The 285427-nt window shown below is 49.4% G+C and overlaps 8 protein-coding genes across 14 annotated transcripts; 1 reads left to right on the top strand and 7 right to left on the bottom strand.

Moving 5' to 3' along the window:
- Positions 1-14428: 14428 nt before the first annotated feature.
- Positions 14429-23903, bottom strand: FGF8 (fibroblast growth factor 8). The gene is made up of 5 exons (XM_066554759.1): positions 23836-23903; positions 23715-23751; positions 21467-21647; positions 17166-17272; positions 14429-16223 (listed from the first exon to the last, which is right to left on the bottom strand). The coding sequence occupies exons 1-5, from the start codon at positions 23865-23867 to the stop codon at positions 15942-15944; spliced, it is 639 nt and encodes a 212-aa protein (XP_066410856.1). The 5' UTR covers positions 23868-23903; the 3' UTR covers positions 14429-15941.
- A 12464-nt stretch (positions 23904-36367) lies between these two features.
- NPM3 (nucleophosmin/nucleoplasmin 3) lies at positions 36368-40489 on the bottom strand. The gene is made up of 6 exons (XM_066554823.1): positions 40369-40489; positions 38754-38839; positions 37933-38052; positions 37599-37692; positions 37075-37198; positions 36368-36960 (listed from the first exon to the last, which is right to left on the bottom strand). The coding sequence occupies exons 1-5, from the start codon at positions 40409-40411 to the stop codon at positions 37107-37109; spliced, it is 435 nt and encodes a 144-aa protein (XP_066410920.1). The 5' UTR covers positions 40412-40489; the 3' UTR covers positions 36368-36960; positions 37075-37106.
- A 1411-nt stretch (positions 40490-41900) lies between these two features.
- OGA (O-GlcNAcase) lies at positions 41901-63735 on the bottom strand. Its single transcript, XM_066554347.1, has 16 exons — positions 63463-63735; positions 59862-59913; positions 59442-59539; positions 58069-58199; positions 57259-57430; positions 56299-56397; positions 55870-56154; positions 55174-55332; positions 53546-54156; positions 52979-53153; positions 49393-49478; positions 48431-48535; positions 46764-46849; positions 45825-46017; positions 44873-45032; positions 41901-44186 (listed from the first exon to the last, which is right to left on the bottom strand). The coding sequence occupies exons 1-16, from the start codon at positions 63647-63649 to the stop codon at positions 44050-44052; spliced, it is 2736 nt and encodes a 911-aa protein (XP_066410444.1). The 5' UTR covers positions 63650-63735; the 3' UTR covers positions 41901-44049.
- A 2895-nt stretch (positions 63736-66630) lies between these two features.
- KCNIP2 (potassium voltage-gated channel interacting protein 2) lies at positions 66631-109660 on the bottom strand. 5 transcript variants are annotated; one of them, XM_066554263.1, is made up of 9 exons: positions 109495-109660; positions 72337-72436; positions 71098-71218; positions 70647-70716; positions 70485-70555; positions 69867-69974; positions 69391-69495; positions 69074-69136; positions 66631-68753 (listed from the first exon to the last, which is right to left on the bottom strand). In XM_066554263.1, exons 1-9 carry the CDS (start codon positions 109565-109567, stop codon positions 68706-68708), a joined length of 759 nt encoding a protein of 252 aa, XP_066410360.1. In that variant the 5' UTR covers positions 109568-109660; the 3' UTR covers positions 66631-68705. The 5 variants fall into 5 exon arrangements, with proteins under 5 accessions (XP_066410360.1, XP_066410365.1, XP_066410363.1 ...); XM_066554268.1 differs by lacking the exon at positions 72337-72436 and having other exon boundaries at positions 71098-71222; XM_066554266.1 differs by lacking the exons at positions 72337-72436; positions 109495-109660 and adding an exon at positions 106740-106848 and having other exon boundaries at positions 71098-71222.
- A 7968-nt stretch (positions 109661-117628) lies between these two features.
- ARMH3 (armadillo like helical domain containing 3) lies at positions 117629-240928 on the bottom strand. The gene is made up of 26 exons (XM_066554915.1): positions 240891-240928; positions 233919-234030; positions 233396-233452; positions 233124-233270; positions 231227-231334; positions 230304-230396; positions 229353-229427; positions 228617-228703; positions 225320-225376; positions 224292-224335; positions 222706-222766; positions 221712-221758; positions 220974-221049; positions 218296-218389; positions 213393-213494; positions 208863-208921; positions 207505-207570; positions 206354-206423; positions 204825-204885; positions 202148-202236; positions 189377-189459; positions 188749-188875; positions 186033-186108; positions 151460-151538; positions 125822-125938; positions 117629-119984 (listed from the first exon to the last, which is right to left on the bottom strand). Exons 2-26 carry the CDS (start codon positions 234018-234020, stop codon positions 119892-119894), a joined length of 2070 nt encoding a protein of 689 aa, XP_066411012.1. The 5' UTR covers positions 234021-234030; positions 240891-240928; the 3' UTR covers positions 117629-119891.
- A 61-nt stretch (positions 240929-240989) lies between these two features.
- Positions 240990-247438, top strand: HPS6 (HPS6 biogenesis of lysosomal organelles complex 2 subunit 3). The gene is made up of 2 exons (XM_066554619.1): positions 240990-241273; positions 241559-247438. The coding sequence occupies exon 2, from the start codon at positions 241560-241562 to the stop codon at positions 244005-244007; it is 2448 nt and encodes an 815-aa protein (XP_066410716.1). The 5' UTR covers positions 240990-241273; position 241559; the 3' UTR covers positions 244008-247438.
- On the bottom strand, positions 247342-257433 carry LOC136559420 (prominin-1-A-like). Of its 2 annotated transcripts, none has more exons than XM_066554621.1 (25): positions 257406-257433; positions 256272-256478; positions 255168-255223; positions 254733-254938; positions 254211-254331; positions 254017-254080; positions 253514-253603; positions 253075-253265; positions 252921-252995; positions 252557-252620; positions 252174-252333; positions 251769-251921; positions 251176-251299; positions 250933-251024; positions 250625-250709; positions 250374-250517; positions 250059-250130; positions 249838-249927; positions 249670-249723; positions 249255-249335; positions 248881-248949; positions 248695-248784; positions 248317-248429; positions 247937-247954; positions 247342-247535 (listed from the first exon to the last, which is right to left on the bottom strand). In XM_066554621.1, the coding sequence occupies exons 2-25, from the start codon at positions 256399-256401 to the stop codon at positions 247484-247486; spliced, it is 2394 nt and encodes a 797-aa protein (XP_066410718.1). In that variant the 5' UTR covers positions 256402-256478; positions 257406-257433; the 3' UTR covers positions 247342-247483. The 2 variants fall into 2 exon arrangements, with proteins under 2 accessions (XP_066410718.1, XP_066410717.1); XM_066554620.1 differs by lacking the exon at positions 257406-257433 and adding an exon at positions 256683-256794 and having other exon boundaries at positions 256272-256482.
- A 3260-nt stretch (positions 257434-260693) lies between these two features.
- LDB1 (LIM domain binding 1) lies at positions 260694-285014 on the bottom strand. Of its 2 annotated transcripts, none has more exons than XM_066554856.1 (11): positions 284911-285014; positions 265457-265559; positions 264816-264860; positions 264518-264593; positions 264194-264296; positions 263830-264002; positions 263488-263610; positions 263226-263309; positions 262798-262921; positions 262232-262380; positions 260694-261867 (listed from the first exon to the last, which is right to left on the bottom strand). In XM_066554856.1, exons 1-11 carry the CDS (start codon positions 284933-284935, stop codon positions 261637-261639), a joined length of 1236 nt encoding a protein of 411 aa, XP_066410953.1. In that variant the 5' UTR covers positions 284936-285014; the 3' UTR covers positions 260694-261636. The 2 variants fall into 2 exon arrangements, with proteins under 2 accessions (XP_066410953.1, XP_066410954.1); XM_066554857.1 differs by having other exon boundaries at positions 262238-262380.
- Between the last annotated feature and the right edge of the window lie 413 nt (positions 285015-285427).

Raw genomic sequence — 285427 nt, 5'->3', positions numbered from 1 at the left:
TCCTTTCTGCAAGGTACCTCCCGGTTTGTGTGCTTAATCGTACAAACTTCTGGAAGCATTAGCAATGTTTTTTGGGTTTTGTTTTTCTTTAGAGAAAACACTGTGGTTAAAAAAAATAAATAAAGAGAACTTAAACATGGGGCAAAGCTTTGGTGTGTTGTTATTGTATGTGTATTTTCAGGAGCAGTTTCCCAACCAGTCTTTTACATGCTGTGATTTCTTCTGACTGTTCTGACTTCTTATTTTATATCATACCAGATTAAAATCTAAATACAATTTTTTCAAACACTTTTAGGTACTGAAATTGCCTGGCGGCTTTAGTTGCCTACTTCCAGGTCTGCTGAGCTTTTCTGGCTTGCAAATAATTGTAACGATTGTGTGTAAATGCCATCTCTTGGGACTCCTGTGACAGATACTGTAGGAATGCAGCTCCCTTGCAAGTAGCAGACAGGGATCCACTTCTCTACCCATCTTAAACATTCTTTGGGAGAAAACTTTTTCTCCATCCAGAATCTCAATTATGTCCCTGAAAATCCTGAGAAGAGGGTTGAAAACAGGGTACACACTTCAAGAAAAAAAAATACTAAAGTTAACAAGGTAGTAGGGGAGAATAAAGACATTTTCTAGCTCACATGAACAGATGGACAAGAATAGCCTTCTGAGCAATCTGAACTTTGTACAGGAGCATAAAGACAGCAGATGAACATTGTATTAAAAAGGCAGAGGAGTGAACTACAGTGAGAAAGGAGAGAGATGGTGTTGAGACATTTTCGGGGGGGCAGGGAGATGATTCGTTGGGCCAAGTGACCTTTTCCCATCCAGCAATTTCTTCTGTCCCAGTGCAGAATGACAATGGGAACCCAATGGCAGCGCAATCTGACATCCACGTCCATACTGAAAGAGATTCAACTCGACCGTGCTGCACTGCTGTGGCTATGGGATGCTGTGAAACAAGCCAGACCAAAGTTTCCAACTTGCCCTCTTTTCTGTTGTTGTTGTTATTGCTGTTTGTTTCCATTCACCCCCTTTTATTCTCCATTTTTTTCTGTCTTGACTCTGATGGGGGCTCTTTTTGTGCAAAACAAGCCCTTCTGATCTCTTTGAAAGGCCAGCTCTTGTCATTCTTCCAGATCATCATTGTATGACATGTTTTTATATCAGACTGACAAAGGAGCTATTTGATCAGGGGGTATGGTGTGTGATTGTAAGAAATTCAGCTAGCCGGTGGCAACCATTGTTCCCCAAAGCGGCTCCCTGACCCCATTCTATTCAAGGAAAAACTCCCTTGGAGTGGCCTCTATTCATTGAGTAACACCAGTCCGCAGTCTCACTCCAGGAGTATGCTCAATTCAGAGGTGTGTCACCGATATTGCCCATCAACCAGCCTTTAACTCTTTCATCAGCATTAGGTTTCCAACACAGCAGCTGTTATCATAGGATGAGGTGGGGAGGGGGGGTCGCGATGCATTCCAGCGAGCTGGAGCTCTCCTTATCTTGGAGAAATTTAACCTTCCTTTTAAAAGTTGCCTTGGAAAATATCTGCCTGCTGCTTTCTGTAAAGTGCAGCCTGAGTCATTTGCCTTCCCATCCCTGCGTCCTAAAATGTCACAGTTTGTTACTCAGCTTCTAAAACAGGAATCTCTGTGCTTGCTCAGGCTAATGAGGGGCTTTGCATTGATATTAATGGTTTTTGGATTTGGCCTAAAATTATCCGTGACCCTCCTGCACCCCAGTCTCACAACCTTTTCTCTCCCAGATAATCTTGTCCCCATGTGTGCATCCATGGTATCAGTGCAACTGCTGGCTGTAAAAAAGAACACAGAGCCAGGAATCTTCTGTCTCCCTGGAAACCATTTCATCTCACATTATTAGCAAAGAAAACTTAGGGCATCCTCATCAGCTCTGAGAAGGCACTTCACTAAAACTGCTCCTGCTTCCTTCAACTAAACTCTGTGCACTAACATAGAGCCTCCAAAACCAAGGGAAAGCAGTGCAAATTCTCATGCTAGGTGGCTCAGGGCCGCTGTCCTGAGCTTGGAAGGTTATACAGCATTACCATGCAGCCTGAATGGGATCAGACTCAGGCACAAGGTGCCGAACAGCTGTGGATTTGGCACCACAGTGACTGATGGCTTTGAAGACTGTTGGGAGAGCTGTCCAGATGACAGGATTAAAACTGGCCAGCCCAGTACAAGTGCAGGTACACAGGTTGCTGACTGCCTTGAAGTAGCCTCTGAAGTAAATTAAACTCAGTTCATCCATTGTAGTGTGGATCTGCTGCATCTGTTGATGGGAAATGCTCTCCCTGTGCAGTGAGCCTGTCTGCTGGCTGCTGCAGGCCTTCCATCTCTTGATGCCGTTGCAGTGTCCCAGGAGCAGAGCTCCTTGCAGGGCGTCTTGGCTCACCATTCCCTTGCTTCCCTGGTTGAAAACACAACCCTGCTTTCAACATCACTGCTAGACCCCTTACTCCTTCTGCTGCCTTCCTCCAGCAGCCAGAATCCTGCCCGGGGTTTGGTACCACCTTGATAGCAGCCATCTCCGGGATCGGGATTTGTTAATAAACTCGGGCTCCCTCTGCTGGGACAGAGCACAAAATACGGGAGGGGCTGGGGGGACGAGGAGGGGGCTGTCTGTCTGTCCTGCAGGACAGGGTGATTTCACTGCTGGGCAGTTGGCTTTTTTTCCCCATGACATTTCAGTGGATGTCACAAGGAACTCTGCATTTTTCTCCACGTGGTGATAACGGTGGAATAAACAGCAATGCTTTACACTGCAGCATCCTTCACTGCATGCTCCACAACCCCTGGGAAACTTGCATTAAACTCCCAGTGACCTGTGGAGTGATTTGGCACCAGCTCTGTTTCACACAGGGGCAGGAGGAGCTCGGTGGCCACTTGTTCCATGTCGTGAGCTGGAATGTGTGAGGCTCTCCACTGCCCATTGAGACACATGTACTCCCAGTGCACAGTGCTGAATTTTACACCTCTGGGAACAGTCCTTTAAAATGCTGCTGTCACAGACCTGCTGTCTTCCACCGAAGACTTCCCATCCCCTCAGATAACTGCAAAAGTTGCAGCAGACTGGAGAAACCTGCTCCTGCCCTCTCCCAAGAGCATGCTCTGCAGAGAGACCCATCTGTGTGCACAGGAAACTGCTTCTTGGAGGCTGTGTTTGCCACCTCTGCACCCCCATCAGCAGACACTTCCCTGCTCCACCTGCACCATGCTAAGGGCTCACCCCATGATTTAAAGCATGAGGGAAAGATTCAGGTGCAGCCTTACTAGCCAAGCTATTCCCAGTGTGCAACAGTGTCCAGGCAAGAGTGAAACCTGCTAGGAAGGACAAGCAAACCCAGTTATTGAGTAGAACAGATAAAGCTGCAGAGAAGACACTTCAGGGACACTTTCCCAGTGCGTCTTGGACTCTTCCCATCTGCCACCTGTGAATTCAGCATTCTACAGTATCTCTATGACCTTTAATCCACCCCTAGTTACTGTGCAGAATGTTACTGCATCAACATTTTTTTCCAACAAAAACTGCAGTGTAGATCAAACTAAATGCATTTCCTCAGCAAAGCTGCTGCCTTCATCGCTCACATCTGAGCTTCCTGCCCAGAGATCACTGCTGAGGGTAAGCAGGCTGCTCTGCATACTCTGGTTTCAAGGAAGGTCAGACATTTCCTAGCAGCTCAATACTGGGAAAGAACTCCAGAGACCTGTTGCCTTCCATGACAGCTCCCACCAGTAAATGGTGCACCCAGCTTGCAGCTAAGTCTGTATTATGGTCCTGCAGCATCCTGATGTTCACCTGCTGCCTCGGGTCTTACCTAGGGCTGAGCCTTCTCTGTGTAGGCTGTTGGCAGAGGTATGGATTCACTGCTTTGCTAGGGAAAGGTTTGCTTCCCCATAATGTATGTTCCTGAAATAACATACAAACTTCTTCAGAGTTCCTAACCCCATAGGTTCTCTGTAGGTTTCATGCAGAGCAAGAAGCAGCACAGTAATGTTTCTCGGGATGAGGATTCTGTGCTATGTTGATGACTCTCCTCCTCCCCATCCTGAGCTCTTCATGCCCCACTGGCACCCTCTCTACCTTTATCCTTATGACCTTGTATTATGACTGCTTCCCACATGGCCAGCTTCAAGTAACAGCTCCAAACCTGCTCCAGGCAACAGCAGTGGCAGCATTATCCATCCTATGCATAAAATCCTGCAAGTTGGCACACTCAGAGCTTTCCTGCACTGGCACCAAGGGGCAGGGCCAGATCCATAAGTACCCACCAGTGCACAGTGCCTGCAATGCTGCCCAGACCCAGAGCAGAGTCTGATCTCAGTGTCCAACATCTCCCCCAGGAAGTCAGTGCAACCCCTCTGGACCATTCATCTGGACAGGTCATGGCCAGGTCATCCCAGCTTGCCATGCCACAGGGTGAACCTGCCTCTGGGGTGGAGCAGGCAGCAGAGGAACAGTGAGCAGTGGGTGCTGCCTAGTAAAGTAGCCATGGAATAGCTGTCTGTGCCCCACTGCCACTTCTCTCAGAGACAGTCCCTTGAAGCAGCCCCTTAGGGGTTCACTTGGTCTCAACAGCAGAGACTCCACATTTGTCATCTCATGAGTGACAAGAGGACTAAAAGCCTATGTGCTTCACTAACCAGCTCCAGCTTCCTTCTCCTTCCAACATTGCCAGGAAACCTACTTTAGGGAGCAGAGGATGGGACCCAAAGCCTCTCCTCACCCTTCCACTGGCTGGTCTAGCTGCTTCTGCTTTTCCACGTAGGACTTGTCCACACTCCTGCCCTCTTTGTCCCCTTTGCTGTTTGTCCCTCTGCTCACAGCAGCAGTACAGCTTTCCACACCCAAGGTAGCAAATACACAAAAGATAATGCCCCATCCACATTACCTGTAATGTGATCCATGTCACAGCACTGAGGATTTGTCCGAAATCCCAGGCTCACAGAGTATCACCATCAGGACAAAAACCTCAGCTGTAATTTTCTCTTACCTGCAGGGAAGTTTCTCATCCTTTCTGAAGCTGAAGGCAAACTGGCTCTCCCAGGGAGCCCCAGACTTGGTTTGGGAAGCCCCAGCTGGTGACTGGAGTGTCTGGGACCATAGTGGCCTGGAGGCTATCACATTCACCAGCTGGCAAAATGGCCCCTGGAGGTGCCACCTCCACATCCCACCACACCACTCTGGAGTTTGGCCTCATCCTGGGAATGCCACCACTCTTGCAAGGAGGGTGGAGGGGAGCACTGGTGAAGGACAGGCAGATGCTGTGGTGGGAACAGTCATCAAGCACAAGTCATCCCCCTGCGCTGGTGTCAAGTGCGTGGCAAACCCACGGCTCTGCAGGGCGAGGTGGTGAAACTCTCAGCTCCTTGCAGTGATCTCTCTGAGAGGGAGTGAAGTGCAGACACCTTCAGGCTCCACAATGGAGGCTGCAAGGGCTCAGCACATGTCAGCAACTACTGCTCTCTACTCTCGATCCCACCAGTCCTGTAGGGGCTGGGGATGTCCCGGTACCAGCCAGCAGCAATTAGTAAGAAAGAGCTTTTCTTATCATTAACCAGCTTGTGGGAGTGGTGGGATTTGGGTCAGAGCAGCAGGTGCTGCACATACTGCCACAAGCCACAGCCACAGCCTTGGGAATTTGCCGTTTCCACAGCACTTCCTGCCCTATTGTGCCCCTCCACATCTCGGTCACTCCTCAAAAGTGCCGTGGGACAGCATCTGGGGTCAGAGACCAGCTCCAGAAACACAGATTCTTCCAAAACCCTGGGGTATATGAAAACTTGTGCTCTCACTGCTGTCGCTGTGCCAGCTTAGTGTGAGAGAATTGCAGACATGGGCATGGAGGATAATTAGGTCAAGCCACCTTCTGCCCATATGTGAACTTATCCACAGTGGTTCCAGTGAAATTGAAGGAAAGACTGTGGCTTTACCCATCACAACTGAGACCAAAAATAGATCAGATGTCAATATAAAGATGACAGGAGATGGAGTCCTCCTGGGAAGGCACAAGACCCAGCATTTCATATTTCATTATAAAATAAATGCTGCATTTGCCTTAGAGATGGGCTGTGGCCATTGCAGCTGGATGTAAAGTGTGAGGAGACTGTAACTGCCTTACCTGCACCTCCTGTGAGGACCACCCATGTCTCTCTCCTTCAAAACAGACTGGAGTTACAGTGGTCCCATCTGAATGAGGACTACAGCTCCATGGTTGGTTTTAATTGCTCTGCAAGTCCTGCAAGACCCTCTTGGAAAGCACCAGCTCTGAGCAGAGACATCACCCCAGTGGGTGGTCGATGCATCTTTTCTCCTCTCAAGGTCCTGGACACAACCAAGCCAACACCAGACTGTATTGCCAGATACCGAGGCCAAAACACTTGGCTGCACTTCACAGGAGATATTGACAGACGGGAATCAGCTTAAAAAATCCCTACGAGAGCTCAGAGGCACATCGAAAACCTGCTTGCTCTGCCTGGAGAAACTTGGTCAGGTGGGATGACACTGTAGGCTGGAAGAGGGCAAGATCAAGTGCTGTGAGTTGAAGTTAGGCATTTTAGGCCAAAAATGACAAAGAATATTGAAACGTGGGGTCCCTGCAGAATATCCTTTCTTCCTGTTCCTTAAATAAGAGCTGTGACTTTCACTCAGAAGGCACTGAGCAGGTTTCTCTCATCCAAGTATGGCAGAAGACTGGGATGAACATTCGGAATATCCCCACGACCTTGAAATCTGCTGATGTAACAAATCCAGTCAGCATTCAGGACAGAGTCCAATCTTCAGTCAAAGCTGAGGAATTGGACATGAGGTTTAGAAAAAAAATCAGGTTTGTGGTTTTATACCTCATTTATAACTCAGATTATTGCATATATGCATTGCTTCTCCCACTGGACCACTGCCATACCTTTTCTTGGCCTCTTACAGATTGATTCAGCTGATTTGCAGCTCGGCCAGAATTTCTATCAGATGTTAATCTTTCTGGTTACTGATTTTCCCCACACCTTCTCTAAAGAGGGGCTGTGCCACTTGCATTCAGCTCTGGCTGGGAGCTCCTCTGTGCTCACCCTGTGTCTGTGCAGAGCCCAGAACAGCATCAACTGATGTGGCACAAAGTATAAGGAGGAATGAGGATGTGATACTTTGGCAGAATAGCTCTGGAAAGTCTGTGCTCTTCTCTTGCTAAATTCTCTGCTGAGGGTTTGGCTCTGTTTGCACTGGCTGCTGAAAGCTAGGCCAGCCTGGTGATGATGGAGCATTTTTGATGTCTAAAAAGAGCCCCCAACAAAACCAATCGTTTCTGTTTATAGCTGACCTTCTCTGGTATACAAAAAGTCTGAGCAGGCAGAGCTCATCCAGCTGCAGCAGGCAAGAGGCACCCACCAGCACCCCCTGGAAGGATGTGTTCAGCAGCAGCTCAGGCAGAATGGGACACACAGAAGATGCACAGACTGGGACTGCTGTAACTCAGCCCACTCAAATGCATAACCTGCAAGTAAAACATTTGCTCACAGACACAATGAGTGAGAAAATTGGGTTGTCTGCTTGCCCCAAACTCCTCATTTTTGATTTTGTAAGAACCTGTTTCTTCTTGTACACGCTGGAGGGGAAACCCTGCCTGATCTCCTGGATGCAGAGGCTTGCTGAACATGCACTGCCTGGCATGGGGGGAGCTTCAGCTGCAACCCAGACCCCCAGTATGGGTGGCAAGGTAATCCAAATGTGGGAGAGAACACAGCTTCTTTTAGTAGGTATCTGATGAAATAAGCAACTTTGTCCTGTTTGCCCAAGGATCTAATACAGCTAATTACAGAAAAGGTGCACCATGCAGGGGTATGTGCTGGTGGGAGTCTGGGATGACCATACTTGCAGTGAAAGGACAGGAAAGCATGGCTCCAGGGAGAACCAGATCTGTACCTAGAGGAACCCTGCAGGAAGATCTTTGAAACATCTGCATGGGTGTCAGGAGCACATGTCCTGCTGAAAGGGACCAGGTCCCAGCTTCAGAAACAGCTCAGGCTTCAGAGCTGAGGCCCTGGCAGGAGCACAGGCCCCTGAGTACCCACAAAAGCACAACCACCATGGTGCTGCTCATCAGGGTGCTCACTCCTCACCCTCTGTGGAGCCTACATTTCACAAAGTCAACCTCTGCCGTGCATCCTCTGCATTTTCAAAGTCTTCCCTTAACAGGTGGCTGTCTTCCTCCTCCCCAAACATGCTACAGCTTGAATTAGACCCTTTGATCAGGGGGAAAATATCCCTGGGGGAAAAAGCTCTTGATGTAACACCAGCAATGTGTTTGAACCAGCCTGTCAGGGCACAGTGGAGAAGCAGGACCTGAAACTGTGGAGGGGAAAGGATGAAGACCTGACCAGCAGCCTTAAACAAACCCTGCCTGAACCCAAAGAGTAAAATACCCAAAGTGTAAAATACCAAAAGAGTATTTTATAGCTTTTATAGAGGTACTCACACCTGCAGAGGAGTCTCCATTGCCTTCCAGCCAGCACAGTGTCCCAGGCTTCTATGGAGACATCCCAAGCTTGCACATGCTGATAGGAGCTGCTGTCCCTGTGCAAGCTCCTGGCTGGTGGTACAGATGGAAATGGTGTTTGTGGAAACACCCGAACATCCAAACCAGATACATTAATCTGTGCAGGTTTGCTGGCTGGAACCGTAACTGTGGAAGAGAGCTGGACAATGAGCAGTTCCCATCCATGGGGGCCTAGAATGTTGTGATGCCCCCTGAGTATCAGTGGTTGCCCTACAGAGAGTGGTGCCTGCCTTCCTGGAGCACTGTGTGGTGGCAGCCCTGTTCTGGTGGCTGCCAGTTCACCCCAACACACACCAATGACCCCTACTTTAATCAAAATGGACAGAAGTTCTGGTCATCCCCTTGCCTGCTCTGCTGGTGTGGGACAACTCAAACGTTTGCCTGAGCCAGATGCATTCACAAAATTTTGATTTTAATGGCATTTTGTGCCACAGGTTGGCTCCTCCACTGCAGCCCCAACTGCTGAGAAATCAATCATTACCAGCAGTTAGCTGTTTGATGGTTAACAGCCTGAACCCAAGCCAAACTGGTTGTTAATTGGGCTAACAACTGATTTCAAGGGGTTGTTTTGCAGGGCCCAACACTCGCAGCAATTGACTTGGAGTTGTAACTAGCAGCCAGGCAGCAATTAACAGAGCCCGGGGAAATTCGCAGGCCATTACCAAAGGGCTGGCTCCCAGCTGGGCTTCTGCTTCTCATGGGGAGATAGGGAGCACAGCCACAGCCCGGGGCCTGAGCAGGCACAGCCAGCACTCAAGGTCCTATTTCATATCCTGGTAGTCAAAATGCTATGGATGTACAGCCTAGGTCTCATCCTGCACTTCAGGAGGCTCTTATGGGGTTTTTTTTAAATGTTGTTATTGGAGTTTTCCTAAAGTTTGCTATGAACTCCCACAGGGACACCTTCCAGCTCTTCTTCAAATCCGTTCTCAGAATCTCTTTTGCTGTGGTAGCAACTGTACCCATGCTTATGTTTATCTGGACAGCTTATGGCTCCTGCTACAGTGCACCATAGGAAACATAATGTCTTTGGGCAAGGGCTGCTCCTTACTCCGGGAGCAGCTCATTAAAGAGGAGATTCCAGCCACCAAGATGTACTACCACAGCAGAAAGAGTTTGCAAAACAATCACAGAAAGAGGCTGAGATTTTTTTCCTTCTCCTGCTATAAATCTTTGGGAAGAAAACAATTAGAAAGCTCTACTGGCCATACTGGCAAGAGAAGGCGGCCCAGGAAGCAAGGACCCTTCACAGTGGCATGGTCATGGTTAGAAGGGGTTACTCCATGGCTGAACAGAGGGCTTGGATGGGAGCAGTGGCACAGATCAGGCATTCACCCAACTGGGGAGGCTCTGACAGCCCCCAGCATCCCATTTCCAATCCACAACAACCAACAGCACAACCTTAGCAATAATACCTGATACGTGATACTACCTGGACATGGCTGGAGTGGTTCTTCCATCACAGCCAAGCCTACCCCAGCCTCTGATCTAGGAGTATGATTTTATCTTGGACACCACACAGCCTGGAAGGACATTCCAGTGTTACAGATACTATAAACACAGGAGAGATGCTGTAAGGCACATGAAGCCCAAGAATATCCCCTCTGCTCCCAGAACAGCAAATCTGAGGTGCATTTCCTTGCACAGTACCTGGCCTTAGGCAACCTGGAGTAACAGCCATAACCTTCAGGCAATCCACACACGAGCCCTCTCTTGTCTGCAGCTGATGTGGTGCAGGGCCAGTGGGTGCACAAGAGGTTCTGCTGGAGCCTGGCACCAATTTCATGCTGACTTTGACTCTGCAAAGGCTGCAGGTTCCCATTAGCTCAGTCCCAAACATCCCTCCCATCTCTCCAAGATGTGTACCAAGGCACAGGAGCCATGTCTCCCTAGGCCCATGGCTTGTCAACACCAGAGGCCACAGCACATCCTTGTCCAGGAGGAAGGCAAACAGCAAACTTAGCCATCAAAGGTCTTCTGCAGCAAAGCCACAGGAACTGGAGGGCTGCCCCATTTCTAAGGGAGAACTGATAGTGCTGTAGGTATGCCTGGGGAGGGGGCAGAAATGCTGCAAATGGGAAGCAGAGTGGTAATCAGGAGCATATGTGTAGGTGTTGGAGCATCCCAGGTGCTACAGAAGTGCTAAGTGTTATTACTGTGGCCAGGAAACTGGCTGTGAAAAACAACTGTACTCCACATCCCCCCTCTCTGCATCTTCTCCTGGGGCTGGACCTGAGACTCCCCATCAGACTCAGGAAAAGAGGAACCAGCCTGGAGGTGCCTTTGGCTGCACCCTGTGGTCAGGCAACCTGTGTGGGAAGGAGAGGAGAGGAGCAGAGAGGGACCAAGGCTCAAAAGGAGCATCAGGTCAGGTCCCCCTGTGGCCAAGGAGATTTTGTGCCCTGTCAGAGTATGGTGCTGTCCCTCAACACATGTTCAGTGCTGTAGCAGCACAGAGGGATGTTTCCACATGTGAGACTCATTTTGTGGCCACCCTGCCCAAAGTAATCTATCTCATGAGCTCCTGGCCCTGGAGGGCCATTCCCTTGTGACAGCACTGAGCTCATTTCTGCTCCACTTGAGTCTCCCTCCAGGATGCTCCACTTGGTTCCTCATCCAGGCCTTGCTGGTATGGAGCAGGGCACAGAGCAGTGCTGAGCCCTCCCTGCTGGCAGGATGCAGCCCACCAACAGCCAGTATGGTTTGGAGGGGCCAAAATATGAGATCCCCCCCGGAGTCCCTGAGCATCCCCATTTCTGGCTATAAATCCCTTCCAAGGAGGAGTCTTTAGAGAGGGGGGCTGAGATGATCCACAAGCTGCAGCCACCCCCCACCCCCTCCCCGAGAGGAATTGCTCTCACACAAATGAAATGTGTGTAATTAATGGGCAGGGGGCTGGACAGGTCTGAGATGAAAGCGTTTCCTGGACTTGTCCTTCATTTGCATGGTATCAGAAGCTGTTCAGAAGGTGTGACTTTTCCCACAGGGAGCCCTCAGTTCGGTGGCACAATAAAGCCAGAACTTCTTACCCAGAATTAATTAAAGGAGGGGGAGGGGAATGGCAGGGAAATGTTTGAAAGCTGAGCCTGATGCAATAAACAAACAGCCCAGTCGTCCTTCCCAAGCTAAAGCCTGCCTAAGGGAGCCTGGGCCAGCCCCAGCCCTGCCACAGCATCCTACAGCCCACCCTGCTCAGTGGGCACCCATATCCAAGCAGACCTCGTGGAAAAGTTGTAAACAGAGAAGGGGTGGGAGCAGAGACAGCTTGTGCCAAAAGGTTTGGATTTGGTTGAACAAGCAGGGGTGCAGCCCCTCCTCAGACAGCACATTCCCCTTTTCTTGCCACTTCAATTTATTGCTGCCAGCTACTTTATTTCTCTGCCATAGAATCACAGAATGGTTTTGATTGGAAGGGACTTTAAGGGTCTTCTAGTTCCAAGTGCCCTGCCATGGACAGGGACACCTTCCACTGGATCAGATTGCTCAAAGCCCCATCCAACCTGGCCTTGAACACTGCCAGGGATGGAGCACCCACAGCTTCTCTGGGCAACCACAGCAGCATTTAACCTGAAAACAGCTCTTTCTCCTGCCTGATGCTGCCCTGGTGTGCTCACCCCTCATTTACTTCTTACCCTGTGTTAGCTGGCTGGACCAGATGGGCTTCCCTGTGCTCTGGCAAGGTGGAGTCTCCCAAACCTTGCTCAGCTCCAGCCTTGTCACTGTGTCCTCATGGTGAAGCCCTGTCCAAGCAGGGACACCACTGCTTGGAGCTCAGGATGGGGCATCATCCCTGCTCCAACAGCAGCAAGGCTCCTCTCCTGCTTCATCTGCCACCTCCCTCCAGCCAGCTGGTGGCAGTGAGGGGGCTGCAGGGTGACACTGGGAATGGTGGCATTAGCAACACCACCACAAGGACTCTGCTAGCTCAAAGCAGGGGTTTCTGCCCAAAACACCCATCTAACAGCCTGAGTTAACAAAAGCAAACCCTCTCCTGCATCCAGCCTCATTCTCAGCACCCTGCAGTCCCCAGGGCCCTTGGAGGGCTGTGATTCTCCAGCTTGGTTCACACACCTGCTGATGAAGAAGGAAAAAGGAAAAGTCCCAGATTCCTGGGTTGATGATTGACTCTATGCATTCAAATAGCAGCCAGAGTCCCTGTAACTGTGGAGGGACAGCAGATATCACCGGGGACTGTCCCCACCTCCCTGCATGGGTGGTGGAAGCCACCAGCCCTGGGGACCCTGAGCACAGCACCCTGCAGGGCCAGGAAGAGCCTGAGCTCCTCCAGACTCACCAAGGATGAAGTGGTATCAGTGCAGAGACAGGATATGAGGAACCATTAATTAATTCACTTACTCATTAACTTACTAGAATTAGGGTCTTTAATCTTCCGAGCAATGGTGAAACAACCTTTGTTGACCAGGAGCTAAAGTCAGACAAATTCAAACAATAAACAAATCGAGCTGTAGTCCTCCATGGCCACCCAAAAGCCCTTCGATGAGAAGTGGCTGACTAACCATGGGCCAGGTGAGCTGGGGATCCCTTCCCAGAGGCCAGGCCTGGGTGCCTTCACTGTGGCAGAGCAGAGAGCAGGATTTGGGGGCTGGTGTGGTACAGAGCTGTGTGGGGACACAGGGGGGTCCACATCCTCCTCAAAGCCCAGGCTGCTGGCTGCATCCCAGGATGGCAGGGGTGGGGGAACAGCCTTACTGGAGGCTGAGCACCCACACCATGCCCTTCCCTACTATAGCCGGGGCATTTGTAACAAGACAGGAGACATGGGGCCAGTCCTGAGCCTCTGTTACCCGAACCTGCAGCAGGCACCTGGCACCAATTCACTCATGTTCACAAAGCCATTAGGAAAAGCAGTTAGACAAATTAAAGGAAGAAAAGCAACCATTAAGGACTATCAAACACCATCTCTGCCTGGGGAAAGACCAGGAGCAATTCACTTTTAATTCCTGCCGTCTGTAAACCACAACAAAGTCTGCCCCCACTGTCATCCTCAGGCTTCTGCAGCCCTTGGGTCCCTCCTGGAACAGTCAGACAAAAGCCATCCATGCTGTCCTGTGCCTCAAGCAACATCCCTGCTCTCCCTGATGCAGCAGCGATGCTCAGGTGCAGGGCAAGGCCAAGTGCTCGGCCCCTTCTTTTCCCTCCTTGAAATTATTGTCAAATACTGCCAGCTCAGCCCAGGCTGCTGTGTCAGCCAGGGCAAGGCTCAGCCTCACAGATCAGTCCCAGCCTGTCACAGGCACCCCATGAGCATTGCAACAAACCCAGGGCTGGCACCAGGGATGCTGAGATGCACCTTGCAGGGCTGCCATACTTGGGCAGTTTAACACATTCCACAGTGTTATTCTTGCATGCTTCCATACCTTAGAACCACTCCATATCTGAATCCCTGATCAGCTCCTGTAAGCAAGACCCAGCACTGCAGCAGAGTTGAATATTCTCTGAAGGAGGGAATGCAAAGCCCATTTTGCAAAGCCCCCAAGCTCTTCTGGGAAAGAGAGGAGCAAATAGCAGCTTTCTCTTGGAAAGTTTCATCCCATCCTTGAAGGCAGTGGTCGAGGCTCCATTACTCTGTCCCCATTCAACCTGCAGTGGGCCTTGCCCCCACACCTCAAGGAGGTGGCATCTGCACTTTAAATCCGGAATCTGCTGCAAGGAAAACCACGATTTCCACAAGACTCATCTGGGTCCAAAATCTTGGGGCAGTCTCCCATTTTCCAGTGCTGTTCCCTTGGGAAGGAAATTGCACCAACCAGCAGCCTCAGCCCCATCCTGCACCTCACTGCCATCCTCTGTCATCCCTCTCCAATGTCTGTCCAGCCCCAGCCCCTCCCTGGAAAGCACCAGGCTCAGTTAGACTAATACAAACTTTTAATGCACATATTAAATAAATATTTCAATCATTTCATATTCAATTTGTACACAGCTGAAACAAAACAAAAATCCTCAAGGAAACAGGAAAAACCTCAAACAATCAAAAAAGATTGGATGAAAAGTCACCCCTGGTTCTGGCTCCTATCCAGTGTCTTTGTTTGCCCTCCCCGTGAAGAATAATTGCTTTAACCCTTTGGAGAGAGTCACAGTCCCAGGGCAGCATGTGCAGAGCAGGGCTGGCTGAGGATGTTCACTCAGGAGATTAAATGTTTCCTTTGGTTTGGTTTTTTTTTCCTTCTAAATATAAAATTGGGCTTCTGTCAACACAGAAATTTTGAAAGAAACCCCCCTCCTTTCCTGGGGGGGGGCAAGGGTGGCAGTATTTCTGATCAGAAACCTGTAGGAGATGGTTGGCAATGGAAGCACCAACTATTATGACAAGATACTGAATATCACAACAAAACAGCCTGAAATGGCTCTGCAATAATTTGTAAACTTAGTTTAATTTTATGGATGAAAACTTGCATCTCATAAAAAAATATAGACAGAAAAAAAATATCAATTTTTGGTGAGAAGTTCACATTTTCCACATGGGGAAAAAAATAATACCAGTTATCAGCCCGCTCCATAGCAGCTGTACCTTAGTACTTTAAAACAAACCAAATGCCAAAGATGCTCCCGTGGGTAAGAGGTACCAAGTCAGTTCAGGACTTTCTCTGGGAAATCCATCACCCCTGTCCCCTCCTGAGAAAAAAAGTTGAGAGTTGTGAAGCCAGCAGCATTCTCAGAAAGATGCGACTTCCAGCAACCCCTTGCTCAGCCAGAGAAGTAGGCACGTCCAAGGAAAGAAAGCATCCAGTGGTCCTCAACCCCAGGTGTCACAGTCAGCCCCCACTGGCAGTGTCCCCACATCACCCAGGCTGCAAAAACCACCTAGGAGGCCTCCAACCACCTCCAAAATAAATCCCCTCCTCTCAGCCGTTTTCCAGCTTCTCCATCTTCTCCAGCAAGCATAGCATTAGTTCAGTTCATTTAAGTAGCACATCGCTTCCAGATTTGGATTTCTATGGTTTTTTGCTTGTTTGTTTTAAACATGATTTTTTAACTCCTTTCCCTCTAGAGCTACAAAAAAAAAAAATTACAAAATAAAGCGCAACCCCAAACAGACTAGAACATTTCTAAGTGAAGGGCTCTTCTCCCTTCACCAGTCTTTGAATGTTTCATTACTTTTAAAGCTGGAGTACAAAAATAGAGCCTCTCTCATTTTTTTCCTCTTTTTTTTCTTTTTTTTTTTTGTAAAAATCAAACACACCCCAAAAAAGTACCAACAACTAGAGCAGGTAATTTTTTTTTATCCTCCCCCCTCCCTTTCTTTTTTTTTTTTTTTGTGTTTTCTTTAATACCCATATGGGAAAGTCTCTACATATAGTCCACCAAGCTCAGAGGAGCATCCTCCAGGAGAGATGCAGGCAGAGGAGGCGGGGCAGGCACATCAAGGGCCTGCTCTGGAGTTTCTAGTCCTTTTACTTCTCCGGTTGAAGGGGTAGTTGAGGAACTCAAAGCGTCTGTGGGGCTCGGTGGTCTGGTGGCCCTTGGGAAGCCTCTTCATGAAATGCACCTCGCGCTGGTGCTGCCGGGTCTTGGAGCCCTTGCGGGGGCGGCCCTTGCGGGTGAAGGCCATGTACCAGCCCTCGTACTTGGCGTTCTGCAGCGCCGTGTAGTTGTTCTCCAGCACGATCTCCGTGAAGACACAGTCCTTGCCTTTGCCGTTGCTCTGACAAGGGGACAGGAGCAGAGATTTAAGCAACAGGCACTTTCTCAGAGGGCTGCTTCTCACTGCCCCACCCTGCGCTGGCTGCTGGTTGCAGAACCTGGGGGCAACCAAAGGCTCACTTCTCCCACAAGTCAGAATTGCCCAAAATGTGCTTTTCTCTAACAAGCTGCAGGGAGAAGGCTTGGTGACACAAACACTGCTCGCTGCTGCTTTTGTAGCAGTCCAGCTGGTCCCAGCCTTAACTTCCACCACATCCATGGAGGAACATCCCAGCCTTAACTTCCACCACATCCATAAGGGAACTTTAGCCTCCCTCTGTACCTGGATGTAACCGTAAGCAAACTCTCCATCCCAATTCACCCACCCATCCTGTCCTCCTGGGGTCTTTAATAGAAGAGGGACATCAAGGAGCATCGAGTGGCAAGAGGGGTGACATGAGGTCAATGGTGACAGTGCCCACAGATGGTGGGGGAGCAGGGGGTAGCCAGGAACTGAGCTCCCCCCCTGATGGGCAGTAGCAGGACTAGAGAGGGACCCACATGGGGCAGCTCCCAGGCAGCAGCTGCCGTGGAAAATCCTTGCACATAATCACTGGTCTGGAGGGATTTTGCATGTCCAGCCCCCCCACCACGGGAAGGGGCATCAAGGCACAGAAGCTGCATGACAAACCAGCACGTGGTGGGGTCTGGCCTTGGGGCCAGCCCCATGGAGCATCTTAACATTCCTGGCACTTGTACCATGTAATCGTGGAGAATAGAGCAGCAATCCGCCTATTTGTTCCGAGAGATAGAAGGAATGTGCCCCACACGGCACCCGCCCACCTCTCTGGCTCCCCCTCAGGCTGCAGGATGGCTTTTCCCCTGCCCCCAAAAGCAGAGCTCCTCTCCAGGCAGTCCCCACTCGTGCCCCCGGCAGTTCCCTGCCCTTACCCTTGCACCCTACCTTGCCAATCAGCTTCCCCTTCTTGTTCATGCAGATGTAGAAACCCGTGGCTGCCCCCTTGATACGCACGCGGCTCCCAAAGGTGTCTGTCTCCACGATGAGCTTGGCTGGGGAGAGAGGGAGGGAGGTCAGAGGGGCTGTGGGATAGGGCTGGCACAGGTAAGGAGGCCCCAGCAATGCAGCCAAATGCTGGGCACTGCAGGTATGTGATCTCTGGCAACTGGGCCAGAGAGCCCTAAAATCAGCACATGAGGTTAAGATACAGCCTGTCCCCCCATGCCCTTAACTTGCCCCTGTGTCCCTGCATGACCTTGGACGTGTCCCTCTGCCCCTTGAGCTGTGCTGGACAGGGAGTAGCTCTGTTTTACCCAGCTCCACAGGCCTCAGTGGTTCAGGTGTCACAGAGGTGTCCCAGATGGATGCAGGGCAGTGAGCAGGGCACACATTGGTTGGCAGAGAACAAGGCAGCTGCCTGCAAACTGAGGCAAGTCCAGGTGTGCCTATGGGCAAGAGTCAGACAGCACCTTCTGGAAGTGCACAGTGTGCTGCCAGCTGTCCCCAGCCCAGGGGACACCGCCCCGTGTCCCTCTGCCAGGCCAGGGCTGCAGGAGGAGCAGTGACTTTGCAGCTGGCAGGGGAGGCGTGAAGGGTACAGGCACCCTTTTAATGCCTTTCACCTTTGCACGAGTCGAGAGGGCGTATTGATTTGGTCTCAGTTTTTTAATGGAGGCATCGATCCACTTCCGAAGGAGCTATGCAAATTGCTGGGTCGATGGGCCGCCTATAAATAGACCTGTCACCTTCCCTCCCTGCCTTCACCCTGGGAACCCAAGCCCCAAAGCCCATCCATTCCCAGGGAAGGGGGAGGATGGGGACAGGACATCCTTCTTCCCGCTCCTGCAGCTGCTGTCCCCAGAGCAAGCCCCGCTGGGAATGGTGGCTACCTGTTTGCACCTCAAAAGGTCTGTGCTGTGCCAAGCACCAAAGAATCCCCCACGATGCTGAAAAGCCAGCTGTAACTGTCCCATCACCTCTTGTCCAGCATCAGCCCACAGTACTGTAAATGCTATCCAGCAAGGCAATTAGAGGACAGGCCACAAAGGTTCCAAGCCTACACTCTTATTATGGGTTTTAAGTCCGTTGATGCCTTATTTATCCTCTCTGATTCCTGCACAAGGGCTGCTCAGTTTCTCAGGACTGCAGCTCACTGCAGCTTGCACATCTCTACCCCAGGACGCTCAGCCTCCAGCGAGCCCCAGCGAGGGCAGTGATGTGGCTCTGGAATGGGAGGCTCTGCAGGAGGATGCTTTGAATGGCAGAAGGAGGCTGTAGGTGCACACACAAGTTAAACTGAGCCTAAATCACACCCTGGGCTAGGGGCAAATGCCTTTCTGTCTCTGCAGTGCCTCAACTCTGCATCTTATGACAGATGCTACTGAGGTCAATGGCACCAAGGGTGGGGACAGCAAGCAGGCAGTAGTGGCAGCTGCTGAGTTGACCAATGGAAAGGTCATCCCCAAATTTGCTGGGGCCAACTGATTTGGTGCTGTTAGACCAGCCAATCTTGATGGGCATGCAGGCACCCCCTCCCTGCACCCCCTCCTGTCAATATCACCCTGCAGCATCTCTTGTCCCTAGGCTACCATGCACTCACATCCCCCTACTCCTAGCAGGCACAGATTGAACTCAGAGACAAGAAATTTGGGAAGAGTGAACTCCAGGCTGTGCTGATCAATGCCCAGAGCCTGACAAGCACCTAGCATCCCCAAAACCACCCACGGGAGCGATGGCACTCTGCAAACAAAGCACTGAGACAGTGACCCCCTATTTATCTATATTGGGGAAAGGGGTGGAATTGATCTTGGAGGCAGTAAAAGGTTTGAGGAGAATTGATTTTTCTCTCTGAGAGATAGAGCTGGGAGGGAGGGAGGAAGGGAGGCATGAAGAGGGATAGAGGGAGGGAGTGGGGAGGCCTTGGCCCCAGTGAGCACAAAACCCTGCTTTAAAGATGCACATTGCTTCTCTTTTGGACTTTTCTCTTTTTTTTTTTTCCCCAAAGGGCAGCTGTGATTTACAGCCACCAGACGGGTTTGCTGGCCTGCACGAGCCCAGCCCATGTGTCACTCCAGACCCCTTATCCACAGAGGATGAAGACAACCTGGCCCCAGGGACTTGCACCCCTAGACCCTTGCAGGCAACCTGTGAACCCTGCAAACTCCAGCCCCAACCCACAGAAAACCCTGGGCACAGACAAAAAGCGGCGAGTGGGCAGAGAGCTGTGCTGGTGTCTCCAGCCACTCGTGTGGTTGAGTCCAAGCTGCAGCTGGCAGTGGTTTTCTTGGTGGCAAGCACAGCCTGGGAGGGACAAGCTGGGCTGCACCAGCCTCCTGCCTTCCCTTAGAATTAAAAAAAGTCAATCAAATATTGACAATTAAGACAAATAACTGAAAACACCGGACTCGATGTTAAGTCGGCTGTAAAAATGTCAGCGTGGGGAAAGGGGTCATCTGCAAAAATAAATCAACCCCTTATACACGCCCACCCCCAAAAATGAGACTAAAAAAAAAGAAAGAAAAAGCAGAAAGAAGGGCTTGGGGAGGAGGAATCTTTGCTACAAAAGTGGATTTCTAAATAACATTTGGGGGGATTCCTTTTTTTTTTCCCCTTCCTCTTTTGGGGAAGGGGGGAGGCTTAACGTTTTCAACTCTATTCTTTCATTTAAGTGACAGATTTATCCCAGTAAAATTATGTTTCATGCTCAAACTTTGAAGGGAAAGTGGCTACGTAAATGCTGAAAAAATGCAGCGAGACACACTTGATCCCCCAACTGGACTGCGAAGAGGAGAAAGTATTCAGGAAATGTTAAAAAAGGTGAAAGTAAGAAGCGTTTTAATAGTTCTTCCAGACATGGGGGCCTCCCTAGAGATTCATACAGAACAATCCTGAACCTCTATTTTAACATTTACAGACTTGCAACTCTTTTAAAACTTTACATCTGAAAAACTGCTTGTTCTCTTTCTGGTTTAGATCAGTCTTCATTTTCCTCCTTAGCTCTTCAAATGCTTAACCTTTTTTTATTACATTTTAATAGAGTTTTTCAAGCCACCACCAGTCCCCTCCTTCTGGCCGTATTTAAACCTGGTTGTTATTTAAATATGCACTAACTGTTTTTTAAAATCCAGGCGTTAGAGGTCTAAAACAAGATGGGATTTTCTTTTTTTTGGTTCGGAAATTAGCTACTGCCCTTTCAAGTTAGAGCTGCTGCAGGATGGGAATAATTCATTTGCAAGATTAATTCTGGATGTATGGAACATCACTGTGCTTGCACTGATAATGTCCAGCATGAAATTTTCAGCCAAAGCAAAATGAAGAAATAGCCCCCAAAAACCAGTAAGGCAAAGAAAAAAAAATTTCTACTAATCTAGCCAAGGAAGAAAGGGAAAATGCAGCTAATACCAAAGAGGATCAGCTGTGATACCTGTGTGCAGCACACAGGAACACAGGCACTTCCCTGCCCTGGGTGCAGGACCAGGCCTCCTGCAGCCGGCCCCCACTTATTGACCCTGGCACTGCATCCGACCATCCCAACACATCAGGAGCTCACACGATCAAAGTATCTGGGCTTTGAGAGTCCCCAGCAGAGGGACTGGTCCCCTTGCCCCAGAGAGGGTGGAGGTTTTGGGGAGGGAGTGCCAGGGTGATACAGAGGAGCCGTGGCAGAGCACAGGCTCTCAGGCTTGCAGAGTCCCTGCTTTGTCTCTGGAGACACCACAGCATCTTTGCCTGCAGCTGACTGCCTCGCTGACCCTTTCCCCATGATTTGTTTGGAGAAGGAAGGGATGGGACAGGAAAATGCCACTTTAGACAGTCCTAGATGAAGGAAGGCTTCCAAAGCAGTCATTCCCTTTCTCCACCCTGACTCTGCTTTTTCAAATTTACCTTACATTTCTGTTTCAAAAGAAAGTCCCAGGGAATCCCATCTCTGCAAAGAGCCGGGATAAAATGTCCTATGATGCTCCGGATGCTACAGCCCCAAGCCCTCTGAGTCAGGTGCAAACCAAGAATTAAAAGGAAAGAAGCAGAGCCTATCCTTCAAGAACTGGTCCCCTCCCTTGGCACAGGGAACCTGCCCTCACCTTGAATCACACAGCTGCTGATTACTGACCCCTATGTTCTCCTTTTACAAGCCCCCACAAGCTGAACGATTTTAACGATTTCTGGCTAACAAACAGGACGGAAATCATCAATCGCGACGCTGGGCTGAGAACACCTCCCCAGCTCCCCCCATCGCGTGTCCTTACCGTGCACATCCCCATCCTCTGCCATCGCATTGATTTTCTTGTTGTCCAAGATCTGCACATGTTTCCCGCTGGTCCGGCTGTACAGCTGGTAGGTACGGACAAGCCGCCGGCTGAGCTGATCTGTCACCAGGCTCTGCTCCCTCACATGCTGTGTAAAATTAGGTGGGGACTGAACAGTTACCTTTAGGAAATTAAAAAATATACAACACACCATTATAATCTCTACTCCTCAGCGGGGCAAGTGGGCTGAGCTGAGATCGCTGGCCTCCAGCTGGGCTTTACGGGAGGCCAGGAGCCAGGACCGCGGCGGTGCCTCTCTGTGCCATCAAAGTCTCTCCAGGGGAAGGAGCATTAAGCTCGGGGCCACAGTGACAAGAGCCCTCTCCAGACATGCCCTAAGCTGGTGCTGGTAGCTCGGGAGTAGAACAGGGCTTGGTGACCCCAGAGGCCCCTCCAGGACTCAGTGGGTCCTGACTGGGACTGGGGTACCTTGAGATGGGCATCAAGGCTGGGAGCTTGATGGGATCCAAGGAGGGGATCAAGGTGGGACATACAGGACAGTGCTATGTTGTCCTCTCAAAGAGCTGATGCTTTCATCCCACACCTCTCTCACCTCTGCAGGAGCACACTACTGCTCCAGCTGCCCTGGGCACACACCCCAACAGTTTCAACAGCTGCCTATCCTCTGGGTCTCAGGCTCTCTATTTGCTCCCAAGTACCCCACTTATTAAGCTCTTCAAACACAAAGTTCACAGAGATGGTGGAACTACGAGGCATAGGAATTACAAGAAAACCATACCCCAGCACAGGTATTTAGAGGTATAACAACCCAAGGATATCAACATGCTACCCGTGCAAACACAGCTCTCATCCCCTCTCAGCTGTTTGCTGCCAGCACGGGTCATCCCTAGCCCCAGCACACCAAGCCCTTTAGTCCCTGAGCTGCAGCTGAGCCCATCCTCTCCAGACCCGACACTGCTGCTCCTGGGCTTTAAACGATTTTCACGAGCGGCCAAACCTGCTCCCCCCTCAGCCCCGGCTCGCGAGCTGGCACAGAAGTCTTTTTCCCCCCTCGTCTCAAATCCCTCTTTTAAGTCTGGAAAGTTTCGCTGCTCCCTGACATTTATAAAGATGTATTCTGAGCAAATGTTAGGAGATCGCTCCTTTCAACATCAGAAGGCTGGGGCTACCCCCCACCACCCCCACGTCAAATGGGAAGATTTCCTCCTGTCTTAAACAACAACAGAAAACCACAATAAAAGCAAAAGCCGCTGCTCTCCCAAAGCCAGCTTTATAGAGATATCTCCCCTTGACAATGTCATCTCTCTCCCTCTGCTTCTGCCTGTGCATGTGTGTTTCCTATAGAAGGGTTTTGGATAATGCAGCAGGATTCTCTCCCCAGCTCTGATGAGGGTACCATGTGGAGGAGAGGTCATTAGCCATGCTGCTATTTGGTCTCCATTTCATACTCCAAAATATTACAGCTATGTTTTTATACAACTGCACAATCCCAGTGCTCTGCTCCCTTCACTTTTCAGCTGGAAACTCCATTTTTTCCCCCCCAAGCTTCCAGGAAAATAACAATAATTTTTAAAAGTAGCTTAAAGGGCATTTTAAACAAAGCTTCTACACCTGTAACCTCAGGGGGAAAGGGGGCTTCACCCGGGTTTGGAGGCGCACCGCTCCCAGCGACGCGTGCCTGCTGGTATGCGGGTGTTGCACAAGCTCTGCCCGGGACGTTTAATCTGTTCATGTCACTTCTGTCTCTGCCGATACAAACCAGCGATGCTAAAGTCTGACACTTTTAGGCTGAATCAAAAGCTGCGCTTTTTACTAAGGGCTTTTGCAGGGTTTTCTTTCCTTTTTTTAATACTGTGTTTTTTGGGTTTTTTTTCCTTTGGATGAAGCAATATGGGGGAAAAAAAAAACGGAGCAGAGGGACGGGGGTATCCGCAGTGTAATTAGAGGTCGCGGAGACAGGAATTAAAGCTGCTTTAAGATAACCCTGCGTATCTCCTTGAAATCTCGGTACTCTCTGCCTCGCAGCCGGAGTCCCCCGCACTTTATTTTGCGTCCCGGGAAAGGTGGGGTCTCCCTCGGCTCCGGCTTTTTACAACCAGGCAACTTTTGTCTCCTGGGTTTTAAAATGCTCCTCTTCCCTGTCTCCCTCCCTGCCCAGGCGCTCGGCGGCGGGGCACCCCCCATCCCCGCGGGGCGAACAAAGCCGGGCAGCCCAGCGGGCACTTACCTGGGCTTGCAGGCAGAGGACGAACAAGTGCATTAACCTGGGAGGGGGAAAAGCGGGAGAGAGGTGTGAGCCGGGGGGGCTGCGGGCGCGGGGCGGGAGGGCTGTGGCTGCCGCTACTCACACGTAGCTGAAGAGCGAAGAGCAGGGGTCCATCGCGGCGCCGGTGCGGGGCCGGGGGCCCGGCGGCGGCGGGAGCGCCCGGGGGGCGCGGCGCTGTCTCAGCTCCTCGGTTCCTCTCGCCCTGCCGGCACGTCCTCGCCCCAAAGAAAGGAGGGCACAAGCGGCTACAGAGGGGAAAGGCCCGGCGGCCCCTCCGCCCGGTCAGCCCCCGGGGCGCTCCCTGCCGCGGGGAGACCCCCGCCCCGCGGCCCCGCTGCCGCCGCGGGAGGCGAAGCCGACCCGCAGCCCCGACGGCGGGGGCGGGCGCGGCCGGGGGGCGGCAGCCGCCACGGGGGAAGCTCGGCCGGACCCCGGCTCCCCTCCCGGTTCCGGCGGTACCTGCCGAAGCGAAGCGAGCAGCGGGCCAGGTGTCGCCGGGGCTTGGGGCTGCCACTAAGGGCCGGGCTCCGCGGCCAGTGGTCGGCGGGACTCCCTCCCCAGCCCGTGCCTCAGTTTCCCCATCCGTAAAACGGGGTTTAAGGGCTCGGAGGGTGGGTCGGGGACGCGGTTCCCCCCGCTGGGGGTTCGCCGCTCCGCGGGCGCGTTGTGGATTGGGAGCGGGCGGGCGAGCCCTCCCGGGACGTGCCAGACATTAAAAGGATTACCGGAGGAGGGGGATGGAGGGGGCCGGAGTTTCGAGAAGGAGTGAGGCTGAGCAAATTCCGCAACCGGGCTGGGGAGCGGGACACCCCCGATTTCTCCGCGAGCATCCCCGCCGGGCGCTTACCTTGCAGAGCGGGCGGGCGCCCTCAGGGCCGGCGCTGCGGGGCCATGGGGCCGGGCGGCGGCGGCGGGACAGGGCTCAGCCCCGCAGCCCGGGCAGGGCCGCCGAGGGCTGCATTGTTCCGGCGAGCCCCGGCCCTCCCGGCCCCGCCACCTGTTGCGCACCGGGGCGGGGGCTGCGGCGGGGCTGCGGCGGGCGGCCCCCGGGGCCGGTACCTGGCCGGGGCCGGGGCCGGGGCCGGCGCCGCCTGCTCGGCGCTGAGTGACAGCTGCTAATTTGCCGGCCGTGCCCCGCTGCCGGTCCCCGCGCTCCCCGCGCCCTCCTTTATCTTATCAGAGCCCATAATTACAATTGCTATTTTGCTTCCTCGAATCAGCAATCAGCGCTATCTGCCGCCGCTGGAGAGGCAGCTCCTGTCAGCCGCCCCTGAGTGACAGCGCGGCGGCTGCCCCGCCGCACAAGCACAGCCACACTCACACACACGCGTGCACGGCCCGCCCGCACACACACACAGAGCCCCGCACACACGCACACAGAACCCCACACACATACACACAGCCCCACACACATACACACAGCCCCACACATGCACACACAGAGCCCCGCACACACACACACAGAGCCCCGCACACACGCAAACAGAACCCCACACACACACACAGAGCCCCGCACACATACACAGAGCCCCACACACATACACAGAGCCCCACACACATACACACAGCCCCACACACATACACAGAGCCCCACACACATACACAGAGCCCCACACACTCACACACACACACACAGCCCTGCACACACACAGCCCCACACATGCCTGTGCAGCCCTCCTGCACACGCACAGCCACGCAGGCACATGCACAGGCTGCACACAGTGCCTTTCACACACACAGCTGGCACATGTGTGCAGCCTTTCCCCTGAGGTGCCCTCCTTCTCACTCGCACCCCTCACACTCTGCACCCCCAGCACAGCTATCCACGCTTTGCTTTGCTTACCCCTACCGACAAAATACAACCCTCTGCTTCACACACAATCACACCAGCTGCTGCCACAGTTCTCTCTCACACATGCACACTGACACACAGCCTGTGCACTTTTCCCCTTGCTCAGGCGCCCAACAGCCCTAGATACAAGTGCACCAACATCTCTCCCCACCACACAGTGTGTCTCCCCAAAACTCTGCCTACTGTCACTTCTGGGGATGGATCCCCCAGGGTTCTCACCTGATCTTGCTCAGCATCCTCACTACTGAGGGGTGCTGCAGGCAGGCAGGGGAGCCTGGGCACTGCCCCATCACTGGGTTGACCCCACAGGGCCCAAGGAGAAAATAGTCCCTGCATCAGTATTAACAAACCCAGTACAGCACAGGATGAGCAACTGCCTTGTGCTGGCCAAAATTACCCCAAAATTCGGTTCATTGTTCATTTTCCTTCCCCTTTTTTTTGGTGCAAAAAGATGTTTCTAAGGGGGTTTCCTATGTGTAGGAAGAAGTCTTGGGCCAAACCTACATTTAACTGAAAGCATTTAGGAGCAGGCAGGACAGGCACTGAAGGTGCTCAGCAGAAGCAGGAGCTGGTTTCCAAGGGCACAACACATTCACACACTCAGCTCATCAGTACAGCACATGGTCAGGAGAAAAACCCTCCAGGCTGAGCTGTGTGAACAGCTGATGTACCACAGCACAGGTGAGGTGGTTCCTCCTATTCACCTCTCTGCACTGCCTAAGGAAAACCGGGCAAAACCAGAGCAGGAAACACCAGACACTCCTGATGCTCTAAATTCAGGCAATCTGTACTTTTTTATATATTAAAAAATCAAGGAATTCAGTCTATTTCCCAGATGCTGCTCTCCTTCAGCTGTGGCCACCTCTACTTTATCCCTGGTTGGCACGGGATCAGGCAGGCACATGTTACCCTGCACACCACAGTCTACTCAATAGCACCATTTCCAGAACAGCCCAGACTGCCTTAAATTGGGAGATTTATGGTGTCCTGTACAGGGTCAGAGGCAGCTGCAAGCTGACAGTCCCGTGTGCCCCCTGCCCTCAGCAAACAGGCTCAAGTGCCAGTCATGGCTGTAAAATCAAGCCAGTGTGGGATCACGCAGGGGTGGCCACACTTTGCCTGACAGGGGATGACAGACGATGCTCCTGTCAGCCATTCTCAGGCCTACAGCCAGAGCCTCCACAGCCCCCATCCCACCCCACCTTTGGGAAGGGAAAAGGAATGAGCAGGTCGGTGACAGCAGCCAGGCACAAGCAGCTGGGCTCACCCCACCTCTGCTGCTGCCTTGGATCATGGCCACAATCTGCTCCTTGCAGGGAAGATGTGGGCCTGCACAGAGGCATTTGCCTTCTTCCCTTGGTGCTTCCCAACCTGCACACACACAGAGCCCCGCACACACCTGTGTTTGCATCAAGAGTGACACCCCCACCCCCTTTTGTTTTTAAGTAAAAAAAACTTTTTGGATAGGCTCTCGCCCATGCCAGGCAGAACAAGGGAAATCTGCCTGCCTGTCAGCTCCTTCACAGGCCATCTGAGATAAGCCCCCTGGTCCACAGGGTGAGGGTCCCCTCCATCCCCTGGCACAAGGCTAAATGGCTTGTCTGGCTCTCCTGGGGAGAAGAGAAACTCCAGTCCTGTGCTCCTGAGACCAGCTGGGCCTCAGGCCAAACTGCTGTGGGGATGGTGGAGGAAAGCCCCTTGTGGCAGAAAGGCTTGGGGACCTGCTGTGCCCCCAGCACACCAAGCAGCCATTGGGCTGGGATCCCTGGAAGAGGCTTAGCAGCATGGTCCCATCAGATCTTGTCCTGCTGCCCCACTGCTCCATTGCCCTGGTCTGCAGAACTGGGACCATGCTTAGGCTGGTCAGATACAGAAGGGTTTTCCTTCAGAGAAGAGCTCATGTTCATGTTCATCAGGGATGTTAAATGCTGCAGATAAAGCATTAGCAGCAGAGATGTGACCTGCAGCCCTCCCATCCCCTTCCCCACAAAGCTGAGGGTACCAACGTGCAGCCACAGGGCTACAACACCAAGAAGCAGGAGCTGAGAGAGGAACCATGACACAGAGGCATCTGATTAGCCTGGCTGGGGTCCAGGCTTGGTCTCAAACTTTGTCCACCTCCTTCACCCCACACAGAACCTCCTGGCAGCTGGGGAGGGTGGAAGCAGCTCCTGGAGCAGCCTAGACTGAGATAAGACAGGAAGCAGATCAGGAGAGGATTTGAGATGGAAGGAGCAGCAGGTGAGGGACTGTGAGGCTCTGGGAGGGGTCTGTGCCTCTCTGTACAGCAGGGACCAGAGAGAGCACAGCAGGTTCTGAAGAAAGCTCTTCCCATTCCCCTTGTGATGCCCAACACGGCACCCCCACAGCCCAGGGCCACCCCAGCACCATCCCTTCTCTCTCACAGGATCTCCCTTAGCACATCTGCAGGACAGAGCCAGATTCCACCTCTAACTTCCTGCCTGCTTCTTTACCATCCCTGTCTAGCCCAGTTCTAGCCAGAAATGGCCCACATACACCCCTTTCCTTGTGCAGGATGACAGTGGTGTCAGCTCCTGCTCCCCACAAGAGATCAAAGCCAGCAAGGAGCATCAGCCTGAAACCTCTCCACTAGCACCCCTTCTTCCAGAAAGGCAGAGACAAGGAAAACAACACCAACTGCAGCTTTAGGGGCAAGCAGTCCAAACTGGGCTGCTGGCAAACTGGGAATTCACATCCTAAGAGGGGTCTGGGAGAATTTGGAGTGAGGGGATGCCAGCAAAACACCCACAGGAGTTTTGCCTTGAATACTTCTTCCAGGGGGAACTACCAGTGGATAGTTTCAGGGGAAGCTGTCAGGTGGAGAAGCAACCAGGACGTTGCTGTCCCTCACAGAGAGAGGCCCAGAGGCAGAGTTCCCTGCTCCTGGCAGGCAGGGACACAGACAGGAGCACAGCGCTAATCCTGACCAATGGAGGAGAGCAGTACCTGCAGCAGCACACAGCAGCGCTGAGCCGCCCAGAGGGCAAGGAGAGCTCCTCTCTGCAGGTGCAGAGCGCTCAGACAGGCTGCAGAGCGGTTGCCTGGGGGACTCTGAAAGGTGACAGACAGTGTAGGCAGCGGGCTTGAGGGTTAGCCAGAGGCTGGGGCTCACAAAGGTGGGGACACTGAAGTGCAGGAAGCACTGCCCAATACCTGAGCATCTCTCTCTGCTCCAACACCATATGAAGAAGAGCCAAAATGCACAGAACCCAGAATCTTGTAATGTTCTACAGCCATGCCTGGAGGATGCTTGGCCATAAACTAACTTTTCCACCCCAAAATAAAGACATGGAGGTTTCCTAGCAAAGCCAGAGGGATATTAGCCCACTCTACCCTCACCCTTCCCAGCCCCGTGGCCCAGTGCCCCCGGCCCTGCCTGCTGATCCTTCACTGTGGCTTTAATGGGCCGTTTCAGAGGCAACAGCAGCTCCTCCATGGCTGAGCAGCACGGAGCAGCCTGGGGCAATCCCACTGCTCACCATTAACCTGCCCCCACCCCCCAAAGGGAAGGAACTTGGCAAAACCCCATTGGGATGTGTTACATGGGAATGACCTTGTCTTCACTACCCACAGCACCAAGGCAGCCCCAGGGCAAACAAGGAACGGGAGGGGAGACACAGCCCACTCACAATTAATTCTTCTCTCTATTCAATTACTAGCAGCAAGACTGAGGCATGTTTTGTGGGCCAGGAGACTGTCCCTGTGTTCTGGTCACAGCCCCCTGGACCCCCTGTGCAGGACCAGGCTGGATGAGGTGGCCCTCTCTTGTCACTCTTCAGCAGCCTGCTCTCACAGCTTCCTTTCAGGGAATTGGGCTGACTCCTCTGCCCCTCACCACCTCCTGTCCCTCCTACCCAGCAGCTTTCTAGAAACACGACCTTTGCTTCCATAATTTCAGTCTGTGCTCCTGGAATTGCAGGTGTCAATATTGGCTTCACCATCCCCCAGTGGCCCCGTGCTGGCTCCCAGGCAGCGATGCTCCTGCAGATCAGAGAAGGCAAAGCTGGGCTCTGCTTTCCATCCAGGCTGGGCCATGTGGAGGAGAGCTCACCACTCACAACAGCAGGGCTGCCAGCACAGCAGGGGCAGCCTGGGTGGCTCAGCCTGTGGCAGCTTCACTCCTGGCTCCCAGGCAGAGCAGAGTATCCTCCTGTCATCCAGGACAGTCCATGGATTCCCACATGGATTTTCCAATGGTGTTAAGCATCCCCTGCATTTGGGTCTGTTGAGGCTGGTGCTGTTCTCATCTCTGGCATCCCCACCCAGCATGTGGGGTGAGCCAAGCACATGGGTAATGATCTGGCAGTTGAGCAAGACCAAGAGCCTTGTGGAGGGCACTGCAGGGGAGGCACATGCTCAGGTCCCATCCATTTGCAAGGAGAGGGAAACGGGATGGCTCTGCAACTACCCAGCTCAGGAAGGGGTCCACACAGAGTCCTTGAACTAAGCAAGCCAGAAACAAAGACCAAAGGGTCCCAGTGAGGGCAGTTCACATGGCATCAGCTCAGGGAGAAGGTGACATCTCCAACCCTGCAGGATTTAAACCCCAGGCTGAGTATTTTTGTGCAATTCTGCTCTGCATTGAACAGGGGTCAGCAAACAAGCAGCCTGACCAGGAATGGCCATGACACGTGCACGGGAAGGGGTCACACCCATGGACATGTGGATGAGGACGGGTGTGCTCATGGCCCTTGGGCAGCTGCACTCCCTTCCTGACCCCCTTGTACAGAGCAAACAGCACCTCCAAAACCTGCTCCCAAGGCATTCCTGGCTGGCAAAACTTCCCCAGCATCACAGCCCCAGCCCAAGCTGGGGTCTCCAGCCACACACCATCAGGCAGGGCTGGGAAAGGGGGGGGTCAAAGCCAGGCTGGGTAGGCAGGGGCTCCACTGGCCACCCAGGAAGGTGGGAGCCATCACTCAATGCCAGGTGTCACTGTCCTGTCTGTGGGATGGGGTCTGTGGCTCCTTCAGGATCAGGAGTAGCTGAAACAGAGATGCAAAATGCTGTTCCTTTCTTCCTCATTTCCCAGGCAGCCCCATCAGGCAATTTGGCTTGGTTTGGGTCCTCTTAGGAAGAGGACTTCTACACCCAGCCTGCAGTGGGGTTAAGCCTAAAACCAACAGCATGGCCCGGGGGGGCTCCACGTTGCTGTAACTCTACCTTCGTTTGTTTGCTTACAGCATCCACCCAAAATGCCCGTGTGTGTCTCTGGGCCTCTGTGTCAGTGGCAGCTGAACTGCTGACCCCAGGAGTTTGCAAAACATCAGGGTTATGGCCCCTTTGACATCCCAGCCCAGCAGAGCCTCAGCTCATCCTGACCCTGGCCCCGAGGAGCCAGGCCCCAGGGCACCCCACATGGCCATGGGGACACAGGGGGCCAGAGGGAGCGAACCCCAAAGGAGCGTTGAGGTGGGCACACATGGTACTTGCTGCTGTCCAGGCTTGGCTGCAGCCCCCCACATTTCTGGGGACCACCACAACACAGACCTGCTCCAAACCCCCTGCTAGTCCTTATCCATGCCCAGCCCTTCATCTTCTGTCAACTCCACAGCCCCCACTGGCACAGGAACTGTGCCCCTTGCCAGCTTCCATGCCCAGGTCATGCCTGGTCTCTGTGCTGCCCTGCAGCCCTCTGTGTTTTTTAGGAAGGTGGGGAACATATGGTCACAGGCAAAACAACAGCCAGAGCCTGGAGACAGCCTGTAATTGGTTTCTCCCCAGTTCCAGCTGTGGTAGGCACTTCATGCCACCCTGGACCGTGGCCATGGCATGCACAACCCAAACTGCCATCATGGTGCCAACACCATCTCCAGGATGTGCAGGGGTGGCTCAGGGCTGCAGGGAGTCAGCCTAGGCACAGGTGCAAATGCCCAGGGAGTTCAGATGGAGTTTGAGAGCTCTCCAAACATTCTACTTCCATTTTTTTCTCCAGGAGCCAAAATCCTACCTCCCAATGGCCAGGCCCCACTGCTAGACCATGCTGCCTTCCCTGTAAGCTGAGCATTAGGAGGTCTAGCAGGACAGATCTGCCACAGACAAGGTCCCTGTCCCCTCTGCTCTCCTCATCCTCTACTCTGCCCATCAGCAACAACCCTTCCTATCCAGCCCCAAAACCTCAGGGGAGCAGGGAATGGAGGTGTGGAGTGGTGTGAGGTGTCCCCCAGGCCCTCTGCAGAGACATCACCAGCAAGGATACCACAGAAGATAAATCCTGCCCATCCAGGCCAGGGCTCTGCCACTGACATCCCTGAGAGAAAAACTCTGAGAGATCCTAAATCCCCCTGGGACACAGCCCAAATGCTCCATGCAGGCCCCGTTCCCCTGGATGCCACCAGCCTGGCAGGGACATGTGGCCAGTAGTGGCAGTTGTGCCAGTGCCAGGGACAGCCCAGAGCAGAGTGGTCAGATTGCACCTCGAGGGCAGGAGACCTGCAGGTGCTGAGCACAGAGCTGCCAGCACTGCCCTGGTGTGAGGTGGCTGTGCAGGGGCTCGGGAGGGGACAGTGTGGGACAGCTCAGGGAGGCTCAACCCAGGCTGCCCTGCATGGAGCTCTCTGCCACGGCCCACACTCACTTTTAGCACCTGCTTTACGTGTCTGTGGGTGTCTGTGAATTTAAACTCACACAACCCCTGCTCCAACGTTGTCCCGTGCTTTTCTAGCTGTGCCCTTGGTGCACAACAAAAAGCCACAGCAGCACGTTCATGGAATCGGCCCCCTCCTGCATTCTGGGCAGCACTGTGGGGCTGGGGACATGAGTCCACATCACATTATCACAGCCTGCCACCACCCCGGGCATGAGCTAACCCCTGTGCCAGGGTGTGAATCCAGACATCTGCTGTGGAACTGGGAGCAGGAGGAACCTCTTCTCCTCCCACAGAACACTCAGTGGGTGAACAGCCACACATCCAAGCTCCCAGCAAACTTGAGGCAGCCTGGGGAGGACCCAGCACATATCTGAGCACCAGCATGCAGGAGATGACACCAGACCTGAACTTCAGTTTTTCCAGCAGAGAAGGCCATTCCCACACAGTGCACCAGCACCATTTTCCTTTGCAAGGTATATTGATGGGAAGAGAATGGGAATTACTGGCAGCCTGGCCCTTCCAGATCCTGCTGCTGCCTCCCTTGTTTGCAATCTGTCCTCAGCTCAGCTCCACCCAGGCCTGCCCTGGCTCCCCGAGGCAATAGCAGAGGTACCTGTGCCCACTGCTGCAGGATGGAGCAGGGATGGCACAGTCAGCTAACACTCTGGAGAACAGGACACTCATCACACCCACCATCAGGGCAGTCCCAGCTAAAGGTGGCTCCGCTGGCCCTTTTTCTGGCTCCTGCTGCCACCAGGGTGCCACATGGCTCTCTGTCCCTTTCACAGAGCTGCTGCACCCCAGGATAATGGGATGCTGCCTCTCCTGGGGTGTCCCCCTTGCTTCCTTCGAAGCCCAGGCAGCCAAGACTCAGAGAAAAAGAGCTTTACCCTGGATCAGCGTGGGAACCAGCAACAGGGAGCTCATGGAGCAGGAGACCAGCCCCACCTACAGCACAGTCACAGCTGTGCTGCTCAGCTGCCCTGGGACCGTGGTCTAAGCCACAAAGAGTTGAAACCCAGCCAGAACTCTGATAGGGCAGGACCCGCTGGGGCATCAAAAGGAAAACCACTTCCTGGCCACGCTCAGCAGAGCAGCTCCCCATCCTGCTCCTCCATCCCTGAAATAGCAACTCAGACCTGACCTCTGAAATCAGAGCATCCTCTGGGAGCTGCTGGCCTGGCCCAGCCACCCAGAGGGAGAAGGCAGCCAAGCCCCAGCCTAGCAAGGCTGCACCTGAGCCAGGCCCTGCAGCAAGCAGCCTGAGCCTCTCACCAGGAGCAGCAGGCTGGTTTGGGAGGGCTGTAGTGTGTGGCACCATGGGTGCACAGCCACTCTCATGCAAGATAAGCTCCACATTAAGCTCCATTTCTCTGCTGCGTGGCTCAGCCAGGGGCAGGGTTACCCACTGCTGCCAGAGCAGGGAGGGATCCATGGCCAGCTGTACCAGCATGCAGAGCCCTGAAGCAGCAGAGAGGAGGGATGCTCAGATCAAATCAACTCCCAGAGCAATCCTAGTCCCACCTGGACTGGGGCATCATTTGGCTCCCCAGGTACTGGCACCTCCACACCCTTAGGTGTGTCTCCAGCATGGGGAGCTCACATCTGTACATAGAAACACAACCAGTGGATTACCCCTTACCCTGTGGAAGACAAGGCAGCCCCACACCAGGAGCCCCAGCCTCACTCCCTGTGCACAGAAAGCCTCCTTCCCCCCACCAGCACTGAGTGCCCCCCAGCCCAGCCATGCCCGAGCCCACCTGCTCTTAGTTGGCCCTGTTTGTTTGCCCAAGGTATTTGCAGCCAGGGGCACCTGCTTTGATACCATCAGCTCCACCAAGGAAGCTGCTCACCTAGCGTGACCCCTGTAATCCCATCCTTCCCCATTAAGTGCTGTGTGAGCATCCCCCCTCCCAGCCTCCTGACATTTCAGCATTTATCTCCCTCTCCCCAAGCTGAGCACATCAAGGCTCTGACATTGCTGGGGAGCAGGAAGCAAACCTCCCAAAGTCATTTAGAAAGGGGCTTGGCAGTACCAACACGCCCCAGCCCCTCTATTGCTCCCTCTGGGTTGAGGGCACTCAATTCCCACAGCATTCCCTACAGCAGCACTGGGGACCAGCCAGCACTTGTGGAAAGGTCTTGAGCTGAGCTGGTCCTACAGTGGGGTGTACAAGCTTTGTCTCCTCAAGCCTCCTGCCACCACCCTCATGTCCCCCATGGTGCCACTTTTGCCACCTGCCAGGACAGTCCTGCCTGCCTCTGCTCCAGCTACCTAGACACCCTGAAGTACACACATCAGCAGCCTGAAATAAACTCCTTTTACTGATGAAGAATAATCTCCTTTCACTGTTGAAGAGGCCAAATGTTCCTTCTCGTTAGCCCACACAGCCTCTTCCACTCTGTGTGAAGCAACAGTATCACCCTTCCAGGATCGAGCAGTGCCCATTCCCTCCACTCATCGCTCCCCATCAGGCTGGGAAGCAGATGCCTCCCCCAACCCTCCCTTCCAAGAGTGCCTTGTTAAAAATGGTCTGCTGGTTCCCGTTCCCCTGGAGTCAGGCTGCATTTCCGCGGGGCACAAGCACAGTCAAGGTCTGGCAGACAGATTATCCCTGACCCCTTCCAGGTGCACATAGCCAGGCAAATCTGCAAGGTGATGGGGTGCCAGCCCTGGCAGGGGCTGGGCACTGTCCCAGCCACGGCTCCATCCAAAGCCCAGGACTCCTCTCCCGTGCAATCAGCACAGGGCACTGGTGCGTGTGCCCACCGACACCTCTCCAATATCCACTGCCCCACAGGGCGATGCTACTGCCTCCCCTCACCCACCTCGGCTGCAGGAATGTCCCGCTACTTAGGACATTCCCAGGGCAACGGGATTTGCCGAGAGATCCTGTGGCGCCTGTGGGCACGGGCACCGAGCGCCAGCCCCGGGCACACGGGATGGCGGGGGGGACAGGAGCGCTGCCAGCCACAGCCGGCCTCTCACGGGAGACGAGGAGCAGCAGGGCGGGATGCCCTGTGCACCCTGCCGGGGGAGAGCCCCCGCGGGCCGGGCAGTCGGAGCGGGAGCGGCGGTCGCGGTGCCCCGGAGCGGCCCGCAGAGCCCGCCTGCCCCCTGGCGGTGCCGCGCTGGCCCCGCCGCCGCTCCGGCCTCCGCATCCTCGCCCGCGCTGCTGCCGGGCTTCAGCTCCCCCGGGCCGGCTGGTGCCCCCCAGGCAGCCGAGATCGCCTTCCCCGGAGTTGGGATGCCAGCGGTCTTGGAGATATGGAATTTTTTGGCTTGGAAGGGACTTTTAAAGGCCATATATTCTAACCCCCCTGACATGGACAGGGACATCTTTAACTAGATCAGGTTGCTCAGAGCTCTGCTCAACCTGATCTTGAATGTTTTTGGGGATGAGGCATCTACCACTTCTCTGGGCAATCTGTGCCATTGTTTTACCTCCCTCAAGGGTGGTAAAAAGCCCTTCTTCCTTATATTTGATTTAAATAAACCCTTTTAGTTTAAAATTATTACCCCTTGTCCCACCTCAACAGGCCCTGCTAAAACATCTGTCCCCATATTTCTTACAAGCTCCCTTTGAGCACTGAAATGCCACAGGAAGATCTCCCCAGAGCCAGCTCTTCTTCAGTCCTTTTCCCTTTGCTGCTCGGGGCGTTGAAGCCTCATTCTGAGAGCTAAAGCAAGGTCTGTTTGGGGCCAGAAAGAAACAGTGAATAGGCACAAAGGAGCTGCACAGGTTCCAGAGGAGAGAAACATAATCTAGAAAACAGCCTGAGCTGAGGATCCACCCTGGATTTCCTACATGAGTCCAGGCTACTGAGAAATTCACTGTCCCAGGGCACTCACAGAGCCAGCATGACAGAACAGTCCATGGTGCTTCTCAGGGACAACAGCCAGTGTCTCAGGCAAGGAGGACAGGCATTGACACATGGGCCAAGAATGCAAGACTGATTGCAGACAAACTGCCAGAGAAACATTTAAGGGCAGAACCAGCCACCATGGGTGAGAAATGCCACCTGGCTGAAGTGCAGAAAGGATCAAACCCTCTCCAGGTACCCAGGCAGGGGGACACAACTCCTCAGCAAAGGGTACAGCTCAGACTTGCCCCACTGAAGCGTGCATGGGAAGAACCTGCAGCCAGCAGGGACCTTTCTTCAGACCTGATGCCTGAGAGATCTTTATTGAGTGTCAGAACAGTTCTTTACAATGCAGATTGACCCAGAACCTCCGCAAATCAGAGAGGCTGTGAGCTCCCACCCCACCATAACTGCAGCTGAGAACAGAGCATGGGCCCCATTTTACACTTCCAAGTATAAAAACCACCAAACTGTGAGTAAGCAAAAGCAAACACATTAGAATCAGTGAAAGTGACTGTCCCATACTGGCTTTACACCCATCTGCTGGACAAGGGGCCAGGACTGAGTGTTTCACAGCCAGGGAAAGGGGGTGCACAGAGCAGAGGTCCAGGACAGCAGAAAGGCACAGGGTAAGGATCACCTCCTCCATCCCCAGCTCCCAGAACAGGGATCAGGGAGAGGGGATATACCAGCAGCATCCATCCAGTTTTGGGATCACCCTCCCAGGGCTGTGTGAAAGGAGACACCTCAGTGCCAGGAGCAGCCTCTGCTCCCCAAATAGTTAAAACAGCATTAAAAAAAAACAAAACAGCAAACGTTGAAGCCGTGGCAACAGGTATCCAAGGTAAAAATCATCCAGGGAGAGAAGTCCCAGTGAGTACCTAGGGGAAGAACCAGGGTGAGATCAGCAGACTTGAGCAGCACATTCCACCCACACTTGCCACACCATATTACAGCCACCCAGATCCTTCCTCCAAGGCAGCCTGGCCCCTCACCTTGCCTGGAGACAAGTTACTCCTTCCTCCTCCTACTTTTTCGCTGGCATAATAGGAGGAAGGTCCTCCTCATCCTCCTCAGATAAGTCATCATCCTCCTCAAAGGAAACATCTTCCCTGTGCACTGGGACACACACAAGTAATTGTTACTCACCAATGCATGTCTGTGCAAATACAGCTGGCCCACAAGACACCCCAGGAGCAGAGCAGCCCAAGGAGCTCTGAAGCAGCTTTCACAGCAGCTAACAGTGGGAAATAAGCAGCATCCCAGCTGGAGGGAGGTCTCAGAGGGGAATGGTGACAGGCAGACATGAAAAAAGGGGACAGTTTGAGACATCCAGATCCCTTTTCCCATGCACGGCCTTATGGTAGGGAAGGAATCCCTGCACTGAGATGGCCCCTGGGGAACCAGCACAAAGGTAGCACCCAGTGCATCTCCCAGCAGCTCCCTGGATGTTGTTGAGACTGGAGCCCCTTTATCCCCCTCAGTCCTCCCAAGCTTCTCCCCATCCCTCAGTCCTTACTGATCCTGTGCCAGCCAGCCAGGTGCACTGGGCCAGAGCCTGCTGCCAGCCGAAAGGTCACTGGAGGCTGCAGCTTGAAGTTGTCCAGACTCAGCTGCAAAGAGCAGAGATGGAGCTGAGTTAGGGACAGAGGCAAAAAGCAGAATATCCTGTAGCTCCCAGTACAGCACCTGGCCCAGTTAAACATGTCCATCTGAGGGCACCTGCAGCCAGGCCAAGGGTACCCAGGGCATTTGCCTGTGAGCTGCAGATCCTAGATCAGGATCCACAAACTTCCAGAGCTGTCCTGTTCCCTGCAGCCATCCACCCCTGAGTCTTTAAATCAGCCTCTTACCAAGGGCTGGCATGACAACTTCAGGTTTGCCACAGGCACAGAGATCTCTTGGTTCTCATGGTTTCGCCCAACGACTTCCACCACGTTGCACTCGTCCTTGGCACCATCAGTGAGGCAGACCTGGGTGGGAGTGGAGACTGTGAACAAATGCTCTTCCAAGGGACACATCTGGGACAGCTGGAGCTCTCCACAGGACAAGGAACCCACAGCAATGCTATCAGCCCAGATGTCATGTAAGGTGTGGGGATGCTGCTCTACAAAACAGGGAGAGCACTGAACAACCCCACTGCAAATGTCCACTGACTGCCCCAGAGAGGGCTCTGTGCCTCTCCCAGCTGCAACAGCTGTTACTGCAGTCACCTACAGGGATGGCACCTAGGCTGCATTTTCTGCTGATCTGACCAAAGCTGACAGGCTCTGTGCTCCCAGGACAGAAAACATCCCCAGGAAGAGCCAGGAATGAAGCCTTGCACCTATCTGGGCTTGGGGAGCAACAAGCCAGAGACCCAGCTGGTGTGGATGTGGTGTGAAGCTCCAGCAAGGTCAGATACAAGGGAGAATTTTTTTTCTTCACCACCTGCCTGGAGCATTCCCCTACTCAGCAGTCTCCTGACATTAGAGGCTTTGCACAGGCACCTCTGTATGATGGATAATTGTGACCACTCTGTGTCGTGCCCTGAGAGCAGCCAGTCCTGGGACCTCAGCCAAGGGAGTCCCCCGATCCAGCCCAGCCAAGAAAGGAGGATGAGCCTGGAAAATGGGCATAAGGATATGGGCAACTACAGGAGAGAACAAGCACAGTTAATTAATATTTTTCTTACCACAGACAGTGCTAAAATGTGGTCAGAGTTGTCTTCTTCATCCACCTGAAATGTGTAGGATTTGGTACTGGCAGTCAGCTCACAGCCTAAAAGGAGATTAAAAAAGCACTAGCAAGTATTACAAAACAACAGTTTTACTACAGGTAAAGGGTCCTGAGGTGCAGCCCTGGCCAGGCATGCACATGGCACCCTAAAACTCTTTATTTTCTCATGTGAGGAACAGCATCAGACCAGGGCACCCTGGGCTCCAGGGTCTCAGAAAACCACACACCTGCCTCTGCCCCATGCAGGGACAAAACCTGGTGTCCCCAAAGCAGGCTGCCATGAAGCAATGCCCATGGGCACCCAAGGTTCCCAAGCACTGGCACAGCAAGGTTCTTCCCCTCCAGAGAGCAGAACAGTCAGGGCACACCACTGTGGGAAACAGGAGGGAGCAGACAAAACAGCGACTCTGCTCATGCCATCACCAGTACAACTTTTTCTTGAATGGGAGTCTGGAAGCAGAGACACCCACAGAGTGCCAGACCGGAATGATGAGGCACAACCCAAGGGGAGGATGGGTCCAAGTTGCAGGGAGCTGGAGTGCCTCAAGAGAAGTTTTGAGACATATTTTATTAAATACCTCAGACAATTACAAAAACAAGGGAGATACATAACTACGTCTTTAGCTCTTAGGATCAGGATTCAGCCGACTAAAGGGAGGGACTAAACTGCTCTGGGTAAGTTTACTTATTGCAGGATGATTCACTAACGTGAGGCTGACCGGAAAAACACAGAGCTGAGCACTGCATACCAGCGCCAGCACCTCAAGGGAGAGGAATCAGCCTTCACAAGCGCAGCCCGGGGCAGGACCGCTTTTTTCCCCCATGCTTATATATTGAACTTACCGAGGGGAGGGCCGAACCCAGGTGCCTGAGAGGCCTGGGGAGCAGTAACTGCGCTCCTCCCGCAGTGCGCGGAGCCGCGCGGCCCGGCCCGGGCTCACACGGGTGAGGGAGCAGCGCAGGGCCTCGCCTGGCCCGGCAAACCCCTCCCGGAGGAGGGGCCCGGCCCCACCGCCCTGCGACAGGCGACCACGACACGCTGACGGGGGAGCGCGGGGGGTGAACCGGAGGAGCGGGAGAGGCCGCGGGAGCCGGGGCTGCCAACCCGCCGCCCCATGAATCCCAGCCCTCTAAAGCCGCCAGAACACCAAAACCCCACGCGGCTCCCTCAACCCGCCCCGGGACCCCCAGCAGTGCCTGCTGCCTCCCAAGCGCGGCCAAACACGTGCGTCTCCACGCCGTCCTTCCCCCACGGCACGATAATGCCCTCCACGTGTGTCTCCATACCCACGTGTCTCTCCTGCCTCCTTCCTCCACAATGTCTCTGCTGCCCCAGGTCTCTCTCTGACACTGCCCCCCGGCTCCAGCTGCCCCCACACGTGTTCCCCCCCACCCACACGTGCCTTTCCAGCCTCCACGCCGTCCCCAATACTCACCAAAGTCTCCTTCTGCCCCGTCTCTCTCCTGCCCCCAGCTCTCTCTCGTCCCCACACCCCCGCCTCGTGTGTCACCTCCCCAATTCATCTGTGACCCCCCGTGTCTCTCCCTCGCCCTGGCCCGGGGCCGCTCACCGAAGAGGACGCTGCCGGGACAGGCGGGCCCATGCGGCTCCATGAGGCGGCGGCGCTGGGATCGCTCTGGCAGCGGGGCGGGCCGTGCAGCGCTGTGCCGAGCTGAGCCGAGCCGAGCCGCTCCGCCCCGTGCCCGCCCCCGGGGACCGAACCAAAGGGTCCTGCGGCAGCGCCCCGCCGGAAAGCTCAGTATCAGGGTATTTCCTGGCCACCATGGGCCTTCAGCATTTACTGACCCCACCGCCAGCTGTGGAAACGCCACACCGGAAAAATGGCCCTTGCTACCGGCTGCTCATCTATCGCCCTTCCGGGCCTTCTATCGCACCATCCCGGCCCACGGCAGCAGCCGCCCAGCACTGGGGAGGAGACACAGGGCACATGCAGAGCCCCCCAGGGGACTGAGGGTATGAAGAGGAGTATCGGGGGAACAGGAGGGTGACAAAGATGGAAGCAGGACGGCAGCGGGAGGGAGCTCTTCATCTCTATCCCTTTAAGCATGGGCAAGAGCAGCGTGACCTGACACGGGGGACTGCGGCACAGGAGCATTTGAGAACAGAAGGCAACATCCTATTTCAAAATCTACAGCAAGGAGGAGAGGGCTGGACTGGTCTTTCAAAGCAGAGAGAGAAGCAGTCTGCTTGGTGCTGCAGAGGAGCAACCAACTTAAAACAAACCCCACTAACAACGAGCTCACATTGCCTTCTGGGGACAAACCTGGCTCTGCTCCTACCGCAGAGACCTCTGCTAGCCAACCACTTGCTTTGCTCGAGCTGGAGTAGATTCAAGGAAAACCTGACTGAAGGTTTGAAAAGCTGAGCCAGGTCCCAGAAAGAAGCAAGTGCTCGTGCAGCAATGGTTACACAAGCACACCCATGTGCTTCTCAGCAGCTGCTCTGCGCAGCCACCTGACCCTACCTGACCCGTCTGAAGCCACCACCCCGGCGCGATGGAGGCAGGAGCTTCCATTCTGCATTATGCTCCCTTAAAGGAAAAGAGTCTGGGGCAACATCAGAGCCCAATCCCTTTTCCCAGGCCCACATGTGTTGTAGAGAGACAAGTCTGTCATAACCTCATGAAATAGGCTTTAAGAAAACATAGTCACCTATGTGCAACACATTACTTTAACAGAGAACATTTACTGGGCCAGGAGAAAAGTTTTCACCTTATAACTTCCCTGCTTGGTTTGTGTGCTATCCTGTTCACACTGCACAGCTTCTGAGCCACCACCAGTGAGTGCACCCGTGCAGCAGGTGGACAAACTCTTGTGAAATGGCCTTAGGAAAAAGCTGCTTTTCATACCCCTTTGATTATTAGCTGTTACTCTAAGCAGGAAGCTACTTGCTTTAGGCATCTCAGTATTTATCTTCCCAAGTTAAATTGTGTGGATGTGCAGCTGCCAACACCAAAACCAGACACAAGTCTCTGACAGCTGATCCCAAGGGCATCAAACACTTACAGTGTGATGTAATGTACATTGCTGAACCACTTCTGGTTCTGGACCAGCTCATACACAAAATACACATTTATTTACATTCACTTCTCAATTTTTATTCTATTTCTCGCATGGTCTTCAAATACAGTTTTACAGGTCTTTTTCTGCTACAGATACTGTTGATCTAAAACAGATTAATGAAAGTGGCATTCCAACCTTAATGAAAATTCATAACCATGAAAGATATGTCAACATATCACTTTACAATCCTAGAATGATGGTATTGGCCTGACATTCCATAGGCTTAGACAATTAACTTCTATAATAATAACAAATTCATAGGAAGAGAAAATGTGGCAACTCCTTAAAAGCCAAGAAATAAGGCCACAAGCATCCTATGCGGTAATGTTATGCATCCAGATGAAGTAAGTCGAGTCTGGTATCCATGAAGAAACAAAACTCTCCCACCTGGTAAATCAAGGTTATCAGCTACTCAACATGCACTCAAAGCTGTATAAAAACTAGTGGCATTCAGCTTGGACTTAATGAAATCCCACAGCACAACCCCATACCTCTCTCTAAAAATGAAATGAACTTGTTTCAACTTAAATACTTTGCTACCGCATTAAAAATCATTCACATTCTGCAGAAAAAAAAAAAAAAAAAAAAAAAAAAAAACCAAACATCTTGCACATGACTGCACCAGAAGGCCAAACACAGCATCTCCTTACAGGTTGCAGAGAGCGTTACTGCAATCTTAATGCCATTCATTACAGGTTGCAAATCAACTTCTATGCAGCTGGAGGCTTGTAAGAGCAACCAAGCTTCCTTTGTGCACCACTGAAAAAACCCCAGGAAAATTTAAACGTAAGATATAGACAGCTTATGGCAGCAGGTGGAAGAAACAAAGTACTGCAAAGTGCATACCATTGTCCAATCACCTGTCTGGGACACTGGGACTACTGCAAAGTACCATTTCCATTAAATGATCCAACTACCTGAATACCAGGTCCCATACGAAGCCAGTTCCATCCCATCACCAAGCATGTCCATCCTGGGTAAAAACATTAAACTCTTGGAACATTTAAAAGTAGATAACCATTTAAATAATGTGTAAAAATGTGCTTATTGTGGCATTTCTTATAGAAAAGTTATTTGATACAAATGTGCAGGACTTGAAGACCCTGATTTAATCAAACTAGTACGAACAGGCTTTGAAACATGGTGACTCTTCCAAGGACAAATCCCAGCTGTGGGCCAGCTCTCTCTCCCTCTCACCATCTTTCATCCATAATCCCATGTGAACATTACCAAAATTAACGGGTTCAGCAAAGCATCCTGTGAATTGCTGTTTCAGTCCCAGGAGAATGATACCCTCGAGCAGTGACAAACTGCTATCTGAAGGAAGGGTCAGTTGGGATCTGCTCCCCTTTCCCAAGATGGTCAGTACCTAGCCCTGGATATGAGGCACAGTAAGAAAGGTCAGTGCTGAGGACAGACTTGTTCTCGATTGTGGTTTTAGGTTTTTCAAAAGTGCCATCTTGGACCTATACCATTTCACTTTTCAAAAGAAAAAGTTACAAAAACCAGTAAACAAAAAGTTAGTCAGCATACATCTAGGTTTATATACACTGAGATTTACAAGTTTGTCATTGAGTGACTTCTGCCACAGACCACTGCACATTTGTCCCTAACAAAACAAAAAGCTTGAACCAATGGTCATTAGAAGTGACAACGGGTCATTGCTTTATCAACAAGCATAAAGGTAGTAAAAAATAGAACTGTAACTACTTATCTTTAAAAATGCTGATTGACACAAGCAACCCCTCCGATTTCTGCAACTTGCAATTGCACATCCTGCTCTATGACAGAGAACAAAACCTGCATCTTTATAGGCATTCTGCCAGAGACCAATTTTCTGTTGACACTTGAACGCAGAGAACTGTCATCAACCACAGCACCGACTGAGAGGGATTCCTCTGAGAAGCTATAGCCCATGCAAGATTCCTTGGCACTTCACACAGGACCAGGAGAGGACAGGGTTTCTCTTTGTTTAACAATGTTTTCAGCAGCATTATCCCCTTCCAACAAATGACAGTCTGAATGTGTGATGGGTGATTTTCGCATAGCCCCTTTTACCAAGCTGGCTTATTGCTGGCTTTGTGCAGTAAGACCATATGAAGATCCCCACCACTACCTGCCCAGCTGTTAAGGGTCTACAGTACTGGAACAGTTCACTGTCAAGCACTTCAAAGGCTTCTTCCAAGGATAACAACATCCTTTGGAAATCCTTCCATTTTAGCAATTTCAAAACAACCCAGCTTGCTGTAAAATTCCAAGATTCTTTTATCATCTGGTCTCACTTCACAAAAAGCCCCACGGGAGCCTGAAGAAGAAAGAAAAGAAACAAAATACTGTAGGAGAAGAGTTACCATACAAAGCACAGACATCAAATATTACTAGAGTTCCCACCAATTTTATGTGGTAAATTAGTGATCCAATCCCACACAGAGCATAGTGGCCAAGAGTCCAGATTTATGGCAGCACAGCTGACCATCCCTAACAACACTACACACTGCAGGCATCCATCAGTCTGAACAAACCCTCTGCACACCTTTCACTGCACACAAAAATACCTAATGTTGGTTCCAAAAACAGCATTGCAGGAGGGCACCAAGTGGCACAAAGAAAGTGTGAGTGTGAGGTGCACAGTCAGGGCAGGCAGCCAAGCACTTCCCATACTGAAGGTTTGGTAATTACCCACCAGTGCACACAGCCAAACTTTAAAAAAAGCATCATTGCCAATGCCAGCAGGAAAAATATAGACTTTTTGGCAGTGTTCAAGATGTAAAGATGTGTGCTCTCAGTGCCAAATTGCTCCCTCAGTTCTGCCTATCTTCTAATTTGCAGGATAATAGCTAAAATGAAAAGCTCCCCTTTTCAAGGCAGCAGCAGAAGTCAGCTGTTCAAAAGCTTTTGTAATTATTTACCCACATCTTCCCAAGTTTGCCTGGCACCCTAGAAATGACATGTAGTTAGGAAAAAAAGGATTTCTAAGTGCAAGAAACTTACCATTAGCCTTTAGAGAAGAGAGCAGGCAGGCCATCATACTTTTGGCCACACTTGGATCTGTCACTTTTTTGTGGATATCAATCTTTATCAAAGATGGGAAGTTAGCAAGGAACGATTCTGGCAATACTTCTTGTTCTTCATGGAAGCTTAGCATTATTTTCTGAAAAGAATATTAGAAACAGGTATTTAATAATTATCCAGCTTTTCATTTTCATTGATCTTTATCAGGGGAGACTGCTTTTCTCATGGAGTGTACCCCCAAACCAGCAGGCTTTTCAGCTACACCTCTTGATGGCTACTTGGTTCCTCATCTGTTGAACTGCTGTACTCTAGACAAAAAGACTGGCTAGAAAAGCTTCTCAGACCATCAAAGGAGGCATGCAAAGCTCCTTCTCAATGACCCATACTTCAAGTGAAAGAAAACATAAGCCAACACATAACCAGCAGTTTGCACACAGATACTCATCTTTGTTTCTTTGCCTTTTTAATGAGCAGTTTTAGGCTGCCTTGCACCATTTACAGCTGTCACACTCCACAAACAGCTCAGAGATTTTCACACCAAAACCAAGTGCTCTTGAATTTGTTTTCCCTACTTAAACTGGTAAGACTTTCAGTGCTCTACCTGCAGTATGGGGAAACTAATACTACATTTTGCAGTAGAACAGAGCAGGAGCAATAGTTTACTTTCAAATGTAATTTTCTCCAGATGAAGGTGCTTTATATTTACTGCATGGATTACTACTCAAGTACACCTCATGGGTGTATTAGAGCACATAGCTGTAGCTGACTGGCAATGAATAATTTTACTGTCTCCTTCTGATACATCAGATGCTTTAATACATGCTCAGTCTTCAGAAAGGTGAAAAAACTGAATTTCATGTGAGCTCAAAAAGCAAAGACCCACTTTGGAAAGACTTCAGCATACAGTTCTGACCTCACAGGTTATACCAACCTCTGCTTCAGACAGCTCCTTGTCACTATTTGGTTTAGTGTATTTTTCTTGCATGAAAGGGATCCAAGACATTTTGCATTTCTTAATGAAGGGAGTTACATCAACTGTTCCCAAAGCATAGCCACATATGCCATCCTCATCTTCTAAGACGAAGCAGTAATCCAGGCTGAGGGTGAGCAGACCTCCAACTAACCTGCAGGAAAAAAGTACAAATTCAGTCAAAAGAAGGTCTGTTTGACCAAGTATGCTCTTCAGGTTCCACAGAGGAGACTCCAGAGTCAACCAAAGAAGTGAGTCCTCCAGTATGGAATTAGTTCCAACAAAGCACTAACTGACTGATCAGCTGTCAAAACTCAGCTGTGAGCAACATCTGCACCTCAGGCTTCAAGTGTTTAATTCTATACACACTACTCTTCAGCTTTTGCTCTTAGTAGCTCATTTTACAGCTCATTTTTAATGCCCCATTTTTTTTAAACTTCATCTATCATTGCTTATCCTTTTAAAAAGTTTGTATATGTACTTAAAAAAAAAACTTGAGGCACTTGGCTGGGAGACAGCACCTCAAAAACTGTCAATTCTATTTTAAGAACTCTAGTAGGTCAGAAAAAATACCAGAAGATAACTACAGACTATGGACACTCTCATGATATACTTTCACAAAATCTGAAATAAGATACTGTGATGCACACCTTTCATAATATAGAGGTTTCAGCTAAATTTATTTTCTAATAGCTCACAACAGGCAACCAAGCACATGAGCTGAGACATAACTGTCAACAGTCTCTAAGAAATCAAAACCCCAATTTCCTGAGAGTAAATTATTTTATCTGCTTCAAATGTTCTTTGTATTCTTCCCACACACAATCCTAAAAATTCAAATTAAATACACTATCAGGACTTCATCCTTCAGAATGAAGGACACTTGTTGCTAATACATACTTGTCTCCAATTAAATCTGGTAAACTATGGAAGGGTTGATCAGCTCCATCAGCATACATTTCTCTGCAGATCTTATATACAGATGCCTAAGAGGAGAAAAGAGATTATTCAAACTGAGCAGTCACATTCAAAAGAGAGTGTGTCATTAGCAGCTGCACTGTAACCTAGCACTGACAGGCACCAGTCACCAGAGATCAAAAGTATCCATCTATGCAAAAGGATGGCATTCCCTCTACCTCTTCCCTGAAAGTAACTCAAAGTTGCCTTCAAAAACACGGCAGTTAAGTTGAATGGCTGGGAAGGAAAGGCTGGAGGGGAACCTCCTGCTCTTGTAACAAGATTAATTCTGAGGGGCAGATACCTAAACACTCAGTGCCACCATTGCTACAAAGTCCCTTCACAAAACCTCTGATGCTCCAGTATGGCAACTCAACCTCTGCAAAGGACAGATACATCCTGCATGTTAAAAGGGTTTCACCTGCATCTCTTTAAAAGAGCAAATTTGAATTACTCCCATCTTAAATAAGAAACTTCACTTTTTTAAAAAACAAAAATGCTCTGCATTTGACACTTTCTTCCTTTAGTTAAAGGGTAACTCCTCAGAAGAAATACAGTTTATGACTGCATGCTCAGCTGCACCTCTCATTGCTAAGGTGGTTTAGAAATATCAATTCCATTTTCTACCAAAGAACAAGTCAGCTTAGGGGGAGTCCTGCATGAAAGTTTGGAAAAGGCTGCTTTACTGCTCGTGTAACAGCACAGGATAGAGCTGGCCCAGAAATGACAGGAAAAGGAGTCTTCATGTGTCAGCCTAGTATGTCTGACTGGCTTCAAAGTTAAGACTTGTTTGAAATGCTACAAACTCAACCTAGAAACTCCTGTTTCATCTCAGTCTACCTACCAACACAAGATCTCAAGCTGCATTAACCCCGACATTGTTTAAACTGCATCCATAAAGAGTTAATTAACTATTGGCTGATACTTCACTTTCAAGTGTTCTCCATGCCAAGCTAATAGGAAAGAAACTATACTAGAGATCCATTCAGAAAACAGGAAAGGTAAAAAGCACTAATCAAAAATGACTAATGAAATTTTCCTGATTTTAAAGTATCAAACACTCCAAAGCAGATTTGACAACATTCTTTCAAAATCAGACCAAAAAGCTTCCAACTGTAACTAAAATGATAAGAATGGCTGAACCGTGATCCCATTTTTCAGCTCCATTTTGAGATGCAGTATCAATGTTCTGCCTATACAGCTCTGCAAATACCAGCAAGTACCACAATAACCATTGACTGAAACAGGCATACACACCCACCTTCTAAGGTGAATTCACTGGATGTTTCCCTGCGGCAAGAATTTTTCTACCAGCTGGACAAATTTAACTTGTCTTTCATAAATAAGGAAGGCACTCAGAGATTTAAAAGGATGAGGGGGTGGGAGGCTGGGAATCAAGCTGTGGGTGTACATGAAGTGTTGCACAGCATATTGCTGAACCAGAGGCATATCATTTAACCTCAGTTCTCCTGTGAGCTGGCATTTGTACTTTGTGCAAGACATCAGGACAACTGCTTCATTAGGGAAGATGGGACTCAGCAATAATCACTGTTGCCCTGAAAGAAAGTGCATCACTCACAGCAAAAGTGACAAGTGTCAAAAGCAGTTACCTCATCTTTAGGGAAGTAGGGTCGTATGGTGTACACTTTGGAAGTGGGTGTTAATGGAGGTGGTTGAAAAAAGAGGTCATTTGCCCCATCAATAGGCAGCAAACGCTGTGGAAACAAAATATTCAATATAACTGTATGAACAACAAAACCCATCACTCTTGGGTGTGCACTGCAGACTCCCAAAATAACATTTGCTACTTGCTACCCCAAAAGAAGCTGGGGTTGGTATGCTTTACAAATGCAAAGACCTTATTTGAATAGAAAATATCCAATTGGTGTTCTAAAATATGCAATTGAAACAGCACATTAAGAGTCTGTTAATCTTAACTGCTTTAAAAACTTTTTACCAATCACATCTACACTGTCTAAGAACACAGAATGTCAGGAGGAAAGGTTTGGTCTGAAGAGGGTTAACTGGCCAGAGGAGACGCTTTATCCCAAAAGCAATGCGCTGATTCAATTTGCTGCGCGCAGAGCACCTGTGAGGGGGGAAAAGTACAGCGCCTGAAAAATCCATGAACAAATCTGCACATGGTACAAACAGTGAGCTAGGAATACTGGCCAATTGAATTCCTTGCAGTAAAGCACATTACAGCATTATTTCCAGAGGAACCAAAATTTGGAGGACGATCCCTTTTGCTCATGGAATTCCCATTGGCAGACAAGCATGCGCGCATTGTGCAATTGCGGGCGCAGGTAAAAATGCTGTGCGACCTGCAAAGAAACAATGTGAAATGTACAACTAAAGCCGCTGCGCTTCGCATGCGCGTGGGACAGGCAGCATCTCCTTGAGAAATTACTGTAGAAAGGGGAGGAAAATTATTTTAAACCAAGCTGTAAGGCTAATGGGCTTTGGACCAGAAAGCCTTCGGCAGACCAATCCTTCCAGACCTCTGATGTGCAACAAAAGGTTTCTCATAAAACAAAGAAAATGTCATTCAGTTGTGAAGTCATATTGATACCTGGAACTCTCCTGCTAGACCACCTCTAAAGGCCCAGGGTTCTTGGTCTCCACTTAAGAACTGTGCTGAAGATTGACTACGACACCCTGTTGAGATCAGATCCAAGCGGAGAATGTTACGAGAAGGGGGATTTCCTGGGTGTCTTACATGTCCAAAAAGCTAACATACACTTGTGGAAAAAGCTCTCTAACTGAGCTAGAATCCAGGGCTTGGGGAAGGGGAGGGGCTGTAATAATGTATCATTTATAAAGCTTTTGTGCTTGTGCACTAACTGTGGTACTTAAAATTTTTTTCATTACCTGTAACAGACAGGTGAGACAATTCAGCTACACACTTCATTCTAGACCAGAAAGCACAAAAATGGTGCCATGCAGAACTACATACTCTTCCCACACATTTTGCACACTTTTTTTTTTGGGCATTTGTGTCAGAAACATTCATTAAATCTATGAAAATCTGACATCTTGGAAGCTATGTGGCTCAATAGATACTACCATAAATTTTAGATCAAACAAATGCCATTATCACAGCCCCTGAAAAAAAAATGGACCTTTCTGAAGTCACATTTTAGTACTGATTGTTTCTAATCTTGTCAGAAAACTAGGACTAGCAATATATGTAAATAGTCTGGAACAGATGAGGCAGCCAGGACAGCTGTATGAAACAGCATTCTTGCAAGAGACTACAGAGATTTACATAATCCAGGCAACACCTTCACAATACTGTTGGCACATTAAAAAGCTAAGTAGTGTTAACTGGAATTAACTCACAATTTAACTAATACACCTTGGTGGCCACTACTAGCTTTGCTTTTTGTATCTTGATTTTTATTTCCACAAGCATACTGGATGCACCAAGGACCCTGCTGCTCAACCAACAGCAGCAGCAGGCTCACTGCAGTGCTTAGCTTTAGCTTGCACTTGCTTTAGAAAAGAAACTTCCATTGGCTGTTTGATTTTTAACACCGTTCTGCCAGCAAGGCACTTCGGCCTTTGCCAAATAACATAAATGACAGCTCTGGAGAGACAAAAAAAGCCAAGTGGTATCTGAAGTGGAGATCTCAACTACCTGCCTAGTTTTCTGACAAGAGGAGCAGCGCAAATACTCTTTTCCTTTTGTGGACAGCAATCTACCTCCTGTTCAAGTAACAGTCTCAGATCAGTACAGACAAGTATGTTGTGCTAGTCAGAGAGTCCCAAAGTGTGCCAAGTTTGACATTTATGCGAGTTTAGGAAAATAGGTTCAATACAAACTATCCTTAGTATGGTAAATTTCAGAAACAATCCAAACACCAAAACTCAAATTTGGTTCACTCCCACATTTTAGAATTCTCACATAAGAAAAGATCCTTCCCAAAGAGATCTAGTCAAAAACTTGGAAGACAGTATCTGTCTGTCCTTTGAGACTACAACTTAACTAGCACTTCCAATAATTACAGTAAAGAGCTGTGTGAATGAAGAGCTGTATAAATGAAAATCATAGTTAATGCCTTAGTCGCTGCGCAAATGTGACTTCAGTTCATGCCTGCTGTACATCTAATCTATCTGAGCTGCCTCACAGACAAAACCTTTCCATTTTAATTAATTAATGACGACGCGCTGTGAACATCTGGCGCTGTCCATCCAATAGCAGTAGAAACTTGTGCTGAGGATTCTCCCATCTGTACACAATGGGGAAGAAGACAATAGAAGTCATTAGTAATCCATAGTACTGTACAGCCACACTAATTTAAGGGACTGAATGCTAGCTGGACTTGGGAGGAGAGGTGAAAAAAGTGAACATCCAGTGGACCATTGAGCACACCACTGTGAAAACTAACTTGTTTGGATTTGTAATGTACTTGACTTTATATAATGAGGTATTTTATCAAAGACCTTTACTCTGTATTTACACCAGTGATAAAACACAAGCTGAAGACAAAAATGGCCCCTCTCACAGAAGCACTGTTAGCGTAAGAGTATTAAACTGTACATGTGAAAAAATCTTAATTTTCCAACTATCTAATACCAGTGTGAGTACTGGAACAGAACAGTGCCAAAGTTAACAGAGTTGGTGTTTACTAAGTTGGCTTCTACTGTGAACCACTCCAAATATTTGATGCATTTAGAGACTTGAATCTAACTTTACAGGGACACTGAAAACAATTTCAGCTGAATTTAGTACATAGTCTGATAATTCTGAAATGCAGTCTGCATTGGGCCCTTGAAGCCTACAAGAACCACTGTTCCCTTTATAGAGCTTTGGCCTAGAGTTGTAAGCAGATTAAGTTATCAAGAAGAGAGCATTCTGTCTAGCTAAATGTCAACATACAGCAAGGATAGTAAAGTTGGAGGAGATGTGTTACACTTAAAAATGCACAAACTAAGGCTTTAAAAACAGCATGAAGTTGTTCAAGTAATGTTATCATACTACAATGCTGCTGAGTTTTCCTCCCCCACTATGTTTTCTTCTCTGTGCTTTGCAGTAGGCAGTCTTAAAAGCTCTCTTCTTTATCAACTATGAGTTTGGGGATCAGATATTTAATAAGCACAAAACTTAGGAATTTGTTGGGCATAGATGAAGTTGATCATTTAATAGGTCTTCTCTGTCCCTGTTTAAATCTGTCAGTATTTAAGAATATAATTTAAAGACAATCCAAACACTAGGATTAGACCAAGGTTGTGTAACGGTTAGCCACTGTGAGGTTTGTGACAGCTACAGAAAGTGTGACTTGAGACCATCAGCTTTGCTGTCTGCTGTGTATATCAAGCAACTCCACAGCATATTCCTTACAGTTGGATTGAAACCTGAAAGTGAAATGAGGTGACTAGAATTACCCAGGCCATGCTGGTGCTATATGCCAACTTAGGATCTCTCAAAAATATTTCAGGAAAAAAAGCAACAAAACAAAACAAAGTGCCACACATTAAAAAAAAAAAAAATACTGTTTCAAGATTATTTTAAGTCTCAGACTAAATCTGTCCAGAGAGCTCCACAATTTCCATCCATTACCAAAAACTAAAATATAGATTTAAAAAAAAATTAAAAAATCAGCAATTTGGAAAGTGTTTAAAGGAAATGATTTTGCACCAGAATAGCCTTATGCTAAAGCTCGCATGCGCACAGGGGCTGGGAGGATCACCTTCCTCATGGCCAGGCCCATTGAAAGGTCTGTTGAAGACAGCAATAATGTTATCAGACAGAGCAAACAGCAGATGGCTGAGGTGATCACATTTCGTAGTGTCATTTCCAATCAAACAGCGGGGCATCCAAGGAGTTACATGGCATAGTCCAGTGTGCATTCAGTCAAGAGTAAGTTAAAGTCAACACTTACGTGTCAGATGAGATTCAAGTTTCATTAGCCCAAGAAGAAAATCAAGGTCTCCAATCTTAAGCATCCAGCAGACTTCACTTTTAATAGCAAAGCAAACTCACTGCAAGCATTGCTTCAAATAGCAAGACAGGAAAACCTTTAAAACAGGGTCAAACTAGACCCCCTGTCCAAAAAAACACATTCACCTAATGCTTCAGTTTTCCCCGTGGGCTAATTAAAAACACACATAAAAAATAATCTATCTGGGATTATAATGGCTCCCAATGCACCTACCTAACCACTGCACAAAAGATTTCACCATTGACATAATACTCTTGATATCCCAGACGTAGGAGTACATGTCATAAAGGATTGTCCTGTTGGCACAATTGGAGAGGCGAGTGAACATGCCCATCACCAAGCTGCACATCTCTTCAAACTTGGCTGCTCGGTTACGCCATTCTTCTATCTATGAGAAAGATCCACAAGATCAAACACAGGCTCCTAGAGAGGAGTGGTACTCTAAATACGGAGAAAGACTACACAATTCACCACTTCTTTTTACCAGGAGGGACTATCACACCACACATGACTCACAGATAGTCTCTATGGCTGTTAGAAGTCAGGCCAGTACAGGGAACACTAGTCAAATGCAGATACTATGCTGCCTTCATAGCTGTGTGGCACTACAGGGCTTAAAACAGTAGATTCCACTGGAGGAATGAAAATTACTGTGACCCGTGGTTCATTATACACTACCCTTCAGGTCCTACTAAGTAGAACACCAGTCTCTGTTACAGACAACAGATAAAATTGCTTTATATTTTGACATAAAAGGAAAGAAACAAGATTTGCACTCACTTTTTCAGCATCCTTTCCTTTGCAATTTACGCTGACAACACTGCTATTTGCTCTAAGCCACTGGAATTCCCTCAGCATCTGTGCACCTTTGGGTCCATGCTCATAAGGAAGGTAAAACAAGTCAGCAAGAAGCTGTAAGTCCTCTAAAGTCACTGGTTCTACTGTGTAAAGAGGCTTTTCATTCGGCCCAGGCACAAAATGTTCTTTGTTAATTTGCTCATCAGTCTGCATAGGTGCAATGTCACTACCAGAGTCTTCCTGCATAGACATCTCTGGAGACTTTGACTCAACTATACTCTCCTTATCGGTATCCATTGGCTTCAGCTCCTCTGCCATCTTGGCTTCAGCAATATCTGTCAGTATCTGGTTTGCATTCTTGTCTGCATCGTCTTGTTTTTCCACCACCATGTCCATTGGTTCCTCATCAGATTGCTTCTTCTCCTCCTCCTTGGCCAAGGCCGGTGAGTCACTGCTCAGCGCTGCACCCTGGCTCATGATGGGCTCCTGGTACACCGTGGTAACCACTGTTGCTGCATTTAAAGAGGATGGTGCCACCAGCGGCCCTACATCCCCTACAGAGGTTTTAGCACCACTGTGGGCCACTTGCCTACCTGAGAATAAGAAGAAACAAATTTAGTTTTCAGTATCTGCCAACTAACATTCAAATCAGCAACTCCTGCAAATGGTGGATGATTTTGTTACCACAGCATCCCATCAGCACAGATTCCTTTTGGTACTTCGCCTGTTCACTTCTGTCAATGTAACTCTAACTACTGACTTTGAGTTTTGCAAGTTTCCTTTTCACATAACTGGTAAGCAAATATAGGATGAAGAAAAAGGTAGGAAAATGATTTAATATTTATTTTTAACTATGCCATCAGAATAAAAAGCTCTCCAAGTAACTATTTTCCCCTCCGCATCAAATGACTTGGTAAAGTTGTACTTGAATATAAAGGACAGTTCATAATAAAAGCTTAATATAATAAGCTGATGGTTAAATATTTCAAATTCAAAACTGTCTTTAACCTGGGGAAAATTGAGACATTCAAAACCTTACCAGATATAATCTTGGACAACATGCTCTAACTCACCCTCCCTGACCAAGGTCATTAGACTCAAGATATCCCAAGCTCCCACTGTACAAAAAAGGCGTACAGTGCCAGAAGGGACTCAGCTGATTTATGCAGACAAACTCAGGAAAGTAAAACTATCTTAAAACAACTGGAAGAACACAGAGTGTTCAGGACCAGAACTAGCTTTTAAAACAATCTAACATCAACTCAAAAAAGAATTCCCAACTGTACTTCCTATTCTCACAGGTTCCACTGAAGCCTAGTAAGAACTGGGACTAGCAAGATCTGGACCCTTTCCTGCCTTCTATCAGAAATGCCAAAAGATAATACATCAAGACTGCTTTTGTTGATCAGTCAGAGTATTACAAGCACACTGAAGAACATCAAGCATTCTTACTCTTTAATTAAGGTTCCCCAGTTACTAAGGCAGAAAATATTTCCAGCAGAAGTGTATGAATTGCCAGGATCTGTAAAATAGCTTTAATCAAAGCACAAATACTGAACATCTAACACCATTTTTCTACCAGTCCCAGAATGATACCAAATCATACTCACTGCTGTATTGCTGAGGTACTCCAAACTCCTGTAACCATTCCGTTAAGGCCAACTTCAGGGCCATTTGTGGGCTGTAGAGAACATCTGTTTCAATATCTTCATCACTCCCCTCATTTTCCAATTTAATCTGGATCGAAACCGTGCTGTCTTCAGTATCAGCTACGGAGACAAATTTTAAAAGTTATCACGTTAGTTTAATTTAATATAGCAAAAATAGATGTCAGACAAGGCATTCAGTAACTCAGGGGCTTACTTGACAGAAAGGACAAGTTACTAGATTTTAATTAGAAAAAAAATGAAAATTATGGTCACCACCAATGTCAACCCAGAACCCGACACCTTGGCATTCAGCGTGTCTTCTGATCTGAACTGCTTCTTCCAATGAAATCATATCCATGGACATATTTCAAACTTGGGCATTAAACTCGCTTTCCAAAAGCATGAATTACATAACCACAGAAACCTCTCCAGACTAAGAAATTCTTTGATACCATGTGCTACGGATATGCCCCAGGAAGTCAGTAAAGCAAGATCATTATCTTTCAGGCAACTGCCATTTACTTATGGAACAAAAAAGGCTAGGTGATCATAAGAAGAAAAAGTTGGTGAGGAAGAGAGAAAATCATTAAAAACACAGAGAATTGGTATGATTTATATGGTTAAGCATAGATCCAGCAAACAGTTACACATACTTACTCATCACCACATCTTTTCTCACTCCATTCATGTTAGACTTGTACCAGGTCGCAAGCGTGTGAATGGCAACATAATTGGCTTCAAATTCACAGTTTGGATTGGTCAGAACACCCTTGAGTCGAGGGATGAGTTCAGTTGACCGACCCTTGTAAGGCCCAAGAAAAAGCCTCTTCTGATCATAATCATTAGCATGAATGTTATCCCAGATAACTGGAGCTCTCCTGATGATCTTAGAAACTTCTTCAATGGATTCTACCGGAATGTCTTTGGATACAACTTTCGGACCTAAGCAGGAAAGAGGATGATCAGAGGGCTTTGCATATACTCGAAGATTCAACCCCCAAGTAGCTGGACAGTTTAGTTTACAAAATACGTATGAGAAAATACTTAACACCAACAAAATAAAAGAAATAAGCTATCAGTCTTTACCTGTCCATAACACTTCAATTCCAGGGAGCAGTTTTTCTCCTACAGTCCGTAAATACGGTGACTGAGCAACATTTGGATAACAGAAAGTTCCACAGTACTCTGAACAGGAAAAGAGAATGTCACTGTCAATAGAAGGATGCACATGTGTGACAACATACCCAACTGTCCCACAAACACATTGAGAGAATACCACCCTTGGAAATGAAAAACATTTATTTAATTTAATCAAGTAAGGCCAAAAGTCTAAAGTATAAATAAAAAGGACATTATGAATGACATTCAGCATAAATATCAGAAACAAATGGTAGAGAATTATTTTAAATTGCTCAAATGTCAAAATTAGGAAAAAATCAAGTCCTTAAGTACAAGGCCTGTTACAGCAGATAGTATCCAAGAGAATGAGAAAATCCCAACACTCATCACAAAGTGCAAATACCTAAAAACTGCAATACTGGAACATATATCTCTAAAGTTAAGGTCTGCAACAGAACCACAGTGTAAGAGGACAAACTAAAAATAATTTTTGATAAAAAAAGCAACTCAGTGACTAGTGAAGTGAGCAATCTTATTAAAAATAGGAACCAGTGACAGCCATAAGCACAGACTACCTCTACTTTAAAAAATTCTTAGAAACTAATAACCTGCTAATTCAAGAAGCAAACATTTCAGTTCAAGTTAGGAAAAAATAAATTTTCCATTAGCCTAATTCTCAGTTCAAACTTCTTGAACTGTTCTATCAAGCTGCCTTATTTCCTTGGCATTGAGCCTTTCAGAGATTTATAAATTTGAAAAAATCTTTGCATACATCTGAATAATCAAACTTTTCTTTGTAAAACAATTTCTCCAATCAACCCCAAAATACTCCTTAAGGCAGTTATTAAATGTTAAACCAGGTTTTCAAACAGTAAGATAACAGTCCCCCTCCTTTAAAGCTCAATGAAAATATTCTGCTTGTTTTACCTGTAGGACAGAAAAGGAATGTGTCTGGTTCTCCTAGATATTGATAAATTTCATTTGTGATTGAGACTTGAGCATGAGCAAAAGAACTGAAAACTTCTTTGTCTGCTGCACACATGTTGTGATCAATATCATCAAAGAGCAGTGCAAAAGATCTGCAGCCAAACTGAGAAACCTAATACAAGAGACAAGAGTAAAATGTTTAGTTTGTTAAATTATTGTTCCTTCTTCTAATCAGACTGTAGTACTTTTAGATCTAACCTAAGAGACAGCTACAGGAACAGAGATATCGTTCTATTCACAATGAATGTCTGTCTCTGACCCATAGCTCTGCTTCTCTCAAAGATTAGATCTTTAAAGACCTGCAATCTGTTCCAGTTTTAACCATCCAAAGCTGATCTCACAGGATGGACAGCTGGGGAAAAAGCTAATTCTGTAACAGCTCTTGGACAAAGGAGAGGAGTCAGGAGAACAAAGAAGATGTGGATGTCAGGTCTGCAAAGGCATTTATTGTGGGCTAGAGTTCTTGCTTTAGCAGTGCATCTTGGCTTCAAGATTCTGAAATACTCTGAAGACAAAAATAGCCTTCAGCACCCAATACGAGAATTTTTTTTTAAAATCAAGGTTATCACTGGCTACTTTTGCAATGCAACTTGAACACAACCATTGGAATCATTCAGAGACATCCAAACTAACACCTGAAAAGTGCTGAAAAGGTTCAAGAAGCTGGTGAAAAGCTGCAAGAGTGAGCAGGGTACTGGAGCTTCCAAATTAAGCAGCACTGGAACTGTGCTAAGTTTGTGTCATCCTTACCTGGTCCAGCTTACGTTTCAATGTGGATACCTCTTTAGGATTGGAGAAAGTGATGTCAAGTCCAGGTGAGATTGCATAGATGAATTCTATTTCATGTTCTCGTGCAGCTGATATTAGAGTCATTAGCTGCTCTGGAAATTAAATTAAAATATTTCAGAAGGACTCAAAAATTTCTCAGGCATCATCTTAAAGTGTATTATAAAGTGCAGATGCCTCTTCTGTCATAATTAGAAAAAAGAATTGCTGGGATTTCTTGAAACTAACACAGCAAAGAACCCCAAATTATTTGGAGAATTTTTCAGCAATCATGCCAAAAGGAGTACAACAACTGTCCTTGTATTCTCATTTTCCATATTAAATTTTTTATAAATATTTTAGAAGTTTTCTTTATCTCAACACTGTGCGACAAATATGGCTATAATCTGTTTCCACAGTACATACATCAACAGTTCTAGAATTATTACTCACTTTTCCCACACATACTAACAATTTATTGCAGTAATATCACCCCATGTGACAGAGGCTCACACACCACTCATATGACTGAAGCTTGGGCACATGAAAAAGTGGGGCATAACATCACCATGTTACTACTTCATGTGCAGTAGTTTCCTTAAGAAACAAACTTGCAATTGAATCTTTCACAGAATGAATAAATATTTTTTATAATATGAATACAATGAATAAATATTTTTAGAATATTTAACAATCTTTGCTGTTATTAGGTATTACCTTGCAGTATCTTTTATTTTTCTGCTTTGATACAAAGAGGCCTCCAAGAAGGATTATTTACTTTCAAGAGAGTCTAATTTTTCCCTCACCCAAGGAAAACTATAATCCCTTCAGTCTAATACAGCATCATAAATCCCATAAACACCAGAGGTGGATAAAACAACTCTCAGTAGTGTGAACAGATCTTTTATGTTCTGACTAATTGGTCAAGAGCTGTTTTTCTAACAGGTACTCTTTTCATTGAGACAAGGACTTAATGAATCACATAAAAGGACATGCTATGTGCTCATCAATCTTTTTTTCCTTTCCTAAAGCAAATAATTTCTACTTCAAAAAATGTTCAAAAGACATTCAAGAGCCAGAGGAATAAGTCTAAGCAACCTTTCCTGTGACAAAAAATAAATCCTGTAAGACAAAGCCTTAAAAGCAGTTTCAGAAATCATCTGCAGTTATAGTTAAAAGAAGTAAATCCATGCTTGTTCCAAAGCTCCCATAAACACACCTGCAAGGTATTAAAAGAGGCTTTCAGTCACCTTTGGGAATGGCTACTGTGATTAAACACACACAAGTATACATAGCAATAACCAATTCATTCAAAAATCTACTTCTAGAAAGCACAGAGGAGAAATAAAGGCAATTACCCGCTTCTTCCACAGAGTACATTTCTCGCCAAAACATCCTGTGCTTGTAGTCATCCTTTGGAGCATACAGGTATGTATTCAGTCCCCACTTCTGAAGCCTAAAACACAGGAAAAAAGCCTTCCAATAGCCCACAAATTCAGGAATTCTGTGTTTTACTTCATGTTATTTTTTTACTCGATCGGATTTTTTTTTCTTCACTGAACATTGTGTTATATTATTAAGTCACAATAACTTTAAGCACAAATTATATTGGACAAAATTGGTATATGCAAGATAAAAAGGTGAATACAAATCCCAAGAATACAGATGTTAGGCAGAAAGTTGCTCTAGGTTAGAACAATAATTCTTTCCAGACTTAAGTGGAAGTTTATGATTACATTCCGATGGAATGTGCTGCAGTAAGAGGAAACATGACTTGCCTTCTAAAAAGTTCTTTCCTCTGCTCCATCACCCAAGGTCTTCCATAAAATCCTATGGGCAACAAGATTAGAATTATCCAGTTAGATTATGCCTGCTTCATGAAACTTTGTATTACAACCCACCATTTTCTTCCTCTTTTGCTACATTTGTCAAAAAGCTTTCCAAAGCAGAAAGGAACAAAAATTAGTTAGCAGGAGGAAAGTGTTATAACCTAAAGTGATCTAAATTTAAAATGCAATTATAACTTCGTTTATTTCTTATGATCTAAGGTCTTATAATTTTGGCCACTGAAGCAATTAATTTTCAGAATGCAAACTGTGTTCCTGAGCATATGCCCTTGACAAGTCAAGTGAGCATTTTTACAGCAGCAGACTGAACAGTTGTATCTGAATTAAACTACCACACCAGACACCCACAAAATAGACTTGACTTTAAGGTGAACACTGAAAACAGTTGAAAATATTTACCAGCTCAAAAATGCTTAACTGGTGGTACAGACAAGGATTTATATAAGCAGAATATATAAATACATACTGCAAAAGATGATGTGTAATTAAAAAAAATGTGCAAGTGAGTCAACAAAATGCTTAGGATTTTATTTCTTTTCTGTTTAATAGGATCTTTGTCAAAATAAAGTTGCAAAGTGATATCCTACTTTACCATTTCCACATTTTACGAGCTAATACTATGTCTGTGAATAATCATATATAAAAGCATCTACCCAAGTGATTTTAGAGTGTATTCAAAGTCATACAATTCCATGGAAATTGCAGCTGCTTCTGGCTTTAAATCTCATCTTTCCATTCTAGAAACAATACTTTAAAAAAGCACTCTCAATGCCCTCTTAGTCAAGCCAACTCACTATGTGCAAACAGTTCAACCACAAGTGGGAACTTCAAAACAAAGCTTCAGCTTGCAGCCCATGCAAAGACCAGAGACTAAAATAACATGAAATTTAATAAGCTCTGCTTTTCAAACAGCATGGGCACTCAGTGATGAATGATACTACTAATACACAAAGCTCAGAAGTATCCGTAGAACACCTGTTCAAAAGGTAAACAGTATCTTCATTTCCAAAGCTATTCAGCCTTGTAAATCTGTAAATATTCAGTCTCATTGAGGACACAATCACCCTTCTACCTTCAAAAACTCCAAACTGGTGCAACTGAAGACATTTTCTATATATTATATTTCAGTTACATGCTAAGTGTACAATGCTCTTTTAAGAAGCTTAAAACAAGAGGCTCAAGTTTTAAGAATTATTCTCTCTAAGAGTGATCTGAAACTGCCTGGCACCACAACGTGGCAAAACTGAGCAACTACTCCTCATCACAACTGCCCAGTGCAACAAGGAGCAACAAGAGAGAGCTGGGAGGCCTGAAAACCTCCTAGTTTACTTCACCCAGAAGGAATTTCTTATTTTCACTATAGTTTCCAAACTCTGGCTGATGCTGCCCTGAGGAAGCTCAGGAACTCACAGAAGAAGTAAAATCCTGTGAAACCTAAAGAATTTCCCCTATGCCTCATAACTTGTTCATGACACTTTTGCTTTACTTTTAATACTACTGTTTCAGACCTACAAGCCTAAACAGAGCACAGCCTACTATTAAAAAAAGGAAAAAAGAAAACCAGTTATCAAAAACTTATTCAATAAGGCTGAACAGAACTGGCTAATCTGCAGCAATACTCTGTCACCACATTTCTTAGGTTACTACTGTTACCAGCCAAGTACAATTCTTGGATCTTTCTGTCTAACTAAAAAAAAATCGACCTAGTTTTGTATTACTCCCTCAGGACTGTGTGTCAGGTTAATACAAAGTCAACAGATTATGCCAAAATACCTCATCCTATTACCATGCTCTCCATCACTGAAAGTCAGGACATCCTAAAGGCAGTGCACCAAAGCTTTGCATTCAGCAATCTCTTAGACCTTATTACTGTGCAAAGAGTGAATTTGGTAAGTGGCATACACTCTTCACATTCTTAGAGTGCACACCCACTGTTTGGCCAGCTGCCCTCTGCCTTTTCTACCAAGATCCAAATTCTCCATCTCAGCACTCTAACCTCACCACACCTTAGTCTGTGCTAACCACTACTTTATATTTAAGTATTTATCTACACTTCTGAAGTTAATTCCTGTTTTTCCCTTAACTCTATAATTCCCTTGAGTCACTAATGAGACAGATGTTTTCACTCACTACCGTTTACCTCCTTCACCACAAGTTTGTTTTTCTGTTGGTGGTGGTTTTTTGTTTGCCTTTTTCCTCAACACTCCCCTATTCCTTTTTTCCCCATACACATATTATTGTCAGACTGGCAACTCCTAACCATTGTTTGACGGCTTCTTTGGGCAGAGGCCATTTTCTTGCTTTGTTTTGTGCACAGTACACTCAGGAACACCTGCAACAAAATATATGCTGAGGCAACCAACGATGTAACTAACATGACAAGAAAATTTATTATGGTATTCTCAGTGGTTCCAACAGAAACCTGGATGAACAAGAGATGTTCCAGGTGTATCAGCAGGAACATGAGAAAACATGTTGTTACAATCTGTGTTTTTCTTCACTGTTATGTGTCTCCAAAGCCCTCAATTTGGGATCTACCTTCACAGAATTAAGTCCATTAGCAGAAGAAAGGCATTTTTCTCTACACTGATTGTATTTTAGCCTTACCAATTCACCTCTCATGGTCATATTTACAGAACCCGAACGATTTTTTAAAAGATACAAACAGAAAACAGTCTGCAAAGCAATGCAGATACTGACTTTGATAAATGGCCTGTTTCCCTCTCCATTCCATCTGCTAATAATTTTTGTTTTCCTACTGGAAAATCATTATTGGTACAGAAATAATTTGAAATCATAGGAAATAAAACTATTTAAAACCAACTGTTACGCTGGGAATAAACCATTTTTCCTGCTGACTTTCAACTACCTACCTTAACTGACCTGTCAGAAATGCATTACTAAGAACTACAAAAAGTCCCTTTATTCTGCAGCTTCAAGAACAATTTAAACCTTTTAATGGTGCAACTATGCTAAAAGACAGAGGATTGTTCTACAACTAAAATGAGACGCCAAAACATTTTAGAGAACAAAGTGCATTTAATTTTTGAGCAGAAGTCCACGGAATCACCTATTTCCTACTCAGGACGGAATGTGAGCCTCTGGAGCGCAGGAAGAGCACGTACAGCCAAGATAATCGCGCGGTAGCTCTGCTCTCCCACTTCCCCCTTTAGACACGTACGAGCAAGCGAGCCCCAGCACCGCCTCAGCCGCTCGGAGGAATCATCGGCGCGCTGGGTGCCGGGCCTGCCCTCGCCCCGCCGCACAGCTGCCATCAAAGGGCGCTCCCCGCTCCGCCACAAGCCCCGGGGGCAGAAGCCCCGCCCGGGAGCCGCGGCTCCTCCCCACCCTGGCGGAGTCCCGGCCAAGAGCCGCACGCCACCTCCCCGCCGAGCGCGCTCCTCCGGGCGGGGGAGGAGACGGCAGAGCAAAGCCAGCTGGGACCAGCCCACCCCCCGTCTCCCGCGGATACCCAACCCCCCGTTCTCCCGCACCCCGTCTCCCAGGGGAGACCCCCTCTGAAAGCTCTCACCTTCGACGACTCCACAGAGGAAGCGGCGGGAGCCCAGCGCGGTCTCCGTCTCGGTGTCGGTCTCCTCGCCCCCTGGGACCGGCCCTGCCGCGGCGCCCGGCGGTTCTAAGGGGGCGCCGGGCACCCCGGCCGGGTTGGGACTGCCTTGGGGCTCCTCCAGCGCCGCCTGCCCCTCCTTCTGCACCATCCTGCCGCCCGCCGCCAGCGCCGCCGCTCGCTGGGCCGGGCCGAGCCGAGCCGGATCCCTGCCGTCCCCGCTCCGCAGCCCCTTTGTCTCCGCCGCTCCGGGGCCGCCGCCGCCGCTTCCTGTTTACGGAGCGCTGCGCCTGCGCGGGGAACCGGCCCCAACCGGTCCGCGCCGCTCCGCCCGCAGCCGCCCCGCTCCGCGGGACCGCCGCGGGGGCAGGGGAAGCGTCTGCCTCGGCGGGAAGGGAGCGAGGGACGCAGGCGGTCGGGACGGCGCCGGTGGAGCGGGAACAACGGGCTGGGGCGCGGGAGGCTCCTCGGGGAATGAGGCGGGCGGGCGGCGCGCGCGGTCTGCGCAGGCGCGGGGCGCGGGAGGGCGCGCACTGCGCGTGCTCGGCGGGGCCGGCAGCGGGAGGGGCGAGGCCGCGGCCGCCTCAGGGCGCTTGCGCGGGGAGGCAGCGCGCGCCCGCGGCGCACGCGCGAGGGGCCGCAGGGACTGAGGGGGAAGCGGCAGTGGGATAGCACGCATGCGCACTGGGGTTTGTGTAGGGAAGCGGCGCCGAGGGGGGAAGGAGGGTGGGGAGGGAAGTGTTTACCTCTGCTCTGCGCCTGCGCCTCGCGGCGTAGCGCCCCGGCGGGAGCGCGCCTGCGCGGGAGCGGAGGGCGTGCGGGCTCCCGTGAGACGTGCCCTACTTCTCGCGCTGCCGCGCAAGCGCAGCAGGGCCCGCCGGGGACAGCGAGCGGCTGGGGGCGGGGGACGGCTGTGACCCTCACGGCACGGGCGATGGCACGCCTGGAGGTGTGTCCGTGCCTGGAAGAGGCCACGAGAATGCTGAAGGTGGGATGGTATCAGTAGATCAGAGAAGGGCTGTGAGGTCACACAGCATCTCTCCTGCTGCAGCCGCAGGGGAGCACCCCAGGGCTGAGGTGACCTCTCTTGTGATTGTGGGGAAATTCCGGCAAGGCAATCCTGCCAGCCTTCCCAACACTGGGGAGGCTGCAGCAGGTGCCAGCCAACAAGGAACAAGTTAATAAAGAGCTGCCGCAAACCCCAGCTGGCGAGGAAGGGCTGGACAAGGCCTGCAGACATCAGGGCAGACACTCCACGTTTCAGCCACGTTTCCGCTCATTTCCACTGACAGCAGCTCGGGCATGACGAGAAACCGAAGGCGGCTGCGTTTCCGGCAGCGGCAATGAGCCTTGGCCAAGGGGCATCTCTAGTTACCACCATCAGCGGGCCAAAGCTTTCAAGGAGCAAAAATAGAAATTGTACAGATACCCTAAATAGGAGCCAGCTAAATTGTATTGACACACGAGCAGACTTTACAGAAGGGTTAGAGAGGAGAAATGCACAGAATCTGGGTGGAGAACACACAGGACTTTCACACACCTCCAGAGCTTGGTGATAACCACATGGTCACATAAGACCCTGAAGGGGTGCTCATATCTCTGATCATGGCAAAATAATCCTACAGTAATAGTTCTCCCAGTGTTGCAATCTCATCCTTTTACAAAATGCTTATGTTTCCAGGCAGTGTTCAGGATGCTGGAGTGAATCACTGCCCCAGGCTGCATCAGCTGCCTCATCCAGTTGCTCAGCTGTTTTACCACATAGCTACTATTATCTTTTCCTCTGAAAGCTGTGAAAAACTTGGCCTTTTCCAAGGATCCATCAACTCTTCTCTCTGTTCTCATTATAGACCAAATGACTTGGCTGTCCACCCTTAAATGCCACCTCCTACTAACAAGGGTCATCCAAGCCCTGGCTCACGCGGCAGCTTCTCATGGCAAGCTGAAGGCACACCTAAAGGATCCAGGCCTCCCTGCCCTCAGGCCCTTCCTGAGGGCCCCTTTTGGGTAGAGATAAACAGATTATTTTCGACTCCCAGCTCTCCCACCCCCCCTCCAAAAGCTACACTCCCCGCACAAACCTTTTCCCATTTGATGTGAAAAGTCTATGGCAGCATTCCAAGGCTGAGCCCCACAGCGCTGTTTTTCCGGTATCACCTCAGCCTCTTTCCTGCCTTTTCCCCTGGGGACAAGGACCCACGGGATCCCATCAGTGGCTCACAGCATCCCTGTGCCACAAGAGGGCACATCAAGCCCTTGGATGTCATTGCCCAAAATAGCAACCAGCCCTACAGAGCTCAGGGGATAGGATATACCGGGGAAAGTGGGTTAGAGGGGAAAATGTGCTCAGGCCCATTCATACTGCCATACACAGCCCTGGGTGATGGCCAGCAGCCCAAAAAGGTCCCTGGAGAGTCAGAGGCTTTGGAAAGATCAGACTTGCTGCTTACCCAGTCCCACAATGGTAATTCCCCCCACAGCCAGAGCCCATCCTTTTAAGGCTCTGTTTGGTCTCCAGGCAGCTCTTTGCATTGAGCTTTCAGTTCCTGGATCAGTCTGTAGAATGCTGGACCACTCTGCTGTCCCACATCAGGTCCACCGCTCTCTTGTTCTGCTACTTTCTTACTTACATGACTGTTTACTTGATTTTTCCCAGTTTTCAATGGTGGACTTTTCCAACAACCAGTAATTGCCATAAGAAAACCCCTTCCCAATCCATACCTAACTCCTCAAGGTGGCAGGCGACCATGTTCCTGTTAGCTCAGCCTAAAATGCCACATCCTAACAAGGGTCACCTGGTCCCAAGCTTAGGTTCACCCAGCAGCATCTGTGGCAAGCTGAAAGCACACCTGGCAGCCTGGCTCCTGAAATGCAACACACTTAATGCAAGAGCTTTTTAACCTTAACACCTCCAGCCTCTTAGCAGGAGAAAAATCTGTGTTTACAGGACCACCAACAACATGGCTAAGCTCAGTGTGCACCCTGTCCCCCATGCAACCTCCCAGAGCACCCATGCAGAGCACCCTGCAACCACAGCACCCCATAGAGGATACCAGCCCTCTGCAGAGACCCCTCATTTCTCCTGCGCTCCCATCCCAGGCAGCTGACAGATGCAAAGACAGAACAGTAGTGTGCATAGCGATTGTGGTTAGATTTTATTGGTTTTTTGTTGGTTTTTTCTTTTGTTTTTTTTTTAACTCATATAATTGTTATAATACAAAATATACAGACTGGAGATGCCAAGCGGGTTGTGGGTCACCATGCCCCGGGACAGGGGGTCACACCATGCGACCTACAGCGTGAGCGGGGAGGCGGCAGGTGCTCCACATGGCAGCGAACAATGGGTACCCCAGAGAGCTGGGAGGAGGGAGAACAGGGCCAAGAGATGGAGGGGTAAGGCCCTCCCACCCTTAGGAGAATGGAAGTGGGAGCTCAGCCCCACAGCAAACCTGGAAACAGGTCTGTGAGATGAACAATGTGTTGAATGAACCTAAAAAACACATCATGTCTGCAAGATAAATAACGTGTCAAATGAGCCTAAAAAACATGTGATATCTGCAAGGGCTGGGACAGGGATAGTCCCCCTGGGAAGGAGCCCCATAGCTTTGGCTCAGAGCCCCAGGGGTTAAATTCTAATGTCTCCAGCCCCAGGGCCTCAGCCCTGGTCTGGCCCAGCATGAGTGTTGATCCCAGACATCACAGCTCAGGCCAGCCCAAACCACCCCTGGCCAAGGATACAGAGAGCGGAGCCACAATTGGGTCTGCCAGGGCTGGGTATGTTCCCAGTGCCTGTGAGGGGCTTCTGGAGTTGGCATGGGATCATTAGCCCATGGGCATCACTCTCCAAGCTATGACTTGGAGTGGTATGTGGGCAGGACAGGCCTGTCTGCACACACCGATCTCCAAGGAGCTGGTGGTGACAAAAACACCCAGGGTCCCCATCCCCAAGGTCCCCAGGCAAGCTCTCACACAGAGCCATGCTGGAAAAAGGAGAAGAGTCCCCTGCCCCAAGGTGACCCTCCAGCCTGCCAGAAGCATGGCAGTAACTCCTGTCTAACCCCAGCCTCGACTTTCTCCTCCAGGAGCTGCCAGCTCAGCCATGTCACCAGCACAGGGCTATCCTGTGGGGACACCTCTCTGCCTCATCGCTCATTCCCCTGTTCCCAGGGCAGCAGGTGGGCTGGGAGGGGCCAGGGCACAGGAGCAGGGCAAGGTCAGTAGCAAGTGATGCCAGGAGCATGACTGTGAGCCCTATGGAGCCAGAATGGCCACCAGAGACCAGCCCATCTCCCTCTTCCACATGTCCCCATACCATGGCTGTCACATCCTCAGGAAGGGTTGGAAAGGGTGTCTCTCCACTGGAGCCTCAGAGTGGATCCCTGGGGGTCCCCCTGTGCCAGCACCCCAAACCTGAGGGTCAGGGGCTGAGGTTGCAGCTCTCCCAGCCTTACATCATCCGTCCTGGGGGACAAGTGCCACAAGTCACCTCGGAGTCCCTTTAGCCTCTGCCCCTGTCAGGAAGAGCCTTGTAGGTCTAAGCAGGATCCCTGGGATCAGGGGATGCTCCCCATGGCTCATGCAGCAATGAACCCCCAGGGCCTGTGTGGCTGCCTTCTCCAGGCACGGCCCCTCTGCCCACCCATTGGCTCAGGACAGGGAGGGTGCCCGGTGGCTCACAGTGGACACACTGGACATCTTCCCACAGCAGGGCACAGCCAGGGCAGGGGAGGAAGCTGAGGCACTGGCTGTGCCCATTGCAAGACTTTATTGGTGTCTAGACAGTGTTGCTGGAGGATTTGGGCTGGAGCTGGGACCGGGGGCTCCTGGGGCTGGGGAGGATCAGGGTAGGCGAGCTGTGGTTGCACAGGGTGGTGTGCATGGGGAAAACCTCTACTGCAGCCCAAGGATGCATCTTTTCCACCGGGATTGGGTGCAGGGAGGTCCATCCAGGTGAAATTCTCATCCTGTGCCAGCCATGCCCATGCTCCAACATCTGGGAGCACCTGCTTGGGATTCCCCGAGGAAAGCAGAGCTGGGCCAGGGGAAAGGGAAGATCTTGGCACCAACTGCATCTCAAGGAAGGAAGGCCCCTTTCCATGAAGGTGTCTGTGCAGCTGGAGGAGGGGAGTCTCAAAGGAAAAGTCAAGAGGGAGAAGAAGGTTCTGGGCCCAGTGTCAGGAGAGCTCATCTGGAGGCAGGTCCGGGAGCTAAATCACGCTGTCGAAGAGCTGCATGGATCGCATGATGTTCTCATCCTGTCAGGAGCAGGTGGGAAGCAGGCAAGTTGGACACAGAACAGCAATCTGGGCAGCTCCCCCAAACCTTGCTTCACCCTCATGGCAGCTCTGGCACATAGGACAAGAGCCCCAGGGATTACAGAGCCCTAGTGGGATCCATGGCTTTCCTCATCTGTACAAGGATACTGGCATGGGTACAGTTCCCAAAGCAGAGCCCCAGCCTTGCCCCTGGGAACCCTGGCTTCACTCCCTCTCTGCAGGAAGGAAGCAAGAGGGACAAAGGTCCCCAAGGAAGAGGGTGGTGACCTAGCTCAGAGAAGAGTTGCTGGTGACTTTACCTTCTGGCAGGACTCCAGGAACTCCTCGATTGTCACCACACCATCCTTATTCCGGTCCATTTTCTGCAGACAAGCACAGCATAGGGAGCATTGCAAGGACAGCCCCAGCCCTAGGGAGAACCTGGTACCCCCTGCCAAGGTCCCACAGGGGCTGGACACAGTGCACCCCTGGCCCCAAGCATGCCCAAGCACCAACAGGACCAGCACAGCCCTGCTTCATCCCCAGAGTGGGGTGTTTTCTACTGCACCCCCTGCAGCTCTGTGCTGGAGCTCTGCTTCCCCAGTGCTCATGCTTCCTGAGGATGTGCTCAGCTCACCTGGAAGAAGTTCTCCACGTGCTCCCGGGGTGCTTCCTCCCGCATGGCTGGGTAGGTGTATTTGCCCATCATGTCGTAGATGGACTTCATGATGTCCAGCATTTCCTGATGGGAAGGGGAGCAGGGTTGCAGTGTCAACATGGGGCTCTGCCTCCACCTGGTCCCCAACCCACACCTTTTTCTTGATGCTCCTGAGGGACCTGTGGGGTGCTCAAATGTGTTTCTGCTGGCTCTGTGCACAGTGTGGGGCCGTGTGTGCATGTGTGATGGAGCCCCAAAACTGCACACCACTCATCCACCTCCATCCCAGAGTCGCACCAGTGCCAGGGGGCCAGGAGGGACATTTGCAAAGCTGAGCTCAGTTAAATATTGATCCCCTAGGCCCTTCTCCAGAGCTCAGCTGAGTTCTGCCCTTGTCCCTGCCAGGTGCAGACTTGCACTGGCCCCGGGGACCAGTCTGGACCCCCCCATCCCACCTCTTTGGTGATGCAGCCATCTTTGTTCAGGTCATAGAGGTTGAAGGCCCAGTTCAGGCGATCATCAATGGTGCCCCGCAGGATGGTGGACAGCCCAGACACAAAGTCCTGCAAGGATGGACAAGGCAGGCAAATGGGAGTTACAGCCACAAAGGGCCTCAGAGACAGAGGGTACAGCCCTGCTTGATTTTCCAGCAGGGAGGAACTCAGCCCCAAAGCTGATATGCCCTGGGGCTGGGCTGACAAGGCATAATGTTGGGTATCAAAAAGAGTTGGGGGAGAAAAAATTGCTTAACACTGTACATTTTCCACACTACTCCCTTGGGTCACAGCAACCAAGAGGACAATGTGTTCAGTCTTGTGTGAACAAGACCCAGCCATGGCTGTGTCTGCCAGTCTGGGTCCCTACACAACCCTACCCAGAAATTACAGAAAGCCCCTTTTTTATGCTTTGCATTAGTTTCTGTTGCCTCTGGGAATTTAATAAACTCCACTAGGCCTGCCAACTCTTCATCCATCTGCAACAACAACACTGCTGATCCCAGTCCATGGTCCCTGGAGGGCTGTGCTCTCCTTGCCCTGCTGCACGCCATCACCCCCTCCCTGGCCACAGCTCACCTCAAAGCTGACGGAGCCATCGTGGTCGGTGTCAAAGGCGTTGAAGAGGAAGGTGGCATAGGTGCTGGAGTCTGCAGGGAGGCAGACAGCATGAGGGGGTGCTGGGTGACCCTCTGCCCTGCAGAGGCACCTATGTGTATAGGGACAGGGACAGGCACTCACCTCCTTGAGGGAAGAACTGTGAATAGATCTGCTTGAAGTTTTCTTCGTTGACAATGCCACTTGGGCACTCCTGCCAGGGCAAGGTCACAGTGTCACTTCCACATTGCAAAAAGGGCTGAACACCCCCTAAAAACCTGTGTCTGCCTTGCCTTGCCCTCCAGCCCTGTGCACCTGGTGGGGTGGCTAGAAAGGCTGCTTAGAGCATCTCCCTGATTTTTTGGGCTGCACCACATGCTGGAGGGGCTTTGAATCCTAGGCACCCAGGAAGGGGCTCTCTGTACCCAAGGAAACAGCACAGGATCAGGTCTCCCCACTGAGCTCCTTGGAGGTAAGATCAGGCTGTAGCCTTATATAAACTTCAACCCCAAAAACTTTCACACACAAAGCAGTACCCCGAGGTGGACATGGCAGCAGAGGTGGGGGCTATCAAAGCTGGTCAAGGAGTACTCACATTCTTGAAGCCTCGGTACAGGACCTGCAGCTCTTTGCGGGTGAACTTGGTCTGCTCCTGGAGCTGCTCCAGCCCCTCAGGGCGGTGGCAGACGGTGGAGAGCTCAAACTCATCCTCAACACTGTCTGCAAGGAACCCAGGGGAAGAGAGAGTGGCTGAGGCCAGCACTGTCCTGCCCTATCTTGTCATGCCAGGGGGCAGAGAGGCACCTTGCACAGCACACACTGTCCTCTCACACCTGCCCAGGTTGACGCATTTTTGGGGTGCTCTGCTCAGCCAGAGCTGGATCTATGCCAGAAGAGGACACTCAGAGACACCCTGGCTACAGACCAGGGACTGACACTGGCAACAACCCCCCTCCAGTAGAGCCCAGCTTGGGCACAAAAGAGGTGTGAAAATCCCCCAGTGCTGAAACCCTCCCTGCCTGCCCTTCTCCCACCAGCACAGGCATCTGCCCCGTGGAGTTCAGACCCTTGATGTCCTGCAGCACCAGGGCTCACATCCAGTAGGAGAGTTGCCCCTCAGAACCCCCAGCCCCAAATTCCACCCCCGCCCCAGCCTTTCCAGATTCTTTTCTACCCACTTTCCTCTCACCTTCCTTGACAGCTTCTCTCCACCACCTGCCAAGCTGCACAACCCCTGCCTGCAGCACCAGCACCCCTACATCCCACTCAGCCAAGAGGGGCACACAGCAGGTACTCCCTCTTCATGGGACAGCTCAGACCCTGCCCCTCCATACTCACCTTCTCCCAGGGGGGATTGGCTTGCACCGTGGAGCTGGGAGAGATCCTGACCAGGGGCTTGGACTCTCCAAGGAGCCAAGCACACCCAGTACAGGGGGTTAAGGGACTCTGCACTCACACCCTGCTCAGCCTCTCTCATTACTCCATCACACCTCCATCTCCAGACCAACCCTCAGCTTAGAGAAACAACTCCCCACCCCTCAGACCAGTGCCGGGAGGGCCCTGCTCCCTGAGCCAGCTCCCAAGCAGTTCTTGCCGCTGTGCATCCCGTGGGAGCTGCTCCAGGGAGATGAGCAGGGAGAAAACCAGCCTGTGAGCAGGTAATGACAGAAGTTGGTGCAGAGCCCATGGGATCGGACCCCTCCGGGGCAGGGCTGATCCTGACAGCCAGGGCAGGGGAGAGGTGGAGGCGTCCCCTTCCCGCAGGCAGGGCCAGGGCGGAGAGCAGGCAGCAGCACCGCCGGGGACACACACACACAAAGGCAAGAAGAAGCACTTGCTTTCACTGAGCGAGGGGATGGATTTGGGCCGGCAGCAGGGCAGCAGTTTGAGGAATCGCTGCTTCAGCGCTTTTTTAGTTTGGACTGGCGGGTTGCCTGGAAGAAAGAAGGAGTCACCAAGCAGAAGAATTAACACAGCATCAGCCCCCGGTCCCGACGGGCAGCAGGGTTGGGCACCCGGCGCGGGGTGATCTGAGCGGAGGCAGCACATGCAGCGTGAGGCAGGAGGAGCAGGAAGGCAAAACCCAGCTCAGGCTCTGGTCGACCTTCCTGCTCAATCCCAGGACAAACCCAGCACTGGAGTATCCATCCTTGGGAAGGATGAGAACAACCCTGCTAGGCTACACACACCCAGCACTTTGGTACACCCCCATATACCAGGGTGCCCTAGAGACTTCCAGTAGCCCAGAAAGTCAGGAAATGGCAGGGCCAGACTCTGTCCTTTAGCCTTGAGAACAATTACCTGCACCCTGGGGACCCTCTCGAGAGGCTCTGCAGGGAGGCAAGGTAGAATGAAGCTCAAGAAACAGCCTGTGGAGGAACCAGGGCATTGCATCCTCGCTAAGCTCAGGCTGGGTTTGATCCTGCTGGCACCCAAGGGCTGAAGGCAAAGCATGCACCAGACCCCCCCATGCAGCCCAGACTGCAGCATGCACCCCCACCCCAGTGCAACACTGGGATCTGAGCCCAGGGAGCTGCTTTGAGACAGCCAGAAGGGGAACGGGGCTTTGCCTTGGCCAGGCTACAGGGCTGGGTGAGGGACTCCCCACAACAGCCTGGCCATGGCCACTGCATCCAAGTCACCCTGCATTAACAGTAGGTCCCCTCACTGTGCTGACCCCACTGCCACCCCCTGCTCCCCCATTTGGACCCCAGTGGGTTCACTCAGCCCCATCTCTCCCAGCTGGTGTTGCCCCATGGCTGCAGACCCCCTCCCTCCCTTCCCACAGTGTCTCAAGCCAGCAAACTCAGCGCAGGACTAATGCTGCAGGTGGGGAAAGGAGGAGGAGGGGATGAAGGCCATGCTGGGCTCCAGCCTCTGAGGGAAGGCAGACACCAGCATGGGGACAAATGGGACAAAAGGTGCAACGTCCCTTTGGGGCTCTGGTTTGTCACTGTGTTTGCTCCAAGCATCCTGAACATCTGCAAGCAGCAGGTCACAATGCCTACACATCCTGAGCCCTGTTTTTTGGGGCTGTTTCTCTAGGGTCTAGCAAAAGCTGCCAGAGAAGCTCCTTCTCAGCCTTGTGGGACTAAGCTGAGCCCCAGATACCAGGAAAATGGTGTTGTATTGTACCCAGCTCCAAGACAGAGACATGGGTCTGCATCCAGCAGCCACTTCTAGGCAGGTTGGCCCCAAAGTGCTCGCAAGCAGAACCTGGCACCCTCTGAGCTCAGACCAAGGCAGCTCCACCATTCTAGGGGATAGAGAATAGCTCCAGGAGGTCATGGATCCAGCAGGACATCACAAAAAGCCACTCAAAGAGGGCAAATTCTCCCCAGGGATGTGGCATCCCCACTATAGGGATGAACCAACACATCCCCTGGCATTTGTCAGGGGGTGACAGGGTCAAGGGTGAGGACCAGGATCTTGGCACTGGCAGAACAGCACAACCTGGCTCCTGTCTGCTCCAGGGTTTGCAGGCAGGTGAGGAAAGAGGACTTTTCTTTCCTAGAAGTGGGCATCAGTTGTACATAAACCATGATTTTGTCCCAGCTACAAAAGGGCCTTAATTTGCAGAGGGAAAGGGAAATTGCACCTTTCAGCCTTTTAAGGATGCTCTGGGGCCAGGTCCCTCCAGCAGAGCTGAGCTGTGGGAACAGACCTGACAGGCAGAAGTATCCCCTTTGCTGAGAGGGAAGGGACAGGGTGGGCAGAGCAACACCCAATGCCAGGGTGATGCACCCAGGAGGGAGCAGGGCAGGAAGGAAACCACACAGCGAGAGAGATGCAACAGAGAGTAAACTGTGGTTGGACTCACAGGGGCAGCAGGTATAGGCACGTGCAGTAGGTCAGGTCGGGTGCAAGTTACACTTTAGTTTGTTATAAAGAAGGAAAAAGAAAAAAATAAAGAACATGGGCGTTTTCTCAAGGAGGAAACCAAAGGGGGCCCGATTCCAGGGTCCCTCAGGGCAGGGGGGGAGCACATTCAGCACATGCAGCTTAACAACAGGAGAGGGGTGACCAGGACTGGGGTTTTGCTGTCCTGGCTTTAGTGAACACAAGGGCTCTGCTGAGTAGGACACACCACCCTCTTTCTGTCCCCAGCATCCATACCACAAGCAAGTCTGGGAGCTGCTCCTTGCTGGGAAACAGCTCTGCCCAAAGACGAGGAGCAGAGCTCAACCATGTGCTGCCACTCTGGACACAAGGGACATTGCAGCACAAAGCCCTGTCCCTGCCAGCGACAGCTCCTTCTCCACCCTCCTGCAAGGGCCATCCAGCGGCCAGCACAGAGCAGAAAGGGCTGGCAGGGCTTTGTCTGCAGCGGGAGGGCTGCCGCGTTGAGTGGCTTGTCGCTTCCCATGCATCGCTCTGCAGCTCGGCGACTTCAAAACACACAAACACACACAAGCTGACACTCCATCCTTGAGTAGCACCAGAAGGGGAAGGGATTTCCCATCCCCATCTTCACACGCTGTTGAAATGAATCCCGAAGGCTGGCTCCAAAGGGACCCACAATGACTGCCATCAGGATGGCCACAGACCACTTTGTATGGAGCCACCAGCAGCTGATGTGTCCTTGGAGGCTGGATCCAGCCCATGCCACCATGCTGAGGGTTACCCAGTGCTGGGCTGACACCCCCTTCCCACAGAGGACCCAAGAGGAAAAGCAGGAGACAGAGTCAGTCAGGTGCATAACAATGTCCCTGCCCTCCCAGAGAGCCACAGCCACAGTGCCCTTCCAGTGACAGCTGGATGGGGAGACCAACCCACCCCTCCCATAGCACCCTCCTGCTAGAATACACCCTCAATAACAAACCAACAGGCAGTGCCAAAACTTCCCCATCACTCTCAGTAACCTGTCAATAAATGCATGATCATGATGGGTGGAAAATGTGCATCCCACAATAAGACCCCCCCAGGGTCTCCAGCCCCAGCACCATTCCAGGAGGGGAGCAGAGCACCAGCAGCCCACCAGTCATGCAGCATCACAGCCCCTGCTTGGCCCCGTGGGCACCACTGGAGGCAGGAGGAGCTGGTATCCCAGGCTGATCTGAACCCAGCTGCCCCTAAAACCTGTGGCTGACAATCACCCCTGTGCAGGGCTCAGCCACTCAGGGAAGTGCCCAGCCTCGGGCAGTGCCATCAGCCACTGCTCTCTGGGGTCTGCAATGAGCTCAGCCCAAGGAAGAGTGAGTCTCCCCTGGGGAGTCAGGATGTGTCCCACCAACAGCAGCTCTGCAAATGACCCTCATCAGTCAGCAATACAGAGCCAAGTGTAGCAAAGGTGCCAGACAGTCATCCATCAGAGGAATGAAATCACAGCTGGCATTTCCCAGGGCCAAAGAGTCCCTGTCCTGGGGGTGGGACAGAGATGGGAGCAGCAAAGCTGCCAAGCAAGCTGCAGTTTGTGGGACAGCAAAGGCTCAGGACCAGGATATTCCCTGGTGCCAGAGAGAGAATCAGCTGCACAACCCTTGTGCTGAGCAGAACGGGCCAGAACGGGGCACAGAGTCAAGTGGGGCTCGCAGCACTGCTGTCCCCATTGCCATCCCCAGCCTGTGAGAGTGCTCCCAGAGAGCCTGGCTGTGCCCAAAGGAGATGCTGCAGAATCATAATGTCTTCATACCACACCATGCACAAAATGTTGTGAGCAGGGAATGGGAAAGGATACACATCCCAAGAGACAGTGGAGCTCAGGGGCTCCCCAAATGGAGCAGATAAAGCTGCAGGACTGGGACAGCCATATGCATCACCCTGCTGCAAACCCACACACAGGGACACATCCTGCCCCCGTCAGCACCTCCTCTGGCAGCAGGAACCAGCACATCCAAGGTGCCAGAGGAGCTGCCCAAAACAATGCCTCAGTGGAGCAGCAGCTCCTCTTGGCTGCAAGCAGCGAGTTCCACAGGAGAGCTAGAGTTCTGCATAGTCCATTACCCAGATGTCATCCATACCCTCCACAGTAAGGCACAGGGACAAAAAGTGGATGTGCTTCAGCCACACCCCAGCCAGATCCCAGGCAGCTCAGGGACATTCTCCATCAGGAGGTTGAAAGCACCTCCTGAGCACAGCACCATCCTCTTCTCTCTCTCTGCTCTAATACTAGTTGCTCCTCTGATCACTCCTGACCACACACCTCCCATTCCGAAATCTGGCTACCCAAGGGGATGTGATCTGCAGTCCCTTCATTTCACAGCATCACCAGTGCCAGCAAGGATAAAGAGGGGATGGAGGCAAAAAAACACATTCATGCAAAGTCCACTGGCAGCCCTTGCTTGAGCTGGGACTGTCTGTGGCACCGTCGAGCCAGAGGAAACAAGGCATCAGCACCATGCAGCTCCCTGCACTCCCACCCTCACCAAGCGCAACCAACAGGTTGTGTATCCATTGCTCTGACATATTTTGGGTCCTCTTCTTTGGCCACATCCAGCCCTGTCCTCAGTACCCACTTGCCAATCCAGGAAGGCCAACACCCAGAGCATCCTCGTCCTTCCCCAGCCCTGGCACAGCCCCACAGGGAGGGCAAAGGGGCTCTCGGCTCTTTTCAAATGTTCTCCCCATAGCCACCAATTCCTGTAGCAGTGAGAAAGCTTTGCCCTGCATGGTGCTGCACCCCACATTCATGGCTCTTTTCTCCCAGTTCACAATTATCTCTTCAGCCTCAGTTACCTGCAGTGCTTTTCCCCATCATCTGACAAAGCCCAGTCCTCTGCATCCCATTGTCCTGAGACTCCAATAGCCCAGACAGTCTCCCTCCCCCAGCACCCCACAGGTCACTGCATCCCAGTGCCTCAACACACAGATATCCCCCACCCTAAAGCTCCCAGACACCTTAAATTTCTAGCATCCTGCACCCAACACCACACATTTCAATGTCCACAAATATTCCCACCCAATATCCTAACACTCTGAAACACCCCCAGACACCCTCACTTCCGCAGTTCCTTACACCCTAATGCTGCCAGACATTCCAATGCCCCCCTGCCCCCCCCAAAAAAAAGCCCTAAACCACACTAATCTTTCAGAAACTCCCCTAAGCACCCTGCAAGCCCTTGGGATAGGAGGAGCACCTCCACCACCACATTCTCATCTCCTTGCAACCCCATCCCCATCCCTGTCCCCATCCCACCTCCCCTGGTCAGGTCGATGATGCCCAGGGCATGGAGTATCTTGAGGCTGGAGCAGAGCAGCAGGATGATGCCCACGGTTTGCAGCCCCTGCAGGTCCCAGGGTGCCTCAGCAAGCGCCATCCCCAGACACACAGCCCCAGCCGGCAGCTGCTCTGGCAGACCCAGCAACGCAGGAGAGGGGAGGGCAGGGGAGGAGAGACCTGCCTTGGCCCTCCCTCTTCCTGCCCTGGCACCCTCTGGGGTCCCCCGGGGCACCCAGGCTGCAGGGAAGGAGAGCCCAAGGCAGCTCTCCTGCAGGGCACCCCTGCACTACACAGCCTGGCACAGGAACCTGCAAAGGGGTGCACAGTGGGCACCAGTGGGTGCATGGAGGTGGCGGAGGCTCAGCCACACTGACTTCCACCCCAACAACAGCTTGTGGTGGCACTGGAGCTGAGCAGTCTGCAGGAACCCTCGAGTTCATCACACGCTACTGGGATACTGCTGTCACCAGCCTGGGGGGCAGCTCTGCTTAGGAAATCCCCTCTGCCCCATCACAAACCACCAAACCTTCCCCCCAACAGTGTCCCTACCTTGCATGGCACAAGTTCCCTGCCTTGGAGCTCAGCCTTGTCCACTGATCACCTCCACAGACATCTGCAACCCTCATCTCCTCCCTCTTCTTCTGCATCTCTGCACCAGCAAGTCAGTCACAGCACAGCTGGGGCTGCCAGCCCTGGGTACGTTGCTTGCTGCTGGAGGGAAATGTGCTCCATAGGGTGAAAATGTGCCCTACAGGGTGCAAATGTGCCCCACAGTGCGCTGCCTGGAGGGAGGGCAGCACATCTGGGACAGCCAGGGTGGGTGCTCCCCACAGCCCACCCAGCATCCTGCTTTGAGGGCAGCAGGAGAGACTCCAGCCTGGCAGCAGTGGTTGTCAGAAAGTGGCTTTCAGCTGTCTATGCATCTCTCACCTAACAGCTGCTTCTGATGAGGCCACCTCCTGCCCCAGCAGTACAACAAGCCCCAGGTCAGGCACCCATGGGGGAATGAGACATTCTCCTCTATCCGTGGGAGGGGATGCTGTAGCCAAGTGTGGATGGCACGTCTGACATCCCGATAACAGCACTCCAGGGACTCCATACTCCTAGAGCCCAGTCCAGGGCACTTCTCTTCCCACCTGTGCCCAGTCCTGGGGTCTAATCCTGCCCTTCACAGGGGAGAGGTGAAGGACATCCCAATGAGCTCCCACAGCACCCTGGAGCCCAACACAACCTTGTGCTAGAGAGCTACAGCCTCTCCCACTGGACATGAAGGTTTCACCCTCCACCAACAGAGCAGGACTATAAAGAAGGGCAATCTATTCTAATAGGCTCCTTTGATCTCTACATTTCTTGCTTTTTCTCCAGCCTGTGGTTTTCTCACTTCCCTGTGGCCAAGTGATCTCTGGTCCATCTATCTGCTGGCTCAGAGCTCATCCTGGGAAAGAGTGGGGGCCCTTTCCCATGTACAGCTGGATCTCCTTGCTCCCCTCTCCAGGCACATCAGCAACAGTAGGAGCAAATCAGGCCAGAGGGAATTGGGAAGGAAGCAATGTGAAAAGTGATTAACACAAGGCCGGAGGGGGAAGAGATTCAACAAGCTAATTAGGTCTGGCTGGGCTGAGCAGGACATGTCACCACGCAGCAGCAGAGGCACAGGGAGCACTACAGGTACTGTGGACCTTGGGGAGCTCAGGGCTGCTGGGAGAGCCAACCTTGCCCAGCCCTAGAGCCAGCTGACAAACCTGCTAGCCCATGGAAGAGCAAGGGTTAAATCCAGTGCAGAAGGGGGAAGGAATGTCTGGTGCAGCCCAGCCCAGGGAACCCCAAACTTCAACCTGGAGTGTCTGCAGCTATCCTAGGCTAGACTTCTGATGCTCCAAGATCTATTGCCCTGCAGCAAGCTCACCTTGACCTCTGGGTCTGTCAGACCCACCAGGCTGGATGACACCCTGAGCCCAGGGACCAAAACATCACACCCCAAAGGGCCAGTCCCTCCTGCAGCCAAGACACAGCACTCCTTACAAAGAGGTTCCTGGAAAGCAGGAGGAACCAGGGCTTGGCACAGGACTTTGCTCTCACCGGCACCTTGGGGATGCTTCCTTTCTCCCTTCTCCAGAGGGACCCTCATCCTGAGCCAGCCGTAAGGAGGGTCCATTCTGCTCACTGCCACCACCCTCTGCCTGGCACCTTTCGGGGTGCTGGTGGCACCCAGGCATGCTGCTGCTCCCTCCTGTTTCTCCCACATTCTGGAAGGGCTTGGCACCCTCCCAGCCCTGCTTCTCTCTCCCTATCCTGAGCTCTACAGCAGCAGCAGCCCCCAGGGAAGGCAGAGGCCAGCACACCCTATGCTGGGGGCTCTCCAAGACACCCCCAGTCCTGCCTGTCCCCCAGCACGTACCCTGAACAGCCAAGGCAGGAACAGCCCTGGGCAGGCACCAATTATCCTGCCGACAGCAATCTGCCACTTCATTCAATATTAATCTGTGGCTGGGCTACGCGGGTGGCGCTCCCGCCTTCTCCCTCCCGCCACCCCTCCTCCCAGCCGGGACCGATTGCTCTGAGCTGAATTATTGATGCTGCACTTCAAGAGGCAAAATTGATAGCGTTTCTCTCCACCTGCCCCATCCTGAGCGCTTGGCCAAAGCGAGATCTCAGCAGAGGTCTGAGAGCCTCCTGCATGGGTCTGCCAGATCTTCAGGGCTGGGGACAGCCATGATGGCACAGGGCAGAGGTGGGATGACACAATCCATCATTGATTATCCAGCTGGTAAACAATGTCAGTTCCAGCATTGATCACCTTGAAGGTCCTGGAGCACAGAGCAATCATGGGGATGCTCCATTGGTGCTGCCAGACAGCGGCTGTGCCCGTGCCACCAAGGCTGTGGCAAGGTCCCCGGGGGTACAGCGCCAAGCAGACAGGACAAGGGGTTGCAGACAGTCAGCACTTCTGTCCAAGCCCTTTTTCAGGGAAGTGCCAGCTCCAAATGAAGGATGGGGTCCTTGGGGCCTCATCCAGCTGAGTTTGGGAACCCAGCAAGCCTGGAACTCCCCCAGAATCTCACTGCAAGATGCTCCCACTGAACCCTTCCCCCAGACTTAGAGAGGTTGGCTTGGTCCCCTCTGGAGCTGCTCCATTCCCAGCCCATCACTGTGGTGGCAAAGCACAACCTGGGCAGAGAAAGAGCTGCAGGCAGGAGAGCAGCACGGATGGGGCAGGGAGGGCCTGGGCCCCCAGCTGGAGCAGGGAAGCACCGCCGGCAGCATCGATGGCTTGGGAGCAGGGGGCAGAGCCCTGTGTCCATTAGCAGACCCAAGCCATTAGTGTTTGGTTTCAGGCTCTTTGCCATCTCTAGGCTGTCACTGTTGGCCCACCCATGGCTTGTAAACAACCCCCGGAGGGGACACAGTATTTACCAGCCCTAGACACTGCCTGGGACCTTCCCTGGAGAGCAAAATCCTAGCTGCTGCCTCTCAAGTCAGAAGGGGCAGCAACCTATGCAACAGCAGTTAAATAGTGATGAAAACTTCAGCCTTTTCTGGGTAATGAAAACCACCTTTCCTGTCCTGCGATCAGGTTCACAGGATCAGAGGGGGAGATCCCCCATCTGTCCCCTCTCTCCCTCCCTATCCCCAGGCACGGCCATCCTGTAGGTGCAGCCTTGGGTGCTGGCTGCTTCACTGCTTGTGGAGGTGAGCATTCACCACTACACCCAGCCCGTGTGGCACCCAGTTCTGGAGAAGCACAGCAGATATCTCAGGGCACCAGTGGACCAGGAAAACTGTGTCTCCTCCTCACCCTGTGCATGCCCCGATGCCAAGGGCCAGGCAGGCTGCAGCATCCTTCAGAGAGGTGTGTGCAGGCATGGGCAGGGGCTGGGGACCCCTCACACAACCATAACCCCGGGAGCCAGGGAGCACCCAGCCAAGCAAGTCTCAACCTCACTCCCACCATGAACAAAGCAGAGTCCCCGGGTGGATCCAGACTCTGCCAAGTGTGTCCCATGCACAGCACTCAGCACCTCACACAGCCCATCCACAGCTGCACAGCTCCCTCTGTGTCCCCCACCCTGCCCAAGGGCCACAGGGAGCCTTGGGAGAGCCAGGAGCACGGAGCCCAGCATGCACCCATCCTGCCTGAGCCTGGCTGCTGTGCAGACTGGTGCTCAGCCCAACACCTCACGTGCAGGGTGAGGTGACCATGGACTCTGGTAACACCTTGCTCCTCTGGAGGTGCTGGAAAACACCCTGGTGCCCACATACACTGTCACACACAGTCCCAGCCCCCAGCATCCCAGCACACATGAAAGTCACCACCATACAGCAGACACCTTGCCAGCCCGGTCCCCTCCCTACATCCCCAGCCATTGGGACAGGCAGATACTCTGCTCCTTCCATACTACGCCCCTATAAGCAGCCAGTGGACACCAGGACTCTCTGATGGATGCAGCAGCCTTGGAGCATCCTTGGGGGCAGCTCTGGACACCCACCACCTGCCCCTCATGTCCCCAGAGGTGACAGCACCACCCACACCCGTTACCTTCCACGGACACAGGCTCGAAGAGGCCAAATTGCTCCAGCACCTTGACGAAGAGGACCAAGACCACCAGCACTGCAATCATCTCAAGGCCTTCCAGGTTCATGGTGGGGGTGTCTCATGGCCCCTCACCCCTCCACCCCTCCCTGCCACAGTCCTGGAGCCCCCTCACCCCAGCACCTCGCATCCCCAGGGACCAGGGCCCGTGTCCCTGGTGGGGGTTTGGCCGTCACCCCCTACTCAGGGACAGCTGCCATCGGCCATGGGCAAGCGAGGGGTCAGCACAGGGCTGTGGCAGGAGGCTCTGGGAGCCACAGCTGAGAGCCCAGGCACAGCAGGGCCGTGCCTGTGAGTAAGAGTGGAGAGAGGCCAAGTGCAGGGAGGCGTGGGGGGTGGCGGGGATGGGGGGGGTCAGAGGGGGAAAGAAGGCATGCCCTCCCATTCCAATGACACCACCTCCATCGATTTGCTTAATGCAGTTGCTAAGGAAACGGGCCACAGATATTAAAAGGCACTCAGTTCCCAGGGGGGGACACGGGGAGGGGCAGGACGCTGGGCACTGGCAAAACATCCAGGATGGGCATGACTCAGATTTGTCCTCTGTGCCCCAGACATGTGTCTGCCCCACGGGGACCAGCTTGGCTAAACACCTCAACATCTCCCTCCTGGAGAGTGTCTGGGGCAACAATTCCATCTGCCCCATTTCTGAGCAGGCAGATGGGTCCACCTGTTTTGCTGGGAACACCAAGGGAAGATGGGGAGCAGGTCAGGGAGAACAGGCTGGGAGCAGAGTCTGTGATGTAGGACTCCCAAGACAATAGCAGGAGAGGAGGAGAAGCAGGGGCTAGGGACCCAGCCGAGGTCACGCAGAAGCTGGAAACAGAGGGTGAACCTGTGCATGTGTGCCTCGAGCACAAATCCACACACAGCCAATGGGGCTAAATTTAGCTCTTTTCTAACAGCATTCCAGCCCCTGCCTGGCTGTTTGATCACAAACACAGGGATCACTGGGGATCCAGGTACCTGTGGTCACTGCCTATCACCAGGGCTCAGCACCCCTTGAGATCTTCCCCATCGCTTCTCCCATGGATGCCACTGGCACTGCCCATCTCCAGGCAGACAATTCCCATATGGCCCATGATGCAAGACCAGTCCTAACTCCAGCACTGGTGTGGTAAGCAGGGAGCAGGGCTGCCCCCATGCCACTGCTGCCTCCCAGTTCACCCCAGGAGCAAGGCCAGCTGCCACAGGTGGGGTTGCCATATCTAGGATATGAAGCAGACCCCTGGCAAGAGCTCCCAGCAGGGCTGCCTCACACCAATCTCCCAGGAACCCCCATCTCCAGCCCAGCAGGCTGCAGGTTTGTCCCCTGGCAGGGGATGGGGAGGGCTGGTGTCTCAGTCCCGGGTCACAGCATAGCCTGGCTATCTAGTGGCTCCATGCCACAGGGCTTGGCATCGCCTGCCCACCTGGGGCACGCTCCCAAGGTTGATCTAACAGCAGCAGAAGATGCCAGAGATGCATCAGAGGTCTCTTGGTGAAAGAGCTGAAAGCCTTCCCTAGGGAAACATTCTCCAGGCTGGAAGTTTTCAGACCTCACATTTCCTTTTCTTGGAAAGAGCTGAGTTTCCAGGCACTGAGCCTGGATTTCATGTGTCTGCTTCCCAGTTTTGCCCTCGAGTCAATCCCTGAGGGCTGGGGTGGCACAGACCTGTTGCATGCCTGCAGGAAGTTTCCGTTTCCAACTGATGTCAAGTGTTTTTAAAGCCACTTTTCTTGCTGAGCCCCAGTTACAACCCATCCTCTCCTCAAGCCTCCAGCTGCTTCCAGCACTGATGCCTGTCCTGCAAGCCATGAGTCTATTTTTGCAATCTAGTTTTAGCCAGATGTAGAGGGAGAGGAGCCCTTCCAGCCTGATCCAGAGGATTCAGGGCAGTTTCTCTGCAAAGGGAACCTGCTCAACCCATGTGAACAGACTGTCATCAGCCCCTCATGCCTCTGGCAGCATCGTGGGATGCTGGGGCTGAAGCAGTGGCAGGTCAGTCACCAAGTGACAGCTTCCCCACCTGCCCTTGTGCCTCCCCCGTGTCAGCCATCTTCCCCAGCAGAGCAGTGCTGCAGGGCAGCAGGGCTAGGTGTGACAAAGGAGCACCCTTCACCTCATCAAGGTCCCCAGGGATGTTACTCCATCTGGAGCTGTCCCCAGGACGCAGGAGACACATGGGACCACATGTGGGAGGTCACCAATGGAGCCAGACCCACAGCTGCCTGCAAGGGATGCTCAAGAGCACGTGTACCCCACCAGAAGTGTGAGGCAGGGCTTTGCCCCCCATCCCACTGAGGGGCATCGCTCCCAGGGGTGCTCCCTGCCCCTGCAGCCAGTCAGCATTTGGCCATGCTGTGGGAAGCGCCCCAAGGCTCTGGCTGAGCTGTGCAGAGGGCTCACAGACAGAAGGAGCAATGCACACCCCGGGCAGGAGAGGCTCTGCACGTCCCCAGACACGTGATGCCAGTTTCACCCCTCCTGCCCTGCTCCTTGCCGTGGGGTCTCACCCTGCAAACCCCCAACACTCACATCCCACTGCACTGGGGCTTGGAGAGACCCTTCACTGGGGAAAGTGGGACCCCCACCATATCCCAGAGCTCCCCAACACACCAGCTGAGCACCAAAGATGTGGGTCACGCCCAAAGGGACCCAGAGCCCCAAAACGCAGATTGAGGCCCGAGCATGAGCTGTGGGCACCCTACAAGAGTGGGACGCTCCAGAGAGCCCATCTGCATCCCCATCTCACAGTGAGAGGCAGCAGCACACCAACACCAGCAGCATGGTGGACCCAGAGCAGCACTGGATACAGCCCTGAGCCACAGCTCAGCCCTGGGCTGCCACCGGCTGCTCTCACACACAGGAACAGGACCACGGCCAGGAGGAACTAATGGAGTCACTGAGGAGATGGAGCTCTCCCAGAGAGGGAGTCCCCAGTGCACCTCTCCCACACCAAGCATGTGGCCCGCCTCACCGCTTGGCCTGTGGAAGTGGCCGGGCCAGGCCACCCTGTCCCCCCATGTCCCCAGCCCCGTACCTTCAATGCCGCTGATGATTTTGAAGCAGCGGGTGGTGAACCAATAGGAGATGAGGAGGAGGATGGCAATCAGGGAGGCATAGAGCAGGCTGTCGTTGTGCAGGGATGTCCTCTCCATGGCTCCATGCCCCGTGCCCCGCTGTGCTATCTGGGGCAGCCCTGTCCCGGCAGTCCCCCGCCAGAGGAGCGGCCACCGCGGGCAGGGAGGCGGGGGGCCGCACGGGCAGGCAGGCAGGTAATTGGGAGCGTTGTGTGAGAGCCAGGCTCCCAAACCAATTACCTTAATTGTGCTCAGACAGCACATGGCAAACAGTTAAAAATAACCCTCCTGGCCCGGGGGGAGAGTGGCACCATCAGCCAGGAGAAGGAGGCAGGGGGCAGAGAACCGACGGGGCTCATTACACATGTGGCTGTGTCTCAGTGCCATGGGGCCAGCAAGGCATCACCACAGCCCAAGGGCTGCTCAGAGTTCCCCGATGATCTTGGGATCCTCAGGGCTCAGCTCCTTGCTGCCACACCACAGGTGAAGCTGAGAGTCCTGGAAAAGGGACTCCCTAGGGAATGATGCTGCCAGGATCTCTGCTGATGCCTGTGTCTGTCCTTGCTCCAGACACAAGGGCTTGAAGGAAGGTGTCTCTTCAGTTCTGCCATCCTGGAGAGCTGGGTCTGGCATCTTGTTCCCTGTGTCCCACAACAGCACCTCCCCAGAGATGTCTGCCATCAGCATCTGTTTCTCTCAGCCTAGAGTCAGAGCCAGCCAGCCTGGCTCCTGCTCCATGATGCCAGGTGCATTTAGTGCCACTGTGGGTTTGGGCACACTCACTCACAGATGCCAAACCACGCTGGATTAGCTGCACCCATGCCTGAGACACTTCTGGCCCCAGCACAGTGCTTGGCCCCATCTGCTGTCCCATGGAACATACGGGTGAGGAGGACACTCGACCCCAGTGTTTAATCCCAAAGCCTCTTTGCATACGAGATGTCACATCCCTACCCTGCACCCACAGCCAGGGGTTGTGGCCACCCCACTGTGTGAGGAGTTTGCCCCAGTTGTGCCCCTTTCAGGGAGCAGAATCCAAGCATGCAGATCCATCCCTCTCTCCCTTCCTTCCTCCCTCCCTTCTCTCTCCCCCAAGATCAATGGCTCTGAGGATCTACAGGTGACACAGGACAGGATGGCAAAGTGGCCCTGGCACATGCCCATGGCTCAGCACTGAGGAGAGCTGCAGGCTCTGTAACACAGCCCCAGGACCCGGCAGCCCAGGCTGGCACTGAGCCCATGCTGCCTGTCCCACTTTGGGCTGTGACACTGACAGCCACAAAGTGTCCCCTACCCAGCCACCCCTGCCCTGGCTCTCCAGTGCTGCCAGCAGCACAGCCCTGCCACACTGCTATATTTAAACACCCTGCCAGCCACCTGCTGGGTGGTGTATAAATAACTCCTGGAAGGGGGTTCTTGCCCAAAAAGCAGCTCCATGTCCACAGCATGCCACAAGCACACCGAGGTAGCCAGGTGGCTGGGCCTTGTCTCCATCCTCCTCCCAGCACTACCAGCAGCTGGGGATGGGGAACTGTCCCCCACTGCAGGATGGAGCAGATGGGGACAGAGCAGGGCAATCATCCATCGTCAAGGGATCTGTTTCTTCAGGAGGGGACCATGCACCTTGACTGTGGCCAGGATCTGCCCTCCTTGAGAGCCACCCCTGTGGCTGCCCCTAAAGTGTTCTTCACTCAATGCAGAAGGGTGTCAGGACACTACTTCCACAAAATGTGCCACGGGACCTGCTGGGTCACACTGAGGTGATGGTCCCTAGGCACAGCTGGACAGCTGCTGCCCAAGTCTCAGGTGCTCCTGACCTGCTGGGGGGCCAGCCTGATGGATAGGAATTTCTCCTTTTTTTTGGTTCTCGGGGCCATCATCCATTAGGGAGAGTTAAATTTAGGTTAAAGCTGATCCCTTATTACCTTGCTGCTAATCAGAGCGCGAGCAGATTATTAATAAGCACATTAAAATATTGGTGAAATGCTATTTTTGGGAGGTGAAGTCACAGTTTTAATCTGGTTAATTGATTGAGTCATTTCTCTTTGCCCTCTCTGGCAACCCGTCCTTGGCCAGCTCCCCAGAGCACCCAGCCAGGGGGCCCCTTGCCCCAGGCCCACCTGGTCAAGCATCCAGTGCCTTCTGCAGTGAGCTCCAGGAGACCTCCTTCACTATGAAGGAAGGACAGGGGGTCACTGCCTCCCAAAAGGGAATGATGTGGTAGGATAACAGCCAGAGAGGGGTCAGCATCTTGGTGACCCAAGGATCAGAGCAGCAGCTGGGGAGGAGGGGAGCTGCAGAGGGAAGAAGGCTGCGCAAGCCCCACATCCCATACCCAACTCAGAGCTGCCCAGCTTTGGGTTTCACCCCACTTTGGCTTGTCTCAGAGCTTGGGAGGACACCAAGAAGACGGTGAGGGTAGTCAGTGCCCCACGGCCAGCCATGCCCTCTGTGCCCATCCCAATCCCATGCACACCCAGCAGGGCTGTAGGGAAAGCCCTTGGTCCTGCACAGCACCACAAATGGTCACTCCAGAAACCCAGTCCCAGGGGACACCTGCTACAGTCCCAAGGCCATAGCACCCAGCTGTAAAGCCCAGGACAGTGGGAGAAGGACCTGCAGGATATCCTTGCAGGTGGTGGGGTTTGGGAGCATCCCGAGGTCCCATTCCCTCCTCGCTCCATCACCTGCAGCTCTGCCCCTCGTGCCCTGGGCTGCACTCAGCTGACTCATCCTCTGCCCCTCCACTCCAGGCAAGTTGGCTGGTGCCCAATGGAGCCAGCTAGCGGGGATGGAGCTGGCACTGCGTGTGGCACACCCAGCCTCCAGAGCCTGGCATGCTGCTGGGCCTGGGGACTGTCCTCTGCTTTGACCAGGAGCCTCCGCCCCAGGGCTTGGGTCCCTGTGGGCAGGAAGGCAGCATGCCAGCTGGAGACACAGGTCAAATATTGCTCCCACATCCCATCCTCCCGGGCTGTGCCAAGTGCTCCATGCTATTCCTGCCTTTCTCTGGCCCCAAGGACAGGCACAGGCTGTGCAGACCCAGAGGTTTCCCCAGGCAAGGAGGGCACAAAACCTGGGAGGGGCCTTCCAGGCAGGCTGAGTCCTGGCAGAAGCAGTGCAAGTCCCAGCCCTGCTCTGAGGCGTGACGCTGCCACATTGGCCTAACAAGGCTTTCCCTGCACTCACGGTATGGTGCATCCCTCCCCAGCACTGCTGGGGCCCAGAGGGGCAGCCCAGTGCTTCTCAGCAGGGCAAGTCCATGGGGATGCCACCATTGTCCCTGCACAGGGACGCAGGGACAGGGGTGGGAGTAGGGCACCCAGATTCCCAGCACACACAGGCCCGTGATGACCTCCCCAGGATATGCCCACTGGGTTCAGGAGGCAGTGCTGGGTTCACATCCAGAAGATGAGGTACTGGGCAGCTGGCAGGGCAGTGCAGGGGCTGGCACAGGGGTGAGGGTCCTGCCATGGCAGTGACATCAAACCAGGAGCACACAGCAGGCAGCTCCATCCCCAGGACCAAGCATCCCAGGACAAAAGCACCAGTAGATGCAGGCACCAGGGTGTGTCGCTGCCCTGGCTCATGGGGCACACCCAGGGCACATCCATCTTTGTCCAGCTAGATGGAGGTCATGGCTCCAGCCCCAGAGAAGTCAGATTCCTTGGCATGTCAGGCACCATCAGACCAGCTGCAATTTATTTGTACAGCAGCTCTTTCATGCTCCACTTTGTACCAGTCCCCTCCCCAGATAAAACATTCCCCTCACCCCAGGTCCACAAGGGGCCTTCAGGGGCTTTTGTTGCTTCCTGGAGCCATCTTCAGCTTTGCTCCACACGGAGCTCAGTGCAACCCCTCCACCAGCATTTTTAAGCAGCATTTGTCCCCTCCCCAAATAACCCCACAGAGCTCACCAGACAGACATCCCCTGTCACAGAACAGAGACCCCGTGTCCCCCAGGACGGTACTTACCTTGGGAGAGAGTGCCGGTGACAAACTGGTAGAAGAAGCGGATCACCCGGCCCAGCTGCCTCTTGCAGCGCTGCTGGCAGTGGCTCATGGCTCCAGCTCCCAGCGCTGGGGAGGGACCCAGCCGCCCCCCCTCCCGGCCGCCAAGCAGCCCCCCGGCTCCTGCGAGCAGCGGGCGATGCCCGGGGCAGCACCGAGCCGTTCTGCCCGGAGCGAGCCTGCGGGCATCGGCGTCGCTGCGGGCCGGCGGAGCGGGCAGCGGCAGCCCCGGCAGCGCGGCACCGCCAGCCCCGCTCCCGGCGGCGGGCAGCGGGAAGTTTTGCGCGGGGATGCTCCGGTGCAGGAGGGCAGCGGGACACGGAGTTGGGCCGCGGTGCCGCTCCCGGGGCTGGAGCTGGCGAAAGCCGGCCGGTGAGAGGGAGCGGGATGTCCCGGTTCGCCCCCCCCGGGCCGTGCCCTCCCGCCGGCCGCAAAGTTGCGGGGAGCGGCGGGGAGCAGCGTCGGGGCGATGCGGGGTGCCGGGGAGCCCGGCAGTGCCAGCCAGCCCTCCGGCAGAAGCGGATGGACGCCTCCCTGGCTGGCAGAGCCTCGGGTTGCCCCCGGCTCCTGATCCGCCCCTTGGCACCAGCTCGACCCGGCACTTCACGCCCCGGCTGGCCGGGAACCAGAGGCAGGTTGGTATGGCAACCCGCAGACTCCACAGGTCCCGCTGACCAATGAGGCACCGCTGCATCCCAGGGCCGCCTCTCTCCAAGAGCAGCGAGGATGCTCCTTCCGGAGGGAAGCCGGCGCCGAGAGCATCCTGCATCCTCGAGCAGGAGCCACCCACTCCCACAATCAAGTGTTGTGAGCATCCTGCATCCCTGGGCATTGGTCCTTCATTACTGCAAGTGTCCTGCAGTCCTGCATCTCCAAGCATCCACTTCTGCTGGCTCCACACAGGGGAGGAGACAAGGATGGATGCAAGGATAGGAGGAAGAGGAGTCAGACTCTGAGACCACCCAGGCTAAGAGCTGCTCACTCCAAAGCTCAGCCTGGCAGCAAGTTGCTGACTTGCACAGTATGTCAGAGCCAGAAGACAGACTGGAGTGTGGTGGCAGTGGGATTTCCCTGCTCCCAGAGCCAGTCTGAGACTGTCTGTGTAGACTCAAGACAACGTCCCTTCCCCTAGTACCATTTTCCCAGCTGTATTCCATCTCTACAGTGCATTCACACCCCACAGCAGCAGGATTCTATCAGTTCTGAATCCATTCCAGACTCTGTAATCTCATAAATTTCATCTCTTATTAATAGGGAAGGAAGTGAACAAAAAGGGACCTGATGGAAATTACAGCTTCTGTTCCCTCAGGGATGGAAAAGAGGGTGGAGCCATGATACAGCCAGGAACAGCCAGACTGTCCAGTCCCTACCAGTACCTCAAGAAGGAGTCCAGAGGGAAGGGGCAAGAGCACCACCACTTCCCCCCAACCCTGTACTCGGGCTGGCATAGGGGAGCCTCACCTCCTGCTCCCCAAAAAAAGGCCATTCCCTCCAAACCAAGCCCCCTCTGTCTGCCCCTCTCTCTTATACAGGCTGTGGCCCTGCCAAAGGGGCCAGCTGCCCAGCAGTGTCCCCACACCACAGCAGGACAGTGTCCCAGAGGGAGGGGACCTGCAGCAGGGGATGCTGCACTGGCCACTGCATAGCTGAGCCAGGTTTGGAGAGATCCTAAACAAGGCACAACACACAGCACAGCAGGGGCATGCAACCCTTTAATAATACATCCACAAAGCCCCAGGCCAGGGAAGGGCTGCAAGGGACATCAACCTCACAAGAGGAAGGGGCCAGGCCAGGCCAGCTGAGGCAGATTGGGCAGCTCAGCACACAGAGACACTGATGTAGAGACAATCTGTGAATGCAACACCTTGACTGAATCTACCCCTGTGAACCACGTGGCCCCAGCTGAAAGGTCAGAGACTGGGGAGCCAGCAGTGCCCAGTCCACTCCTGACACCTTCCAGGAACAGGTGTGGGTTTTAGGACCCTCATCCATGTCTACAGTACCCAGGAGCTCTGCTCCTGGCTCAACCCCACAACACAAACACATTGGGACAGTTTCTTGCAGCGATCAGGTCCCATGAGCTGTGTGATACAAGGCCAGATCCTGTAAACGCACGGTGTCCCCAAATCTACTGGGACCAGCCAGCACAAACACCAGACCAGGGCAGCTGCAGCATCCCAAAGGCCCGCGGGACACAGGACAGGCGACACAACAGCCACAGGAGGGTGCCAGAGCCCACAGTACGTGGCAGCACACAAAGTTTGCAGATCCATCCCAAGCCCTACCAGTTCCCATCTGCCAGGGAAAGCTGCTCCATCCCAGCATGTCCCGGGTGGGTGAGACAAGTGCCATCCTGTTCCCCCTGGTCATGCGGGACAGGGGACCTCCTGTCCCTTCCAGATCAGCAGATGTTGGCCACCCCGGTCACTGACCCTGCTCCTCCTTGGAAAGCCAAGTAGGAATTCAGCACAAATCAAAAGCAAGCCAGAAGGCAGGGCTGTTGAGCCCACTCCTACACAACTTTTCTCGCTAAAGACCCCACCTGGGTCACACCCACCCACGGGTGCCACTGCAGGGTGCATCCTGCCAGCCTCCTGCCCCACAGCACAGCCTGTGGTTCTCCCAGACCTGCTCCCTGCTTAAGAAGGCCAGTGGTTCCCCCACCCTGCCCCAGCTGCAGCCCCAGGTGAGCTCCATTCCCCGCAGTGCCTCACTGTGGGCAAAGGAAACTATCTCCCAAAAAGATCAAAAAGATCCTTAGAGTGAGCCTGTGTCCCCAGAGCACCTGCTGGGCCCCCAGAGGGGACATGCCACTGCTGGAGCTGCAGCAATGGAAAGGAGGAAGACTGTGACTCCAGGCTCTGCCTCCAGCTCCAGCACGTGGTCCCCCCATGTGCTTTGACCCTGGCAAAGAGAGATACTGCCCACCCCTCCTAATGCTGAGCCTGCACCGGGGACCAGCCTGGCTTAGGGGATAAAGAGCAAATTCAGAGAGACTGAAGAACAACACTGTCCCGCACTTCCCTGCCCCAGTCCCATGGCTGCCTGCTGGCTGTGCTGGGACACCTCCAGCTTGGAAGCACAGGAGCCAGGGCGGGCAGTACAGGCCATGAGACACTCCATGTCATGGGTGGGGACACGGACTGCCCACACTCCCTGCCCCTCACTCCGTGCCCCTCGCTCCGTGCCCCACACTCCGTGCCCCACACTCCCTGCCCCACGCTCCGTGCCCCACACTCCCTGCCCCTCACTCCGTGCCCCATACTCCGTGCCCCTCAGCTCCGTGCCCCTCACCTCCGTGCCCCACACTCCGTGCCCCTCAGCTCCGTGCCCCTCAGCTCCGTGCCCCTCAGCTCCGTGCCCCACACTCCGTGCCCCACGCTCCGTGCCCCACGCTCCGTGCCCTACACTCTCTATCCCTCGCTCCGTGCCCCTCGCTCCGTGCGGCCGCGGTGCCGCCGCCCGACGCTGAGAGGAGCCCCGGTACAGCGCAGCAGAGCGGCGGAGCGGCGGGAGGTGAGCCGGGGACACGGCTCGTTCAGACGGCTGTGGCAGCTGATGGCACACGGGGGACAGCAGGGGACACGTGTTGTTGTGTCGGAGCGTGGCCCTGCACGCGTGTGAGAGGATGCACGGGAACCGTAAAGGCCACGCGGCCACCACGGACGTGCGGCCACCGCGGTCCCCTGGCAGTCCCTCGGAGGCTGAAGAGACAGTGACAACACCGCCGAGGAGGGGGACACGACACACCTGCCCACACCAGAGACGCTGCTTGCTTTCCTACCCGGGCCCTCTCCTCCCGAGATGGCTTCCTGGCAGATGCATCCTTCCTCAAACACCGACTCTTGGGCTGTACCTGGCGAGGGAGCGCAGGGAGCTGCCGAGGGAATTCACGCTGGTTCCCGGACATGAAATATTCATTAGCACAGCCGCCAAGAGAAGGGAGGAAATAAAAGATAAACAGAAGGGGATGGGGGAGAAGACATAATGCTTGCAGGCAGCTCAGCATGGCACTGACAAGCCCATGGAGTGGCTGAATCAAGGTCTTTATACCAGTCATCACACCAGTATGTGGGTCCCCTGGTGTCCATGCAAAGCCTGATTCACTGTAATGGATGTCATGGGCACATAAACACCCTTAGAAAATGCAGCCAGGAAAGAGCAGAGCTTGCAGGCACACCCAGCATGGGCAGGGATGTGCCTGCCATCCAGCATGTCACAGGGATGCCCTGTGACAGGCACATCACCAAGGGGCACCATGCTGGGCTGGTGGTCAGAGACTGTGCCTGTGCCAGCCCTGGATGGTGCCTGGGCTTCAAAGTATTTCAATCTGGGCGACAGCCCTCAGGGACAACAGCAGAAAAGGGCCCCAGCCCAGGGCACCTTGGCCAGGGCATCTGTGAGCTCTCTGGGGTCATCCTGTGGCTGGCAGAAAGCAGATGCAAACATTTCTCTCAGAGAGGAAGGGCTGTCAGGATGGGAGGCACATTTCCAGTAATGAGGAAGGGCAATCAGGGCGGGAAGGAGGAAAATTTCCATTACCAAGGAAGGATAATCAGAGTGGGAAGGATGCAGGACATCCTGCGACCCTGTGCCAAGCCTCAGCCCACCACTCAGGCCCACAGCAGCTGAGCAAATGCTCTGTTCTCTCTCTAAATAATTCAAACTCACTTCTTTTTTTTTTTTTTTTCAGACAGAGGGCATACACATGCCAGCAATGCCAGACCCACAGTTGCTTGGCAGGGACAGAGCAGGTCCTGGCTGGAGGGAGAGCTCAGTAGGACTCACCCCAGAGCCAGGACACGATGAGGGAGAAGGAGGTGGGCATCCCAGCAGCAGGGATTACTTCAGGAGCCATGAGTTTCTGTTCCAGATACACCACATCGGGGTGGGTGGCTCCGTGGGATCCCGACACCCCTGCCACCAGCAGAGGAAGGCTCAGCCCAGCCAGCCCTGCGTGCTGCTGCTCTGCTCCTGCCTCCTCCCAGCCCGGGGAAACCGCAGCCTCCGGGTCTGGGGGAAGTGCTGAAAACGTGATGCCAGAGAAAATAAATAAAGCAGCTAATGAGGTAATTTGCATAGCTATTAGCAGTCAGGATTTGCAGCGGGTCTGACATGGGATGTGCTGTCACAGCGAAGCTCAGCCCGAGGGCTCTGCTGCGCTTGCAGAGGGAAACACTCAACACAGCCGTGCTGCACGGGCACAGCGCAGGCACCCGCCGCAGGCAGCCCACCCCACCACCGGGGAGGCCAGGGGGCAGCAGCAGATCCGGCGAGGAGGTGGAGGAAGGCTCGGAGCAGGGCACACGGCCTGGGAGGAGCTGCGTGCTCTAACCGTGAGCCCCTCCTGCCTTAGGCCACGCAGCCCGCGGCTTGGCCCCGGGATGCATAGATCGTGGGCCAGCACTCACCTCCTACCTTGCCAAGGCTCAGAGAGCCTCCATGAAAGGACGAGCTTGCAAAGGCCAAGGAAAAGCTGCCAGCAGCCCAGGCTTCCTCGCAGGGCAGCCCTACATTGTCACAGCCAGCTGGCTCCCTGTGCTTTTCCATCCAGAGCTGGCCACAGCTCCCTGCACCCCTTACATCTGCTTGCTCCCTTGTAAACCTGGCCTGAAACACATCCCCGGACAAGCACAAACCCTTTTCTACCTCAATCTTTGCTGCCAGCAAACCCACCTCATTCTGACTGCCAGCAAAAGGTGCAATTTTTGGGATGTAGGACAGTGCATGAAGCATAACTCCATCAACAGCTCTGCACCGTAACTGCACCCACCCTTAGCTGTTCAGGTCAGGAGTCATTGAACCACAGCAGGCAGGAGGGCACTGGCCATCCTGGCACATTCAGGGATGCAGGGGCACATACCTGCAACCTGTGACACGGCTGGATCCCCGACCTGCTGTGCCCAGTAAACTGTGACAGAGAGGAATGGCACGCAGGGCCACTCTCCCCAGGGCTGCCAGGGCACGTCTGGCTTTGATCACAAACGTGCAGTGACAGCTCAGCTCGTTCTCAGCTGGTGGATCTTGCTAAGAAATGCATGTGACGTGATCTGTCTGCTCGGGAAGGTGCTGCCAGGGAAAGAGCCCAGCCCAGTGCTGTGCTGGGTTGGTTTCTGGCCCTGCAGCACCCACCTGCCAGCAGCTGGCAGGCAGCAGGTGAGGGGCAGCAGCCTGGCTCTGTGGCACCTCGCTAGGGATGGCACATGCCAAAGCATCCCTGCAATGCAGGGAAGGGATGGGGCACCCCCACTCTCTGATGGCAGAGACAAAAAGAAAGACCCAACGGATGGGTGGTTGGACAGACAGACACAAACTCCACCACCAACTTGGGTGGTGTGTGTCAGGCCAAGATGAAAGTCAGAGCTCCACAGGGTTCACCCTGGCATGTCCATCACCCTCAGAACCCTCATGGTGGCCCTCAGACATCCAGATTACACTGAGACACTGAATGCTCCCAAGCCGAATCTTTTTTCGTCAGTTCTGCTAAATATTTTAGGTATTTACACAGAAAAGCTCTCTGTGCTCAGCAGCATGTCGGCCCCCTTGGCATCACACAGGCGGCCAGACACGCCCCCGCCTGCCAGGGTATGAATAATTCATTGACCCCACGAACAGGAGGGTGGTAGGAGAGGACAAAGTTGGGGGAACGGCTTCATCAACCCCCACCCCGGCTCCTGGGGTGCACCCCGAGCATCTCCATGTCCTGCAACAGGAGGGCAGAGAACTGGACCAAAGCTGCAGGGAAACAGAAGCACAGGGAAGGGAGAAGAGCCAGGAGCTTAACCCAGCCCTGGTTATAGGGCTGACCCACTGAGACAGCAGCTGTAAGCGAGTAGAACCATAACCTGCCTGGACCATCTGGGGGCATTTCAGAGCTTTTTGTGTCTGAAAAGCATAGCAGTGTTGGGGGCACCCAGGGTATATCAGGCAGGTCAGGCAGGGTATATCAGGCACCCAGGAGCTCCAAAGAGCGTGGCCCTCACAAGTGTGCACTTTGCTGTACAGGGGTGCACAGCTCACACTGGGGCACAGCACAGACACAGCATCTCCTTATCCCAAACCAGCATCTCTCTGCCCCTCAGATGCCCACCTTGCTCCAGGCGCATGGCACCCCATGAAAATCAGCAGGGATTTCTAGCTCCAGTCCTGTTCCAGCACCCATTCCAATCATCACCAGGGTCTCCTGAATTGAGAAGCTGAGAAAAATCTCAGCCTGGTCACAAGTGATGCCAGCCTTGCTCCCAAGCCTGCTCCAGAGAGGACATTGTCCTCAGTATCTCTCCAGCCTTGCCACCCTCACTGCCCCACACCAAGCCACAGTGATGGTGGCAAATTAATGAGCTCTGTGCAATCACACATAGGTTGGGCTCCAGTAAATTGGAGGTGGCACCAGGCTCATTTCCTCGCAATCAGCGCTCGCTTGGCCACCAACAGATCTGTCTCGGCAGGGTGACAGGAGGAAGCACAGTGGGAACAGGCTGGGACACGACCTCGGCTCCCACGTGTTCAGGCAGCTCAGGGCTGCCTTGGGCCGGGAGTGGGACCCCGTGTGTCACCCAGGCGGGCGCTGTCACACTGAGTGACACGGGCTGTTAGCGCCACCGCTTAGCCAGGGGCTCCGCACACACAGCCTGCACAGCTGGGAGAGGGAGATAAGACGCCCAGAGGGGAAAGATACTTCAAATGGCAGGAATCTCCCCCAGAATGGACTTGGCTTGAAGGCACCGGGAGTGTTTGCCGCTATTTATAACTGCAGAGCTGTAATGAGGAGCGTGCCCTCGGCTCAGGGAGACACAGCAACGAGGCAGGGTGTGAGAGCAATGTGGTGTGGATGTGGGGCTGAGGTCCTGACCCATGGCTCCTCACCAAGCCCATGGAGTCCCCACACCAACAACACCCCAGCACTGGCCTGAGGCCCCTGGATAGGTGGCTGAGTGGACCTGGGGGGCTCAGGGCAAGGCAGACACACAAAGTCAGTGCTGCCCTTCCAACAGCCCACAGCCCACCTGCGCCCTTCTGCAGCCTCAAGCCAAGGCACAGCGCATCCCCATGGCTGGGCCAATGGCCCCCCATGCCAGCATTGACCCTCTCCCCACTTGGGAGCCTTCCACCCTGCTGCTCTCTGCCCCACGGGGCAGCAGGGCCGCCCACTCAGCATCTCCAGGGCACCTGCCCAGGTGACTGCCAACCCAGGGGGGCCCTAAAGACTGCCTTTTAAAACTGACATTTTGGGGACAGGAAAGCTATTTTCAGTTGTTTCCATTGCAGTTTGTCTGCCTCCACTGGAGGGAAGGATGCTCTCCCTGGAGGTGCCATGGCCACAGCTTTGTGTTGGGCTGTGGTACCCAGCACCAGCTCTGCACCACTGGGCCATCCTCATCCCTCCTCTGACTGCCCAGTTCCTGGACCCACTGTGCTTGGGAGCACATGTGAAGATAACCCTGGGTTCCCAGGTGGGCAGGAGGGTCAGGAGCATCCCATCTGGGAGGCTTGGGGCAGAGCCCAGGGGCCTTGCTCCTCCCTAAGACCTTCTCAGCATCAGCAGCTTTTCTTCTACACACCTTAATGAGACAATCCCAAAAATTAGCACACAGACCTGAACAGCACCCCCCTCCCTGGAGCCCCCAGGCACTCTTGATAGGAATAAATGTGCCTGGCAATTATGGAGGGGGAGTACAAGCTTCCAGTGCAAGACCTGCTGAGAGATTCAGAAATAAATACGTTAATAATCAAATATCCATCCTGTGTCTGAGCTCACGGGAGGACTTTCAAGTCTAATTAGTGGAAGATTTGTACCATTGCTGCCAGGGCTCGAGGGACAATTTGCCGTGGTTCCCAGGAAGTGAGAGGTTCTCTATAATTAGCCAGTCTGCAAGGATTACCTCCAGCACTCCAGGCTGGGGGCAGGCGGGACCCAGGTAAGCCAAGATGAGAGATGGCCCCGGGCTTTGATCTGTGCAAATCGAGTCTGGAGCTGCAAATCCAGGGCAGGCAGGGGGACGGGCTGTGAGGATGGGCAGCACACCAGGAGGAGAGCTACCCTGAGCCTGCAGGTCATCCCATGCTTCCACATCTGCACACAACCCCTACATCACCACGGAACTCAGCTCCCCACACCATCCTGCCACAAAGACCAGGAGTGCCTCTAAACCTGCTCCATCTCCAGACTGATGGTTTCCCAGCCAGGACCCCAAGAGCCAGGGCTGTTCAAGTGGGGGCATTTCCCAGTCTACCCCAGTCAGACATGGTCTGCATCTGCTCCCTGATCTATCACAGCAGCACGAGCAGTGCCCAGGGGAATACTCCTACCACCCCAGCCCATGTGTTTGTAAACAGGGCCATATCCTGCTCCTGAGGATTTGACAACAGACTCCATTTCCACTGCTGCAACAGCTTGTGGGGTGGCTGTGAGGGGGAGAAAGATGCACCCAGAGCAGAAAGACACAGGGGCAGTACCTGGAGGTGCACCACTGACAGTGCCCAAACTGGGGCCAGCCTCAGGGCAAGGTGCAAAGGCAAAGAGCAGAGGGATGAGGAAGGGATGGAGACTGAGCAGAGGGAGCCATGTCTGCGTTGAGGACCAACAGCACAACCGAGGATGCTCTGCTGAGCAGGGAGTGGGACCCATGTGTCTCACGGGGGGACAGCCTGGCAGATACTCTGTCAGAGACCACTGCCCCGGCAGCAGCTGCCAGGGACACTCATTAGCACCATTAGCACCAACTAATTGCAGGCAGAGGTGGCTGGCCTGGCAGCAGGCACCCTGACCACACACTCTTCCCAGCCTGGTAGCTGGCAAGGCTCCAAACTGAGGGGAGAATTATAGATGGGGCGTCAGTGGTCACATCCAGGGCACTTCCTCAGGGCTGGCCTGGAAACATCTGTGCCAGAGATCCTGTGCCCATGAACAACAAAGCCAGCACCTCATCCCTCCCAAGGGCATGCAGGTATCCCATGTTCAGCCCTGTTGCCAGGGCACAGCCATCCCCACCCAGCTCCTCTGGCAGCCCCAGGGGACCTCCTCAGTGCCACTGGGTTGTTCATCCCAGCAAACAAGGGGTTACCAGCCCCTCACTTCCCCATTATTTAATTAAGCAATGATAAAAGAGAAGTTGTATTATCCAAAGAGTGACAGCAGGTTGCAATTACAGCAGGGCAGGCTGAGAAAACAAACAGTGCTGAGGGAGGCACAGGATGGTGCAGGGCTGGGGGACACCACAATCCCTTGGGACCCACGTCCCTGTCCTGGCACTGTGGTCCAGGGCAGAGGTGGGACTGGAGTCTGTGAGGGATGGAGGAGGAGAAAAGGCTCCTTTGCCTCCATGGGTGTGGTCCCAAAAGAGCCTCTCCCTCCAGCTTACTCTGCAGTGGGATGACCCTGATCCCAGCCCCTCCTGGGGGTTGCTGGGGGATGACCAGTCCCAAGGAACAGCAGGTTTTCAGTGAGTCACTTGGAAATATTAAACACCATCTCCTTCTTCCCCTTTCTGCTTCAGGGCAGCCCCCTGCACTGTGGGGCTGGCTGCCCAGCTGAGCCAAGGGCACTAAGTCCCAGCTGGGACAAGGCACCCAAAGGGGCTCTGCCTGCTCCTTCCCCCCAGTCCCCCCATCCAGGCATGATGCTCTCTTGCTGGGTTACTCCAGGCTGGGCTTTGAACCTGTGCCTGGCGTCTCACACAAAGCACAGATGGGTGGAACAAGAGGCACGGCCACACTGCAAACAAGCAGCTCACAGCCCTGTCCCCCCCAGCCACCAGCAGCTCTCCCTGAGGAGGGGAAAAGCTTCACTCCATGTTCCCTGTTGGAGGGTACCATGGGTGCCATCACAGTGGCAGCTGGGACACATCAGGGTGGCTCAGTCTTGAGGAGTGCATGGCATTCCCTGCCCATCCCAGTCTTGAGGAGTGCATGGCATTCCCTGCCCATCCTGCACCATCAGACCCTGTGCAGCCCCCAGCCCCAGCCACATCCCTTCCCTTTGTTAAATCCTCCTGCCCTCAGCCCAATCCTCTTAAGCTCTCCTCTCTCATTACAGCATCCTTAAATTAATGCCTGGCCAAGTGTGGAATAGAAGGAAATTAACCCTGGGGAGGAGGAGCAGTCTCTACAATGCCTCTTATCACCTAAAGCACTGTTCCCTCCCTTCTCCCACTCGATGTGCAGGGGGGACATAGGATCTACCACAATCACAGTGAGCATCCCTCGAGCACAGGCTCTCAGCCCCCACAGCCCTTGGCTTGTGGGGTGCCAAGAGTCCCCTCTGGACAGCCCTCTGCTTGGGAGGCTGCAAGGTCTGCCAGCTGTGCTTGGGTTTACACCAAAAACAGCCAGATGGGAACTCACTGGGAGCAGTTCCAGAGCTGCCTGCACCGTTGCTGGGACACTTTGGGGTCCCCAGTTCTGGAGCAAGAAGTCAGGACGGATTTGGATGCTGGTAGGAAGCTCTTGTGACACCCACAGCGTGGGGAGCTCAGAGGAGCTGCAGTGGGTAGGAGGCAGGGATGTGGCCAGAACAAAGAGTGCCACAATCCTCACCCTGATCAATGCAGGGGACACTTCTTGCCTCTGCCACTGTGGGGGAGCTGGAACATGTCCCCTTAGGAGGATCTGTGTGAGGCTGAGCAGACACCAAGGCCATGACAAACAGGTCCATGCCCCCGGCTGGGATTCGGGCAAGACTTGATGGCTTTTGGAAAAACGCCTCAGGCATCCGACCCCACTGCTGCCAGCATGGTGCAGCTGTGGGACCAGCAGGATCCCATCAAGCTGCCCTCTCCCAGGGCAGTGGTGGCCAGGGCCAGGAACTCCTTGCCAGAGCAGCGCTCCCGCTGATCCTCTCCGTTATGCAACAAATTATTCCACTCGCATTAATGACTTTGCGGCAAAGGGGGAAATGACATGAATGATTCCTGGTGCCGGGAGTGACTCACTTTGCACGATGGAGGGGAAGCAAGTGGGGAGGGCGGGCTCCAGGGGAAATTTGTTTGGGTCAGCATGATCAGCAGAGGGCTGGGGATGGGCTCAGAAGATCAACTGCTAGAAGCAGAGTGAAGGGGAAATAAAGAGGTACTTAGGGGCAGATCCCACCACTCAGGAGAGGGCTGAGATGTCTCCAAGAGATGCTGGGATCAGTCAAAACCACAGCATATTATAACATCTGTTACTGTGCTGCCCAAGCCTCTCACCCCTTTTCCACCTGTGCTGCGACCCCAGAACCTGGCACCAGCAGCTGTCCCTCCCTGCTCCAGGGTCAGATGAGACCTCAATCAAGGGCAACCAGGGCTGGGGGTGCTGTACCACATCACTGAACCACCCAAATCCAGCATGCCCCTGGATAGCCTAGCAGGATGGGCAGCTGCCTGCCACGACCCTTGAGGCAGCAGGGGCTGGAGGGGATAGCAAAAGGGACCTGCCACATGTGCTGCAATACAGAGCCTGGCATCTGAGCCAGTCCCTTCTCCCTCACCTCTGGAGACTTCACTAAATCACACCATTAAAAATTAATGCATATTCCCTCCTGGAATAAATCAGAAGCTGTCAAGGGCCAGTGCTGCCAGCTACCTCCTGGGGACACCAGAGACACGTGGAGACACTCTGGGGACTTCAACAACCCATTGCCCAGCAGCCCCAGGGGGGCCCTTGCAGTGGCAGAGGGCCAGGTGGATTATTGCCTTTAAACCATTCAGGGGCTTTCTGTAAGCAATGCAATTTTTAAAAATTCAATCTCGGAAGAAGCGATTAACCAAAGGGGCCAGGGCAATGGCTCGCCTGTCTAATCTCGTTAGCGAGCAGGCCAGTTCCCACTCACCCTGCCACTGCATGGGCTGCAGGAACTGGTGAAAGCACACGGATGGCTCTTCCCTGGCTCCTGACCAGGCTCCTGATGGGTGAGAGTTTCCTGGTGCCTCCCTGCATCCCACAGGGCTACACCTTCCCCATCTGGGTGAAGGAAAACCCTCTTCCCTGCAACTCTCATCCTGGCCAGACCATCCCCAATGATACTCCATCCCTAAAAAGCACTTTTTGTGTCCAGATGCGTGGTTGATAACAGGAAGAGGACAGGTAAGGGATTTGGTGCATCTCTGCTCTGCTGCTGGGGTGAGTGCCTGAAGCCAGGAGCAGGGTCCCACTTTCTGCCCCACAGGCTCAGTGACAGGCCATGCCAGTCTCTCATGGGAGCATCTTGCCAAGAAGCCTGCCTCTGCTTCAGACTGTAAAGCCCCTTCCCAGCAGGACTGTCACTGCCATGGGATATGTCTCACAGGGACAACAGGACAGACCAGGGTGTCCAGTCCCATCCAGTTCTCAAGTCTCTGCAGGGCAGAGCTAAGGCAGTAGATTTGTGCCACCACCCCACCTCTGAGTTAGTCACTCCATCATTGTCCCTGACCTGCTCCCTAGAGAGGGACCACAGGTGAAGCTGTCCATCTCCACTGGCAGCCCCTTGGGGCTCTGAGTGTTCCCTGCCTTCCTACAGGCACTGCTGCTGCTGCAGCATGGTCCCTGACAGACTCTCTGTGAGCAGCCAGACCCCACACCTCCCTCTGATCAGGACAAAGCCATCTGCCTGTTCTAGGTCCAGCCCAGGGCTCTTTAAGCAGAGCAGGTTTGCCTGCAGGCAGGGTGTGCAGTGTCCCTGCTGGCACAAGGCACAACCCCTAAAACACTCACTGTGGATGAAGCTGGAGCAGGAATCAGGTGATCACACACGCTCAGAGTGGAGCTCCTGCTTGTACATCCTGCAGACCTCTCAAGGCCCCCCATGTCCCCCGGTGGAGTGAGCAGGAGCAGCATGGATGGGACATTGACCTTCTTGCCCAGCATCGCCAGCAGCAATGACAACACCAGCCTGGGGTTGGGAGACGTGCCAGCTCCCTAAACAGAGGGGATCTCCAACCCAACAGGTTCAAAAGCAGAGTGCTTCCTGCCAAAATGGGGCTGGAGTCATCTGGAACCTGATGGAGCTGAGCCTTTGGGGCTGGAGAGGCACACAAGGCACAGACACAAGTGCACGTCAATGGCAGCGAGTGCCTTCCCTGCCCAGCAGTGTCCATAGGTGACTTGCCCTGTCTGGATCACAGAGGAAACATTCAAGGAAGCCCAGGTTCAGAGGCAGTGAAGGTGGCAGCTCTCCACATCTCCCATCTCTGCCAACTCCTGTTGAAGGCAGCAGTATCCTGCCCCCAGCTCCCTCCTGCAGGGCTGTGTCTCCAAACAAGGTAATTATTCTCACTGCTCCCCAGGAGCTGCACCACCCCTTCTCATTTGAAGACGAAGACAAGTTAACTTGAAAGCCAGAAGCAGCCAGAGCCACAGCAGCTCGGGGACAGGAGGACCCCAGTAAGAGCCTCCCACCCAGCAGAGCCCGGCTGCCACAGAACATCTGCAAAGCCCTCCAGGGGAATATCGCTGGGACCAGGGTCACTCGTCCCCTGTACCCTGCCACTCACCCCCATGGCATGGCATGCACCCAGCCCCAGCTGCCAGCAGAGCACTCTGGCATGGACAGGGGGTTGAACGTGACCCCTGCACCCATCCACAGACCCTGCCCCATGGAAAGGCGCTCCTCTGCCCCTTTGCTTCCACAGAAGCCGCTCGCAACAACCCCAGCAGCTCACTTGCTCAGCAATAACCATCCTCAGAGTTCTACAGTGCTAGTGAAGGGCTGTGGTTCCCCACCTCAAGGCAGAGCTCTCACCATGGCATCAGACCACCCAGCTCAGCCCCCCGGCGAGGCACGACAGGGAGATTGGTTTCACTGAGGGCTCATTTATCTGCGGCGTGATTAGAGAGCAGGGCTGGGATCCGGCGGCAGGAGAGCGATTTGCAGCAGATGGATTTATCGTCTCCCAGGCACAGCAATTTGGCTTAAACAAAACCAAACCACTTCTCCTAATGAAAACATCACTAATGAGAAGTGAGGCAGAGGCAGCTCCATGAATGGGGTCTCTCCTGTCCTTCAGGGCTGGGGCGACCCACCGACATCCAGGCTGTTAATGCATGAAGCTCAGGTTCAGCTGGGACATATGGACCCAGTACAGCCAGGAGAAACCAGGGTTTGCTCCAGGGACCAAACCTCCTCCCGTCCTGGCTCCCAAAGCTCTGAGGGCAACTGGTTTCAGCAAAACATACAGTATGAGAACAGCACCACTGAGTCGAGACACATTTTCCAGTTGTAACATGGTCAACAGTGAGGAAAAACTCTCTGCCCAGACACAGACCTGGTGAAAGAGGCTGTGCATGGTCAGCCCTGTGCAGCAGGAGCTGTATCCCTTGGCCAAAGTTGCAACAATTCATGAATTATGCATCAGCATCTGTAGAGATCAGCTGTTTAACCGGCCCAACCAAACCCAGGAACTTCCTGTCAATTAATCCTGGGCCACCAATTCCCCATGGACTCCAACCTGCCTTTGCTTGCAGGGATGCAGCAGCGGCTGCCAAAACCTCAGTTCCAGCCCTTCCACCTGCGAAATCCAACCTGCCCGTGAGCAGTGGCACCCAGCAGCATCACTCACATGCTCCTTGCCCTGTGTGTGGCTGGGAGCAGCATCCCTTCCACCAGGGACCCTCAGGATCTCAGCAACGCCACAACACCCCATGAGAGAGAAGTCATCAAAGTCAGCAGCATCAGAGGACTGCAGACAAGCCAGGACAGCAAAGAGGAATGAGGAAGAGGGTACAGGTGCCAGAAGGAGGGAGACAGCAGACAGAGATGAGGCAGAGTCAGGCAACAGTCCCATCACCCCGGGAAGGTGCAGCAGCCACCGAGGGCAGGCGCTTTAGCACAGAGATGACCCACGGGAGCCCCTAACCTGGCACATGAGGGGAGACCCTTCCCTACAGCACCCCACCCTGGCAGAGAACTTCCTGGGAGCTCAGGGACCTGCCTCGAGGGTCAGTGTGGCTTCCAGCCCAGCCTCACTGCCAGGCTGCAGGAGCAGAAGTGGCAAGCAGAGGGAGGTTGCATGGGGCAGCAGCAGGAGGGGAGGCAGGTTAGCAGGGCAGCAGGTGGATGGGCAACACAGTTCCCATGGGTCAGACACCCAGGGGAAGGACACTGGTGGCAGTCACCCCTCCTGGGGGCTGCTGTTAGGAGGAGGGGACAACCCATGCTTGACAGTGACCAGAGGGATGCAGGTAGCTGGGCCTGCCAGACCCATGAGGACAGGGCTGTACAGGGCTGTGCAGGGCTGTTCTCAAGAAAGCAACTGGGCAAGAGAAGGACCTTTATTCTGGATGTGGGTGAGCTGGTTTTGGGCACAGTTCCCACCCCAGTCCCCCTCCTTGGGATCCATCCAGCACACAGGCACAGCACACAACCTGCCATGCACACTTGCAGCTGAGCTCCTGGCCAGCCCCTGCCTGCTCATGCCCTTGCTCCCACCCAATGATCCTGTCACTCCATCTTCCAGCTGCAGATCCCAGTGCTTCCCCCTACACACACTATTATTTGGGACAGGCTACCACTGACACCTCCTCCACACTCTGGGAAATAAATTATCCCCCATGCAGATGGAAGTCCTACGCCATGGAAGGCTGGTGGACGTGTTCCCCCCAGCTGGCTGCTCAGGGGCTGTGAGCAGACATGATGAAGCTGCTGGGTTTGCCCGTGGCACAGCCCTAGCTCTGCCCATCACCTGGGGCCCTCCTGCAGCACTGCCAGGACACAGCTCCTGAGCTTTATCCCATGGCAGGGACTGGAACCCCGCTCCCACTGTCCTCCCACCGACCCAGCTGGCCTCTTCTCCCTCTGATGTGTCTCTGGGGGACAGCTTGGCCCCACCTCTCCTTTCTTACTGCCATGGGGAGAAATACCTCTGAAGCACCCTCCCTCGAGGTGGGGAGGAGAGCTCAGCCAGATGCTGTGTTGCTGCCACGCTGCTGCCTAAGGCTTCCATCTCACAGGGTGGGCTGCTAGAAGTGCTAGGAGTTGGGGAGTCCCCATCCATCAGCTGTGCCTCTGGAGACAGGAGGATCCCAAAGCTCTGCAGATGATCTCTATAGCAATTGCTCAACCCTGCAAACGCTGCAGCTGCTTTTGGGGTGGAGCAAAGCGGTTGCTCAAGTCCCCAGATCATGACAATTGGAGGAAAAAAGCAGGGGTGAAAAAGCAAGGGTGAAAAGTGAGCCTCCTAACCCTTTTTCGGGGACAGCCCTGGAGATAAATCCCTCATTTTCCCAAAAGGCAGGCAGGGGCTTCGCCCACCCCAGACAGCCTGGACATTGACCCTGTGCTGGCACATGCTGTCCTGCTCATGGGATACAGCATGGCTGGGAGAGGTTTGTCCAATAGGGTACGACAAGTTCCAGGCCACCCACCCTTGTTCCAGATCTGGAGCTAGGGCAGCTGTGATGCCCACACATCCCTGTGGAGAATCAGGCGGGAGGGAAACCCTTCTCCAAGCTCACTCACCTCTCACACTGCCGGCATTCAGGGTCAGGGATGTGGCACCTGCACTTCTCGGGACAAAGTGGCTCTGGATTCCCATTTCTTCTGCATGGAGAGCCATGGCCACAGCAGTCCTGAGACACTGGCTCTGGGCGCTGCTTGCACACTAATTGCTCATGCCATTAGAGGCATGAGGAATAATGTAATTTATGGATGGCTTTTATTTCTTGCTAGCGTCATCTAAATATCCCAGAAATGGACCAGTTTAATTTCCTGGTGGTGTAACCTAAACATTTCTCTCCTCAGCACCCAGGTGGGTGCCCAGCCTCAGGCTCAGCAGCCAGGCAGGCATGGCTGCTTCCTGCCCCGTGCCACCACACCAGGGTCAGCACAGGCAGGGTCCGTCCTGGCTCACCCAGCACAGCCTCTCTGTGTTTCCCCCGCACAGGGAGCGCTGCTGCTCTCCCCACTGCTCACACACAGGCAGTTCTCATTCACTCAGGCCTCTCACACACACATCCACGTGCCCACGTAGTCAGGGCAGCTGGGCATCTCTGGAGATGCTGCAGGGGGTGGGGACTGTCACTGCACCCTCATTTTCAACAGCTTTTTAAATTTAAAAATGAGTGGACATTGTGGAGTGTATCCACCCTGAGCATGGATAGGGGTCCTGCTTCCTGCTTAGCCCCTCTCCTTCTGTAAGTGGGTGTGCTAACCCTTCTGTGGGCATGCACAGGTGGGAATCACATTGCTGTCACCCGTGATTTTGGGCAGTGATGGGAGGCAGCCTCTGTCTGCTGTCCTGAACACACTGGAGCTGCTGTCCCTGAACACACTGGAGCTGCTGTGGGGCTGCCACTTCGCCTGGCACCAAATCATCTCTTGGTTAACAGCTCTTGCATGGCAGATTCCTCTAAACTCTGACACATCCTGGTGGATGGGGGTCTCCAAAGCTGCAGGAACACCCCAAACTGCTCATGCTTGACCCCAAGCAGAGCTGAGCTACCAAACAGCAGGTGCCAGCAGCAACCCTCCTGTCTGCAGATAGAGCCCACACAGGCACTGCCAGCTTCACCCCAGGGCGTTGCTACAGCCCTGTGGAGGTCCCGGCTCCTCAACACATCTCCAGGCTATCAGGAGAGCCAAGAGCAGGTCAGAAGGCATGGGGTCAAGCTAGAAACCTTCCCTAGAGTTAAGGTTGCATCCCATGCCTGCATCACTTCCACACTTTCTGGGAGAAAGACAGCTTTCCCTGCATAAGGGTGGTCAGCTTCAGTGCATTCAGCCAGCACAGGGGAAATCTGGGACCAGCTCCTTCTCCTCCATGGTGCTACTGCAGGCTCTGCCCTGGCAGGTCACTGACTTGACAGAGATGGGAAATGAGTGACATGCCCTACAGGGCCTGTTTCCCACTCTGGGAAATGGGGCAGATATTTCCACCCTTGTTCCCCAAAGCCCCATCCCTGTGGGCAGGGACTTGCATGGTGGTACAGCTCCACTCCATCCATGTTTGCTGCACAGCTGGCTCAGAGGTAAGCCCCGGCATAAAAGGTCTCAGTCTTGGAGAGACGAATTTATTTTTAACTTTGATTTGATTTAAATCCATATGGACATTTTAAAGTTACCGGAGAAACCAAAAGTTGTGTGTGGGTTCCAAGTTCCTACACAGCTCAAAAATATCTTCCCTGCAGCACGTTTGGGCAGACAGTAAGCAGCGTTTCTCATGTGTGGGGCTGTTCAGGAAAGCAGAGCAGAGGTCCTGCTCTGCTACCACCACCTATTTGAAATTCTAGAGCAAATCCTGAAATCCACCCCTTCCAGACTTCAGCAGGAAAAGCATCACTGGGACTCAGGGAAGCTGCCTGTGCCCACACAACAGTGCCTGCGGCACAAGGACACCGAACCCCACTGGCTAAGGAAAGGTTCGGCTCCATCGGGGTCCCAGAAGGCAGCTGGGAACTGCTGCCCCATTTCACAGCTGCAACAGAGGCCCTGAAAGAGGACAGGATTTGGCCTGATCTGCGGAGAGCACGTGGGGAAGGAGGGGTGTTGTGAGCTCCAGCCCAGCTGCTTCCCTGTCGGACAGTGGAAGATGAGGTGTGACAGACGGACAGATGTTGTGGGATGTGGGATGCTCGGCAATTCCCTCATTAGGCAGAGGATGAAGGGGAATACAATAGGGTCACAAATGGGTTGACTTAATCCTCTCTGTCCCACGGCTATCCCATCCAGGGGCAGGACATCTCAAGGGGTGCTCTAGGGGACACCGGGTGATGGGTGAAGGCACCGTGGTGCTGCTGGGGTTTTCTGAGAGGAGTGAGCATCTCTTCCCTGGGGAATCTGCTGCCGGGATGCGGCTGTGCCACCCCAGGGTGCGGCGGGGGCCCAAGGCACGGCAGAGAGAGCCCAGCGCCAGACCCTGGTGTCCCGAGGGGCTTGGGCGTAACAGTGCGGGAATGTGAACCTGGGGGCGGCCAAAAGCGATCCAAGCATTCCACCCCCCGCCCGGGGCCCTTTCCTTGCCTCGGGACAGCCCTTGCAGGCTGGGACCAGCCCTATCGCCCCGGAGCACCCTCCCCCCGGGGGTCGGGACTGTTCCCCTGCTCCAGCGCCGGGGTCGCGGCCGTTTCCCCTCTCCCCGAGCAAGGCGTGCGGCGAAGCGGAGCGGGCAGGGAGCGGGCTGGGAGCGGGGCTGGAAGCGGGGCTGGAAGCGGCTGCCCGGGACCGCCCCGCGCCGTGTCCGAGTGGCTGCTGCACCTTCCCCAGCGGCGGCACTCACCCGTCAGCTGGTCGTAGGAGCCGTCCAGGTCGCGGGAGTCGGACAGGCTCTCCTTCCTGCCCTTGCTCCGCATCTTCCCGCCCCGCCGAGCGGCGGGGGGAACGGCGACGGGGCGCACGGGCTGCGCCGGCGGGCAGGGGCTGCCCGCGGCCGCCGCCTCCCCCCGCCCCGCCGCTCAGCGCCGCTCAGCGCGGCAGCGCCAAGGGGCCGGCGGTGCCAGGAGCTCGGCACGGCTCGGCACGGCTCGGCACGGCACGGCACGGCACGGCACGGCACGGCACGGCACGGCAGCAGGAGCGCGCAGCCGCCCCGGTCCCCGCCGCCGCCGCCGCCGGGGCTGGGCACGGCCGCCCCCTCCCTCTCGTCCTTCCCCGCCTCTTCCCGGGAACCGCCAGCCCGGCCCCGCCGCCGCGGGGAAACTGAGGCACGGGCGGGGGGCGGAGAGCGGGGGCGCTCCCGGGAAGAGGCAGGCAGGGAGAGAGCGGCTCCGGACCGCAGCGAGGTGCGGGCTCAAGGGGCTCGGGAGAGCCCCGGGTATCAGGCACCGCGCAGGGACGGAGAAGCGGACAGAGATGGAGAAGGCGCGGGGCAGGAGGGGTGCAGACCCCCACAGCCCCTGCGGGCGAGCGATGGTGCCCCGAGCCCTGCGTGTCAGTGCCCATCCCGGGCTGCGACCCCCAGGAAGGGAAACCCCAGCCCTGCCCGCTCCCGCGGGGCTGTTGCACCTCCGCCCGGGGGGAGAGGCTGGATGAGAAACCGACCCGAGACAGAGGGGATGGGCTGGGGTCAGGAGATGCAGGAGAGGGGTGGGGAGGGCGGCCAGGTCCCTCTGCCTGCAGCCAAGCACAGAAGCGGATCCCACTGCCGTCCCCATCCCGAGCATGGCTTTCCATGCAGGGTTGGAGTCTTCAGCAGGATTTTACCCCCATCTCCTGCGGCCCCAGGGAAAGGATGAAGCAGCTGCAAACTTGGGGAGGCTTCCACAGGCACGGTGCTGCCAAGAGAGGAGCTCACAGCCCACCGGTACATCTGGCACTGGGAACTTGATGTCCCGCTGCTGCCCCTGGTTATTTGTTGCCATCTGTGCACGAAGCCATCCCCGGGGGATGCCGACTGTGCTGGAGAGTCCCCTCCATGGACAAAGCCAGGGGCTTTTGTCATGCCACTGCCTGAGTACTGACTGCCCGCACCATGACAGGGGTCCTGGGCACGTCTCAGGGGCCGTCCAGCTCCCATCGCTTCCCAGCGCTCCTCTCTTCATTCTCTCACCCATGCAGAGAGACAGAGGAGAGCAGGGGCTGCGGGAGGAGGCAAAGCATCCCTCCTGGTCCCTGTGCCAGCCCGCCACACGGGAGCCGCAGGGCAGAAGGGAATCCAGAGCAGAGGAGGGAGGGCCGTGCTCACGAGGCAGCATGTTGTCAGCGTGCTTTGGTGTCAAGCCATGAAAGAAGCCGCCTTAGCGAGGCAGTGATGCTTAGCAACTGCCTGGATCTAAAAATAAGAGCCATTTAGCAATGAAAACGCAGTGGAGAAATGCTCAGAGAACTAAACACATTCCCCCAGCCCTCCCTGTGGCCCGGCCAATGCACGGAGCCTGCCTGCACTGACTGCCTGGAGGGAAACTCCCGGGACAGCTCCGGCAGTGCCCCCTCTGCTTAGCCTGACAAGCAAAGCTGGAGCCTGGCCAGCCCACAGAGCCCCTGCACTCCTGGGCTTGTCCATCCTGCTGCTCCCTGGCCTCCTCAGCCTCCATCCTCCACCCTCTCCACCACGTGCTTGCCCACATTTCCTTGGCTGCCTTGGGCACCAGCAGTGTCCCAGGGAGGTGGGTTGGGAGCACTGTGTGATCCATGCCCAGGCTCACCCACCAACTGCACCTTCCTCGGGGTCCATCCTGCTATGCATGTGGCAAGCCCAGCAGAGCTGCACAGGGAAGTTTTCACCTTCTGCCATCCCTGGTCCACTGGGAGGCAAACATGGCTATTTTTATCCTAGCTAAGTGCTCCTGTTCTAGCAGGCAAGCAAGAGATGCTTTGCCAGGCTGGGGAGAGGGGGGAAGCTGGGAGGTTTGGTGGGTACCACATGGAAGGATGGGACAGGCCCAGGCCCAGGCTAACATATCCCACCCCCCCCCCCACAGTGTAGAAAAAGGGGGACACAACTCACTTGATCGCTGGTTACAGCTCCTTTTTGTAGCAGACATGAGGGCTGGGCATTCTGCCAGGACTCACAGCCTCTGAGCCTTTCTCTGCTTGGGAAAAATACAACATCCTCCCCTAAATGTTCCTCTGGGCACTGGCAGGTGGGGGTCTGCAGGCTGCCCGGGGAGGAGCAGCAGGAATGGCTCTGGTCTCTGCCCTCCTGTCCAGACCCAGATAGGTGCCCTGCTGTGGGTGCACTGGGCGCAGAGATGCCTCAGTGAGTGTGTCTGGACAGGGACAGGCACAGCAGCAAAGTCACCCCAGAATGCTGAGCATCCTTTGCAACATGTCTCAATCTCACCTGAACGTGCTGCAGATGCAAAAAGAACGGGGCAGGCTGAGGAAAATCACCTAAGCAGTGTCTGAGGCTTTAATCAAAGCATGCCTTGTGCAGCCTGGCTGCTGCTGGCCACATCCACCACAAAAGCAATCAGCAGGTTCAGGATGGGCAGGAGCCAGCTGCAGGCAGGGCTGGTGGTCTGCACTGCGGAGATGTCACTGGATTAACTATTTCCAGAGGATAGAAAGAGCTCTGTCAGCTCCTGAGAGCCCAGATCCCAGTTACACGGGGTAACTGGGAGGAAGGGCTATGCTCTAGATGGCCAACACATGGCACAGACACCACAGGCTCGGCTAACCATGAAACCCATGCTCCAAAGCCCAGGGCCAGGGAAGTGTGGAGGGCAGGTAGCAGGTAGATGGATTGAGCCTGCTGGGGCAGGCAGGGCTCTGGTGGATGCACCCAGGTCCACAAAACTCACCTCTGCAACAGCAGCAGAGAGCCATGAGGAAAACAGGGCCATGTAAACCAGACCCAGGGCTTGGCACTGCCAGCAGAGGGGTGGGATGAGTAGGAGACAGAGGGAGACAGGCTGGGGGTTCACATGGTGCTGCCCCATGAGTGTCCCCAGGCCGTGTGAGGCAAGGTGTCCCTGGCACCACTCAGACGCCTCATCATGATGGAAATCACCCAGGCATGGTCCCTGAGTGGCCTCTCTGTCACCCTGTCGAAGACAGCAGAGCTTTGATAAGGGACATCTGCACAGGATTCCTGCTGCTCCCAGGCAGTGAAGCTGCAGCCAGGAATGACTCTTAGGGTGAGAAGGGCTGGAAAGAACGAGCGGGGTCATGCTGTCCAGGAGCCTTGTTCATCCCCAGCTCATCACGGGGCCACTGCAGCCTTGTCATAACTGGGGAAGAGAAGAAGTTTGGAAATTCACCAGATTAGGAGTCTGGCTGGAGACAGAACTGTGCTAGGCTGCCACCAGCCTCATCCACACCCAGGCTGGACCAAGCTGAGCCCACTCACAACCATCCCTGCTCCTCCTCCAAGACATTTACCCTGCAATACTGGACTGATCCTTTGGCTCATCTATGCCTCCTACTCCCTGCTGGGACACCCCAGCTCTGGGGCCATAAGTCCCTACACTCCCCTGCTGAAAACCCTAGGCTCCACACAGAACCCAAGACAGTCCCAAACCACAGAAGACGACCCTGGAGAGGAGTCAGGAGTGCTTGGGTCTGCACATCAGGGGTAGAGGAATGCAGGGAGATCTCCCCAGGCCCTCTGCTCTCTGCAAGCAGCCTGGGGTGGGTGTGATTAGGGGACAGGGAGAGGGAAAGACATAATTTAACATTTCATTAGGTAACTACAAGGCATTGATCTGCCCTACCATCCTGCACGCTCTCTAATTGCAAATCTCCATTCTTATTAGTTCTATCGAAAAAGCAGAGAGCAGCACTCAGGAGTCTGATCCTATCTTTAGGAAATTTCAAACAGAGATGTAATTGTGGAGTGCTCGAAATCACGGTGCTTTATCCACTGTTAACAGTATTTTAAAGCCATGATCATCAATAGCAGTCCTCGGGATGAGCTCCCAGCAGATGCCATTAATCCTATTTTGGCTGTGGTCACCTGGTGTCTCTGGGCTCAGATTTACACTTGGTGACAAGGGACAGCTCTGCTTCCCCAGCAGAGAGGGCTCCCAGGCAGCTCCCGGGCGGGGACAAGGGATGCAGCCCCCAGGGACTGGCTCCAGAGGCAGAGGGCAAGCAAGAGGAGCTCCTTAAACCAGCTTCACCCCTTGTAAATGTGCCAGCAGATGGAGATGAGCAGCTCTGCACCAGGGGCTGGCTGTGCATGGCCATGCAGGTGTCTGGGAAGGGCTCCAGGCAGGGCAAATGGCCTCACTCAGGAATAAACCACAACATTTACTACATCTGCAGAGGAAATGGATCTGGGTGACACGAGACCAGGACGGGCCCCTCGGTCTCTGCAGAGATGGGAATCTTGGAACAGCTACAGCAGCAGACCAGCAGGTCCCTGGGAGGTGATGCCCCAGGGGGACATCAGCCAGGACACACACAGGGGAGGGCTGCTCCCATCTCCACTAACCCACCCTGCAGAGACACATGGGCAGGTGGGATCCACGGTGAGGTTCAGACCTGGGGGGAATTTCAGCTGCTGAAAAATCTTGCAAAGCTGGAGGAGGAACAGATGATCCTGCAAGCTGCTGGGAGAGCCTTGCAAGCAGGAATGCTGCAGAAGGAAGGGAAATTCCTCTGTCAAATGCAAACTAGCAGGTATGAGAAATCTGGGTGTGCAGGAGGGAGAAAGGACTTTGCATCACACTCTGTATCCTCGAAAGCCAGGCACCTGCCTCTGCTTATCCCTCCAGCAAGGAGGGATTCCCCAGCATGGCCCCACTGCTGGTGGGCTGCAGGGGGGCTCTGTGTCCACCCAGAATGTTTCTTTGCCACTTCTGCACAACAGATACAAAGTCTGTGTGAAGAAAATACTTATGTCTGGGAAGTGGAGACTGGAGCATTCCTGGGCTCAGGACAAAACCCTGTGTCCCAAAAGCCCTCCCAGCATTACAAAGTGTCTCATGTTTGTGTGCTCAGTGCCTGTGGGCTCAAGTTTTAATTAAAGAGGAACTAGATACTATTTCCAACCTTCATTTATGCCACGCTGGATGCCACACCAGGGACTCTTTCAGCAGCTCAGGTTTGCTAGGAGAACAGATGTGCATCTCTGTCACGAGTGAGTCCACACTGCAGACACGTGTCCTCCAGCTCTGCCAGGGGAGGGCAGGGATGTCTCCACTGTGACTCTGGTCTCAGCTGCCCATCCCAATCCATCCTATCCCATCCCACTGGCCTGCCACTGGTTGCAGCAAGGGGCTGAAAGCAGGGCATGGGGCTGGAGTGCTGCTGGAGCACCACTTGTAGGCTGGGGGAACAACAGGATTGGAACTCCTGAGCAGCCACAGGTCATTAGAGCATCCCAGCCCCTGAACACTGTTGGGAGCGCCCTGGCTGAACCCTGGAGCAGGGGAGCTCCAGCTAATTAGTCATTAATTGCTTCAGAAGGGAAAGGAGCCAAGCCAACCTCTGTGTGCCTGTAGCAGAGTGACCTGCGGGCCTGGGACACAGCCAGGCTGCACATCACTGAGAAATGGCCGAGGGTCCATCTGTCACAGCAGAGCTGGACAAGCAGCCCAGCACAGTGGGTGTCCATCCCTGCAGCCCCCCCAGCCCCTTCCTGCCCCCACAGGACTCCTGGGAGCTCCCAGCCTCTGGCAGCAGCTTGGCAAGGCTCTGAGCTTGCTGCAGTGAGAGGCAAGCCCGGCTCATTTAATCTATTCAATTGGATTCAATTTCCAGCCACATGATTCAATTAACCCTGGAGGGACAGCACAGAGAGCAGAAGCTGCAGAGCATGGTCCAGCCTGTGCTCTGCAGCTGCCAAGCTGGGAGAGGGCAGCACTGGACCCTGTGCTTGTTCTGGCCCTCTGGGATGAGCTGAGATGTCAGGAGCTCCCGGGGAGCCCCATTCTGTCCCAGAGAGCAGGAGCTCCTCTGGGCACAAGCTGCTGGTCCTGGGTGATGTGGGCAGCTGTAGGGCACAGCTGGGGAAGCCCCATCCTGAGCATCTCTCTTTGCAGCCAGTCACAACCCTGAGGGGTGGCAGCCACACTGGGTCAGATCTGAGGTCTGCAGCCCTGAGCACCTGCCAGGGTGGCCCAAAGAAGCTTTAGAAAGACAACAGCATTCAGCAATGCTCCCTCGAGGGTGCTGCCTATCAGATACATTTGGGATCACCCCTCTGCTTGATCAGTGTCCCCCTGGGCACAACCACTCTGTGCTGTAGGTGGGAGAACCAGGGCTCTGACCAGCACAAAGGACTCTCAGCAGCCCCAGGGGCCTCCAGGTCCCACCAGCCTTGCACCAGCCCTTCTCTAGACTGCTGGTCCAGACTTCCATTCATCACTAACCCTCCCCCTGAAAGCATCAGCAAAGGCATTAATAAGTTGCCACCATGGAAAAAGCTCGTCTTATACCGACCCCTTTGGATTTCTACTCTTTCCAAAGATGGGCTTTACCTCTTTCAGGTTACTGCAATGCCTCATCTGCCAAAGAAACCCATCAAACTTCTATCCAGCACAACCCTGCTCATACCAACAAGCACCAAACAGGAGAACAGAGCCCCACAAGAGATGAGAATAATGAGAAATACCCAAAAGTCCTCAGTGCTGACCAAGAGCTGCTTTTGAGTGCCAGCTGTAAATCTTACCATTGACAGCTGGCCACACACTGTCCCAACACACATAGTGCCAGCTGTGACCTGGCAGGGGGAACAGCCACTCCCTCTGCCTGCCCTGTACTGGAAGGGGCGCTAGGGGAGAGAGCAGCTCCATGCTGACAAGGACGTGTGGGGAAGCAGGTGGAGCGCGCTGGGGTTGGTCCCTTGTGCAAGTGCTGTCTAGGAGATGTCTCTTTCCAGGACTTCTGCTGATATCCACCATGGAACAGTGTGCAGGACCCCAGAGCAGGGAGTGTCCAATTCTTCAAGTGGGGTTGAGGAAAGCACCCCACAGCAGACACCAGGACACGCTCACATGGAAGGCAGCTCGATCCTGCCGAGGAATGGCCCCTGTGCCGTGGATACAGGACCAGAGCAGGCAATAGCCATCACCAGGAAGAGGACAAAGAGGTTTGCAAAGCAAACACAGCAGGTGGGCAAAGGTGCACCCTGCCCTCTGGCTGCAGCACACGATCAGGGGCTTGCTACTACCTGCTCCTGGCAGCTCCTAAGAACACACAAAACACCCTTTGGAGCTGCTGGCCCATGCAGGGAAGACTCAGCTCCTGAGGAGCTGCTCCCCTCTCAAGTCTGCATGAAAAGTGGGACCTGTAAGAGCTCAGGAAAAAGAGATCAGAAATCAGTGACACTTACAAAACAACTCTTAGTAACTCCCTCCAAAGTTTAGCTCAAATTCAATTCTCTTCCAGGTCATTATTTTGTAAAGTATTTGTCTCTCTGCAGCTGCTGCATAATTTAAAGGTAGCAATCTGACTTCTCCCCACACTCCCCCAGCCTCAGAAACAGCTCTTCCAATAACAGACAGAGTTATGAATTAGATATAACAAAATACACTCACCTGCTCAGATCAGATACAGGGAAGTTGGAAGCTGTCACACACATCCTGAAGCTGAACATTAAGATTTAAATGACTTTCTGCTCAGTTCAAGCTGGCCTCAAAACACAAATTGTAGTAGGGTGTTTAACAAAGCAGACAAATGTGCAGCAGAATCTGTGAGCAGGAGTTTGCTGACACCAGCAACAGAGAGCATCACACCATGCACAGGCAGGTCCCTGCATCCCTCGCTCATGGGCTCAGCCTTGCTCATGGTTTCCTTAGTGCCAGCCACAGGGACACATAGGAGGAAGAGGGATGCTGACTACAGGGTGGTACCTGCACACAAGGACAGAGCATCACTGTGCAGCACCACAGCCTCCCTCTGCACAGGCAGGAAGAGCCCAAGGACAGGTGACAGCCCTGCTGCAGCCAGTGTGCCACCAAATGGTGACAGGACCACTCCCCAACCACCCCACTCTCCCTCCAGTGAAGGACAAACACTGCACACTCTGGACAGATGGGGCTCTGCTATTTATTGAGTTCTAGGTTTGTATGTACATCCATTTACAGTGCTTGGTTCAGTGACAGTGTGACAAGAGGACATGTATCACAGTCTTCCCCAGCTCAGACTTGGATGAGGGCTGGGCTCAGGAACTGATCCTACACATGCCTGGGCTTCTATGATCATCCCAGCAAGGGAGCACCCTCAGGGAGACAGGATAGCTGAGCCCAGAGTGAGAAGCTGAAAATTCCAGAGGCTGCCAAGTCAGAAGCAGACTCATCCCAAACTCTCTTATGTATGTGTCTAGGCTCAGCCTAAATGGGTTCAGAGAACAGGAGGCATGAGGACAGCTGGATGACTCAATGCTCCACCAGTCACAATGCTGGGGCTGCACCTCAAGTCCCCTTGAGAAGGCGAGATCCCACCCCTCAGAGGGTGAGATCCCCCTCTATCCCCCCAGACAAGCACCACGTACTGCAAACATCTGTTCCTCATTTTCCACTGGAGAAGCTGCCTCCTCTACATGCCCTGGCCTGTTCTCAAGCAGTGATTTTATGGAGCCTGCTTGCTCTCCCCTAAGCACTGTCCCTCTGACACATACACATTCCCATACACTTGCATGGCAGAAAGCAAAAAAATGTCTGGCTTAGCTGTTAAAAGCCAGACAATTCCCTGCTGAGGAATAGTATCATCTGCTGAGAGAAGCCAGTGCTCCCAAGGAAAGCACAGGGATGTCATCGGTGTTGTGCCCAGTGGGTGGCCAAGGACACAGCTTTCAGTTTCCCATGCTCATAGCAGGTAAGATGAAACATTAACACAATTAACGCACATTAGCATGAAAAAAGCCTTGCCTAAAAATGGTAGTAAATGAGCATGACATCCACATTACTCACACTAACCTACAAGGCTAAGAGCAGGACTAGGCACTTTTTTTAAAAAAACATGTTTTCTAGGGGGAGGAAAAAAAACAGTGGATCTGGGATGTAAATAACTTCTCTACTTCAGTCCACCAAGTCAGGCCAGATCCTAATATCATAACATCACTGCTGGGAGCTGAAAATGCATGAGCAGGGAACAGGTGTGGAACAGGTGTTCATGCTGTGTATTCCTGAGCTGGGAGCCTGACACAGCACTCTAAACAGGCTCTGCCAGATGTGGGCACCTCTGCAGCACTGGCTCTGGGAGCAGAGTCTGCCTGTGCCCCAGAGCATCATCCCAGAGCTCCTCCTTGGGAAGCCCTCAGCAGACACGGCTGAACGTCGCTTGGTGAAGACAGGAGGGCGAGAATGTGAAGTCACTACTTCTCCAGATGCATTTTAACTGTGTGCTACACACAAAGGAAAAACTGGAGACTTCTTCATTTATGAAGGTCACCAGGCACCTGCAAACATGTGCAAGGCAGATGTTCCTGTGAGGAAGAGGAGGATTGTCGCAAAGCGGTCTCTGATGGGCAACAAGGTGAGTGGGGAGGAGTCAGCCTCTGCCCCATGAAAACCAAATATCTAAAAATGTCCCTCTACCTTAGAAACAGCAGATGAGCTGGGGCTACCAGAAGCAACAGTGACCCCAAGCAGAGCTGGTCTCCAGTGACAAAGTGCTCTGATGACCCATATTCTTGGATCCTGGCTCACACTGGACCCTGCAAGCCAACAGCCTTGGAAGCAAAATTTCCCCTTTTTCAATGGCTTGGTTGAAGTGACACCTTTTGACATCAGGAGACAGGAGTGAGCAAGGCCTGCTCCTTGGGGAAACTGTTTTATAATCCAAAGCCATTCCCAATGGGATGGCAATGGATTTGACTTACATGACAGGAGGACACATTGACCCAGGCTGATGGACAAGAACAGCCCTCACCTGGGACCAAAGAGCTTTCCCCATAGAGCAGGTGAGCAATCTCTACCCAGAACAGTTTCACACAGCTGGGCTGGTTTTATTATTTCAGTTGTGAGCTCTCCCCAGCTCTGCTACAAAGGTTTCCAGTGCATTTTCCCTGAGGCTGTGGAGGGAATCTCCCATTGCTATGTCACAGGAATGGCTGCCCACTCCCGTGGCACCATAAAAAGTTGCTTCCTCCTCAACATGCCAATCAGCTCTCCTCAGCCCAAGTTCTGTTTAAACACATTCCTTTGGGATCAAACACACAGCAGCAAGGCGTTCCCCTAAAAGAAACACAGTCCCTTCCGCAGGCAGGAGGCGACCGGCCGCAGAGCCGAGTGTCCCTGCCCACCGGGGCCGTCCCGGCTCCGCCCGCGCTGCCGCAGCGTCCCCGCTTCAGGAGATCGTCGAGAATTCCTTCAGCAGCAGCTCCTGGCTCAGCGTGTTGAAAGCAAGGTTCTTCCTCACGTTGATGCTGATGGAGCGAACCTGACAGAAACACAACGAGATGTTTTAGCCACGGGACTCGTCCTGGCTCCTCATGAGCCTGGTGGTTTTGACACTGCTGACCTCCATGCTCAGCATGAAGCTGTTCTGCGTTTCCAGCTGCACAGCAATTGCTGCAGCAAGCTCTCACTGAGACTCCAGCCTAGCAAGGAAACACTGAGGTTCAGGTGTTTCTTGGAAAAACAGCAATGTCTACAGTGACATCCCAGCAAGGAGAGTAAACTCCCAATGAGACAGGGATGGGAGAAGATGCTCTGTGTGGATGCATGAGCTATGATGTGGCTCCTGTTCTGGGGCAAAGAGATGGGGGAAGTGAGCACTCCCAGGCTGCAGCTTAAAGATCATATTTTATCAATGCCCACCAGAGCATTTCCAGTGAGCATTTCCCAGATTAATGCAGTGCCATGGCCTCTGTCCTGCTCCAGAACCCACAGAGCCAAAGATACAGACTGAAGGAGAGGACAGAGGCCATGCCACTGTGCTGTAAACACAAATTATCACCCAGGCTGGCAGAAACCCCTGGGTTCAGAGCCAGCTGTGTGTATTCTGAGCGCTGTACACATGCAGCTGGCTCACTGGCTGTCTCTGAAGAAGAGACACCTTTATCCCTCAATGACACCCAGACTTCTGGTCACCCACAGAGCACAAAGAAGAGCTGGGCAGCCCTGTTGACAGCAGCTTCCCTTCCCCCCTCGTGCCAGCAGACTCCTTGGCCAAATATGCAGGCCCCAGACTGGGCTCAGTCTCAGCTGCACTTGGCAACGAGAAAACAAAGTCAAACATCATCTGTGTCAGCGACTGTGCAGCAGTGACAGAAAGCAAAACTGACACAAGCTCATCCAAACAACAGGATTACAGTTCCCAGAGACTCGGAGCCTGTGATAATAAGGTTGTTGCTGACCTGGTTAGTGTTTTGTACTTTCTAAAAGCACTGGAGGAAGAATTATATAGATGCATAATGAGGAATCCAATACCAGGGGCTGGAAGAGCATATATATACACACTGCTGAGGGTCTCACTTGCTACCCTGGTGAGAAAAACACACTGAAAGGGCAGAAAGCTACCCAAAAGGTAGAATGTGTAAGAAAGGGAGGGAAAGCAAAACTTGGAAGGTTAACAGGGAAAGCTGTGAAACGAACCCCAGTGAGCCCCATTGCATAAACCCTGACAACCTGAGCACACCAGCAAAGATGTCTACCCTAAGAGACAAAGTACTTGAGTTTTATGTCATCTGCAGAAACCACAAACTCTCCTTCATCAGGATGCTTGGCAGAGACCCCAAGCATCTTTGTTCCCTTGGAGCACCCCTTCAGCTCTCTACTTTAGGTGTCTTTTTACTTACTCCATCCTCAAATAGTTTGGGACCACATCTTGCAAGATAAGCACGGTTGTACCCTGTGTTAAACACCTCTGCAAGTGGTCTCCAGAACACTGGCTGGCAAAGGTCTGTCCTGGTGCCAGGAGACAGGAGTCCCACTGACAGGATTTGGTTCCAGTCCTACCAAGTGCTCCAGTGCCAGTGATCCAGTCAGTTCTTACAAGAAGGAAAGAACACACGCAATGAGCTGTGGGGAGTTCTCTGCTCTGGGGAATATCAGTGCATGAAGAAAGGGGGCAGATGCTATAAGCAGTGTAAGCCAGTATCCTTATTCTGACTAAAAGCATTTCTGTGGGTCCCAGCAACACAAAGTACAAGCAGTAATGAGCTCCTGGCCTCAGGAACTGCTGCCAGGACTCGGGCACCAGCAGTAGAAGATTCCCAGCTTGTATACACATCAAGGTCTCCAAGAAGGAGTCTCTGCAAGCCCAGAAAGTTAGGCTGGAGTGGCACAATAAGAACACAGGGCTTAGCAGAAATTGTAGCTATGGGGTAGAGCACAAGAAATTAATTAGCCTGATTAGTTTGCAAAGAGAAGGAGGAATAGAGCAAACACACTCCATTATGTAAAATGAGGTCAGAAAGAGAACAGTGAGTAATATTTATCTGGCTCCCCAGGGATGGGGCAAGAAATACACAGCCTAATTTAGACAAAGAAGATTTACACAGGAAAAGAGGAAATACTTTTGAAACCTATGGGCTGTGAAGCGCTGGAGGAGCTCGCCTGAAGCTACTGTGGAGCCAGTTTCATTTAAAGAGAGCTTCAGGTTTCAAGAGAAGCTTTAGACACAAACTTTGGTCAACAGCAGTCTAGATGAACATAGATCTGCCTTAACACAAACTGGGGAGAAGAGTGGGCATGATAACACACAGGAGTGACGTTTACACAAATCTCTGCCCAGCATTTCTTCTGCTCTGAGAAATCAGGCAGCCCGAGCCAACCCGCCTAAAAGGTAAGAATAGCTCAAATTAAAGTTAAATCAAGTTATCTCCAGCACCAGGGCTCTGCACAGGGAGCCAGAACTCATCTCCCCTTTGGAGTTGGAAGACCAGACAGTTACACAGGGAGATGTCAGTCTGTAACAAGGATACATTTCAGAAGCTTCCTATAGTGTACCTAAGCTGCTCCATAAGGATACACCCCAAGACTCCTCCTAGCTCTTGGTGCAGTGGGCAGCCCAGGCCTGGCTGCCAGCCTGGAATTTACCAGATCCCTCCAGATTTACACAGAGGTCCCAAAACTGTAGAAATTAAGGTCAGAGCTTTAACATTAATTCTGCTAGGAAGTACAAGCAGAGCACGTGTCCTCTCTTGCTTCTGTACGGAGTATCCTGGAGAATTAGGGACAGAAGAGCTCTAAAATTGTTTTCTTACTATTAGTCCACAAATGTTGAAAAAATGGAAAATGCATGAAATACTGACATCACCTGTGGAAGAATGAGTTAATGAGAGAATGGATGAAACAAGGGCATTAACCATGGGGGGAAAACATGATTAAATTTTAGTTTTGTGTCATCAGAGCTGGAAGTGTGCAAGGTTTTACCGACACTCCTATTTCACAGCAAGTCTCATCAACTAAACCTATTCCTAATCAACAAGCAGCCCTTAAATTATTTGTACAATGGGAAGAACATTTACACTGACTACTACACTTAATTAAAAGTCAAATTAAGATAATTTCCCCAGTCGAAATCAATCCCTAATCAGACTATGTTGAGACTGATGAAACCTATCTAACTGCAAAGACAGTGTTTTGGAAAGATGCTGAAATCTCTTTCTACACATTCCTCCAGCTGCAATGTGAGGGTCCAAAAGCTCACATCCAAACCATTCATTCTATCAAAGCAGCACAGACCTCAAATGACATCCTTGAGGCTTCAAAGGAAAATAAATAAAAAGTGTAAGAAAACTTCTTAACTTCATTCCTTCAGCCCCTCAAAGGCAGCACAAAATGCCAAAAACCCCAGCTGATAAAACAATCTGCACATCATCTTCCACCACAATGTGGCTGCAGTATCGCAGCCTTTGAAAACCTCTTTGTAAAGGGAATGGGAGAAGAAAGCAGATTTTTCTTTGGGATTAGCAAGAAAGAGCAGCACTGAGGCAAAGCAAGAGAAGTGAAGCAGTGAATTAGCAAAGCAGGTCAAAGGAGTGAGAACAAGATTTCTAAGCATAAAGGAGCCACCAGAATGGCTTGGGGAAGCTTCTGCTCACCTACTTAATGGGAGCAAAGAGAGATAAAAAGGCAGCTGAAAAGGAAAATGTCTCCTCTGTGTCATTCCCCACCCAAGAAAGGTTTGCTTTGATGCAAACATTTGCAGACGGTGATAAGAAAACCTGTCAGAATCTGGAAAGAATTACTTGCAAACAGATCCTGTCCAGGAAGACCTGATGGGAACAATGTGAACTCAGAAACTTGTAGTTCACTACCAACCCTGATCCTTTGGTACAGCTCACAAAGAGATTTGCAGCAATTTCCCTCTGCCCCCTCCATGAAATCCTGCAAACCTCCAAGGTTAAACCCAAAGCACTGGGTAGGGGGGTATTATCCAGCATCAGACCAGCAACAGAAGCTGAAGTAAAATCTCAAAAGCTTCACAAAAAGAAAGCAAGTACCTGGTTTGAAGGGACTGTGGGAAGGACAGGGCAGATTAGGGCCTTTTTGATGAGTTATTTGAACAATTAATAAAGCCATCAGTTACTGTGCACCTAGAGAAAAGCAGAGCGAGGAGGCCGGGAGGCCAAGTGGATTTGCTGAAGACAAATCACAACGTATCAGGTTCATTTCCCGCTGTGCTGAGGCAATGGCTTAATGGAATGCAGGGGATTTTCTGTAGCTGTGAGTAAAGAACATTTAATAGGGTCCCAATTCTCAGGGCATCTAGAGATGTGGATTAAACTGATTCACAACTGGGTCAAATCAGCACATTTATACAGTAATTATTCAGGCTTTTATATGCTCTCGAGGAGAGGGTCCCAGGGGTACCTGGATGGGCAATTTTCACAAGGGAGTTGATGGGCTGGTTATAATAAACAGATTCTTAAATGATACAAAATTGGGATTTTGAAAAAAATAGGAAATTTGTCTAGGAAGAAAATAATTTTAGCTGAAGTGTTTTGTGGCTGTGATGATCATAGGACTGAGAATGTCATTTTAATCAACTGGCATGACTGGCCTGAGCTTCTTCCAGGCCAAGTGGAAAGTGGGACATGCAAGAAGCAGAGCAGTCATGTGGCCAAGGAGAAGGAGATGCTGGATGAGGGTGGGAGCCCTTGGGACAGAACAGATGACAACAGAAACAGGAATGTGTCTTATTTCTAGAGTACAGTAATAGAAAAAGCCTGTGTCACAGGAAGGCTATGGCCAAATTTCTTTGCTGTATTCCAGGAAAGCTGTGTCAAACAGCAGGCCAGAGAGACAAAAACAGGCACAAAAGAACACAGAAAAATAGCATAGAAGCAATTGCAAATGGTTTTGCCCATATACTACCCAATGTCAGGGCTGGAATGACCCCAAGAGAGTTAAAAGCATGCTGTAAAAGGAAACAAAACCATTTCAGGTGCCTGTTCTGGAGCAGAGCTGACAGAAGGATGCACAACAACATCCAAATGCATGGAGACTCGTGATAGAGTAGGCAGGCATCAATTACTCATCAATCAGCAGGGACAGAGCTGGGAGAAAGAATCGGTTCTCAGACTGGTGGAGAAGGTTGCCAAAGTTAGAGAGCCCTCCCTTTTGGTGAAGCTGTAATGATTCAAGAGTGAGGCTTCCCTCACACACCAGTCACTACAAAAACACTGCCTCCATGCTCATGTGGCTGTTGGACAAGAAAAGTTCCATCAGGGCTCTCTGGAGAAGGGTAAGCAAGCTGGCTTGCTGAAGAATTATAACTTCCAACCTGAATTATTTAGACTAACTTTTGTGGGTCTTCCTACCATCAGTCTTCTCTTCTTGCAGAGGGAGACATTTCTAGGGAATGCCTTCACTTTCTATGCCTGGAAACCCTTTTTTTGTGAATGATGGAGGAAAGCAATGAGCAGGAAGATGTTTCATCAGTCCCAAACTTCATGGTCCCCTTAACAACAGCAAAAAAGCCAAGTTGCTCTGCATGATTAACCCCAGGTGGGAGCAGAAGGCTCAGTCAGCTTCTCTCCATACAAATTTACCACTACAAAGCAGAGCAAATCCCCATGGCAAAAGGGACAGAGACCATCTGACCAGTGCTGGCCTAAGCAGCCTGGAGGCTCCTCTTCAGCCACACAGGGAGCTCCAGGAAGCTCTCAGACATGCAGTGTCTGCCCAGATCCTGCTCCTGCCATGTCTTTGGGGGCAGTCCAATGGAGTAACAGGACTGTTCAGCTACACCCCAAATACCACTGCCCAGGCCATAACAAGGGCTCTGAAGAGGGCTGTTGATTGCTCAGAGGCAAGGCAGCTCACCAGCTCTTTGAAGAAGGCAGCCTCCTTATGCTGCTCCGAGTAGCGCTCGTACTGGTCCAGCCCGTCCTGCAGCTTCAGCGTCAGTGTGTCGTAGTTGGACCTCACCACCTCCAAAACCTGCCAGGAACAGCCAAACACAGCACAGGAATCAGCATCCACACACTCCTCAGCACAGGAGGAGCAGGGCTGAGATAGATCACAGCTCTGGCACCTGTTTTCACAACAGAGATGGCTTTAACAGCTAATATTTGGCTCATGATTAACAACATGGAGCTGGGCACTAACGGCTTCCTAATGCCAAGGAACAGTCCCGAAATTTACAGAATTTCTCCATTCATGAGAATGCTAGATGAAACCTATATCCATGACAGCAGCAGCTTTCTGTCATCAGAATTAGATATATTAATAAACCAAGCAGCTAATTACCACATGTACACCCAGATGCAACACAGAAGCACAATACAAACACAGATTTGCCCAGTCCCACAGTCCTTCCAAGGTTAGTTTTGTGACCACACTTCCCTCCTGGCTCATGAATCACCAGTCACAGCCTGCTAAACCACCCGCATCTAGAGCTGCTCAGTCAGCTTCATACAGAGCACTGCATGTCTCTGCTGGTAGGAGCAAGCTTCTGACAAGCACTAAGAGAAGCCCAGCCTTGGTATGGACCCTGCTTTTAGAAAGACATGAAGACATGAATCCAGGTCTTTCTGCCCAGGAGACACTTTACTATCTTTGGGTTTTACAGTCAAAGCAGTTCCAGCTTTTATTACAGCCCTACTCTGCTCCCAGCATTGGGCTGTACTTGCAAACTCATAGTTACACATCTCTGTTCTATTGAACTATTCATTTTCCTAACTAGGGAACACCAAGAGGGACTCCCACAATGATTTTTAGCTTTAAAGCATTGCATGGACACATTCCTCAAAGCACTTATGAGATGGTTGGTGACAACAATCTTCCTACAAGGAACCATAGAGGTCAACACTCCTGGGCAAACATATGCCTGAAATGATTCTCCTAAACACAAGAACTTCATTCTTAGGCTGTTGCCATTTGCTCTGAGAGTTAAACAGAATATGAACATCTGAGGTTTGCACTACAGTAACCCAGCTCATGACAAGCTTCAGCCAGAAGACAAATGGTAAAAGGTGCAAAAGAAGAGGACCCAGCTCCAAGGCATCACAACTCAGAACAGATCCTAAGAAGAGCATTGCAGAGGATTGAAGACAACAATGACCAGAACAACAAGGAGCCCTTACACTCTCCTTTTGTACTCCCAACAGTGTAAGCACTACTGTCAACTGCTCCTTTAGGCAGCTGGCAGCTCCTGCCCTTTACAGGAATCTTGTCCTTATGTCTTTTATTCTAAGAAATCTGAAGTTGCTTAGGGTTCCTTCAAAAGCTTGTTTCCCCCAAACTCTGCATGTGGCAGTGGTGCACAGAGAGACTCATGCGAGGGGGGCCTGAGATGGCAGAAGCTACAGGGAATCATCCAGATGAGGACTGGGGGCGAAAAAGGGGTTCCAGAATGGTTCCCAGGTGAGATGGTCACACAGCAGTCTCTGCAGCTCAACTGTCCTCCAGCATTGCAGACAAGCTAGGGATAGGAATAAGGATTTGGACTTGAAGGTCTCAGAGCCCTTTTCCAACTGCACTGATTCTGATTCTGCAATGCTATTTAAGAACAGCTTGCCAGTGTTGCAAAGGCTCACAGCCTCCTCTCCAGCACTCATTTCCTAATGCTGTTTTGTTTGTCAGCTCCACTGGCAGAAAGAATTCCCTGCAATGACATCCATCTCCAAATTCAGCCTGCCCTTCTTGCTGCTCTGTGCAGAAGCTACAAGAAGTATTGCAGAGCCAAGAGCAATGATGAAAGAAAGCCACCTGGGCACAGGAATAACTATCCACTAGGGACATGGTGTAATAGCATAATGCACCTTCTTCTGAGCAATAAAGGATCTGGCAGCTTGCTCCTGTCAATCAGAGGAAGCCAAATTGATCAAGATTAATAAACTGCAGAGAAAAAACCTGGTTTGAAAGGTGAGAAGTTGAACAGGCTTCTCCACCAGTAATTCAAGAGCAAAGGCATTTCATTCAGGGCTACCTGACTCCCCAGGAACCTTCCCTTCAGTCTCCCTGTATTCCCACCCACACAGGTGTGCACAGTGCCACACAGTTGTGATTGCTCAATGCATGTGTTTCTTTAGGAATAATCAGGATTCCTCCTTGCTAGCTCTGAGTAGAGATCTCTTCAGATACTCAAGAGAGGCATCCTCAAACCATGGTGAAGAGAAGTAAACTCTGAGAGCAGTAGTGAGCTCTGTAACCAAAATCCTTTAAATCTGTCTGCTTGCATCACCTTTGAAAGGCAGCTAAGAACTCAGTTTGATGCTTCAGGATGAGGACAGGGAAGGAAAGAGGCTCCCAAAGTCTCTACTCTGTTATTTATTGTAATCTCTGCAGTGAGCTTGAGATCAGCTTATCCCTTCAGCTATGTATTTCATTGGCTTCCACTCCTTATCTCCTTTAATTATGAAATAGAACTTAAAAAGAAAGGGTAAGTTAAAAATAAACAGCTTCTCCCCACTGCCTGATAATTTCCCTTTCTTGCTGCTACTGAGAAAAAAATGCTACGTGGGATCTGAGATAAACCCACTCACAGATCATTTCAACCTCATACCTTGTAATGGATAGAAACTGTTACTGAGATTAGGACCTGCCATCCTTGAGATGATTTCATCTGCTCTTTAAGATGCAGCTGCTAGACAGAGGACAGGTCAAAGAGCAGCAGAAGGTATTAAGAATATCTAACAGGAAGGTTTAAAAGTCATCAACTTCCTACACAGATGACAAAAAACCTCACATCCTTTGTGTAATAGAAGACTGTATGTTAGCATCCTTTGCCCTTCTTACACATTGCTTTGACTTTTGCTCAGGAAAACTACTGCAGGAAGAACAGCCTTTTTCCTTAAACACACAAGATCTTTATCTGCACCTGTCAGATTCAAAGGAACTAGAGCAATTTAATTTTGAGATTAAAACATTTCTCCTTCAAAGTCTTGTTCAACCCATTCTTCTTGGAATTCTTGTGTCTAGAAAACATGAATTCCAAGATGGTCAAGTATGAGAAGGGAAAGGATTTTTAACTGCTCTTCCAAACAGATTTTAAATACTCATTCAGATTTTTACAATCTCATGAGAAGCTGGAAAAACACCAGTTTTAGTGTCAGGCAAGGACAGATGAAATCGGACTGTAGATGATCTTCAAGGAGTTTGATGTGACACCCCTAAGACTGCAAGGATAAACATGCAGGGGAAGCTTTTTTCTTTTTTTTTTAAAAATAGTTTACTGGATCTTTACAGTGGAAAAAAACAAAAACAAAAAAAACCCAACAAACAAACCCTAATGGAGTCACAATCTAAAAGTCTTTTTGTAGGTTACCTTAGGGGGATCAGAGTCTTTAAAAAGCATTATGATGGAAGCAAGCAACTCAGACAGGGTCAATACAAGAGGAGGGAAGGCTGCTGAATTCCCTTCCTGCAGTTACCTGTATCAGCCCCAGAGGCTACATTCGCTCATTTTTTCCACTGCAACAAACCAGAACACAGTGGACCTGCACCACTGTAATTTAAAGATAATTTGCCATCAAATTAACCCCCTATCACCACTCACTCTCTGACTGCTTTCCAGAAGTTCCAGAGAACAGCTGGAGATTCAGGTCCCTGCATGTGTGTCCCCATACCAACTTTTCAGGAGCTGCTCTGAACAGCAAGTGCTTTCTCTGGCATTCAGATTTCAGCTTCCTCCTGCAGCTACAGCTGCCCATGCCCCATAAAACTCTCCTTCCCCAGTCATACCAACAGCTTGTGAGTAGAGGCATCCCCTCAGGAACATGGCAGGAGGGCTGGCTTCCAAAGAGGGACTGATGTGGGGGCTCAGCTCTCTGCAGCAACCCACCCAGGCCACACCAGGTCACTGCACCCAGAGGAACAAGATTATTTCACAGTTTGTGGCTCCTTCTTTACTCCATCCACCAGCTCCTTCTACCACTGCCTTGCAAACTGGATGGACACTCTTGGTCAGTTGGGTCAGTGGCCTCCTCTCATGTGAGCTCTGAAACCATTTCCCCCAGAAGCAGTTGCCCCTGCCCTGAAATTTTCAGCATTCAAAACACACCATCATTTTGCTGTACTAGTCACTATACACTGACTTTTTCCTTGCTGCAGCAGAGCTGTTCCCTCTGACTGATCCTCAGCAAGAGCCAATATACTGCACTCTCCCAGGAGAGACCAGTCCTCCTGGAAGATCCTGTCCTGGAGAAACACAGGGATTACAGCAGTCTCCTATCCCCACTGTGCCCAGGAGAACACTGCTACTGTTAGCAGCAATGCCACAGAGGGAGCTGCACCAGCAGTAAAACCTAATGGGCAACATGCAGCTCTAGGGCCCATCTATCTAGCAGACATCATTTGCTTCATTGCTTAGTAACTTTTTAACCTGCAGAATCTTTCATCATCTGCATCTGCAGTCTCTGCCTTACTGGAACATAAAATTAGAGAGCACCAGCAATTCACAGCACCCAGCAAAGGACCTGGTGGTGGGTAGGTTCCAGGGAGCATGCACAGGTAATGACAAAAATAGAAGGAAAAACAGAAACAAGAACAAATCAAGGTCTCCACATTGTCTTTTTAATTAGCACAGGAAAAGCACAAGAATGCAATCAGTCAGCATCACCAGTACCTCACTAAAGCCTCTCCATGCCCCTAAGACAGTCATTAACTACCGCGACACAGATTGAATGATCTCACATCAGGCAAAAGGCAAAACACCCCCAACAATGGCCAGGTTAAAATGCCTTTGTCCCTTTACCAACTCCCAGCTGCTCAGGGATGGGGGAGGGTCTCCAGGTCAGGACTAGCAAGGCCCACAGGACAGAAAAGCCAGAGGCTCTGTCCCATCTGTTCCATGCCAGAGGATGGAGCAGCCAGGCTATGGGGCATGTAATGCCAACCTCTCATCAGCACTGCTGCACAACAGGGCAGGACTGAGGGCAGCCAAACATGCCCTCTGTGCACCCTGCAGACGTGGTGGAGTCACTGCCTGTGTACCACACCCAGAGGGAATTCTGGCAGTCCCACCTCCCAAACCCAGTCAAAGCACAAAGCACCACAAGCAAACTCAGCAGCCTGTCCCCTCAGCTCAGAGGGTGAAGGCTGTAGGAAGAGACTCCAGGGTTTTCCTATTCCAGTAGAAATGTGCATTTTACATTGCAGTCATCAAATGGGCTTGTTTATTCCAGGTTTAGTACAAATCTTCCCCTTTTTCTCCCTCCTTAATCTCTACAACAACTTAAAGTCCCTGAGTGTTTCTCTTCATGAATTCAACTGAATTGCAACATTTCTCATTGTAATGAAAAGGCTGCTGACACCTGGACTACAAAGAGGCTATTGCCTCTCCATAATAAAGTGCTGGATAATTGACATCAATTTTACAGTAGTAACTTCTAATTAATATAGAAAACAATTTTTTCCAAGTGCCATCACACTTCTCACAGAGCAACTTTAAAGTTGCTGATGCAGGCTGAAGTCTTTGTTGAAATTAATCCCCAGAAGCACCACAGAGAAAGAACATAACTAAATAATTAGAAGTTAAATAAAAACACACACACAGCTGCCACATTTCCCAACAGACTCTGCCCAAACCCCAGCTGCATTCATCTCCTTCTCCCTTTCCTCTTTCTCTGTCTGCAGGAGCCAAGTTCAGAGAGAGGCTCCACTAAGGCTGCCAATGCTACACACACATGCTGGAAGCAGCTGCCACTGCCACTGGCTTCCAGAAAAGCATTCCTCCAGGACTAGCAGCAGCTCAGAGCTTTTGTCTGACCCAACACTGCCTTACCTTTGCAGCTACCCTGGAGCTAAGTGCAGTGCTGATGCTTTAGCACCACTCCTCACCCCCACACTGATCAAGCCATGACTGTTATTTTCATGTTCATGAATGCTAAGAGGAAGGGGAGGAGGAGGATGTTGCTATGATAGCTTCACAACTCAGATTCCCAGGACATGCTGCATGTACAGCACATATCTGTGGATCCAGAGGATGTGGAGTGGGTCAGATGGGAAAGACGAAGATGTGGGCTGCAGATTCAAGGGTAACCATGCCACATATGTGTCAGACTGACAGCACAATGCCAGTCCTGCTCTGGTGTCCCAGATCTCCTGCATCCAGCAGCTGCAGCTTGTACTACCTGCAGTGAAGGACCCATGGCCCTCTCATGCTGGGGGCTGAGAGCATGAGCCTGCAAGTCAGCCCCCACCAGCTCACACATCTGTCATTCCCAGAGTAGAAGGCATCATCTTTTCTGCCCTGAGTACAGGAAAAATTGCTGGAGGAAGGACATTTTTCCAATAGTAAAAAGTTCAGCCTGACCAAAAGATTAAGTGAAAGCTAAAAAGGGCAAATTTCTCCTCTGAGATATGAAACAGGATGCCACTGAGGTGGGATGCACCAACACTGCTGGGCAGTAAGGCTGTAAGAGGTCACTGGGGAGAAGCACAGCCTGCAGAGGTGGGTGCAGCTCCCCATGAGCTCCAGGGTAACAAGAGACATGAGTACATGCTCCAGTCCTGCTGCGGAGAACCCAAAGCTGACAGAACTCATGAGAGTCCTGTTCAGTGTCTGAAGCTGGACACACGGACAAAGTTGAGCAGCTCATAGCAAAGATGAGTGAGCCAGGAAACAGGGAGAGAAGGAGCCTCACCCTGCTCTCCCCTGCTAGGGTTGGTGCAGGGACCCCTGCACACAGCTCCCACCAGGTTTACTCTGGCAAGCACAGACTAAAAAGTCCCCCTCTGCTCAGCTGACTGAGCATTAGCCAGGACACTGCCTCCTGGAGTTTGGAAGTGAACTGTCTCTGCCCACTAGCTGGTCCTGTGTCCCTGCCAGTCACTTCTCTCAGTTCTGCTGTTTTCAGTGAACTGCTCTGTGCCCAGCCAAATGTAAGTCTAACTTTCTGTGTCCCAAATCCTTCCTGAGGACTGCTTTTATACATCTGCACTTGGGTGGTAGCAAAATCCAGGCCTCATCACTTCCCTACACAAGGAAAAGGTTTTGATTGTACTTAAAAGATTATCATTATTATTATTTTAGTTAGCAGCATCAAGGAGGGACATTTCACACCCCCTTTTCTCACAGCATAGAGCCAGTCTGTCAGGCTCAGATGATATATAGTAGCTCAGATGTTTGTTCAATGATCTCACAGGGATCTGTGATCTTTAAAGGAACAAGCCCTCAAAGGCAACACTTTCTATCCATGGAGCGTGAGGGTTTGGTTACAGTCTTTTTCTTCTGCCCACAGGTGCCTCTTCTAAAGATAAATAATTTATAAGCTCACTCAGAAAATTACTGTTGTTCTCTGAACTCTGCTAGCAGAAATGGCATCCTATTTTAGGACAAGAGTTATCTGCCTCAGAAATGTTTTAAACCCACAATCCATTAGAAGCCTTAGGTGTTCAATTTTATTTAATGGTGGTAAAAAAACACACTGATACAACCAATCTGGAAATCACTCAGCTTTCAGAAACGTCTCAAAGCCAAAACTGTTACCCAGCTCCACCAAGAAGCAACTGTAAATAAAACAGTGCCCACTCCAAGCTCCCACAGGACAGGCATTGCCAACAACCAACAGGTACTTTAAGAAGCAGTAAGGCTGCAACCAAGGACAAAGGCAAGTAACAAGGAGACAGACATATGGTCTCTATGTGCACAGCTGGCAGGGTACTTCATTTGTAAGAGGTATAGACAGGCAGAACAGATTGATGTGGGGATAACCCTGGACATTCCTGCAGCCATCACTAGGACTAGGCAGTGCTGTGCTACAATAAATACCTTCTGAGCTCCAGCTGCCAGGTAGCTGAAAGCCTGCCCACCTTACCAGAAAACCCATGCTAGGAATGCTTCTACTGCAGAGGAATTTCAAGAAGTCAGTCATGTCTATATGTGTTAAATGCACTTTGCTCAACCCATTCAGGTTTGGAGCACGTGGAGCAAAATTGCATGTGAAAAAGCATCACTCTGCTTTTTCTCAAACCCAGTCCACCTTTTCCAGTTTCAAAGATGGTCAGTAGGTTTATAGTAATCTGCATATACCAGTTGGCACAAAGAACCTGGTATTCTTTGTGGGACACTGGGTGCTATTTCCCAGACTGTAGGGGCAGGCTCTCCAGGGAAAATAAAGGAGGCAACTCTGTGCCATTCAAGGAAGGAAAACAGGTTCACTGGGCTTCTGACAAGGGAACAAACCTCCATATACTGCGTAACGCTGGCACTTTCAAAACCTAGGCAGAGAAAAAGAAGTCAAAGATCCTGAAACAAATTATCTTAAAAATTATCAGTTAATAAAATAAGCAGTCTCCAGAGCAGACATTTAGATCTGGAAGGGGAGATACACCAGAAATTGAATGAGACCCGCTAAGCTTGCCTGTTTTTAGAAATTTTGTTGAGAAAGGCAGGCAGCATTAAGAAAGGCCAGGATGATGGCAGGAGCATAAAAACCTGAGATAGACAGATTTGCTATTTTGGAGTTACAGCCCATTTTGGAGTTGTGAACCCTTATCTCCAGCTGGTGGCATTTATGAAAACATTTCTCCCTGCTAGGTACGTAAGAGCACTTGCAATTCTGCCAAGGCTCGAAATGCACTGTGGATAGCAATGGACTGGACCGTTAATTTTTTTATTTCCCCTTTGTGCTTACAATTAACTTAAGTGCTGAAAAGTGATGGGCTATTCCAGGAGAAGCTTTTTATCTACCAGCTGCATTCTCACAGAGCAGTAAATCAACTGCTGTCACCAAACCATCACTCAAGAGGACAAGAGCATCCTTATGCTCACTGTTATCATTCATGTTACCCGTTCAGCCTAAGTGGCTAACCAGCATTCAGCAAATGAATGCTGTGATTTGTGTGCAACCTTTGGTGCAATTCTCTATTTACAGAAGACCTTGTCCTCCTGAACACTGAGGAAAAAATTAGTCAGCAGCAGCTCTTCAGCACCATTTAACTGACCAAAGCAAGACCAGTAACCCTGGTGCCCAAAACAAGATAAAACGAGTTTTAAGTTGGGAACTGCTGCTCCAGCTGAACTGAGAAGCCAAGATGTACAAAGTTATAACAGAAATCAAAGACAGATAGAAGAACCTTAAAAATGGTAGCTGAAGATTTTAAAAAAAAGTTTGAAATAAAATCCTTCTAGGACCAGTAGCCAGAAAGCATCCTGGCAAATGCTGGAACTCAAATACACAGCTTTCAGCTGAGATTGCCTTAGTGAAATGACAACAGGATACCTGATGTACACCAGAGGAGACTCATTTCCAGCAAAGAAATTCAAATTTGCCCAGACGACAGTTAGCTCAGGAATAAGGCTGTCTAGAGAATAGATTAAGGCAGGATATGCAACAAAGCCCTTTCTGTTCAATCAAACCCAGACAGAGTAAGTGCACTGCTCCAGCTCAAAGAAACCAAAACCTAATTGTGCCCAAGGAAAAAACAATGGGGAGCCTTATTCTGGTTATGGTCTAATCAAACACCTGCAGTCACATGAGGCTTCTGGAACAATGACACCTGGTCAGGTTCACAGAAATCAGCGGAGAATCCAAGAGACCTTGTGCCCCTCACACAGCCACCATGGACTTCTTTGGGATATAATGATTGCAGACTAACATAGAGATAAAACCAAATCAAAACTCACCAGGACTCTGACTTGAAGATCAAGACAAGTGAAAGGAGAACACAGACACTCCAAAAAGCTAGGGAGCTTGGCATGCATTTTGATTTTCTTTTTGATCTTTTACAGCAACTAGCAAGCCAATGGCCTTTATGAATGTACACTCCTAGGTCTGATGCTTGCTGAGAAAAAGTGGATGCTAGATTAGGCTTTTTTCTTTTTTTAATGATCAGAAATCTTTTTAAACTTGGTTTGCACAGCATGAATAAATTTAATTAAAGGAAGCAGCAAAACTAAACACCAACATGCCAAAAAACTGGCCACAAACCAAGTGAATGCTTGTATTTAAAGTAAGTCAAATCAATATAGGACATGCTAGAGAAAACCAGCTAGGACTGGAGAAGGAAGGTGTACATTTGCAGGGGCAGACATAAGGAAGATCAGTTCCCTAGCTCCTACTTACATTTCAGCAATTAGTGGAAGTGATAAAAAGCAGTCATTCAGTGGCCTGAGGAGATGCAATGAAGCCAAGAAAGAAGAAACACTAAGCTCACCTGCCTGACTACATGTGGAAAATGAACTGAAGTCTGTTCTCAGGGAAAATAAAAATTTTTGAATACAAGCAAGAACTCTGGATAGTTAAGAAACCCATTGAGCAAACAGCTGTTTGATTATTTACACTATTTTGCAGTTCTCTGGTATGTTTGATGAACTAAGGGCACTGGAATCAATACACAAGATTTAAAACATGGGTCTTCAAAGACTTACACAGTGAAAACAACAGTTTTTCTCTTTTATTTTTGTGCTATCTCTAATAATTTCTAATTCTCTATTTGTCTTTATGACTACTGTTGAGTCTTGAGCCAACATTCCCAGACTTATCACAATGACTCCAGGAGTCCTTTCCAGCATGACAATATCTAAAAGACTTAAAACTACAGTTTAATGATTCTGAGAGACTTACAAATTCAGTCTGCAAAAATGCCTTCTAAAGATAGAACCCAAAAGAAACAGAAGATCTGTACTCAACTGGTTAGCTACAAATAGCTAGAAAGACTGTAGTAGCAGTATGCGAAGGTAGCAAGCTAATAAGGAAAGGTGGGCAGTGCTTGGAAATTTGTGTGACTCAACCCACATAAAAGTTCTAGCTCTTAAGGCTTTTACAAATCTGGAGTTGGAACAGACAGCTATAAGCTGCTGGATGATCCTTATCCTACAGAAAATCCTGTAGTGAAAAGAAAACTTCAGTTGCAAAATGTCTGCTATAAGGCAGCAGTCCCAAAAGTGGTTTAAGCCAACCTAAGTGCAGCTCACCTAGCCTGCAACCCAGAGTCTGGAGTTCTTCCTTCAAGGGCATTCACTGCAGAAATAAGACATTCTTCTGTGCAAGTCAGAACTCTCTCTGCTCTAAACACAAGTACCAAGGATGCTGGGGACCAGGCAGTACTGACATCAGGAGGGACTGAGAAGGTAAAGGAGGAGTAGAAATTACTAAGAATGCAGCTGTGCAAGTCAGGTTTCTAAGAATTATGGAATTCCTACCAAGACAACAATATAAAATAAAATCTGTCCCAACTAAGTGACTCCTCAGAAACCCCAGCCACACTTTGGGATCTCAGACTAATCTGCACTGCACAGCAGAGGAAAAGGAGTGGACAAAGTCTGTGATGAGGGCAAAAATTAGGAAACCAAATAATTTCTGATATGCTGAAGGAGTGAAGCTTGTTAACATTTTAATTTGTTGAATTATTCCCTTTTGTGCTGTTGGAATGTGTCATTCTTCTGAAACTCCATCTGGGCAATGACCAGAACTGAAACAGAACGAGACCCTTAATGCTTGCATCCACAGCCAACACAGAAAACGCTTTCTGCCTGCAAAACCAGAACTGCTTCAACTTGACTGCTAAGTTAATTTAAAAGGAACATTTAAACAGCTATTGGAACAAATGGAAATGCAGGGGCTACTATCCAAGATAATCACTAGCAAGGGCAGGACTGATGAGATGATGAATGCCGTAGGCTGAGACAGTTTTTGACTGAAATGGATGTGCTGGAAAGCTGGCCAGCAGACAGCCAGCAAGGTGAAGCTGAGTGGGAGTAGAGCCTTGGGCATGGACCACACAGAAAACAGCTCAGATGTTTCTGAGAAATCAAACTGTCTGCTGCTTATTACTGTCCTTCTCAGAGAAAGACATCCATGTGCAATCTCTCGAATAAACACAGGGGCACCAAAGGTTGCTGACTCTCATTTGTTTCTAGTCCTTCATCCTCGTATTACCAGAGCCTAAGATAATAGCTATGCCTCTGAAGAAGGAGTCCTGGCATGGTTAAATGGCATCTTGCAATCAAAACATACTTGGAGAACAAAAAAGCCTTGTATGCCTTGGAACACAGTGTTTATCCCATAAACATTTCTTCCACTTACGTCCTTAAAATATCAGACCTACCACCCCTTCAGCACCAGCACTCTCACGATTCATATGCTCCCAGCAACAAGCCCAAACACTCCAGGAGACAAATCTCTTCAGAATGAGGAGCTGAGAAAGACTGAAAAGAGGCATCTTACCTCTATGACAGTGAGCTTTTATCTCCACAGACATTCAGATGCTGGATGGGCAGGAAGGACATGACACAAAGGTGAGGTTTATTGCTGACAGGCCAGAGAAGATTACAGTGTTGGCTGAACACCTACCACTGACAACCAAGGAAAAGGTGACTTGTGCTGGCATCTGATCTCTCCAAAGGATGAGGAGAACAAAAGAATACAACCTATGCTTCCTTTCCAAAGCACCTTTGGCTGTTGACTCCTCAAATTGAGCTGATCAGCAAGTTGAGCAGCAAGCTGGAGAACCACTTGTCCACAGTGCCTGCCCTCTGAATCAAGAGCATGCACCCTTTGCTGTCACAGCTCTAAACAGAACCTGCTGGCTACAGAGGTGAGATATGCTGAAGACTTAGGTAAAGACAATGCCACTGTCCTGGGGATATGAAGCTGATCACCAATGCTTCTGCTTTCTTGATATATTTCTCTTTTGCCATATTCCATGGATCAGTACCTGCAGGATCTGTGATGGAAATATCATCTCCACTGTAATTTTTGCAGTGCTTGGAGGACACCATTGTTCTACAGGCTAAAAATCCCTGTGTGAGGATTTAATGCTCCCAAGTGCCTCTTGGACATCAAACATTTTGAAAACTATTAGCTCTGATGGGTTTTTGAATAAGGATCAGGGAAGCCATTTCCTCAATATTTCTTATGAGAAAAAGGTAGCTCTGATCTGGTAGAATAAAAATCACTGAGAAGGAAGAAGAGGAAGTAGAAGGAGAAACAAAGTCCACACAGCCCATATCACCTGTAAGCAAGGAAATGAGATTTGATTCACTCTGTGATCCTGAGGTGTATTCAGTTTCAGCCTGAATTTCCACTGCATAAATTCAACTTGGCTGAGCAATGTCCCCATTAGAGACTGTCCAAAGCAACCTAAGATTACCCACAAATGATCTTTGAAGCTGAAGGTTCAAAGCCTTGGTGAGGTGGGGCTTTTTAGCATATTTTTGCATGAGCAACCCATAAACCCATGTCTTCCCAGAAGTTTGAAGAAGACAATATAAAGAAAGCAATTAGATACAGTGCATACACAACTCCTTACTGTTGCCAATTAATCAATTTATTTATTTAGTTCACTGGTTTAATTTCCTCTTCCTACACCACAGAGAACAACTCTGGGTCTGATTTCTGTGAGTCAAAGGGATTAGATGACAAGCTGAAGTCACTCACTAAAAGGACTTGAGGGCTTCAGTTCAGGGATTAATAACTCAGCAGCTTTTTCTCCAGATTTTAAAACCTTTAATTTATATTGCATCAGCTGGTAGTTTTATTTGCAAGACTATTTTTGTTTAAATGGGAATCAAACCCTGCTCTTCCCTTCAAAAATCTTCTCTTCAAAATGCTGCTGCATTGCCCTCTTGATATTATTCTCACATCCAAATTTTTGACTATACGTTAAGAGGATTTCATGCTTGCTCAGAGAATTTCTTAAGAAGAAACTACACCTTATACTAATGCACAGGTTCAAGTTCTACTTGGCTTTTCCTGAATAACCAGACACAACAGCTGAGCAGTCCCCTCAGGAATTCAGCACCACTAGAAGGCCTGGGTGGAAGCTTTGGACCAGGTCTCTCTGTGTCTTCAACTCAGTCTCACAATTCAAAGAAGCTCTACAAAATGTTTGCCTGCATTTGATCACATAGTAACACACCTTTAAGGACAAAGCAGAGGGATCCATTCTCACCCTCAGCTAACTCAGAATAATTTGGTACCATGCTTATCTTGCTAAGAAAGACAGTGGCAGAAGCTAAAGGGGGTCACATTTTTAATTACCCTGTAGAGACTCTGATCTTACAGTTCTAAGCATAATTTGCTAAAGGGAGTTTCAGTGAAATAGTGCTATAATTTAACACCAACACTTCTAAATCTTATACTTTATAAATAAAACACAGAAGCAAGTCTACAGGTTGAAAAATTCAGGTACTTTAAAGGTCTGGGGTTTCTTGGAACCTGAACTGGCCTGACTCAGCAAAGACTGAATTTCTTCCATATGCCTTTTTAAGGCCCAGCTTGTGACTGTGCCTAGAGCTTTTATTTGGTGTATTTTCACAAACTGCAATAAGTAGAGCTGTTCACTTTGTTTACTGCTTCTAGACAACAACTGCCATCTACAATCAACTCAGAGAGGACAGCAGGGCAGGGCTGGCAGGAGCCACAGGATGCAGCATAGCAGCAAGTGATGGCTGTGCATTAGGAAAGGTCCCATCATTTCTTCTTCTCTAAAATATGTGAAAGGCACTAATTAACAGGCTACCCAAGGCACACAAAGGCCCCAAAAATAATATCCCTAGTGTCCTGTTAAGGCCCAATCCTAAGATGACTACCAAGGCTTGAGGAACCAACTGAACTCTCCCAGTCACAAGTCTCCAAAACTGATACCAGAAAGAATTCCAACATCACAAGAACTGCAGAACCAAGAAAAGGAAAAATGAAATAAAGTGACCTACTTTATATTCTGTTATCACATGTTGAAAGAGACCGAATCATAAAATGCCAGAAAGGCACATGAAAAGGAATCCTCAAATTGCCTGCACTGTCAGCAGTGTGACAGCACTCAGCCTCCCACAGAAAAAACAAGGGAAAAAACTCCAGTCAAACACTGTGCCAGAACAACAGTTCAGTACCCAGAGAGAAGGGAACATACAGTAGGAGCTACAGAGAACACAAGAAGCCTGAGATCTGAAATGCCACTTGCTCTTATCCCAGCAGGCTCATCAGAGCCTCTGCCAGGGAGGGACACTGAGCATCAGAACGACCCCATCGCCCTTTCCAAGAAAAGGGACAGAGGCAGCTGTCTTAAACGTTTTGTGGCTATTCCTCCAGCATCTGTTCCTGACTCAGTCACAAGTGGCAGGGCAGAAGAATGTGCAGCAGTCTGTAAACACCCAGGTACAACTGTGTGAGGTGACTGCAGAGGGCTGACAGCCCAGAGTCTGGATTTACCTTTTCAATAACAATGCTGTTAAGAACTGGAAAGTAAGGGGCTTGGGGAGAGTGTAGGCAGGTGATTTTCACCCTCCATTCGCCCGGTTTCTACAGATTATTCCATAAAAATAAAAACCACTTATTCCCCAGATTTAACTTCACAGATTTTTGCATCATTCTTTCCTAAAATAAAGATCAGGGTCAAGCCAACTGGCCAATTTTCCTTCGAGCATCTTAACCTGACCTTTTCCAAACTCGTCACAGAAAAAGGTCTCCATGACATACCTAAGCTGAAGTCATGCTGAGTTGTGACCTCATGTATGAAAAACATGGCAGCTTCAATCCTCATCTCACAACAGAACAGAACAGTTACCTGCATCTTCAAATCATGTCTCGCTCAGCTGAAGGGTTTCTGGGTGACAATGAGGGACCAGGCTATGCCTAAAGCTAACAAGACCACATGTTAACAACCAACTTCCTGAGCAATTAGGACAGGAGTGTCAGTGACTAATTTCTCTATGCTAAAACATTTGGTATGACATGAACTGCCCAGCCCCAGTACCACTTATTCCTAGTTCTGATGCATCAACACACTAAATAGCAACAGAAGCACTTTAGGACTCAAGCAGTCCAGGAATATTATCCCTCTGGGCACTACTGAGGGTGGAAAGCTCAGCAAAATCTGCATGATGTGGAAATCTGTCACTAACCAGATAAATTAAGGTTTAGATCATGTTAATATTCTACCCTGCAAAAAGTGTGTCACGCTCAGGTATCTGCAAAGAGGCTGAGATGAAGTATTACAGCAGATTTCTTTTTATTCTTCTGAGAAGGGGAGTTTAGCCCAGCAACAGACCTAAGTTTTCTTTCTATGCCTATAAAGTGACTTGTAGGTGGTACTGTAATTAAATAGGTCCATCCCTTAAAATAGAAAAGCACATCTTTACAGCTGAGGTGAGAACTAATGCTCTGTAGTGAGATGCTTCCATCAAGTCACTAGTCACTAGTTTTCAGGAGCATAAATGACAGGGTAGAAAATTCCCAGCAAAGCAGCCTGGATGCAAAAAATATAAGCAGACAATCAAAGTCTGAGTTCCAGCATGCCTACCTCAGCTCCTCACAAATCCACATTTTTGTTTTCATCAGTGGAAAGATTATTCTTGTTCTATCGTTTCAAAATGTTCAACAAAAATAGCACTTACTGCAAACAAAACAGCCTTAAGGACTCTACACTGCAGTTCACAGCTACCTTTCTTAAGAAATGAAAGGGAGAAATGCACCTGCAGATACAGTCACATAAAGCTCCATCTAGAACCATGTTCTGTGCTGTAAGCTGTTTATAAAATGACAGATAAACTTTGTGGTGACAGAGGTAGCTAGTGTTTCCTCCAAGCTGGACAGATGCCTGACTCCAGCAAACCACCACCATAACAGAGCTGAGCAGAGGCTGGTACCTAGGTATGGGGAGGGGTATATGTATTTCTAGTGCAGAAGAGAAGTGGAAAAGGAGACTCAGTCATTAATCAGCCAGCTAAGCACACTCTCCCTTTAAACACTTGGAAAGAGAACTGCTGGCAGAATGAGAGCTATCTCAGGGTTCTGTGGGACTTTCAGATTCACATACGGATTGATTCATCCTGGGTTTGGAGCATTATTTGCCTCTGAACTAGGAGAATGCTGCAAAGTACAATGCACTACCTAAGGGAAAAGAGTGGTGCCTTACTCACAGGAAGAGCAGTAGTTTGTTTTACAATATGCTGAAGAAATAGAACCAGAGGGGAGTTGATAGCAGTGCTCAGATTCTCACAGTATTCCCACAATACTGTTACTTCCAGCTTTCCATTGTGTTAAACATGCTCATGGGGCTCCAGTGCAGCTCAGTCTAAAAAAGGCATTGCAGACCTTCCTAAAGCCAAAGCACCCCAAGAAGAGTTAGCCAGCCACCTCATGTCAGCTCCCTGACACTACATCTCATTGCTATAATGATGCTTTGTCTGTCCCTGCTAGCAGCTGCCACTGTCTCAGAGACAGAAGCTTGTTCATGCCATCACAAATAGCAGAAGCACTCATAAGAACTTCTACAGCTTTCACATAGGACCCAAACCCAGCATTTTCAGAGTAGTCAGGAAGCCACAGAGTATGATTTCAACAGCATTTTCTGTGTGTTTTTACATCCAACTCAAAAACAAATGCAGTCTGCCAAATTACAGCTGCCGAGGAAAATACACTTGGGAAACCTCGATAGGGTTTGTGCACAAATAAGCCTTCAGCAGGACAGTTCATTAGTGGGATTCTGCACACAGTGACACTTAGTGGCAAAGTTTCCAGCTATGAGACTAAGGCATATGGCAGGAGTCACTGGAAACAATGTTATTAGGTGACAGTCTGCACATTACCGCCCTCTCCAATTGTTGAGATTGTAACAGTAGATTTTCCATACTTATCCAACTTGCTGCCAGAGGTCATCCTAACTAAGACCCACTTTCATGGAAGAGAAAAGCTTGCTAGTTTAAACTAACTGTGACACACCTGTGACACACCAGTTAACACTGATACCAGTGATGCTTGCTGGGTCACATCAGCTTATTCTAAAACACTATGTACTGTCAGACAATGCTCCACAACAATTTACCAGTTTCTTGTCCGGGAGACCAGAATGCATTTTTCCTCTTAGAAATTCCTGCTGTGAAGCATTTATTGGTGGAGAACATAAATCTACAGATCAGAAAATGTGAAAGAGGAACCTCCTCCTGAGCAGGTGCTCAGGTGACAGCAAACACAGGGCTATGAATTTATCCTTCTGCAGGCCTACACCCCTGCCAGCTATGAGGCAGATGCTGCTGCTCAAACAGCATGTGCTGCCAGCAATGCTTAGCTCCCCAGGAGCTTATCTGTGCCTTAACTGAGCCATGGGGGAATCCTGGGGCCCTCTGACTAAGGCAGTGGAATTGATTTATAGCCTCTGGCACTTGGCTGATGAACCACCTTCCCCAGCTCCCATCTCTCCAGACATCCATTCTCCCAGCTTGCTGCCTTTTGAGTGGCACATCGTGGTTCCCTGAGCAATCCCAGTGCCTGTCCCAGATCTCCCATGAAGACAGAAGAGTGACACACATCAGGGGTGCCATCCTCTCCACTGTTAGAAGGTTTGTCTTTGAGGTCCCTACTGTGGACAATAAATTTCTCTGTACTGCCTTAACATCCAAATGTCAAGTGTCAGACAGCCAAAAAACCCCAATCTTACAGCTGAGTGGAGCTCTGTTCAGATGTGGCACCTTTTGGCTCAGCAGCATTTACTTTCCTGCTCTGGAAGGGTGGAGAACACAAAGCTCCATTTGCTTCCCACTCTGAAATCAGAGCCATGACCCAATTTGTCACTTTTGGGAAACAGCTGCAGCTCCAGCTAGAGAATCCAGAAAAGGAAGGCAGAAAAACATCATCTGTAACAGCAGGATCCTACCAGAGAGAAGGAAGAGCAGCAGTCTCTAAAGGCAGGAGTTTTACCCTAAAGAAGCTCCAGAATGAGCAGGACTGGCAGTCACTGCAGTCAGTCCCCTTTTGTGAGAGGAAAATGTGACTCCAGGCGTGGTGGCTCACAGCCACACTGCTGTCTGCAGCTGGCACAGCAGGCTGTGCTCTGTCTGCTTTCAGGACTCCCAAGCACAGGGACAACTGAGTGTAAGGAAGCTTAGGGTGGAGCTCAGGACTAGAGTAACAAGTCATAGTGCTATAAATCCAGCTTTACAGAGGACAGCCAAAGAAGTTTGCACAGTATCTATAGGCATTATGGCAAAAGCCAACACCGATTGTTGCTGTTTCACAAGGGATTAAAGAACCTTCTCAATCTGAAGTTTTACAAAATGCAAATTGAATTGTGCATTCACACAAGCCAGACGTTGACAGCTTCTGCTTTAATCACAGATGTGCAGAGTTGTAATTTAATCTTTATAAATGCAGTCTGTTTTGATCATTCTGTTGCAATCCTCTGTGGAGCTTTCCCTGCCCTATACAGGCACTTAACAGTGACAGGAATCTGTAAAACTGCTCTGCACTTCCTCAGCAGCCTTCCCTGGCAGATCCCACAGCACTTCAAATGCTGCCTGGCTCCCCAAGGGCTCCCTGCTGGCTTCCCTCACTCAGGAGGACACAGGGCTCAAGGTTTGCTCAAAGCAGCACAGTGACAGCAGGAAGTTCAGACCCTACCCTGCAGCCTCTTTCTCTAGCAACCCACAGCCCCTTTTCTAGGTTTAGAAGCAATAAAAAGCAGGTATGTGCAAAAGAAGCACATATAAAGCAAATCTGAGAAGTGTTTTGTGAAACAAACTCACTGGTAAAGAGAACAAGCACTGGGACTAGAGCAACATCAGCCTGTCTCCACAATGCAGACTGGGAGCTCATTACAAAGCTGAACCTATGGTTCATGCTCAGCACACTCCCAGCTGTGAATCAGGCTGGGCTCAGAACTCACACCACTGAGTGCAGCTTCTGCAGCCCCAGCACAGAAACCTATCCAGCTCCACCTGGATGACTTTAAATTGATGACACGGCATTCAGTGGCAGCCAGCAGAGAGGAGCACCTCCCCAAGGCAGCTCTTCCAAGCCAAGTCCCCAGCACTCAGTGGTCACCTGTACCACTGCAGTCTTGGGGCCCGTATCAGTCCCTGCTGTAGTGGCAAAGCCAGGCCAGGATGTGAAAACAGCCCTAAGAACTGAAGGCAAGCCTTGCTTTGAAGTTTAGTGGATTTATTTTGTTACTAGTTTGTATCTCAAGACAGAGCCTTATCTGCCCAAGAGGGCAGCTCACAAAAGTGGTGGAAGCATGCCTCAGCATCTGCAGTGCACAAAGGGTGGAAAGACTCCTCTGCTCCAAGAGCAGCCCAGGTTTTTTGGGGTCACGCTGCCTCTGAGGCCAGAGCAGCTAAAAGTCCCACCAATAGTAAGAGGCAGGATGCTGGGGCACCTGTGTGTTGAGCCTGAAGGAAGGGAATGGAAGGGTTTCTCTAATTTCTTACTGGAATAGGGTTGCATCTCTCCAGTAGCAGCTGTTTTTAAAAATCAAAGTCCTTCTTTTGTCTCTCTAATGGCCTAGCACACTTGTCCCCCCTCCTCCAGTGACGCACAGTTTACTGCATTCTGCATGTTAATAAAAGGCACTACACAGCCCAAAGTCACTGCTCCAAAGCTCACCTCCAGCTCCAAATCTCCTTGCTGCAAAGCTGATCAGACCTTGGAGCCTGTTCAGACCCATTCAGTCTGGCACATTGCATAAAGCAGTCTGAGGTGTTAGTAAATAGTAGGGACATTTCTCTGATAAAACAAAAAGAACAAAAGCAACAACAACTACAAAAAAAGAGGACAATAGCTAAACCAGAGAAAACACCCATCAGCTAAGCAAACCAGCAATTTGCCAATTCCAAAAGACTTTTTATATAGATTCTTTCCAATTTCACCTGGTGCAGCTCTGCTCTTTCTATTTAAACAATAAAATCTGTTTCAAACCATTAGTCATGAGTAGGTGTCTGTAATGAGACCATGAAAGCCAACATCCCTGCCTCATTTGCAAAGATATGATGACTTTAAATTAAGGTCTTGCCTTGGTGATCCCTCCTTAGCTGGAGTTTCACGTTCCCATTACTGTGTGCAACACAACACCAGCAGGCTTGAGATCTTCTGCCCCAAAGCTCAGTGCATTTCAGAAGTGAAGCACCATTATGCCAAGACCATTATAAAGTATTTCTCAAGCCCTCACAACACTTTATATTAATGTAAGAGATTAGGGGGATTTACTGTGGTAGCACCTAGCACTGACAGTACTCTGCATTTCAAAAATATCAAACACAGACATTGACAAGAGGCTTTTAACACCACTGCCAGCAGTGCTAAAAAAAGACAAAGCATTTGGTTTCTGCCAGTGGTTTTGGTACTAGTTACAGAAACCAGAACAAACTGAATAAATCCTGACATCAATGGCTCAGAATTAAAACACTTTAGGGCACCTAAAACCAACTACACCCTTTTGTGTCTTTCTGTGCAAGTTCCTTGTGGAACCTCCTTGAGCAGCACTGCAGGTTAGTTCCTCAGAACCTCACCAGGTAAGAGAGGCCATTTGGATTGGGGTGGCAAGAAGGAGCATTCAGTAATCGAGGTATGACCTCAGTGGTCTGAACAACTGGATTGCAGCTACTGGTAGTGCTGGGTTGGTGGTTGGACTACATGATCTTAAAGGTCTTTTCCAACCTGAAACAATTCTAAGAGTCTATCTGAGTTACAAAGGTACTACAGTGTGAAACAAGCCAAGTATTACACTCATTTGTCACAATTTCAAAAGTGATAGAGTTGTCCTGTTTTTCCATCACAATCTTTTCTGGCTCCCAGCATTTTCCATCTGCAATTACCAGACATAAAACAGGTGTTCACAGCAGTCTCTCACACTGAACTTTACCTCCATTTTGGAGATGACATAATGTCCCCACTGTGGCTGGGAAGAAAGAGGGGCTTCTACTAAAAAAAGCACAGAGATGTTCCTGACTAACAAGCTTTATCAGTCCTGTGTGTCTGACATCTCAATTTTAAGACCCTCAGAGAGGAAATCATGGGGAGAAAAAATGCCAAAGAGAAAACAAGACCTCAGTGAGCAATTTTGTAACTGGCACAAGACTTGATTGGCATGCAAGGCACCACAACCCATTCCTACTCAGAGAAGATTCAACCCAAACTAATGGGTTCCTCTCACTTCAGCCTTTCTGGAAAGCTGTGCTACATTGCTATCAGGCAGAGAGCTGCCTTCTTACAAACAGCTGCTCTTTCACATCCAGAAAAGTGCAGATGTGAGACCCCACCTAGACCATTCATGCTGTGTTTCCATCCTTGTCTGCATTTGCTCTTCTGGAGCAACTCTTGTGTTGCTGTTTCCTCACTGCCTTGACCCTGTTCTCTACAACTGCTTATGCTAGAAAATATTTTGGGAGCTTCTCAGATCAGATATGGCACTGAGAAAGTCTACTGCCTCCAACATATTAAGTACAAGGCAGTGCAATCATCTGGAAAGTACAGATAAGCCTATGAATTAATTTCATAAAAGGCTATTTTGCCCTTTGACTCAAAAATGTACCAAAACCTCTTTGAAGACATGGGAATAATCACTTGCATGGAAGAGCTAAAATTACATTGGCAGTTAATGGCCAACCCCATCTTTTTGACTGTGCAGCATATTTCAGCCCCTTAAAGGATGTTCAGGGAGGAACCAAATGTGTTGAGAGAGAGAATACCACAGAACAACAAATTAACATTGAAGTCAGGTTTAACAAATTAGCAAGTGAGGAAAGATGCCAATAACTAGCTAAGACATTCCCTGCTTCATGGTGAGGAACTACAGCAAGGTCAAAACAGCTAATGACTGGGAAGGATTCTGAGTTTGCCTTGGCAAGGAAATGCTTTGCAGAGGGCACTGAGGATCCCATAGTGTTTACAGACTGAAGTGGATCATTGTTTGTTTGTCCCTGGGAATCTCCACTCATTGCTGGAGAGAATATGGGATGGAAAAGGTCTTCTCCCAATATTTCTGATCAGAACATTTGATAAACCCCACAACAGTCAGCAAAGCAGTTCCATGAAGTCTTACAAATATACTTGCCTAGACCAGAAACCTGTATATTCACACTATGGCTCCTGGAAATCTCTAGGGCTGAGAACATACAGTGGCATTAACAGCCTACCCTTAAAACAATCCCACATCCATCATTTTCAAGGGCCTACAAATCCCCTCAGCATGTAATATTGTTAAAATTAATGCTTGTAAATAAAAAAGGAGAAAGCCCTGAAATGACAGACTTAGAATACTAATAAATGGACATTAGTAATTAACAAGGCAATAAAGGCTTCAATAGGATTAGGAAAAGAAGAAGATAGAGCAAAATCTCTTTCAGCTGATTACTTAGCTACATTTAAGGATATTAAAATATAAAAATAAATAAATAAATAATCTAACACATGAACAGGGTGTCAGACCTTAGCTTCAGGTGAATTTGAAACAAAGCAGAGCAGCTGGAAATTCCCCTTCAGACATACCTGCCTAATCAGCAGGAGATTACCACAGAGGAGTGTAAGCAGCCATACAAGAATCTAAAGAAAGACTGGTGTCTGAGAAGGAAATCTTAATTAAAAGTTTTACCCTTAAAATTCTAAAAACAAATGTTTCCAGTAAAGAAATATAAGTCTTCTGAAACTACTGGAATAACTCAAAGGAGAAAATGACCAGTCCCAAATGTAGCATCTGTGTGTGGACACAATCTAAATGTCAGCATTAAATATTTCAATGTGGTACACTTCAAAAGACAGGGCTATAAAGGATGGTGGATTCTGTGTAGAAAATATTTAAGGAGAACAGAGAAATGGGTAATTAAGTGAACACACAATTTAAAACAAAGGTACAGCTGGAAGGAAAAACAAAAAAGGAAAGAGACTGCAGCAGCCAGAAGGCAAGCTTGATCCCTCCCCTTCCCACACACATGCTGAACAGCTCACACAATGAAAACAGCAAATTCTGTTAGCCCACAAAAGCCAGAGCCTGGGCTTGATCTGGGCCAACTACCAGTATGGCTCACGTACTTACAGCTACAGAGGGGAAACCACAGCCCAAACACACAGACCTGAGCTCACTGGCACAGCTGCAAGTGGAGGCAAGAAGTCTCCATCCCTCTCCTCCTTGTGCAGTAAATTGCAGGTGAATAAGCACCCTGGGACCACACACTCCCTCACCACAGTGACATCTCCCTTATTTCTCTGCAGTTCATCTGGGGCTATTATTGCTTTATTTTGTTTTATATTCTCCCTATGTTGAGAGAAAGCATGAAGGGAGAAAAGAAAAAAGAGAAATCTGTCTGCCTTTCAACTTCCTAATCATCTTCCTCAAAATGCTTCATGCATCAGCACTGATTTCATTATCTGCCTGCTGCTAGGGATTTTATTTAAAGAATAACACACAAGGAAGAAAGGATTTAACCTGACCTCCCTGAACTGCTGGGGGATGAATACTACACAGAGCTGACAGTGAAAAGCTCATTTCCTTTCTCAGACTAACTCAAAGACTATGCAAAATTCCCCTCTATCCAAGCCTCCAGTTTTAAATTGGGCTATCAAAGGCTTTTCTTTTTTAGAGGCCTGGGTTGATGTAATCAGTGTATCATCAATGAATGAGGATTGATAACACAAACCATCACAAAGCATAGCTATGGATACAGTGACTCTCAAAGGCAGAACAGTAAGGAAAACTGAATTAAAACCAATGTTCTTCTATCCAACTATACCAAGAAGAGAATAGAAACCAGTAGGGGCCACCTTTTTTTCCCCCCACTACAGCATTCATCCTAAGTCTTTGGGGTGTTACATATTACAGATCAAGTAGGTTACTAAATGAAAAGGTTAGTGGGAAACATGGAAAGGTACAATAAAGAAATAGTAAAAATATCATGGACAGAAAGGAAAATGAATTGCAGAGCAGGATACAGTCAGGACCTTCTAGCATGCACAAGTATGGGATCCCATCCAGTGGAAGGGACAACCCAAGGTGACTTAAATGAAGTCTGTCCTGGACTGCATAAGCAATTTATTCTCCAGAAGGTCCAGAGTTGTTGATACAGCTGTATCTGGGATGATTCCCCAAGCTCTCATTGGCAGCTCTGCATTTTGTCCACCACATGCTCCTGCAGAGTCATTTATCTCTCTAAGAGTGATTAATGTATAATTCTGATATTTTATTTTGGGAAATAGGCCATCTCTTCCATTCCTGAGACCACTCACAGTAGCCTATTTTCAAAAAGCCACGTTTACAAATTTATGCAATACAAGCAGAACACGAAGATAGCAAACCAGGGCAAATTAAGGAAGGAAAACCTAACACAATCACCCTCTTTATTAGAAACCTCTGCTTTTTAAAATCTAACCCAACTGAATTCAATTATCCTAGAAAATTTTTACCAGTTGCTGTCAGAGCTCCAGGTCCCCAATATCACCAAAAGAAAACCATCAAACTATGCTCAACAGTTCTCTGATAACTAAGTTTGCTGCCAAAGACATCCTGTCCCATTCTAAATGCCAGCATCCTCACAGTGTCCAAATACACTTGCTGACAATGCTGAATATTTTTCTTGTTTGTACCCATCCTTCTACATCTGTGGGACCAAAATCTCTCTATGTGGTGGTAAAATTAGCTAAAGCAATTCTTGCTTTTCTTTCTCTCACCCTCATCTGAACAAGGAACATGAGACTCCCTCTTGCATCTCCTACTGCTGCCACATCATCAGTCCCAGGGAACACAAGGTACTCCTGAACACCCACATTCCAGAGGTCAACATGAGAAAAGGCCATGGCATGCCTGGCTTACCTGGTCCTCGGAGAGCTGTGATATGTGATTCACTGCAGCATAAGACTCTATCTTCGGGTTGAAGTGATTTATGATGGCTCTGAAACAAAGGAGGGAAATTTTCAGAGGTCTGAGGAACAGCTTAGAGATGCAGCAGAAATTCCCTGCCAGAGTAGGTGAACATGGAGTCAGTACTGCAAGAAACTCTTCCCTCACCACAAAGTAGTGTTTGCTGTGCTGATGGCATGCCCCTGCTGAGGCCAGTGCAGATCCTGACAAAAGCTCACTGGAAACTGCAAGCACAGGCACTGTCCTACACCTGGGTGCATTTGTTCCAGCAGATACTGGCCTGAGCTTGCTGCTCTGGCAGGGGGAATTGTTGGGAACAGGCTGCAAATTCTCTGTGTTCCAGCAGAGCCACAGCAAAGCTGGCCATCACTGCCCCATCCTGCTCAGGGAACTGCAGCCCCTCAGCGTGGCCTGACATTTTCTGAAACTTTGTTGCCTGATATGATGAAGCTGATAGTTTATTGCTTTGGATTTTCACTCCATTTAAAACGTTATAGCTGGCTGACTTGTAGTCATCCATCACTACAACCACTACATTTTGAATTCTTACCATAATGACTTCAGTCCTCACCCCAGTTTAGATCATTAGAGATAACTTATGTCAGTGTCCCAAACACAGCAGCAAATACTGGTCACTCCTGCTCTTCTGCCTCATTTCTCTCACTAGCTGCACCAATCTGCACCATTCCCTTTCCCTTCTAGGTGGATCTAGAAGCAGATGTGAGAAATCTGAAATTGAAAGTAAAATAACAATTGGGGAAAAAAAACTCCACCAAACTGCAGCTGGAGCATTTCCTTGGCCTTCCTTCTGCTTGTCAGGTGCTGCTGCAAAGATAAATGGCAGGACAGAAAAGACTCCCTGGAACAGAGTTTGCAACTGCTCCAGTTGGGATATTAGTCATGAGCTCCATTGCTGAGGTAAATATTCATCATGGGAATAGGCCATGTCAGTGCTCAGCACAGATGAGTTCTGACTGTGCCTGGAGAACACTTGCTCAGCCAGATTACACTGCAGCAGCAGGCAGGGCTTCCACTCTCATATTCATCAGCATGAAAATTCACTCCAGTCCTCTCTGTTGTACTTTAATGGGTTCCCTCCTCCTTATTCCTCCACCTGCAGAAGGACTTTCAGCTGCTTTCTCCAGACCTCATCACAGCCAAGAGCTTGTGCCCCAGTCTAGGAATACACGATATTCAGTGGTGCCAGTCAGAGCAGGTGGATAAAAACCTACCTAGAAGCATCCTTACTTCTTTAAATAAACAGATAAAGAGTGTGGAAGGTGTGGAGAGAGGGAGCAGGGGAAAAAAAAAACCAAACAAACAAACCCACAACCCAAAAATATCTCCAACCCAAACAGAATCTGCAATTCATAGACTCAAAGAATTGTTTCAGTTGCAGAGGGACCTGTAAAGCTCATCTAGCACAACTTCCCTGAAATGAGCAGACATATCTTCAACAAGATCAGGTTGCTCAGAGCTCCATCCAACCTGACCTTGAATGTCTCCAGGGATGGGTCATCCACCCAGTTCCAATGCCTCACCACCCTCATTGTTTAAAACTTATTTCTCATATATAATCTGCATCAACTCTCCTAGTTAAAACCATTATCCCTCATCCTGTTGCAATAAGCTCTGCTAGAAAGTTTTTCCTCAGCTTTCTTATAAGTCCCCTTTAAGTACTGAAAGGCTGCAATAGTCTACCCACAGCCTTCTCTTCTCCAGTCCTCTCAGCATGTTTTCCTGGGAGGGTTCATCCCTCTGAACTCTTTCATGGCAGATAGGATCCAGCCCTGCACTGGCTCCATCCAACATGTCCATGTCCTTCCTGTGCTGAGGAGACTAGAGTGGACACTGCACCCCAGGTGGGGTCTCGGAGAGCAGAGCAGCAGGACAGAATGATCTCACTCACCCTCCTGGCTGTGCTACCCTCACTGCAACACTCCCAGCCACACCTCATCACACACCAGGTGCCAGTCAGCACACAGGGCCAGTCACCCTTGCAGCTGCTCCTACAGCATCCATACACACCTGGCACTGGGGGACTTCTGTCTTCTCACCAACCCTGACACATCCAGAAAACAAATTCAGCAGTGCCTCTACCAGGCTTTCCATAACCCCTTCCCTCTGGAAAAGGCCAAACACACAAGTGGAGACAATGCTCAGACTCTCCCATTTCAGTGTGACCAGAGTCACAATCATACTGTCCATTATCCAGACTCTCCAGCACTCTGGCTTTCAACTGCAAGCTTCATGCCTGGCTGGAGTCATATTTATACCCCTACAGGACACATTGCAAGTTATTGAAAGAAAATGGAACACAGACTTACAACAACTTAACTTCTGGCTTGACAGAAGGTTTGGCAGCTCAGAGGGGTTCAGTGCACTCACATGGTTCCAACATTTACCAGGGAACAGATTTAGCACTCATTTGTACCCACTGCTGTGAAGCACTTCAACATGGGCTGCCTGCTCACAAGTCCCCCCTTGGATCTGAGCTAGTGGAGCAGCACCTGCAATCACAGCTGGGATTCACCAGTGAAAGCAAAACCAGCAACCAGCTGCCACTGCAGTGAGAATCAACAGACATCAAGGAAGGAAAAGAATTCAAATCTTCCTCATTTCCCAAAAGGTGAATGGACAACTCCTCAGCGATTAGATGAAGTTCAGCTGTTTAATTTGTTTTAACTATGCAGAATCCCTCCCCAGCCATCTGCAGAGATATCTTCCTGAACCCACAGGCAGCCTGGGGCAGAGAAGCATGAAGAGCTTGGATTCAATCCTGGCTCTGTGTAGCCAGGTTCTTACTGCCCAACACACCCACCAGGGCTAGGCTTTGCACATGGTGAAGCTCCTTCTCATCTGCTATGAGAAATTCCATTGCTATCCAGGCCAAAAAACACCTTTCTGCATCAGCTACTCTCATACACCTCTGCTATTCTTCCATCTCTCAAAATACGTCTTGTCCCTGCGGCATGTTTCTGGCAACTGGCCTCCTGGGATTTTCACTGATTAACAGCTGGAATTCACTTTGCAGAGATGCCTCTTCAATTTGATCCTGGAGAAAATGGAAGACCAGAACTTTGAAACACAGTGTTATTGAGAAAAGAACCAGTGATTCTGCCACTATTAGTTCCCACACCAGCACATAACAGCTGATCCTTGGCAATGATTTATTTTTACACTGTGATTGCCTCAATTACTGCCATACCAGCCAGTAGCTTTGAGGAGGGGGAAGGGAGCAGTTAAAGCACTTAGAAAAGATTTGTGATTATGTGTTCTACTGAGATCTTCATATTGATCATGGGGGAGGAAAAAAAGAAAACCCTTGTGTTTGGTATTCATGAAACGTGAACATCTTCAACACATTTGTAAAGCAAGGAAATGGTGAAATATCAACTGAAAGACAAAATGCTGCAGTTCCCACACAGCCTTCCACAGGATGTGCACTCACATGTTTGCACACTGCCAAGTGTCACACAAATTTCACAGCACCTGTGGGACACAATTCTCCAGGGACTGAGAGATGTCACTTCAGCCACGTTGCCTCCTCTGACAGATCCACAATTCAGCAGTGAACTGACAAGAGGAGACTGGACAAAGGAAAGATGCTGAATAAGCAGAAGGCTCAGGAATTAAAAAACTGGCTCTCAGTGTCTTGTCTTGAGATTAATGCTTAGTGCTCTAAGGGAGATCACAAGCCATCTCCACATTCTATATTCCTCAGTCTCCTGGGGAGAGATGTTATCTCCCAGTAAATACACAAGGCATACCAGTGGTCTCCAAAAAACACACATCTCACATCACTTCTTCATGCAGCTCTTCAAGCTACCTACACACCGTGATGCCAGAAACATGTAAAGACAAATATTGAATGAACCTGCATATTTCTCAGGATAAACAACCTAGGACACTTGAATTTATGTGTCTTTTCATTTATTGCATATTTATTGCATTCATTTAATTCTTCATCAAGAAGAGAATGATTGCAGGAAAAAATACCCTGATTTAGAAACCTCAAAGTGCAAATGAATCATTTATTTGTACTAGCTGTATTAATCATGTTATTAGACAGTAAAAGCAGGTCCCACTGTAACAGGTATTGTACCAATCCAGTGGTGGAAAGCCTCTGTCCCAGGGGCCAAGGATCTCAAATGCAAGAGAACAGGGTAAACACAGAAAGCTCATTGGCAACAGAATATGTAACAGTGCTGCTCCTGACTGAGCATCACAAAACAATTCAGTTTGAGATAAACCATGGACAGAAAAAACACAGAAAGAATACTGAAGGAATAATAGAGAGATAGGAAAAAGGAGGTAGAAGGGCAGATAGGATCAAGATACACAGAGGTGAAGAACTGCAGAACAAGGAGGATCAGAGAAATAGCAACTCATCCTAGGGCAGTCTGTCCTCTGCAAACTGGAAAGCTCCAACTGCTGGAAAGTTTCTACTTTGGCTATTCTTGAGGCTGCAGAAATTGGCCAGTCCTGAAGTGACTGTTATTTGCCCTTTCTCCCTCAAAACCACATATGCTGGAAGGTGAGAAGCAGGAGAATTTCCATGTGGGCCCTACTGATTTTTTGTTCCCCAAATAGGGACATGACACTGTGGCTCTCACATAGAGCTATGGTGAGAGAAGGAATCCCCCAGGTAAGCTGCATTCCCCTACCCTCACTGTGTTCACTGCAACAGGACTTGCTTCTGCAGTGGCTGTAGTAGCTCTACAGACAATAACACTTAAAAACTTAGCTTTATAGTCTTTAAAAACTGCCTAGTGTTACTCCTTGATATAGAGAAACAACCAGTGCTGCCCTGCAGAGAGGCCCAGACTAAAAGAACTTCTGAAGACACAAATTCTGCTGACTGGAAAGGGCTCCTATGAAAAGTAATATGGCATGCATGGAAAGAAAAGTTTTAATTAATTCCTGAGTTTAATTCACCACTAGTTGTGACATCAGGTGTGAGAACTGAAACACACCAGCAACACAAAGGCACTGGTCCCACAATTAACAGGATCTTCCAGCCCAGGTGACCCCCCATGGTAAGGAAGGCACCTCATCCTCCTTAACCTCCCAATGAGCTGGGCTGGGTCCAATGTGTAGGGAAAGCAGAATCATCACTATGCTCAGGCAGGCAGCATTTCTTCAGCACGTTTTCTCTGACCTCCAGACTCTCCCCATCAAGTTATTGCAGATGAGCTGTCTAATACCCACTCTTGCCTAACAGCAGCTACATTGCCAGTGTCCCATAAGACAACACTGTCCTCTTATCCTGAGCAACAAAGTAAAGCACTGTGGAGGAGCTGAAAGTAGGCTAAGGGAAGAACAGAAAGGCTGCAAAGCTTATTATAGAGATGGGAATGCTGAGCCATCATTTGCTGCATGAACCTGGCCTTTGCACCTACTTCACAGGTCCAGCATGCAGTGCCTGACAAAGTATCCTTATGGATTCCCAAACATTTCTTGCACAATAAAAGCAACACCACAAGTTCACTTCTTCCTACATTGTGCTAGAGTGGAACAGAAAAGCAGCAGCTCTTGGCTGGTATTTACCCCTTCCCAGGAAATCAAGGGTGACCTTATATTCACTGCAGACATTCATCTTCTCATCTGCTCATGCCAGCACAGCACACTGGGCAGCAGGGAATGCATCTCAGTCCTCACTGAGTAAAACTGAATGCACAGCAAAGGCAGCCAGTCCACTCACCCTCTGCAATGAAAACTGGCATGATCTGAGATGGACAAATACTCTAGCAGACTCTAAGCCTCGTCCATTATGAAGGCTAGGAATAGGCAAGCAGGAAAGGGCATAGTTGTCTTTCATCATACTCCACAAAGCTGCTTTACTGCAAAAAGGAGGCCTGAGATGAAGTAGTTGTTGCTCAAGAACAGGAATCAATAAGTAAACAGTTTCTCTGTGATTTGCCACAGCAGTTCCCTCTCCCTCTCATACATCTTAGTTTCTCCTTTATGAAATGGAAATAAGAGCAATCACTTCCACAAAGTGTTTTACCCAAGGTGGTAAGACTCAGTGTTCTACTATGTGGTATGTTGGAATCTGTTCAAGCACAAAGCAGCAAGTAAATTACACACAACACAGAGACCAAAGTGAACACAAACCCTCTCTCCTTTTCTCCCATACATGCCATCATAACCATGGTTGCTGGAGATTTATGTAAAGCTTCCAAGCCAATCTTCCTGCAGCAAGCTGTGTCTTCTTCCTGCAGCAAGTGATGTTTGGGGCAAGGATCTTGCTGACATTGCTCTCACAGGCACTCCCAGAACTCCAGACAATAAAACCCCATCTGTTCCATGCCTGCAACAATTAGATTGAGTTGCTCCATATGTACAACCCCACCTGGCAGGAGGTGAGAGGGTTTAGATTATTTTAACACACATCCATGAAGCATTGCTATGAAGTACACATACCTACCATACCTAAGCTGTCCGCAGCAATTAAAAGCAAGCAAACTCCCTGGAACTGTGCACCAAATTCTTCCTTCTACTGTGGTTTAACTCCAGTCTGTTAAATTTCTTTTGCTCCTACAATTTAATGAGTACTGACATTAAGCTGAAAGTCCACAACTCACAGTGGGAGGCACCTTCCAGACACAATAATAAACTGCAGGGAAGAATCCAAGACAAAAGGGTATTTTAGTCAAAAGCATTTGCTTTAGAGCACACTGAAAATATCCGAGTCAGCACTGCAGCATTTCAGAGGAGAAGCAACTGCTACACCTGTTCAATTCTGCCATCCTGAAAACTATTGATCCCAGTGACAGCTTCCATGGCAGAGGGAGATACATGCTCTATTTATGTAATAAGGAGGGGACAAAAGAGTGCACACACAGCAACTGAGCTTCTCACATTTCTCAGCATGGTTTCACCAAGCTCCCTTCTGCAGGGTCAAAAGCAGAAGATGGGCATTCTGAACCACCAGGCAGCTACACAGTGCATCTTGACACTTCAGGGTTTGCTGGATACTAACCCAGTATCACCACAGCTACAGGATATGCTGATTTTCTCTTTTTACAGTCCATGTCTATCAATTTAAATCAAGCAAATCAAATACCTCACTTAACTTCTATTTGTCTTCTTAACTAAGGAAATCCTCATGGGTGAGCAGCTAACTCATCTTTTGGAACAGCTGCACAACCTCACTTGAGACTCACTTGAGATAAATTTAGGGAATTTATCCACTCACCTATTTTCATGCAGCCAGTGCATCACTGGAAACTAATCTAAGAAACATTTCTGTTCCCTTTTCTCAATAAGTAAGCATCAGAATTCTTAGGTATATGTAACCAGTGGCACTGATATTTTAAGTAGTATGAATGACAAAATAAAAAATATTACCTAGGCACAGAGAGTGAAAATATCTATTGAAGCACAGGGCACCAGACTGATCTGTGTTCCTGCTCATCTCCCAATCTGTAATTGACTGCTCTACAACAAAGCTATCACTTGGTAACAAATACATTTCTCATCTCAAACATGTAATTTATGAGAGATCAAATGACATATTTTATAGCACATTTCACTGCTACAAAACAGCTGGCTAGCAGTGGTGAGAGTTTGGCAAGAGTTTACATTTACCAAAGTACAGACATTAAAAAGCCAACCCTTCATTACACCTCAATTCCAGAGAGCAGCAGGTAACTATACCTGCTCACCTCCGACTACAAACAGAGCTGGAGCTGTGTCAGGGAATAGAGAAACTCTGTGCTCAGGCCACCAGCACTAAAACCTGCAGCTCACTCTAGCATGTCCCAGGTCTGAGACCCAGCCATGATTTATGTCAGCATACTGGATTTTAGGCACAATGTGCTTCTTCCACATCCGTGTTACCAATTTTGAAGATTCAGCCAACTTTGAAAATGAGAAGTCCTTCTTTGAAACGTCCTTAATATATGGTTTTAAAAAGTACCTACTGCCCTAGGGCTGTGGTCCTGGCTTAATATCTGCACAGAGCCATAACAAGCAATATTAATGTGGAACTAAATTTTTCAGAGCCTTAACAACCTTTTCTGCAGCACCTATTTCCCAGTTCTTTTACCTCATGTACATTCCTTTGTTCTAAGTTCTTCAGCTGTACTAAACAAGTACAAAACAGAGGCCAAACAGCGTGTGGTTCTTTTAGCATCCAAGCATTCTGTGATGCAAACAGCATTATGGTCTCTTATAGCCAGTTGGTGTAGAGCACTGAAATGGGTTACAAAACACTGCTTTAACATCAAATACAGCCCTTCAGCCACACCAGCTTTTCATTCCCATGTACAAGGCAACCTGGTCTCTAAAACAAACAGCAAGGTATGAAGGAACAATTCATCCAGAAGGCAAGAAAAAAAGAAAAACTAAACAAGGAAAAAAAAGGGGAAAAAACCACATGTGACAGTAGTTCATACACGTTTGCATGGCCACCCTCTCTGGTTAGGACCTGAAGTAAAGCATTATGGCAAATATTTATTCTCTGCAAGTGCTATAAGTGGGTCAGCATCTACCCATTGCTTCATAATTCAGGTTACAGGATGCCATCCAAGCCTCCTGAGACACAAGACACATGGCAAAACCTCAAACTAATCTAAACCTGGAGTTTTTAAATTACGTTTAGTATCTTCCTCAGTATTTCATCACAGGATGTTTAACTTTGAGGAAAGACTGGATTACTGGATACTGCATCTAGCACAAAATACTGTACAGATGCACACACCAGGCTTCCAAACACATCCAAGCTAAGAGTGAGACTTAGAAAGTTTATAAGTCATCCCACTGGGACCTTTTAAAGCTCTCTGAAAAAGGCTCTGAGTGGGCTGCTAGTTTAATTAACTTAGTGAAACCTTGCCATCAACCCTGCATTATCTAGAATGCACTGAAAATGACTCTTATTACCTCATTTTGTCAGGTGTGAGCCAGCAGGTATTGCATGAGGTCCTGAACACCCTGTTTGCAGGCTGTGGCAGCAAGACAAACCTCTCTCTTTAGGTCATGGAGCACAACCTTATTTTACTGACTCAGAGTAAAACCTGTGCCTGCAACAGAAGTCCCAGAGGGAAAGGAAGGCCCTGAAGGATCAGCATTTGTCTGTATTGAGTGAGTGAAGGGTTAGAACAATGCAATTGAGTCGTGAAGTAGCTGGATATTAAATTACAGAGAGAGGAGGGGAAGGAACGTTGTCTAAGCAAGAATCAGCTACAGTCAAACCTACTTTGCAAAGGAAATTAAAATGAGTCCCGCAACGGTATTTAATTAACTTAATTACACCAAGTGTCAGCTATGGCTGTACCTGCACAGCCACGTAAATCACGGTTCACAATATCAGCCTTTGAGACACTACCAACTGCCATGCCAACCAAAACCCATTATTTACAGTCCAATCCTCTGAAAATACAAGATGTTGCAAACCTCCCAATGTTTTTCTTGTCAGACAGGTGCAAATGAGAATCACATTTGTTGAAAAATGCCTAGTGGAATTCAGATCCTTCCAAAATCCAGGACCAAGACTGAAGCATGGATTCTGTTGACACCCCCAGACACACCCCAAGTGAATACCACATCCTCAACAAAGATATCACCAACACATCACCTGGGACAAGGTGAAGTTGGTTTTCAATGGCAAGAAAAGCTAGAGTCCAACAGCATTACAGCTGAATGAATGGTATTCTTTTCAGGATATTTATTTCATGTCTGAAAGACTGGAGGACCTGTAGTTGATTAAGATTCTGTTTTCCTGAGACAGGCTACCTGGTTCATGGACCAGTGGAGAGCTCCATCTTATCTCCTTTGCTGTATTTCACGTATACCCTTCCCCATTTAATTGCCTTAACCTGACCCAGCCCCCTGAAAGTCTAGCTCCCTCCATCCCAATATTCACACATCTCACAAGTATTTACACTACTGAGATCTCTACTCTTACTAAGAGCTGATGATCAGAAGAAAGTGATTTATTGACATTGATCAAGTTACCAACTGAGTTACTGGCAACAAGCATGTTGTAAATCCATTGTTCCTGCAGAGTAAAACGCCACAGATAAATTCTCCTGTGCTCACACACTCCCAGTTCCAGACCACAGGAGGACTGGGATCAACTCATCACAGCCCAGAGGACAAGGGGGAACTTTTTTTCAATCATCTGCCTCACCAAGGGTTTCCAGAATCACTTGAACAGAGCTGGGGTTTTCTGGGTTTTGCTTTTACTTCACCCATCCTTATCCTGCAGTGGATTTCAGGCAGATGTTGACAAAGCCTGTTCAGCTGAATCGGCCATTGAAGTGCAAATCTTTGAGAACACTTTCCCATGTCACAGAAGCAGAAAAATTCAGTTTCTTTTCAAACCACCCACTATCATCCCTGACATGTCTATGCATGCTCACCTCTCCCTCAAAGCTTTGGGTTTGTAATTTAGACATAAGCTTTTTTTCTGCTCTGTTCTTTGTATGGGTGTTAGCAAAAGCAAAGCCAGTGAAGTGCATTTTCTATTTCAAAAGTGAAGTATGGTCCTCCAGTCTTAGAAACAGCAGCACACCAAACATTTCCAAGTTAACTACTGATGTTTTCCCATCCATCAAGTCAAACAAAAAGCCCAACTCCTACAGTGTTCTGCTACTGATATATTTCCCGCTTTAGAATTTAAGTGTTTTTCAAGGCTCTTTCAAAAACATAATGCAAAAAAAGGCCACATGATTTTTAACCAGTTACATGTGACATAATACAGGTGGTAGAGGATCTGAAAGATCTAAGGAAGGAGCCCTGGATTTTTCTCTATGGAAGGAGAGCTAAAGGTTTGCCTCTGCTTTTTCCTTATAATTGCTAATATACAACTACACACCAGGGAGGTACATTAGTTTTAACCAGGGCAGCTTTGGAGAGCTCAAGTCAGTTTCTTTTTGAAGCTTAAGCTGCACAATTCTTACACCAACAGTTCTAATTCAATATTCCAGGCTTTGAGTCAACCTCTGAGTTGTGCAGCACAGTCTGTGTTTTATCACCTCCTTTCTTTTTTATATTTGAAACACAAAGCATCCATGTATTCAGTTGGTGCTGAAAAGGTTTGTAGACACTCAGCATTTGGGGAAGAACACACAAATTCCCAATTCAGCAACCACACAAATACATGTTATCCATAATCAAATATGGGAAAAAAAACCCCAAACTTAATGAAAAAAGCCACACATGTTGCAGTTTTTTGAAAAATAATTAATACCAAAAAGGAAGTCACCACACTTAGTTGCATTCATTTCTCTGAGCTCTATTTGATTCAGAATTGCTCTAGTGAACAACAAAATCTAAGCATTAAAAGGCTGTTGAAATTTTGACTTGTCATTTCACATTGTCAAAAATGCAGTGTTAACTACTTATCAGCGATTTGATTTTCCTCAGTTCCTTTTAGCTCTTCCATTCAAAGACTGAAAGCAGCACTTCTCTGGTGGTCCAACCACTGCAGCAGGCTGATTCCTACTCCTGTCCCACCTAACCACTCTTCTGTCTGATGGCCAGGGGCCAGAATCTTTTCCCTGGTGTTGTGAACCAGTATTACCAAAATCAGCCCAGCACTAGAAAGGTTGGAGATAGGAGTGCTGTCATATGCCATGAAGGGAAAGCTGCCCAATTTAAGCATTTTAGAAAACATGGAGGAACAGGTATATATTTAAAAAAAGGCATTCAGCACATATACAGGTCACTATTACAAAGTTTTAAACTGTCAATGATTACTTCATGTTTTTGTGACACTGCAGATTCCACCACATTTAGAGAGAAAAAAAATTTGCACGCCTTCTTTCCCTTGGCTAGCATTCCTTCTGAGCATATGCATAATTACTTACTATTGATAGGCACACACTTAGAAATTTCTGACAACTTAACCCAGATCCAGCACTGCTCTAGCCTGACTGATACAGCATTTACTGCCAGGTAAAATCCTGTAAAAATCTTGCTCCAAAAACTCTAGTCCAATTTGCAGCAAAAAAATGTGTTAGAGCAACAGAAAGCAATCAGACTTGCTCACTGTTCACCTACCAAACCCTGTTTTCCCTTTACCCACACTGCTCTTGCTTAAGACATCTTTTTCCTGACTGTATTTAAAAAGCATTCTTTGCCAGCAGCTCTCCAGCTAATGTTAGTTAGCTTGCATGGCAAAATTTTCTCATCTGTTGCAAGACTCCTGAAGGAATTAAATCATGAGAGTCATTAGAGAACTTAGATTATTATTTTAAATAACAGGTGAGATGATTACAGAACTCATTCAGTATCAAAGCAATTAATTGCTGCTTTAACAGCCAGGGTGGGTTAGCCCTGGCTAGATGTCAGATGCCCACCAAAGACACTCTCTTTTCCCTTCTCAGCTGAAAGGTGAGAGAATATACAATGACAAGGTTATGGACTGATATAAGGACAGGGAGAGATTACTTACCAATTACCAACATTGGCAAAACAGACTCGGCTTGGGGAATTTAGTTTAATTCATTGCCAACAAAATTAGGGATGGGTAATGGGACTCCTCACACACTTCCCCTGCTCCAGTGTGGGTCTGTCCATCCAATAGGAGACAGTTTTCCAAGAATTTCTGCAATGTGAGTCATTCCCATAGGCTGCAGTTCTTCATGAACTGCACTAATGTGGGTTCCTTCACAGAGTGCAATCCTTCAGGAACAGGCAGCTCCAGCATGGGTCCCTTCAGCAGGATCCTGCCCACAAGCCTGCTCCAGTGTGGGCTCCTCTCTCCATGGCACCACAGGTCATTCCAGGAGTCTGCTCCAGAGAGGGCTTCCCATGGGGTCACTTTTGGCCTTCTTAATTAAATTATCTCAGAAGCACTACCAGCACCACTGATGGGCTCAGCCTTGGCCAGGAGTGGATCCACCCTGGAGCTGCCTGCCACTGGCTCCATGGGACACAGGGGAAGCTTCTGGCAGCTTCTCAGAGAAGCCACCTCTGTAGCCCCACCACCAAACCCTTGCCACACACACCCAATACAACAGCCAGCATGCACTCACTGAGCAATGGAGCAAAGTGATATGGGCTGTGGCATTTGATGCTAATGATCAACAGCACTTAGCAGTTTGCAAGAGCCAAGGCTTGGCAGCATGCTCATTATTCAAGAAAGCTAAAACCGTATAAACCTCTTCCTGGAAAAAAAATTAGATATGGAAAGCAAAAAAGGATATAAACCCAAACAAATAAAACAAAACCATGAATGCTATCTAAAGGGCAGAACTGCATTTGGATTCACAGACAAGCTGCATAATAACTAAATAAGAAAGGTGAACAAAATTTAAAAGGTTTTTTCTTTTCCTTCCATATTTGTCTGTAAATTGAGATGATTCAAAACTTTGGACAAAATTCAAGATTTCAGTTCAATTTTGAAACAAGGTTTGGGGTAAAAGTGACAAACCTGCATGTTGAAAGCATCCAGCTCTGTAAAAAAAGTGAGGTGATATTTCAAAATAAGAATTAGCAAATATTGAAAATTGGTTTTATTTCAGCTGTTCACCAGAAAATGGATACATCCAAGTTCTTTCCAAGCAATCTCTAAAATAAACCCATTGGCTCCAGCACAGAGTATTTCCTTGCACACTGCACATAGACACAAAACAGAACTACCAAGGACTAATGTTTTCCCTCCCTTTCTAGCAGGACTCCTCTTGCCAGAGAGCAGGACTCTGTGGATCTCTAAGCCTTCAGACACAACATCCCTGCACTCAGAGGAGATGTGCAACTGCTCTGTACAAGTTGCTGCCAGGCTCCTGGCAGGAGACCAGAGGTGCTGGTAGCAGGCCCAAGTTTGGGGTGTATTACAGGCTGGCAGGCCTGTTCCCTGCTCAGTGTGTTCATCATTCTGCCTTAATAGAAGCCAATATATTTCCCCTGACCTTTACTTTCCACAGTTCTCAGAAAGCCTGAAAAATTAATATTCAGGCAACTTCCAAGTTTCATTCTGCATAGTGATGAACACTTTCATTCTGCATAGTGATGATCAGGGAGTGCCAGCAGAGAAACAAAGAACCTCTTGCCTCAATGCCAGTGGCACAGGAGAGCAGGAGTAAACAGAGTGCTTAACCTCTTGAATAGCAATGGCAAACCTGAGAGCTTGATTTGATGCCCCAAAACACCTCTTGCCATTACACAGCAGACAGAATTAGGGGGTGGCATGAAAAGAGTGAAGACAGACCTGCAGCCCTTGCAGATTCTCTGCAGTTACATGCTGGGGCAGCTACAAAAAGCTCCAAAACAGATTGTCCTGGACTTTTTTACACCCTCCCTCAGAGCAGCTCTTCATGACCCAGCAATAGATCTGCACCAAGTATTGACTGTTTTTCCTGTTTCCTTTAATGGTTTTTAATATATCATCAATCACACCATCACTTTTAAGTATTTTTAACCATTCCAGGAAAACTGCAGTCAGACAGCTGCTGAAGGTCGAGCTTTCTTCCAGCTCTGGCAGGAGCTGGGAGTCACAATTCACTGTGGCACAGCTCAGCAGTTTCCTTTCTCCTGGTGGTGGGCATCATTAACATTCAGTTTCCACCCTACTTTTACACACAAAGAGTTGCTATGGGACTGCCAGTGGTGTTCCAATTGCAGAGTATCTGGATACCTGGATACAGGAGGCCTCTTCCAGGTGCCAGGCTTCACACCCTGAAGCTGGTAACAAGGTCCTCTTGTGCCAAAGGCTGTCTTGGCATCCTCAAGATCACAGTGCTCAAGAACACCAACACTTCCAGACAACACTTTTTTTAAAGTGCATACTCCAGAGCTTACTCTAGAGTATACACTTTAAAAAAAAGAGAGACTTTGCTGAAATAATCAGCATACTTAACCCTTGCTTGGGTTTGAGGACAATTCCTAGCATGATTTACTTCTCCTATCCATTAATTCCAAGACTTAACTTGGAAAACTGAGCAAAATTCATTCAGTAAAACCTTATTTTTTAAGGCCTCTCTGAAACACTCTAGCTTTCTTTTGCTATTACAACTGAATACAAAACTCTTCCCATTCTGAAACACAATGGGAAAAATCCCTTCTCCCCTACAAAACTGAAACATGTACTACTGAAAATTCAAATTACAGATGTAATAATTTCTCTTGGAGGTTAAGCTGGTGAACAATTTCTCCACACTTCCTTGCAGCACAAGTACTTTATCCTGGGCCCTACTCTCTCAGAACAGCCATCATGGTGACTGCAAACTGCAGAAAAATTAAAAGCTTGTGGTCTACTGACATCTCATTGACTCTTACCTCTGTCTTGTGGTCTCAAGAGAAAAAATGCCTCAAAATAATTCTCAGGGTTGCCCTTCTATTTAATTGCTGCATGGATAAATTTCAGTATGCCTATGACTGATGTACTGGAGGAGAAATCTCTCATTGCAAAGATAAAAGCCAAAAGCACAAGAATCCAGAGTGAATTTGTTAAGCTTTAAATGCAAAATGACACCTTTGATCCAATCTACCTGATTCATGCACTACAAGTCAGTAGATCAGTTTATCTGAACTTCTGTACACCACATTTTTCAACATTACCCTTACAGCATTACACTCATGTCAGAAGCTAGCTAGAGCACCTTTCACCAAGGTATTCTATTCAGATAGGAACAGGAGGAGAAAACCTTTCAGTCATTTACTACAGTGATTAATTACCTGTTAAGAAATGGTTATGTAATCTGCAGCTGCAATTTGGTTTCAGTGTCTAGCCTTACATTCCTTTTCTGTTTTGGTATTTTATCTTGTCAAAGACGCTCGAACACTTTAAAGAGCATACCACAGGTTTTGCTTTAAAGAGATTATGATACTGAAATCTTGAAAGCATTTTCACTAGTTTCTCATAACTGGGGCTTCTCTGTCCTTTCTCCAATTATTCAATATCCTTTTTTGAAACAGACACCAGAAAAAACTGCAAAATATATACAATCATAAAATCACTTTCTGTCTCCTGTTAATATTTCTAGGGTCAAATAAACCTCTTTAGCTGAATGTTTCATAAAAGACCTAGAGTAAAGCTGTCAGTCAATGCTTCTTGAAACACTTTTTCAAGATATAGTCCCTTTTTGCAAGCTGGCACTTATTTTTTCAAGAACTGCATTTCAAGAACTGCAGGTTAAAAAGCAATTCAGATCACACGCTTCATCTACTTCATGATTTAACCTTCTGTCAGTCTTCCAGTAACTTGCAACATTCATAAGAAATTCTTATATCCCTTCTGATCACTGAAAAATTTATATAGCACTCTTTTCATCCTTATCACCTAAGAAAGGCACCCTCCTTGTCTTCTAGAGACGCTCCACAAGTGCTTTGTCACATCATTCACTCTTGGCATCTCCAGCATTGTCACTGATGCCCACTACTAGCTCCAAAAGAAATACTATGAGTTCCACGTGTCCCTAGAACCTCAGGCATCCCTGCTATAAAACTGGCACAAAGGCCCTTAAATAATACTTCTCTCTGCTGTCATGAGCTTTCCAGTTGACCAGATGAGCTACAATTGTCAGCAAATAACACCTGGGGCACCAACATCAAGCCAAGTCACGCCAGCAACTATCTCAAGGAGTTTTTTAGTCTTGTCCTGCACTGACATTCAAGAGCTCTCCAAGTCCCTCTATGCACCTGGAGCACCTTCAGCAATGAATGCTGACATATGACTCCAATTCCTAAAAATTCTTTGCCAATGGACAATTGTTTGTATGGTTTGTCTGCTTTAGCCAAGACCAAGTGCTTGCTGATAAACAATCTGAGGCAGAATTAGTGAGTTCTGGACTTGTCCCATCACTGTTGTCTGCAATGTCCTATTTGATCACATCAGCAGTTTTGGGGCCATCAAGTGCAGAAAAGTGACAGGAAGACAAGTCTCAGCTCTGACAATGGGATGCATCCATGTTTCCTCTCAATTAACAATGCTAATAGCACCTAGACACATTCTTCATCTTGCAATTGTAGTAACTGCCAGGGAAACATTTATTAGAAGCAATTTATGAGCACACATTCTCTTTCCTCTACAGGAACCACTGCACATCAGCTGATCTCTCCAATGCAGAGAACTCAAGATGCCATGCCTACAGATCACTCTGAAGAAAAATCAGCCTTGATATGATGGATATTCCTAACTGAACAATCTAAGAAATACCACATCCCTTTACCTTTTTGCTTTCTTTACACATAATTGAATAGAAGAAAAATCCAATTAAATTTCTAAAAAGAGGTCACCTTTAAAACTCCCATATGCTTTTTACAAGACTGCCAAGGAGTTCTCATACACATCTGGACCTAGTCCAACCTGAGATATATTTTGGTGCCCTGAAGTCCATGGAATTTCAAAAGGACAAAATATTCATCAATGTCCCCTATGTACTAAAATGCATTCTGCAATGTTGCTGGCACAAAGTGGCTGTTTGCCATGAGTGGGCAAAATGATTTATTTAGTATATATACATATAGCCTCTGAAGCACTGCAGTCCTGGTGACAAAGAGGCATACAAATGTTAGGATTATGCAAATAAATCACAGGTGCAGGACTGGACTTGACTATACTCCCACTGTGTGTGTACATATATAAGCTACAAATAGTTTCAGCTGAAGTTTTGTAATATTTTAACATTAAAAACTCTTGTTTCCATTAAAGTTGATTACCACTTTCAAATACCTATCTTCCTGCCCCTGTGTATTGACTAATACATTAAACTAGAATAAGACAATACACTTCTTGCTTCACAGCTATTGAGAAACTCCTAACCATGATTAGATTAGCTCTATTCAACCCAGACCAAAATGATTTCTGGGATGTTCCCACAGCACATTTCATCTAGTACATCTGCATTATTTATGGCATTTACACAAGGTGAATTGAAGGCTTTTATAAAGTAAGACACAAATCAATACAAGCTCTTAGCAGATGGGGCCTTAGTAGGGTTCCACAGCAGCATTGTTCCACATCAAGCAAACTCTTTCAACTGAATAACCAGTACCACAGAAGGAAAGGTTTGTTTAGAAAGTCAGGAATTAGAGACACCCTCAGCACCCAGCCTTTCCAGGCGAACTGTACCTGCATCATTTAGAGCCTAAACAGTCAGGACTAGGTTTGCATGCAGTAGGCAACTTGAAGTGCTTCACAACATCAGTCCACAAGCGTCACAATAGCTCTGTTTCATTTGCTTCCCCAAGCAGAGATAAAAACGCTGTAACACAGATGGCTTTCCCTGTAAGAGGTACCATGGACTGGGGAGAAATGGATGGGAAGCAAATTCAGCCTGGCAGTCAGTCAGGTCAGCACTGTGCTCCAAAGGAGACCCTTCTCAGCCTCCTCTGTGCTGGTGCTGCTTGCAGGGAGCACAGGCAGGGATGGAGAACTGGCCTGTGAGACCAGCTCTGGGCAGGAGAACCAGCTGGAGCCACAAGGTCTCAGCTCCTCAGCAAGGGAAAAATCCTCCCCAGCTCTGTACACAGCTAGTCTGGGGACAACATGAGGATATGTGGCTTCACCTGCTTTCAGATAATGCTCCTTTAATTCACCTTGGCTGGTTTTCACAGATAAACGTTCATCACAAAGAACAGATCATTATTTGAGGCACTTACAGCAGAGATCAGATGACCCTCATCCCTTTTTTTCCTAACTCCTCTAACTTGTGCACTGAGAATTCACTCTAGGTTTTTTTTTTTCCTTTGGATTAAGTGAAATCGAAAGTTGTCTTCAGAGATGGCAGCAAAAGAACCTTTTATACATCTATTTATAGAGCAGTGCGTTGGGATCTACAGTAGCCAGAAGGAAAAAGGAATGAATGATAAATTATCCAACACAAACTTCCTTTAGAACAGTAACCTGCAACAGAAAAAAACCTGATTATATTCCTGCTCAACTCCTTGCTCTACAGATGCAGTAAAAGGATCTGTCCCCTTAAGCAAATTAAAGAAACACAAGGCCTTTAACTTTTAATTTTTTTAATCAAAGAAGTCTCAAAAGGCTCCATCAACTCAGCTTTTTTTTAGCTGACAAACAAGAGGCCACTGAAATTAAAAGACCTTTATATTTGGGTTGGGGCTAGCAAGGAAGAAAAAAAGACCAAAAAAATCCTGTTAGTCTTAATTAAAATCATGTCTTGCTCAGCTGGCACGGGTTTTACTTTCATGAGGTTTATAAGTACATGATCCTGACAGCTCTCCATGAGCTCTTTCTGGAGAAAAAAGGAACAGTGAGGATGACTGAAATCCTGAAGTAAAATCATGAGGGAAGAAAAATCTTCCATGGTTATTCATTCTACTCTTGTCTTCACCAGTGCTCCAGAAAATCATTCCCTTGTCTGCCACTCCCACAAAAGACCAAAAGGCTGCCAAACAGGAGATGAGCTCACGATCTTCCTTAGACATCCCTATTTTACATTACCAGAAACAGAATTTCCTGTGCACACACAAGTAAGAGCAGCAAGCCATAGAGAGTCTTGGAGGCCTCCCCTTCTGCACACAATGAGAGTGTGGGTCACAGTGCAGGTAGGAGACTCCTTCAGCAAACAATGAACCCTTACAGACCCCTACCATGGGAATTCTGCTCAACTTGCACCAGACTGACTGAGACAGACTGAACACACCATGTACATAACCAGATGTGTGACTGAAAGCAAACTGCAATGCCTCCACCCTGAGAGCAGTGAGAGGGAGATGCTGACATGTGGATTTACCCTTGGCTAAAGACTTAGAAGCAACTTATTCTTGGGAAAATGCTGACAGATAAAATTTATGTAAACATTTAAAATTGCTATACTGAGGTAGCAAAGACCTCTGTGTCCCTACTTCAAAACTGTCTACAATTTGGAGCTCAGATAACAGTATAAAAGCAGACAAACAAAATGATACTGCCCCAAAAAGAACCCTTACTTCCAGCCAAATACACTTCAAGAGAATATGTGAAGCAGAGGTGACATCTGTATGATCCAGCAACCCATTATTAAATTCTGTTCCACTAATTTGTATAATCATTGCTTTAAATTCCTATAACTTTTTAGACATTTCACAGTTTAACTAAGCATAGGATGAAGCAGTGTCTCTTTGGTTCAAGCTTATCTGATCTTCTGATTCACTCTCTTCTTACAACTCCCCTTCACCTTCTCTCTGACATTTGGTATTTTTTACTAACTCTTGTATATATTCTCTGCCATTTCTTCCAGTCTGAAGACTTGTCAGGTATATAAATGTTCTTCATAACACATCTGGTTCCACGCCTTCAGTCATTCTTGATGCCCCTTTCTAAAACCTTCCTAGTCCTCCTATAGCCTTTTGAATTTTCTAAGCTCTGTATAGATGGGAAATGAAGGACTAGGTTAATAAATACAAAAATTGGCCTTGCCTTTGGGAATCAATTCTAATAGAAGATAACACACTATTTTCTGAGGGAGAGGGGTTAAACTGAGAAGCAAATTTTTTTTAAAAAGTTATTACAGCTGGGTAAGAGAGAAGCTCCATTATAGACCAAGAGATCTGAATGATTTTGAACACCACAACAGTTTAATTGATGCATATCACACATTTTATCTAGAGTGGTATAGCAGAATAAACATTTTAAAATTCTGAAATAAAGAAAACTGACAATTTTCCAACTGAGCCTCTGTAATGCTACTGTGGGAACATTCAGTTATGTGCAAATCCCAGTCTTAGGACTGCAGAAGAATAGGGTGTTATTTTGTGTGTGCATATGGGGGGTAGCTGCCCATGTAGTCAGGTCCCTGACTAAGGAAGGGAGCATGAACTAATATTCTAAAGGCTGAGACAAGTCTGGTAATGAAAACTTAAATTCATTTTGTTAAAAAATTTTCCTTAAATTTTTTACTGCTGGCCTCCTTCAGTAACTGTAGGCTGTCACCACAATTCTAGTGCTGTTCAACTTCTTGTGTTTCTATTTTCCAGGTTTTCAGGAAAAAAGGTGTCTTGGTTATGGTCACTGAGTACAGAGAAGTCCTCCAAGAACAAGGAAAGCACATATGGTCCTTCCCTCCAAATTTGCTCTGAAACATCAATAGCACAGAATACTGAACTTATTGATTTCGCACCTAAGACAAAAAGCAAACATCCTGGCCACTCAGTGAGTTTTACACTTCTCAATAAAAGCAGAAAGCTTAGTTTATCTGGATAAATTCCTGTTTGTGCAGCAACCCCAGAAATTTGCCTCCACAGCTTCAGCTCAAACTTTCCTCATTCTTTGTCCTAGACTGTCACATAATGAATCTGTGCAACATTAGAACCATTTCTGTTTCAGCAGAACACCAAAGAAAACAGAAAAATCTCAGGATGTATCCTCTACAGAGTGTGATACTTCTGTAAAGGAACCCAGAATATTTCTGGAAAGAGGGCAGTGTGATTACAGAATGGTGGTCAAAAGAAAAATACAGACAACTTTCCTGAGGCTAGGAGAAAGCATGCTGTGCTAAACAATTTAATAATTAAATTGAAGAAGAAAATACCACTGTAATTAACATACAAAGAACCAGCATAGCCCAGCTAATCTCATCATGAAGAGATGGAATAAAGTAGCAAGCATTTTATGGAGCAATTTAATCTGGCAAGCAATTAATCGTAAGAGCACTAAGTCAAACGAACAGATTTCCCTTTAAGGAGATCACATTCATCATCTGTAATGTATTCTAAACTGCAATTTCTTAGCCAGCCCCTGAATTTTACTGAAGACATTTACTGTCTTCCTTCAGTGGGAAAGTGATCCCTGACTGACAGGAGGGAGTGGCACCAGACTTTTGGAAATGGCTCCCCTGTTAACAGGTACAGGTTCTCAATCACTGATGCAGGAAGCAAGTAACCTACATACAGTGTAAGAGCAGGTATGAGTTTTTAGCAGTCTTATACTGGAGAAAACCCTGCAATGGTATCCATCACACTGTATGAATCACATCTTAACCCATGGACCAACATGATCTGATCCATCTCCAACGCCCTGGGGCTGGTAACATTACTGATGGGGGAGGGGGAATTAAAAAATGAAGTCAAACCCACAAAAAAGCCCCCACCTCCCCTGCTCACTGAGAAGCTCTGCAGACATCTTGCACCTGGGTTACTCCTAGTACAAATATAGGGTTCTGGCTCTCCCCAGTCTCTCATATTCTCAGCTTCAAAATAATCCTTCCTTGTTTAGATTGCTTCATTCTAACTGATTACAGGAGTGCCCCAGCCTTTCAGTGCTTATAATTTCAGAAAACCTTTCATTTCCAACTTTTATTTATTCATGATACTCCCCCCCATCCATTTGTTCCCATTACAAACAACCCTTCAGCTTCAGAAGCTGTTCTACATCACTTTTGTTTTCCACTACATTAGCAGTATCCACTACCTTTCTCTTTGCTGGATTTGGGAAAGCATGAACCAAGAGTTCTTCAGAAAGAAATCATGATTCCTGTCCCCATACAAGTTTATCTTTCTATAAGATGAATTTGAAGGCCTCCTCTCTTCCTAGGAAAGGAAAATACTTAACAGAAAGTCTATCTTCCTGTGTAGATGGCATTATTTTCCTTCTGCATGAGTGATCATGAAGATTAGCAGGCTGAAAGCAATCAAAGCTCACATCCTCTAAGTGCCCTTGGCCCAAACTGATTCATCTCCAAACACAGCAAATACTTTAAAAATAAAGTATGAGCAGAGAAAAGGGCCCTAAGAACCCCTCAGTACAGTCAAGTCTTATCAGGGACCACTAAATTTTACTGAAACATATGTGATAACATTTCATCTAGAAAACACACAAAAAAATTCACTCAAATGAGGCTACTGGCCATGTGTGAACAAAAGTTTGCAAGAGACATACAACTTCTGCCAATGCCTTCCTGGCCCACTGTCACTCCAAATCAATTCAAAGGACAAATTTCTTCATAGTAATGACAGGATGAGACCTATGGTTGGCTGCTTTCAGTCCTCTTCCAGCTTAATTTCCCTTATGCTCCACTCAGACTGAAGGCATGAATATAAAGCAGCCCCATCACAAATCAAAGTTAACTATGTAGTCCTGGAGATAGAGTACAATTTAGAAAAATAAGAAAAAAGCCCTGAGCAATGCTCTAGACGAAGTTCAGTTAGTATCATCTCATTTCAGAAACAGTTAACACAAAGCTTATATTAAACTGATTATGAGAAAACACTACTTTACTCCACTGTCAAAAAAAGCACGGAGAAAAAAACTCCTTAAACCAAAATTAATCAAAACAAAGATTTTTGTACTCCCAGAGGGGAAGAAGAAAACTCCACACTGCAAAAAGATGTCTAAAGTAGAGGAAAAACTCCTGATGGCTAAGACTTTAAACTCCTCTGACCTGAACCCAAGTGCATGGAATTGCTCCCTGATGCCTTCCTGCTATATAACATCATACTCAGACCAACACCACATTAAAACGACAGCAAGGGCAGGCACAATTCATTTAACAATTAATCCACCCTAGCTATCATTTTCACTTGTCATTAGCTGCCTCTTAAATGCCCTTAATCCCATATAAGCACAGCCTCTTCCTTTAAAGGCACACACACAGGGGAATGTGCAATTATGGGCATTATTCAAAGCTCTGCTTTCCATGCCTGTCATCAAGCACAGCATTAATCACACTGAGAACAGTTTCTCCTCACAAATGACTGAGTTTTTAGTTGGATCTCATTGGCAGGATCCAATTTAATGGTAAGATCACAGACAGCAGGCAATACTGGGCATCTGCAACAACACATACAGCAAGTTCTCTAGTTTTTACCCTTTAAAGATCTTTCAGGGAAAGAAAATAGATGCCAAGCACCCACTGATTTAAGTGCCCTACTCTGCACATCTAGCAGACAGGTCCAGAGTTAACACACAGCACAACACATTCCATGAAAACAAGCTTTCTTGCTTCTTTTACCATTTGACCATGCAATGAAGAGACTACTTTCTAAAATCAAATGGTTAAAAAGGACCTTGGTTAGGTTAAGAGGTTAGGTTAAAAAGGACCTTGGCAGGTTCTATGGTCCAACTTTGTACCCAGCACTGGGCCAGTTCACTCACAGCTATGTTCAGGCAAGGTATGAACAAGTCCCAAGGATGGAGATTGCACTGAGCCATCTGGTCCAGTATGGGATCACTCATTCTGAGAAGAGCCTCCTTTATTGCAATCTGACTTTATTTCCCAGTCAAACCTCAGATCCTGGACACTCTTGTTTCAGGACTCTTCATTTCTGACATTAGCTCATGCTAAGAGTAATAGTCAACAAACAAGGAAGAAAAACAGGTGCTACCCAGCAAGAATTGCACAGTCTGCTCCCTCAGCAAGGCTCAACATATCACACGTGGGCTTAACCTCAAAGCAACCACAGCTTTCAAACCAAGAAATCAAGAACAACATATGGCAGATCTATTGCTTTCTAAGTTTACAAGGAAATGTCTGTCCCAGACAAGCTCATCTCAAATATCATTAAAAATTAATGTAAAGCTCAGATTTCAAAGCAAACAGTGTTGCAACATTACAAGAAGGACAATAAATAATTAGAAAAAATTGTAAGTAAAAGCAGTTGGCCTTCGTTCATGTACACTGCTTTGCTTAATGACCTCTCTGTAAACTCTTTACAGACACACCATGAAGGACATTATATGAAGTATATCATGCTCACACCCCTCTGTCAGCAGCAAGAGCTTTACATTAATTACTACAATACACAACTACACAATCTTCCAGAAGAAGGATCCAGTTTAAAATTCCTCATCCAAAGTGTCTACAATATCACATTTGTTTAGAATAAAAGGCATTTATCCTGCCCTCAAAGCACTTACCAGACACATTTTGTATAGCAGATTGCAGCACTTTTTTTACAGTACCCAAAGCCACCACTGAAATTCAATGTTCTAACGTTTGAAATCATCCTTCCCTTGGCCACAAAGGTTGCATTACTTCCCATCCCACACAGACTCAAAAACTTTCCATAATCCAACTAATGAGAAGAAAAATGCCACTGTAATTAACACACAAAGTGATGACCTAATTAATCACTAAAGCAGCAACATGAAAAAGCTTTAGGCTTTCAAAGTTTTCTAGCAAAGTCAGGCAAAAGGATTGCCAGGGAGCTTTTAAGGTCATTCCACTTCTGGTCACCCTGAAAATAAGATCCTTTGGAGACCATGCTTTCATATCCTATCCAACAGGACTCCACTGCAGTGAGATGCCTCCAATGAGTCAGTGATCTCCTACTTCAGACCCTGGACCCAGTAACACCCCAGTTCCCACTTTTTGGGCTCACAGTACTAATGTCTCAAGCCCAGTGCTTAAGGCAAAGCTTGATGATTATGTTGATATTAACAGCAAGAACAGTTTGGAAACCACCCTGCACTACACCAGCACAAACAAGAGAACATGTAAGTTTAGACCCTGGTCACATCTGTGACCACTGATGACTCTGGATATAACCATAAAGAACACTTGGTAACATTTCAGCTTAAAACTAGTTTAACAGGTCAATGTTGCTAAGAGAGACTGTCCTGCTGTCCCTAACACTGAGCAGTTTGTGCCTCCACCCTCTGCAGGCTAATACAACCAGTCACATGTGTGTATCCAATGAAGGCTTGAGAGCAGAGCCACATTTAAACACAATGTTTTGTCCTTTTTTGTCCCACCTACAGAGTCTTGAATCAGGTCTCCAGTCTCCTCTTCTACATGCAGGTGAATGATGCAGGCTGCTCCCACAGAAGAGAAGGTAGGAACTCTGTCAGTTTATACCTTCCCCAAGTGAACAGAGCACAGGCTGAGGAAGCACACTTGGGGCACTTTTGCTAAAGAAACATCCTTGAACTAAACCCTTACCAGGATGAGATATCAGAATCTGGTAGCCAACACAGATGAATTCTTCATGAGATCACTGTTACCTTAACCTGGTTGGCTTTGATTGCTGAGAAGCAGCCAAGCACATGGGCATTTCTGACTGCTGAACTTTCAGTCAGCATCCCTTGAAACAGGCAATAGAAGTCTGACCTCAGAGCTAAGGGAGAAATTGCTACTGCTCAAGCATTATGCCATCATTTCCTTGCAGCCAGAATTTTCTTCTAGCTGCAAGGGTTAGAAAAAAAAATTAAAGACTACATAGAGTAGGAATAAAAGGTTGCATTCTAGGATTCCCAAGCAGTCAATTTCATTCAGGCCACCAGAAACTCTGATGTATCTTAGAGTTTCTATGTGGACTCAGAGATATTAGAGCACATAGACTTCACATTTTGGAAGGTGAGGGGTGGGGGTGGTGTGTTGAAATCACACTCACTAAAGTTCTATTTTTTTCCTCTCCCCTCCAAGCAGCATCTTACTTTCCTGGGAGTTGCAAAGTCAGCCGCTTTGCAGTCTTGATTTATGTGAGTGATTGTGCACTGCCTCATCTGAAGAAGTGTGGCACCAGGCAAGAAATTGTTTTTTGTTTTGCTTGACAAATAGAGCAAGACAACCTATTGGTAGGGTAAGACAACCTTTTCTCCCTTCATGGCTGGAGCGCCTAAGAAAACCCCAACAATTTAAAAGCTGGAAGAAATAGTTATTTAAAAGAACAAAGTCTTAGAAACAAGATGTCTTCCTCTCACAGTCCCCTGGGAACTGAGCTCCAGATTCTGGTGCAATCTGGAGGGCACCAGGAAAAAAAAACAACAAAAACCACAGACTGAAGTTCTGCAGTCATGCTAACAATGTATTATCCTGGGTATCAGTTCAAGATAAGGTAGGTACTTCATTACCTTAATGAGCAGATGTACTTAATGAGTGGGTACTTTGTCAGTTTAGTACTAAAGGAAGATTAGGAGAACAGGGCATTTACATTCCTAGAGCAAATCCAAATTTGAGGCCCCCCACTAGTATAAGATAATAAGAAATACATGTTACTGGCCTTTGAAAAGCTTTTCTTTAAGTACACATCCCACAGCCCAGACTTTCAGAGGGAATAATAATTCTGGCTGCTGCTGTGAGCAACAGATTTCTTTTAAACAGAAAGAGCAAAACAGCATTTATACTACATCACTTTTCAAGGGAAAAAGGTGTTATTTAAGCTCACAATGATTTTTACATTGTTTGGGTTATGAAGAAAGTTGCTTAATGTTCTTTCTCCACTGAAGCAAATCTTGAAAGCCAGATTTGAGACCAGCAGAGATCAGAATCCCTTATATTTACCCAAAGAATAAAACCAGCATGGATGAAGTTCCGACAAGCTATAAACAGCTGTTTCAAACTGTGCTTCAATCATGTTCCAGTAGAGCCAGTTCTTGGGGCCAAAAGAATCTGGTTGCCTCCTGGCTGCAACAGAGCAACCAACAAAGACATTGACTGTAAGGTTGAAATCTATCAATTAGGAACTGAACTCATGCCAGCCACAGTACCAGAGAAATAATGAAGATTGTTCTCATAAGCAGGAGGAAACAATACAACAATTCAGAGAGAGAAACAGCAGGGCTCTCAGGATTTTGAGCTTCAACAAAAAACCCAAGATGTTTACAAGTCTGCATCCTAGGTTTGCATCACCTGCTTTAATGCATTACTGAGCTCAGACATAACTTGCCTGTAGTCCAGCACTGGGAGCAAGACCAAAATATCTGCAAATGACATAGAAAAATAACTTCTGACCAATAAATACTATATCCACTTCTGAAATAAACTGGAACTACTCCCCATGCTGACATATACTCTCCACTACTTCGATGTTTCTACAGAGAAAGGTATTTGGCAAACAAAACAAAAAACAATTTCTTGCCTGGTGCCACACTTCTTCAAACCAGGCTGTGCACAGTTACTCCCATAAATCAAACAAGAGACCTCAATTGCACTGAGAAGTCTCTGACTTCTCTACTGTTTTCCCAAAGCTTCACACCCCAAATTCATCAGCACAACAACTGAAACAATGTGCCAACATCACACTTCCAGGGCTGCATACACAGCTTTCAAAAAAAAAAAAATTGCTAGCAGCTTAACTAACTCCACCTTGTAAGCCTAAAATCTGCACCCATGAGTCCAGTAGAGATCTGCAGACAACAGTTCCCTATTCACAGAGCAGTTGCATTTGACAAAGAACAAATGAAATCTGGGTCCTAATACATTTGCAATGGAGGCAACACTTCTCACCAAACTGATAAGCAGCCTACACATCCTGCCTAACTTTGCAAATCTTTCACATTTCAAGGAAAAAATGTTTCCAATAAAATGTCCAGGAGGACAAAAGCTCACAAGTGGGCAAACTGCATTGAGATGTTCACCTTACAAGGATCACATGAACTAGGAGACCTGCTGAACTTCAGAAGAGCTGCCAAGCAGTGCCTGCTCTGCAGAGGAGTTTCCTCTCCACCCAGCAAACAATCTTCCCTTGTACACAGGGCCCACCTCCACAGCAAATCCTACAGAGCAGCTGAAGTACAGAAGTGGGATGTGCTCCCAGGCCCCTCCTGAAGGCCAGCCTGTCACCTTTGAGACATGAGGAAAGGAGATGAAAGCTGCTGATACAATTGCAGACCTTGGAGAAAAGCTACAAAAGCCAGTTAAGTGAGGCTACTGTCCTAGAAATAAATCACTTCAAGATTCCAACCACTCCAATCCAAAGAGCCTTGTTTACTTTGAGGATGAAATTTTAGTGATCTCTGCAGAATGGCATCCAAATGCACTGAAGAAAGCAAGCCATGGCTATAGTATCTCAGACAGAGGCATTCTTTGCCACACAAACATCTTTGCTTAAAATCAGCATCAGCTCCAGAAAGCGTAAGTCACCACAGAAAGAAGCAAGCAACAAAGAAATCAATCCTTTTGAAAACCTACTGAAAACAGAAGTTCATTAATGAGAAAACAGGCTGGACATTGTCAGAGTCCCTTCATGACTGAAATGGAAGTAACTGGCAGAAAGCAGGAAGGTGAGCTGGGATGTACCATGCTGCTGTGTTTGTGGAAATGGCCCATACAATGCCACTCAACCAACAGATTTGCTCTCTGGATTTGGGCCAGTGGCAGAGACAACATTTAATTAAGCCACTGCACAAATGAGAAAGAATGAAAGAAAATTATAGCAGAATGAAATTGGCTATGGCTCTATAAAAGAAACACACCAAGATGAATCAGTTAGTAAATAAAGAGCAACAACTGAAAACTAACACTTCTGTCTTGAGAAGAAATCGGATCATGTACAAGAAACGAAGCACTGAAGTTACACAACTAGATGAAAGCCCTAAATACTTACAAAAATAACTGAAACGTGTTAGACTGCTGTGAAAAGATGAAACATGGCAACCCAAGATAGGAATTTCCTTCTTTTTTGATTCTTCTGCTATTATGTTGTTGGTCATAAGGTCTTTCCCTTTCAATCTGCCTGCTTCCTCTGTTCAGGTGCCAGCTAATGCCAGAACCTGTTCACACCAAGATCTGCTGCTCCTAGCAAAGGAACTTTCCCTACCACAATACTGCAAGGTGGAGTAAAAAACAAGCAGTGATAGCAGGTGAATTCTGAGTAACCACTATAAATCTGTTATAACTACTGTGGCATTTCAGGAACTGTTCTGCTGTGCCAAAGTCCCTCTGCAGCCAGAAAAGCATGCAACAAGAAACACATGAAATGCCAAGAAGGGACTGCTACTTTTGCTACTTCTGTGAGGAGTGACCACAGATCACTAAAAAAGAACCAGAACAAAGCCAGAGTCCTCATCTAAAAATCTGCTTTCAGATTTTCAGCATCAGAATTTTTTCAGGCTACCACGCTACCACCTGAAAACTGCAATGAACTAATTCTTCAAATAGCTTGGATGCATACAGTTCAGAAGTTTTCTTACATCATTTTATTAAGAATTTGATCCATAATCTTGTCAAGCTTGTGTTGTGCTTTAAAGGTACTGATAAAATACATTGCTCAGTTTCTCTTTGGACCTTGTTGCTTTTTTCTTATTAAAAAAATAATTGTTGACTGCCTTGTACTATCCTGTGATCTGAGCTCAGGCTGATTAGCAGTGACAGCATGTCAGAGGTCATTACCATTAAACACACCTCAGTGAACAATTCAATGGAGTTGTTATTCCATCAGTGCAGTCCTCACAGGTGGTTTCAAGAATTGCAGGGAATAAACTCCAGATCACTGTGGGCTGTAACCTGCATGCCTGAGCAACCTCTGCTGCTCTGAGCAGCTCCACATGGTCCCACAGGCCCAGGGGACTCATCCAGTGCAACCATACTGCTGGAAGAAACAACACCTGAGCATCTATAGCCAACCCTTGTGGTTCATCTGGGAGAGGCTAGAAACAAGGTTCTAGCTTGATAGAACCCTGGTATTTTCAGCTGAGAGATTATGGCTTCAATAGACCCATTATCAAAGGAAACATGTCTGTGTGTACGTTGTAAATAAATATATACAGACATACATATATACACTTAAATTATATAAGTATTATATATGCATTATATATACACAGACATCCATATATGGATATTCACATTTATATAGGTGCATATACCTATAATGTTCATACAGATATCTGTATTTTAACATATATGCACATAGATTTTCTTGACCATTTCTTTTCATAAACAGGCTTTAAGTTTGTTCTCCCATTTTCACTCTGATTCATATTGGCAAGAAATGTGTTTGTATGTCTATTAGTCTGTACAGAGAGGCAAGGAAGAATGTGTGTGTGTGCAGATATAAACACATATTTTGCACACAGTCTCAGCTGACTGTAATCTGTAGGTCACCACCTACACCACAAATACAGATGCATTTCTCTATCACAGGTCCACTTTCACATATCCTGCATAAAAGCCATTGCAACATGACTAGGTCAGCAGCATTTGGGTCTTCTCTCTCCTTAAACAAATGCCAAATTCCTTGCAGTCTGGTGGAACAATCCTGAAGGTACTAGCTGGACTGCTTGCAGTCACCCACTTTCTAACAAATATCTGAATGGAGCCTTCTCCTCTGTCAAGATTTTCAATAAGTGCAGTTCTGTGAGTGCTGGTAATTTATCAGGAGCTATAGCTTCAGGGCCAGGATGACAAGTGCCCTGCAACAAACAAGCACAGTCCAATTTGGCCTAGCTAAAATTGCCAATGTTCCTTCAGAGTGCTCCTATGTAGACTGGCACCAAGCATAATCATTTTATACACATCCATGCAACACTCTGAGTGCTCCTCCCAAATCCCCAGTCTCTCCTTTACAACCCCAAAGGAGCCCTGGGAGAAGCAGCACCTTCCATTCAAGGAAAAAGCATCACACAGGGTGGCTCAAGTGGAACAAAAGTGGCTGCAAAATGGAAGAGTGAATGAAAGCACCCAAGCGAGGATTGCAGCCTATGCTACAACAGTACAGAAAACACCTTAAAAAAAAAAATCCTATCACCCAGTTCCATGCCACAAACTTACTCTCTGCTTATTAAAAGTGTTTGAGTGAGAAAAATAAAATTATGACAGGGCTGAATTTCAGACAAGGGAGAAATTCAGCCTATTAATCATTGAGTTAATCTATTTATTCACCTTGGAAAAATCCTGATCAGGAGAAAGTCTATTAAAAGAATACAGGGATTCAGCTGCCACCTTGCTCACTGAACAGTCTATCAGAAAATGCCCCTTTGAGCCCCGCATTAATAAAGTTCTCATTAAATGCAAATCTGCACAATGTTATCTTGAAGAGGCTCATTAGTTTAAAAAAAAAAAAAACTTGTCTCAAAATGTGTTTATTTCCTCATAGGTGAGAATGTGAGTTTTCAAACCACCAACTGCTGCACCTTCCTATTTCAACCTCATCAGTGCTGCAGCTATATCTTGCAGTCTATCATATCTCAATTATTTATGAAAGCCACAGAGACAAATCCACAGACAGAAATTATAATGACTATTATGAGATAGGACAGCAATCAGAATCACTCATTCCGGTTTGGTATGTAAGATTTTCAGACAGATAAGGATATTATTATTCTTTCTTCTTCAATTTTTCATTTTCTTTGGGTTGGACAGAAATTATAAATTATCTGTAGAAAGGAAAGAAGGTAGGAATAGTCTCCCTATCTCTTAATACTCAAAAAGAATATTCATGACTGCTTTTTTGACTGGAGTAAGGACAACAAAATTCAAAAAATCAGCAACAACAAAACTCAGACTCTACTGGAGAATTTCTAGTCCAACTAAAAGGTGCTGTTCATACCATAATAGGACACACAAAGCGGGATCTCTCTGTGGCTGAGTTTAAAGAAGAATGTGTCTAAGATTCTCTAGGCATTACTCATCCTGTCTATTTAAGCAATTAATCAGCAGAGCTCATCAGTCCAGCACTGTGGGGTACAAGCAGGACTGTTTCAGTGTCCCCTCAATAGTTACTCCTGTAACACAAATGCATTGCAGCCTTGAAACACTGTAAATAACTCACCACCCCTCTCCCAGCAGAAATGCACATAAAATTGTACACTAGGATTTAAGACACTTGTTAAAGCCCACTGTATGCATGCACAGGCAGATGCTTTTATATTTCTAAAACCCACTAAAAGCCCTAGGATAAGGAAATTGCAATGTTTATTTATTTTTAAATAGCTTGTGTAATGAGACCAAGATATAAACCAAAGCATGACTTCACACTTCACAGTTAGAGCAAAAAGCAGGTAATCACTGCTCATAAAAACTTTACAGATGAAGCAAGGGGAGGAAAAAATCCAGTGTGGATTTCTCTAAATTCATTTCCTTCATGGCAAAAGCACCCAAATAAGACACAGTACACTAAGACCACTCTAGTGGTTTCTAGTGGGAAAACCAAAGGGGCACAAACAAACAGGAAACCCAGATAATGGGGAGCTAAGCCAGGTTCTAGTCCCTGTCACCATCACACTGTCAAACACCTTCACAAAAGCACATAGCCTTTGGACTTCTCTGGCTGCTCTGAAATCTATTCAGCTAAATAATCCTTCAAACATAGTATTTTTACCACCAGAAGAAAACAAACCAGAAGACAAAACTCTCTTCCTTCTCTTTTTTGAGAGTGAGGCAATGGGATAAATCAGACTAACTTCTCAGAATTCTAATCCCTCTCAAGGCCTTGAATCATCTGTAATTTAGACCTTTACTGATTTCACTGAATGAAAAGCAGTCATTCATGAAATTTCAACATAGATGAGCGGTTGGGTGGAGCAGAGGAAAGCTACCATAAATCCAGAAGAGAAACAGACTAGAGGCTCCACTGATTGCAGACATGAACACGTCTGATACAGGTTGTCCTTGAAGATCTATCATGTTCATACCATAACAGGACACACAAAGTGAGGGTTTTGCTGTTTTTTTGGTTGCATCTTGTCTCAACCGCATGCTGATCTTCACAAAAATCAATTGCAAAGTCAACAGGAAATAAGCCCATGCAAAGCCTTGGTTCCACAAACCAGAGGTGAGCACAAACTCTCTGTGATCACTTGGTTTTTCTCCCTTCCAAGTGTGGATTTCTCTTGCTGGTTACACAGAGCATTCCCAGAGCAGGCACTTTGTCACATTAAGTGACATTAGTCAACAGCCACCTGTTCTGCTGCTTCACTCCAACTGCACTATCTACCCACACATATTCGCTTACATCTGTTTAAAAAAACTCAAAAATAAGGATAGCAGCAAAATAAGTCTAGAATCATATATGATGCTTACAGACTTTTTAAGGGAACCTTTAAGGTGGTTTACAGACATGTAGATGTATATTGACTTGGAAAATGCCCTCAGGGAGTTTGTCCTACACAATGTCTTTTGTAATGAGGAAAACAATGAGTACTAGCAAGGCAACATTACTGAGCTACCTGGTGTTGCACAGACACCAAGTGTCTGGAGTGACTAGGGAAGTGATGTACAGATTTTTTTTCAGTAGAAGTACTTTTATCTTACATGGTTTGTTTATAAGCCAGAGCTAAGAAGTAAATTTTCCTTCCCAACATTCCTCCATTTTCCAATCAATCATACCCATGATCTTCTTGCCCAGTACCCAGCTTGGCCACTAGTAGCTGCTTTAGGTGCCATAAAAATAAATTATTGCCATTGTGAAAGAATACATACCTAGATTTACACTCCTTAGCCTTACAAGTAAAGCATAATTTCTCCCCTTCTGCCCTTGAACAGGAAGTGGAGGTTTAAGAGAACATTGAAATGTCCTTAAATAATCAGTTTTAAACACACAAAAATCTTGCAATGTTAAGAGGCCTCAAATCTGCTTATTACAGCAGGCTTACAGTCCCCTTCATAGCTTTGTGGAATTGCTATAGAACCATGCAACAGAAATCCATTAGGTTCACAACTGCTCTGCCATCACAGCATTATTCTCCACTGTAGAACTTCTCCCAAGAATGATATGAGGATTCATTCATTATAGTTTGTGCTACACTTTGGAAGCACTCAGTCTATAGAAGAGCTGAGAGAATTATTAGGGGACAATCAAACCCTGGTGTTCATTCCTTTATGCCTGTGAGCCCTATTTGAGCAACAACTTAGCCCAACAAGCAGAACAAATTCAAAACAACATTCATTAAAACAAATGTGTAACTGTCATGATAAAAATGTAGTCACATAGGAAATGAGAAACTTTAAAAGAGCAATTAACTTCTACTCCTTACCTAATATTGACTAATGCATGGGTCACCTTGCTTGCAGGCTCTTTCCATTGACCAGCATTGGTAGACAGCCTTAGAACTGAAAGGAGAAGACAGTTAACAGTGCTGGCACAGAACTGGCAATTTCATAATTCAAAAAAGGAAAAAGAATCTGCTTTGGCAAGATGGCAGTCCAGGAACCACATCAAAACAAAGGTAATCTTTGAGAATCTGTGATCCAGGGTAGAAACTCCCTTCAAAGCCCATCTAAGGAACATGAGGAACATGGGAGGGGTGAGCAGAACAGATTAATGACTTAAGCCACAGGGGATGGGAGAACCTGGGTGCTCCAAACTGCTTTCACTATCACATACAGAGTTCATTTTCCTCAGAAAAAGAGCAGCATCCCAAGCCTAGAATAGCTCTCATTCCACACACAGTTGTTCTCCTCCTGCTCCTGCTAATGCAAGGTTCCATCTGAACTGGACTACATAGTGAAGTTAAGACCCTCTCCCCAGCAATGAAGAATTCCTCACATGCCCATTTATCTAGAGCTGCAGAGAGGAATTACACACCAGGGTAAAGAAAAAACACTGCCTGTAGGAAGAAGGGTGGTGTTCTCCTGCACAGATGGTCTCTGACAGACTTAAGAGCAGATCTAAAAACATTCTGCAACAGGAAGAACTTCTAGGGAATCCAATTCTTTTCTGCCAGAGTACCAAAAATACTTATTTAGGTCAAAATATGTAGTGTTTTTATGGTGGCAGTTACTTGCACAACTCTTGGTAAGCATCAAAACAATAACAGATCCTGCAGCAGATGTTTTGATTAAATTCCATCTTGCCTGAACAAAGGGAATTTTCTATGAATTTGTACATACAGGGGTTTCTGGAGGTTAGACTCCACAAGAAAGGTTCACCCTCAATTTAGAAGTGAAGGAATAGCTCATCATCCAAATTTAGGATCATCCAAACATGGATTCTACGAGTGAATGCTTAAACACAGTGGCTGCATACTTATGCTTATAATTGAAGGACAGAAGCTTTCAGTCCTGCAGATCTGGATAAAGCTTAGTTTCAGAACAAGAGAAAAAAATCAATTAGATTCCACCTCCACTCCCAACATGGAAAGTTTCAACCACATTAACAAAAAACTAAAGGACTGAGTAGCTTTCTCATCTGTGCTAATACCCCAAGGCTAGGGACAGAAGGGTCACTGTAGTCTCAGAGATGGGCTGACAAGCAAAGGGAAGATAACAGAACACCTGGTAGCTTTCATTAGCTTGAGACAGTGCTACCTTCTCACCTTCTATTCTACCATTACATGCCATCTGCAGGAAAAAGTTGTCATCTCTGAGTAACATTGTTTTGTCAAACAGTAGGTACTGTACTAGAATATCTGAAGTAATATATTCAATCCAGGCATCTGCAAGAGTAATTCAACAGGGTTTACTCTACATAGGAGGATGGCAAACATTCACGTGATGAATTGTTTTAACAGCTCAGTGCTGCCTTTTGCAACTCAACTGAGGAAGTATTTGAGTGCATTATTCTTCTATTCCACTTACCTTCAGCTTCTACAGGGGATGGGTTTGAAAAAAACATTACTTAGTAAAAGCACCTCATCTTACTAGCTGCAACTCTACTCAGGCAGTAGAAAATGGGTAAGCAAAAAATCTTATGCACTCAGAGGGCACAAAAATGGCCAAGCAATCCCTTATGTAACAGTTGAAAACTGTGGGAAATTTATACAAAAGGGCAGTTTGTTTCTGCTTGCAGTTACAGGGGTAGTCAGCAACTTTCATTTAGGTGAGGATGTCCCTCTTCCATGTCAGAAGAGGGCTGTGGCCCAACTGTCTGCCCTTCAGCTCTCCTTACACACTTATATCAATTCCTGTTGTTCCTTAGGTGATCATGCTGAGAAAGGAGCAGAGGGTGAAGGAATGAAAGGTCCTTTTGGAACGAAGCAAACAAAGAACACAGCTATGTTCTTTTTTTCACAGCTTCAAGTATGCAGCGCACCAGTGCTGCTGCAGCTACCCCGGGCTGCAGGTGCCAGTGTCTAACAATGACCGATTATGCCTCCATGCATTCCTTGCTTTTCTTTGTTCCTCTTCCCTGCTGGGTGACACTTGGTTCCCTTCCCTCTATCTTGAAGGTTGGCAGCTTCTCCCTGTTTTGCCAGGGGGCACATTCTTCAGTCCAGCAATTCACTTGTCACTGCAAGCAGGTTTGTCAGGGTTGTTTTCTTGGTTGCTTTGGCAATGTGTGAAGTAGATGTGATTTGTCTAGCACAGCAAGCTTCTTGCTGTAAGTTTCTCAAATTCTTTTCCAAATTCATACTTGCATTCAGTGTTTCTCTATGCTGGGTGGTTCTGCAGCATATACCTGCTTTTTGCCTTGAAATTATCAAATGTAATAGAGGACAACTACACAAAATGCATTAAATACCACATACTCCATTGTGACAATAAATTTATATTTCCAACATTAAGTGACAGAGGGAGGGGCAAGGAGCCTGTTTGTATTTTTTTTGTGACATTAAAAAAAACTTATCCTTTTACTAAGTTTATCCCTCTCTCAATTCCTAATTTACCAACATGCCCTAGTACACAAAACATGTTCACCCAGCACAGCAGACATCAGTAGCAGGTAGACAGCAAACACTTGACAAAAACGTCCCTCTCCCACCACCCTCACTTCCAGGCAGCAGCAGTCCTGACGAGTCAGGAGGTACTCACCCATAGAATAAAGGTTGTCAAAATTCTGGTGCATGCGAATGATTTCATAATAGAGCTCATCATAGCTGCTGGGAGTGGGCAGAAATGTGTCCCCGTAAGTGATGAACATGTTGAACAGGTTCACAACCTATACAAGTGAAAAGAAGTTGCAACAGGAATATTTATCCCAAATCTATTCTGCAACAGAAACAATACGCATTATGTCCAAAACCTTCAAAGGAATAGCTTGCAGTAGCAGCAGATTTTCCTTATAGTACCTGAGAGACAGACAAGAAGCTTAAGTACTCTTTTATCTAGGGCCAGAAACACATGTTTCTATTTTGAATACAAAGGAGCAGAGAACAAAAAAAAATGAATTAACAAATCTGGAAAATTAAACTAGGCCTTTCCTCACACAGAGTTCTTTATTTCAATGAGCCAACCCTATAGTGAGTCCAAGCACTGCCCTTTCCAAACACCTAGTGAAACCAACCACGATATTCCCCTGCTTCATGGCCTCGTTCTCATATCTCCTTAGCAGGCCAGAAATCCTTTCTGGAATCCTTTCAGCATTAAAATTCCTTCCTAATTTAGCTCACAATCAAGTTGTTAAAATTAAGAGGATTTGCGCAAGGCTAAAGATGCTCACCATAAGAGCAAGGGTGAAGATGTTGTGCTTGGCCAGCAACACAGTCTCATTAGACATGAGGAACTTCAACAAGTTGATCAAAGCTAGGAGAAAATAATAAGTATTATTAAAATACTATAAAAAGCAATGCCATTCTCAACAAGTCACTTATATACAGATGCATTTACATTATCCAGTGTAAATTAAACTAAATGCCAGCTATCCACCTCAGAAATATATCAATTTATATGTAGGGTTTGGCGGCGCCTTTTGTTGCTAAAATACCCTGCCAAACAGGTAAGTGACAGTGATTTTACCTTCCCACATTTATTCTCCTTCACTGGCTTCCCAATCACATCTACTCAGGCTCAAGGTACATCCCTTGTTAACTCAGTCAGTTCAAGATTTTTCTATCAGCTAGATCCTGGAGCAAGCTTTGGGGTTGGAAAACCCAACTGTCTCATTTCTGCTTCATATATCACCAACATGATGTATGCACAGGCAGCCCCAAACTGTCACTCTTGTTGATACCCGCAGTTATAAAAAATAAAAAAGGTAAGAAAACCCCCACAGCACAGCTTTTCTGTAGCTCTGTGTCAATGCTGCTGCACTGGTAAAAAGAAGGATGTAGTACTTTATTGTGTCAGTTATCTGGGGCTGTGCCGTAAAGATTACAGATCTGGTTCACACTTGTCTTAAATAATAAAACAACAAAAGCTCCTGCTGTAACCATCCAGTATCAGTTAGTAACAGTGGCAATTAACAAAAAGGTTGGCTAAAAATGCCTTAATCAAACAGACTTTACAATAAACAACTGCATTCTATGCACTTGAATAAAATGTAAAGTTTCTTATCTTTTTTTTTTTCCTAGTTGTTGAAATTTTCAGAAAACTAGTTTCTTCTGTATTATAGATGTTCAGGAGTGAAAGCTGATGCCTGACTAGAAGAGATTGTTAATGTACTCTATTTTCTAAAGTCAACACATTTCAAGACTTAAAACATCTGAATTAAGATGTCCTAAAAAGTCAATGCTGGAACACATCTTTTAAAAATGGTTCTTAATTATCTACTAATTAGTAACTTCATCCAACAGAACAATACCAGGCATTACTCCTATTTCTTACAGGCACAAGTAGAACCTGTTAATCCATTTTCCCCCCCACCATTACACAGGTGTCACACACCATCCAGTAACTGGTGAGAAAATAAACTGTGGTTTAGGGAGAACTCCACAGTGAATGCAGAAAAGACCATTCAGCCCAAAGTACAGACTATGAAAGAGGAAGAGATAGAGCACAGGGAACAGGAATGAGATATGGGCAAAATTTAGATACTCATCCCCATTAAGATTGCAAAGTATTCATAAAAGGTAAAATCAAAATACCTACAGCAAAACCATGCAAACACACCAGTCTAATCTTGAATTAAACAAAACTGTCAAATTCTGAATGCAGTCCTGCAACCTCTACTTTACAGTACTACAAGTTTATACATGCACACACAAAGGGAAGCCTGCAGCCCAAGGTGGGTATTTACCCATCACAGGCAGAAGCTACTTCTGTCTAATCTTCCAGCAGGTGCCTCATGCTGAACTGAAAACCAGGAATGAACAAAATTCTCTGCAAACTCCAGACATGAAAGTGATGCATCTTTCAGAGCTATTCCAGAATTAACCATCAGCAATAGCATTTCTCCCTTCCATGTCAGCAGCTCACCTCATGAAGCAAATACATTAACACCTTTTCAATCCAGCCACATAACTCTCCATACCATCATCACCCCATCATCACACAAACTCCTGGGACCAAAAGCAGAGCCTGGATGCCACAGTAACACAGCTCTGAAAATACCCCTGTCAGGTTTTTTCCTGCAAAACAAACGTTTCAAAACAAAGTAGCAGGTACAGATGGGCTCTCCACCGGAGCACAGATCCAGCTAAAAACAGGTTGCCAAGGTAACCAAACCTCCACAGCAAAAAAGTCTCCTGCAGTCAGTGCCTTGGACTGCAGACAGCTGCCCTGCATCTCTGTCACAGCAGCTCATTGGCCATTTCTCCATCTCATGGTTACAAGCTTGGTTTTACCTGCTTCCCAGCCACAAAGTCCACAGGGCCACAGCTCGTGACCAGGTGCTGCTGCTCTATTACCAGCACCTTGGCTTTGTGGAAGCAAAGTAGCAGAGCTCTGGATTTCCTATGACAAGTTGTGCAGAAGCCCCATGTTCATTTCTTTGCCTCTTACTCTCCCACAAGAGCCCTGCTGAATGGCGTTTGTCAGCAGGTCATGGCACAGTGTGACAAGGAGCCACCACCAACCATCCAAAAACTGTGAACATGAAAGCTGTCCATGATAAGGAGAAACTATTTTTAAAAGAACAAGTGTATTAGTCCAGAGCACAAGCACCCACCAAATGACAAGGACAAGCACACTACAACTGCCCACTGCAGTACTTCTCATAAACCACTCTGAAGCACTTGTACTGCTCTATATCGGTGACAACACTTGAAGGAGAACTTTCTCTGTTCTATCCCTACATTTGTTTCAGCCATTGTGATGAATCTATGTTTAATTTTCCTGTTTCAGTTACAAAGAAGACAAGAGATTAGCTCTGCTTGAAATCAGTATTTATACCTGAATTGCACTGAATCATAGCCCACTCAAAACTTTCTGTGCTGTTCCCTCCCTAAGAACTAGGGAGGAGAGGGACATGCTTCACATGAAGAAGAAACTGAGTGTGGGCTTAGAGGCTGGTCAGAAGAACTACCTCATCAGAGGTTTACAGCCACTGTGTGCTCTGCACTGAAAAATTTAATCAACTGCTAGGAAACCACACAGTCCTAAAAAAGTTGCAGTGTTCCTAACTGGGATATACACTACACCAATGCTAAAAGAGCAACCAATCTTTTTCCATACCAGCACATTCTGCAGCAGCCTCTACTCAAGTGTCTCTAAGGACCACAAACACTGTGGAACCTTTAAATCCCTTTGCCATGTCTCTGTAGTTTGTTTGTAAGGCAGACCCTGTACTGAAAATTAGGACAGCTATGCCCTGAAGTTTTCAGAGCTAGCAACTTTTAGATCTGGCTTCACATGCCTAGTGCCCTTCAGCAACAATTACACACACAAAATAAACCTTTAGAGGAAAGTCCAACTGACTGAACACCCCTCTGCCCTTGAGCTCCAACAGAGCACTGATGCTACTATTCCTAAACAATCTGAAGCCAAACCAGATGTGTCACATTTTCCCTGCTGCAATCAACTGCTTGCCTCTCACACCCCACCTGCAGACTGCCCTTTCTAGCCAGGAAATTATCATCTTTCTTTTTTTTTTTTTCCCCCAGCAGAGGAGCAATTCAGTCTCCCAGCTGCACAGGCAGACACAAATGTGTTCCTTGCTTGGGCTCAGCCACCTTATCCCAAATTATGCTCCAGGGTTTAATAGCAATGGATGGTTTGGGTATGAGACCTATTTCAACATTAACTGGAAAACAATTTTTGCAGTACCCTCTAGAGCCCTTTTTTCCTCCCTAAAGATATCTGTTCTTGGCATTCATTAGCAGGACCTGAAACACCCACTGTGGTGAGTCTCAGAACATCCATAATTTCACAATACAACAGTGTGACTTCTTTAGCAATAAAGGGAGAAGGCTGTAACTAAACAAGCAGCCACCAGCATGTTCATGTAAGTGACCTGAGCTGAGTACACTGGCTATGCTTCTTAAATCAACAAGAAGAGAACACAGCTTTGGACACCTATGTTTAGAGCCTCAAACCCAAGTAGACAAGCATGCTGAGTGGACACAGAGCCATGTGACAGGCTGTATGTGAAAACTGGTATATAGCAGGTTGGCTCTTGGACAATTTTCTCTCCAAAGGATGAAAGGTGACATCACAGATATCCTTCCTACTTTTTAAACTGAAATGACTGCAGTGAAAGAACCTCTTAGCTCTTTTGCTGCACAGCTGCTTTTAAAGACGCTTTCCCTTATCAGCTTCTGTAGCCACTCTGTCTGCTAAGGAGCAGCAGTACACGCCTGCTCAGTTATTTGCTGCCCTCCCTCAAGCCAGTCCTCTGTGAGAAGACTGTGGGCTGCCACCATCTCCCATTTTCTTCTACCAGGAAGGAGGTAATTCCTGTTACAGTTGCCCTTCACTCCCTCCTTCCCCTATTCCTATTCACATAGCAGACTTAGCTTCTCTCCCTCTAAGCCTTGTTTCAAACAGAAGTATATTCAGCCCCAGGTGAATTTGGATTCACACAAAGTTGGGTTTTTTTTTATTTAGGGTCTCAGTGTTCTCTATTTGGATCATGTGTAATGCAACAGGACCATGGAGGTAGGCCAAGAGAAAAGGGGGAAAAAAAGTAGTAGTATTATCCCCTGGGCAAGTCAGAATGTAGCACAGACTCTGCCAGGAGCATCAGAAGGCTCTGATGTGTTATTGCACAACGGAGCAGAAGAGAAAAGCCCTGAAACACTCATCAATGAGAGATGGATGGGTTGAGCACAGTACAGAGGCCTCTGTCACTTTATCTGCTGTGCTTACAGGTCAAGAATCTTCTAATAGTGCATATAATGGCCCTCAAGAAAGGAGCAAGGCAGAGAGAGATGTGAGGGCTCCTCAGCTGCAGTATAACATCCATTAACAGGATCCATTGCTCTACTAAAATTCTCCCATTTTCTACCCCTCAACTTTCAGGGCACACAAGGAAGAACAGTGACTTTCCCATTCCCTCTAGAAGCTACCATTGAACCAACAGTGTATTCAGTGTCCTCCTTCCAGTGTCTCAAACCACAACCCCCTTAGAAGGATCCTCACCTATCTACCACTAGAAGGCAGCTGATCCTGACATCTGGGCAACACTTCCATGCTGCAGAGAAGTCATCTGCCTACAAGTGCTTCAGCAGCACAGTAACCACCCTGCACCTCTTACAGCCACCCTGTTCACATGTAGATACTGCCAAGGCAAGGTGCACACTACTCACTGTAGCCAGATCCAGTTAAGGCCGAGTGCAACTAAGAATAGAGTAGATTAGATTCTCCATGAAGCAGCACTGGTCTTTCTGTGCTTCAGTTCTTCCAATATACAAGAGAAAACAGGAGCATTCTGCCTGCAACAGCACTGGAAGTATAAATAGAGCAACACCACGAGCCCTGGCTGTACCTGGCCAGATCAAAGGTCCACCTAAGCTTAGTGTTCTGTCTCTAAATGGTCAACATCAAACACTTGTTGAAAAACAATAGGCCAAACAATGCTTTCTAATATGTTCTTTCAGATTCCAAAACTCAGCATGATTCCCTTACATGAGGGAAATTACAGCACAGAATGTGAAAAAAGCAGATTCTCATAACCACTGACCAGTCCACTCTTTTGTTCCAGACTGGAAGTCACAAGGGCTAAGCTGCTCACTGGGCAACTATGAGGAGAAGACACCCCAGAACAGAGTAATCACCTCTAGAAAATGCTATACCTGAAAAGCAATTCGAATTTAGGGAAGCAAAAGGCTTAAATACGACATTCTGAGATGACCTAAGTGTTAAGAGGGTGCAGATCTGGCCACATTCAGCTTTGGCAGGCACTCAGAAGAACAGTAATCAAAACAAACTCAGCAGGAGATGAGAATCTACAGATTGGGTTTGACAGGAAAGAACCTACAGAGGCATTTTCCAGATAGAGTTGTAGGAATAGGAATCCTGTCAGAGAAATAGTTATATTGCTATTACAAACTAACACACCAGAACTCCCTGAGGCACAAACTACCCCAGCACCCTTGGACAAGTGAAGCAATTACTCAGGGACAGCACTCGCAGCTTCCTGTCAATCACCCACAGCATTAGAACACAAGACTCTTGCACCAACGCTGCAGTCCCCTCTCGGGAGCAGGGGAAGCAATAGAAGCTCTGTCAACATCACCAATCAACATGCTCCAGCTCCTTCCCTCTGCTCTGATCAGGAGGGAGCATTCTGCTCCCTGCTGTAACCATCACCTGCCTGAACACTCCTCTACCCTCCCTCTTGCTGCCATAGGCACTGCAGAGTTCCTCCTCCCAGCCACCACAGCTCTGTGGCAAAAAGCAGCTGGCAACTGGCAGGCTCCCCATCACCAGCACTCTACAGCTGCCCTCTCTTTTCCCCATGACTGGCTCTCAAGGGCCCCTCCATGAAAGCAGGCTGTTTTCTTAATGAGAATCAACAGCTTGCCAGAGGGCTGGAGCACACGCTGGCACGAGCCATCGCTCCCAGGATTAGTCAAGCAGGCTCCTTCACTTCCAAGCCTTTACTCTCTTTATATAGCCCCCATCCCTGGTACTCACTGTTCCCACCTAAATGGAGCCAACAGTGTGAAATTGCAAGCTTAATGGAAATGCTGATTACTGATGCCAGAGCAATGCTGCTAGATGGCAATCCAGCAAGCAATAAGAAATAACACAAATTTTCCAACTTCATCTAAAGCTCAGATGAACAATATGCTTTTTTTTTACAAATAAATAAATAATTAAAAAAAAAAAAGCACACACCCACAAGCATCATCCCTCTTTAGAGGAAAGGGTAGTATTGAGCTAAATTCTGTTTTGTCTGACAGTGTAGGTTCACACTGTTAAACAATAGTCTTGGGAGTTAACGTTGCACATTTTTGCCTCGGGTTTTAAAACAGAAAAGGTGGAGAATCTGGAGAAAGAGAAGAAATATTGTGTGAGAACATGGAAAGACTGCTAGGTAAGGAACCCAAGAGTGATGCTGCTTGAACACAAAAAGGGACATGGGATAAATTCTGAGTGCTGCATTCTGAGTGCTGCAATCCCTCCCTGCAGATAAAGAAACAGCTTTGAGCAGCTGACTGTAACACTTCTATCATCAATGGGACCATTTCCCAGGAGAAATTATCACACTTTCTCCACTAGGTCACTATGATCTGCAAACTGTTAATGATCCACAACCAAGATCTCCAGCATTTGTTAGCTTTATTTAAAACACGGCAGAGCAACATATGTGGATGAGATCTGCCAGGCTGAAGCACGATGACCAAAATGTTGCCAGACTTTTACCCATGCAAATTACTAAATTCCATTTGTGCTTATCTAAACAAGGCTATGTTGAGAAATTCTCACCCTCATCTCACCAGGTGATCAAGAACAGCCCCAAATCTTATATTATACTTTTTCTGTTCACTAGCTATCAGGGTCAAACTCTTTACCATCAGTATTAAAATACATTAGCATAAAGTAAAACTAAACTAGAATTAGGTAAAAGCAGATGCTTCCTTAAAATGACCCATGCAGGGAATTTAGAACCTCCTCCTTTACAAGAAAGCCACTGAGTTTCTGCATTTCTTACACTATCTTCTTTAAGAGTTTAATACCAGGGCACTTCACTAAATGGTTGGAGCGTTCCCATGAAAATATTCTAGCGTTGGTTGAGGAGGTAATGTGGAAAGGTCAGCAGGACACTGTCCCACCAGCTGAGAATGAAAGCAGAATACTACAAGCAGACATTTGCAGTCTTTCTTTTGACCTTCCCATCTTGCTGCCTGTAAGTGAATTGTGTAAGATGGGCCTGGGGTTTTCTTTGGGGTAACATGAAGTTCTGCCAGGAGTACAAATTAAATAAATCAATAACTATGAACCCACAACACAGACCACTACTATAAACAAAAATTATTTTATAAAACCATCTTTCAATTTCAATCCTTTCCTGAATTCCTTCAGTATGATAGATATATCACACTGTGAAATAGATAACAGGATTAACAATTGCATTCCTGAACCCAGCTTGGGCTGACACAGTACCACATTATCCCAAGCACCAACACTCCTATAATAAGGAAAATAGGACCCCCTAAGAGCTGCAAACTCCCAGTATGTATTCCATGGCACACAAGACAGTTACAACTTTTAGTTTGTGTGAGAAACCAAGCCATTTGCTAACTGGCCAGGCAGCTCTATGCTCTTCCAAACTCTCATGGCATCCAGTGACCAGGAACTTTGCCAGTGAACTCGACCATGTGGTACACTAGTGTGTGAATCCTGCCTCCACAAAGCTGCAAGCTGATAAGCTTCCCTTGCCAGATAAGTGCTGCAGAAAGTGACAGTGACAGCTGGATTAGAGATGAAGGGAAGACACAACATCACCTGACTTCCAGTCTGTTCAGCAACATAAATCAGAGGGTTGAAGCAGACCTGATCCACAGTTGTAGAACCAGAAATTACATAGCTAACACACTCTCAGTAATGAACATTTCAGTCACAAAAATAATAAAGCAAATTGATTAAACAATACCATCTTAAATATGCACTGCATAAGGGCAGTATTATATATATTGAAATTCGGGGGGGGGGGGGAACATTCTCCTCCACAAAAAATTGTTTCTTTATTTTAGAATCTTGCACACAGGAACCTTTCATGTTTTTATTATGCACCCAAATTTTTTTGAATGCAGTACTATTCTTGTTATAAATACAGAACCTGACAAAAAGATCTGAGGAGTGTACAAAAAGGGGGAAAAAAGTGTATTTTGTCTAGTAGCATTGTAGAAGTCTGCTTTGATAACCCTAAAATGAAAAGGTGAAAAATTAACTTCTTAATGGTGCTACATATTTGAAGTACCCTTATTTTAACAGTGCATTCTGCATCTACCAAATTAACTAAGCTAAAGATAAGGAACTACAGCCTTATGTTAAAACAATTTGAAAACTGATCTTCAACTGATCTTACTAATGGTAATACCCACTGTTAATCCTACTTTGCATTCAACTACCCCAGTAAATAGCTATTTCACCATTATTATAATTCAGATTTTTTAGGCTCTATTCTTGCTATTAGAAGTCTTTATTAGTACTGCTTTTCTGTTTCTTTAAACATAGCTTTTGCTTAAAGCAAACCATAGCAACTGCAAAGAAGTTACCTGCACCCCCTAAGCTCAGCGTGAATTGCTCAAGCATTGCTAATTTTGAAGTGGGAGGAGTTGAAGAAATGAGGTCTTTTTATATAAAAAGCTTAAATGACTCATGAAAACTCTTCTGGCATAGCTCATACATGCTTGACAACAACAACAACACATATAGCACGGTCCATCACTCAAGTGCTGTACAAACCAGCCCAAGAACATTGGGCATAACAGGCTGTTTCTGAGACCAGTGAACTGGCTGTTCCCAAGTTTCCTAATTGGCTCTAGGAAGCACCTTACACTCGACATTCAATTAATCAGCGTTTAAAAAGAATAAGGTACCTGGCATAGCAGTCCAGGAGACTTCCAGGTGGCTGAAATGTCTGCAAGCAAACAGGTCAACAGAGTAATATCCACTTAGAGGTTCTGACCTTGGCCAAATTTCCAGGCTGGTACCAGCAATGGTATCTGGTCAGTGGCGAAAAACCTGAAGATTTTCTTTAGCACTCAAAGGGAAGAGCTGCACACTAATCAGTGGTGGAACAGAAGTGAACAGACTGCTGAAGAGGGCTACTAAAAAAGAACCAAGATCAACAGACATTTCTCTATCTGAATGTCTGGTCTAGTAACGGCCTTTGCCAATCACTTTCATAGGTTAATCAGATTACAGCTTTTCACTCTCCAGCCCTCCTTTTAAGATGTTCCAGAATTTAGCTCCACTAGTAATCTGATATGGATTTTCACACTGCTTTTAGCTAGAACCTGCTTCCACACACTACTGTTGCCACCCACAGATTTTTCTTTCTGTCAATCCTGTTTCCAGCTCTCAAATCCCTGCATCTTTCTCTGTCACCTAAACATTCTTGGTCATCTGGTCAGCACAGCCAGAGATTTATACTGCTTTGAGTGCCATTGCCCTGGTCCCTTAACTTAATGTGAAAAAATTATTCTAATAGAGAAGCTCAGGCTGGATCACATCCAAAGACTGTAACAATATTGTTCTTCTTTAAGCTCAGATGTTGCAGAATAAAGTTCAACAGAAATAAGATCATATGGAAACAATGCCAAATAATGGCATATCCAAAAAAGCATAAAGTATTACAGACTGCATAAACAGCATGATACGTGTCCTGAGAGATGCCAAAGCACCTGGCTCCACTGCTTTTCCCTGCCATCACTGCAAATTAAAATCAAACAGTAAATGCAGCAACTCTCAAAGTGCTGCTGGCCTTCCATACTGAAGACAAAGCATCCACAAAGGAAGAGCATCAATCCATCAGATGACACTCAAGTGGCTTTCCTTAATTAGAGATTAGCTAACATTAGATTTGGCAAGTGAACAGAAGGCTCCATACACTGCTACTGCTTCCACCTCCAGCCTTTATCTCAGTTCCTCCACACCCAATACTGACTCCCTGCCCCCAGTATTCTCTCTTTGTCTTCTTCTCCCACTCAATTTTCTGCTTGAAAAAACTCTCCTCCTTTTATGTGCCAGGTATAACTCTCTCCCTTTCTTCCAATACTTCCTTACACAAATTCTCTCCAGCTTCTTTGTTCCACTCAGCTCTGCTGGGGGGCCTCCACTGCTATTATCCACACTACACCACAGGGGCATTGCTTAAGTCATCACAGACTTTGTCATTCTAGAAGACAAGTGTGGGCTTGAAGACCTTCTGTGAAGCACACCTGATGGGGCAACCAGGTATCTCAGACCTCACAGTGAATAGCTGCTCTCTTTTGGCTGTTCATCCAGCAGTGATAACTAACTCTTCGATCCAAAACAAAAGCCTGATGGTCATATGAAGGGCAGAAATTCTTTCAGAAGTCTTGTGCTCTCGTTTGGAATTGTCTGTCACATAGATCAAGACCACAGAAAGAGACATTCTTTCACATCAAAGACGGCAGCATTCTGAGTAATCAAAGAGCAACCTTGACAGGGTCAGAGTTAAGTATGAAACAGATCTCAAGACAGGGCTGGCAATTAGCATTTATTCTGCAACTTATATAGCATTCTAGAAGCACACCTGGAGCAGCCAGGACCTGCCCTTTTACAGGTGTATGCACCATTTCACCCACGGTCTTCTAGCCTGTATAAACCACTTATGCAGCTACAGAAGAATCTCTCTCTGTTCACCTCAACATCCTATTAAAAAAATTATTTTGAAACATTCTACAGTAGTTTACTCTCAGAAGAGGATCACCTAAAATACACAAAAATCTATCGTAAGCATGGAGCTCTTCAGCTACATCGGGTGAGCCAATGTTTCAGTTCCTTCACAGAAACCTGACCAACCCAAGTGTTTTTATATTACTGCTTTGCTTTCAAAGCATGTGCAGTACCTAATACTTCTGAGGCACTTTATGCTTCCAAAGGTCTATATAAACACCAGCTAATTAGAGACAGCTAACAAGAATATCCCAAGATGCTGAATCTCAGTGTGTAGTGAGTATGTTAATTTTTTCTCCTTCTCTAAAACAGGGAAAGTTAGAGATTTAAAGATGCCAATGAGTGTGCTCCCTGAACTGTGGAAGAATACTTTCAAGCAAAAGGTGCTATATTTCAAACTTCCATTCTGCCAGTGCATAGAAAAGCAGAAAATTCCAGCCTGGCCAAATAGAAATGGCTCTGGTTCACTGTAACTGCTGAGAAGATATCACACACATTGCCAGATGCAATTTTCATTCACAACAGACATCCACATTCTACACACTCATCTCCTGAACTGGCACTACACTACATCCATGCCTCTAGGGGCTCTGTTCTGAGGAAAACAACTGAAAAGGAACTGCTAATCCCTTAATTAGTGGCACCCACTTCACCTTCTGCAGGAATAATTTAGAAAGTCTGAATGGGCCACATGTCACACAAGGTGAAAATTCAGTAACTGAAAATGACTCAGGTTGTTGGTTCACTTCTCAGTACCTACATCTCAGCTGGGCAAGGCTACTGAAGGGAAGTACTCAGTGTCAATTGAGAAGAGCTTCACAAACCACTGATCACTGCCTCTTTCAAAAGCCATCCTCTCAAATTTCTGATGAGAGTTGCATTACACCAGGCAAGTCGCTGATCCTAGGTCTCAAGCACAGCTCCAGGAATACACAATTAGGGCCATGTTCCCTTGAATTTTCATAAAGCTCTTGTTTAAGCCACAACAGCAAGCGGATTAACAGTACTTTCCTGGCTGAGCTACTTCACTGGCTAGATAACAACTGAAGCACAAACCATATCCACCAAAGATGCCTGTTAGGTCTCATCATCCATTCTGCTACTCCCCTCCCCAGACCTCCCACACAATGACTGCTTCACATAAGAGTCCTACAAAGCTGTCCACTAGATTATGTCAGACTCCACAATACTTATTTATCCATCTTGGGATGCAAGCAGCATGAACCAGACTATCTACCATCAACTCAAAGGTCAGAGTTAAAAGCCTCTCTTGCCTCACACTGACATTTCAAGGCTGCTCTCTTTAGGAGCTGCATACGCTATTCAATGCATGAGCATCTCTTGCAGTAAAAGGAAAAGCAAGGTCCATCTCCCTTTACCCAAGAGCCTACCTCCTTTCTACTCACAAATACCTGAGAGAGAGATACTACTCCATAAAACATTACTCCATTTTCTCCAATCAGGTAGAGAGAGATTCAAGTAATGGAACAGAAAAACAAAGACATTTGGATACCATAGTGAGCATGGAAGACAAGGAAGTAAATTAGCTACCATTATGATAATGAACTGGCTTTCCAAAGGAGGTAATTTGCATGCAGCAAATAAGAAGCATCATAAAGATGCTTTAACAGAACTGCTGCTTGCTTTTCAACCCAGCAGCAATGGAACAAGCAGTCACGGCCACAAAACAACCATCACTGTGCGTTTTTCCTGTTTGACTGTCTCTGCAGAGGCCAAGTACCTGACCAGAGCTCCCTCCAAGTGTAATGAAGCCTCACTCTGCATTTCTTCTGGTAGCACAGCAGCTTGTGCACAATCTGAATGCACCGTCTGGAAAAGAGAGGGCAAAGGATTAATGACATTGTATCTTCCCACAATTCCACAGCAAGCCTGGAAATATCACTGAAATCAGCAGCAGAGAAATAGACAAATTCAAAGACTATCAGAGGATGATGGGAGTTGTGACTTTTGCCTCCTAAGGGGAATCAACACTCACAAAAGAAAGAATCTGACCAAATGAAAAAAGGGGCTTGTATGCCAGTTTACACACAATAGGATAGGACTGACCACAAATGCATGTTTGCTGTTTAATAAATACTTTTCACCTTGTGCTACCCTAACCTAAGGGCCTCAAACTCTACAGAACAAGTTACTTAACTTGCAGTGAGATACTGAAGCTACTGTAAAATTTGGACACAATGAAGCTTCTCTGTTTCTCTGGCCCCAGTGATGAGGCTAAGGGAAATGAGGGTGTCAGAAAAACTACAGGATTTTTAGTTTGACTGAGGTGTATGGTTTAATTACATTAAAAAATAAAAGAAATATATTTCTATCAAATTTTCCAGTCTCTGTAATTTAAGTATGAGCTGTGGAATGTTCATGCAATACACATGCAAGCTTTGGAATCCCCCAACATACAAGAAGTGCACTTCTCAAGTCTCCAAATCCTGTAGGTCTCTAAAGCATCTAATGTTCATCCAGACTCTTCGGTGCACAAACATTCTTCACAAATAAAGTCCAAACCAAAAATACAGTACAACGAGTAAATTCTCTAACACTATCATTATGGACAAGACAAAAAATATATACAAATTTGAACTTGTTAGGCCAAGCTATTTTTAGCTATCAACATGGAGAAAAAATAGAAGGAAGACTACAAAACAGAAACACCTCTTTCCCCCCAAATCCCTATTTCTCAAAAAAACATTATCTCATTAAAACCCACATCTTTCTGAAAAGACACTGATGAAAGACACTGCACATCAGATAAACATGGAGAAATTAAATTCTAAAAATTTGCATGGAATTTATTCAAAATGAGGTGAAAAGTTCAAGACAAGACTTTAAAACAAGGTTGTAGCAAAAAAATATGCAGAAGGTATGCATTATTCTTTTCAGACCCATAGATAATCCCAAAAATACAATAAGGCAAGAACTGAAACTAACTTGGAAGAAAGGTAACACTATTTATAATCACTGAGCATGACATTAAGTGCTGCATTTCAAATTGGATTCTCATAAATTCAACCAAGAAAAGGAAGCAAACCAGCTAGGATAGACAGCTGTCTTCAGATCAGGAACACAAACCCCTATGGGGAGAAATCTCCTGTTTCTGATGTTACTGGTACTGGACAATGCCCAGCACCTTCTCACCTCCGTATCTGCTTGGCTGTAAGTCAAGTTATGAAGTTATCTGTCCTGGTGGGGTGTCTCTGGTTTTTAAAAGTTTTGTGCTGAGGATTCATAATACAAATAATGGACAAAAAGTACTCTTAGTCTACGGAACCTGGAATTCTCTTTTAAATATTAATATGCCCAGCCTTGTGCAGCTTCATATTGTCACCTCTTAAATGTACTGCAGAGAAGTATGACACTACTTGTGCATTCAGAACACCTGCTTTGTCTGCAATAACTGTGTCTGCTATGGGATGGTTTCAGACAGGAGCAGAGTGAAAGGACTGCACAAACATGCCAAAATAAATGGATACAAATGTCCACTGATGGTTGCTACTGCTCATTATTTCTAATGTTATGGGGTTTCTAGATGTGATGCTACTGTTGAGTCCAAGCATCTCACACCTTTCTTGTGAAACTCCAGAGCATTACACCCATCTACAATTAGCTCTGCAATTGTCATTAAAAAAAAGAAATTCTCACAATCTCAGTTGAACTGCACAACCCTTGAAAAGGTGCTGTAATTGCAAGGTTATTTGGGCAAAACCAGAATATGCTGAAAAGTTACCTTAAGGGAAAACATCCTACGTGTCTTTATCTTTGCTCCAGAATATAGTGCTGTTCACATCCTGGGGAAATTCAGCACTGTACAAACAGTCAGAGCCAAGCCAACAAACTGTCTAAATCCTACTTCTGCCCTCCAGGCTAAAGCAGTACAAAGCATTGGAGAGGCTCCTGTGGGACACAGGGAGTGCTCATGAGCAGCTCTGTCCTCTGGTCCCCTTTTGCCCATTGCTGAGTTTTAGCCCTTGCTGCCTAGCAGCCATCTCAGGCTTAAACCTCCCTCCCTCCCTCCCTTCCTCTCCACACTGCCTTCCAGGCCTCGTGCCAGTCATCCCTGCTTTTTCAAAACTGTCTTTTCTGTTTCTAGACCAAGATTCATCTTCTGGGAAGTGGGGATTGCTGCAATGACTCTGTGTTATGAAACTTCTTTTAGACTGAAAAGCTCTTTGTGTTAGATCAAGTAGATTAGGGAAACAGTCTGAAATTGAATTGCTTTCAATTTTCTGGAACACAGAGGATTTTTGAAGAAGAAAAAGTTACTGGAAGAGTTCATGAAAAGCCATCCCACTCCCCACCAGCCACAAAGTGTTATTTCAGCCAGAAGATTGCTCTACGGGCAGGATTCTACCTAAATTCAAACTTCAAATGAAATCACAGTGAGTTACCCCACAGACACTTACACATAGAGATCCATAGGAAATTCTTTCATCATGTGTGTTACAATGAATTCCACCATCAAATCTGACAGAAAAGAAAATTATAAAGTAAGTATTGAGCTGGCTACTGTTAGCTTTTAGTAGACTACAAGGAAGTCAAACTGCCCCACCTACCTATCTCTACCAGACAATAGTCCTGCTTAGATGAAAGGGATTTCACTTTTTTGTTTGTTTGTTCTAAAGAACAGTAGACATTTGCCAGAACTAGAAAAGAACCTACTGGAAACTGAGGGTACATACTGTAATTTGCTTTGAGGCACTGCTTCCCCATATGGTTTCCCCCACTATTAGTCTAAATAAAGACTATATCATGACTTCTGATGTTTAGAATTGCTGTCATATTTCAAGCCCTGTCACTAATGACAAATTCCATTAAGAAGCACATTTTAGAAATTTATTCAGAAACAATGCACAACCTAGATGCTACTTAAAGAGACATTGTAAATAACACCTATTTTTCCTAAAACAAATTCTGAAGCAAGTAAAGCTAGTTTGATCTCAACACAGGCTAAGCTTGTGCTTAAGACTAATTCAGGGAAAAAAGAAAAAAGTAGAATGTATCTAATATTTAAGGGCTTCCAGTATGAAGATAAGAGGCAAAGAGTATAGAAATACAATTGAGAGAAGCTAACCAATGACAACTGAATATGTGTGGGGGTATGTTCAACCCAACTTCAGCACAAAATATTTATACCAAGCCACAATCATGAGCTGTAACCTCCTAGGGCAGTAAGAGCCCAGCAGTGTGACTCAACAGTAACTAGAAACAGTGCAGGTGAGGAGTGTATGGAATCTGAGAGCTCTAGAAAGATTATTCATGCAGCTGTTGTGTCTTAGCTTCAACAACCACATTTGAAAATGCTGAAGTCTAAGACTGCTCCTGTACCATCAGGCTCAGCAGCCATTCAGGGATCCAGGCTCCATCCATTTCTGAACTCACATGTGCTTTTGGCCTCCACAGTAACAAGAGTCACAACTTAATCATGTGCTGCATGAAAAGCTTTCAACTACGCCTCCATATCCAAAGGCAAAACCAATCCTAGCTACTAACATTCCTGTTGCTTTTTGGCTCAGAAAAGGCTCAATGCCCAGCAAACGCATTCACAATTATGATTTTGTGAACCATAGGTCTGCCATCACCATATCATCTATAAAGTACTTGTCGCTGCTGCCACACTCACCTAAACACTGAATTTATTAATCAACTGCCCTCCCTCTTACTAAAAACTCAGCTCAAATGGACCAAGCAGTGTCTGTAAAACTTTCTGTAAATGTATGTAGGATTTATTGCTACAAAGCTGCAATCTTGGATTTGTCTGCAAGGTAGCTATGTACAAAGATGGGCATGGATTGCTGAAAACATCTTTAGTATGTAACTGTCCTTCTTCTAAGTCCATCCACTGCTCCATTTAATCCTCAAATCTCATATTTCTATTGCCCAACAAGAGATGCTTCAGGAGCCACAAGCACCCAGGTGCTCTGACAACACTCACCGAGCACTGCACACACCAGCGGGCGGCAGGGCAGGTTCTTGTCTGCTGCTTTCTTCCGATGCCTCATTGGCTGCAAACACACAAAGATGAAAAGAAGTCAGCAGAAGCCTCAAGTGACAGTCTGTATTACTGTATTTTTCAAGCAAATAGTACAATCAGCACAGGCTTCCTTTTGTCTTTTTCTCCAAATGCCATCTTATACATACTAATCCTAAAGACCATGGCTGGAGCAAAATTGTGTCTGTTTTCCAGCATGCTGATACTGGGGATTTGTTTCTCTAGCTGTGTACCTGGAAGGCACTGTTCTACTGAGGGGAGGGACCCCGAGACAAAAAACAAATCACACAGAAATTCCTCCCCCTTGGTTAACATATTGATTTGTTTCTGACCCAGAAGTCTGATTGGCATTCTTAACAGTGTGTACAGTAGTCGGTGGCTTTGGTGTTCATTGAAACAGACCAGAAAGGCAAACTGGAGAGCAAATCTGTTGTTAAGGGCTAATGACTAGCATCCTTGCAGTGTGGTCTCCATAAAGTAAGATGTTTGTTTCTTTCTTGAACAGTGAGTGACTTTCAATTGCTGCTTCACTGTCAGATGAGGTGGAACTTTGTGCCAGTACCACAAAGACAGAATGCATCAAGTTAGGATAACTATTCAAGTTACTTGTAAGTGCAGAGCTTCATGAGCCAGGTAAGGACACTTCCATCACAGGAAAAAGCTCTGGAAAAAACACTTTCCTCCCTGAAGGTGAATTACTCCACCCAGAATAAGCCAAATAAGAGCACTCAGTGTAACTCCAGCTGGCTATTATGTATCACATGAGGGCTAATGATTGCTGGAGATTACGGCAGAACATTCTCTCTAGCACTGATTTCCTCAGAGACCTCCTAATACACAGCTCCTCACCAGCTAGACAGGCCTCTGAATTCATTGACAGGGCAAAGAGCTCTTTGTTCTTTGAAGAATGGAGACATTCTGAAAGCAACTTCAAAATCATTCTGCAGCTACTGCATTTCTGTCAGTATTTCCACATGCCTTAGCAGTGTAGGTTAGATGTCTGTGACACAATTTTCAACATATACTTTTCATACATACTCAAATCCTCTGTGTTTGCATTCTAAAGAGAAAACAATCTGGAGGAAAAGACTCACCATTCTGTGTAGGTTTACACGAAAATTCATGTTGTCATCATGAAGAAAAGCATTAGCATATTGATCCTATTGAAAAGGGGAAGAAAAGGGAGGAGATATGAAAAGCCCAACATCCTACATCTGCCTTTCAAATCACATGTGTTTCAGTGTCAAACTCCCAAGATACAACCACCAAGCATTTCTTCTTGTCCCACCCGTGTTTTCAGTCACACAAAAGTGAACCCCTCCTGATCCCAATTCCACTTTAGAAAAATAAATTGCTAACAAAACAAGCAGTAGTTCAGTCTTACTTTCTCCCCCTTTGCTCATTTAAACTCTGGACTGTACACACCATAATGTCACAAGTTTAACAAGTGCTCCAGGTATATAATATAAGAGGTGCGTCTCTAGCACCAGTTCTGTGACTGTGTGGATAAAGGTTTCTTCAGGTATTTTGATTCCAGAAGCTACTACAGTACTAGCAGATAGGTTTATGAGCTGGTCTACCCCTCAAGCAAATCTCATTCCAGCACCACCTCTAAATTAAAGAGACTTCTCCAGATAATGCACAGCCAGAAGAGCTAATAAATATACCCTCTCTTTAATATCAGAACCAAAGAATGTCCTTGTTATGCAGGAACAGAATTTCTTATCTTCTATTATCTATGCAGCCACCTGAAGAACAAGTGCCAAAACCATTAAATGTAGATGATTCGTTTTCAGGCTGCACCCTGAAGAAACATTATTACAGAATCCTTACAAGGGCTATCAACCTCACTGCTTTTTATTTTTTAAGGATGAAAGGTCTTTATTTGCAAGTAAGCAAAATGTAAATGCCACACAAACACAACCACCATTCAGGACATCAGTCAGCCATTAGAACATAGTCCCCATGTGACAGGGCCACATTCAGCCAGGACTGCTGACAGAACTCTGTGATGTTGCTTTCTCACCTTACTACCACATTTGCTACTTGTCTTGCTTGTAGGGACCTACAAACATGTGACTTACTTTCAGACTTGTATCCTTCTTTGGCAGAAGGGATATGGCACAGCCCGTGTTTGCCATGAACAGCTCAGAGCTGAAAGCCATTAGCACATTACTCATCTAAAAGCCACACCACAAGGTCACTCAAAAGCTTAGAGAGAAAAGGCTTAGGTTCACTCTTTTTTCTCCTCATCCCCAGAAGTTGGCTAACTCAAATAAGATGATCCAATTTTCAAGTTTCAAGTCAACTTTAACAGTACTGCACCAAGTAAGTGTCTGAGGACCTCACCACTCAGTACTACTGTGGATATTCAGCTCCTGGCCCACAGGAGGCAGGGGCATAGAGCCCTGTAACACACCATCAGCTGAGCAGCTTCACAGGAGAAACCTACCTCTGCTATGCATGTCAGGATGATGAGGCACAGCTTGCCACTGTGCAGCCGGTGCTCATCTGCAAAGGAGAGAAAACACATTCTCCATGAGTCACACAAGCCTAGCAAGGCTGAAGAGCAAGACAGCTGTTGCAGCAAAAGAAAAGCCCAGCTTGGAGATTCTTCACAGTCCTACTTCCTCCATGATAGCTAATAGTATTAAGCACTCACCCTCCAGCCTGGCCACTAAATCCCACCCACTTGTCACCAGTCTGCTCCAACAGCAAAGGTTCAGATTTGAACTTCCAACAGCATTGTAACAATCCATGGGCTTCTGTCACATTCAGTTTTACTTGCACAGATATTCTAAATACTGTCCTTCTGTCACAGCAGAGACACAGTGTTCCCTCTCTTAGACAAGGTGGAAAGCAAAACATCACCTTTGCTGTAGGTTATGAAACAAGCAGCAAAGCTTTCACAGAGGCACAGCACTGTGTAGCAAAACAACTGCTGACATTATGCTCTAAGTTCCAAGCTTTAACCCCAAAATTGAGAGACATGACCTACTTTGCTCTTTGCAAAACCATGAAAGAAGGGACTCTGCAAAGACTTAGCATTTTAAGCCAAGAGTTTCACCCTGATCATGTTCCACAACTTGTTATTCATCTCACAACTTCAAACAGCTTTTGCCTTGAATGACAGCTAGAGCAAAACAGAGGGGCTAAGGCAAAAGAATGCAATTTTTATTTGGATTATTTAAAACTCCTCTCAATTTTAACCTTGAATATAAAAAAAACCCAAGATACATATAGTCATGGAGTAACACGGGATAGAAGAAACCTCTGGTTCAATCCTTGCTCAAAGCAGGATCAGGTAAGATCATGTTGTAGAAGGTACTGTCAAATTAAGCACATTTAAAAACCTTCATTCTAAAAAATAACATGCCTGGACCACACACCCCCAAAACCCACAAAAATAAACCAACAAAAACCAACACACTCATAACTAAGTTCTGAGAAGGCTCCACATTGCACATTCCCAAGATTTCCAAAAGCTGCTCTAAAGCACAGGAGTACTAAACGTGCCATCGTAGACTTCTGCCTTAGACTCAAACTCCAAGGAGAGGAATATCTGAAACAGTCAGACACATTTTCATATAAAGCAGAAGACAGCACCAGCCAAATTCCTTCTTAGCAGGTGACTTTGACAAACACTTTGCTAGCTGGTGTGTATATGGTAATTATAAAAGCAGATAGAATGGGCTTAGCTAGCTGTTCTGTTTAGTTTGACACCTGTTTTGTTTGCTTTTCTATGCTGCTCAGGGACAGATATTTACTAACAAGATGTGCCCTGAAGTGTGCTGATTTCATCTTGCAGCACTAAGTAAGATGAAGAGGAATTTTGGAATGGAAGAGTTAAAAGCCTCTCCCATCTCCTTACCTCAGCTAAAACGTTTAAGTGTGAAGTTTTGTACTTCAGCAAGAAGGAGAAATGACCTAGAATAAAACTGATACACAGGAGCCTTGTTATTTTTATATTGTAAGGCCTCCCTGTATATTTCTGTAGGTGTTGCTACCACTTCTCTCTCTGGGGATCATGCTTTAAAGGCTCCTGTGCCACACCATGGACTCTGCCCTCTGCCAGTGTATTGTGAACATCAGACCATTTTCAGGAGCTGTGGGACAGCTATGCAAGCAGTTACTTGCACACACACTTCACACTTTCACAGAAACCTTCATTAAAGCAACAAAGCAGACCAATTTCTACAGGGAGGAATAGCACCACAAAACCTGTTTTGCAGATGGGAGAAAATGGCACAGAGGTTTTGTTTCTCCCAAGGCAGCTGCCTCTAGCTGACACAAGGGAGGATAACAAGAGAAGGATCTAGCAAACACAACCAATTAAATTGTGCTCTCTGGGATAGGACCAAAACAACTGTCTAGTCCTGGATGTGGAAGAAACCAGTTTCCCCTCCAAGTGTTCCCACCAGTCTCAAGACACAAGGAGCAAATGAGAATTATTCATTCTTCTTGCTATATTGGTGTCACATAGAAGCACAGAATCATTTAGGTTAGAACAGACCTTTAAGATCACGGAGTCCAAATGTTAATCCAGCACTGCAAACCTCCCAGTAAACCATGTCCCTAACTGCCACATCTACATGTCTTTTAAATATCTTCAGGGATTGTAACTCGAGTACTTCCCTGGGCAGTCTGTTCCATGATTGATCTTATACAAGAAAAAAAATAAGGCAGTGCTGCATCTATAATCAAAAGAGAAGGACAGGAACATACCCACTAGAATTAATAAGTATTAGTTTGGAAGGCACACTTTTTAAATGATCAATCAGTGGAGCTCACTGCCATGAACTACTGTAGTGGGAAGGAGGTCTATCAGCTACACAAATTTCAGACCTTATACAAGCTAGAACCAAAGTAAAGAAAGAAAGAAACATCAACTTTTGTCTCATAACACAATAAAATCGTCTCTCGCTGGCTTGTTTAGTAAGGAATCCCTTCTATCAGATTTCATTCTATCTGAAACTAATCCTGTGTGGCAGCTTCCAAGGCCCTGTGCAGACTTTCCATATTACAGTGGCTAATAAGGGCAGAAGTTAAATTGAAAAATATAAAATTGTTCCACAAGAGTCTTGGATCAGCAAGACAGACCCTGAGAAAAGCAAATGAGAATGAGCAAATTAGAGAGCTGGTAAGTCCTCCTCACATGTGTAATCTATTAAAATGACTGAGCCAAGACTGATGTGGTTTAGTTCAAAAGACGAAAGTAAGAGGAAACATGAAAGCAGTCTTCAAATATGTAAGGGATGACATATAGAAAAAAGAAATAATCCATTCTCAATATCTATTTTGGAGAAGATAACTAGTAATTAATTTAAATCACAGCAAAGAATTTAGGAAGCACACAAGGCTTTCTCACAGTAAGGACAGTTAAACACTGGAATGGATAGTCTGAAAATGGTGCTTCATTATCACAGTATCTTCATCCAACCTGTCAGCAAAACCTGAGAAAAGATACAGGTACACCTGCCTGGGTTCCAAGGAGTTATGGTTTAACCTCAGACAGCAACTAAGTACCAGGCTGCTGCTCAATCACTCACAATGCTTCTCCTCTCCCCACAGAGGGGAGAAGAATTGGAAATAAAAGGTAAATCATGTGGGTTGAGATAAGAACAATTTAATAACTGAAACCTCATCATCATAATCCTGATCATCATAATAATCATCAGCAGAGTGAGAGAGGGTAACACAACCAAAGAGAAACAAGTGATGCACAATACAGTTCATGATACAATTTCTCACTGCCTGCTGCCCATCCCATCTCCAAACAACAATCATCCCCTTCTGGGTAATTCTTGCCGTTTATATACGGGGCATGACATTCTGTGGTGTGGAATATCCCTCTGGCCAGTTCAGGTCACCTATCCTGGCCCTGCTTCCTCCCTGCTTTTTGTGCACCTCCCCACTGACAAAGCACTGAAAAGTCCTTGACACAGGATTAGCACTACTTAGCCAGAGCCAAAATATCAGTGTGTTATCAATATCATTCTCATCCTGAATCCACAACCACAACACTGTACCAGATACTAAGAAGAAAATTAACTCTGTCCCAGCCAAAACCAGATAGGGGTGCATGAAGTTCCTTTCAGTCCTAATTTCAATTATTACTTTTTCTTCAACTAGCTTACTTACTGAACAAGTGCCAGATAGCCAAACACAATTTCACTGCAAGCTAGATAAAAAGAAACTGCCTGCTCTCTTATTCAATGCTAAGCATTCATGAAATTCAGTAATTGATGTATCATAGCTCTGCAGATATCTTCATATTTCTATTGTTATATCTAACTTAACAACAAAAGTCAGTAACAGCCTGAAATACGGCACAAAGATCACTTGTTATGTTCACACTGTGGTCCTGCCCTTATAACCACTGGGCAAAACAGCACCCTTGGGTACCCTGAGCAGGAGATTAAGCAATACTTCAGCTCCAGCAAGCTGAAATTAACCCCCACAGAACTACAGGAGCAACAAAAAGCACAACACAGACAGATACTTTCTCAAGCAAATTACTGCCAGTGCAGTCTAAGTTGCTGCTGCCCTATTTATAATAACAGAACAACCTGTTTAACCAAAGGACAAAGGCAATATTTCCTTCTAATGCTGAGCTTTGCCCTCTGTGTCAGTTTCTAAGTGTTCTTAGAAATACAGCTCTGGTGTCAGACTTGCCCTCTCTGACAGATAGTTGTGAATCAGATATACTCACACCTTTGGCACATAGACAGGCTTGGTTATTAGGTATTATCTTTTATTATTACATTCGTTCCATACCTGACATCTCTCCTGCCAGTATTAGGTCTCTCCTACTTTCATAAGTCTTATCTCACAATAAGAAATCACTTAATTTTTTTCAAAAGGTGAAATCTTCAATCTTTTTATAAAGAGACTCCACTTCTATTTCTGGAGTCACTAGGCATGTTCTTGTGCCCTCCTGACTTCAGAAGCACTGTTGGCTGCATCCACAGACTTCACTTACCTTTTGTGTCCTGCATCACAATTGAGCTGTACTTCAAGAAGGTTATCAGCAGGTTGCTCGTTTGCACATCAGCATCCAAAGGCAGCTCTGCAGAGCTTATAACTGGAACAAAGCAGATAAGACACATTTATCCTATACAAATACAAGAAATAACTATACAGAGAACTAAGACACAGACTCACAGGTCTGGGGTAGGATCAGCCTACCTGCAGGGCCACCTGACCTCCTCCTCCATGACCACCCAGGAAAGATTTTGTTATGAAGACTGGTACCACTGCCTCAGAGACCATTTCTCCTGCTCTAAGCACAGACTGTGGTACCCTGCAAAGTGATATCCTTCTCTGTGCTGCCCCTGCTCCTCCTCCCAGGGAGATGAGCCCACGGTTTTAGCACTCATCAACATCCCCAGCCGAGGGAAATCAGGATATTTGCACTGATATCCAATTAATTCTTACAGGCAACACAGATAACAGTCACACAATTCCCATTTTGTAAAAAGACGTGCCCAGGAAAGGCCCTTCCCTGTTTCAGCAATTTTGAAATGTTAGTTCCAAAGGTCTATGTCAATTCCCTTCTTCCCTCTCAATAACAGTTTATCTTGCAGGAGCAACACACAAGACATAATGTAACAATTATTGCAGTACCAAAGAGATAGAAAAAGAAGGCAGAAACAGAAGATCTATAAAAACCAAGAAGCAAAAGCAGTCACAGCTTGTGCTAGGTACATCCCAACCCAGCAGGAAGCAGAACTGTACCTTCCATACCCTCAGCAGTTCACTGGCATTTCTCTAGCACACCAGCTGTACTTTTGACACCCTAACCGTGGACATCATCAGCCTTAGACTCTACAAGAAGCTGTTTCATCTCCTCAGCTAATTGCACAATGTGCCTCCTCACTCATTCCCCCATTCCCCAGGCAGGATCTGAAGCACTGAGTTTATGAGCTGTCAAGCCTCTATCATGTGACTGAGCCACATTTTTACTGATGACTGAGCCTGAGCTGTCCTAAAGGGCCATTCTCTGCCTTTCCAATTGGAAAGCTTTACAAGAAATATTGAAAGGGAGGAGAAAGATCAGTGGGAAACATGCATCATGCATTTACCTCCAGATCCTGTCAGATAAGTCTGATACCATTTAAGATACAGTAGCTCAGACAAAAAAAATCCCCAAGCTGATGGAGCTAGCTTAGGAACATTTCAGTAGAGTACTTAATACAGCTTTGCATTAAAAAAAATAAAAGTGAAGGAAATAGGTGGGAACCCGTAAAGAAATTGAATTTAAATTAAATTTCTTTTCTATTTCACATCAAAGATCTGGCAAACAAGATACAATTGGAGAAAGTACTGGTCTGAGAAAAAATTACTGCTTGAATTCTGTAGACATCAGTTTAGAGAATAATTCTTTGTTTTTCTGTGTGACCTGGACATAAGAAACAAACCTGGACATAATTGCTTGATAATGAAACTGCTAATGGCAGAAAGTTGGGATGTGTAAATACAGAGGAGTATCAGACTGCACACAAAGAATGGGATAAAAACAAGAACAGATAATAAACACAAGATGAAATTAAACAATGCAAGCCATAGGGTCAGGAATTTGGGGATTTATTTCCATGGCAAGCTGAGAGCTCATCAGCTGCAAACAAAATATCATGATCAGATGACAAGGTGACAAGCTACCAACATGAAGGGCTGAGGAGTGCAGTTCTACTCCTACACATATCCAGAAATGCACTTCCAGCAGAGACAAACACTGTAATGCCCTGCACTAGGTGCTGGTGAGGCCTTGTCTCAACCACTCTGCATAATTATGCACAAGACGGGTTCAAAGAGGACAAACTTAAACTTGAACAAATTTAAAGACAGGCTAGTGTGTTGACCAGAAGAAGAGAGTACCTTTCTTGGGAGACAGCAAAACACACACATGTGAAGAAGAGCAACCTTTGTTTCAAGGGAGGCTTAACACCATGACAAATGGGTATGAATTGACAAGAAATCCAGGTTGCAAAGTTGAATATATCTTACCAAGGAACAAGATGCTGAAACTGCTCCCCAACAGAAATTACTGGGAAACAAATTTAACAGATTCAGTCAGAGCCTGATAAATTCAAGGGATTGTATGCCTGCAAGCACAGGGCACTGGGCTCAAGAGCTAAGGAGACCTTTTCCAGCTCTATGCAGCTGTCCTGACCTGGCAGTAACAGGACTGTTCTGGCTGCCTAGGGGGTGAAACACAGATTCTCACATTTAGGAGGTCATAGATGGCTTGAATTACGATTGACCAAAGTCTCTCTCTTCCCATGCTATAAAAACAGCCTAAGACAGGGCACCTTTTGCACTGGAAACAGACTGGCAGACCACTAGTACACACATTTTAAGTATTTTATCATGTCTTTTCTGCCCATCCTCAGGAATGCTCAAGGCTTTTCTGAACTTATAGGAAAGAAAAGGGCATTTATCATGAGATTGGACTTTTTAAGAAGTGAGGAATTACATCTGATTGTTGGATGACTAGGTTGGGGGCTCTGAGGGGAATTTCATCCTGTACACAACTGTATTTTGGTTCAGAGAAAAGTCTGCTTTAATATAAAATACCTCTCAAAATTCAAGGCTTGTATCTCATCACCCTGTAATGAAGCAAGTCAGGCTTCAACTGGGGCAAGAGCAGGCACAGAAGGATGAAGGAGACAAGCCAAGAGTAAAATGCAGGATTCTTTAAACTGTGCAGCGAGAGGCCCAGAGTACAGCAGAGGTTCTCATGGAATTCAGGATTACACAATCACCTTCAATACAAAACTGTAGCCCTTGGAAACGAGAGGTCAAATAGATCAGTGTAACTTCACTGTTTGAATCACATAAAAAAACATAATGGGGATTTTAGGTTATAAAGGTTGCACATTCCCAGGCATGAACTGTTTCGTTTAGTCCACTCAGTCTTGAAGACCTGGGGCTCCTGACACATTACTCATGTGCCACGTCTGTTGGCAAAGTCTGTTCAATGAGACTGGAAGCTTTCTCACTCCCAATATTATGAATAGCTCAAAGATTCAGCTAAAAGTCTGAAAAATGTATTTATATCCCCAGTGGATCCTTCTTGAGCTGTTACAATGAACGTAGTGAATGAATATTTAACAACAGTAAGCAAACTGACATTTAGATAACTATGGTGACAGGCACACTTGATTTACATATTATGGATAAACAGTTTCTAGCAAAAGCCTCATTTCTCAAAAAAAAAAAGGAAGAAACCACTCTGAAGCATACATCTCTGCTTATCCTGGTTCATGATACAGACCTTTTTTAACACACATTTTGAAACTTTACAAGGTTTTAATTTAGACTATAGGTTAACAGCCAGAGAAATTTCAAACTAGAATATGAACCCCTTTTTTATCCCAGACAGCATAAAAGAAAAGCACCTGAAATTCACAGATGGATTTCTACATGTTAATGTAACTTGCAAACAGTTCAACTACACATTATTTTAGTGCGGTAAAGAGAAAGCAATCTTATCATTCCAAAGCCAAAAAGCCTCTTGCTAACTGGCAGCCATAGGCAAATTTTACAGCTGAGTTGCAAGACCTTATTAAATGAGGAAAATTCTGCATTCTCTTTAAAACAACAGTACTCAAGCACCACCAAACTAAACCAAGCCAAGGGCCACAAAAAAAAAAAATCACATTGTAGGGATCAACAAGGTGACAGCAGATAAAAATAAAGCAAGCTTCCCAATGCAATTGCTGCACATAGAGATCAGATCCTTTTCTTAAATTTAGTAACCATACAAGCCACAAGAAGCCTCAAACTTCTCAAGATCACTGCCTCTGCTGAAAGCAGGATGGAGGTTTTGTTTTGATTTTGGTTTGTCTTGTGGTAAATGAAAAAATAAAGAAAAAAAAGTGCAAGCAAGCTGTAGATGTAGGTAAGCACAAATTCTGTCAGTTGTGTAATATGGTGTGGGGGTGGATACATTTGCAATGAACACGTTGAACAGAAGCCCACAAAATGCCCATCCCTCCACATTTTATGTTATATGCACACAGGGGGACTCTTTATCTGAAGCTTTTGTTATCCATGGCAACCAGATAGAATTCATCCATGAGGAGGATCATCCTTAACTAGGGTATCAAATGACCTGAATAGCTGATATAACTGAGTAACCCAGGCTGCTTTTCCCCAGAAATATTTCCAAACTGTGCTCTATTCAAATTGACTCTGTTCCTTCATTAAACTCTCTTCAGCCCAGACACCATTAAAGTACACGAAAACAGCCATTTCATTTCTTCTCTTCAACTAGGCTATATCCATCCATACCTTAAAATGAAAGGGTTTCATTTTAGATGATTTCAAAGCATATTTATGTGGACACATAACATCTCATTTAGAAGAGAGATCTCAGGTTAAGCAGTCCTTTACAAAGCCTATCAAAGAAAAGGCAATAAGAGGGAGGAATACTTCCACACCCAGACTGAATTCAAATCCCAATTAATTCAAAGCTGAAGACAAGTGCATTAAGGACAAGCAGGAATCCACAGCAATTCTCTGTAAATCTGTTCCAATGAGAAATAATCCCAGGCAAAGGACCTGACACTAGAAATATTCGTAAGTAAAAGCCTACACAGAATAACTAATGGGCTGGGTGTACTTTCACGCAAATATTGGGGCAGTACTATTTCCAGAAGGAATATCAGCATAATTGCATTGAGCAATACACAAGGCAAAATAAAAATAAATTTGAGTCAAAGAATCTTGCTCATTTTTAGCAAGGCATATTGCTCCAAGAAGAGACCACCAGGTTACATCTGCTCCAGACAGACCTCATTAGCTGTAGTCTCCAGAAAATAGTTTGCTAGTTATTTAACAGTTTTAAATTCTTTTTCCTCAGGATATCATTGCATTTTTACCATCTGAAGAAGGTGGGGTGGTTCCAAGTGGAGTGACAGGTGTGGTTGGAACTGGGCTCGTTGGTGATGTCATCAGGCCCATTTCAGGATGGCTCTAAGAGAAAACACAAATGCACAGGTCAACTGCTTCCCCAGGCACTAGAAACACTGACCACTACTTGTACTGTTCCATGCTCTTGCACAATAGACATGACTGAAGAAGTCTCAAGAAACTTCAACCTCTTCTCCAAAGAGCCAGGCCATGGTTCCTGACCTTGGATGTCTAACAATTAAACTGTACATCAATTTCTCTACTCCACAAAACAAAAATACATCAGAAAGTGGTGGGTCTCTCCAGCAGACAGAAAAAATCCCCTTCCCTAATGTAGAATGGGAGAAGATTTGCAAAAGCCTACAATGTTAATAGCTTCTAATTCCCCCTAAAACAACCCAAGGATGTGCATTTGAAATCTTCCTCCACGATCCTTCTACTTCTAATTCTAAGAGCAAATTCTCCTTGCTCCTGCCCCCCACCTGTTCATATTCAAAGATAATAGCAATTTATTACATTCCTGTCTCACTGTAAAGCCCTGCAGGAAAGACACTGCAGGAAAACAGTGCATAACATAAATAATACTATCATTATTGATCCTCTCAGCTTCCATCAGCCAGTCACTCTCCCTATTTCATCTTTGCTAATAGTTGCCTGCCTAATTACTGCTTTGACTTCACTCTTTGCAGGCTTCCGGACCCATCCACACTGGTGGGAGTGCAGGCAATCTGCCATGCTATTTTTGAGCCTGGCTGCCAAGCAAAGGGTCCATTTCATAGGGCAAGTTTTACATAAATGTATCATCTGCCTTAATATATCATCACAATTTCAAAATAAAAGGAAGATACAGAACTGCTGATTTGATGTTAGTTCCATAGGATTTTTCACAAGTGGATATCCTCCACACTGCCTTCAAATATCTCATTTTATGAGCAACTATAAATGCATATATTTTATAGGAAGCACAGACACACATACTAGAACTCAAAAACAATTGACATCCCTACAGCTACCAAGTTGCATTTAAAATACAATTTTTCACTGAAAGTCTTCCATAAGCCAGATTTCCTTAGACAGGTTTTGGGGGCTTACCTTCTTTCTCCAGAACAATGACTGGCAGTTGAGAGACAAGAGTGCCACCCAGCAGCAAACCCAAGTACCCACAGCTGGTGAGCACACACTCAACGCTCCAGATACCCACACAACTGAGTCCCTGCTCTTCCCATGTGCCACACAGCAGCAGGAAGCCATTCATGCAGCCCCAAGCAATGGACACCAGCTTAGGCAAGAGCATTCATCACCTTTTATGAGGTTTTTTCAACATGACATGACCTACCCTGCCCTCTCTAAAATGAAGGATTACAGACAATCCACCCAAGAGTATCAGTTCTCCAACTCAACCCACTGATCAGTGGCTGCTTCAACTTCTTTCACAAGTAACTAGTCTATCCTTTTATTTTTAAGAGCTGATCTCTAGCTGATCTTTTTCTGCTCTGCTCTTTTCCCTGCCAAATGCCTCTCTTCCCTCAGGAGTATCTTGCCCACAGAAAGGCCTGAGTTGGTATTACACAGAAATGAAAGAGAAGAAATCTCTGAGAAGTGGTAGGAATGAATAACCCGGGAAAAGACAAGCAGGGAACTTCAGCAAATTAACCACCCATGAAACAGAAGCTTTCTTCGGAGGCTGTAGATCTGCTTATCAGACCTCTTCCATCACCACTACTGTCAGGAGTCCCCAAAGGTCTCCTCTATCATGCCAAGTGTTGAGCCTGAGATCTATGGCTGCACTCTGAGGACCTGAACAAACTGGGAAAGGTGTTCACTGTTTTGTTGTTGTTGTTGTTCCTCTCACAGATTACAAGCAGTACCTACAAACCAAAATTAAAAGCCTGAACCTGAAGGTCCATCAGGCTACCCTCTCAGCACAATCACTGCATCAGACAGGCTCATTATCTGCCTCCCAGCAGCAACCACCTCCCCAAACTCACACAGTGTTTAGAAAAGCATCCAGAGACTTGTGATCAGAGCAGCCTCTCAGAAGGCTGCTTCTCCACCATAAAAAGCCCAAGGACAAACGCTATGCTCCAACAACTGGTTCCCAGGCCAAAGGGGCTGGGCTCTTCAAGGAAGTCTGAGGACAAAATAGTATTTGAAACAACTGTCACATGCCAATTGGTCCCTAAGTGAAGAACACCCAATACACAGTCCATGCACACACATACAGGACAATCCATCCAATTTGGGAGCTGAATCAGCCTCTTTCTCTCAACCCTAACTTAACAAAACTGTGATTTGTTCTGAGAGCTACAGCAACTGCTTTGCTCACTCCATCCTGCCCCTAAGTGGACTATCAATAGGGCACAGAAGGCACTCCTTGCAGCCCTTCCCATTTGGGAAGGGCAAAAATTAATCATTCCAACATGAACTGTGACCTCACAACTCTTCTCATTTACTGTCAAGGTGGGAAGTATATCATAAAAATTCTTCCCCTAGTCCTGGCCTGCTTCTGCTCTTTCATGCTGATCCTATGACAAGTACATAAGGGGGAAAAAAAAGGAAACTATCTTTTCACCATTTGCATTTCTGGCTCTCTGATTTCAAAGACATCCACTACAAAGAAATGGGGAAACATTTCACTGAAACTCACTTGTGCCAGAACTGTGATGAAATTCCTGTTTAAGTGAACAGCTTCATAGAGGGCCAGAAGGATTGCTTCATTTGTTCTGTGGGAAGGATACAGACAAAGGCACAGTCAGTGATCAGAATAAAAGGAGCCAAGTTTTTCAGAAGCATGGCCTATCTAAAAAATAAGAATTTTTTTTCAACTACGGAAAACTCTACCTTTGCAATCCAGTTGCTCTTCCAAATATTAGTAGCACTAATAATAGTACTAGTAGTAGCAACCCACAAAAATAGCTATTTTTAGAGCACAATTACAATCTTTGTTGCCTTCCCACTGAAGATGTCCCTAGTTGCTCAGTGTTTTCCATTTGAAATCCTCTTCTTTAAATGCATAGGGTCCTAAAGACACTAAAATCCCTCGTATTTATCACTTGCCCCCTTAATTTAGAAAATACTTTGGTGAGGGCCAGAGTGCACAAACTTTTGCTTTCATGTGCCACCTCTGAGTCACCTATTATATGTCATAAATACCTCATAAAAACCACTGGATTTTTTTTATAGACTTCATTACAAGCAATTCAGCCGTGTCTCCTGCTGTACCCTTCCACAGGAGGGCAAATCCACAGTTTGCAGGGTGTGGTACCATTTTAGTGACAGGAGAGTCTGCTCCTCTAGTGTGCTTTGTGACATTAAACAGCTCCGTGAGGGAACGGAGGGCACCAACCACTCCACTGTGTAAATAAAATAACATCTGTGCACTTACTGGACAGAGATCTTCTCATCAGCATCTGCTATGAACATGCTGCCCACCTATGGAAAGAGAGAGCATTGCACAGCAGGAATTTGGGAAAGCTATTAAACAGCAAGAGACAACATATGGACTAAAACACATTTTATTTTGCTGTACTGTCACTGATCAATGTGTCAAATCACAAAAAAGAACAACAAAAAAAAGAAAATACTGGATCTTGAATCCCAGCCTGGATTAGTTTGCCATTTTTTAAGAGGACAACAGAGATTATTTCCTACCTGCTTGCCCCAGGGTGGGTGCAGTTTTACCAAAGTCACTCCTGACAGAGAGCTGTCTACACTGAACTACCCTCACCTACAGGAAATTTTTCTGTCAGTCAGATCTCAGAATACTATGAAATCTCTGACTAAAGCAAAGCTAAACTGAACAAGGGGAACAGTGGATATTCTTTACAAGGAAGAAATTCAGAACTGTTTTTGAAGGGTACCCCTTCAAAAATGCAGACAGTGCCCACTGCAGAATCCAAGCGTTACTCCATAGCTAAAGTGCATCCATGCTAGAGAAACAAAACAGTAAAGAAACAGAACCTCAAAGACTAGTGACATTCCAGACTATGTGCCACTATGTTTTAGGCCACATCACCAGAGCAGCAAGTAGTTTTTAAAAATGCATAGCTGTTTAAAAGTATTAAGAAGTTTAAAAAATGATTAAAAGTTTAAAATAAGGTGATTTTTAAAATAAAGTCACCTAGAGTAAAGAAGATGCAGGAAAAGAATTTCAGCTATCAACACAAGAGTAGAGGTCTCATCCTTTGAAAGAGCTTTTTCAGCCAGACAACACACTCCTCAGAATACATCCACTTCAGTTGTATTTAGTTTTGATTTGTTCAATCCATCTCTACCTCCAGAACTCACATTCCAAACTCACACTTTTTAGAAACACTCTCCTGCTGAACTTGCATGAATGCACCTTTTTAAGACTGGAAAAACACCGTTTCCTTGCTTACCATGTTAGTGAGGGCTGAGAAGAAACCAGTCTGATGCTCCTCTTCTTTATCTTTGTATTGCCTGAACAAAAAGGAATAAGGATGAAGTTTCAGGGTTAGAAATGGAGCAAGGGTTACTTCCCCCGAAATCTCTATGTGTTAGTCTTATTTGACAAGACTATAGGATGGAGGAAAGTTCAACATTCAACAGCCTTCTTCAAGAACTCACAAAATAAGAGACAAAGGGTATTAAAATATTTGTAAATTGGGTAGAGTTGGAGTGAGGCTACTGAAAGATGTGAAACTTGAACAATGCTTGTGCTGTTACAGAGGACACAAGCAGTTTGGGCTAACTCTGAAGGAAAGGGATCAAATGACTTCAGAAATTTTGTCCTGCACTGGACAAACAGTAATAAGCCATACGAGCACACAGGGTCAGTAACCACTGAACAGTTTCATTTCATCCACTACAGAAAAAATCAGAGTTGATCACCCTACTGGGTGCAGAAAGAAACCAGTAGAAATGGCCAGCAGAAACCACATGGACCTTTATGGTTCATGGCCTGATCCCACTTTCCGAGAGCAAGTGAATTCAACAAACAGGTTGGGTACCTCAAATTTAAGCTACACTGCTTCATCTGGCACTCAAAGGGAGCAAAAGCTCACACGGCCATTTATTTTGTCTGTCACACAGGAATCTGATCACACACATGTAACATGCCAAGAAACCAACTCTAAATTCTTGGGAAAGGGGGAAGGAATGAGCTAAGCAAAACAGGCCATGATCTGAGACAGTTGTTGTCAGAATGAAGGAAATTGGGTGGGTGAAGTTTTTTTCTGCTTTATTCTAATCATTTACTCTGTTAAATACATCGACATGATTTGCTGATTTTGCAAGTCAGCTGCATAACTATCACAGCAGGCTTTCAAAGGAATTAAAACATTTTTCTGGCTATTTTGAGAATCCCATTGCACAAAAAAAAAAAAATCTTGAGTTTCCTAGGTGAAATTGCTGTAAGTTTCCAAATTTTTCTGAAACACTTTCCTCTTAGAAAAGCTTGGATGTTTTATGCTTCTACTTATGAAGTAGAGGCTAAGAATATGCTACCCTTTTTGATGAATTTCTGGCTCTCTCTTCAGCAGGAGTTACTGCTTTCCACCATTTGGAAGATAATCTCTGATCTGGCATGTGGACAGCCCTGGATACATTTGTTTGTTTGTTTGTTGCAGATAGTGTTTCAGCTAAATCAATTTTTCAACAGAGAAGTTGTCAGGAAATTATTATCTTTTCACTTCTGACGAAGATTTTACACAGAGTTCATACAGAGGTAAAACCCATGACAGTAAAAACAGACAATGGATATCTTCCCCTACAGTAAGATCTCTCCTGAAGCACATTAGCCCAGCTGGTACAGATGCACTGAGACTTGCAATGACTGCATCAACTGAAGCAAAGTACCTCAAAAAATAAGATTATTCCCTGCCTCTCCAGGTGCATCAAGGCTGTCAGGTGATAAACAAGTGCTTGAACACAAACAGAAAATAAAGTTTGTGAAAATGTACAGTAACTATCATGTATTGAAGAACAAGACACAATTTGGTTTTACCTGTTATATTCCGATAAAGCCTGGGCAATTACAAGTCCCATTCCCTGAAAAAAAAGCATTTAAAAAAAACTTCACATTAAAATCTCAAGGGAGAAAATCACACACTGAATACACATTGCAGTGCTGCCCCCCCCCACACTAGATAACCTAGCAGGCTACGCAGAATTTCCCTTGAAGGTGTTTGAACTATTAAGATGTGCTATGATACAACATTATAACAAAAACCCAGACAACAAAATTGAAACTTAATTACTAAGTTAAACAGAAAGCATTTACTCTTCTTGGACCTCCAGATAGAGCTCTCACTCAAGAAGTCTCAGTAAAGCATCAAGAAATTTAGAAAGAAGTTGATGTCAGAAGAAGAACATCCAAAAAGTCAAAACAAAGAGTCATAGACACGAATAACCTCTGACTTCTTGCAAACAGCCTCCACCATTACAGAACTACTAACAGTTCTCACCCCTTATTTAGCATGGAGCTTGCTTTCTACTTCATGCCTAAAGAGCAGCTTCCAAGTCCAGAACTCACATAACTCAGTCTGCTGTCAATTTTGATCCAGGCCTGGATATAAAACTCAGACTGTAGCTACAACCCAAAATATGCTACAGGACTTTTCACTCAGTTACGAGCTTCTACTGAGTTACAAGAATTGACTTGTGGACTGGTAAAATCAAGTGACACAGCACCTGAAATGAGATTCCCTTTGGCATAAATCATCCTGTGCCTCTTTGGCACATGACAGCAAACAGTGTACAGATAGTTCATGACTGCATAATAGATCAACTTTAGCATGTTCCTTGCTACCTAGCTTTTAATCACCATTTAACTGGTGATCAAACTGTCCAAATCATGAGCTGCCTAACCTATTGCAAGAACACAGGGCTGAACAAACCACTGCACTGCTGCTCCTTAGAGCAGCACTGTTCTGAGACCTGATTTCCACCATACACCATGCTGGCATCCATTAGCCTACACCTCATGTGAAAGAGCATCTCCAGCAGCACAGAGGAATCAAGCTAAGTACTCACATTGAGTGTGGCCTCATCATCCACAATGGACAGCTTCACAATGTAGGGATTCACTGACTGCTCAAGGTGGGGCAAAAAAGAAGAAAGAAAAATGGTTTTAAATTCAGCCTTCAGGGGAAGAAAAACACTATTATGTTTCCAAGTTTACACAATCACCTGGGAAGAATCTCTGTCCTGTCCCATAAAACAGAATACACATAAATAAGCAGAGTCACAGCACATGCTAAGACCACTAGGCCAGGGACATGTTCCCCTTACTGGCTCAGCCAGGCAGACTCCTGATTTTATTGAGGAGGGAGTTTCTGTCCCTCCACCAGCTCATCTGTCAGTCTGGAAAGTGGAGCAGCCATCCTGCAAGCCTGTTATCTGTGACACACACACAGTTTTGCAGCAGGAACAGGCAGTGAGACTGGATGCAGCATTAGTGCTCTGCTATCCCCCTTCTGCAGCACCCTGCACAGATTCCTTAAAGTAGCCCCCAGGAAGGCAGGACAACATTCTGGACTCATCTGCTGCTGGGTTAGAGAGCAACACTTTGTTTGCACCACTAAGAGCTGGAAGTCTCTAGAGAATATAAATGCCTTGAATTTAGCTGAAGAAAGCACACAGGCTTCATCTATAAAGACAAATGCTAATAATTTCCAAAGCATTTCAGATTAGCAATGCACATTTTTCCTGGTTTTTGGGTGTCAGTGCAAAACTAAAAAAGTTGATTTTGAATCAAGACACAGAAGAAAAGTCTCATCTGCAGGCAGGTCATTTTGCAGGGAATTGGAGCTTGAATAATTACTTTTTTGTTAAAGAATTAAAAAAAAAAAAAAACCAAACAAACAAAAAAAAAAGAGTTATGCAAGATCTTTGGGGAAAAAAAAAAAACACATGAACTTTCTGATTCTCCAAAGCCGTGACTTTCAGCACCTGTAGTTGTCTATACCAAGGAGAGGCAAGTGCACAAAACTGGACATGAAGGGCTGTTGGATACACTATATGCTGTCAGACAAGCACACAAAGGGAAACCCTCACATTTTAACTAATTTCTTTCAGCTCTAACAAAAGACAAGGTAATTCTAGCAAGTTGAACATGAAGCAAACAAACTTCTGCCTAGATGTTATCAATGAGCATGTATTCAAAAGTCACTACTTGATTTTATGTTTTAACTTGCTATCCTATGAGCCATCCCTTAAAACACTAGGAAAGTGATCAAATAAATACTTTTTCTCACAGCATTTTCTTTCTCACAGTATGAATGCAGAAGCATTTTCTCTAAAATAAGGACTAGTATTTTAAAAAAAAAAAGAAAATATAGCTGAAGGCTTGGATAAGTATATAGTTGGAACAACTTCTAAAAACTATTAGGATCTCAATCAGGGGCATCCCTTTGAAGTTCCAAGTAAAGAGATGGAAATCCCTAGAACAGAAGTCAATAAGCAAGCCAAGATCTCATCAACATGGATAGTGACAACATGGAGAGATACTCTCCAAGGAATTCGAGAGATTACAAAATTCACATCCCAAAAACACAAAAGAACATCCTAATGTAAGACACACTGGTATTTATGCTAAAAACAGACACAAAATCAGAGTCAGCTAATGAATTTTGAGCCTTATTAGATTTTCTTAAACAGCTGGGAACACAACCTAACCAATGGAGTTCAGACCAAAAGAGAACCTTTCAGCTGCACCACAGTTAACTAAAAAGAGAACTCCAAAGCACCCGAGGCATGAAAGTGTGCTACAACTGACTGACAACCACCATACTGACCCTAAGGGCCAAAGAACAGCAAATGAAAGCAGCTACTCAAGGACAAAGCTTATGGCTGCATTACTGGAGGCTTGGCTTGTAGCACTGCTACCAAGGGCAGTGTTGGGCAGCTGTCACATAAAACCCTCCTGGGAGTGACTTTCAGCCTTGCCAGAGGAGCTGCTTGAGCTGAAGTTCCCCTTGCTACACGTCTGCTTCAGTTGGATTGTATGGATTGCACTTTTCAAACATCAGCACAACTTCCTTCAGAGTGCCCAGTTTCAAGATGTCTCAGAGTGTTCTCCAAAGCACTTGACCCCAGCTCAATACTCCCCAGAAAGCCAAGGACAAGCCTCCTGCACTCACAGCACTCTACCTGACTAAGGACATAAACTGCAGTCCCAGGGATCCCTGCCTCAGGGATGGCATTGCACAGCTCTCCACCATTTGTCTGAATGTTGCAGTGACACCTCTGGTCTTCCCATTCCACCCTCATAAGTAACCCAACTTACAGATAATTCCCAACAGTTTTCCCTCACAGCCATATCCTGAAATCAGGCTCCATGCTGCTGTTCCATGCTACCACAGCACAGAATGCTGAAGAGAATCTGCAATTCATGATTCTGACATCATTGAGAGGAATGAGAAATTGACAGGCATTACTTTGACAGCAAGTGTAGTTCCTGTCCTTGCATATTCTCTAGGTCTATTCATAATTCAGAACAAGATCTATTATAAAACCAGGTAGGTTTTGAAGCCTGCTCCCTCCTAGTAATTCTGTTGAAGGGCAGGTTATTCCAGAACTTTCCTATTTGCTGCCTAATGAAGTATATTAGATTTTCCTATTTGTAAAAAAAAAAAACCCAGATCATTAAAGCATCATGCCTCATACAAAGAAAAGCCAACATTAGGTGTTGTTCTGAAATGTTTTTTTTCAAGCTGATGAATAACAGAAAAAAATGGGAATATACCATAAACATAAAAAGGATGATGAATAAAGTTCCTCAAAGAGGAATCCATCAAAGAGAGAGAGACTTCTCTTGGAACTACTACCTGTGATGTTTCAGTTCATTCCTTGGTCACAGCTTCACCATCTCTTCTGGGGATCTGTGCTCTTTCAGTCAGCTAGTCAGGTCCTGAATCACAAATTCAGTCTGAAGCCCAGGATGACTGACAGCTCATTTTACTTTGGAGATTATGTATAACCACAGACTCACACACACACAGAGGCAGACATGTGATTTGGCACAACAGCAACTCTTCCAAAGGACCTTCCTCAGACTATCTCCACAAAGGAAATGCAAATTCCCTGGGTAGTTTCTTTCATGCTGGCACAGAAGGAGCTGTAGGAGTACCATACACATTTGATTGTACACATACATCAGAGACAGACAGAGGGAGCATAACAGGGCTGCCTTGCAAAGCTTCTCCTGCTCCATGCTGATGCCCTGATGCTACAGTGTGCACTGCTAAAAACTGCACTGTGTGCTGCCTTCATAATCCAGAGGCCACTCTAAATGAATAAAGTAGAGAGAAGTGATGTTTCTACACCTACCTCATACTTTCTGTAGTTGACCAGCAAGGCCAGAAGGACAACAGCATCATACCCGTGTTCCCTGCGACTAAGAGGGCTGGACAGGATCTGGAATAAACAACCACACTGCTCTGTCAGGCCTCCTGCAGGAAGCTTGAAATGACTCAGAGCACAGCCATGAAATGTATGTGTAAGAGCAAATTTTGTCCTATCTGAAAGATGGTATTTGGGTGAAGGGAGCGTCAGTGCCTCAAGGAAGTTCTGCACACAGAGAAGCTCATTTATCACAGACAGGATGCACATAGGCTTTGAGGGCATAAAGGGCAAATATATTTCACAACAGCATTGTATAGTATCTCATCATGAACTGTGCAAGTGTTCTGGGTTTCTCCAAGGCTCAGTTTCACTGAAAAAAATATAATTTATCCAAGAGCAGATAAAATATATCCACACTACCTTTTGAAAAACAGTTTCTGCAGTAAAGAAATTCTGTGTGAAATTAGCCCTGAAATCTGTTCAGATTCTAACTGTGCAGAAATGTCTCAAGTGAAAATACTTTAAATAGTCAGTAGTGACTAAAAACAGCAGACTAGAGTAAAGGGGAGAGAACATTACAAAATATATGTATGACTGAGCTGTGAATGGATGCAACAACAGTACCAGTGAACTACATTGCATTGAAAAAGCTGAAAAGCAAACACATTACTGAAAGTTCTCACTATGGAAGAGTCCCCACAGTAGAAGGAAGAACCCTTACCTGTAAAATAGCTTCAAATATGCTGTTAATCATCACATACTCCAGGATGGTGTTCTGGCTAATGTTATCTGTCACCTGAGTACAAACACAAGTTTTAAAAGCTCATCCAAAACTTCCCCCAGTGCTGTAGCTGCCTCTGGCACACATTGGGAACAGGAGAGTTCTGCTTCCAGATGGACACATTTATCCAGAATCTCACACTTCACAAGTCAAGGTGTGACTAGCAATAGAGCTAGACATGAAGTAAAAGAAATCTGTCCTGCCTGCCAGCCCTCTCTCTGCCAAGAAGCACCACCCACGGACCAAGAGCTCCCCCACTCCTCCACACGTTGGTATTTTACACAGCTGCATGAATGACAACAGCCATCAGCTGTTGCAGGCTCCACGCAGGAGGCAGAGAATGAAAAACAGGGCACATATGATTCACTGAGAACCTTCCCATCATGAAGAGGGCAATGAAGAGCTCCACCACTCTCAGTTATCTCTTATCACAGTCAAAATAATTCACAGTTGACCATCTCCAAAAGCTGATGAGTGGCAATTTATTACAATTTCCTCATTCTTCACATCCTCACCACTCTGGTCTATTCCACACCTTCTGTCTTGCCTCCACCCTTCTCCCTTCCTTTCCATTTATCTGAGACTTCTTAAGTACCTTTTTCCTTTAAAAAAACCCACACCTGTGAATCCAACTGATACTTCCTCCTGCCTCTCCCCCTTCAGCCCCAGTTGGCACCTATCTAACAGGATGAAAAGTGTCTGCTAGTCTGCACTGGCATCGTGGTTGGAGCCATCATGCATATTCTGGACTGACACTGGCTCTCATTCACCATTTCTTTCTCCTTCTTAAGCTTCACACTGCAGCATTCTGCTCAAGTTTTGAAACAGCTCCATCCCTCAGATGTGGCTCATATAAGCCCTTAAGTTATTATACAGCTGTTAATTACTTACTGTCACCAAGCAGAGAAGTAGCTTCAGACACAAGCTTTTGAGGCTTTCAGAACCTTCTGCACAGAGGAGGGAATCCAAGCTCTCCATCAGATTCTAAAGAACAACAGTCACATTATTTAAAAGTAGTACTTTAAATTACTTGAAATGTTTTTTATATAAAGCCTTCTGGAAGATTCAAGTAGCAGAGCACCAATATAAATCCATGTTATTCCAGAATCAGTAACTGAGCCATTACTACTGCTACCCAGGCCATATTCATACTACTGCTTCTCAACACTATTTGTGTTAACTACAGCTTAATGACTCCTGGTAGAACATCATTATCATTTTCCATGAGTTTCCTCCAGATGCAGCAGCACAGCTCCAATTAACAATACATACATAGCTTATGGTTAAAAATCTGATAGGCAAACTACTACTTAATGTTTTCCCCAAATATACTACAGGTTGTATAGAGAAGAAAAATTGCTACTCTTGTAGAGAGATGAAAGATGCAACAAGAATTCAGCTTTATCACTGGTTACTTTGTCATTTCCCAAACTTAAAATCTTTACAGTGAAGAGCATCAAGTAGGTTTAAAACAGTACATGTGCTGATGGAGTGATGAGAACACAGGGTATGACACTCAGATAAAGAAAAAGATGTGAGGTTCAATATTAGGTGGTGATCACCTGTGACAGCCTTTTCTGGCTTTAACAGTGACTACGCAGTGTGGAACTAAAGAAAAAGAACGTGCTTTATTATATTACTAACCAACCCAGGGACCCCAAATGTCTGTACTACTGGCAGGTACAACTATTTTTAGTAAGTGGCTCAAATATTTCCCCCAAAAGCTGCTGCCTGGTAGACACACCCATGTACACTCACTGCCCTTGCAACATAGCTGCTGTGCAAACTGCTTCTCTGCATTGCCAGGGCCTCACCTTCATACACAGCTCTGCCTTGTCAAAACCCACAAGCATGTTGATGATGTCAAACCCAGAAGTGGATTTGTTCTTCTGATGGACACCCCGGATCAATGCACACAAAGTCTGCAAAGGGAAAAAACAGAAGGTGAGATGTAAGGCAACACCTCCAACTCAACAGCAAAACCCACTGCATGATCCTCTCCTAGCACTGGCAGATACTGAAATTCATACCACCAGCCTGGAGGCCATACATTTTGTCTGACCTCTCCTCCAGCTATGGCATTTCTAAAAGGGATCTTGGATGCTGAAAATTTGTAAAAATTGGAGAAGAATATATTTGTCCATATTTTTCTTGTTTGAGCACAAATTTCTGTTTGGTTACCACATTGCTACACCAACTTGGACTAATAAACTGTGTCTTTGTCAACAAGAAGAACCAATCTTCCCACCAAAAAGAAAAAGGCTCCAAGTCTATCAGGCAGCTTAATTACTGTTTCATTCCAAGTTCTTGAAGATACACAGGTATCAGCACACTATCAGCAGACTCTCTGGAAAATTTATAGGCAGCAAATTACTTATTTGTCCTAAGAGACAAAAATGCCTGGGGTGACTTTTGTCATCAGGCACCTCTCAGGCCTGTGAAGAGGGGAATGAGCAGGAATACAACCACTGCAGTTTTAGATTCCAGCTTAAATTCACCAGTGAGAGGTAATTAGTTTCAAATGTAAAGCTGGAGACAAAACAGACCTGATGGAATTAGCAGATCTCTAGAACCACACAAAAGCTAGAAGGTAAGGTAGACATTCTTTTTTTGGTTACTGTCAGAAACAGATCCTGGGCTAAACAAGTCTTTGGTCACCATGCTGATTCTCAAAAAAAAAAGGATTGCTTAAGTAAGTTTTGGCGTCAGGATCACTTTCCACATTAACATAGTCTGACTAAGGGAACGCTCTCCCAGTTTGAGCTCAGGATGTGTTACCTGGTTCCTATTTACATGCATACAGCAGGATTCTTGTGACCTGCCCTAAGTTCTTCCAAGAGTATGGATAGAAGTTTAAGAATTTGAGGTTGGTCTAAGCTGTCTATGTAGCTATAACTGCAATCTTAGTAGCACCCTTTCAAACTAATTCTAAAAATAACAATAAAACAATGCAAGATTGTACAGAGATGTAATACTCTGTTTTAAATCAACTTTTCCCAGCTCACTGCTGGTCCAAAGTCCCCTACAGATGACTTCAAACCTGAATTTCATATCCTGTACTCCTAAAGCTGAAATGCATTCTGCATGCTCCTAAAACAAATGCATTCACCAAACTGTGAGAATCAGCTTGTGAACTAGTAACATCAAATATCAAAACTGACAAGGGGAGTCTCCCACACAAGATATGGAGCAGCAGAGCTTTGGTAAGGAACAATCTGCACAAAAATGGCTATGAATTCTGAGTGATAATTCTTCACAGCTTCCAATTAGGAAGTGTCCAGCTGAGGCAATTTCCTGCGTAAATTTCACACTTAACTTCTCCATAGCTTTATTTCTTTTTTGACCCAAATGGAAATTGAAAAAGGCAGCTGAAATAAGGGAGAAGAGGTGAAAGTAAAACACAACTACACAGCCTAAGTACTTTTGAGACCCCAAACCAACAGCCTGCAATGTGAACAAGCTCCTTTGATTCTTCACTGCCATCCACTTCATCCTCCATCACCAGATCCTCATGAATTCTGAAACCATCTATTGCTGTGCCAAGAGTGGACACTATGAATGTTTGGAACCTCCACAGACAACAATTAGCAACTACCCTGTAGACATCACTTCTCAGTAACAAAGAAACAAGCACAAGGTGTTTGATACCAGCAACAAACACATGGCCTCATCAGAAGCAGAAAGAGCATTCCCTGTCCCCCAGCGTGGTACCTGTAATGCATTCACCACTCTGATTGGATGCTCCTCACCCAGGGCCTGGATGCAGTGCTGAAACAAGCAGTTGATGTTGTCTTTTATCTTCATTAATTCTTCCCCATCCAGAGCCTCCAGCTTGCCTTCTAGATACTCCAGGTTGACCTGTCATGTTAAGAAGCAGTTCAGGCACATTATACCATCACCAACACCTTAGAAATAGAAGTCCTTACACTGTCTGTCTGCCACTTTGTAGGCAGAACAGCAACAGGATGTTCACAGTCTGTTACCTTCATGAGAAATAGCTCCTCCCAAAACCTAGGGTTGCATGTACTGGGGTCCTCTGTCTGTAAGGAAAACAAACAGGCATGAGGGCAAAGAAATCATTCAGGCAGAATTTAAAGAAAGTCTTTATCATATGTAGCTCAGAGTCAGCATCACCTGCCAGATGACCAAGAGGTCTCAAAGTGCAGAATTCTGGCTACAGAGATTACCAGAAGAAAGAAGGACCAAGAGAAGCAGCTCTCAATTGGGATGCCTCTGTTTATTTTCTGAATTGTTATTTGAGAAACACTGGGAAAGCCACGACTTTCCATAGATGGTAGGTTCTGGTAAGCAACAGGACACAGAGACATTTTGGAAAAGAGCAGAATACAGAGTTCTGCAGGACAACAGGAGAGCCTGGAGCACGTGCCTACACTGTGCAGGCCTTACCTTGAGGAAAGAAATCCACTGGAAAAAAACCCTCAGCATAAACTAAACCAAGAAAATTTAACACAACCCTTTAGAAAAAAGTGAGGCTCAACTGCTTACCGTGAAAATTTCATCATACATCAACACCACTTTCTCTTTCAAAGGCTTCTTGGAGGCTGAAGATTTCCGGAGCAGCCCACCTTTCTTCTCTGTTTGGGCCATGCTGTATACCCTGAAGGGAAGAACAGACAAAAAAGCTTAGAAAACTTGAACTTTTCTTCAAGGCATATCTGGCCTGCCTCAACCATCAAAGATTTTTTTCACTGCACGGAAATACTAACAGTGTCTCACAAGCTCTAAGTAGGGGCATTTATAACTATACCAGATAAGAAATCAGATCAAAGAACCCATCTAGCTCTACATCCCATTTCAAAGACATGCAGAATTCCACACACAGGCAGAAACAGAATAAGCTCCTTCTGGATAAATTTTAATTCTTCTCTATTAGAAACTGATTCATTATCCAGACCAACACAGTTTATATTTAGAAGAGTATGTATTTTTTAATCTCACTGGAGGAATTGTGATACTTGATAACAAATAGGTACCCAGTCTTTTTTGATGCTGGTCAAGCCTCAAAAGCATCTGGTGACATGAAGCTCCTGAAACTATTAGAAAGTCTTCTCTTTTCTGTTTAATTTGCTGCCTAACAAAGCACTTCAAATTCTGCTTTTTGTACTCTGAAATGGCATCCAACACAAGGAAAGCCTCCATAAAGCACTCCTGCCACCCTTGTTCACATCTCCCCCTGCACCTTAGCATCCTTATCTGGGCCAGCTCCTCTGCAAGTTAAGCCAGAGAGGAAGCCCAACCCCAAAAGCATTCTATGCGGTTCAGTTTTGGGAGGAGGATGCAAGAGAGAGGACAAGCTTTACAGGGATTTTTTTTTAATCAAATTAATTTAATTATCCATTTGACAGCAAAGGGTTTTCTAAAACCACAGAGTTTTACTATCATTAATTGGTGTTTTACTGATTATACTATTAAAAAAAAGGAGTATCCTTATTACAAAATGAGCCATTACACAAAGTAATGTGGTCCTGAGCCTGCTGTGAGAGACAACCCACTCCAGGGGCTGAGTCAGAACACACAACTTGCCACATATTCTCAACCTCATGTGTGATGCTACCAAGTGCAGCACTACTCTGACCTCGCAAATACACATTTATCTGCAGTCACAGATTTTCCTGGCAAGCATCACAGCTTTAGCACTGTTCTAACCTCCTCCATCACTGCAGAATGTCACAAGTACTCAGCAGAAAGGGAATGCCATCCCTTCTCATGTCCCTGAGCTCCCAGACTTTCTCCCATACACCCAAAGGTAATTACACATATGGCAACAGCATCCCACACACAGAGGCTTGACTTAAGTCACTCCAGGAAAGCATAGGCAGGCTCCTGTGGTAGTTGCACCCAGCCATGATAAATCATGGACACAGAGGGAAGTTCACTGTTCCAATCAGGACCCCAGAGCTTTCTGAGCTGGCAGTCATGGAGGGAGCTTTGGATGTAGCCTCAATCCCAGACTGCCTGAACCCCCTGCCACAGGCTTAGATCTGCCTTTCCCTCAAAGACCAAATTCTACCAACTACTGAATTCCTGTTCCAAATGTCCCCTACATTCTTTCCACTGCAGGCAATTTTTAGCTGACTTACAACTCTGTTCTCAACTAGGACTCTCAGGCTTCCAGAGACAGTTATTCAAACATCCATCCCTTTAGCCATAAATATTGGTTCTAAGGGGCAGAAAAACATTTTCAGGCCTGGAAAAACAATTCTGCTGCAAAAGACCCTGCCCCAGGTGCAAAGGGAAGGAGCTTTGCCAGGATGGGAAAGGACAGAGAGCAGCAGATCTCACACCTGAAAAGCTAACATTTACATAAGGAGAGAGGTGTTGTCTTCCCACTAGGAAGGGAACCAGCTGGCTGGTTATGGGCTGGGGTGAGATGGAAAGAGCCCTAAGACACCCTGAAGAAAGCTTAGCAACAATTGCACCATAACCTTCTGTCAAAACCAAAATTATTCCCGTAGCCTAGTAGGTCCATGTATCAAACTAAGATGGAAGAAGCTTCCAACTAACAAACAAAAAAGAAAACATTATTCAATCATCTTGATAGGTTCACTTTTAAAGACTTTGCATTATTTTTAAACTGTCGAGGGAAATAAGACATTATTCTAATTAGAAACACAACTGGAAACACTGAGAAATCTATTAAAAACCAAATCAAGAGTGATGTCACTTTTAGCCTAGGAATACAAATCTTGGGTAAGACTGCACAAAACAATTTTCCTACTAGAACTGTAAGTTTCTGAACCTGAAACAGCTGCCAGCCCCAGCATACAAACACATCCATCAGTGTGCTTCTAATTGAATTACAGCTAACGAATCCCAATGTCAAAACTAATAAACTAACTCTCAGTGCTTCTAGGTCAGCATTCTCACATCAAATGTGTACGTGAATGGGAGGGGATCAATAAGCTCTGCTTAGTCCCTGGATTTCCAGAGCTGTATTTTAACCCTTCTCCTCCATTTCCAGAAAGACAGAAAAATTGAAATACATCAAGATACAAAGGGTGAGGACCAGAAGGATCACATGATCATGTGAAAATTCTAGTCTCTGTCAAAATGGGTCTTAGGATTCACATTCTCTCAAACAAAGCTGCAGAGAGCACATACAAAGACAACTGCCAGAGGCAAGGATTAAATAATGTTCTTGTTTATAATTTGCTATTCTACAAATGAGCATATGGAGGAGCAAGGAGAGAAACGTAAACCATGCTTCTCATGCCAATGCTTTATTAGGTTGTGTTTGTTTTGTGACCTATGATGATCAGGTCATACAAATGGTTTTTTCTTTTCACTTTATGCAATTACATTTTCTAGATGTCATAAAGACAAACAGAAAACTGCATTTTGCTAATGGAGACCTTCTACTCAGCTGCAGAAAACAACAGTTAAATGCACAAAACATTTATAAATAAGTTGCAGAGGTGTCAAATTATCGTGATGCCCTGACAGCTTATGAAAACAACAACCCTGATGATAATTAACAATTTTCCTTTAAACACCACATTTAAAAGACATCAGCGCATTTTCCACATTTTAGGTTCAAATGGATAATTTATTCTGTCAATAGGTCATTCCCATTAACACATGCTGCTAAGTGAATCCTGCTGTATTCACTGACTGCACAGGAGAACTGCCCCTCAGGGCCACGAGAAGCACGCGCATGGGGGTTTTTAGAACAACAAACACTTTGCTGCACAGCAGAAGATCCAAGATGCTTCGTCGGGAACTAAAAGACAACTTGACAGAGCACGAGTCTTGGCAGCTCAAAGGCAGGAAGATAAAAGACACAAGTCCAGGCAGACTCTTGCTTTATCTCTCATCAACCCCAGGATCAGCTGATCCAGTCAGGAAGAGATGAGCACATCCAACCATCCACCTCCTTTCTGTTTCACTCCAGGACTCGTAACAGAGATTCCAACCAAACATACGACATTCCGATGAACACAGCTCTGTTAGCTTTTTGTTAGAGTAGCCACAGGGAAAATGAACCTGGTATTTTGAGTCTGAGATTTACTCAGACTTGTGCACACTGAGAACTGCTACACAATGCTTCACACTGTCACTCAGCTCCTGTACAGACTTATTAGTATTCCACAGACTGTCTTTTAACAGCAAAAATACTGTCAAGAGGATAACACTAATGCACATCTACACCATAATGACAGCAGGATCCAAAACTTGTAACTTGTGTAATCTTGCATGCAGCCCATCAAGCACAGCATTTTGTATTCAATTGCCTTGGCTAACAAACCTGAAAGTTTTCATGATTATAAAAGCACATACACAACCCCCACATACAACCAAACATGAATAAGTGTATTTTTCCAGTGTGGACCCCTCACAAAATATACTGCAACACTTCTTGGCTAGACAAAAAGAATACAGATGATGCAAAATTGTATTTTCACATAAGACTTACTTGGCAAACCATTTATTCACTACCCGGAAAAGGCTGTGCAAATGATGTGATTAGTTTGTTAATGTCAAAGCCCTGAACCTCAATCAATTTTATAAAGACTCTGAATAAGAACTAAGATACTTCTGCTTTTCAAATCCAGGGTCCCTTGACTTGCCAGAGCTACTGAGATTGGACTCACCTGTTCAAACATTTCAAAGGCAGCAATTGCCTCCTCCCTCCCTGAGTGTATGCACACCTGGGACTCAGTGTGCATACTTTGCCTTTCAAGGTGTTCTGCAGGTACATCACTCAGGATTAAAGGAAAGCTGCTCAAAAACTGCCTCCATCATGCAAGAGGAGGGGATAAACCGCTGTGTAAAAGTTAACTCACAGCTTCTAAAGCAATGTGCTACAAGCTAAGCACTCATACTTCAGTGAAGTACCAGGAAAAACTTGCACTTCATCCATGTGATGAATGTGCAGAGTGAATACTGGACCTGAACAACAGGCAGTTACAACACAGGTCCCAGAGCCCATCCATCGCTGGAAGCAACACACAACCTGTACCCAGCACAAGAATTTGTGAATCCCAGTGCACAGGGAGTGCCTGGACCCAGCTCCTCTGTTAAAAACCTCAGGACCTCCCCATCAGCAGCCCAGCAGACCACTATTGAAAACAAACAGGTCAAGAACACATAGGGCTTTTTTCAATGCTTTAGAAACCACCATGGCCAAATTTCTGCCATAAGTCCTTTTGCAGCTTATTCTCCACAAACTCTTGCATTGGCAGTTACAGATTGTGCAAGTACATCCACACTGCTTTTATATTTGATCCATTGTTTATAATTTCATTTGTATATTGGCCATTGGAATAAAAACTGCTCAAACTGTGCTTTCCTCTACAACTGTAAGGTGCTCAACCCACCAACAAGGGAAACAGTAACACAGCATACCAGCTTTGGAGCCATGCTGCAGAATTTCCAGGTGCCTTCAGGCAGTACACAATGAGAAACATATTCTGAAGGTGTGCTGATGACAAAAAACCCATAGAGATCCTATTTTTTCTGCAGTACAAAGCAACAACCCCCAGCACAGCTACAGTATATATATATATATAGTACTAGAAATTCCTTCCATCCCACTCAGAGCAGTCTATGTGCTTCTACATAGTACAATCTAGTTACACCATTTCTGACCTATTTTCTACCTCTCAAAAAATTAGAAAATTAGCTTCCCAATGCTAATACAACCACATGCTACCTCTCCCATTGCACCTCTTTAGCAATGATATAAAAGAGTAACATTTGAGCTACAATTAACACTTCGTGCATAACTGCATTAATTTCTATATGTCCAGTTAAAATAACACCCAATGCATCAACTTCACACCACCAACTAGCTACACTTCTTCCTGTCAAGTCCATCCAGACAAGTGCTGCATGCTTCCACCAGCATCTGTTCACACCATTTTCATACAAGGTAATTTTTTTCATTTCACCACACTTTCTCTCTGTGTTCCTGGCTACCATGACCAGCTCTCTCATGTCAGAAAATGACTTTGGGTTTTCACTTTTCAAGCTCTTTAGAATCCATCCCACATAGTTTATCATGAAATATTCTGCACTGCCTTTACACTCCCACCTAAAAGCTCATGTCACCTGCAGATTTTTTCAAATGCCTTCCTTCTGAAGAAAAACACTCTCCCTGTAACCTTCCCCTGCCCTTTTCCCATGGCTTCAGCTGGTGGTGTGGATCCAAGGCCCATGCTGAATACAGTGCAGCTGCATGACCTCGGCTCTGACTTCTGAGGTAGCTGCTATGTTCTAAGAAGCTGCACAGTACAGTCATGCCAAGATAAGAAAGGTAGAGCTGCAGAGTGCGTAGCATTTTTGAGATACAGACCATCAGCAGCACAAGTACTCAAGTACTCAGGAGTTAAAATGCAAACATGAAAAGGTGTAAGTTCAAAAAAAAAAAAAAAAAAAAGGGAGCCAGAACACAGCAACTCAGCAACTCTGAGCAGCAGAGGCTGACCCTTCCCCTCCTAAGGGATGTCTGCATGGCTGCCTGGTGTGTTAGCTGGGGGAGGGAGCAGATGAATGCTTAGCCCAGCAGCCCATTAAAGCCTCACTGTTCCTTTTGTGCATGCTAGTTAATAACTGTTTAACTTTTTTACACTGTATGTACCCTGCCCACAGTATCTCTTTGCACACAGCAAAAGTGCCATAAATGACACAGTGGATCAGCCTATTATCACTGGAAAGCCAAACTGTTGTCCTTTCCTCCCCTTGAAATTCCTCTTCTACATTTTTGTCACATTTCCTACTAGAGCTCAAACAGCTGGTGAACTACAGCCACCACGTAACGCAATGACTCAAATTATCTCATTGCTTTGCATATTCCACCCACCCGCTCCCCCTAATTGGCTCTCACCATACATTCGGATTACAGTCTCTGCTGATGAACAAACTTTGCTACAGTGACATACGCAACAGGGTTTGACCCAGGCCGCAGCTTGCTCGTGCAGCAAGTGCTTCTGCCTTCAGCACAATAAACACTGCAAGCTCCCACTGCTTTGCCCCTATTGCTATTCCCCTTTGCTTTGCCCGCACAAGTGTTCGGAGAAGGGTAAGGTAAACCACACAACCGGAATGATCAGCGAATGCTCGTTCTTTCCCTAGGAGTTATCTCGAGCCCCAACCACCGGCAGGCAGCCGGGGACGGTGCGGCCCACGAACGCCGAAGGGCTGGACTGCGGCAGGCCCCAAGGCCTCCTCGGGGCCGGCACCCGGGGCACGCACCGGGGCACCGCGCCGTTACCGGCGGGCCATGAGAAGCGCCTCCCGCTGCACGGGCTGCGTGCGGCCGCTCCCGCAGCTAACCGGGGTGGGCAGGGAGCGGCCCTGGAATGAGGTGCCGGTACCCGGCGAGGCCCCTCGCGGCGGGGAGCGCACCCGCCCCGCGGAGCCCCCAGTGCGGCGGAGCCCCCGGTGCCGGAGGGGCAGCGGGGGGCGCCCGGCCCCGCGGGCGGGGTCCCGTGTCCCCCCCGCCGCTCCCGCACTCACCTGCGGGCAGCCGCTCCCCGCACACCGCGCAGGCGCCGCGCGTGCGCCCGCCGGTTCCCCGCGCGGCCGCGGCTCCCGCAGGCGGGGCGGGCGGGGGAGGCTCCTCCCCGGGCCGGCTGGAGCTCGGCTCGCCCCGCGGGCACCGACTCACGCACGTACACACGCACGCCGGTAACAAATGGCCCCGCTGTCCGCGGGGACCCGCGGGTCGCCCTCGGTACGCGGCCCCGCAGCCCGCTCCGCACCGGCGGCGGAAGTAGGAGCGGGCCGGCCCGTGGCGGCGCGGAGCGGCTCCGCCCGGAAACCCGCGGCCCCGTGACTGCGCAGCGCCGAGCGGAGCTGCCACTGGCCCGGGCCCGGCCCGTCAGTTACCGCCGCGGCAGGTGGGTCCCGGCGGGAGGGGGACCCGGCGTGTGCCCGGGGCAGCGCGGAGTTCTCCCGGGCGGCGCTGGGTGTGCGGAGAGCTCCGGGCGCGGCCGGTCCCTGGCAGTCGCTGCCGCGGAACCGGCTCGCCGCGGGGGAAGGTGCCCGAGGTGTCCGTGGGGGCCTCCTAGAGAGCCGAGGGAGCAGGGTGCCGGGAGCAGGGTGTGGCGGGGCTCCGGGAGGGAACTGAGTGCTGGCTGTGGCTCCGGGCCCCAGCTCGCCCTGCTGCACGCTGTCGCTGACAGGATGAAGCTGCGGCAGGTCTCCGACTTGAGTGACTTCAGCCGAGGCCACTGGCTGCGGGAGTTGCTGTGCCGCGGAGAAGAGCCCAGCCACGTCCAGTCCAGCCCCGACGGGCAGCATGTCCTGCTCCTGCAGAAGAGCCGGGCGCCCGCCCTGCCGCGGGTGGTGGCCTTCCAGCGCCACAGCATCGCTGGAGCCGACCTGGAGAGGAGCTGGCAGCCGCCCCAGCCAGCCCCTGTGGGACTGCTCTTCCTGCAGAGTCCTGTGGTACCGGACTCGTGGGTGCTGGCCGTGGTGTGGGAACACGGCCGGACCGAGGTGTGGCACTTTGTGGTGGCCGTGGGCTGGCAGCTGCTGCAGACGCTGGAGCTGTGCCAGGGTGCCCGGGCACGAGTGGTGTCCGTGTGCAGCCAGGGAGCCAGCCTGGTGTGGTGTGAGGAGAGGCCGCCGCTGGGCGCTCACTCGGACGTGAGCAAGTGCGCCTTCAGGTTCTGTGTCTGTGCCCGTGCTCTGGAACTGGGGGAGCAAGGCGTGCGGCTGGGCACTGCGAGGATAGTCCTGCACAACAGCCCCGAGTACCAGGTCCTGGCCTCTCCCCAGCATGTCTTCCTAGTGCCTGCTGCTGCCGGCTTTGCCACCACTTCCAAATTCCTCCTCATCTGGCATCCAGAGAAGGCAGAGTTCACCATCACAGCCCCCTCTGCAGGCTTCATCCACAGCAAGGTGCTGCGCTCCAGCAGTGAGTCAGACTTCAAGAAGCTCCTACTGGGTTCTGTGGGTCTTCTCTCAGGTTTTGCCCCTCTGGACATTCACACCTCCACTGTGTCCAACAGTGGGGGTCTGCTGCTGGTGAGCACAAAGGGTTCTGTGAGTATCGTGGAGCCAGATGGGACACAGAGGCATATCTTTGACCTGGAGGGTGGCCCTCTGGCCCAAGGGAGTCCTGTCCAGCTGAAGACTTTTGGCAGCATCTTGGCCTGTGTGCTGGCTGGAGTACTGTACCTTGTCGACCAGAACAGTGGGAGGCTTGTAGAAAAGGAAGTCCTGAGCATGAAAGAAGTGCATTTCCTGGAGTCCCAGGGAGAGGAGGACAGTATCCAGCTCCTCAGTCAGAGTGGCATCTACAGCTTTAGCTTTTCCAAACCTGAGGACAACAGCAGGCCTGAGCCATGCCTGGTGGAGATGGTGTTTGAGGAGGCCTGCAGATATTATCAGAGGAGGAGCCTCAGCAGCTCCAAGCTGACGGTGGAGAAGTTGAAGAAAGGTGGTACGTTCCAGGCTCCTGTGGTCCTCGCTGCCATCCTGCAGCACAGCCTCCACCAGAAGCAGAAGCCAGCCCGAAGCCTACAAGACTCTTACGCCAAGCTGTTGAGCACAGTGAGCCTGGAGCTGCAGAGCTACATGAGCCTGGAGCTCCTCAAGACTTGTGTGGTGTGTGCCCCAGAGAGTGAGGTGGAAAGCTACTGCAAGGAGCTGGTGGAGCAGGAGGTCAGCCGCATTCTGCAGTCTGACATGGACAAAGACAACTTGGCCTACCTGAACTCTGTTTTTGCCTCCTTCCCCAAGGCTGCCTGGAAGGCCACAAGGAGCTGCCTGCAGCTGCAGCAGAATGGGGATGGCCTCTTGGTAGCCAGGGCCACCCCAGAAGTATGGAAGAAGGTCCTGTGTCAGCCGCAGCTGGAGGAGGTGGGTCAGAATGGGATGGTCCCACTCTTTGAGCTTATTTGTGCCTCCTTCCTGAGGTTCAAACCCCAGTGGCTGCCCAGCTTTGTGGAGCTGACCCAGCAGTACGTTAGCAGCTCTTGGTCATACGGCAGCAAGGAGGGCCCAGAGGGCCGGGTGCCGCTGTACAAGAGAGCACTGGGAGTGCTGGCCCGAAAGAACAAACACGGCGAGGCAGATGAGGAGATGGAGCTGGAACTGCTGCTCTGCAGCAAGAGACCTAAGGCTGTTCTGCAAGCTCTGCACCTTCTCATCCATCTGAAGCAGTGGCAGCGGGTGGTGGAGGTGGCAGAGAAGTTCTCCAAACTCAGCCCCTTGCTTAACAAGGAGATATTCATCACACTGCTGGCTGAGTTTGCCCAGCACCGGGAGCTGGACCCTTACCTGGACAGGCTGTGGCCGCTGTGCCCTGCTGAGCTCACCACCTCAGACATCCTCACCACGGTCCTGCAGCACCTCCCTCATTCCCAGGAGGACCCAGTGCCCTTCTCCACCGAGGGGAACCAGCTGACTGTGGGCTTGCTTAAGCCACTGCTGCAAAGGGTTGTGCAGCGTCCCAGTGTCCAGGACGAGATGTACTCAGATGCCCTGCAGAGCAGCACCTTCCCCCCTCCCACCCCACCCCGAGAGCACAAAATCCCCTCAAAAGCAGCGGCTGATGATATTCTTCAGCCATCTGTGGCAAGGACTTCCTCACCCTCAGCACTGCTACAGGATGACACTGTGTGAAGGGGGGACGGACAATGTCATCCTCATCCCAAGCCCTGGGTGCACAAGGAAGGGAAATCCTACCTGTGTTGGCAGTACAGAAGCCTGTTCCTTTTTGAAGCATCCCTGCAGCATCTCGAAGAGCCTGTTGGGTGGCTGAGATTGGGGGATCTCTGAGGAAGGGCAGACTTTCTGGTTATTCCTAGCAAGTGCAATTGTGTATGTGCCAGTGGAGGAGCAAATGCCAGGTGCATTGGCAGATGAAAACACTGGCTGCACTACAAAACTACAGAACTGCTCCCTGCCCAAAGCACTTTGTTTTCGGTTTGTTTGGCTCCTTTCTAGCTCCACTTCTACTTCCCTGATCCTCTGGTACTGGTGTTGGAGTGGTAGGCAGTACACAGTCTTTCCTCCCCATTCTCTGCTCAGTGAGCTGGGTGGTACCTCCAAGCTCTGCCTGTGAGAAACGGCATGTTTCCTGCAGCTGGGTCACTGAGTGCTGCTGCTTTGGGCTCAGTCAGATGCTAAAGGCCAGTGTGGCACAGCTCCATGGCACTGGGGATCCCAGCACACACACTGCCAGTTGCAGCACTCCACACGTTGTCTCGCCACAGCTCCTCTGGGATCAGTCCTGTAGCTGTGACTGATTGCAGCTACTTAGCTGAAAAGAGCAGCCTAATTCCCTTATCTCTCTGTCCCAGACAGTACCCAAACTCTCTGCTGAGCTGAGAAGCTTGCAGCAGGCTATGAGAGCTTGGGGCTGGCCCTGCCTTTCCCTTTCCTTTGTGGAAGCTAAGATTATGCTGCAGGACACCCGAGCTCTCTGTTCCCATCTCCTCTACCTTTGCCCTTTGCATACAAAGGGGCTTTGTCAGGGTTGTCTGGCTCATATTGTGCCTCTGTTTGCAAAATCGATGTAACTTGAGAGCAGTTTGTGCAGGAAGATCCAGGTTCCAGCCTCTCTCAGGTGCCCCGTGCCTGGTCCCCTCCGCCAGGAGGGAGACCCTCGCTGTGGCTTTGCCCCTGCATTCTGGGCTCTGGTGTAAAGGAGCTGTCTGGTGCCTTGTTGGGCTGTGGAGATTGACCTGCATTAATCCTCTTGAGAGTGGTCTTAAGTGTGGAAGACAGACTCCTTTTAAACATAAAGGTTCCTAAAGCACTGCTGAGGTGGTGGTGGATGTTATGAGGGTACACACCCTTAGGAGGAGGGCAGTCTTGTTTTGCCTTTGGCGAAAAGTGGCCAGGCTCATCTCTCTGGTGCTGCCCAGCATGGCTCACAACTGGTAGAGCTGGGCTCAGAGAGCATGCCCAGGCAGCTCATTCCCTCTGTGGTACTTAGCTGCTTACCACTATGAAGCCACGGAGGCAGAGTCAGTGCAGGCAGGCTGCAGCTGTGTGCCACAGGGAAGAGCCATCCAGGCCATACACAGCTGTGGCTGGGCCCAACAGAGTTGAGGAAGGGAGGATTTTTTTTCTCAAGAGCTGCAAATTCTCTATTTTTTAGGAAAACTAGCAACAGAGAGCACCTGGCTGGCCCAGCAAAATCCTGCTGCCAGGCACAGTGTCAGAGCTGCCGTTGGAGAGATTATTGTTTGTGAAACCGCTGTAAAGATGTGGCAGGGTCTCCCCCAGAGAAAGGCTTGGCTGTGGAAAGTCCCTGTGGTGGAAAAAGGCCTGACTAAGAGGAAGTGCTGCAATGGTTCCCTAGAGACTGGGTGGTATTTGATGAGACCTTCCTTGGGGGGTCCTTGTGCTGTGGCCATGGGGCGCTGTGAGATTCCCTCTCACTCTGGCAGCTGCCACACATGTGCAGAGGGAGTGGGGCCTGAAAGGAGAGCTGGTGGCATCCACTGTGGGCATTCTGTATAGAACTGTCCTTGCCTCCTCTCTAGGCAGCTGGTGGCCTTGCCTGACTCTGGTCTCACCCCCCTCCCAGGGCTGTTTGGGAGGAGGTCATGGATGGAGCCCAGCACCTCTTAGAGCCCTGGCTCCAGAGATTGGAACACTGCCCTGGAGCTGCACTGAATGGGGAGCTGCTGAGAGCAAGCCCCACACCTTGGCAAAGGCTGTGCAGTCATTTGGGGGGGATATCTTCATTGCCGGGGCTGGGTTTGGATGCAGGTAGCCACAGTGACACAGTGAATGAGGGTGAAGCTCCCTGCCTTCCAGCACTGGCTCTGCAGAAAACAGAGCAGGGAAGAAGCAAAGCCCACAAAGCCAGCAAGCAGAAAGTGAAGCCAGCAGCAGTGCTGTGTAAGACACAGCATCCCCGAGGCACAGCAAGGGAAGAGGAAGTGGGAACATGACACAGTAGGGACAGCCTGAGGCCTGGGGGCAGAAGCCTCCATGTATGGGCCCCACACAAACAGGAAATAGAATTCTGGAGGCTGAGAGTCCAGGGCAGAAAACAGAGCTGAGTGCTTTCCAAGGGGTTGCTGGATATCTCACACCAAGAGCCAGGAAGGGTGAGCATCCTTGGGGGAAGCAGGGGCCAAAGCAATCTGAAGGACACATTGAGCTGACTTACAGGCAAGCACAGGGCTCTCTCTTGCAGTCAGATTCTGCTGGGGGGGGACAGGAGGTAAGGCCGGTGCAGCCTCAGATAAAGCCCAAAGGAAAAACTAGCAATTAGATCCTAAGGCAAGTGGAAAAAACAGTAAGAGATGCACATAGTGGAGAGGGAGCTGGCCTGGCCCTCTCACTCTGCTCCAGAGAAACTTGGACTTTGCAACAAAGGAAATGAGTCAAGCTGCTCACGTATATCCCCTGTGCCTGACACAGCTTTCGGGATGGGCCCTGCGCTTGCTCCAAAGGGCAGCACAAAGCAGTACCTGAACTCAGCCCAAGGCTCCAGACCACGTCACCCTTGATTTATCTGTGCAGAGCACGGTGTGTGCAGGGGTGAGCATAGAAAGTACCCATGGCACCAGTGCAGAGAGAAGGAGGTGTGGGCTGCAGGCACCCCTGGAATTCACCCCAAATTCACTGGAAATCCATAGATGATACATGCTAGGGTTGCCAGAGGGAAGGGCTTATGTGCTGAGGACAGCTTGGGGTGGCACTTCATAGGCAGGAGGCTCTTTGTGTGGCTTGTCCCAGGGAGGGACCTGGCACCCAGTCAGAGGTGCAAAGGGCTGCCCAGTGAGGGGACATCACCCAGTCTTGGTGACACTGAGCAGTGATCCTGTATCCACCCATAGGCTGGCTGTGGGCAGAGCACACTTGGGAACACCAGAAAGAGCCCTGTGGTCCCAGGCACAGCCTCAGCTTGTGCCAGCAGTGGGGAACCCTCCAGCCCCTAACCCTGCTTACTTCCATCACTGCTAGACCTGAGGAGCAGAGTCACATCCCACAGTGCACACAAACACACCATTTATTGTTTGACACCAAAAATTACAGCCTTGGAAAGAGGCAGGTTCCCTGCAAAAATAAATAGTCACATTTTTCAAGTGGGGGGGAGTCTGTCCATTTCCTCCTCCATCTGTGGGTGATGGGAACTAATGCCTTGTGGAAGGCCTGGGGATTTTGTAGGAGTTGAAAGTTGGTGGCCTGCAAAACCAAGGTCCAATATGTCACTCCTAACCACAGAGGGGGGTAAGGGATAGCTGAGGATGCACTGGGATGGTCAAATATCATCCCACTCCCATCACCTAGCCCCATAGGAAATAGGGTATGGAGACAGCTTCTCCAAACCCACCAGCTTGGGAGAGTGGGACCAGCAGCACCTCCAGTCTTGGGAGTGTGGGAAGATGATAGGGGACACCACAACTGCATGCACTACAAAAGTCCCACCTTCACAGCCATCCCCTGGTACCAGCACACTCCTTGGTCTGCACTCACCCTGGTCCCCACCCCCTCCCTCTGTACCTACACCCCTGACCCTAACCCCCCTGTACCTACAGGGGCTGCCCCCCACCCCACAAAGGGACCTGGCAGTGTAAGTTGCTTACATCTCAAAGTCTTCATTCCTAGAGGGGAGGAAAAAAGAGGGGACAGTGTTAGTGGGGCAAGAAGATGCCTTGTGGGACAGGACAACATCTCACAGTAGGACAGGGTGTCCCATGGGTCACAAAAGGAGAGCAAATGGGCTTCAGGGTGCTGTGGTCCCTCCATCCTGGCTGTCTGATCTGATCAGAGAGCACTGGCTCTTAGAGGCTCCTTCCAGAACATCCCCATCCTCAGAGGCTGAGGACCCCAAGTCACCTCTCAGATTCTCCCCAGCCCACATTGCTTTAGCATGAGCCCCACAGGCTACCACAGGACATGAAGGAGCAGGTGGCAGGGGGACCCCAGACCCAGTGTGGTGCCAGGGGGTGGGGCTGCTCCTCACCTGTACACATCAGCAGTATCCATGCGGCGGTAAAACTTGGCAAGTCTGACAGACAGGATGATGCTGGGCAGCAGGAACAAGGTGCACCAGCCCAGGCTGAACCAGAAGGCATTCTGCATAGGGTGCAGGAAGAGCTATTAGGTCCAGAGAGTGACTAGGAGCATCTCTTCTGCTCCCAGTGCTCCCCAATGACCACCCACACCTCAGAGCCTGGCCTTTCCTCTTAGCCACAGCACTTTGCTGGGCAGAAGCTGAGCACTGCTTCCTGTGCATCCCTGATCCTTCCCTGCATCCCTTATCCTGTGCATGAGGAGGACAAGAGCACCTCACTGCCACCCCACATGTGTGTGTCACTCTACACACCACTGCCCCACTCACCACAGAGTCCATGATATAGTCACAGCCAATGACCTCCACATTATCCAAGGACTGAGCTATGGGCTTGCAACGTGCCACATCTTCTGTCACCTGGGGACACGGTGGGGACGGCATATGTCAGCATCCACCAAGCCTTGCAGCTCATTCTCCCCTTCTCTGCACCTCACTGAGGAAGGCTCAGCTTACCCTGCTCTTGGCCCATGAAATGTAGGTCTCAAAGAAATCCAACAGCTGCTCCAGGAAGGCCAATGTCTCCTGGAGGGGCAAGAACAGAGTGGAGATGTTGCACCACCAGCCCCCTCCATGCCCCATGTCCCTTCCATGTCAGGATCAGGACTCTCAGACCACCTCAGCCCAGCAGCAACAGGGCTGAATGCTTCACCCCACCCCAGTCCCTTGCCAGGGATGCCATAAGGGAAGGGGGCACCCAGAGGTGCAAGAGACACTCAGGGAAGGCAAGCAGGATGAGCAGCCAGACAAGGTTTGGCTTGCTTGTATAGAGGGAGGTCTTGGTGAGGGGGTCTGGTGTGTGACCTGACAGCAGGGCAAGGCAAGCTCACGTTCTTGATGATGTTTGGCATCTCCCTCTCCAGGAACTCCTGGGTTTTGTTGGCTTTGTCCAGCGCAGCTGTTGTCTGTCCCTGAGGTGAAAGCTGCTCTCAGCACTGTGATCTAAGCGGGGCCTCTGCACTTCACCAGCCCTGCTAGCAGCACTCCCTGGGGCAGATCCTCTCAGAGCTGTGGTGTTCCCAGCAGTGACACGCTGGTAGTGCCAGGTACCTCAGGTGGAGGGAGTCTGTGCCTGGCAGGGTCCATGGCCTCCCTCCCTCTACCCCATGAACAGCCCCTGCAGCACATGAAGAGTGCCACAGCAGCCCCCAGACTGCAGGTTAGCCCCACCACCTCCACTGCAGGACCTCGAGGGTGCTTTGCAGGGTGCCCGGGACTGGCATGCACTTCCCCTGTGCAGCTTACCTCCAGCTGGGCAGCCCCACTCTGCACTGAGTGGATGTTCTCCTTCAGACTTTGCTGGGGACAGAGAGAAGGGGGATCAGAGGTGCGGACCCCAGACCGTGCCAGCAGGCTCTGAGCTCTAGGGAAGCCCAGCCCAGCCTCCCCAGGACGTGCCCCAGCGTCGCTCACCAGTGGCCCAGAGAAGCTCGCCTGCATCTCCTTTTCCAGCTCCCTCAGTTCACCAGCATTATTTTCCAGGTCCTTCTTCACGTCTGTGCCCTGGAAGTGCTGCAGTCAGCAGTGCCCAGCTCTGTGCCTCCCCTCAGCACCCAGGCAGGCACAGAGGAGCCCAGTAACCAGTGGCTTTGGGGACAGGGTGGCTATGGCCCTGGGGTCTCATGGTCTCTCACCACTTTTTTTACCAGCTGCTCCAACTCTGCAGCCAGATCCAGGAGGCTTCCTTGGGTCATATTCTGATCCAGCTGGAAAAGGCAGAGACAGAGCCATGAGAATGAGGAATGGGGTTCACAAGGGGAGCTATACCCCTTCTTTTTGGGACAGAGTGGAGCCAGGGCCTTCTAGGCAGAGGATGTGCCTTGTTACCCTAACAGGTTGCACAGATGGCAGAGGACTCTCACAGCAGCAAAAAGGAGAGTGCAATAGACCTCCTCAACCCACATCCAAACCCCCACCCTGGTCCCAAGACCAGGCTACACCCAGCACACCTGCTCCAGGGTGAGGGTGAAGTTGGGAGGCTGTGCAGCCCGACTGGCCCTCAGCAGCAGGTCTGTCTGGCTCTGGTTGAGCAGGGAGATGGGGCTTAAGGTGATGTCCATCTTCTCAAAAGCTGTGGAGATGTCTCCTGCATACTGCCAGAGCAAAGGGGGCCATGATGGGACATGTGCTTGCCCCTCACTGTCCCCTCAGCCCTTGGTCTGGATTCCTGCCCTCCAGACCCTGGCACCCCCACACTCACCTGGCTGATATTCAGGAGCTCATCCAGGGACACGCTCTGGTCCAAGTGCAGAGTTTGCCACAGGGAAGCATCTTGCTGGCACTGCCTGCAGGATGGGGGCATGGGGTGTAAAACAGGGCAGGTGAGGGCCACCTTCTCTCAAGACATGTCCTCACCTGTGCAGGTAGGTTGCACCTTGCTCCTTCCCTGTGATCAGTGCCTACCCACAGCCTGGGAAGGTAGGGCAAGCTGCCCTGCTCCTGGAGATTATTGAGGGCATTGAGCAGCTCTACCTCCACCAAGGACACAATGTCAGGGCTCGGACCCACCTGTATATCTCTGAGAAATTTGTCATGTCACCCTTCAGGCCCAGCAGCTCTGAGAGATTGAAGTTAGGGATCTTGCCAGGGGTGTCCAGGAGCTAAGAGCAAGGAAAGAGATGGAGAAACTAGACATAGAGCAGGACAGGACACGTTGGAAGAGCATCTTAAATGGCTAGTGCTGCCTCTGCTCTACCAGCAGCCCTCATTAGGAAGCAGTATCTCCAGGCAGTTTCCCCACAACAAGCTTACCTGGAAGAGCTCCTGGTTGCGCCAGGACTCACAGAAGAGCATGTAAATGTTCCCCCCCAGCACGAAGATGATCATCACCAGCAGCATGAGCAGCCAGTAGAAGATGAAACTGAAGCCAACCCCTCTGCCGGGACAGAAATGCCATCACCACCAGCAGCCCAGCACTGATGCTGGCATTGCCCCCAGCTCACAGAGCCCAGGGGCTGCACACCCCACAGTTGTGGGAACACCACCCTTCCCACAAGCTTGTGTTTGTTCTGCCTTCAGACCTCAGAGCATGACCAGGCTCTGCCCTGGAGCTTGGACTCCAGAATGGCTTCCCACAGCTTTGCAAGCCAGCGCTCCCCCGCAGAGCTGCAGGACCCACGCTCACACTGCCAGCCCTCGCTGCCATTACAGGGCAAACAGGCTCCCCTCAAATGCCTCACCAGCACCACGATTGACCAATTTACCACCTGCACGGGGAGTCACCCCGGGGCAGGCCATTAAGCTGCAGTAAAGTGATGATTTAGGAGCTCGAGTGTTCTCAGGGCACCCCTGCCCACCCATCCCACCGCTCCCACACGTGTCCTTGGCAGCCAGCTGAGCCTCACGCCATGAAGAAGTTCCCGCCAGCATTGGAGAGGCTGCTGCGCTGTGTGGGCAGCACACCTTCCTTCAGCCCCAGGGGCCCCAGCAGCAGCCCAAAAACGTTGCAGAGGACCACCAGCAGCACCGTACAGCACAGGAGGGCACACACGATCAACCTGGGGCAAGACAAAGGGCAGGAGTCAGGCAGCAGAACCTTGGACCCTGAGCAGCACCCTGCAGCCCACTGGCTGCCTTCGTGGGGAGGAAAAAGGGTCCCAGACACCACAGTAGGGAAGGGGCATGTGTGTCTGCAAGGCACAGCTCTGAGTACCCTGCACCCCCAACCCCACCACCCAGCAAGGCCCCACCTCCAGCAATGGGAAGAGCCTTAAAACCCCCCAGACAATGGAGTCCAGCCCCTCGCCCACCTGAGCCCGTCCCAGGCCACAATCGGCTCCCTGTACTTCTCCAGCATGGATGTGGCATTGTTCACAAAGGCCCCAACTTTCTGCTCCACATCCCAGAGTGGCAACCTTCCCTGCAAGTTCCTGATCTCCTGCCTGATGAGGAGCAGCTGGTTCTGGCTCTCTGCAAGGCATGGGGACACACTGACATTCTGAGCTGCTGCCCAGGTCCTGCAGGGCAGAGGGGACTCAGGAAGGATAGGAAAGGGGCAGTCATGGCCAAGGATGACATTGGCATGATGGCCCCTGGGGACAGCCAGGGCTGCAGGCCTCCAGGAAAGAATGGCTTGAGAAGGGAGGAGGGAATCCTCGAAGAGGGAGAAGCCAGCACACAAAGCCCTGCTTACTTGCCACCACTTCTTGGGACTGCTCTTGCACCTTGTCAGGGGTCATGCCCAGTGTTTTGTTAACCTGCATCCAGGGAAGCACAGCATGAAACTCACATCCCTGCCTGCAATCCAGGGCTGAGCAACACATCCCCTTGAACCCAGATACTAGTAGCACACAACAGCCAGGCTCCCCACAGCACCAGTCCACCCTACCAGTGTGCAGGGATGGTTGGGACAGCGAGCAGACCTCTGGCCAGCCCTTCCCTCCGTGTGACACACTGAACTCCTGACAGAGCTCTTCCCAACCCACAGCCTGTCAGCACAGCCTCAGCAGCTGCAGGAGCACCCAGCTTTGTGCCTGGGCAAAGGAGACACCCCGTACCTCCTCTAAATCAGACTTTATGTTTGACTCGGAGACCTCACACAGTGCTTCCAGCTGCTGCTCCACACCTGGGATCTGTGGGCAAGAGCCTGGAGTGAGGAAGCTGTGGGGGCTGGGGCAGGGGGCCCCTCATCCACACCCTGCCCCTCCTCACCGTGCTGAAGTTGGCAGTGAAGGTGAGCCCCTCCAGGGACACTTGGCTGCAGGGGAGGCCACATTTCTGCAGGGTGCCATTGATCCTTTCCCTCAGGCTGACCAGCCCCTGGCTGTAGTTGCTCTGCAGCTCCTCGAGGTCTGAGCGGCTGATGGCAATGTTGGCAAAGGTGCCGTTCAGTGTCTCCATCCCTGGGGAGAGAGGAGGGAGCTCAGGGCCTCATCCTGCCACTGTGGCAGGGACTCCTTCTCATCCAGCTGAACCTTGGGAACCCATGAAAAAATGCAACATAGGGGCACCTCCAAAGTCATGGCACTTGTCCCAGGGTGTAGCTGGGAGGCCAAAGGGATCCACCTCCATGGGATTCTTACCCAAACATGCACCCACCCTATCTCTTAATCCCCCTGAGTTGCCAGTCTCCCAGGGATAGGGCCAGTACCTTGCAAGAGGCTCTGGAGAGATCCCAGAGCCCCATCCGTGCTGCTCCTGATGTGGGAGGTGATCATATTGCCCAGTTTGGGCCCAATGTCTGCAGAGATGGGAGAGGTGGTGTCAAAAACAGGATCCCTGCAAGGTCCTGGGGCTTGCAGGAAAGCTGGTGAAAACACTGACACCATCAGCAGCCCTCCCTCACCCACCCCCAAGGTGGGGGGCAATGGGAATATCCTCACTCTCCCACCACCCACATCACCCTTCCCAGAGAGGAGCCTGAATAGGGGAAAGCAGAAACTGGAGCAGAGTTGGAGCTTGGGAGAGCCTCCAGACCCAGACCCTTTAGACATCCCCATAAGAACAAGCCCAGAGGCCTGCAGGGTCAGCAACCACCCACAGGGCAGAAAGGTAAACCCACACAACACTCGCACTGCCCAAGAACCCCCAGCCCTGGGGCAGCTCCCACAGGGCCCTGGGGATGCTCCAGCCCCTCCCGTCGCACACCCTCACCCTGCAGGCTGTGGTTGGCATAGTTCAGTGGGACATCGCTCTTGTCGATGACAAAATCAACTTGCTGTAGGGACAGAGGTGTGGTGTCAGTGAGGGTGGGGAGTTTTCTCTGCTGCCCTTCCCCAGGGGGCTATTTGGGCTGCTCCTCCCGCCCGGCCCCTCGCCCCCAAGACATGGCAGGGGGCCATGCGTGCCTGGGGGATGGAGGCCAGGTAGGTGTGGATGTTGTCCAGAGTGTTGTTCACATTGGGGAAGGTGCTCTTCACAGCCTGGGAGAAGCGGGTGTTGCTGATGAGGGCACAGACACCACCAGCCCTGCAAGGGACGGGTGGCAAGGTCAGTCCCAATGCTCCCCCCAGCACCCTCCAAATCCACCCAAACAAACCCCAGCCTGCAGGGTCTGGAGCACACCAGTGACTCCTGCTTCCAGTGCATCCCAGCCCGTGCCCTGCCCCGAGGGACCAGAGAGGAGGGACGCAGGGAACTGAGGCACGGCAGAGCCCGGTAGCCGTGGGGAAGCTGTCGGGAAAGGGCTGCACGGTCTGCAGTGCGCAGCCCCCCGGGGCCAGCTCCCCACCGCCGCTGCTTCCTCTCCTTTGTCCCGCCGTGCCGCGATCTACTCGTGAACAATGGCAGTTTCCTGGCACGGCCGCCAAGCGCCGGCATTTCCAGCCACCCCTGGGTTCCATCCGGAGCCTCCCGGCCCGCGCACTCACAGGAGGAAAGCGGAGAGCAGCAGGACGGAGGCCCAGAGCGCCCGGCGCCGGCAGCGCATCCGCCGGCGCTGCTTCTGGTACATGCGGCCCCCGCAGTTCCCGCAGCAGCGGCAGCAGCAGAAGCAGCATCCCACCAGCGGCACCAGGATGATGAGGAGGACTCCAATGGCCACGCAGACCAGGAAACCCAGTTCATAGAGCAGCAGCTGGGATAGGAAGAATGAGAAGCAGCGTAACATTGGTGTCCCCAAAGGTCCCTCAGCTCTGCACACCCTGTCCAGACCCAAACAGACAAAATGGGTCCCCCAGGGAGCAGAACATGTCCCCTTGCTGCCACCCAGCATCCAGGGCTCAGCCTCAGAGCAGCACCCACCAGCATCCCCCAGTCCACGATGCTCTGGGGCTGCCAGCTCCCCACCCCACCTGCCTGCTCACCTTATTGATGTTATCTTGGCTGAACCCACTCTGGGACTGCTCAAAATTAATCAGCTCTGGGAGACAAGAAGCACAGAGGGCTGTGAATAGGTGCTGGGCCCTATGGAACTCTCCGAGAGGGCCCCAGACCCTGCTCAACCCTCCCAGCCCAAGGCATCACCTGCAGCTCAGACCAGCTCTGAGTATGGCATTTTTCTCCCTTGCAGCTCCCCTCCCCAGCCATCACATCATGCAGCATTTTTGCACCCAGGAAAAGTTCTGCCAGCTCCCAGGCTCTCAGGGATTCCCAGAACAAGGGAGCTCCTCACCACTGTGGGCATAAGGGACATTGCCCTGGGGCTGCCCTCCTGCAGAGAAACCCAAGGGCACTGCCAGTGAGGAGTGAGTACTGGGGGCAAAGGCCAACTGCCACACTGCCTCTTTCATTCCCAGGGCTCTCTCTCCCTGTGCCACATGCCCTCATTACAAGCCTTGATAGCACATGGGGAAATTGATTGTACCCTGGTGTCTGTGTGACACAGGTCCACAAAGCAGGACCTGTGCTGCCAGCCACACCTTTGCCAGCACGTTCACTGTGAGCAGGGGTCGAAGCCAGTGAAGGATGCACAATGGCAGTACCCAGAGTGGCATTTCCCTCCAGGTGGGCAGCACTTCCTCCATGAATATGGAGCAGCTGCAGGGTCCTGGTATCACCTGTGCAAACCTGCAGCTGCATCGGGACAGAGCTGTGACAGCGACAGGAGAACAGCAAGTGCTGGTAAGCAGGGCAGTGCACAGGGAGAGCACACGGTGCTGCCCCTGGCACCAGGATACTCTGCTCTTGGTGGCCAGCAAACACAGAGGGCTGCAAGACAGGCAAACAGCCTGCAAGCAGAGTGGGGTTTGCTCTGCACATTTTTGGGAGCCTATGATTAAGTTACCTGGAGGGAGGATGGGGCAGGACTCTGCAAGGTGGCACTACCTCTAACACCTGTCCTGGGGCCCAGCTAATGGCCCCACAGTTGTTATGGGACATCAGCAGGACACAGCTGGCAATCCTTGGGATCCCATTCCTGATGACCCCAGCCATTGCACCCCTGCCAGCCCCCTCTGCCATGCACCCACCTGTGGGCAAGGCGTTGGGCTGCACCAGCCGCAAGAAGCCGTGTGCCATCGCCACCAGCCCCGGCGTGCTGCTCCCCGGCGCCTCGGGGCCAGGGCCGTACGTGGGCTTCCAGATGTTCCCCAGCTCCATCGCAGCAGCTCCTGTGGACACCTGGGCACCGAGAGGAGCTGTCGGTGTCGTCGGAGCTCGGGACCACCCAGCCTGCCCTGCCTCCGACCAGGAAATGCAGAGAGAAAAAATATCAGGCACCTGCCCGCTCCTGCCCGGAAGCACAGAGCTGCGGGAGAGCACCGAGGAAGGATGGGTGCACCCATCCCCACCCCTGTCAGCAGTGGGGTGGGAAGCCAAGCAGGAGGTGCCCACGAGGGACCGGGGGGCTGTGGGGGGTGGAGCGGACTCAGAGCACTCACCCAGTCCTCTGACACCGCTCTGCACCCACCGCTGCGGCAGGGTCCGGCCGCAGCGTGCCAGCGCCCAGGTCTGCGGTTTAAGTTTCAGCGGTGATTGCTGACAAGCTGTTTGCCGGGGGAGGCGGCGATGCCGGGATCGCCCCACCCTGCCCCTTACGGCTCTTGGCACTCGGCCGCTTCGGGCCGCCTCCCTATACCGGGGTCAGGGTCACCACCGACCTGTCCTGACGCAGGCATGGGGAAGAGTCCCTCTCCTCCCTCTCCGCTAAGCTCCCCTGCCCGTGCTGGTTTCCTCCTGCCCCAGCCCAGGAGCTGGGTGGCCCGGGGTGATCCCGAGGGCAGCCGTCCCGCCCGCTCCGCCCCACACCATCTGCATCCTTTCGGGATGGGATGCGTGGAGCCGTTCAGAGTTTCAACACAAACCAGCTGTAGCCACAGAAGCAGGTTTTGCATCTAAAAACCTTGCGAAATGGGGCACTGCGGCAAACCCGGCATTTTTCAGACGCGTCCCGGTCCCCCCAAGCGGGGAACAGCCTCAGGGGTCCCCAGACAGCATTTTTCCCCAAAGGCTGGGCGCCCGCTGGGCTCCATCCCCGCTCCCCGCGGAGCTTTCCCACGCCGCGTGGCTCCATCCCCCGCCCCGCCGCCGGAGCTCCGGGAACCGCAGCCGGAGGCAGGGGCGGGAGGGGCCGGAGGTCGCTCCCGGTTGTGCCGCGGACGCACCCGGTGGACGCGGGGCAGGTGGCCCGAGGGTCCCGTCCCGGCAGGCGGAGCTCCCCAGCGGGGCACGGCTCCGCACCGAGCCCGCGGCGCGGGTGGCTCCGGGAGGTGCGGGAGGGCCGGACAGAGCCGCCCCTTCCGCCCCGGCCCGCCAGGGTCTGTCCGGCCACGCCGGGCCCCTCTTCTGCCCAGGGGGAGCCCTCTGCCCACCCCTCCCCGCTGCACCTTGGCAGCCCTCCTCCACCCGAGGGGCAGCCCCGCTCCTGGCCCCAGCCCATCCTGACACCCTGCATCTCCCCCAGAGACCCCGGCCCCTGCCCTGTCCCGCATGGGAGAGCCGGCCGCCCACCAGCCCTCTGCCTGGGGATGCTCCCTCCTTGTCTAAGAGAAGCAGCACTCACCCCACACTGCCAGAGCCACTGCTGGCCCCTCCGGCGGCGCCCCCGCCACAGCACCCTTGCCGAGAGCCTGCTCTGCTGCCCACCTTGCCCCTGTGGCAGCCCTCTGCTGTGACCCCCACCTCCTGCCCCGAAGTAGCTGGAGCCCCCAGCACGGTCCTTGGCCCCTGCCCTGTGTCCTTGCATGTGTCCCCAGGCTTTTGGACGGGACCAGCAGGGACTCTGGGTGAGCTGTACCTGCATGACCTTTGCATGGGGGCCTCCCTGCCTCCCCAGCACTCATGGCTTGCCCGTGGCCACCTCCCGGTAACTGCTTAACTTTCCTTGGCACAGGCAGGCATCACTGCACTCATCACTGCAGGCATCACCGTGACCTTAGGTGAAGGTGGCCCAGGGAGGAGGGCAGCCCTGCTTCAGGTTTTCTTCCTGGTCTGGCCCATGCTGGGTGCTAGTGTCATGTGGGACCCTCTGGCACAGCACTGGCACTGGGCAGAGCAGCAGCGGGCACAGATTCATCCCAACAAAAAAAGAGAGGAAAAAAAAGCACTGGAGCTGATGTGGGGGAAGGAGGTTTGGGAGCTTCACAGGTACCCTTGGGCTTTCCAGCTCGGACCTCAAGCCTGAAGTGTTGCCTTGGGGCCCTCCAGCAGCTCTCGGGTGCACGTGCAGGATCCAGCCAGGCATATGGAGGATCCATCACAGATGGCAGGATCTGCTCCTGCAGGGCATTGCTCCCTTCCCATCCAGGGCATCCCACTGAGCCTGCCAGAGCTCGGGCATGTCAGAAACGAGGGTATTTACTGATGCCTCAGCTCTGGGTGCCACACCATGGACTCATCAGGGCCACCCTCCCCTCACCTGCCCATCCATGAGCTCCTACCACAGCACCTGGGTCCTGCAGCCCCCCAACCTCAGCCCTGTCACAGCCTGGTGATGTCCCTCATTGCAGATTTCGACCCAACCCCTGCTCCAACTTGGAAGATACAGGCCCATCCTGCTCTCACCCTCTGCTGCATCAGCCCTGTTTTACAAGCATGGTTTCCCCCACATCCCTATAAAGCTGGCACAGGGCACCCCAGCTTCTTGAAGGAGATTGTTATAGTCCCCTGTCCCTCCTTTGCTCCCCCCAGGACACCTCCATGGTGCTCAGCTGCTCCTGCCCTGCTCCCAGGCAGGATTACACGGCCCCCACTGCTCCCCAGGGAATGTGCCCATCACCTTGGTGTCCTGGCAGGCCTCGAGCTGCTTGTTTGCTCTGCCTGGGGGACTGAGGCCATTTCCCAGCAACCCAGTACCTTACCCTTGCTGGGATTTCTGCTCTCCATGGCATGGCAGGGAGCCAACTGTGGCGTGCCTGGGAACCAGCAGGCACAGGCAGGCCAGCATCATCCAGGGAACACAGTGAGCCCTGTGCCCACACTCCCTGCCAGGGTACCAGGGACATGAGGGGACAACTCCCCTCTGCCTTGTCCACATCAGCCTGGTCCTATGCTCAGATGTAAGTGATCAGGACAGCTTCAAACCGAAAAGTCATTTTATTGGTACCATACATGACTCATAAATGGCACAAACTATGGAGGGGAGGAAAGGGGAAAAAAAAAAAAAAAAAAAAAAGGAAACAAAAAGGCATTACAGTGTGCCCATGGCAGTGAGGGCTCTGCACTCTCCACAGCAGCCGTGCAGCATGGCATGGAGAATCGTACCTTAACTGTGATGCAGAGCCCCCCTCCCTGCCACACTGGGCTCTCACCCCTGCCTGCAAAGGGGCTGTGGGGACCCCTGTGCCTGGGGGTCTGAGGGGCTGAGCCCCCCAGCTCCGGCCTGCCCAGGGAGGGGCCCAGGAGCCAACACAGGCATCTCTCCAGGGATCTTCAGCTTGAGATCACACCAGGGCTGACTCAAGGCTCTGTCTCCCTGCCCAACCACATGGACAGCAGAAGGAGAGGACACATAGGGTGACCCCCACCCCATCTCAGCAACCTCCTGCAGTCTCACCCAGGAGTGGGCAAAGCATGGAGTGCTAGTAGCACCCTTGCAGCAGCCAGAGCCCCAGGCACAGGCAGGCCCTCAGTGACACCTACCAGCCCCAAGCCTCATGGGGCAATGGGACACAGACTGTGGGATCCCCAGCAGGGAACTGGGGGTGTCTGACAGAGAGAATGGAGTGCACCTCTCACTCCCCCAAACTTCAGGGCTGCTCTGCCTGCCCCAGGCTCCCTTACGCACGCAGACAGACACACAGACTCTCGCACACACACTCTTACACACACTTATACCCCCACTAGGGCAGTCCCCTCCCACAGCAGCACTTGCTGCAACCCCACCATGGGGCATGCCACGGGGTTCCCACAGGCAGCCCAGACTCCCACTTTCCCCCAAAACCCCACTCCAAGGCTGCTGGGATGAACTGGTTAGTTAGCACAAACACCCTCCCCCGGCACCTCCCATCTTCTCCTTGGAAAAAGCCTTGGAAGGGATTTTTTTTTTCTCTTTTTTTTTTTTTTAAACCAAAAAAAAACCCCAAAAATTATTATTTTTCTCGTCGTTTCCCCTAACATCAATGGAGGCACCTGCTCTAGTGATAACACATTGAAAGAACAGTATCGTACACACTGTCTACAGCGCGGAAATGTACAAGCACGAGGTACACGAACCCGAGGGGGGAGCAGGGACAACAGCACACAAGATTTACATTGAGAAGGGAGGCAGGGGCTGCCCTCCCCAGCCTCTGGAGGGATTAGAAAGGAAGTCTGCAAAGTCTCTCCTTGGTTTGAAGCTCTCCGAACTGGATATAAAATGAGACTTCCATGAGAAGAAGCCTGTACAAAAGTCAGGACAGGGTGAAAGGGTTCAGGACAGGAGGGGGGGAATGGGAAAGGGGGCTGAGGGGGTATTTTTCCTTTTTTTTTTTTTTCTTTCTCTTTTTTAAACTTACAATTTAATAATATTATTTTTTTTTTCTTAAAAAAAGACAAAAGTAGGAGGTACCAGGAGCCAGGGGTTGCAAAGGGGCCCCAGGCAGACTCACGCAGGGTGGAGGGAAACACAGGGGCTGCAGGCAGGGAACAAGGGCACCGGCTGCTCCAGCAGAGCCGCGGGACCCCATGCCCCCCCAGCCCCCCACCACGCACTTCCTATATACAAGAGTCCCCCCATGGCTGTGCTGCGCCCTCGCTCTGGGGAGCGAGGGGAAGGGGAAGGTGCAGGAGAGTGGGAAAATGCGACGGGACCCTATCCTCAACACCATCCCAGCACTGCAGGATCTGACCCTGGCAGGAGGAAGCTCCATGGCAGAGCCCGAGGCACAGGGAAGGCTTTCCATCACTGCCCCTCCCAACCAGCCCCACCTTGGACAGGGGATGTGCAACCCCACTGCAAGTGGCTGCTCAGCAAACACCAACCACAGGGCCCAGGGAGGAGTAGGGTCTCTGTGCTGTGCCAGACCCCAACACACGGCATCTGGTAACGCCAACCGCTGCCAACACCTCCCCACTAATTCCCCCTCGGTCGGCAGGGAGGGGTTGGGCATGTTGGGACAGGGATGAGAAGCTCTCTGGGCAAGAAGCAGAAAAGAAGAGCAGAGGGGGAATAATGAAGCTACGGCCCCGGAAAGCCACCCTGCCCTGGGGTCCGTCGGGGAGGCAGGTGTGGGGGTGCGGGGAGGCGGCGGGGGTGACGGTTGGGGCTGCCTGCCTGGCGTGCACCCCGGGCCGTGCACCCCATCGTTCACGTGGCGCTGATCCGCCCCCGGTACCTCGCCGCTTCCCAGTCACTCTCCGTTGCAAATGTACAGGTAGATTGGTTGGGACTGAGTCCACGGGGCGGCGGGGGGGCCGTTACTGCGACGCCTGCGACGTGGGGTTCTCTGACTTGCTCTCCTGGCTGGAGGGCGGTTTGCTGTTCCAGGGGCTGTTGGCCCCCAGCGCGGGCGAGTTGTTGAAGCTGTCCTCGTCGTCGATGCCGTTGGCGGCGTCAAACTGCGTGTTCTCCAGCCGGGTGATGAGGCGCTCGTCCTCGTCCCCAAACTCCCCCCCCATCAGCGTGGGCTCGCCTACCACCATCACATCCTGAAAGGGGAGACGGTCCCGAAACATAATCGAGGTGGGGGGAGCCTGGGCCGCTAGACCCCCCTCTCATCAACGCAGCCCCTTTTTGCCCAGCTGTAGGGCCACTTCCTCATCTCCACTGCAGAACCTGAGCTTGGGCACTGAGTGGGGCAAACACATCCTCACTCCCGTGCATGAGAGCAAAGGGACTCATGGAAGGCAGCTGGGACATCCCTTCCTTCTTTTCCCCACCACATGGGAAGAACTGGGGTGGTTCAGATAGGCAGTCCCTGGGGGTCTCTCCCTAGCAGCTCCCAGGGGCAGGGGCAGAGAACACCCCCCTCCACCCCAGAGCAGGAAGAGAGAATGGAAACGGGATGCTTACAGGTACCTGACTGGACAGGGCAAAGGTGCTGGCTGGGCTCTTCTTCTTGCTGTTGCTGTTGTTGGTGTTTCCCCCACCAGAGCTCATGGTGCTGCCCCCCGACATCTTCCTTTTCCGGCGCTTGCTGGGCTGCTGCCGTGCTGGCTCGGCTGGTGAAGGATGGAGACATACATGGTCAGTACCAGCAAGAGGAAGCTGGTGCCCCCTAGCCCCTTTTATGCAAACCCTACTTCTTCAAAGAACACATTCTCCTCCAGGCTGTATCACCACCCTCCTCACCTCCACAGCTCTGCTGTCCTCCCAGACCAGAGGACAGGTGAGGGGCAGGTCATTTCCATCCCTGCTTTGCTTTCCACTGGCAGCTGGCAGCCTCAAGGCAGGGGGCACTGGCTGCCTGCAGCCCTGCTCTGCCCCACGGGGAAGGCAGACCAGCACAGAAAGGAGCCAAATGACTGATCACCACCCCCAGCCTTATGAAACAAAGCCAAGAACAGCTCTGGGGCTGTGAGAAGCCTGCACTCACAGGCAGTCCCAGCAGGCAGCAGAGCAGGCAGTGTGAGACTCACCGGGAGGAGCAACCATCCGCTGCCACTTTTGGAAGAGGCAAGTCTTGAGGCAGTCCCGGGGACTGAGGCTGTAGGTCTTGTGCCGTGACATGAGCTCCTGCATTGGTTCTAGGATTACACAGAGCTGCAGAGAGCAGACAGACTCTGGGTTAGATTGCGATGCTCTGAGCCTCAGCAAAATGGGAGACCCCATAACCTTAACCCTACACCTCTACTGGCAGGCGTCTGTGCTGCAACGACCCCAGCCACGCTGTGAGTTTGTGGGATTTGACAGACCCATAGCCCTCTACAGCCCCTCTGCAAGATCCCTTTTGCAAAGCCAGCCTTGCAGCCTACCCACACCCCAGGGCAGCCAGGCTTCAGGCAGCTGAGAGCACAAGACGTGGCAGAGCTGCAAAGCTGCAACTCCCCTCTTCTCGCACACTTACTCGGAGGTAGTTGAGTGTGGAGTTTGAGAGCCCACAGCGTGTGATGTTCTTGGATAACTGGTCCAGCATCTGGGGATCCTGTGCCTAGGAGTGAGAGGGACAGAAAGCTCAGCTGCATCCAGGCTGGGAACAGCCCTCCCATGCCCTGGCCTGTGATGCAGGACTGGGTTGAGGTCCCCCACTTGCAGAACAGCCTGAGGAGTGAGGAGCTCAGCAGCCCTGTGTTGTTCATGCCCAGGGGAGCTCATGGAGCTGTACTCACATGCATGGCAAGGATGCTGCGGGGAATAAGTTCTCGATGCTGGCGGATGCTGAAATGCCACGTCTTTATCCTCATCATGTCATCAAACATGAACTCCAGGTAGAGCCGCCCCTCCACACACACCTGGGCGGGCAGGGCACAGGGTCAGGCACAGGCTGCCCCAGCTTCCCCCAGCCCAGATCCCCTGCTGCACACTGGAACACACTCACAGTGGCTTGCCTCTGCTTCTCACAGAAGCCATTCCCACGAGCCCAAAATGCACAGCCCGTGGGACTGCAGTCACCAAGAGGGCACAAAAAACCAAGGCAGGAGAGCAGCAGAAGCTGTGGGTGCTGGCAGTACCTGGGTGAACATGGGCTTGCCGTGCTGGGTGACCATGGTGCACTGGTCACAGTCCAGCGAGACGAAGTTGTTGTGGAAGGATTCCTTGGGGTGCTTGAGCACGTAGTACAGCTCTGTGGCTCCCCCTTCAAAGATGCTGCGGAAGTAACGGGGAATCAAAGTCCGACCAATCGCTGCAGCAGGAGAAAGAGGAAAATAAGGTCAGTAAACCCAGCTCATCCAGATGTTCCTTGAAATGTACACGAAGAGGGTCCCCCCATACCTTCTGGCTGGAAACAGCTGAGCTCTGACACCCTACCCACATCCCCCGTAGCACACAACTGCTGCAATGCCCCTAGGAAGGAGGACTTAAGCTGGTACTCACTGTATCTCTTTGGTCCATCCTCCAAGCAGAAAGTGATTGTTAACATGGCATCATCCTCAAAGAACTCTGTGGTGAAGGCATCCCACCACAGATTGTCACATTCCTGGGGATGGCAGAGAGATGCTAAGTTAGAGAGAGACAGACAGACACTGGCTGCCAGGCACAGCAGCCATGTGCTTAACCCAGAGAAGACTGTGCACCGAGCCGAGTGCTCAGAGATGGGGGTGACAAGCCCTGTCCCACGGCCACATGTGGGAGAAGGCAGCGGGGGCCCCCACTGCTGAAATACTGCCCTGGCCAACCCTCACGCTCCCAGCTGCCTACCTCTGTCCAGTTCTGCAGCCGCTTGTTGAGCTCAAATATCCTGTAGTCGGTCTGGTTCCCGTACGGCGTGTGCCTCCTGCCCAGAGAGCACAGCAAGCCATCAGAGGGGAAGACAGCCACAGGGTGTGGAGGGTTCCTGAGCCCACAGGGGGAACACATACAGCCCCTCCAGGGCTGGCAGAGTCTGAGCAATCCTCCCAAAAGCCCCAGCCAGCCAGCATGCTGGACCTGCTGAGGCACCCCCACCACAGGCATGAGCTCCCCCCAAGCAGGGTCCACACCAGCCCCCCATGCTTACCCGATTCCAGGCTCCAGGTACGTCGGTGGGTACATAGGTGTAGGTCTAGCAGTGGAAAGAGATGCAGGCATGTCAGGGCTAGCAGGGATCTCCCTGCTCACCACATCTCCTACTTCCCTGGCTACAGCAGGCAGTCAGGCTCACTGGAGCTGAGTGACTCCCCGCAGTGCAGACTGTACTCTGGCTGCCAATATTTGATAGCCCCATGGGGCGAGCTGTAGCCCAAAACTGGGCTCTGATCTCACAGCATTGGCTCCTTCACCCCTGAGACCTAGCCAACTGCTCCCTGGGGACATACCCAGCTCCTCTGCAGTAGTGACTGGTGCCAGGCAGGACAGACAATGAAGAAGGGGCTGTTTTGGCAGGAGCTGGGAGGGCTCCCTTTCATTTCAGGGGCTTAGTCAGGCAAAGGGTTTGGCCTCACAGAGCTCAGGACCTGGAGGCTTCCTTCATTCCAAATATCACTCATTCTCAACCCACTATCATATGCGCCTGCTCCAATTCCCTCTTTGCTCTTGTGCTAACTGAACTCCATGCATTGCAGTCTCTGTTTGCTGCTGGGAAGCATAACACAGAGACCCTAGGGTGCAAACTGCAGAGTGTCCTAGACATTGCAGACCCCTCCCTGGGCCCCAGCTCACCCCACATCTCGATCCAGCATGGTGCCTGGGTGGAAGGGGGGGAAGGCGTTGCCGTTTGGGGGCTCCTTTGGCGAGTACAGCTTGAACGACTTAGAGGAACAGCCTGGAGAGAGAGAGAGAGAGAGAGAGAGAGAGAGGGGACATGGGTCAGTCAGGGGCACCCTGTGAGGAGAGACACACTGCTGCTGCTGCAAGGAGGAGGAGGAGGAGGAGGAGGAGAAGGAAGGATGCACTCCATCAGCACAGCCCCATCCCTCCTGTGCTTCCCTCCGGATGTCAGCCTACTCCCTTCATCCCACACACAGCTCCAGGCCTCCCCTGTGCAGGATGGAACTCACAGGGTCAAGGCTGAGCTCTCAGGATCAGCAGCCAGAGGGGCCCAACCTGCATCCCAAGGGTTTCTCATTGGTACTCCAAGTTTGTCAGTTCTCAGCTGGCTGGGCTCTGGGGATGTGCCCGAGGGGGACAGTCCAGCTGGTGAGCCTGAAGAGGGGCTGGCTGGGCCCTAGCCCTCCCTCCCACACTGCTCCTAATCCCACTGACCGACCCACCCGGGAATCACACAGGATCTTTTTGCTGACCTTTCTATCGTCATGGTGACGGGTGAATAATTGCCCAGAGGGATGGATGGCAGGTCCCCAGGCAGCCACCATCTGCCGCTCAGGCAAGCCAGTGGCCACCCGGATCCAGGCGGACTGACAGATCCCACACGCCAGCCCCCAGCTGTGATCAAACCACCCCAAAGCCTCACTGCCCACCAGGGCAAAGGACAAAGAGCCCAGAGAGGGGCATGGGGTGTGATGGGGTCTGCAACAGAGCACACGATGTGCAAAACCAGCACACATTCTGAGAGCAACCTGGGGGTCCCCAGACCTGCCAGGAGGGGACATTAGGTATGCCGGGCAGAGCCAGCCCCATCCAGGCTCCTTAGGGGCAGGCAGCCAGGGGCTCCCACACTCACCAGCCCACTGGCAGCACAAGGGCAGGTTCCCGGCAGCAGCGGCTGCCAGCGCTGCTCCCGAGCCCCGCGGGGCCGGCAGGACCCGGCACGCTGCGCCAGGATGCTGCTGAGGCACGCGGCTCCCTCCCTGCCGGCAGGCAGGCGGGCAGACGGGCTGACCTGGATGGGGCGCAGCAGTGGGCGAGCTGCCAGGCAGCTCCGGCTCCACCGGCTCAGCCGGCCCTGCCGAGCACAGACACGTCTGCCCCGTCCCGCCGCAGGCGGGGCCCCGGAGCCGGCCGTGCCGGGCTACCGCGGCAGCCGGGGCCAAGGCAGGATCCCCATCGGCTCCCGCCCGCACACAGCCCTGGGACAGGCACTTCCCAACGCCCACCAACCGCCAGGACTGCCACCCGGTACTGCAGAAAGCAAACCCGGTAGCGGAGGGAAGGGTCCCAGAGGTGCCAGACACCACTGCCCCTCTGGGCTCCACGGCCACGCTGTGCAGAAGGGTGCCGGGACAGGATCGGAGCAGCAGCTCGACCACGATGGATACAGGAGGGGAGTAAAAAGCACCAGAGTCAAGGAAAGCAGTGCCACCAGCACAGGGACCCAAGATGTCCAGCTTGTTGCAACAAAGAGCTCATTAGCCAACAGAGGTGAACAACCAAGGTATCACCTTCACCCCTGCCGAGCCATCTGGGACCCCAAGTCAGCAGTCACAGGGATTGCACATACTGCTGAGCAAGGGCTGGTCAAAAATAGAAGGGGTCACCTCCCGAGCATTAAATCCAACTTGCAATGGGGGAATGCTTTTACTTCTTGGTTTTCTTGGGGGCCTTTTCACCATGTTTCCCCACAGCAGCTGAAGCCAGCCTCTCTCCAGCACTCACCAGGATCTACCAGTCCTGTGGGGCTGGAGCCAGCCCAGCCACTCAGCCATGGCTCACTGCTCCCACTCCTGCCCGCCTGCAGTGAGGATAAGTGGGACATGGCACAATTTCTCATACGGCTGCTAACAATGACGGCTCCTTGCTCTTACTGAATGTTTTCATAGATAAAACAATTTTTAATAGAGACTTCAGTGCTAGTCAGTTGCTGCTGCAGAGGAGTTTTTGCTTTCTGCTTTATCCACATCCATTTGTGCCTAACAGACAATAATTCACCCCAAACTGTACTAGAAACACAGCATTTCTATTTCCTCCATTCTGTTGTTATACAACATGACACTGAAGCATGTTCAGCACATAGGAAACTTCCCAAAACTCCCAAACTTCTGTTGAAAACAAACCAATTCATTAGGCAGAGACAGCAGTGGCTGATGCACTGCTTGTTTCTGGTCATCATGTCCTGAGGGGCAGAAAAAAAATCAGACCCAGCAGGTCTCATCCTTCAATTCTTTGTTTTTATTCACTGATGAGACATGGGAAAACTAAATTCCCAAGGCTTCTTGCTATCCTCAGTCCCCATCTTGTTTTTCAGGGTGCAGGAAGGTCTCCTGGTGTGATTAGACCAGGGAGACACATCACTCTCCATCCATTGTGCTTCTCATGCTCTTCCCTAGCTCCATGCTGCTGGAGACAGGACAGAAGACAAGCCAGGCCATCACTTCTACCCAAGCCTCCATTTCTACCCTGGGCCTTTCCCAGCAGGTGAACATGGAGACACCCTGCTTTTGGAGCCCTGAGTGACCTGTGCCAGGATCTAGAGGAGTGGAGAGAAGCCTGTTATGTGACCTCAGCAAGACTGGCATCCTGACCAAGTATTATTTTTAATGCAGTGTAAAATATGTCACTGGATTCAGTGGTTTGAAATAATACTAACAACAGCCTTAGGATTTGATACAAACTGTCCAAATTCTACATTCACTGTAGACACACTACACACATAACATGAAGTAACACAATTACTTTACAGCAGCAGGAACACCAACTTTTACTCACACACAGGCCATGCTGCCTGGTCCAGGACATCCCTCCATCACCACCTATTTCCTTCATACTGCCCCAGCTGCCTGCAAGCCCTGTCCAGCCAGGTGCAGTGACACAGACACGCAGATGTGTCCCGTCCCAAGCACCTGGCCCTAGCTGCTGTTTCTGCATGCCCCTGTTCTGCCTCCTGCAGTGAGCACAGGACCTGGGCAGGCTTGGTGATGCAGGAAGGCTTGGTGCAAACAGGGGTGCTGCCTGGTGGCTAAGCATGCAATGCCCCTGTGGAACATGAGGCAACAGGAGATGCTTCCTGTGGCCGCTCACAGGTGCTGGCCCAGCGACACAAAAACATTCAGCAAGGGAAAAAATCAGGCTGACGCTGCAGCTGGTGAGCTACCAGCCCAGGCAGGTCTGGGCAAACAGCACAGTGCTCGTGGCCAGGTGGGAGGCTCCATGGCTCCTCCTCAGCGTGGAGGTGCAGAAGGGAACCCCGGGAAGGGATCTCACAGCTCAGCATCCTTGGCCGAGGCCAGGTCCACAGACCTGCCACAAAAGCGTGGGCAAGTCCAGGTGGGCACCCACCCAGGGAACAGAAGGCAGGTGCTCTGCCCATGACTCACGTACAGCCCAGCACTGCCCAACCCTCCATATGCCTTCTCCTCTGCTGTTCCTGCCTGTGAACTATCAGCCCTTCTGGTGCACTCTCCAGTTTGCTGGAGCAGGAATGATTCACATCCTAGCCAAGCTCACAGAGCTGGGGAACATCAGATTTCCCAAGGCACCAAAAGCACGGTGGACACCTCACAGAGCCAACACAGCCAGGAGATAGCAGGGTACTGTGAGCTGAGAGCAGCACCTTGGAGCTGCCTGCCTGGGCAAGGGACATGGAAAGCAGGGAGAAAAGCCCTGCCTGAACTCCCATACCTTCAGTTCACCATCAAAGAGCAAAGAACTGCTGAGGACAGAGGCAAAGCAGCATCATCTTCTTCCTCCTATACCTGTGACTGCTGGCAGGAATCGGTGCCCCCCTACCAGACAGGAACCACCCCTGTCTGTCCCCTGTTAGGCAGCCAGTGTGCTCTCTGTGTAAGCAGCAAAGCTCACCAACAAGGCAGAGGCTAAAACATAAATGATGAAAAAAATGAAGAAGTGGGGCTTGAAAGGGGCTGCAGGGTTACAGCTCAGCTGGGGAGTGTCCTGCTCTGCCCAGCAGCCCGGGAAGAAAAGGCCGGCCGGGCTGGTGCTTCCCGGAATGCTCCGTGCCTGCTTCCGTGCTGCCTAACGAGGCTTTGAAGTGTAAATAGCGGCATTGTTTCGCACGGCTGCCTCGATGGGGTGTGGGCGCCCTGATAGGGGAAGAAATACATCTTCCCAGGCCAGTACCGCTGGCATGAGGGTGGTATCTGGGACTGGGTGCAGGGCAGCGTCTCAAAGAATTCACGTGGTTTTGCCCAGTGACAGTGCCTGGTGTCCAGGAAGTTGGCAGGGCTGGGAGGCAAACACGAAGTATTCAGAGTGACTGGGACAGGCAGAGGCACATGGAGCAGACCATGGTCTGCCCCCACAAGCTTGCCTTCACCTCTTCTTTCTCCTTTTCTTTGGAATAGAGGGGACTGGGAGAGGCCAGTTGCAAACTCCAATGCTGTTGTTAAGCCCACAGGAGCCCAGGTGGAACCCACCAAGACACGGCCTGAGACATTATTAGTGACAATATCAATTTGCAGAAACCCCAAATGCTTTAAAAATGCACAACTGGTGAAGCTGAAACTCCCACGAGGCTGGGCTTTCCAGGGAAGAGGAGATACCACTTTTGGAGGAGACCATGTGCTACGGACTCAGTGGCATCCAGAGGCTGACCCCAGCCAGGACACTGCCTGGCCCTGACCTGTCTGAGAGCAAAACCTGCATTGCCACCTGCATGCAGGGATTGCTCTCTCTGTTTTCCCAAGCTGCACATCTGAGCCATCCACAGAGCTTATCTGGACCACAAGCTGCCTCCCTGCCCACACCACACCACATGCATGGTGTCCCAGCCCCAGGTCAAATCCTGCAATATTAGTGCAAAAGTCCCCCACAGCAGCACACAAAGCATCTGAACCCAAGGGTGCTCTTCTCTGCACAAAGGGTCACAAATTTAGGGGGACAGCCAGAGAAGGGACAATTACCTGCAGCTAATTATGACAAAGTGACAATCTTGATGTAGGCTGCAAAGCAGTGCTATCTGAAAGCATCAGGTGAAGAGAACCTGTCCGGGATGTGGATTTAGAGGTCAGGGCTCAGCACAGTCCCACAGCCTCAGCTCTGCCAGGGTTCAGGGTCTCCTGCAGTGTCTAGGGACAGGAGGAGTCTCCCCCTTCCAATTTTCTTCCTCAGATGATTCAGACACGTAGACGGGGAATTCTCCAGGAGGGAAAAAGGGAGAAAAGCACACCCTGCCAATTGCAAAACAGCCAGAAAATTGAATCACGTTCACGGCTGCAAGCCCCAGATGCAATCCCACAGATAACCCAGTTTCAGCTCCACTACTATCAACTTACCACGAGGCAGTCATTTCCTGCAACTCTCAGGGAAATATCCCACTGTCCCTAATTACTCCTTTCAGTTCACTGTCTCAAAGATGATCCATAATCAAACGCTGTCGGTTTCAGCCTCAGAAATGCACTTTCAAATTTTCAGACACTTTCCCTCTCTCCCAGACCCCTTCACCCTGGGGCCCTGCCACTCTCACATCCCTCCTGCAGCACGCATCGGTGCAGCCCTGGCAAACAATGTCGTGTGGGAACTATGGGGCTGGAAAAAAACCCCTGTCAGCATACCTAGAATAAAAGCCTCCTGACAAACTAGGATTTTCATCATCAAAGGTTTTCTAGGCTCTGCGGCAACACAGAATAATTCAGTTATATGGCCCTGCAGAACATGAAGCCAACATCCCCGCTCACAGCTGCCTGCCTGCCACGCACATGGTGGAGCAAAACTACACAGCTCTGCATGGTATTGTGAGCTTGCTGGTCAGGGCAGCCCTCCACAGAGACAAGATTTGCCCAGGAGAGGTGGAGCCGAGAGCCACACTGCAGGGAAGTGACAGCAAGAGGCTGAGGTCTGTGCTTACACTGAGAGAGGGGGATTCACAGTGACCCTCCAGGCCGGCAGGACCCCCAGCGCCGCTGCCTCGGAGCGCAGGAGGCTGTCAGCCCCACGTGGCGCATGGAGATCCGCGATCCCGGGATGCACCGCTCCCCTCGCTCCCTGCCGCTGCCAGGCGCCGAGAGCTGCACGCTGGGACGCGTAGTCTCCGGAGACGCGGCCCTGCCGCCGCCGGCCGCCTTGCTCCATGTTGCCTCCTAGGTGGAGCCCCGCAGCCCTGGCAGCCGGCCAGACGCCCGCTCCGGAGGGGGGAAACAAGCTGGATAACTCCCGCGGCGAGGATCCAGCTGGCCTCGCTGGGGCAGCATGCGCCCGGGGGCGAACCATGGCGCTGGTGTGCAGCGCCTGCAACAAGGTCTGGAAAGCTCACACATGCCCATGAAGAGGAGGGACAGTGCGGGCATAGCAGGAACCTTCTCAGTGCAGCTCACAAAGCACCTCCGTTGCTTCTTCGAGCTGCCGGGCAAGCCTCTGCCCTCCTGCTCAGGCAGAACTTCTCTCTTCTCAGTACTTGGTTCAAAGGCAACCTGGGAGTTGCTGAACAAGGGACAGGCAGGCTGCCGGCAGCACTGGGGACAGGGCAAATGCAGTGGTTGCAGGACTCCCACCTCTGAACAGGCAGCTGCCACTGGTGTCAGGCCTTTGGACAACCAGTGCAAGACAGGGCCAAAACCCCAGGAAGAAAAAGGACACGGTATGGTCAAGCACACCTACCCAGTGCTCCTGAAGGCACGAGGAACCCAGCCCCAGGGAAACCCTCTTACCCCGGCATCCCTGGTTACAACTCCACCCGACACAACAGCAACCCACGGGGCAGCAAAACCTCACTGCGGCAAGCGTGACAACCCACAAACACACATAGAGCAAACAACAGCAGGAGCACTCTGTCCCCAGATCACTCAGAGGATGGGAGGTTTCCAAGTGAGAGGGCCAGGAGAAGCACTATCCTGCTCTGCCACCACACTTTAGGTTTGTCTTGTTAATGGCCATGTCAAGCTCACGCCAGCGCAGAGCCGCAAGCACATGAAAGAGGGCACACTGAGAGAGACCACTCAGGGCCAAGCACTGCTGCCACCCTACCAGCCATGGAACAGGAATGGAGTCCTGGGGCTGGACTGGTCCATATCACCCTCTGCTCCCGCATCCTGAGGAGCTGGGCAAGCTCAGGGCCTCCAGCTATCGCTGCTCTCTGAAAAGAAGCTGAAAGAGGCTCCAGGTCCCTAGCCTGGGGAACCTTTGCTTCAACTGAACTTCTGTGGCTTTTCACTGCCCTTTTCCTATTTTACATGGATTGTGACCTGCTCCTGGTGAGGAGAAAAGTCACCAAACGGCAGCAAAACCTTTGTCATCAAACCTTCCAGCACCAGCCTGTCCCCCTTGGATCACAAGTTCTGCAGTTTGAGGCAACACAACTTTATGTCATTCTGCTCAGCACTACTCAGTCTTTAAGGGGTGCTGAGATCACAAACCTGGGATTTCTACAGCATCAGGAGTGGAAAGACCATATTCAGTTCAAACCATAATTCCCCCACAATGAGAACACTCCAAAACCTAAGGCTTTAAAGGAACAAGGACACTGATATTTACCCATACTTGCAACAGAAGCAGTAAGAGCTGATACCTGACCAGCACTGGAGGAGTCGCTGCAAAACTGCTCAGACAAGGCGCTACAGAAAGCACGTGGAGAACAACTGGGAAGACCCTGGGAAGGGGTGTTTGCTCTCACACCTGCCCAGCCCAGCCTTGAGCAGGCTCAGACCCTCCTGGTGAGAAGAAAGCAGGTGACAGTTTGCAGTGTGGGATAAGTGCACACTGTGTGCCCCCAGAAGGTGGCTCCCTGTTAGACCCCACAGCCTTGGAACCCTTTGCTCACACCTCACCCTGAGAGTGGCTGACACCTCTGGTTTTGGCTCCTGCTGCAGCACTGGCTTTGGCTAGGGACAGCAGTTGCTCAGCAGGTTCCTGCCATGGTGCCTGCCAGCTAAGGCTGCAGGGATGGGATTGGAGACTGCCCAAGCCAAGGGAGCACCAGGAGTGCTTATCACCCATCCCTAGCGGGCAGGCTGGCAGGGACTACTAGGCCAGACACCCGAGATCACGGCAGCCTACCACCTACCAGGTTCTACCAAAGGGGCTCCAGGAAAACACCTGCCAAGCTAAGACACCCCTCCACAGCTCTGGCATGCATGCTGACTCCTAAACTGGAGCTGCTGAGGCTTCCCCACTCCCGAGGATGCTGTGCTCACCCTCAGCTTGGTCCCCACTTCTGGCTGGCCCAGGTAAAGCCAGTGCTTTGTCTGCCAGGGAGAATGAGCACCCTATGCCCACACCCCCCTGAGCCTCCTGAACCCAGCAAGGCAGCTTCTGAAAAATGTGTGGCCCTCATGTGTTTGCACATGAGGACCTTTTATTCCCTTTGCACCCGTGGGAGGCTGGCGGGACCCTTTGAGCTGCGAGCAAGGATGAAGTTGCAGCAAGCAGTGAGGTGCGGCAGGCGAGCAGCCCCAAGAGCCAGGCACTGGCCCCGTAAACCCCGTGACAGCACAGGCAGGGGGACCAGGAGGGCGTGGGGCAGCTGTCAAGGGGCTTCGGCAGGGGAAGGAACCCGGAGAAGAACAAAGGGAGCTGCAGGCTGGGATGGAGCAGGGCACAGCAGGGCATGGGGGCTGCTGGCAGCACCCCACCAGATTGGGGGTGCCGCTCCAAAAGCCAATACGTGCTGGAAAGAAAGGGGAGCCAGGGGAGGGGAGGAACACCACAGGCAGGGAGGGGGAGGCCAGACATGGGAGCTAGAGGGGAGGGAACGAGCTGAGGGGCCAAGGATGCACTGAGCAGCTGGGGAGGGATGAGGAACGGGAGAACTGGGTAAGGATGGAGAGGGAAGCCGAGGAAGGAGAGAGGAGCTGAGGACAGGGAGAACCGGGCCGGAGGAACAGAGAGCGGGCAGGGGGCTGCCGCGGGGACCCCGGGCCGTACGGGGCCCCGGTGGGGAGCGGCGGCGCGGTGCGGCCGCGCACAACTTCGCAGACGCGGGGGCGGCGCAGGCGGGACCCCGGCCCTCACCTCCGCCGCCCGAGCGGGGCCGCCACCGGGGTGGGGGGGACCGGGAAACTTCCGCGGGGGGGAAGGGGGGCGCGGGGGGGCGGGGTGACTCACGGCGCGGCGGCGGGCGGGGGTCCGGCGGCGGCGCGGCGGCGGCGGGCGGGCGGCGCGGGGCCGCCGCGGGGCGGGGCGGGCGGGGCGCGGGGCGGGGCGGGGGCGCTTCCTTTGTCTGCGCCGCGGCCGGGACCACAATGGCTGCGGCGGCGGCGGCAGCGGGGCCCGCTCCCCCCGCACCGGCTCCCCCGCCCCGCGCCGCCCGGGGGCCCACGGGCCAGGGCTGACGCCCGAATGGGGGTCCCCGGAGAGCTGTCCCCCCCCCCCCCCCCCCCCCCCCCGACCGGTGCCGGTACAGGCACTCCCCGGGATGGGGATGAGGGAGCCGCGTCCTGCTGAGGAGCTCGGCACCAGCCGGGGCAAGGATTCTTTCCCTACTGCGAAAGTTTGAATAAAAATACACCTTTTCCCTAGCTTGGTTTCGGGGTATCTGAAGTTTTTTTCAGGATTTTTTTTTCTTTTTGAAACTTGTTTCCCTTTCTCCCAGTTTCAGACGAGAAAAGAAAAATACAACCGGTTTGTTTGTGAAGGGGGGATGAAAAATAAAATGCTCCAGTTTGCAATTGCCATCATACTCCCAGGGTCTCCTTTCCTTGATAAAACTGCAACCTCTTCTAGTTAGGAGATTTTAGGGAAAAAAATCCATTATGAAAATTTCCGTTATAAAAAAACTCCGTTTTTCCCATTCCCCTTCTGCCCCACATCTGCCCCTTGCAGCTTCTCCTGCCCTGGTAAGTCAGACTGGCACAGACCTCTGCTGCCAGCCCAGCCGGCAAGCCCAGGGGCTCAGTGCATGCACACAGGCACACACATACAGACACACGTACACACGTGTGCTGGTACAGCTCACCCTGCACACATGGGCTGCTGTTCAGGCCGATGGGCTGGCATGCACTTGCATGCCTTCCCAAAGGCCTCCCGGCACAGCCCCGGCTAGGTGTGCACCCATGCCTGGGGCATGCACACCCTCCCACATCCCCCTGCTTGCAGGGCCAGGCCCGCTCCTCATCGCCTCCCCGAGCCTTGGGGTAATGCAGTACAACCAGTTGGATCCTGCCAAGCACACTTGCTTCCCCCCACCCCCCCTCCACCCAACAGAGCAGACATGGCTGGTACAAAACCTCATCCATGAGGTTTTGGGGGCTTCCTCCCCTCCGTGCTTGTGCACCCCCAAAGCCCTGCATCAGAAGAGCAGGGGAAGCCCCCTGCTCCCCAAACATGTGGCTGTCTGGGACCAGCACTGCAGAGGGACAGGCACCATCCCCTCACTCCTGTCCCTCACACTCATCGGCTGAGTAGGCTCCAATCCTGTCCTGCTCCACATTGCACCACCATGATTTCCCCTTCCTCTTGCAGGCTACCCTGAAAGTATCATTTTCCACAGCCACATGGCTAAATAGACCAAAACTCTTTGTAAACCCCAGATTTACAGAGAAAACAATTCACTGTAAACCTAAAAAGCTCTGTGACACCCTATTCTGTGAAAGGCACATGCAGCTGGAGGTACCCATGCTGTCCGTGCCTTGATAACTGGGCACAGGGATGCTGTGAGTGCCCCAGCACGCCAGCCCTTCACTGCCTTGTCCTCCAGACAGCCCAAATCTTGTGGCGCTGGGTGAGATGGGCCTGCAGCATGCTGACCCCCACCATCATTAGGCCAAAAAGAGTGCTAGCTGCAATGCTGGTGACAGCTACGGGATGGCACAGTCCTCCTGGCCAAGATTGCCATTAAACGCAGTCCACCCGCACCCCATTCCCACTCCAAGGCACAAAGACACACAAGGCACAACCACCCACCAGCACTGAACACCACGCTGCTACTGCAAAATACTGCAAAACAGTGAAAAAAGGGTTGAAAAAAGGGTCATTTTGTCCCCATGTTAGAGACTCCTGGCACCAGTGCCATGGCCAGGGGATCAGAGAGCAGCCCCCATTCATCCCCAGGCCCTGTGCATCCCCAGCAAACATGCCTGGAGCAATTTATCCCAGGGCTCAGCAGCCCTCTGGGACTGCTCACGTGTCCCTGCCCAGCTCTGACGACAGCACTGGACTGGTCCACGTGGCTGCAGCAGCCCCAGCTGTTTATGGTTATAGCCGAGTTAATAATTAAATAGATGCTGGATGGAGAGCAGAAGGGCTGGGATGCAGCTGGGAAGTGTGTGTGGCAGCAATGGTGTGGGGGAGCCCCTTCCTCACCAAGTGCTCATGTGAGGGGAGCACAGGGCTACCCAGTTTTTGTGCTAGGGCATTCCATGCCCCAGATCACAGCCTCCACTCTCCCCCTAGCAAGGGCCCCATGCCTGCCTGGTCTCCCCAAAGTGCAGCCCTGATCCAACACCTGGTACAGTTCTCAGCCCAGGGAGCTGGCAGCAGCTTGAGAGCAGGAGTGAGCACAGGAGGATTCCTCCCAGGGAAACGGATGGGAAGAGCCCGGTGTGGACCAGGGTAGCCAGGGGATGCCCAGGTCTCTCTGATCCCTGTGCCATGGCTCAGTGTGCCTGCAGAGTGTGCCTGAGGAATCCCAGGCAAGCAGGGCAGGAGGCAGGGCATGCTCACACTGACACCCGGCTGGGGCCCTGGCAATAGCAGGCCTAGAGCAGGGCCGCGGACACACGCTTACATAAAAAATAATAATAAAAATCTGCTAGCTCTGCAAACAGCACAGCCTGCACCGGGAGACGGACTGGCCTGGCACTTCCAAACCTCACGGACTTGTCCAAAGAGCAGCCAGACCTGGGCACCATCGCACGCATGCAGATGCAGCCTGCAGCACTGCATGCATCCTGGAGCCCCCCCTTTCCAGAACACAAGAGCCAACCTTGCAAATCCTACCATCCTTCAAACAGAAATATGCTTTGTTTCCCTGTTTCTCAAGGAGGGGCTTCTCTCCTTCCTAAAGCTATGCAAGACCAGATAAAAAGGGAGTTCTGGAGCAGGAGGGGCCCCTGTTTTTGGCTGGAGAAGCCACAGATCCATCTCTCCAGAGGAGGTTTGGGGGAGGCTGGAAACTACATGGTGAGTCATGCCAGGCAGGCAGCAGATCCTGGGGGCTCCTGGGATTAACCCTTCAAAGCCAGAACCACTTCCAGACACCCAGAGGCAGAAATAAAACCAAGGGGCTGGGGAAAAGCTGCCAGAGCAGAATGAGAAGTTACAGGGCCACATCTTGAGCATCCTGCATGGGACAGAGAAATCAATCTGAATATGTGAGCAGTGGACAAGCAGCAACCAAATGCATATATTGGTGCCTATCCTCTCCAAAACAAGAGGATATGGAGAAAGGTTACTGTGGGGTGCAGAACCCCAGAGTGCATGAGGTTCATATGGGGTGTCCACCCTCACATCACACCTTGTTCTGGTGTCATGGGTCAGCCTCAGCACCACTGGGCTGCCCAAAGGCTCCAAGGGGAAGGTGCAGTCCACAAGCCAGCTTTGGCACATCCTGCTAGAATGGGGTTTCCCCGTGGCACTAGCACAGAGAAATGCCCCACAGTGTTCCTGTCCCTGAGACATCGCAATGCACGTCCTGCAAGACCTCATCCCCAGCATAGCCACCCACAGCAGTGAGCCCCAGTTCCTCTGCAGAAGCCCGGGGCCAGCCTGCCAGAGCTGCAGGGTTTTAAGGCTCCTCCAGAGCCTCCAGGTGGATTCTCTCATGTTACAAGAATGGTTCGTTTTACAGCTCCTTTCCTGGCCTGGGAACCCACAGCAGGGAGGGGGTGACATGCAGCATGGCTGCACAGCCCCAGCATCCTGTGCCTGCCCTCTGTCCCTCAAGAAGACCAACAAGGGACAGGCACTGCCGCTTCAAAGACAACCAAAGCAGAATCCTCAACACCCAGCCCTGCAACTAGAGGAACTCGGCCCTGGTCAGAGAGCATCCTGGTCTCTGGCCCATTGTTCCCCCTGCATTTCCTCCACTCTTGTCTCCCAAGCCACAGAGGACCCTTGGCATCCATAAGAGATTTACATAGCCAGGAGCTGCCACCCACCAAACCCCCCCCTCCCCCCCACTAAGGCAGCCATCCCTCCTGGTACACACATGTCACTGTGCCCTCCCACACTAGAAGCTCCCCTGGGAGAAGGTAAGGGACATCTTACAGGGCCATGGCTGTACATGGTTGACTCGAAGCAGGTAACTCCAGCAGCTGAGCCCACCCTCAGCCACCCCCCCACACGGTGCTGCTGAACACTCCCGAGCAGCTCTCCGAATATAGCAGCATCAAATAGCTCCATCAATAATGCATTGCTTCTGCTTCCTCTCACTGCCGTGTTTTTGTTGCTAACATGCGTGTCCTTCCTGTTAGCAGCTGCCTCCTCCCCACCAGCTAGGCCAAGCAGGGACACGGCCACGGTGGGATGGTGATGGCAGCTCCCACAGCTCCAGGTCCAGTTCCTGTAGGGATTGACACAGAGCCCCATCTATGCCACTCGGGGGCAGGCTGGGGTTCTGGGGGGGAACCCTGCCACCGTCCAAGCCTCCTGCTGCGCACGCGCTGGCAGCGACGATGGCATGCCGTGGCTGCCCAAAGGATTTGGCAGGGGCACCAAGCTGGGAGGAGCATAAGGACATCTCCCCAGCCTCAGCAGGGAAATGCCCCTCTGCAAGGACTTTTGGCAGCCTGGCACTCCCTGTACCCATGCAGCACCCCCATTCCCAACTCCATGCAATGCTGCACCACATCAGCTCCTTCAGCAGCTCTGCGTTGCCATCCCTGGCAGGGAGAGAGCTCCCGCTGCTGTGCTCCTGCCTGCCCCTGCCCGCAGCTGCCCCGGGCTCACCCCGGGCCCGCCCTGGGCCAGTTGAAGCAGGCAGGTCAGGGTGCCTGGACCTGCCCCATGCCCAGCAGAGTTGCGTGCCTGCAATGCCATGAGCTGCCATGGGCTCGTAGTAGGGAGGCAGGAGTTGGTGTAGGCAAAAGCTGGCACCCACCACCCTGCTGCTACTCAGAGCAAGCAGGGGCAACCTCTGTCCTGGAGGGCAGACCCCCAGGCTGCACAAGACCCTGGTTGGAGGAGAATGCACATAGCAGAGCAGAATTTGGTGCAACTGGCTGGTGTAGAATAGTCCAGCCAACACCACCAATGTCCCAGCTTGGCTTGAGCTGCAATCACTATGTACAGCCACCTGAGCTGTACTGCAGAAACCTGGCTGCATACACAACACCTGTCCCTTGGTGTGTAGTAGAGGGCCTGAGGCTGCTGCTCCTGGCAGAGAGCAGGGGCCCTCCCACCCCCTTCGTGCCCCCCTCTCAACCAGGGGTCCATCCTGGGGCACAGGCACCGTCACCTTGGTGCAGGGTAAGCTCTCCTACCTGACTGTGGGTTCTACAAAGCCGAGGCAGAGAGACACCCTGCAAAACGGGGGCTGTAGCTACATGCCACAGGGCCCCCCAAAGGAAGTGGCAGCAGAGGGGTGCGGGCAGGGTGTTATCGGTCACCCTGCGGGCAGGGCGGGTCAGGGCTGGACAGGAGCCAGCGCCTGCCACAGTGGAGATTACGCCTCGGGTTTAACGTTCATCCCCATCCATGACCTGCCCAGGAGAGAAGGGGGTGAGCTGCACTGGGAGGCTGATCTGACAGCTTTAGAGACTCCTGAGCCCCGCCAGCACTCCTGCTCAAAAGGGACATCCAACAATGGTGCACAGCCCACTTTCCCACACCCCTATGAGCACGCAGCAGTGAACCTCCCAAAAACCTGCCAAGCATCACCCCTGCTGCAGCCACCCCAACCGTGCCCAGCAGTGATCCTGGGAGAGGGGCAGACTACTGCCACTATCCCTGCTCCAGGTGGGGCACAGGAGCCCCCTGGCAGCCCTGCCTGCTCCCCAGCACCCTCCCCCCAGCACCAGCAGGAAACCACAGCCGCAGCCTGCGGGCAGCTGATAACGGTCACCCAGCCCCATCCTGCCTGCACCCCACCACCCGGGGAGCTGTCCCCACACCCACTGCTCCCCAGCCCCATGGGTGCACCCACACCGTGCACAACAGCAGCCCCAGGGCCCAGTGTCACCCTGCACAGAGCTGGGGGCTCTTGCTGACAGTGCAGCTGGTGCACCAGGACACACCAACAGTTGTTGTGCATGGGCACCATGCTCCCAAGTGTCCCAGCATGCTCCTGGCACACCATGCAGACCCATGCCTTGCGTGCTCTAGCAACATGGATATGGCGAGAGAATCCCAGAGCAGAGTGGGGGAGGGTGGCATGAAATCGAGTGATCTGACCCGAAAGGGATGGGCAGGGGACACTTGAGCTCCTGCCCTGCCTGGGGGCACACAGCCACCTGGCCAGTGCATTCCTGGCCACAAGGGTACCTCTCTGTCCTGGAGGTCCCATCCCCCAGGGGCATCCCCTCACTCCCCAGGGAGCAGCTTTCACAGCAGTTTGTGCTGAGCAGGTAACAACATTCCTGGAATAAACTTGGGGCCCAGTGCAAATACACAGTGCTGAACCCGCTGGCATTGGTGTGGCACTAACCCATGCAGGATTCTCCAGGCATATCCTGGGTGAGCTCACACTGGCCCCAAGGAGCGCTGTGATGGTGCCTCACACCAACAACAGGACCCCTGAGGAATCCCCTCACTGAGCACCAGACAGCCACAAACCCATCACGACTTTGCCACAGCATGCCATAAGCGGGCAGGCAACGCAGCACACACTGTATCAGTGTCAGGCACTGTGCTGCTGAGGGGGACAGGGCAAGTAAGGCGTTTCATCCAAACATCACTGGTAACGTGAAGAAAGCCTGGACTAGAGCACACCAATATGCACAATGAGGCCTCAGGACCCCTACTGCTCCCCTCCTCCCCAACAGGCCCAGGGGCACCCCAAGGTGCCAGGCACCCCCGGGGGTGTTTGGGAGCCAGAGCCCACAGAGGTCAGGGCTGCCTGGCCCCCCCGCCGCGGCACTCAGCCCGCTCGCTGCCATCCCTTTCCCAGCGCATCTGTCGCAGAAGGCATGTGGCACAGCTCGGCCTCGTGACAGTGGGGGATGCACGGCGCCAGCTCGGCAGAAGGGAGGGATACGGCAATGGGCCGTGCCCTGGCTGGACGTGTCCATCCCGGGACCCAAAGCATGTGCCCTGGGAAGCTCTCCCTCCAGCCAGAGGGGTGCACAGGCTAGTTCTCTACAAGGTATCCCAGGGAAGGGGCTGACCTTGGGAAAGTTGCTTCCCTGCCATGAAGCTGGAGCCAGCCCCGCAGGGAGGGAGAACAGCTCCACTCTGCTTTGCTTCCCTCCTCCCCCCCTGCACTGACACCATCACTACAGGGGGAAAAACAATGATAATAACAAAAATAATTAAGGAAGAAAGTGCAGAGCATGCTGGGAGAGTGAGAGGTGCCCCCAGGGGTCAGGGCCCCGCTGGGGTCTGGATGCCAAGACCTGTCTGCCGGCCCTGCTCCAAGCAGCCCTGGGCACAGCACCACCGGCACCAGCACCAGACAGCTGCTGCCCCAGCCGCTGCCACCTCCTCTCTGAGCCCATTGCACTCTTGCTGCTCACCTCTCCATATCTGAGGTGGGGGGCAAAGCCCCCTCAGGCCTCCACTGGCCCCAGCAGCTCCCCACTATCCTCGGGGACAAGAGTGCAGCAGCTTCCCAGCTGAGCAGCTTCCCTGCTCCAAAGCTCTTGCAGAGGGAAAGAAAGGAGCAGGGAAACATCTCTGGAGGGATGCAAGAAGAGCTGCAGCGGGGCAGGATGCACCCCCAGGGATGGCAAGGAGTACATTATCCCTCTGGGAGGGCACAACTTGGAAGGGGGGCAGCCAACCCCCCCCCCCCCCCCCCCCCCCGGCAGCAGCTCCCAAGCAGGAAACTCCTCCAAGTTAATGCAGCCCTGAAGAGCAGCCTGGGCAGAGAGGCTCATTAAATGTTTCTGGCTGGCGGGAGGCCAGCGGCAGAGCTTGTTTTTTCTATATTCCGATAAACAGTCCGGGGAGGGGAAGGGGGAGGGGGGCGCAGGCTCTCGATGTGCCACCCAGCCCCAGCGGGGGAAGACGCGGGGGGCACATGTACATTGCACGGCAACACTGCACAGCAGCCTCGTGTCCTCCCTGCCCTGGGGCGGCGGGCAGGGGCGGCGTGGGGGGGACACAACACATGAAGCCGTCCCGAAGGATACTCTCAGGTGAGGGGTGACCCCACGGCTCCCGATCGAGGGAGGACCCTCCTCTTTGCACCCACCAACATGCCGATGATATTCCCAGTGGCGTGGGGCCAGCTCCCGGGGAATATGAAGGGACCCCCGTTGGCCGTCACACGGCCTTTGCCCCGCCGCGACGGGAGCCCCGCCGAGGCTGTGGGTGTCGGAGGGGTGCCGTGCCCCCGGTGCGGGGTGCCTGCGGGGCGGGTGCTGTGGCTGCTCGGCCTGGCTCGCAGGGAGGTTCACGTGACTTTCTGCTTGAGGAAGCAGCGCTCTGGCAGCTTCCAGTGGGAGATGGAGGAGGAGGAGGAGGAGGAGGAGGAGGATGGGGGAAGGGGCCGCCTGGCTTCATAGAAACACGGTGGCGAGGCGCAGGCAGCGCAGGGGCGGGGGGCCGCCGCGCAGGGGCACCCCTTCCCCACCCCGCTCATCCAGCTGCAGACCCCTCGGCAGAGGCGGCGCCGGGGGAGGCACGGGGACCGTGTGCTGTCACAGCGCCCCACTGCCTCCAGCAGCCCCCCAGCATGGGGTTCTGGCCTAGCAGGAGGCTCTCTCGGGACCACAGGGATGCTGCCACGGGAACTGGGCTGAGGGGCGTCCCTGCACAGGGACCCCATGTGCCAGATGCCCAGGGAAATGGCACAACCTTCTCCCCAGGGCCCCCCAAACTTGGCTCCCTGTCTGCTGGCCAGCGCCACGGGGACCTGGTGCTGGACAAGGTTCCAGCAGCCCTCCGGGACCCCTGCCCTGCCTTGTTCCTGGCACAGCAACGTTCTGCTCACAGCAGCAGGCGATGCAGCCGGGCCAGCTGCCCCAAACCTGCCCCCAAGCCCAGGCGTGCAGATGAGTATCCCTGCGGCAGCACCCTCTAGGTGCTGAGACCTCACCAACTCATCACACCTCCTATGTAGTCCTGCAGCCTTGCCAGGCTGCAGGCTCCAGAATTAGGAACAAGCTCTCCAGCAGACACCCCACAATGGCCATGTTGGGGGGCCATAGAGCATCCATGTCCACCAGCATCATTGCAAAGCCTCTGCAGGGACACTGTGCCTCACACCTACACGGGGAGCTGTGGCACCCCACAGACCTATTGCTCTGGCCACAGGGGTACTTTGGGGTCACTCTTCACAGCGCCACCTGCATGCCTGCCCAATGCCCCTGCAGCACTCTGCCTGTGGGGTCCCAGTTCCAGGCTGGTACCAGCATCCATGTGCTCTTGGGTCCCAGATCTCTTAGTCCAACAGATCTCAGGATCCATGCCAGAGGAACCCCAGCACTCACGCCATGGAGTCCTAGCCTCACAACCACATCCCAGCACTGATGCCATGGGGTTCCAATCCCACAGTCAGACCCAAGCGTCCATGCTCTAGGGACTCCAGCCCTTCAGCTGGATTCCAACAGCCCATACCATGGGGACCTCACCCCCATGGCTGAACCCAACACCCACACCATAGTGACTAGGACTCCAGTCCCCACACCTTACTGACACCCATAGCTTATCCCCAGCATCAGCACCATGGCCAAACCTCAGCACCGACACTGAAAAGCCCCCTGTGTTGTAGTCAGCTCCCAGCAGCCATGCCCCGGGGACCCAGCCCCATAACCAAACCCCAGCACCAGTACCACAGAGACCCCAGCACTAGTGGCAGATGCCAGCATCAATGCCATGGAGACCTCAGCACCAACACCGTGAAGACCTCAGCGCCATAGCCAGATCCCAGCACCAATGCCATGCAGTCCCACCAATACCAATGGAGAACCAATACCATGGAGAACCCATCCCCATAGCTGGACTCCACCACCAATGCCACGGAGACCCCAACACCAATGCCACGGAGACCCCAACACCAATGCCATGGAGACCTCAGTCCCGTAGCTGGAGATCTCAGCCCCAAAGCAGGACAGCAACATCAATGCAGTGGGGACCCCAGCCCCACCGCCGGACCCCAGCGCCCATTCTCAGGGGACCCAGCCCCACAGCCGGACCCCAACACCAACACCATGGGACCTCAGCCCACAGCCAGACCCCGACACCACTGGGGCCCCCACCCCGTAGGTGGCCCCCAGCTCCCCACCCAGCCCGATGCCGCGGGGACCCCAGCCCGAGGGGCAGCCCCCGCCTCGCCGCTGCGCACTCACCAGGGCATGCACAGCCCACTGACATCTTCACATGCCTGGCCCGGCCGGGGGTCGCTGCGCGCTGCCCGGGCCGCGGGGGTCTCGCATGGGCGGCGCGCCGCGGGCTCCGGCGCGGCGGGCGGCGGGTAGCGCCGCGGCCAGAGGCGGGCGGGCGGGCGCGCCGCGAATCGGCGGAGCAGCGGCGGCAGCGGCAGCAGGAGCAGCGGCGGCGGGGGCGGTCGGGGCGGGGGCCGCGGCGGTGGAGCGGGAGCGGGGGCGGGGGCGGCTGCGCCGGCGGCGGGCGGGTGGGGGCGCCTCTGCGCGTGCGCGGGGCGTCCCGTTTCCCCCCCCCTCCGCGAGCGCGTGCGTGTTGCGTGCGTGCGCGCCCCCCCCCGATTCGTCGCTGCCGCCGCTGCCGCGCTCGCACGCACGCGCCCCCCCCTCCATTTCCCCCCTTCGCCGTGAGGGGCGGGGGGATCCCGGTGTGTGACCGGGGGGGGTCCGTGAGGGAGGACATGAAGGGAAGGGTGAAGGCTCC

Source organism: Molothrus aeneus, chromosome 8 (genome assembly GCF_037042795.1).
Source record: "Molothrus aeneus isolate 106 chromosome 8, BPBGC_Maene_1.0, whole genome shotgun sequence".
NCBI lineage: Eukaryota > Metazoa > Chordata > Aves > Passeriformes > Icteridae > Molothrus > Molothrus aeneus.
The sequence above is the reverse complement of the archived record's forward strand: the minus strand, read 5'-3'. Positions and strand labels throughout refer to the sequence as shown.

Bases quoted from the DNA above. Each gene is read 5' to 3' on its own strand.
- ARMH3 (XM_066554915.1), bottom strand. From the start codon at position 234,020: ATGGCCCAAACAGAGAAGAAAGGTGGGCTGCTCCGGAAATCTTCAGCC. The intron at 221,050-221,711 runs GTAAGTGCACAG...TCCTTCCCACAG, and splicing joins GATGAGAAGATCTCTGTCCA to AACAAATGAAGCAATCCTTC. The intron at 207,571-208,862 runs GTAGGTTTCTCC...CCTTTTCAATAG, and splicing joins TCCTGACATGCATAGCAGAG to GATCAATATGCTAATGCTTT.
- FGF8 (XM_066554759.1), bottom strand. From the start codon at position 23,867: ATGGACCCCTGCTCTTCGCTCTTCAGCTACGT. The intron at 17,273-21,466 runs GTAAGGACACGC...CTCTCTCCCCAG, and splicing joins AGAGGATGGGGATGTGCACG to CCAAGCTCATCGTGGAGACA. The intron at 16,224-17,165 runs GTAGGGTGCAAG...TCCCCTTGTCAG, and splicing joins AGGGGAAGCTGATTGGCAAG to AGCAACGGCAAAGGCAAGGA.
- LDB1 (XM_066554856.1), bottom strand. From the start codon at position 284,935: ATGTCAGTGGGCTGTGCATGCCCTG. The intron at 264,594-264,815 runs GTAAGCATGGGG...CTCTCTGGGCAG, and splicing joins TACCTGGAGCCTGGAATCGG to GAGGCACACGCCGTACGGGA. The intron at 262,922-263,225 runs GTAAGTGTGCGA...TGCTCTCTGCAG, and splicing joins CCACACTCAACTACCTCCGA to CTCTGTGTAATCCTAGAACC.
- KCNIP2 (XM_066554263.1), bottom strand. From the start codon at position 109,567: ATGCGGAGCAAGGGCAGGAAGGAGAGCCTGTCCGACTCCCGCGACCTG. The intron at 70,556-70,646 runs GTGAGTGCCTGT...GCCTCCCTGCAG, and splicing joins ACAGTTCTTCCCTCAAGGAG to ACTCCAGCACCTATGCCACC. The intron at 69,496-69,866 runs GTGGGATGGGGG...CCTTCCCATCAG, and splicing joins ATGGCTGCATCACCAAAGAG to GAAATGCTGGACATCATGAA.
- OGA (XM_066554347.1), bottom strand. From the start codon at position 63,649: ATGGTGCAGAAGGAGGGGCAGGCGGCGCTGGAGGAGCCCCAAGGCAGT. The intron at 53,154-53,545 runs GTGAGTGCAAAT...TCTTTCTCATAG, and splicing joins AAGGAAAGGATGCTGAAAAA to ATAGAAGAATGGCGTAACCG. The intron at 46,018-46,763 runs GTATGTATTAGC...TTTTTCCTGCAG, and splicing joins CCAGATTTAATTGGAGACAA to GTTAGTTGGAGGTCTGCTCA.
- LOC136559420 (XM_066554621.1), bottom strand. From the start codon at position 256,401: ATGGAGCTGGGGAACATCTGGAAGCCCACGTACGGCCCTGGCCCCGAG. The intron at 254,332-254,732 runs GTGAGTGCGCGG...CGTCCCTTGCAG, and splicing joins CTGCTCTCCGCTTTCCTCCT to GGCTGGTGGTGTCTGTGCCC. The intron at 252,996-253,074 runs GTGAGGAGGGGC...TCTTGCCCACAG, and splicing joins TCACTGCCAACTTCAGCACG to ATCCCAGGTGTGGAGCAGCA.
- HPS6 (XM_066554619.1), top strand. From the start codon at position 241,560: ATGAAGCTGCGGCAGGTCTCCGACTTGAGTGACTTCAGCCGAGGCCAC.
- NPM3 (XM_066554823.1), bottom strand. From the start codon at position 40,411: ATGGAGCCGCATGGGCCCGCCTGTCCCGGCAGCGTCCTCTTCG. The intron at 38,053-38,753 runs GTAAGAAAAATA...ACTCCCACCCAG, and splicing joins ACATTTTAGCACTGTCTGTG to GTCTGCCTCACTGATGGTGC. The intron at 37,693-37,932 runs GTAAGAGGCTGA...TGCTCTTTGCAG, and splicing joins AGTTGTCATGCCAGCCCTTG to CTGAGTCTGGACAACTTCAA.